At 45.7% G+C, this 288,358-nt stretch overlaps 1 protein-coding gene across 1 annotated transcript; it reads right to left on the reverse strand.

The window, feature by feature from the left end:
* Window positions 1-64,996: 64,996 nt before the first annotated feature.
* LHFPL5 (LHFPL tetraspan subfamily member 5) lies at window positions 64,997-174,108 on the reverse strand. Its single transcript, XM_085646373.1, has 3 exons — window positions 173,472-174,108; window positions 77,239-77,475; window positions 64,997-65,218 (listed from the first exon to the last, which is right to left on the reverse strand). The coding sequence occupies exons 1-3, from the start codon at window positions 173,881-173,883 to the stop codon at window positions 65,202-65,204; spliced, it is 666 nt and encodes a 221-aa protein (XP_085502499.1). The 5' UTR covers window positions 173,884-174,108; the 3' UTR covers window positions 64,997-65,201.
* Window positions 174,109-288,358: the final 114,250 nt, after the last annotated feature.

Consider the following 288,358-nt stretch of genomic DNA (forward strand, 5'->3'; position numbering starts at 1 on the left):
TCTCTGCATCCCGTCCCTTCGGCACCCCTTGTTATACTCCCCCTCCTCTTTGAAGTCCGGAGTCCTCGCTGAGAGGGGTCTTGGTGCCTGGGGGCGGTGTGTCGGGATTTCCTGTCGCTCGGCCCTTTGATCTGTTCAGGTGGGTCTGGGAGGTTCTCCAGACGCCCAGCAGGCGAGGCGCCCGCTCACCGGGGGCCTGGTGGCCGATCGAAACCCTCCTTGGGGAGGAGACCAGTGGTGTGACAGGGAGGGCGCCTCCTGGTCTGGCTTGGGGGTTTCTCTCTCCCTCGGCCGGGCATGCGTGGTGGGGTCTTGGTTGTTGCTGGGGCCCGGCTGGCCATCGGGATGTTGGGCCATGGTGGCCGGAAGTCTGTGACATCGGGGATCAGGTGCGGTTGCGGGGTGGCTTGCTGGTCGGGAGGGCCCACGCCACGAGGCCGGTCTCACACGTGCCTCCCCCAGCTGAAAGGCGGGGAGAACTACCCATCCACTTGGGGGTTCTCCTCGCTGAAGCGGAAGAATCGGGACAGGCCGTCAGCGTTGGCGTGGTCAGTCCTGGGGCGATGTTCCACAGTGAAGTCCATCCCCTGGTGGGAGATTGACCGTCATAGCAGCTTGGGGTTTTCTCCTCTCATTTGCATCAGCCAACGCAAGGGTCGATGATCCGTTTGCACTCGGAAGTTGGTTCCGAACAAGTAGGGCCGTAGCTTTTTGAGGGCCCAGACTACTGCGAAGGCCTCTCTTTCGATGGTGCTCCACCGCTGTTCTCGAGGTAGCAACCTTCAGCTGATGAAGACTATGGGCTGATCTATGCCTTTGTTGTTGAACTGTGAGAGGACGGCCCGATGCCGTGCTCCAAGGCGTCCGTCTGGACCACAAACTCCTGAGAGTAGTCGGGGGCTTTGAGTACCGGAGCAGTACATATAGCGGCTTTCAAGGCGTCGAACGCTTTTTGGCACGGGGGAGTCCATTGTATTTTCTTCGGTTGCTTTTTGGAGGTTAGCTCTGTGATGGGGCCTGCGATGCTGCCATAGTTCTTAATAAACCTCCGGTAGTAACCGGTGAGGCCCAGGAAGGCCCGGACTTCCGTTTGGGTCGTTGGGGGTTCCCAGGACAGGATGGCGTCGATCTTCGGCTGGAGGGGGGCGACCTGCCCGCTTCCCACCTGGTGCCCCAGATAGATCACCGAGCCTTGTCCAATTTGACATTTGCTGGCTTTGATGGTTAGGCCGGCCTGGCGCAGGGCCAGCAGTACTTGTCGGAGGTGCTGGAGGTGCTCGGTCCATTGGGAGCTGAATACTGCTATATCGTCGAGGTACGCTGCGCTGAACCCCTCTAGTCCAGACAGGACCCTGTTCACCAGTCGCTGGAAGGTGGCCGGGGCATTTTTCATTCCAAACGGCATCACCCTAAAGCGGTAGTGCCCATCCGGGGTGGAGAAGGCGGAGCGCTCCTTGGCTCCCTCAGTGAGCGCAATCTGCCAGTATCCGCAGGTTAGGTCGAAGGTGCTGAGGTAGCGAGCGGCCCCAAGGCAGTCAATTAGCTCGTCTGCGCGGGGGATAGGGTGAGCGTCCGCTCGGGTGACCGCATTGAGTCCCCGGTAGCCCACACAGAATCTCAGCTCGGGGGCGACACCAGGGGCAGCCGCTTTCGGGACCAGGACTACCGGGCTGGCCCAGGGGCTGTCAGAGGGTTCAATCACCCCGAGGGCCAACATCTTGGTTACTTCAGTCTGGATGCAGGTTCGGACCCGATCAGGGACTCGGTAGGCTCGGTGTCTCACTGGCGGGCTGTCGCAGGTGTCTACGTCGTGGACACACCAGTCGGTGACCCTAGGGTTTAGGGAGAAGAGGTCCGTGAATTGTCTTAGTAGCCGGCGGCAGTCGTCGGACTGTTGGGGGGTGAGGGTGGTTGACAGTTTCACCCCCTCTACGGAGCCATCTGTTTCTTTAGCACACAGGAGCTCTGGAAGGGGCTCTGTGTCTTCTTCAGTCCCATCGTCGGTGGCCAGGAGCACACTCAATTCCGTCCTCACAAAGTGGGGTTTGAGGCGGTTCACGTGGAGGACCCGGAGGGGGTTCCGTGGGGACTGCACATCAACTAGATAGGTAACTTGGCTCTTCCGCTCGACCACCTTGAAGGGACCAGTCCATTTGTCTTGGAGGGCGCAGGGTTTCACCGGGGCCATGACGCAGACCTGTTGGCCCGGCTGAAACTCGACCAGCGTGGCATTCTGGTCATACCAGCGCTTCATCTCTTCCTGGCTAGCCTCGAGGTTTGCCTCTGCGAGTTCTCGGAATTTCCGGGTCTGGTTGCGGAGCGCCAGGATATAGCGGAACACATCGGGGGGGTCCCCCGGAGAGTCATTTCCCAGCCCTCCTTGACAAGGCTCAGGGGTCCCCGGACGGGGTGTCCGTACAGTAGTTTGAATGGGCTGAACCCCAGAGATTTTTGGGGAACCTCTCGGTAGGCGAACAGGAGGCAAGGGAGGAGTACGTCCCATCTCCGGCGTAGGGGTTCTTCAAGGTCCATGATCATCCCTTTCAGGGTCCTGTTAAATCGCTCGACTAGGCCATTCCCTTGGGGGTGGTATGGGGTGGTGAACTTGTATGATACCCCGCACTGCTGCCATATATACCTCATGTATTTGGAGATAAAGTTTGTGCCACGATCACTCACGACTTCGCGAGGGAACCCCACGCGGGAGAAGATCCCCATCAAGGCACGGCCTACCATGGGGGCCGTCACGGTGCGGAGGGGAATGGCCTCGGGGTAGCGGGTGGCATGGTCCACCAGGACGAGGATGAATCGGTGGCCCTGGGCGGTCTTGGGATCCAGGTGTCCCACGATGTCGATCCCCACCCGCTCAAAAAGTGTACTAACAACGGGGAAGGGTTGTAGCGGAGCCTTGTGCTTCCCCCCACTCTTTCCGCTGGCCTGGCACGTGAGGCAGGACTTGCAGTGGGCCTCCACAGTCGCTCGCATCTTGGGCCAATAGAAGTGGGTAACTAGTCGCTGGTAGGTCTTGTCTTGGCCTAAGTGACCTGCCAGGGGTACATCATGGGCCAGGCCCAGGAGGAGACTTCGGAAGCGCAGGGGTACCACCAGTACTCGGGCCGATCCCAGCTCGGCCGACTTCTGTTCGCTGTACAGGAGGCCGTTTTCCCAGTATATCCAGTGGGTTCCGGAGTGGTCGCCTGCGGCTTGGGCTTCGGCCTGTTGCCGGGGTCCAATGAGGGAAGGGCAGGTGGCTTGTTCCTGGCAGAATTCTTCTCGGGAGGGACCTCCCTCGCAGTGCCACTGGGCCATCCCGGGCAGGTCCCCGAGCTCGGTCAGTGGTTCGGGATCTGGTTGCACTGACCCGTCATCGGGAATGGTTTCTTCTTCCGGAAGAGGGTTGTCGGGCTCGGGTAGGGCGTCCCGGACCTCGGGGATGGCGATGGTGTTCGGCGGTGTGGCCTCAACTCCCTCGGAGGAAGGCATTCGGATAGTCATAGAGCGCGTGGTGGCGCATACCCATTCGGGTAGGCCCATCATCTCGAGATGGGCCCTTCGTTCCACTTGTCCCCACGGGGAACTCTCAAGGTCGTTGCCCAGGAGGCAGTCTACGGGTTGGGAGGTTCGGACTGCCACCCTCAATTTACCGGTGACTCCCCCCCCATTCGAAGGGTACCAGGGCCATCCGGCATAGGCTCTCGGAATTGTCCGAAGATATGACCGGACAAAAGGCGTCGGGCAGGATCTGGTCTTCGGAGACCAGGTGGCAATGGACCGCTGTGACACTCGCCCCGGAGTCGCGGAGGCCCTCGACGCGGTGACCATTGACCGTCACCTGCTGTCGGTACTTCTTCGTGTTGGCGGGTAGGGGTGTTCCGGAGACCATCTCTCGGTCCCCTAGGGAGACCAGGGCCATGGCGGCTGGTTCCCACTCTTCGGAGTCTTCCATCTCTTCTCCTAGGGCTACGGAGGCCATTTGTCGAGCCGGAGGGGTTGTCGTTGCGGGTCGTTGGTACATGGGACACTGGGGGTCACTGGCATAGTGTCCGGTCTGTTGGCAGCGGAAATAGGTGATCTTGACTCAGGGTCCCGACCTCCCCGGTGGCCCAGTGCTGGCTGGAGGTGGGGCTGGAAAGTGCGGAGGTTGGCCTCTGGGGGAGCTGTGCTGGGAGCCCCCGGGAATTCTCTCGGTCGGCCTTGGTTCCCTCCACCCCTCTGGCGGGGGGGTCCCTGACTGTGGCGACCGTAGTCTCCCACGGGACCCTGGGAGGCCCGGGTGTTCACCCATCGGTCAGCTTCGACGGCCAGTCGGTCAGTGAGCTTGCGGACAAGTGTTCCCACGCGATTAGGTCGAACAGTTCTTCAAAGGTGGAGACCTTGCTGCCCTTGATCCACCCGTCCAAGGCACGGCTGTAAAAGTTCACGTACTCCACCCATGTGGTACCGGGTATCTTTTTGCAGTCTCGGAACCGTTGCCGGTACATTTCGGGGGTGAGCCCATATCTGGCTACTAGGGCCTCTTTCATGTGACTGTAGGAGTTCAGCATCGTGGAGGGCAGGTCCAGCAGGGTATCTCTCCCCTCGCTCAGGAACCGGCCCCACAAACCAGCCCCCCAGTCTTTCTGTGGGACTCGGTGGGAGGTCATGGCCACCTCGTAGGCCTTGAAGCATTGCTGGATGTCATCGTTCTTGTAATATTCTTTCACCACATCCTTGGGGATGTGGACCTTTGGTTCTACGGTGGGGGAGGGTGGCTGATTTCCCGAGTGTCTGGACTCCTCACTTTTAGCCTTGAGCTTGATCTCTTTCAGGCTGCGTTCGTGTTCTAGTTGGAGTTTTCTTTCTTCGTGTTCTCTCTGTCGTTTCTTTTCCTCGAGTTCTCCTTGTAGGCGTAATTGTTCTACTGCCAACTTTTTCTCGGCCAGTTTTAGCTCTCCCTCGATCTTCAGTTTCTCTAGCTCTAGTTCATGGTTGCGGCCCCTTTCTCGATCCGCTAGCTCCTCCGGGGATAGGCCCCCTTCTGGGGCGCTGCTCCTCCCCGGGATGCTTCGTGGTTCGTTTTGCGGCTCTCCTTCTGTTTGGGCCCGGGAAGCTCCTGCCTCGACCCAGGTCTTTAATGCTCCCTGGAAATCCTCTTTCGTGCTTAATCCGGTGGTAGCGATTCCAAGGTCTTTGCAGAATTGTTTTAATTCTCGATGTGTATAATATTCCAATTGGTCCTCTCGGAATGTCGGGCTTGTGTTGGTACCTGCGGCACATAGGGAGGTTTCTCCTTCCATCTCTTTTCGGTAGTGCGTCAGCCGTTTACTGCACGATCTCTAGGTGTCGGCTCGGATCCCGTCGTCTGCCACCAAATGTTGGAAAGGCGTTCTCTGGGGGGTTTCGGAATACGTTCCTGACCACCCGTTGACCCACATCTCCCAGAGTTAGGCCGAGCAAGGGCGGGGAGACCCTTCCTGGGAGGGTCTCGTACCTAGGATCGCACACGCTGAGCTTGCACTCTCGGACAGAGGGACACCACACAGTAGTTCTTCATAAGACAGTATACTTTATCGTTAGCTTTAAGGGATCTTTATGATCCGAAATGCAGTTATTGAATCAGGGTCACAAGCGGCGGCGGGTTCGTGATGGGGGTATGGGGGTAGCGGGACAGTCTTTGAGTTCCGTGTCTCTGCGGAGTATTCTTCGCACAGCTCTCAATCCTCGAGCTGGGGGATGTTATTTCTCTCGGCAATCGCTGCCGATTCTCCTGGAGGAGAGTGCCGCGAGTCACGCAGCAGGCACAGGTGGTTTCGGAGTCGGGGAGCAGCGACAGCGTCAGCAGGGCTCAGATGGTTCAGAGTTCGGGGAGCCGCGACAGCGTCAGCAGGGCTCAGGTGGTTCAGAGTTCGGGGAGCCGCGACGGCGTCAGCAGGGCTCAGATGGTTCCGAGTTCGGGGAGCCGCGACAGCGTCAGCAGGGCTCAGATGGTTCAGAGTTCGGGTAGCGTTTCTTCGGTTCAGGGATCGATCGAGCCGCGACCAGGTCAGCAGGGCTCTCGTAGGTCCAGGTCTTCTCTGCCTCCCGTCCCTTCGGCACCCCTTGTTATACTCCCCCTCCTCTTTGAAGTCCGGAGTCCTTGCTGAGAGGGGTCTTGGTGCCTGGGGGCGGTGTGTCGGGATTTCCTGTCGCTCGGCCCTTTGATCTGTTCAGGTGGGTCTGGGAGGTTCTCCAGACGCCCAGCAGGCGAGGCACCCGCTCACCGGGGGCCTGGTGGCCGATCGAAACCCTCCTTGGGGAGGAGACCAGTTGTGTGACAGGGACGGCGCCTCCTGGTCTGGCTTGGGGGTTTCTCTCTCCCTCGGCCGGGCATGCGTGGTGGGGTCTTGGGTGTTGCTGGGGCCCGGCTGGCCATCGGGATGTTGGGCCATGGTGGACGGAAGTCTGTGACATCGGGGATCAGGTGCGGTTGCGGGGTGGCTTGCTGGTCGGGAGGGCCCACGCCACGAGGCCGGTCTCACATCCACTATACTGCTTGAACACCTGTAAAAGGCGCTCATAATAAGCATGTACAGACTCATCCTTTTCCTGGGTTGTTCTATCTATCTTTATCCAATCAGTTTCTTTTGGGGGAATTTTCCCTTTTGGGAAAGTGATTACTTGATTATATTTCTTCTTAACCTCTTCTGACAGAGCTCCTGTTTTCTCATCTCTCGGGTACGCATCACTAGGCCATTCAACTGTAATTTTACATTCGGTCCACAAATCAGCAGGCACCACTATGTCAAATAAACCATTCAAATCTTTCAACAAAACCTTCGAAACCTTCACAAACCTCTCAATTTGCCTGTACCATTCCACTGGTTTTTCTCTCAACTTAGGGAAATCATTTGTAAATGATGAAATATCCTGTTGGGTCCATGGGACGTGTACAAATCCCCCTCCTGGAACCTCTCTCTTTGGGTACAATCTTTCAGCCTTCTCTGTTTCTTTCATAAAATATTCAGATGTCGATCAATTTGTCTGTGCTTCCTCTTTTTTCTTTGCCCATCTAACTTTCCATCTATCTAAATCTCCCCATTTTTGTAATATCATCATCAACTCCTTAATCTGTAATTTTCTTCCTGACATATCAATGTCTTTCAAATCTTTATCAGAAAATTCTGTTCTATGGGGTTTCTGCAACACCTTGATTCTCCCTATTTCAATCCCCATTTCTGAGGCCAAATTTGTCAATTTCTCATGAAATAGTTTCGTATTTCTAGTTATGCTCCTGCAAATAAACAGCAACTCTTCTTCACTATAGGTGTTTAACCTATCCATTCCTACATTTCCAGCTATCATTTCCTCTAATTCAACCCTTAATTTGAAAATGTCTAATACTTTTGGTGGTGGATTGGGTTTTTCTACTTCTTGTGCCCATTTTTCTATCTCTTCTGGGGTTACTATTGTGCCACTTTTCATCCCTGTGGATGTCTCTATTCGTACTTCTTTCGAGCAACCTGGTGTAACTCTTCTGGGTGTGTCATTTATTTGCCCTCTTATCGGCAAGTCCAATAATGAAATACCTGACTCACATTCACTAGCTTGGTCATCAATTATTATTTTCTCTTTTCTCGGTTCAATGATGGGTGTAGTCATGACGGGTGTTTTAGGAAAATTTGATTTATCCCCATACAATGGGACTGCTGGACCTATAGTCACTGGTAAAGTCAGAGCTTCAGGATGCATGTTTAACTGAGAAAAGTTCTGTATTAATTCACTTCTGTTCTTATCTACCGCTTCTTTTTCTCTTTCTTGTAATACCCTCTCCATTGTTCTTTCATGTTCTACCTGTGGAACTAAAGGTATATCTAGAATTGGGGTACTCGGGTAGTTTTATTAGATCTTTCTTGATAAGGCGGAGCATTTTTCATTAAAATATCCTCTAAATAATCATCTTCTAAGTCTCCACTATCTGCAATTGTTAAGTGCTTTGTTTTCCCTGTACATTTTCCTCCTGTCTGTTCCTCAGCCATCAATACATGACATAATCCTTCTGTCACCATGGCTTGCCTCCACTGATTCATCTGCCGATCTCGGGTTTCGCGTGGAAATTTGGGATTAAATCTGCTCAAGTTTCTGTCACTTCTTGATCTATCGTGCTCAAATGCTTCAGTTTCCCATTCTTCGAATGCCTCATACTGTGTTAATCAGGGTCTGGGTTCTAATTCATTCATTCTAGGACGTAAGTTATGTGGGATTCTTCCATTAAATGTTCCAAACTTTGGAAAATCTAGTATTCCATCATCTTTTGTATATTCTATCCAATTTTCTAACCATATACAGGTATGATAGCCTTTTTCCATCATCATGTAAGATGCGGGCGTTTTCGGGGGAGGAATAAGAATCCCTTCTCTAGTTTTAATAGGGTTATCCTTTTTAAAATAATTTTTAATTTTCTGCATAAATGACATTTTCCTTTTTTCTCCGTACATTTGTTGAGATTTTCCTTTTATGTACTATTCGTGAGCAAATCCTAAGTACCTTCTATCTTGACGATTCCCTATCAAAGTAGGATTGTGTCTCCACATGCAAGACCCACTATTAACTATTATTATGGCTTCTATTTTCAACTAATCAAATGCTCGCATTTACTTTTACAATTGACCAACACCAGCACGGCTTCTTATTTCTTCTCACCAATCGGATTCTGTTTTGCTATGCTTTTAGCCAAAACTAGCGCGGTTCTCTGTGACGTCAGTATCGCTCCTTACTACTGACCCCTCCTTTTCAATTCTTCACGTCAGTCACACGCCCGCTGTCTCAACCAATCCCAGCGCGGCCCTCTGTGACGTCAGTGCAGCACTCGCAACTGACCCCTCCTTTGCAAGGTAATGCGAAAACGTATTTACTTCAATTTACGTGCAATTTTCATTAATTAACAACACAGAAACATTCGCTACTTTGTCTGATCCTCTAAATTCACAGAATAGTCAATTTCTTTTGCTGCGAGTAAAACCTTTCTGCTTACTCTTCACACACTATGAGTAAAACCCTTCTGTTTACCCTTCACACAAGCATCAAAGAACCTGTTACTCCTTCAGTATTACCCTTTCTAGGTGATGTAAGACCAAAGTTTCACCAGCGAACTCCTTTGCTACCAATTACTCTCACTTTTATACGAAATAAAATAATCCCTAAATCAGTGCTTCTAGTCCTGCATAACTTCTCAGCACCTTCCTGATCCATACAAGGAACCTCACTGCAGTGTGGCTTCCATTTACCAACCGCCATTCAATATTCCTGGGAATTTCCAGACAACATGAAACAATAACGGGTGTTAATGCATAAATTAATAATTCAATCCACAATATGCTCTAACTAACTAACTAGAACCCTAACCTTAACTCTGCTACCAAGAAATACTAATCCAGCGGATTACCAGCTCGGGTTTACACACACAACATAATACTCACCTGGGCCCATAAACATTCATACAATAAGCTAGTAATACTGCCGGAGTCAATATTGTTTTTACCTTTTACCTGCAAGATTTTGTTATCTTTACCCAAATCTTAAAATTCCAATCTCCTTATAAATAAATATCCTCTGGTCAATGAATCTAGTTGCTAGTAGTATAGGCAAAAATTAACATTAAGGTTTTCTCCAATAATCACAGACTCAAAAAGTTTTTAAAACATTTTATCTAATCAATTATTTTATGAGTCAAAGATCAATTACAATGTTAACATCGAGTTTCATTCAGGAAAGAAATCAAAATTAGTTCAATAATAAATCTCAATAAAATATTGTGATGACAGTGCCTGTAAAGGGAGGAAAAGAGAGAACAAGTATAAGGACAGATTTCACAGAGTTATATTTACCTACGGTGATAGAACCCAGCTCCTTGGAAATGGCCCAGACGGAGTCCACCGGGACAGGTGGAAGACAGAGGATCAGGACAGGTTCAGGATTGGGAAGGTGACCTCTTCTAAGTGCAACGCCACCGTCACACCCCTCTCTGGCACTACTCTCCTCAATTTTTCTTCCACAACTCCCCGTCTAGATGATTGAATTATCGATCAGTATTTCGGTCTCTGGAGCAGGGTCTCTGGCATCTGCAGGGTCTGAGACAGCGTCTGAGACAGCATACGTGTCAGGTCGGATTCCTCCAGCAAGACAGATCTGACTAACTAACTTACCTCTATTATACTATTCTGTGTTCGTGTACCACCCCCAAATGCTTCAAACTCGTGTTTTTCCCTATTTCTGATTGGACAGGGCAAGGAGGTGAGTTCATCACACCATATCAAATGTAATATTTTACATTAGGCTCTTTGTTCTAAGTTTCCGCCCCTTCATTTATTTTCCCAAAGCTTTATTCCCACCCGCATTTCACATTATACTTAATACAATTTATACTTTTTGAAACATATGTTGCTCTTGTCCGGGTCGATGGGTTAAGTTCTCATGTGCTTCTTCCCAGCTTGTCCTTGGCTGGGTTTCAATGGTGTCATCATAGTTCCGGGCAGGGTTTAGGGCGCATGCGCACCGATTAGCTGGGGTAGGAATTACAGTCACCCACCAAGGCCCAAATACGAACTAATAATAAAGTCAGAAAAAGACATGTTAGAATACGAAAATAAATGAATTCACTGTATACCACTTACTCTAATCCCATTTACTTATAATAATCTTTCGCATTAGTAATAAGTAGAACTTGCAAGGTTTAGTTTAAGCAGTAGCATGTGCATTAACATGTGAGTTTCAAGCGGCCATTTTAAACGCTATTGCGCAGCTGAAAATGAGTCCCTCCAAGCATAGAAAACGTCATACTATGTAGATGCTGTAGACGCATGCGTAGTGAAATTCCCGCGTTTTGTCGGCCATTTTAAGACACGCTGGTTATTGGTTAGTAATACCCATATGAAAGCTTCCCCTAGATACGATATATTGTGTGTAATGTAATATTAGTATTTACAAACAAGTTGATGAAAGTGTTGAGAGGATTGCATCCGAGCAAGGTTCTTCTTTACGAAACCTTCCTGCATCAATAGGAGGAATATTTTCTTTATTGCCAACCCTAGGGCAACTGGGATCATTTTTCCAGTGGCCAGGCTTTTTACAAACATGGCAATATGGTTTCTTTTCAGGGGAGGAAGGAGTTTGGGGCCCACCCCCAGAAGGGAACTTTTGGGGCCCTGTAGTGGACTTATCTTTTGATTTATCCCCACCTTTCTCTTGGGTCTTGGAAGAATCTTTCTTCTGGTCACCACCCTGATTCTTTGGCTTTACTCTGGCTCTGACCCACTTGTCTGCCTTCTTTCCCAATTCTTGAGGAGAGGTCAGATCAGAGTCCACCAGGTACTGGTGTAAAAGCTGTTTTTTACAATTATTAAGGATCTGCACCCTCATAATCAAATTGTACAATCCTAAAAAGTCATGCACTTTGCTGCCATGTATCCAACCTTCCAGAGCCTTAGTAGCACAATCTACAAAGTCAACCCAGTCTTGAGTCTGTGCCTTTTGGGTATCCCCGAACTTCAACCTGTACTGTTCAGTGGTTAAGCCAAACCCATCAATCAGTGCACTCTTCAAGACTTTGTAATTGTCAGCATCCTCTTCTCTAACAGTGATAAGCTTGTCTCTACCTTTGTCTGCAAAGGAGAGCCACAAGATTGCTGCCCAGTGCTCCTGAGGGACCCTTTATACTTTACATGCCCTTTACAGTGCAGTTATCCATTTGTGGATGTCATCTTCCATACTCTGATAGGGAGGGACAATCTTGTTCAGGTTCCTATGGTCATGAGTATGTTCTCTACCTCTAGGGACACTGTTGCTGCCACCATAGGGTTCTAGCCCCAATCTTTTTGAAGCTCTCTGGAGCTCCAGGGATTCCCTATCTAAGACCAATTGCTCTCTTGATCCTAAGCTTAGCTTTCTCAAACTCAAGCAGTTGGCTTCTTCTCTCATAAGAGGACTCCCTTCTCTGAGAAGTGGAGGTCTTTTGAGAGACAGAGATCCCTACAGATGTACCAAAATGATTAGATTCCTGAGAAGGAGATCTAAACCTTCTTGGTAACGTGTTAACTCTTCCAGGTGGAGTGAAAATGGGCCCTCTGGGCTCTTCTTCCTCATCTTCAGGAAAGATTGGATTTTCCAGGTTAGAATCATCTTGATCCTCCTGGTCAGCTTCAGATTCTAGGTCATAGTTGTGGTCACTTCTTGGCCTTTCCTCTTCTGCTGCCCCACCCACTCTGCCTACTTCATCAGACCCAGGGGTCTTTCTGAGGTCATCTACAAGCAACAACTTTATGAGATGTTGTGGTTTGGGTTTTTCCCTGTCTTCAATTTCCTCGAGGCACACATAGTCCTCAATTCTTGGTATGTAACATTGTCATACTTAGTTGAGAAAGGCCTACATGCTTCTGCCCTTGAAGACATGACTAGTGTGGTGTGGAGTATGCACCTACCTACTCTAGTGGGGCCTACTAAACTCTCTTGAGTTCTAAAAAGGGTGCGTTAAGCCCTTGACACACAACTCTAAGTTCAGTAGAACTTAATGTTATTCTAAACTTGATTTATATGTACCTATGTACCTATAGTGGTTTTCAGTTAGTCACTCAATGAGATTATCTGGTAAAGCAATAGCAAGCTTGAATCCAACTGAGGCACACCAATGTGAGAAGTTGTCCTGGTATTTGCTGTCCACTAGTTATAGTGGGCACCTGTACCAGTCCAAACAACCCTTATTGATGTATAGGTTTAAAGACGACCTTTATTGAAAGCTATCCTAGTGGTAGCTATGGAGAGCAGCCTTCAGGCTAAGTCTTGAAGCAGTGTAAAGCAGCTTGGTTTACCAGATTATAACCTCTTGAATTACTAAATGAAAGGAGAACCACACAAGGTATATATAAAATAAATGTATTTATATCTAAACACTCACTAGTAATCTCTTTGTGAGATTAGAGTCCAAGATACACAATAATACAGTTCTAAAATGACAGTAAATAGCACAATATACAATGGGCCCCAGAGGAAGACCAAACCATATATTAAGAAAGTGGTATAAGAACCACAACTTGACTAAACACAGCGCCTAGAGCACGTAGAATCGCTGGGACCCCAAGGAACCACCCAAGGTAGTGACACAGGAAACCCACGGGGGACGTGTGCAGTGTGAGAACAAAGCCGCAAACTCTGTACTATTCTATGGGAAAGTCGCGGTTGGAATTTTAAAGGGTTAGGAAACTTAGGAGAGGACTTTGAGCAAACCCCTTTAGACTTAGGGGTTCTAGGGCCAACACCCACGGGAGCACTGGAATACTCGAGTTACCTCACCCATGGAAGCCGGGGGCATAGGTGTCAAATGGTGTCAGGAATCGTCATTGTTTTCAATGGCGACCTGCTGCAAAGTGCTGCTGCCGGGAAGGAGAAAAGTGTCCGGTGTGATCCAAGCCTGGATCGAAGATCAGAAGAACCTGAAAGCAGAGGGGACAAAGTCTGGGTCACTTGCCAGTGACCAGGGGCAAGATAGACGAATGCTCACCAATGTCGGGTGTTTCTGGTCAGAAGAGGTAAAGCTTGACTCTGCAGCCACGAGGATCAGGAGGTGTTGACGATGACCAGGAGCTGGATTCGAGCTGCCCTACAAAGGATGTTGAGTGCTGCGGTGTCGGTGCTCTGATTGAACCCAACAAACCTTGGCAACAGCAACTCACGCAGGAAGAGAAAAGATGCTTCAGTGCAAACCATCAAGGTCCTAGGGACTCCCCACGCAATGGAGAGTCAGGGCACATCTGGAGCAACCAGGTAAGCCCAATCAGAGTTAGAGGTGCCTTCACAAGGACCCACCAGTCGACAGACCAGGGTTCGCGAAGGGACCTCATGAGGAATCACACAATACCAGCCCACGGGACACTCGGTGAGTGTAGGCCAGTAATATTTGGTGTAAACACTGCTTGGGGTGTGGGCTACAAGTAGCCCAAAGCACAGCCTCAAGGATCGCGAGAAGCATATGCACTTGCAAATGTACACGGTGTCCAGGGGTTCCGGTTCCACAGTCCCCACGAGGGCTACGGGTCTCAGCTTTGCTGGAAGCTTGGGTTGGCCTCAGTGAAGTCTGGGAACCCACCTCCTATGTTGCAAATTCTTTGGAGTCCAGCGGGAGCTTCGGAGATGCAAACCTGTCAGATGCGTCTTAGGTGCCCGCCTTGCAGGGGAGTAACTCCTTTACTCCAAGGGAGATTCTTCAGTCATCGAGCACCTTGTAGATCGTTGAAGTTCCAGGATTATGTATCAGAGTTTCGTCCAGGTAAATCTAAAGTCCTGTAGCCAGGGGTTCCTATCTTATACCCAAGGAAGGGGTGGGACACACTCTAGGGACCCACCTATAGGAGGGGTGGCTACACCCATTTCCTTTGTCCAGTTTCATGCCAGAGCAGGGGCTGGTAGCCCCTGCAACCGGTTTGAGCTGGACTATGCACAGGGACACCAAATGTGCCCCCAGTGTCGACTTCAAAGCACTCTTGGAGCGCACCCACCCAGCCCCAATACAATAAAGCCTGTCTGGGAGGTGGTCCCACCTCCCTGTGACAGTGAACCTATTTTCCAGGCCTCCCCTGCTGGAGTTTCGTCCAGCAGCAGAAGGGCAGACTCATGTCTGTGGCTGGCAGCATCCCATTTTGTGATGTCAGGGCTCTGTTAGCTGGTACCGGGTATACCGGTGCTGTCATGGTTCTCCCTCTAGAAGGGTGGGATCATACTCCCACACCAGTTACTGGTGTGGGGGTATGATTCCAAGGTGTTTGACACCAAACACGACATGTTTCCATGCAGCCATTCCAAAGTTAGCATTTACCGTTTGGTTATAATGCACTTAAGAGTATATGGTTTGGCTACATCACAAACAACCCCGGAATAAAGGTTTCCGAAGGCGGCAGAGGGGCTCTGCTCATGCATGGGCACCCTCTCACATAAAAACCCAGCACCCTGCCTTCAGGATTGGTAAGGCCTGCCATAGAGGTGACCGATAGGTTTATATGTGCAGTGATATGGAGAGATATAGTAAACCTATATCTCAGTAAGGTGTGCATGCACCACCTTACACAGGCTGCTGTAGCAGTACTGTTGTGTCATTTTCGAAGACTTCCCAGGGGTGGCATAATACATGCTGCAACCCCTGGTAGGTCTCTGGGGTACCTATGCCCTGGGTACATAGTATACCATATACTAGGGACTTATAAGGGTACCCCAGAATCCAATCTGGAGTGTACCTAAAGTACTGGTATCAATTTAAGGGGAAAGCAGATAGGCTGGGGTCCTGAATAGCAGGATCCCAGCCAGACTAAGTCAAAAACCAGCAAAAACACCAGGAACAAAGTGGGGGCAACCATGCAGTCAGATTCCACCTTCCAACATTCGCCTTCTTGTGAAGTTTGTGGTGCAGATGCCGGACAGACCAGTGTTTGCTGAGGTGGGATAGGTGAAGGCACTTGTCGTGGACCTGTCGGAAAACATGTGAAATAGTCTGCTATCATGTGCTTTAGATCTTTAACAACATTCACTGGAACACTCCTTATAGGCCTTTGCTCATAGTTTTCATACATAGTCTCACAAGGGTCATAGTGGAATTCTCTTTCCTCCCAGCGTTGGGGAATAAATTGTAGGTAGAATGTCTAAGGTTGTTGTTCTGGGAAATATGTCTGTTTCTCTTCTGTGTCCTGATATTTGTTATTACCCTGCCCTGGACTGTAAGCCATTCCAAAGGGGAAAGCAGATAGGCTGGGTGTAATGGGGTCATATGCAGTGAAGTCGTCAGTGGTACAATCATCCATGACAAATGCCATTGGAACATCATCCACAGTGGTTGTGCTTTCGAAGATTCAGTCATCGATGGGCAAGTCACCAACAGTGATTCCAACTGCAGGCTTACCTCTACTATCCTGGCTGAAGAGGGGTGAAACCCCGAAACCGGTCCTAGGATGCTTGTTTCCAGTCCAAGGAGAACCTGGCCTGGCAGTTCGGGCTGGACTGTTCCCATTGGGTGCAGGGTCAAGACTGATTTGCATATGGCTAGGTCCAAACTGGGATGGCATGGTGAGCAAAAAACGATGGATTTAGGCCCAGGTCTCTGTACTGGGGAGAATGCATTACATTGTTCGGCATTCTGTCCATCAATTGTTCTTTTTGCATTTGTCATCCCGAGTGGGACTGGTATGCCCAGACGTGGGTCCTGTGCTCTCCATGCCACTGGAGTCAAGCTATCCTGGCTGAAGAGGGGTGAAACCCCAAAACCGGTCCTAGGATGCTTGTTTCCAGTCCAAGGAGGACCTGGCCTGGCAGTTCGGGCTGGACTGTTCCCATTGGGTGCAGGCTCAAGACTGATTTGCATATGGCTAGGTCCAAACTGGAATGGAATGGTGAGCAAAAAAGCGATGGAGTTGGGCCCAGATCTCTGTACTGGGGTTGTTGTATGACATTGTTCCGCATTCTGTCCATCAATTGTTCTTTTTGCAGGGATTGATTAAAACATGTGAATCTATGAAAGATCCAATGCTGGAGAAACCCCTTTCCCTGGGTTTGAATGTTGGTTCAGCTTGCCTTGTTAATTTGGGCAAATCACTGTACCTCCAATTATAATTATGGGTTTGCAAAGGGTAGCATTTTGTATTTTGCTATGTTTTGATGGTACCTACGATGGAGGATTGGTGCAAGAACCCAGATATCAGATGTGAATTGAGGAGCGTTCACTCAGAAAATTCCAGGGATCATTTTCGATGGGTTAGACAAAAGAGTTTTAAGGAAGGAGACAGAGGGCCCCTCTGAAGCTAAGGAGATGCCCCCTACCCTTTCCATGTCCATTGTTCCCTGAAAGAGGCTACCCCAAAGGTTATCAGCAGTTCAGTAAGGCAGTCTCCCACTGCTTTCGTGCTCTTGGTTTGAGTTGCTCCTGAGAGGAGACAGATACCCAGCTTCCACGTGCCTTTCGGCTCCCACTAGGGCCAAAGACTATGGCTGGAACAGTCTGCATGGTATTAGTTAAAGTGTAGAACTGCCTATAACCAGTCACAGACCAGAAATGATGGGATACATAAATACTGCCATCTGGGTTTAAAGATGGGACAGAGACTTCCAATAGATATGTTAAGATTTGTTTCTAAGCCAGAGTCACCACACTAGGTCAAAAAGCTCTCCGTGTTCTAGAGTAAGGATATCGTCAAACAACTTCCCTACACTGGTTTGAAAGAAGAAACCTGAGGACTTTGCTTTGACCTGTCACGATAGGCTGTCTGGACTCTACGTAGAGGGCGAGAGCTGATCAGTTGTTCAAAAGGGACAGTGAAGGAGTCCTGACACTAGGAAGTTGCTGCTAAGGAGATCCAAGAGCTACAAAAGAGCATAGGCAGACTGACTGAAGATGATCACTACAGTGGAAGAGGAGAACCTACACCAGTCTGCAAGGATGAGGCGAAAGGAGCCGAATACCAAGTCTGTCCGAGTTCTGGAGCTGCAGTAAAGCACCAAGAAGCCGCTAGGTGCTACAAGCACCTGACTGTGGTTCACAATCCCCACAAAGGAAAAAAGAGTACCGAAAGTCAAGCCTATTGATGGAGGGGGCTGAAAACCTGACTCACTGTGACCATCCGCAGTGGGCACCTGGCTTGTTTGGGTGGTTACTTAATGCATGGGTACAGGTAAGATCACAAGCCACAAGATCTGCATTGCCATGAGCCCTGCAGTTTGTCCTGAATTGGTGCTTCCTATGTGACATCGCATTGGCACCATGAACACCATATGCACATTTGTCAGCCGAGATGGGGCGTTGACCAGCCTGCTGCGGTCCATGGGTCATGTGTTGCACACCGCCAAGAACAGTGTTGTCCACTGACTCTCTGGAATGTGCAGGCGCTGCCTGCCATAAAGAACAACTTAAAGGTACCATGCAATAAGGGGAAAGCTCTTGAGTGGAGAGAATGATACTCATACTAGCAGAGAAGACATACCATCAATTGCTTCAATGTGCAATCCAACCCCAGCAACCCCTGACTGGCCAGGGACTCCTGAAACGGTTCCTACACACAGTCTTTTGCAAAAGTGTGGGACACAAACGGGGAGTAATCAATTGATCAACAGTTCCAGCAGAGGGGGCGTGGCTTAGGCGCCAGAGGGAATGGCTGCCTCTCTGGGAAGCTCAGAGAGAGCGTAGAGCGACAGGACTCCTACGGGTGCTCACTGTGGGTGTAAGGGCGCAGAATTGTACCTGTGTGCGGCGGAACTCCTCCTGCATGGACTGGCAACACAGTGGAGGCGCGGGTTGAGCTTGCACAATGTTTTTTCGCAAATAATTACCGGCCGCGGCTCGTTGTTAAGCTGCGGCCGCCATTTTGTGCATTTGCGGCTCCCCGTGCGTCCCGCGGTAAAATTTTATTTGTTTCTTCCGCCCTGAAATGAATGTTGCGATATGGAGAGGATTGTAGCCACTATGCTTCCCTCAGTTTGTAACACTCTTTAAGCCTTTTGACAAGTTGGCAATTCCTGTCTTTATGGAGAGCTTTTTCACGTCTCCTCAGCACATTGCAGCCCTGGACACCATTTTATTTTTGCTGCCTCTACCTCCTTGTTCGCTTTTTAACATGCTTGCTGCAAATTAAACTGTATTGTTGTTCATTTTTCCTCGTCACTGATCTTATATGAGCATATATGGATAAAGATTTAATTATTTACACGTTTTAGCTGACTTTTCATTTTTCTTCTTCAACTTTTTAAAGTATTCTCTAAGACGCCATTCTGGGATTTTGTTCTTGTCTGACATTTTTCTCTTCACTCATATTTTTGGTAATGATGGCTTGCTCTAACCGCAGTAATACACAGCATATTAATGCTAGTTGCGTGCCATTAGAAGACAATAATCCATTCAGTGTGTTACAGGATAATATGGATGAAACAGTTAATGATTCTACTGGAAAAAAAGGCTCATCTCCTAATACTTCTCGCTCAGGCACTAAACCTAACTCTAAAATACCTTCCATCTCAGGAAAACGGGTGAAGACGAATCCTCCGTCTCCTACTAACACATCTTTGTCCATTTCCATGGAACTTCTTCTTGAAGAAATACGCTCGCTCAAACCCTATATGGCCGAAATAAATGCTCATCTTCAGAGTCTTGAGGACAATTGGTCTCATATTGAACAGCAAGTTGCGAAACTTTAAAGGAAAATGACCTCAGTGCAGTTAATCTCCAACCAGGTTCCAGGAATGCATAGAGAAATACAATTTCTTAAACAACAGGTTGAAAATTTGGAAAATCGTAATAGACGAAATAACCTACGTATTTATGGTCTTGCGGAAGGTCTTGAAGGTACCAATCCTATACCCTTCTTTCAGTCCTTCCTCCCAACACTTTTTGGTCTCCCAGGCTCTCCTCCTTTGAATATTCAACGAGCACACCACCTAGGTCAACTATCTCGTTCTGCCAACTTCCCTTCCTCTTCGACAAAACCTAGAGGTGTCATCTTGTATTTCCTAGAGTATAAATATTTGATTAAAGTCATTCAGGCTGCCAAACAGAAGGGGAAAATTACATTGAATGGTTCCAATCTCTTTTTTGCTCAGGATTACGCTAAAGCTACTGCAGATCGTCGCAAACAATTTTTAGACATGCGACCTGGTCTCCGTACCCTGAATGCACGATATGGACTGTTTCATCCTTGTCTCTTTAAAGTGACCTCCAATAATAAAATGACAAACTATGAAGATCCTGCACTTCTTCAGCGTTTCCTCAACTTCTGCAGAGATGAATCTATGGACACTCCTCGATTGTAATTGAGTTGATCGTCTCATTAAGTCTTGTTTATCATTGTCTATATTTCTCCTCCTTTCTGCTGTATTTTGTTATGTCTTGAGATACCCTCCTAATCTTTTTCTTTTCTTGTTACCAGGTGCAGTTTTGTGATCCTTTTGATGTTTGACCTCTTCGTCCTATGCCCGGAGGCTGTTCTCCCTTTGCCGCGTCCTCTTGGAGTCTTCTGTTTGTGTGTTAATTCCCTTATGTGGTTCCTCCATCCCCACTCTCATTGTCTTTTTGTGGTATGTCTTTTTGACATTTGTATACTTCTTCAAACATTGCTTGACTTGTTTTGTATTCCTGTTCCGTGTTTTCTTCTTTCCTGTCCTTCTTTCCTTTCCTCCTTTTTCCTTTCTTATTCTCCTTTTCTTCTCCCTTTGTTCTTTTTATTTTTGATGACAGTTTCTTCATTCCAATTTCTTTTCTCTTTTTAATCTGTATTTCATACTCCATTTCCTGTTATTCTAGTATCTGTCATGTTTTCAGTAATGCATTTAGTTTTCTTATTGCTTGCATGAAAATTGTTCGGGTTAAATCTAATCAGTTGCATATTTCTTCTAATTTTCACCAGTTTTCTTGTGCCATGCTTGGTTTTCTTATTGTCTGCATAATACGTGTTTCAAGTTAATTTTAGCTGGTTTCATTTAGAGTTGTTACATGGAACGTTAAGGGAATAAATAATCCTATAAAAAGACAACGTATATTAACCCATTTAGCTAAATTAAATGCTGGCATAGGTCTAATTCAAGAGACAAGCATCTAAATTGAAACGAGGTTGGGTTGGTAATGTTTTTTTCTTCCCAAGCCCTCGGCAAGAAAAATGGAGTATCTATTTTATGTCATAAAAAATATCAGATATCAGTTACTCATCAAGAATGTGATTCGGAAGGTCGCTGGATAATAGTCAAGCTACTCATAAATCAAATACCTTTAGTCCTTTTTAACACCTATGCACCAGATACTGTTGATAATACCTTTTGGTCTCATATTTCTGAGAAACTCCTTTTTCTGGATGATGAGTATATTATTTTTGGGGGTAATTGCAATCAGGTTTTTGACCCCATATTGGATAGACACTCATCCGTTAGATTTTCTACCACTAATATGCATTCCCAATTTACTTCCACCATACGTCGCAAATCCTTGGTTGACATTTGGAGGCTTTGTAATCCTGATACCCAAGAATATTATTTTATTCCCCCTCACATCATTCGCAATCCCGAATAGACTACCTCTTTTTTAGTAAATCCCTTTTCCAACAAGCTTCTCATTCCGAAATTGGATCCATTTTAATTTCAGATCATGCCCCAGTTTTGTTGATTTTGATTTGTTACCCGCTACTCTGCTTACACATAGATGGTGATTCAACAATACTTTATTATGTGATCCCAACTTTACTAGCCAATTCAACTCTTTTGCTTCAGAATTATTTTCCTTCAATTCTGTTCCCACCTCTTCTCCAGTTATGGTCTGGGATTCTTTTAAAGCAACTGCCAGAGGCTTTATTATAAACTTTGTATCTCACAAAAGGAAATCTTCTGTGGCCAGAACTTCCCAAATGCTTGCAGAAATTAAACAACTTGAGTACATTTATTATCATTCAAACTCTGATTCTTCATTAAAAAAACGTATTGACGCAAAATTTAAGTTTAATAAATCCTCCACTGAAGCAGCTTCTTCCTATCTTTTAAAGAGTAGTGCTCGTTATTATGGAGGTCAAAATAAAATGGGGAAGTTATTGGCAAATTATTTGAAAATACTACGAGATCGGACTAAAATAGAGTCCATACGGAACAATGCTGGCATCTTTTTATTTAAGGATGACATTTAAACGAGTATGTTTCTTTTTATAAAAGTTTATACACTCCCGAACAACAACCGAATTTAACCAGTCTTTCTACTTATTTTCAGTCTATTGAACATCCTCCACAATACTGACTTTTCCTCTTTAGAACTGGATATCACTCTTTCTGAAATTATTCATGTAGTATCAGTACTAAAAAGGGGTAAAGCTCCAGGTCCAGACGGATATACTATTGAATTTTATGCGCATTTTGCTAATATACTTCTCCAAGTCTTCTATTACTTTTCAATTCTTTTATTACAAATGGCGCTTCTTCCGGTACATTTCAGGAAGCCATGATCTACTTAATTCCCAAAGATAACAAAGATCCTTCTCTTTGTAAAAATTACCGTCCAATCTCCTTAGTCAATCTTGATTATAAAATATTTGCAAAAATTCTTGCTCTTCGCATTGAACCCCTCTTACCTAATCTAATCGGACCCGAACAATCAGGTTTTGCAAAAGGCCATTCATCTTCCGATATTTCCAGAGTCTTATTTAATATCCTTAGTAAAGCTTCCTCTCTTGACTATCCCATAGCTGCCATTGCGATGGATGCAGAGAAAGCATTTGACAGGATTGGATGGGATTTTATGTTCCAAGCACTCAAATGGATAGGGTTCCCTCCTAAATTAATATCCCTTATTTCGTTACTGTATTCAGGTCCTAAAGCTTCTATTTTTGTTAACGGTAACATCTCTGAGTATTTTCCCCTTCTGAGAGGAGTACGTCAAGGATGCCCTCTCTCTCCTCTTTTATTTATAATTGCTTTAGAAACTTTCTTAACTAAAATTAGGCAGGATACTCAAATTACCGGGTTTCAACTTGATATCTCCCATGTTGAAATCTGTGTATGCGGATGATATTCTTTTATATTGTTCTAATCCTTCTACGTCCATTCCATGTTTTATGAAACAGGTTGATATATTTTCTCAATTTTCCGGCTACCGTCTCAATTCAGACAAATGTGAAGTTCTTCCCCTAAATGTGCTATGCCTTAAACAAGACTTCATTTCTACCGGTTTTTCTTTGCAAACCTCTAAGATAAAATAACCAGGCCTGTGGTTTTCTTCAAACATTCCGGAGACACTCAAATTAAATTTTGACCACATAACTAAGGCTCTATCTGATTCTATCGATCGCTGGCATCCACTTTTTCTCTCTTGGTGGGGACGACTAGATTCCATTAAGATGATGCTCTCTCCCATAATTGTTTATATTATTTCTATGATTCCTGTACATGTTCCTGGATTTTACTTTAAAAAAATTGATACTCTTTTAATGAAATTTCTTTGGAAAAACAAACCTCCTCGAATAGCTCTGTCCTCTCTAAAGAAGGACAAAACTTCTGGCGGTCTTAAATTTCCTGATTTCAAACAGTATCCTCATACGTTCTCATTAAAACAATCTTCCCGTTGGCTTTCTCTTGATCAGAATTTACCCCCGCCCATTTGGCTGACTATAGAAAACTACTTTTTATCACCTTTTAATTTTAACAAATCTCTCGCCTTTACCAACAATATCTCATCTTTTCGAACTCCAGTCATCTCTCATACTCATAAAATCCTTGCTCCATTACTACCATCCTCTTATCCTTCCTTTTCTTCGTTGAATCAACAGCCCATCTGGCATAATAATCTATTACGTATTAACAATCGTACCTTTTACTGGAAAGCTTGGAGAAATAAGGGTCTGCTTTGGATTTCACAATTAGTCCTAAATAATACCCCTCTACCCTTTTCAGATCTTCAAACACAATTCTCCTTACCATCTTCATGTAAAGTTCAATATGATCGTTTATATCCTCCACTCTGCCAGTACCTTCTTTCCTTACCGTCGACGCTTACTCCTTCCTCCAGATGCTCCATGCTTTATCTCTTACTATCCGGTTCTTCTTCAGCTTCATCTCTATATAAATGCCTGTCTCTTTCCTCTGATAGGAACAAAACAAAGATTGAATTGGTTTGGGAAAAAGATCTTCTGGAATGTTGGACAGTCCCTCTTTTGGATAAGTTGTGGCTCAAAATCCATAAAACGTCCAGAGCTGCTAACACTTCACAAACCCTTTATTTTGTTTATCAACGCCTTTTATTTACTCCCGCAAAGATAGCCTCCTTCACTGCAGATGCTACTCCTACCTGTTGGTCTTGCCCTTGCACAAATGCCAACTTATAGCACATGCATTTTAATTGCACTCCTGTAAACCGTTTTTGGCAATTAGTTTGGTCTCAAATTAATAACATTTTTAAAACAAAAATCCCCTTCTCCCCCTCTAATGTTTTTCTAGGCTCTCTATCACCACATTGGCCCCAACCACCTTCTATCTTTAAGCTGGTAGATTTGTTATTAGCCATAGCTCTTCACTTAATAACTTCTAATTGGAAACAAGCTGATAAAATCACCTTTAGAGCTTGGTGGAATGCAGTTTGCTTTCATCACAGACTTGACACCAATTTCGTTACCCCTGTCTCTGTATCAATCAAAAGAGACCTTTTATGGGTTCCTATATCCTCTTATTTAACTTATATTGCCTCACACAGTGCTCCAATGACCCAAACCTCTGATGAAGTTCGCAAACCTCCATGATACACTTGTTGTCTTTTGTCTATTTTAAACAATGTTCTCATTAATATTCCCTTTGATATGCTTTCTTATTACAACTTGATTAACAACATTGTCTTTTCTACATGCAGAAATTGATCATATGTACTATTTTTTCTTGAAGATTATAATAGTGTTAATATTATAATAGTTTCTCTGTCCCTTGCTCCTCTTCTCCCTTTACCCTCCCCCCCTTTTTCTTCTCCCTTTTCTCTTTTTCATTGAATGTTTCTTGATTTTTATTATTATCTCCATGTATTGTACTCCATTATATTTGTTGTTTTCTTGCTTTGTATTACATTGGATTTTTTGATGAATAGACTTAAAAAACAGTTCTAGCAGAAAGTGTTTCTGCAGGCTAGTCTGCACAGCTAGTTTTGATTGTATGTTTCTTTATGCAGGTACACTCCCTGTGTATGTTTAGTCTACGACCGGTTGGACATCCAAACACCCCTACCCAATTTCCCTGCTCTGCCTCCTCCACCTCGCGTCATACACCTTGTCAGTTGAGCACGTATTGATAGCATGTAGTCACCTGGAGGGAGGCCAGCTGCCTTGGCAGTCCTCGGTGAAGTGGGAGGTCGAGTCAGGGGTGCAGAATTGAACCCACAGCAGCATCTCACAATAGCCCCTGCCTCTTAGGAGCTGGCAGGTTGGTACAGCTCAGAAGAAGGCAGAGCCTCTGCGATGCTGATGCGTTTGTCAGCATGCAGCATGAAGTCATCCTTAATATTTGTGTGCAAGGCAGCCATCTGGAATCCCTGCCATGCCTCAGTGACTCCTCTCTGCTCTAGCCATATGAACTGGTATTGGATTGAAAAAGTACACATACATCAGGGCTGCAGGGCGCGGTGCATGTATTTTTTCTCCCAGGTACACATGATAGCATAGTTACAGACTGCATAATCCATAAAGTACGCTATAGGATGTCCAAATATCACCGGATTTGCTGTAACCCGTCTTTTTTTTTATATGCGCCAATGTCCAACACTTTAGGTTACTTCAAATACAATGATGGCTCAATTTGTGTGAAGTGGGTCGATAAAGATGGCATCCCAGGCCCAGCTTTAAAACGGTGCGCATGCTCAGTTCCACCTGGCCATATCTCCCTTGAAATCACTTTAGTATCCTGTCTCTTTAAAAACGTAATAGCTGCGCTCCTTCAGCCTGCTCGTTCAGCACAGCAGGGCCCTCAGCCTGGAGCCCTGCGCCTCCCCAACTTGTTTATAAATAAAAGTGACAGCCACACCTTGCTGACGCTCCAGCCTGTGATGTTTGGAATATGTACTTGTGAGTAGGGGCGACTGCCATGTTTTTTAAGCACCGGTGAACAGATGCAAAACTGCAGGATATTCAGCCTGTCTGCTGCTTTCTCATCTGGTTGCTCCGAATAAAAACAAGTATTGGAAATGCAATAGGTCTCGCATTTGTTTAAGTTAGAGCTTTTGGCTTTGCTAATGGTATTGTATTTAAGCCGTGTGTTTTTGAGTGTATGTATGTGATGTGTACACTAAAGTGCTGTTTGATTCTCTAAGTGGTGGCCATGTAAGATCAAAGTCCCTGTGAGAAAAATCTGTAGGAGAAGCCGTGCGTGTTTCTGCTAACTACCCACAGAGGAATCTTTGAGGGGCTTCCAGCTCCACCTTTTAGCCCCTAGGACAAACATGTTGATGGGATAAACAGGCAAAAATCCAGGTTTCAAAAACTAAGCCCAACATTTTGGATTAATAGCAGAAACGTCAATATAATTGATTTATTTTAAAGCACTCTGCAGATTGTATTCAGTGCATTTTGGAATGTGTTTAGTAAATTTTAAAAGTGGTCTTTGGCAGTCTTTGCCCTTTAGTGGTGCCGGCAGCCAGCTTCTAAGAAAAAAAACGATGGACCCCTCTTCTTCTTATTTTTACACATGTAGAGCGCAATGTTACCATAACAGGTGTCCTTGAGCTGATAACCAGAGTCCTACAAAAGCAGTCTTACATCAACAAGGCATCATTAGAGCTACAGTGCGTTAGTGTTACTGAAGGAGAGATAGCTCGAGTTTTCCTGTTGGTGACAGGGTGTGTCCCCGCCAGTCTCCTGACTGATGGGGCGGCTGGCAGCAGATTGGGCAGTGCGCCTAGAAGGGGCCCAATAGGGGAGTAGTGCTATTAATTAAACAATAGAAGAGTGCTGCCTGACAAAAGAAGAGTTTAGCAAGAGAAATCACTCTTATATTTAAAAAAGAACCCTCACTCACCAACCTAGTTGGTGACATGCTTCATAATTGGGTTCCCACCAGAGGGGCCAAGTGCCTCTCTGGTGTGCTACAACGCCTGTCTACAGCGGAACGTTTTATTTTGTGATTGATGGGAATGTGAGTGAAAAAGTGATTTTAAAAATGCCTCAGTTTTTTCCAAAGAAGTTTTATTTGTTGGAAAACCTGGCACAGATAAAAGCAAATGTGGCGGATGTTTCCAAACTGGTTAAATTGACCAGAGACATCCTAGTCTATAATAAAGAAGTGTATGGTCAACATGTTTCTGCCTCCTATTGCTGTTGGCGAGGCATTATTCAGGACCAGAACACCACGGCGGTATGCGCACGCTAAGGCGCACCCTAACCAGTGGTGTGACAACACCGAATTAACTCACGGTTATGACTGTATCTTTAGAAGTGAATTTTGAAACAGTTGTAAATTCGCAACATGGGTCCTGGTGGGGGCGGAGGCTTATAGTCACACTTTTGTCAAAGCTCAGCCCCCGTATGGCACCTACATAAATCCAACCGGAGGACCCCAACGATCGTCATACATACATACATCCATCTTCGGGGTCCTCCAGTTGGATGTATGTAGGTGCCATACTGGCGCTGAGCTTTGACAAAAGTGTGACTATAAGCCTCCGCGCCCCACCAAGACCCATGTTGTGAATTTACAACTGTTTCAAAATTCACTTGTCCATCAGAAACTCTGAAGATGCAGTCATAACCATGAATTAATTCGGTGTTGTCACACCACTGGTTAGGTGTTCTGGTCCTGAAGAATGCCTCGCCAACAGAAATAGGAGGCAGAACCATGTTGACCATACACTTCTCTATAGATGTCTCTGGTCAATTTAACCAGTTTGGAAACATCCGCCACAGTTGTTTTTATCTGTGCCAGGTTTTCCAACAAACAAAACTTCTTTGGATGAAACTGAGGCATTTTTAAAATCACTTTTTCACTCACATTCACATCAATCACAAAACAAAACGCACCGCTGTAGACAGGCGTCGTAGCACACCAGAGAGGTACACGGCCCTTCTGGTGGGAACCCAATGATGAAGCATGTCACCAACTAGGTTGGTGAGTGAGGGTTCTTTTTATGAAATATAAGAGTGATTTCTCTTGCTAAGCTCTTCTTTTGTCGGGCAGCACTCTTCTGTTGTTTAATTGATATTTTCAAGGGGGACCAAGAATGGCTCAAGTTGTTTCCCTCTCTCTCTTGTTGTTAAGATATAAGGAGTGACGCTATTCACACAAGAGAGAAGAACTGTCCCATGATTCTTCTGTCACTAACTCATGGGTAGTGTCTGGTGGTGAGGGTAGAGATTATACTTCGTGCCCATTTGATTGTTTACCTCCAGATAAATGAACGGGACCCTCTGGTCGAGGTGTGGAAATATGAATTTTTATGGTCAATTGTGTCCCCTATCTTAGACCCCAACGGCTCCATGTACATGCTATAAGTACATGTATGTTCCCTCCAGTTCCAGCTATAAAGACGCAAATACATGTGCGTCCAACGTCAACATGCCCTCTTTCAAATCCGCCATGAATGGGTCGAATATTCCATTCCTAAGTATGAAAGGCCACCGACTTTATATGGTCCACTTTTCTAGTTTTGTAGTTCAGGCGAGTAGGCCCTGAATTCTGCCATCAAGCCTTTTTCTGCTTCTGCCTCTGAAATGCTCCAGCTTGGACCTGCATCCGTGTCCATGAACTTTGTCTTACTCCCTGCGCGGCTAACGGTGCCTGACGCGGCCTGTTGCCTGCCAAAAAAAAACTGTATTCAGCCTTCAAGTTATCTGCTCCGCTCCTCATCCAATGCATTCCTGTCTAGTAGTTTAAGTAAACATCCTTCCAGCTACCGAGCAAAGGGCCCAGCCTCGCTGTCTTTTTGCAAGTAATTCATAGCCCTATGGAAGATTCCTGCCCCCCTCGCATCGCATGTAGACACATAGACGCTTGTACACGCACTAACAGTCAGTATAGAATAGGATCTGTCCGAGAAGACCTTTCCTTACAGAAAATATGGTTCCTTAAACACAAGATATTAGATATGATTTAGGACTAGGTTGTCCTGACACCCCAGACTTCTGTCTCCATATGTAGAGCTAAATGCCAATTCCCCTTCACCCTCTAGTTGCACGTCAATCACACGTCATGCGGCTGCGCGCGCATCTCTGCCAAATATTTCTGCTGACACTGCAGGATTCTCTTATGGATCCACCCACTTGTGACATCATTTTAAATGACGTTTCTAGTACACGCCTGTATTACGCCTATTTTTCATTACGTATGTGTATTCTTATCTGTATTATCAGCTGTTACGCCTCCTGCATCTGTCCTAATGCAATGCTTTTCATATAAATATTGTTACTTGTCAATAATGTATTGCTGATCCCTTCCTGAACCTTCATGGTGATGGAATATGATTGTCTAGTTCGAACTATAATTCCTTTGTAAGGAATAAAGCCCTTTTCAGAACCTCTAATACCACGGATTCTGCCTCTTATTTTGACTGAGTTATTCTTACTAGACTTTACCGCATAAAAAATAGTACAGGTAATTTAAATATTTACCACATAAATTGGCGCCCGAATAGGGACACTTTCTCATCTCACGCGCCGGAGGTGCGTTGCAGGCCCGGTCCCCTGCCACAGCTGAACGGACAAAAAACGCGTACCCGCAGGATTTCCTGTATCTCCCTCCGGCCAAGCGGGGGTGACTGAGGCTGCGATCAACACCCAGACGAGGCGGTGAGAAGTGCGAAGTATCCCGACCAGAGCCTAGCTGAGAGAGCAAGATCCGAGGTATACAGAGGCCCACCAGGTTCCGAAGTTCCGAATCGAGTCGAGTCCAGTCCGGTCCAGTTCAGTTCAGTTCCGAGGCCTTCCGTTCCGTGCTACCCGGTGAGTACCGTTGCTGGGGAGGCAGTTAGACGTGCACATTAATTTGTGCCGGTCCTGACGGGTTTGGGTACACAGATCCGGTCTGCACTGTTTTAGCAGTGTATCTGTACTGTTTAGCAGTATATCCAGTATGTTCATGTATATAATTCAATATTATCTAGTATTAGTATTATGTCAGTAACTAGTTTTCTTCTAATTATTAAATGTTCGTTAAAAGTTAAATGTTAAATGTTAAATGTTTTACTGTGTTCAAAAATTGTGGTATGAATGAGTGTTCATTATTGTGTTTATTGTATTAATTGTGTTCAAATCCAGTTCGAGTAAGAACCAAGTAGCAAGGTTTAAAGATGCCGTTCTTTTCAAAATTAAGACAGATCAAAACTAGAAAAGGAGTACTCGAAGAAGCTGTTCCCATTCCACCTAGGGACACTCCAGGGTATTTTATGTATCATAAACATGGTCTAGATGCCGTATTATATCTTGATTTATGGGTGGACTACACCAAGGATCTAGCAGAAAGTCAGAGGTGGCCCGCAGCTGGGACATGGGATGCAGATTGCATCATGAGAGTAGAAGAAGAATTATGGAAAAAGAAAGCCAGACAGTCACAGAAAGATGCCATTGAGTTATGGCGTAAAGAATCGCATAGGCGCACAGAGAAAGCGCTCAGACTGGAAGAGAAAAGTAGGGAGAACTCAAATAGAGCCCGAGAAAACGTATTAGTTGAGGAAGGTATTCGAGTAAAAACAGAACAAGTAGACAGACAACGAAACACTCTTATGAATGGTATGTATCCTCTTTTGGCCGAAGGTTTACCTAAGGCCACCCCGGAAATACCGAAAGATTTGCCACCCCCATTACTCCCGACTAAAGCACATCCCAAGACCGCAAAAGATATTTTCCTTTCCTCCTATTTAGACGATGTAGCTCCCGAATATGTTAATGATCCACCACACACGCCACCTGTCGATGGAGCTCAACACCGAGATCATCTGCCCCCACCTCCGCAACCACAAACTCCTCCGCACAATCCAACAGGTTCATCTGTTTCCACCGCTTTTCCTGCATCCACAGTCTCTACCTTACATCCCACGAATCCTTTCATGCCTAGCACCTCAGAAGGTGCGACAGCAATTTTTGCCACACCACCATCAAGAAGCAAATCGTCTCTTAGAGATTTAGCCAACCAACGTACACCCCAAATAGCAACGTCCGACATGTTTAAGGAACATCTTGTAGATTGTAGATATGATCCAGTGCCCGGTAAAAATGATAGAATGCTGCTATCATCACTACGTATACGACGGGCTTCACTATATTTAACGACGCTACCAGGAATGATTAAACATTTAGACAATATATATCGCTTTGTCCAAACAGGGCAAGGCCCTGAAAGTATTGACGAAGCCATGGAATACCAGAAAGCGGATATACAGAGACAACTGTTACGTTTCTTCATAAACTGCTTGATCAGAGACAGAGATAGGTCCGAGGTAGACCAGGATGAAATACAAATACTTACCCGATGGGGTCAGAATATATCAGAGGGAAAACATGATAAACAGACATGCATAGTAGTTATGTGCCGAAAGATCCGCAAAGAAGTAGAACGAATACATAAAGCCAGATTAGAGGCAGACAAAACTGAATCAGAGGGAGAGGAGGAGGAAGAATCAGAAATACCCACAGGACAATTAGAAACGATAGCTTATGTAGGTAGGGGAAGACCTTGTAACAATACTAGATACTTTAATGACCCGATACGTCCGATACGTCCAGAATATAACAGACATTTTCAAGCCCCTATGTTAAATCCGAAGTTCCCTGAACACTTATTCCAGGCCGCTGATAAATTACTCCGAGACCGAAGGGGGTATCATATGCTCGATTCTATGGATGAACAAGAATTAGCCAGGTCAGCAGTACAATGGGCTGACAGTTCTGAAAAATACAGTGATGATGCGTTGGCACACACGTTTTTGAATCTTACCCCAGACGAACAGCGTTTAGCTGGTATATACATGATACAACATCTCGTTATATTATATAGAAGCCAACACTCCGATCCTGGTCCCCTGCCTGATATACTGATAGAATTACTCACGAATAAATGGAGAGGTTCAGGTACTGATTTAATTAAAGAAATTCTGGAATATCGACACCAGTACATTGTCTTCATATGCCCAGAACATGTTTCAGTTCCCCCCAAGGAAAGAAAAACGTATCACATAGACAGACAGAATCCCTTACGCGAAGTGCACCCAGTCAGAGGTGAGGACAATATTTTTAAACGCGTGTTTGTGTACGCGCCCATAACTAAAATTGAATTATTAGAGATGAAGAAAGTAGTACCTAGCCATGACAAAGACCCAGCAGGTTTCCACCGTGAGATAAAAGACATGTTACTCATGGGAGAGTATACTTACCCGGACATTATGAAAATATTAAAAGTCCTATTACCCGCCGGTATTTACGAGAAACTCAAAGAAAAGGAATGGGAGGTGGGAGACCAAAAGATAGATTGGACAGTATTAGAAAACGAAGAAAAGGCCCGAGCTGCAGGTTCAGGGCTTGGGGAAAGGACTACAGCATTACCAGGATTATTAGTGCAGGTACTACCACGTTTATTAACTACGAAAAAGGAAGACTGGGGTGCAATTTCAGCCTGTAAACAAAAACAAGATGAAGACACTAGTGATTTCTATTCCCGATTTGAAAAATGTTTTGGTATTAATAGTGGCATAAAAGCAAGTAGTGAATCGTATCCACATCTGTTTGTGACAAAATTAGTTGAGAATTCCCTGCCACAAGTTAAGAGTAGAGTATTAAAATTCGAGAGTACTTGGCAAGGTAACACACCGTCACAGATGTTACAAATGTTACAATATCATCACAATAGAATCAGAGAAGAACAAGAACATGAACAAAGACGTATGAAAGACACGAAAATGAAAATGCTAGTGGCTCAGTCAGTTCCAGCTGACGGTCATAAAAAGGGTACGACACAATCCAATGATTCAACGGGTCCCGTTAGAGGGACATGCAACTATTGTAAACAGCCAGGTCATTATATACACGATTGCGCAGTTCTGAAACATAATATCTCTACGGGTATAACGAAAGAGAGACCACGTCCGCCTAGACAGGATCAGATCCAACAACAAGTACCTCAGAATATACAGCCTATGCCAGCTGTACAACAGACCGCACCACAACAACAACAGCCACAGCCTATTGCTGCAACACAAAACACGACACAACAGATGTACCAGTATGCACAAGATGACTACCCAGAGTATCAGCGCTACACATGAAATAGCCTAGAGAGGGAAGTTGGCCTACCCCTTATCGAGGTTCCCGTAGATCAAGAGGGTCCTTATGTACAGAGTCAAGTATTAGGGAAGGACCGAAAGTTTCTACTCGATACAGGGGCAAGCAGAACCACTATCAGTCACAGCGAAGTCCCAGGGGCACCCCTCTCAGGCTCACAAAATATTTCCCTTGGTTTTTCAGGAAAGCCCACTATTGACGAAGTATCACAACCACTTGCATTCACAGTCGGTCCATTGACACGGACTACAGATCTATTACTTACAAAATCATGTCCAGAAAACTTGTTAGGTATAAAAACATTGAAAGCTCTAGGAGCTGTGATATGTTGTTCTCCGGAAGGAGTACGACTATTTTTGCGTGACTTTAAAGGTCACTACGTGTCTAGAGACATGGATCACCGGTTACAGAATCTACCTGCACATTTATGGGCACAAGGCCCCACTGATGTAGGTTGTATGCACATTACACCATATCGAGTCACAATCAAAACAGGAGTGGTACTACCACGAATACGACAATACAAGTTACCCCCAGATGCTGTAGTGGCTTTACTGCAAATCATTGACGAGCTCATTGCGCAAGGAGTGGTTGTGGAAACCGACTCCAATGTATGTAATTCCCCGATAATTCCGATTCTTAAAAGAACTGATCCAAAAGCACCCCCAGTATATAGATTAGTTATTGATTTGCGAGAATTAAATAAATGCGTTATACCACAATACCCCGTGGTCCCAGATATCTCTTCATTGCTAACAGCCATAGATTCAGAAGCAACGTTCTTTACTGTAATTGATCTCAAGAACGCTTTCTTTAGCGTCCCAATCGATCCGGAAAGCCAATATTTGTTCGGATTCAGTTTAAATGGACGAAGTTTTAAATTCACACGCGCACCTCAAGGATTCACAGAAAGCCCCAGCATCTATAGCCAAGCACTAAAAAGAGAACTTGACAGTATCCACATGCCAGCTAACACTGCCCTGCTTCAATATGTCGATGATCTGCTGATCACCGCCCGAAGCGAACCTGAATGTGAAAAAGCATCACTGACGGTTTTACATTTCTTAGCCGACAAGGGGCACAAAGTGTCCCCTTCAAAGCTGCAATTCTGTGTCCAGCAAGTTGTGTACCTTGGGCACTTGCTGTCCAAGGGGGGAAGACAGCTTACACCCGACCGTATCCAGTTAATTGTTAACATGCCGCCACCTAAGACACAAAAGGAGGTACGGGCATTCATAGGCCTCACTTCGTACTGTAGGCAGTGGATCCCTCAATATGCATTTCTAGCAAAACCACTCATTCAATTGACAACACAGGAGGCAGCGACACCGACTGTCCTCCCTTGGACTCAGGAACACACACAAGCTTTTGAAAGCTTAAAGAAAGCTTTATGCCAAGCACCTGTTTTAGCAACGCCATGTTACAGTAAACGTTTTACACTTTTCGTTACAGAACGTGAAGGTACTGCTTTGTCAGTACTCACGCAGGAACAAGCAGGATCACACAAGCCATGTGCTTATTTTTCTAGTACATTAGATCCCGTAGCTCAGGCTCTTCCTGCGTGCCTGAAATCAGTCGCAGCAACAGCTTTAGCAATCAGACAAAGCGATGCCATAGTATTAGGACATCAATTGACAGTACAAGTACCACACGCAGTAGAGGTTCTCTTGAACCGGACCCAAACACAACACTTGACTATAGCAAGACTTACCGGTTATGAACTAACATTGTTCCAGCCACACATAGAAATCCGACGTTGTAGTACATTAAATCCTGCCACACTTTTGCCATTAAGTGGAACAGACCCATTGGCACATGATTGTATTGAAGTTATTACTATTACGACGAAACCCAGACAAGACTTGACAGATATTCCATTATCAGATCCAGACCTGACATTGTATGTAGATGGTTCATGCATGAGAACAAATACAGGAGAGTTAGTGGCCGCTTATGCAGTCACAACAGACACTGAAATTATTGAAACAAATTGTATCGATACCTTGTCAGCTCAAGCAGCAGAGCTCATCGCTCTGACACAAGCCTGTATTCAAGCCAAAAATAAGAAAGTCAACATATACACAGATTCACGTTATGCATTCGGAGTCGTCCATGACTTCGGCGTGCTGTGGTGAGAGAGAGGTTATTTAACTTCTCACGGTGCCCACATCCAGCATGGTCCCCTTATTCAAGCTCTGTTAGATGCAACACATCTGCCGCCTGCAATATCGATTATGAAGTGTAAAGCCCATACAAAAGTGACTGACATTATTTCTCAGGGTAACGACCTAGCTGACAGAATAGCTAAACAGACTGCTCAGAATCAGACTCATCCAACTGACACGACAAAGACAATAGTTCCGACACCAACACACTGCATGACAGTTAAGGATCCCGCCCTTGATGTAATTGACATACAGACACATGCTACACCAGAAGAAATAAAGAGATGGACTGAATTAGGAGGGATCCAAACGGATCAAGGATGGATGACGAAGGGAAAATCTATATGGTTTCTCCCCGACTCAATGGTTCAGGTCATCATTAACACAATACATAGTCCAGCGCACCTAGGAGAGAAAGCTATGCTAGACAGTATTCAACACATTTGGTTCAATAAACACTTGCGAGCAGCAGCTAAACAGAAAGTACGTACCTGCATGATTTGTTGTCAGTTCAATCCAGGAAAAGGCGTACCTGTAGAACAGGGTGGATTTCAACCCCCCGATCACCCTTTTGAAGTCCTCCAGATGGATTATATCCAGATGGAACGATGTCGAGGATTCAAATATGTTCTCGTAGTTGTCTGTGCTCTTTCCCGTTGGACAGAAGCCTACCCGGTTTCAGATTACACTGCCCCGACTACTGCCAAACAGTTAGTTCGAGAATTCTTCCCACGGTACGGTTTGCCCCGTGTCGTGTACTCAGATAACGGCCAGCCATTCTCATCCGAGCTAATGAAACACGTCTCACTTCTGTTAGGCTATCAATGGAAATTCCACTGTGTCCGACATCCCGAGGCAGCAGGTCTCGTGGAACGCCATAATCAAACTCTGAAAATTAGATTATCCAAAGTATGTAGAGAAAAAGGTGTCGACTGGATAGTAGCCTTACCAGTTGCGCTCTTTTACATGAGAATGGTAGCACATTCTCGAACAGGGCTATCCCCGTATGAGGTGATCTTCGGTAGACCACCAAATATGTGGGGGACGCCTATACCTCGTAAAATAACTGATGTTGACTGTAATATGCTGACAGATTACCTGGCTTCCTTGATGTCTGCACTACAATCTTGTCGTTCACAGGTAGCTGCAGCTTTTCCCGACAACACTGAGGTGAAGCCCCACGACGTGGTTCCGGGGGACCTCGTGTTTGTGAGGAATTTTGACAGGAGGAGCCAGTTGGAGCCTCGGTGGCAGTCGCCGAAGCTCGTCTTGTTGACCACAAGGACAGCCGTGAAGATTGAGGGACGTAAAGGGTGGTTGCACTCGAGCCACATCAAAAAATTTTATGGACTACCGTCCGACGTGAACCTTCAGCCCTGCATTCCCTCACAGACTGACTCAAAACTCCCCCTAGTTGAAAAAACCGAAAAGGAAAACTATAAACTGAAACTAAGGTCTAGCAAGTCAGACAATTTGATTGTTTAAGTCCTCTCCAAGGTGAATCGGTTGAATTTGTCTCTGACATGTATCCTCTAGACCGAAATAGTGAGAAAAATGGACAGAAACAGCTCAGGACACATGCGTACTGTAAATCACTTCGTAGTCACTGCATAGTGACATTGTTAATTATGTTTTTTCTAAGTCTTCTGATTTTTATCTCCAGTATATTATTACACATGTATTACCCTATCCCCAAGCGTGCTTCCAATGCTACTGCCGAACACTCTTTTAGCGAATTACCCCCACATGAGTTGTCCTATAGATTTGCGCTGCGCAACAACACATTCATTAGTATGCTACATCATTCTCATCAGACCAGCAATGCTACAAATTGTTGGATATGTGGCCGACTCCCTCCCTAACAGAAATACAAGGGAGTTCTGCCTCTCTTTCCGTATCCGTTCACACACAATGGCTCCTGTGGAGCATGGTTTAGTTTGATTAATTCCCTAGATTCAAATTCAGTAGTTTATCAAGATAACTGGGTTTGGGGAAACCTGAACCTAGTTTTACTTAAAGTCTGCTACCCTAACAAGGAGGGACTTCCCAAAAGAACAGGAACTGATCTAGAAAATGAAGTATATGGATTAGGTAACTTTACACTTAATCTTATGATCCTGAATATTGAATCCGAAGCTACACCGATCTTGCCTACTATGTCAGTATTTCCAGTTAGAGGCGAATTATGTGTAAGAAAGAATGGTTCAATACACATGGGCCATAGTAAATGTACCACTGTAATAGAATTCAGTGATAAAGGCAAATCTACATTTAGAGCTTCTCGTCACTCCTACTTCATCTGTGGTCACAAGGCTTACATACGCCTACCCCTAGATTGGGATGGTACCTGTTACATTGCATTTCTTCTGCCACCTGTTTTCCTAGCCCCTCCTGATTATCACAGAAATACCCATTTAGTACACAATAGACAGCAGAGAGATCTCCCGATTGTCGACTACACTGAAACAGCATGGGAGAAATACACAGATTTCAATAAAGGTTTCTTTCCCTACATAGGTACAGTCACTAATAGTAAGCTGATACGTAGATTAACTAGAACCCTTGAAGCAGTAGTGAATGAAACTACTTCGGCCTTGGGCAACTTAACAGAGGAGCAGTCTGCGATGCGGATTGTTGTTCTCCAAAATCGTCTTGTCCTTGACGTCATTCTGGCCGATAGGGGCGGAGCTTGTAGGGTCATCGGATCAAGTTGCTGTGTTTTCATACCAGAAAACGCGCCGTCAGTATATAAAGCCATAACTCGACTTCATAAGATCGTAAGCCAGATACACCAGAATCCAGGCACCTGGACTTGGTCCGGTTGGTTCTGGAGCGTGTTGTCAGCCTGGGGATGGAGGATCCTATCCTTCCTAGGTATTGGCTTTCTCATACTATTCAGTTGCTGCTTGTGTCTACAATGTGGGCCAGCGATTTGTGGTCTATGTGCCACATCGTGTATCCCACCTTCAAATTTTCATTTGAGATCCCGGAAGAAGAAAGAAGAACAAATGATGCTATATGAACAGATTGATGGATTGATGAAGATGGATATTTCATGAGGGTCCGTAGGGGACAAGGAGGGAATGTGGAAATATGAATTTTTATGGTCAATTGTGTCCCCTATCTTAGACCCCAACGGCTCCATGTACATGCTATAAGTACATGTATGTTCCCTCCAGTTCCAGCTATAAAGACGCAAATACATGTGCGTCCAACGTCAACATGCCCTCTTTCAGATCCGCCATGAATGGGTCGAATATTCCATTCCTAAGTATGAAAGGCCACCGACTTTATATGGTCCACTTTTCTAGTTTTGTAGTTCAGGCGAGTAGGCCCTGAATTCTGCCATCAAGCCTTTTTCTGCTTCTGCCTCTGAAATGCTCCAGCTTGGACCTGCATCCGTGTCCATGAACTTTGTCTTACTCCCTGCGCGGCTAACGGTGCCTGACGCGGCCTGTTGCCTGCCAAAAAAAAACTGTATTCAGCCTTCAAGTTATCTGCTCCGCTCCTCATCCAATGCATTCCTGTCTAGTAGTTTAAGTAAACATCCTTCCAGCTACCGAGCAAAGGGCCCAGCCTCGCTGTCTTTTTGCAAGTAATTCATAGCCCTATGGAAGATTCCTGCCCCCCTCGCATCGCATGTAGACACATAGACGCTTGTACACGCACTAACAGTCAGTATAGAATAGGATCTGTCCGAGAAGACCTTTCCTTACAGATAATATGGTTCCTTAAACACAAGATATTAGATATGATTTAGGACTAGGTTGTCCTGACACCCCAGACTTCTGTCTCCATATGTAGAGCTAAATGCCAATTCCCCTTCACCCTCTAGTTGCACGTCAATCACACGTCATGCGGCTGCGCGCGCATCTCTGCCAAATATTTCTGCTGACACTGCAGGATTCTCTTATGGATCCACCCACTTGTGACATCATTTTAAATGACGTTTCTAGTACACGCCTGTATTACGCCTATTTTTCATTACGTATGTGTATTCTTATCTGTATTATCAGCTGTTACGCCTCCTGCATCTGTCCTAATGCAATGCTTTTCATATAAATATTGTTACTTGTCAATAATGTATTGCTGATCCCTTCCTGAACCTTCGTGGTGATGGAATATGATTGCCTAGTTCGAACTATAATTCCTTTGTAAGGAATAAAGCCCTTTTCAGAACCTCTAATACCACGGATTCTGCCTCTTATTTTGACTGAGTTATTCTTACTAGACTTTACCGCATAAAAAATAGTACAGGTAATTTAAATATTTACCACAGAGGAGGGGGGATGCGTCACTGTGAACATTCAATACCTGACTCCTTCCTGCAGCTATCGTTTTTGGTGATGGGGAGAGAGCTGGTTTCCATGTCAAAGGAAGCCATAGCACAAGCCTCAGCGAGCACCTTTAAGAGTAAGATCCATCAGCACTCACTCACTGGCACCTCTCTATAAATAATCACTTCTAGAATACGGCAAATCAGGATCGACGCCCATTCAAATATTGGCCTCCAGTTCCCATTTGTAAGGGACAAGGGCAGCCCACGAAGCTCACCTAGTAGGGGGGCGGCTTCTATAATGAACAAAGAATGATATGCCTACTGCCAAGGAACGAGATAGATGTGACAGGGGTGGGGGTCCGGAGGGAGTGGAGGATTCTGGGACAAGTTTTACACTAGTCTATAATTGACACATGAGGTGAGCAGCGAGGGGTTTGCAGTCTGGGGAAAATTACACGATAAAATAGAGACCAAAGAAAACAGACAGCCCAGCAGTGAGAGAGGAGGGAGCGAAGGCAGGAGAGGGACACGGAGGAAGGCAAAAAACTGCATAAAGCCGAGTAAGGAGGCGGGAAAACAGCAGTAATAGGTGCGAGGGGGGATCAGAGTACGGAGGAGACAGAGGGCTGGAGGAAATGATTGATGGGCCTAGAAAATGTGCAGAGGGGAGGAAATGACAAGGCGAGGCCGGGAAAGGTGGAGGGAGAGAAAAAAAAAAGTGCGGCCGAGGCGAACCGCGTGTTTAAAATTAAGACAGCGCCCGACTTGCGGGCGTTTGTGCAGGGGGGGAGGTTTGGAACAAAGCCTGACGAGCAGCGAGAGACCGAAACTGGTGGTCGGGAGAGAACACGGGACTGACAGAAAAACACATGGTGCCTACTGACTAATAAAGCCCACTGTGTAACGCCGCAAGTGAAAGATTCAGTCCAGAAGGGCCGTCCAAGAAGGAGACAGGGCGGTAACGAAAAAGCCTCATTCTCAATCACGACCCAGCGTTTAGCATAAATGGTGACGCCAGCTAATCAAAAAGATGGCCATGGCTTCAAGTCCACTACAGAAATGTTATCCATTACAATAAACCTCGCAGAGAGAGAAGCGCATGCGCGCTCCAGCGCTAGATCTGCGAGACCTAAAAACAAGCATTTGCTATGCAATAGGTCTCGCATTTGCGCGAGCTTAAGCTATTGGCATTGTAAATGACAATGCCTTTTATTTATGTTTTAAAAAACAACACATAAATAAAAGGCATTGTCATTTACAATGCCAATAGCTTAAACTCTCACAAATGCGAGACCTATTGCATTACAAATGCTTGTAAAAGCGCCCCATGCCATGCTATCACTTTAATGGCAGTCACGCCCGTTTCTTTAGATGTGACTTGTCTAAAGAAGAGGTGCACAGCCGCATTAAAGTAAAAGCACAGGATGGGGCACTTTTACCAAAAAAAGCATTGTTTGTCAAGTTGGCCCTATTGGTAAAAAGCATGCGCCGTGCTGAAACTGTAGCGCTGCACCCAGAGGCAAAGCAAGCACCCTTGCAGGAAAGCACTTCGTGCCTGTAATAGGGCAAAATCATTAAAGAAAATAGTGCTCACAGACTGTAGATAAAACAGACCGCGTAACAACACAAGTAAAAAGTCCAGACCTTATGGGAGGTTACAAATGCAGACAAGGCGGTACGAAGGAGGGACTACTAAGCCTATTCATGAATCAAAAGCAACCATTTAGAAACTGCAGTAACCGGAGTCAATTGAAAAGATAGGCGGAAAATGCAAGGAGCTTTAAGTCCAAACTTGAATACAGCATGCCTCGCAGAGCAGCGAATGCGCTGCCCAGGATCGACCTAAAAAAGACTGAATACAAAAAAGAATGAATTGCAGCACAATAATTCCTTGTTCCATGGAGTGAAAAATGCAGGAACAAGGTCTCCTTGTGCAAGAAATCCTCGTTCCATGCAATGACGAAAGTACAGAACAAAATGTTTGTGTGCGGTCCAGCACAGTCACCAACCAGACAATAACTGTATTATTGGTGACTGCATTATATTAATTAAACTGACTGGTCCCTGACAGTGCTTCAAAGCAAGTTCCTCAGTAGGGGAGCTTGTACGTAATGCCTGCCTACTAAAGCGCCAGGAAGACCCTGGAGGCAGGCGCTGCATACAGGCTTCCCTCATGGGGATGTTGCTTTGAACAGCACTGTCAGGGATACCAATAATGTATTTATCTTAATGCAATTATATTTATTGTAGATAAATTACCCATTTCCTGACAGTGCTCCAAAAGCAACTCTATTGGCCTCTTTTAATACCTGAAGAGCAACCCTGATTCCATTATGGAGGCGGAAAGAACATGCACTGGCAAAGCCAATAGGTCTCGCGGGTCCACGGCCATCGTCCTACTCGACCTAAGTGCCGCCTTCGACACTGTTAATCATAATATCCTTCTCCATCGGTTAGAAGGAATAGGATTGTCAGGGACTGCACTCAGATGGATGAGATCTTTTCTGACAGATAGATCCTTCAGGGTTTTTGAGAGGGATTTTGCTTCTGCTAGTAGACCTCTTAATTGTGGAGTGCCTAAGGGCTCCTCCCTGAGCCCTACCCTTTGTAATGTCTATCTACGCCCCCTAGCTGATGTCGTCCGCCCATTTGGGGTGAAGATCGTTACTTACGCGGACGACACGCAGCTAGTGGTAGCGCTGGACCCCCCCCCTTAACTCTTATCACAGTTTACACAAATGCTTGGAAGCAGTTGCTACCTGGATGTCTGGCTCTTGTCTTAAACTTAACGGGGACAAAACAGAGATAATGCTCCTTGGAAATAACATCGCAAAAACCATTGACCCTATCTGGCCTCTCTGTTTAGGGAGTCCCCCGCAACCCAAGGAGCAAATCAAGAGCCTAGGCATCTGGCTTGACCACACTCTTTCCTTTAACCATCAGGCCACCAAGCTCGCTGCCACCTGTTTCGGGCTGATGAGACTGCTTCGTAAAATCCTTCCTCTCCTTCCATTCCACTCGAGACGAATTATGGTTCAAGGATTGATCCTTTCCCGCCTCGACTGTGGAAACGCCTTATATCTTGGAGCACCTCAATCCACACTCAACAAACTCCAGGTCATTCAGAACTGTTCGGCAAGAATTCTCCTGGATATTCCCCGCCGAACCTCAGTAAGAGCCAGACTGAGAGATCTTCACTGGCTCCCGGTGAGATCCAGAATTGAATTTAAGAGCATGTGCATCGCACACCGCTCTTACTGGGGAACAGGTCCCTCCATCAACTCCCCCCTTGTGAAAGCCTACCAGCCCACCCGTTCCCTCAGATCTGCGACTTCCCACCTCGCCTCAGTACCACGCATCAGGAAGGCCAAATGCGGAGGCCGCTCGCTCTCCTACAACCTAGCCAGGATCTGGAACTCCCTCCCCTTCCATATCAGGTCTGAACCCAACCTTCTCACCTTCCGGAAGATTCTTAAAACCTGGCTATTCAGCAAAACTTCGGTTTAAAACTTCACCAAGCCCCCCCTATTCCAGCCTCTCCAGCTCAGCTCAAGCTCTTTACAGCGCTGGGACGCCCCTGGGTAGCCAACGCGCTTTACAAATCCTCATTCCATTCCATTCATTCCATTATGCAAGAGCTATTGACTTTGCCAGTGTCTCCTACAGCAGCTTGGCTGCTGTTCAGCATGGCTAATAGTGGCGTAGAAGAGAGTTTCATGGAGTGAAATGGTGAAGAGTGGAGTGGAGTGGAGAAGAGTGGAGTAGACTGGCGAAGAGTGTTATGTTATGGGGTGTAATGGACTAGAGTGTTGTGGAGTGTCAAAGAAGGGCGTAGAATGGAGTGGCATAGAGTGGAGGGGCGTAGAGTGGAATCAAGTATTGTAGAGTGGAGTGTTTAAGGGTGGAGTGTCGTTGAGTGGCATAATGTAGAGTGTCATGAAGTAGAATGCCCTAGAGTGAAGTGAAGTGGCATATAGTGACATGGAGTGGAGTAGAGTGACATACAGTGGAGTAGAGTGTTGTAAAGTGGAGTGGAGTAGAGTGGAGTGGAGTAGAATGTCGTAGAGTGTCAGAGAGTGGAGGGGCATAGAGTGGAAGAGCATAGAGCTAAGGGCCATAGAGTGGAGTGGCAAAGAGTGGAGTAAAGTGGCATACAGTGGAGAAGAGTGGCATAGAGTGTTGTAGAGTGGAGTGGCATAGAGTAGAGTGGCCTAGAGTGAAGTGGCAGAGAGTGGCTTAGAGTGGAGTGATGTGGAGTGTGGTGGAGTGTAGTGTCGTTGTAGAGTGAAATGGCGTTAAGTGGAGTGGCGTAGTATGAAGCATTCATGGTGTGGTAGCGCACTGCCATTACAGTCTGCACATTTTCAACTAAAATTACCATTACCAAACCTGGAAATGGCATCCCCTAGTGTATTGATTTGTTAGATCATATTAAAATATTTATTTCCACCGCATTTCAACATTACAAAAAATGTGCTTCATTTCCGCTTTCCTAATTCTGATATTTTCTAAAATATTTGCTCAGTTCATTTAAACATTTAAATTATGTTGTGTGCGACAAAAACACCTTTTCTTCCAGGTAACCGTAAGATTGTCACATAAATCCTCTCACTTTGAACTCAGAGAAAGAAAACTAAATACCAAGCTCCCTCATGGAGTCTGACATGTGACCTCTGTCTCTGAATGCACAGCAAATGAGACAAGACAAAAACAAGATTTGAAATCCTGTTTAGAGAAAACAAGGACTTGCGGAAGAATACAGGGGACAATGGTGACCGAGCTTTGCTCCTCTGGAGGGACGAAGACGTGCTGGACAGCCTAAAACAAATAAAGCAAGCAAATAGAAAGCCAAAAAAAATGAATTACAAACTACAAAATCAATGATAAGCAATAAACGGAAGTAATTTCCAGGGAAACTTTCCGAATGCCCAGAAGATGTCTTCAGACAAACCAGTAGGTTTCGACCTAAAAACGGTGAATTTTACATGTTTGGATAATCACCTGATTATTTTGCCCATTCCTACTTTACAATCCTCCAACTTTCTATGAAGCAGACAGACTCTCTGTGTAATAAAAAATAAATTTGATCTACTCTGTTGCCCGTTGTGCCAGCAGTAGCGTTTTAGGCTACTTGTAAAATAGTTATGAAAAAAGAAATTCATAATTGTTTTCACTGTTTTAAACAACTGCCGTCACTGTACAAAATTGACATCTGTGCGCTGTTGCCCTAATAACGTATAAATATGTAAAGCAACAAATTGATAATTTTATTAAACCTGTTCTAAAGCTATCTGCACAACTTAATGTAGATTCCCTTAGCTTCATATACTGTCTGTTAATTTGCAGAAGCCCCATTCCTCTCAGTGCCAGTGGGCAAAGTTTGATGTTTACTGCTACAGCAATTCAGCTCATGCGAACTAATAACAGTCCATTATATGTTAACGTGCATCCGCCCTGGCAATACATAGTTCACCATGGATAATCGAGATGTTTAAATTTATGTTTATGAGCATCCCTTTGATTGCGATGTACAGTCCACAGTACCCATTTTGAACGATAAGGCTTCCCAATGCATGCCTTGGGTCATGAAGTGAGAGGAGAAGTTGAAAAAGTCAAAATGGGAGGCCTGCTGGGCTAAAGTGGATTCCATCATGTCAAGTAAGTGCCTCTGAACCCTGTCGGCTTGGGCCACAGTCTATAATATGCTGGCTCACCTCTAAATCTCTCAGACCAGGAGCAACTTTGAAATCCCAGAAGGGAAAGCGCCTTCTAAGAAACAGTAGAACATTGGAATGTTGGGAGCTACTTGAAAACAATGGAGTGCTCCCGTCTTCTAATGGCTGGTAGGAACTCAGAGCTCCAACATTCCAACAGCTGTTGCTGTGAACAAAAGGCGTCACAGAGCTCGAGGGGATTTCAGTCCCATCAGGCACCGTGAGGCCTTTGTTTTACAAATTAGAACATTCTACCCTCTAAGGCCGGAATGTTCTAATAGCCTTAGAGCTCTCCGTAGCGGGATCTAACAGCCATTAAAGGCCCGCTCCCTTGTTAAAGACCCTCACCTTCAGCCCGTGGCTTTAATGCTGGAGCGGGACTTTAATGGCCGGTAGAGCCCGCTACGGTGGACTCTAAGGCTATAACAGTACAAACGTTCAGTCAGTTGCATGCTGCAGGAAGCTTGAAGATATGGGCTGTGTCGAGTAACCTGTCATACTGATGTCTCTAATCCATATTCGCTACCAAGTCCAACTCCATGTTAGCCCTGTCCTAGCTTTTTGGTTTTGAAAATCTGGTCACTCGAAGGATATTCTCACTCCCAGTATGGAGTAGGTGATACAGTAGCCTTTCCAAGAGATGAGAGACCTGGGCATTTTTGGGAGGGGGCAGGGATCTCTTGGCCACTGTAGTCAGGGCCCTGGGTGTTTATAGTGTGTTAAAGCACACAAAGCTCCACAGCCAGAAGTCACACTGAAGTTTCTCGTGGGTGATATTGAAAATTCCATGTTCTGTATCTTCAAAATATAAAATATCCGATGGCAGCACACAACAAGTCAGTTAACATGAACACTATAGATTCAAACAGGAAGCCAGGCTCTTGTTGATTTGTGACCATGATAACATGTGTACACTTAACTTGTAAAGTTCCTCCAAAAGTGAACGTTCTCTTGTGAGTCTGCTTAACGATGACCACCTCCTCAAAGACAAAGACGGTGCTGGGGCACATGGGAGAGGTTTGGTCTGCATTTCAAAGAACTTGGAAGTGTGTTGGTGGCCAAGGAGAAGGAACGAGCACTAACACCAGAGCTACAAAATGACAAAGAAACCCCCTGGGAAAGAAGTGCGGTCTGCTTGCAAAGTTGAGAAGTTATTTATTGTCACTTGGAAATGGATAACACTGTCGTCAGAATTATTAAAAAACTAAACATGAGGACAACTGCAGCTTAAATAACATAAAACAAGAACTGGCTTTTCGTTCTTCCGATCTGTTTGTCTACAGTGATCAACAGAAATACGATATAAATGGCAACATGTTTATTTTTTTCACAGCAGGTCATTACTGGTTAAACAGATCCTGTGCATTTCTACACATTCTAAGCAACATCATTTTTAATATGGCTTACATTAAACTAATATATTTTTGCAAGAAATCACTAACTGCTTTTTGGTGCGTTTAATGTGCAGATTTCGTTTTTATTTTAAGTGTCTGGACCATGATATTTCTTTCATATGAAAGAGCAATAGATCAAAGATTTAACCAGTTTGCGATGAGAGTGCTGAGGTGACTATGTATTATAAGGAATAAAATATTATCAATTTATTTGTTAAAAGGATATTGCAATTTGCAAATCACCTCAGAGTTCCACGACATTATTATAGAGGAGCTTGGCCTTTCCCAAGTTACTGTATAAGGTTATGGAATTCTTCGGTGATTTGCAATATTCTTACAATGTATGGCAGGGGTATTTTATTCCATATATAACCTCTTATAAAGATTTAGACAGATAATCACATGAAATAAACATAACGACTCTCACTATCACCACAAATTACACATACTTTGCAATGTTCATAAACCTTGTATTTACCACCAAGGATCTATGAATGTATACCTTCATTAGTAAAAGGTTATTTGTTGATACACTAGCTGGTAAGGAGCCAGCACATTACAATGCCAATACAGCAGCAGAAGCAGTGGAGTTATAGAAAGATTTCACACTAGTTTAGTTTAAAAGAAGCACACCAATGTGCAGGAGCAGAAGGCTTACAGGCACCAGACGCCGTATGATGCATTTTCATTGTTGGTGCCGGGTGCACTTCTTAAAAGGTGCGCCGGGCGCAAACAATTAAAATGTGCCCTAGTACGATGAATGCGATGCCCCCAGGGCAGCCGGGAACTCGTGCTAACCTGAGGGCAGCACATTCATGTGAAAACACGGAGCGGCTGCTTGCAGTCGGTCCGTGTTTTCACAGTGCAGGTGACAACCCGCCTGCACTTTTGAAGGAGATTAGAGATCCCCTTCGGATGTCTGGGGGGGTGCATAGGACCACCTGCAGAGGGCTGCTCTCAGGGGCTCACTCACAGTAAGCCACCTAATAGCTGGTGCACTGTGAGTGCACCCCTGAGAGTTTCTTTGCCTCCCCGCCAGCGTCTGTAATATGGCGCAGGCACAGAGGCAAAGGAATACCCTCATTTGCATAGGACAAGCCCCTATGGAAATGAGGGAAGGCCCCCTGAAGGTAGGACTGGCGCTTTAAGTGCACCAGCGCTATGGGTATTACTGAAGGGGACACACAAGCGTCTGCACCCCCTTCTGTAATATCGAAGTGCCCTGGGGGTGTGCAAAGCAGGCGCAAACATTTTTTCCATGAGCTATCGCACACCTTAGTAAGGCATTGTTCATCAATCACATGTTGCATTGTAGGGGGGAGTGAAATGGCCACTAAATTTGCACAGACATACAATTTTAATGATAATACTACAATGCACACAAATGATCATGAGTGGAAATCGGGTTTAAGTGACTATTTATCATTTGTGCATCACCAAGTAAAGTGTTTTGATTTGTTTTGATTGTTCTGTGTTTCAATCACACTTCAGAATTATTACAAAAATGTGCTTCATTTGTGCTTTCCTATCTGCTGAATGTGTACAGTTCATTTACAGATATTTACATTTTTTGTTTTACAAAAAAATGACATCCTACTGACTTTTCTTTCATACTCTCTGTACCCCAGTAAGAATCTTACATAATTCACTTTACTTTTCTTTCTCTGACTGTAAAGTGAGAAGCGTGTGTAAACAGCAATTTGTCAGCAGACATAGCCTGACATTTCACTTCTGTCTTTGAAGCACATCAAATGTGACAAGATACATTCAAAATTTAAAGGCATCTTTAGTTATTGCTTGGACTTTAATGACCCACCAAAAATGGGCTCAGGACTCACCAGTGGATTGTGACCCCCAGTTTGGGAAACACTGGTTTAGCACAAGCACACAAGTATTTTTGTACCTTGAAGGTTTTTGGCATTAAGATTTTAAACGCCAACAATTTCCCAGCCAGGAGGAGATTTGAACTAAAGAAGCGCTGACAGCCCTTTAAGTGAGGCATTTGTGTTGGGCTGAGCTGGAAATAGAAGTCAGAGACCTGCCTCACCTCTTGCAATTTGCTGCTGTGAACACAAAGCTGTTGAATGTTTCTGGCAAATTGCACTAGGGCAAGTTCAGCACGGGCTATATGGGTGAGGGTAAATGAAGGAAGGAAAGCAGCAGCAATTCGTGAGGAGAGCAACAAACAAGGAATCTCGGAGAGTGTTTATATAGAGTAAAAAAAATAAAGAACAATGTAAAAGCGCAGTAATTTAAAAGCCTCCTCAGACACTGTTTACATAAAAAGTAAAGCACACACAGGGGTTAATAACGTAGCACATTAGAAGCGCACATCCATAACCCTAAAAATTGTTGTGAAAGTCAAAAGCCAATGTTTATGTTTCCACATAGAACGAGCAATAGGTATACTTGATTAATAAACAATAAAAGTATCTAAAACCAAGCAGTGAGAGGAAATAATAGAAGGAATAGAGGAGCGGAGAGATGGGTGTGGGGTTTGGGGGGATAGAGCAACATACAAGTTGTAGGGGATAAAAGAACAAGAGTGAGTAACGGCAACAGAGTATATTTAGCAGAATGGGGTTCCAGGGTGGGGTGGCGGGGTTTGTTTCCTTAAAGGGGTCCACCCCCGGGGAATTCGGGTGAGTTATGTAGACAAGACCCAGGCGGATAGGGATTGGATGCTTCCTAGGTAGGGGCGGGACTTGAATGTCAGTTAGTGCGCAATCAGTGGGAGAGGGCAGTGGGTCTGCTGTGGTCCTGTAGCCGGTGCAGGGCAGGTTCTCCTTTGTTGGAAGAGGGTACTGAGTTTTCAAATAGTAGTTTGGGGTGGGTAGACTGGTCTTGAAGTTGATCATTTATGGAATAAGACCATAGATAGAGCCTTAATCACAGCTTTAAGTGGGCCGGGTCCTGCTGGTGCCCAACACCGGCAGTTCTAACAAGCAGGTCCTGAGACCGGTCTCTATCTGACTCTCCCTTCTTTGCCTTCACCCTCAGGGGGAAAGAAAATTATTTACTCTGCAACCATACTACTCTTTAATGTAACTTCAAAGAGACTGTATTTCACAGTCTCACCATTTCAGAACTGAAGCTTTTTCAATTTTATATACAACGAAGCCATAGTTGTTGATTATTTATCTTAGGTAACAAGCAATCATTGACAAAGCCAATAGTCCTGGCTTGTTGTAGTTGTATGTGTTCCTTTTTGTATTACATATCTGAATGCAATGACAGAAGCAGAAAAATACCGATCGGACGGCATATTTTACGTGTTTTAAGCCATGCCGTTAATTACATCGGCCGCTCCCCTTTCAGAGAGCCCCTTCGTTTTTTCCCCCCGGTTTTTTCTACAGCACGAACTCGACCCGAAGGTAACAGAGCACTTTACACGAGGACCACTTGCGTTACAGACAGACGCGCTCAATTCACACTTAACTCCCTGGCCTCATTGATTTCACGTTGCTTCGGAGGGGTAACTGTGGCAGAGGCGAGGGCCGCGGAGAGGACTTTGTGTGCAGCTGGGAGAGATGATGAACCCGCCCCGGTGGGCAGGGCCAGGCGTTAGTTGGCCTTACCAGGCTGAGGCGCGAGGCAGCTAGTTAGGTAAATAAAGGCAGCCGTTCCGGCATGCTCACCCAGTGCTTAGTGAGGGCACCGAGCTGAGAACAGCACGGTTGTCCCTGGGAGAGGATACAAATGTGCACACAGCAACCGGGATGGGCGCAGGTTTACCGGTATGTATTTAGACATTTTTATATAGCACAAACTTTACCCAGAGGTGTCAGCGCACTTTACAATAGAGTGAAGAAAATTACATAAGGAATGCGAGTAGCATGGAAATAGGTCAAACTACTTAAGTGTACTCGTGTTGAAAATTACAGATTAACAAATCACAGATAAATTCAAGATTACTTAATACAAAACGGTGCCTTAATTAGGGTTATACAATTACAGAATACATATTTACAAAATTCAACTCTCGTGAGTGTCATGTTGCAGTTAGGGTCATGCCCTGGGATGAGACGAAGGGGCATATCAACAAGGGCTGGCGTTATATTTATCCCCGCTTTAGCGCCCGTTCTTGGGCGAAAAGCGTCGATAATTATATTGCATTATTTTCAAAGACACGCTAGCGCGTGTTTCCTTGATTCAGCTCCCGTTTTGTTCACGCCTCGCTTTGCATCTCTAATGAGAGGCAAAGTAGGCGTTCCCTGCAAAAACTAATGGGAAATGGTCGCTAACTGTCCTCTCTGTATTTACAATACTGCCCAGGACACCCATAGCGATATTAAAAACAGCGCTAACCGCTGTTATCGCTGGTTTTGTACGTCTGCTTTTTTTATGACTACCCTATCTTTGACATGGGAGGTGGATTCAGTGGTTGAATCCACATCTCCCTATCATCAAGAATCTCCCTAACGCCGCAGGAATATCGCTGGATTTCCAGCGATATTCCCGCATAACTCCGCTTTTGATGGATTATTTATCTCTCTGGAGAAACGCTTTGTTGATAACGTGTTATCCAGGCGATAAATTCCGGCGATAGGCGGCGATAAATATTAAAGCGCTAAATGCGCTTTGTGATAATTATCGCCGTCTGTTGCTGATATGCCCCCAAGTATGCCGGGATGAGGAATGAGAGATCCGGGCAATGGGTGGGGTAGGGCGTGACTGTCCTCTTTACCATGGAGGACACCAGCAAGTTTTTGAGGCATGGGCAAGAAGGCATCGCCTTCTATTGTGAAAGCCAAGGCGGCCCTGTCACATTCAGTGCTGACGAGGCCAAGCAGCCAGCAGGGGCTGTCTTGAATTTAGTGTGTGCATGCGGCTGCACAGGCTTGAAACAAACATGCAGATGCTGCTGCGTCACCGAGTGCTGTATAATTTAATGCTGGTCAGCCAAAAGATGCAAATTTCGAGAAGGCTTTTAAATCAGTAATTAAGAAAAATAATTCTAGGGCCTTATCACGAAAGCGCAAGAATATACCTGTGGTCTTTGAGACAAAGCAATTAATTGAAGCCCTTCCAGGCGGCGATTCCTCCCTTCCCGCTCCCCCTGCTTGTTACCACCAACTGCGGGCTTTTCCTCTTAAATCACCACTGACAACTTCTTGGGTGCCTGAAAAGGTCGCAGTTTATTTTTAACACAAAACATTTTTCATAACATTTTTTACATTTCAAAGTCTATGGTCATACCCTTCCATGTCCATCTTTAGCTTTCATCTATTGTTCTTTGCACTGTCTTTGTATCCGGGACCCAGCCTCCTCAATTTCCTGGGAGAGGATGCAGGGACCCCTTTCTCTGGGTTTCAATTTACGGATCTAACCTACTTGATTTCTCGGTGTCCTCCAATTCTTTTTCTTAGTTTTGGTTCCACATGTATGTAGTTTATTTTCTAGTTGCTTCTTCACGCTTTCACTTCTTCACATTGCCGCCTCCTAATCTGTTAAATATTCTTCCACTTTCTATTCTCTCTGCTCCTATCTTTGCTGGTTCTAGGGCAGTTTACAGTCCTTTCAGCTACCGCCTGGCCCTCCAACATTGTAGCTCTGAGCATCTCCAGGACCTGCAGGCTTGCCAGCTCTACCCACTCTCTACTGGGCCTCTGCCGGAGGGGATGCAATGGTAAGGGTGTGTTGACCCGTAGCCAAGTGCAGACCATGGTGAACATTTTATGCACACACAGCAGTGGCACACAAACCCTCTGATGATAGTCAATTGACGATGCGCAGGGGCGGCCAGTTAGTTTTCAGCATAGCCAACTGGGCCAAAGGAAGTCTTCAAAGTGCAGCATTATTGTAGATGGCTCACAAGTGCCCCCCAACAGGCCTTCAGTTCTGACAATCATCTAGCTCCCTGCTGCTGTATTTATAAAAGTAAGTAATCAATATTCTTCTGTATGTCTCTGGTGACCTACCTTCATTCTCTCATCGTCCACTTTTTATTTGTTTTAAGAAAAAGTTGCTTAAATTTGAGATGGGGAATGAAACTCTGTGGTTTGCAACCACTAAACTTCTCCAGGAGGGCCTTCTCGATTCCATCAGAGTATTAAAATTGTGTGTTCCTTTCAGATTTATTTTGTTGAGGCACTGACGTATTTTTGGAGCACAGATACACATTCACAGTATTTCAGTGTACTCTGGGTAAACAATATATATTATGTGATACACTCCTTAATTCCTTTTACCATCTTCTTAAAAAATAGTGTTTATAGCTTTTATTATGGAGCTAAGCCTCATCAGAATCCAGGTCTTGGCCTACTCGTCGTTCACAGGAATTCTAATTGTGATGTCTGTCAGTAGACAAGACCTTTACATTTTAGTAAAACTATATATAAAATAATACTTGCTATAAGACACTTTCAGCCAGTCCTCTTCAACCATTGATTTCTTGTTGCATCATTCACATTTTCTCCCTCCCACAGTAGCATACAACATGAGCCAATAGATCAGCCCCCTGCAGCCATTGGCTAACTTCAGTGTGAGTGATGGCATTCTACTCTTTCACAAGAGCATATTCGCACCCAAATTAGTAACCTTCAGTACCAGGTACTAGTATAGCAATGTGTGCTTTTTGGGACAAAAAAAGTTTCTGCTCTTGGCTAATGTTTTTTTTTTATATATTGTCCACTGCCCAGCAGCTCCACCAACAATTAAGTCATAGCTGCCAAGGTTTCAGATTGCTCTGTGTGACATTTTCATAAATTAAGTGTTATTATGAGTGACATTTCAACCACTATGAGTGACACTTGTGAGCAAGTATACCTAGACTGAATAAATGCTACAAATAGCCAAGTGTTAACTGCATACAACACCGGTGTGGAGCGCATTTACACCCAGTCTGTACTGTGCAAAACATGCAAATAGCCTGGCGTTTAGTGTTTCTGTCTCGTGCCTGCACTCAACTATGCTACATAGTAAAGTGTGCTGATGTCCTATTCAATAAAACAGTGGCCATCCTTGCTTACTGGGCCTTCGATATGCGAATGACCCATGACTCTACCTGAAAGTATCCAAGTCACAATATCAATTTAGGAAAAGATTGTCTTACCATCATCCAGGTATTCATGTCTAGTGCCTGCTGCCAGGCGCGGTGCGTCCATTGGGGCGTAGCCCCACTAAGCCACATGGACCCACCGTCAAGCGCAATGCTCACGTCTCGCCAGTAGCGGCTGGTGACTTTTGAAAGTGGGAGGGCAGGTGCTGCACGTAAAAGTGAAATAATTTTGGAAAGAAGGACATGCTGAAATTTGTAATGCAGAGGTGATCTGGGCACATTCTATTTATATGTACGTTTTACGTCTATAGAATGTGCACCGATCAACCCTGCAATACAAATTACATTTATCACCATATCAGGACTATTGGCACGCCACACACAATAACAGACACCAGAACTAGAACCAGCACAGCGCTGAGGGTTCTAACACTGGCAGACCCTGGATGAAGCACACAGGCCTGGCTGCAGTCACACAATTATTTTCACAATCAGAAGCACATAAAGTACATGGATACATAAACAGACAAGCAGAAGAAGTGGACTGCCTGTATTAAATAAAGTAGCATTCTTACCTGGATCCTGCTTGATGATCCGATGGAAGGCAGATGACGCGCGCCAGGCCTCTAAGGCAGCTTGACAAACGAGGCAAGGCACACTTGTACCCACTGTTTTCAGCTTGATCACGGGGTTTCTCTCTGACCAGGCTGAAGCTGGTTGAAGGAAGGAGGTGAATACGAACCCAGCGCAGGAAGCAGTACTTGAAATCCTGCCTCCTATTGTCATAGGGTGACAGTATCAAGGGTCAGCCAGTCAGAGGAGGAGGCGGGATCCTAGAAGAATGTTCTGAGCTACGTCAGAGATCCAGGCGAGCCGAGTATTCGACTGAAGTCCTAGAAAAACAGCTGCATTAGAAAGCGCCTGCTTGCCTTCACCACTGCCTCACAGACACACTCTGCACATGCGTGATTTGGGCGATATTGAAGTCGTCCACCTCACATGCACAGTGTGTGTTTGTACACAGGTGTGCTGCACTGCTACCAGACAGTATAAGTGCCGCAGCCTCAGACCAGTCTTCTTTCAATCTCTTTCTCTTTCTTCTGAGACTGGTGGGTCTCCGCCCCATAAACCCTCATCCAGGAACCGCGCCTGGCGTTAAAACATCTCCATCTCCAGAAACTACTACCATTTCTTATGAAACATGATCAGACTGAACCTATTCAAAAGTGCACTAATTTAGTGCCTCTAAGACTTCAACACATTAACGCTTGATCTAAAATGGGAGAGAGAATGAGATAACCATGTAGTAGCTTGCACAAAAATCTTGTCTCAATTCCGGCTTGCACTTGACCACATTGTGTGATCCTAGGCAATTACGTTTTTCACAGTGCCTTCTTTTCATTCAGCATTACATGAGAACACCTTGAAATATATTATTTTGGGGTGTCCACAGCTAAAAAGCAAAAGAGTATGTTTCTCCAACTATAGTAACACCTTAGGTCACATATAGGGGGAAAAGACAGCTTTCCTTTTGGTTCACTAATAGCAATGTTGTCAGGGTAGGGGTGGGGTATGAATGTTTTTAATTTCATGATTCGAATCTGTCACTTCTAACAGTTGTCACTCAAACTCAATGTAATGGCATTACATAATACACTACATTGAAATGCATTACAAAGATAACATTATAAAGAAATGCACAGTTTTTATTTTTAAAGAGTCTTCATCATATATGTACTGGAGTTTCTGCGGCCAGCATCAGCAAACCCTAACCCCAGATCCCGACCCCCAAAGCTCTGAAGACCAGCTCTGCTCACGACAACCCTGCAGGTGACCAAAACCACCCAACTGCAACAACAAATGGTTTTGAAGTACGCTTTAAAACCGTTTGTTTTGCATTGTGTTTTTTAGAAGTGCTGAAGACAAGAAACGTGGTCTGCTGGTTCCCAGCTCCAAAACCGGCCTCCAGCAGCTGTGTAAACCGGCCCTCACTCTGCTGGCCAACCGGGAAAAACCCTGGATTGTGAGAGTGCCAGTCCAGGCCTTAAAGTTTCCACATGCAAACTAATTGTTTTCTGTTATAGAGTTCTACGAGAGTGCTCGAGACTCTAAGGGGCTTATTTACAAGCCCCCTGCACCGCAGGTCCGTCATGTTGCGTGACGCACTGGCGGCACAACCTGTTGTGTGATATTTACAAGCACACGTAAAGCCACCCTGCGTGGCTTTACGTGTACTTGTAAATATTGCCCTTTTTTCACACAGCACTTTGCGTGCTAGAGGCGTGATATGGGTGTTGCTGTGGGTGTTCCCACGCAACACCCATGTCTACCGATACATTTCCAGATTTACAAGCAATCGTAAACCTGGAAATTCATCAGAATTCTATGCCACCCCAGGGGTGGCGTAGCGAGGCCCAACTAGGAGAAATGTTTTCATTTCTCCCCATTTTTTTATTCTCTCAATGTGTGCTGCATTCTACAGCACGCATTGGAAATGAAAAACACCTCAATTTATTGTTTTTGTGCAAGAAGGTACTCCTTCCTGCACAGAAAAAATCTCCCCACAATGCAGGCATCCTTGCACCATGGTGCAATGGTGCCTGTGCCAGCGCATCGCAGCCATTTGTGCGCCAGCACAGGGAAAAGCACAGAGATGCGACATATTGTTGTAAATATGTTACATCTCTGTGCTTCGAAATGAATGCAGCGTAGTGCAGCAAAATGACTTGCGGCACTGCGCTGCGTTAGTTTCTCGTAAATAGGGCCATAATTCTGAATTTTATTCTTTCATTGTTATCAGCGTAAGCCTTAACACGATAAATTCTACAAATAATAAAACCATTATAATGTATCTAAACTCTAAAATTCATAAACTATGACTTAACAATACAATCATATGCTCATCTAAGTAATGAACAATAAATATCAATAAATCCAATATGTAACAATACAATCAACTATCTCAGTTAACCAATGTTGAAAATAAAAAAATAACATTAACTTTCATGATCCTGAATGCCCAGCCATAGTGAACACAAATCCTAATATCTATCATGAAGTCTTATATAGTAAAGTGCAACAAACATGTATCGAAGCTCTAGGAACCCCTATCCAGCGGTATTGGGGCCGGCCGAGGTTACGCTTGTTTCTAATCTTAGCAGCCACAATCCATGCAGTCCAGATGTAGGTGGTGACTGCAAAATACATCGAAGTCTGGTCTGTCTAATAGCATAGGGTTAGAGCATCTCAGTGATTCAATATATTAGCAGCATCAAGTAAGGGAACAAGCCCTTTCATAAGGGTAGTAAATGTATTGGGGCAGAATAGCATAAAAGGCATGAGTTTCTCTGGCACCTGTGGCACATTCTCGTAGTTCCTCACAGGTCTTAGCATTTTTACACTTGGCAATATATGTTTTTAGTGGAAGTACACCGATCCGAAACTTGATGTACCATGCACGTCGTATTCCTGGGTAGATACCAGGTAGGTAGGTTTCAAATCCAACCTGGTTTTAATTGATAAGGTATCTGTGCATTAGAGAATCACATTTGACAGATTTATAGCTGTCCCCAGTTTTATTCTGCCAAATGCCTGCTAATTGTCATTAGTGAGCCACTATTTATAATGGTGGGATCTTTGCAAATAGCTTCACGGTCAAGTAACTTTACAATATTTCGATCATGGTCCCTCCAGGACAACTTTGTTGCTCCAACATGATAGACTACCTCTCGTAAAAGCTTTCGAATAACCATCCGCCTCTGTAAGCAGACCCAGTATGATATTGGGGCAAAAGCAATGCTATCCAAGACAGGCTTGATATCCAGGTAAATGTTAGCGAGAGGTGTACCTGGGCCCAAACACAATAATGTTCTTAGGAACCTATTCTCAATTTTCTGTATTGCAGTAACATCTTTCTGTCCCCATACGCAAGCTCCATAAGTTGCTACAGCAACTGCCTTTGAGCTATGTACATACAATAAAATACTGGTGGACTGATCCCCAGTCTTTTATTTACACCCAATGACTGCAGCCATCACTTGTTTTAATATAGCTGCTACCTTTTCCCTGTGTGCGATAACACAATAGGCCAGACATTTCACACATGCCCTCACTAAACATTTTTAAAAAGGATGCTGCATTGATAAAAACAAATAAAGAAAACATTGTTATCAGTACATAATGCATGTATGATGTATATATTTTAGTGTGTGATGTAAAATTGTCCCTCATGCATTGTGCTCAAAGCGCTCCATAGCAGCAGGAATAACACACCAAACTGGCAACAGCGACACCTAGGCTGTCCCTAATACTGTTGGTTAGGGATTCCTAGAGCTTTGATACATATTTGTTGCACTTTATGATATAAGACTTTGTGATAGATATTAGGAGTTGAGAGAGGACTGCTCCTCTTTGCGCAGTCCAAGCCCATTCAACATATCATTTCAATATTCGGTATCAATAGGTCTAGACAGCTATGTAGTGAAGCCAGGCCTCAAATGGAAGTAGTTAATAAAACCAGTGATGCATGTAATCATTATTCGGTAATAATCCGAATGAGAAACAGCCAGCCGCAAATCACAGCTTACTTAAAGTAAATGAACTACAACATGGATGTGAATAGTTGACAGTTTATTTCAATAAATAGACCTCCTGATATAATTTTAAAAACGGCCAGTAATTTCTCTGCTCGGGCCATATACTAACAACATTATACATCCTGGAATGTATTCGTTACCTGTTGCATACACTCTCAAACCCCACGATTCCAAAAGCAGACGCCCCTTCCCTCACCAAGCTCCATGAGAGGCGTGTCCCCTTTCTTTTAAAATGACAAATGCCACCCCAGATGCTTGTATGTATGTGCATGTAATCTGTCTGTGAAGTGTTGTTATCATCGTGTGTGTGTCTGGGCATCATGACATGTCTGTGTATAAAGAGCATAAATCTAAATAGTGAAGCAGGTGCAGTGGTGCTGGGGCCTATTTTATCCCAATTAGTGTGTGTTTTTTACAATCAAGGCAGGGATTGGCGGCTCAATTTCCTTGCTTACATTGGAGCCCATAGTGCTCCTGCTATGCCACTGGTGTGATTGTGCCAGTGGGCGGTGTGCCAGGGGGTATCTGTGTAGAGCGTATGTGTGTCTGAGCAGGCACCTGTGTGAGTGCCTTTGTCTTGGTGTAGCACTGTGAGAATTTGTATCTGTCGTGTTAACACATGGCCATCTGTTTGGATATCTCTTTGCTTGTCGGGGGGAAGCAGATTACAGCTGTCTGCAACATGAAGTGAGGTGGGAAGTAGGTCAGCTGGTATCGTTATTTGTAGAAAAGGGTGTTACGCAAACCCACATCTATGCCAGGAAAAACGATTCTCCACAAAGGATCTCCAAGTGATAGTAGCCAAACCTGCTGGACCTCCATTCCCCTTGGTCACCTGTCGCACAGACCCTACTGAGCCCTCAACCCTCTATCGCCATTATAAGTGGAATCATCACTTAGCGTATAATACATCTCTAAAGCACCCCCAATAACCCTAAAGCCCCATGCAGAATCCCAGCAATCATTGGCAATCCATCTGCTTGCTTGTGAACTTCAGATCAGCAGTTAAACATGCAACTGAAACAGGTGAAACTATACTAGCAGATTGAACTGACATTGTATTCGGAAACCTGGCTCAATGATCACTCGACCTGCTTACACCTCCTGGCTACTCCATCATAAGATGAGACAGATCAGGGCATATAGGATGCAGACTAGTGATCATTCATAAAGAAGGCATCTTTTTCAACACTTTCGAGACAACAAACTACTCGACCTTCGAATACCTCGGAGTTGAACTCATAACAAAAGGTGCCACTCCAATCAAACTTCACACCATTTAACACCCACCAACCTTCCACCCCCCCATCATCACTCAATCTTCACCGGAGAACTATCTGAGATGATATCACAGGTCCCTCTAACTTACACCAGTGGTGTATTCTTAGGCGACTTCAGTCTACACAGGAATACCACAGAAGACACCATGGTCCTTAACCTAATAAACCTACTTGACATCAATGACTTCAAGCAACTCTGCAAATCAGGAGCAGAAGAAGTCAGGTCCTGAGAAGCTCCGACTCCCTTCTTATCCCCCCCAAACCGGAAAAAAGCATCCTAGGCTTGTTCTTTTTCAGGAAACCCTCCAAGGATTTAGAAATCACTTCCTAAAGATCTCCATGGTAACCCCTCCTATATTTGTTTCAGACGGAACCTCAGATCTCTATTGCTTAACAAATACTTCAATGCGCTTCCAAGCAAATTTACTTTCTACCCATGATCTCACCACACCGTAAGGATCATTCAATGCGGTCGCTTGACCCACTCAGCATTCCAAACTGTCGCTAACACCACTGAGCTATATTGTTATATTATTCTATACCTTCTAGATATCCCTATATAACGTTGTATTGTTTTTATCTCCTCTGTATATACTATGTTAACCCTCACAAAGCCTGGTATTAGTTCTGCTGAATCTGTTCACATGAACTGTAAAGCGCTCCGATACCTTCAGGTCTAGCTAGTGCTCCATAAAACTCATACATAAATAGCCACACCGGCTCCCTTAGAGCACTGGTATCTTGGAAATGTGATGGTGCCTCCCATAGGACAAGGGACAGAACTTACCCCGCAACATTGGATTTGCTGCTAGTCCATGGCACTGATACCCACCGAGTACACAGCAAACAGACTTTGGCAGGCTGGCCTTGACAAGGGGTGAGCAGCAACTCCTCTCTGCTGCAACCACTGAACCTCAACCAGCTCCTGCCTACTGGTGGTTTACCATGTACCCGCTCTTGCTGTATGTAGTACAAGCAAAAATCATTCAGGACCCTCCTTAGTGTCACTAACTCCCAGTGCCATAAAACATGGCCAAGGAAATTGGTAATCAGTGGTGTGATGCCAGACTGATCTGGGGTGGTATGCAGGAGTCCACCAACAGCAATACCTTTACTTTGAATAAAGCAACTGGAGCCCTGGGGGTCTGAGAGCTCTTAACTATCGCCCATTCTGGCCTGCAGCAACTACAGGAGCTGTTGGTTGTGAACTCCAACATTGACTTGTTTAACTGGATTGTTGGAAGACAGTCTGTCTGTGGTAACTGAACATCAGCATTAAATATATAATTAGAGTGCTCTGCTTCAAAGTGACTGACCATGCGCCTGCGCTTAATTTGTAAAAGAATGAGTGGCAATATTCAAAGCTCTCATAAGCCCGCAGCTGGTGCAATTAATGTTGTTGCGCCGAATACCAAAGCTGTGTAGTCTTAAATCCACCTCATGCCTCTTTAATTCACTATCAGGTATTCTCTGCCCCTTAATCTTACTTTTGCTTTCTCCCATTGTAACAGTTTTACCGTCTTACTCTTCCTTTGTCTTTCTGCTGTATGCGTTTTTCTCTCTGTTGCTCTTGGTAAATGTCTGATGTAGAAAAATAAGTGCCGGTCCTCAAAAATGAGTACCCGTGGCCCCCAGTGACTCAAATTAAACATTGCCATGCACTAAGCAAAAGCGGGCAGACTTGCTAGAGGCTGCACATTCCTGAAGGGGAAATAATGGATAAATGCAGAGGGGGTTTAAAAATAATAGTGGGACTATCCTCTCACAGCATCCTATTGCTTTATAAAGCAAATAACATCCACCTTAGAATGGGTATTTCTTAACCTTCACTAGTAAACCCTATTCTAAGATGGCTGCTACTTATCTTTATAACTGAAAGTTCAGATTGTGGAATGAGGTGTTCATCGACGGCTGCAGTAAGTTAACTTTAACCGGTTGCCCATGGAACGGTCCCTACAAGTGCTAGACTATATTGGGAAGACTGGACGCTGCAGGCAGGAGTTTGTTATTTAAAATGTATACCTTGAGGTTGTGATATCTTTAGGGACATTTTTAGGTGCAGCATTGAAAGAAGAAAAGCTGTAAAAGGTTTTTATCTTGTATTTTTCATACATTCTTTTTTCTGTTTATCGCCTTTAATATAATTTGTTTTTATGGACGTTGTAGGCTTATATGCTTAATTTAAACCTACTATTAGACAACATACTAATTATTTGTCTAACATAAACCAAAAAATATAGTATATATATATATATGTATATATATATATCCGTACAACAAACCTCCGTTCAGGGAGTCCCCAACCCTTCAGGGAAGCCTCTCAAACAGCGGACACGGAGAGGTCCGCCAAATCACTGCATGTGAACAAACAAACAGAGGCCCATTACCGGGGTCAGGAATCTTTTAATCAAGGAAAAAACAGCACTCTTGCTTCCAATAGCCCCTACATGTTTCGGCGCTTCTGCCTTGGTCACGGGAAAGAAGCAATATGTAAAGTGCGTACGTGCATGTAGTTTTAAAGGTCTTGATCACATGACTGTTCAGCATATATCTCCCACAATGCATCGGAAATATCAGGTAAGTTTTGGTATTTTTCGAAAGTTCTCTTTTCCATAGCACAAATAACATAATGAATGCTTCTCTTTCCAATGCATATTTGTGAATCAAATCCAGATGGAACACAGTCACGGAAAATTAAAGTTACCAGCGAAATGCTGAAATGACATGACCTCCCTGTTCAAAAGTCCTGGTCCCGGAACGATCGGTGTAGGAGCTTATCCTCACCAAATCCCTTCCATCGCTGCTGCTTCATTTTCGCTCCATTAGCATAACCCCGGTGGGAGAAACAGCAGTGCGTGGGTCATACTCCTGATTTGAATCCGTACAACAAACCTCCGTTCAGGGAGTCCCCAACCCTTCAGGGAAGCCTCTCAAACAGCGGACACGGAGAGGTCCGCCAAATCACTGCATGTGAACAAACAAACAGAGGCCCATTACCGGGGTCAGGAATCTTTTAATCAAGGAAAAAACAGCACTCTTGCTTCCAATAGCCCCTACATGTTTCGGCGCTTCTGCCTTGGTCACGGGAAAGAAGCAATATGTAAAGTGCGTACGTGCATGTAGTTTTAAAGGTCTTGATCACATGACTGTTCAGCATATATCTCCCACAATGCATCGGAAATATCAGGTAAGTTTTGGTATTTTTCGAAAGTTCTCTTTTCCATAGCACAAATAACATAATGAATGCTTCTCTTTCCAATGCATATTTGTGAATCAAATCCAGATGGAACACAGTCACGGAAAATTAAAGTTACCAGCGAAATGCTGAAATGACATGACCTCCCTGTTCAAAAGTCCTGGTCCCGGAACGATCGGTGTAGGAGCTTATCCTCACCAAATCCCTTCCATCGCTGCTGCTTCATTTTCGCTCCATTAGCATATATATATATATATATATATATATATATATATATATATATATATATATAATATATATCACATCCACAAATCCCGGAAGTGCGGGGCTTCAAACACGGCGGTCCTGGATGGGCTCCGGTGGCCCCAAACATTCAAGACGCAGCTTTCTGAAAATAACGAAAAGGCTAACACTTTGCCTGGTGAAGGCTAACACGTTGCCTGGATTAAAACTTTGTCAATAGCATTCCTGGGTGTCCTGGATTTCTTTTCGTTATTTTCGGAAAGCTGCGTCTTGAATATATATATATATATATATATATATATATTATCTACTGGCGGTCGCCAGTAGATAGTTATAGTTACAGCCTAGTTTCCATAGGAAATCTCAAAATTCTATTTTGAATAACTTTGGCGCCGGTTGACGAATCCTCGCGAAATTTTCAAAACTAATGGGGCGCTCCGCTCAGCTCCTACCCTGAAAGTCTCGGGGTGATTCGTCAAGCGGGGGCCAAGAAAAGGGGCGGTCCCATAACGCATTTTCCCCATGCATTTTTCCATAGGACCTTTAGTCGCAGCTACAGCCCGAACGGCTGGACAGAATTACGTGAAATTTGGCAGAGAGGTAGCCATAAGGTCAAGGAAGTGCCTTTTGCAGGTCTGGTGTAAATCTGTTCAGTATTTCCTGAGAAAATAGCATTTAAAAGCATATCAATATCTATACGCGCGCACCGTGCGCGCACAGTGCGCGCACCCTGCCGTGCGCGAGCACAATTCTGATTGGTTGTTAGATGTCGGTAAACATTCGAATCGGTCGAAACCAGGAAGTGTCGGCCGCCATTTTGTCTCTCGCAGTCTGAGGGGGTGAAAAAAAAAGGTGGAGAACGTGAAAAGGGGGCAGAGTGCCGCGCGTGCATGGCATTCACTGCGAACCGCGGGTGCTCGGTGCGCGAAGCGCACCGAGCGCCCACAGCGTGCGCAAGGTGCGCGCACCTCGCGATTAAAAAAAATAATAATAATTCACGGTGCGCGCACGGTGAAAAACCTGAAAAATAAATAAATAAATAAATAAATAACTTAGCATTTAAAAAACCGTACAAATTCACTGAAAAAACCATAGGTTTCACACACGTTATACTTACGAATTAGCATTTAAAAAACCTTGCAAATTCACTTAAAAAACCATAGGTTTCACACATGTTATAGTTAGTTGGACATTTCACTCGTAAAAAACCAATGAAATTCCCCCGTTATAGTTAGTGCAGGCAACTATAACTCACGCGACCGCAATCCTCTGCTGATGACGTCAGATATTACATCGCTGATGACATATGTGTCTTTATGAAAAATAAATATTTGTAATATATGTATAGCTAAAGATTAATGGAAGAAGACATGGGTAAATAAGTGTCTAAATACAGTGATGTAATATCTGACGTTATCAGCAGAGGATTGCGGTCGCGTGAGTTATAGTTGCCTGCACTAACTATAACGGGGGAATTTCATTGTTTTTTTACGAGTGAAATGTCCAGCTAACTATAACATGTGTGAAACCTATGGTTTTTTAAGTGAATATATATACATTATATATATATATATATATATATATATACACCAGCTTCCTGCTGTCAATTTGCATGCTGTCATACTTCGAAACTAGCAGTGTGCTGCAAGAGTTGCTGAATATGAGAAAGACACTTTGGATATTTTGATTTGCTAAAGTTGAGTCAATTTGCACGCTATTGCTGTACACAGACAGCATGTTTTCAAGTTGCCTTTCTTCTATAGCCATTTACTTAACATGTTATAGGAGGTCTAGTGCCTTTTAGGCATGTGGCCTTATTTTAGCTCAAATGTATCCAAAAGCACTGAGCGGTGTTGATGTAGTGTTCTTTAAAAAGATGAGTTTTCAACTCTTTCGTTAATTGAAGAAGAATTGTCGGGGCCCTGATGGATATGGGGATGTTGGTCCAAATCCAAGGTGCATAGATGAAAAAGGCTGGCGGCTTTGTTCTTTCTTACTTACACTTATCGTCCCCCATCCAGAAGGAGTCCTGGCTGCAGCCATGCCGAGAGCCACCAGAGGTGGTGAGCTTGTCAGCCAGATAAGATGGAATGCAGGTCGTGACAGCTCTCTAAATGATGAAGGTAGTTTTGGAGATGGTGAGCACCGGTAAGTGGAACCAGTAGATTCCATCAGGATGGGGGTGATCTGATCATATTTCTTCAGGCCCTAGATGAGACCTGCTGCAACATAAAGAATGCCGTCTTGGAGGAACAGGCTCAGAGCTGGTACCAGGCCACCTTTGTTTTCTTCGCAGTGTGTTCCTTGAGGGTGTGAGATTGGTGCTCAGCGTGAATCCAAGTGACTTTGCATTGGGTAAAAGTTAGGGTTCAAGGCTTTCACGGTTCATGTCATCGAGCCAGATTTATAATTTTATTTTGCTTTTTTCTCTTGACAAATAACAGTAATTCTGTCTTGCTTTCATCTCTATGTGTAGTTGGTGCAAGTGTGGGTTTTTGTTTTCTTTTTTGCACTCCTATATTGAAGTATCTTTTTAAGCAGGTGATGCAGTTCTCCGTAGCCCTCTGAACATTGGTGAAATTCTCCGCTCCGTTTCTCCATCTTTACTTACTTTCCTCCTCTGAAATGAAAACACATCTCAGGTTAGAATAAAACAATAGTTAGTGAAACATATGTGACAGGAAGGCAATTCTTCAATGGGCATGCTATGCTGCATTGTGATTGGCTAGCCGATTTGATAGTGCAGATGTCGCAAGGATGAAGAGATGGGATGTTCCCCTTCCCAGGCATGCATCCTCAAACAAAGCAATACGTCATGGGGTAGGGGCTCAGGCATACCATTAGGGTAAAAGAGAGGTGAATGCATGGCGCTCACTTCCGGTTCGATGAGACCCGGAAGTGATGCATGGAAGGAACAATATGAGAGACACAGACTGCAAAGGGCAGGGGAGGCTCTAAAAAAGATTCCTGCGAGCCTTTGTCCCCGTCCTGGCGTTTCCCTTCTGTTACAGGAGACGACTGGAAACGTTGCTTAATATAAATGTTTTCTTGAAATTGACCGTGTAGTCCGTCAACCCCCAGTCTGGTTGTTCATCCCCTCACCCACACCTGACAAACAGCACTGAGCTAGCTGGGCATCATTACCAGGCCGGGCCCTCAGTTTGTCTGCTCACTTTGGGCCTCTCACGCCTGCTGTCGGCCTGTCCACTGGTGGAACAAGGTACTGGCTCAAGGACATAGCACACATGAGCATGGACGCCCCTTTTACTTGATGTTCTGATGGTCTTCGCTTGGAGCGGCCCTTGGGTGACCAGAGCTGCGGACAGGGCGGTGGGTTGGTGGTGGGGGTGGGTATGACTGGGCATTCAGGAAGATAGACAGCAGAAGGGACTGTATCTGTCCATTTTTAGTGAGTGCCAATTTAAGGCCCGACTCCCATTGATACTTAACACTCCTACTCCTTCCACTCCTCATCCCTGGACTTTTGGGGGAGGTAGGGTGGGAGGTGTTTGGGGGGGGGGGAGTGAAGGGAATTGGAGCAGATCAGCCTCATCCCAAGCCATTTAGACGTGCGGGAATGAGAACGGTTGTGGGCTCTGCAACGGAAGTGATGAAGTTACCATGGGGCGACAGGAGGGTTCGAGGGGAAGGCTTCCTCTTTCTGCTGTTCTCTGCTCAAGTGGGGACTGTGTTTTCAGAGTAGCAGTCGGGGTAGAGGTAGGTGGGCCTTCAGGCTTATCTCTCCAGTCAGCTCAGCAATCGAGGGAATATTCCAGAAGTGTTTTACAACAAATTCAGATCATTTTATATTGGGGTCTGTCAAAATGTCCATCAAGGCTCATCAGACCCTTCAGGTTCTCCATGAGGCGGTCGCACCTGTGGGTGACTGAGTTGCTGGTTGGGTGATGGGGCCCTCGGATCAGTGGAGTAGTAGTTTAAGTGCTGCTTTCCTACTTGCCACCTCATCTAGTGTTGCGGGCGTTAGGGGAGCACCAGCAGAGAGGGGGGAAGTTGAACAGAACAAGTTAGTAGGAGCTAGTGGGAAGCCGGAGACTACGATGCCCACTCAGCAGGTACATGTGATGTTCAGGAGCTATCCACATACGACAACAATGCGTCTTGGTCTCAAAGGAGTGAGGACTGTGAGAGCAGATGGATGATGGAGACGATTCGGTAGATGATAACTGTAGAGTAGCAGAAGTGGGCAGCAAGAAGGCAGGGGAGGACATTTTAGGCGCATGGAAGAGGATGCAGCATTCAAATGCTGGGGCAAAGCTTACACATGGAGGCAGAGGAGTCAAATATCCTGTGATCCTGCATTGGTGGTGGAGTTAGGTGTGCATTGGAAAAGCAAGTGGAGTGTAGAGAACAGGACAGATATTTGGGCATGAGATAAGCACAACATTGTTTTTTTGTGCTAGCCATTGTGTGGCAATGTATTGACTAATAAAAAAGTAAACATCACTGTTCTTATTGTTGAAGGGTAAGTATCTGGATGAATGCAAATGTGTACCTCCTTCCAATGATGTTGAGACTGTCGTGCATTTATTTTTTGCCCAGTTTGCTAAGTTAGGAAGATCTGGCACAAATCCCTTTTTTGAGCAGATATCTAATCAGTTAAGAAATAAGGATGCTATGCATTTCTCTATTTCAAACTTGATCCACGCATCCTTTTTAGGTCCAGCTGGACAGCGCAGCTCTGCCAGACATTATGTGATCAACCTAAAAAAGGGCTTTAAGATGCACTTCCAGGAAAGGGGCATTGGCTTGGCCCACATGTTTTGATTGGGCAGAAGTTGTGAGCTTCCACAAAAAAGCGCTTGCCCTTAAAGCAACTGAGATCATTTTGTTGATTATTCCAGCTGCCTGAGCTTGAACTTTCAGAGGCACACACATGAAATTGTAATGCTATTGAATAGATAACTCAACAATTTACTGAGTTTTTTTTCTCTTGCTGCAGCACAGATGAGATGGACAGTAATTCACTTCACAATTCTAAATACAGTTTTGTGTTTGAGAGACCAGGGCTGCACTTATCTACATGGATTTTTAGGTGAAGGTTGACAGTGCAACTGTAATCATTGCCTGAACTTATGTGATCAACAAAAAAAAAAGCTTTCAGAGTCCTACTGAGAGAGAGGCTTAGGCTCCACCCACATGTTGGTTCGCTCGAGTGCAGGATTTGATAGGGCTGAATTTGAGTGCTTCCACGTAAAAGACTACTTGTATCGCACTTTTTGGCTTGTGGGAAAGTTTATACTCAATACTGCAGAAATTAGTTAGTTATGGTGGGGATCCAATGACCCGGGCTACAGGCCTGATCCGTTTATTATGAAAGATTTATGATTATGACATATGTTTATTAAAAAGCCACTAGGACTAACATGTTTATTGTGAAAAGCATATGTTAAAGTCAATATGTATTTAAGTGTGGATTGTTATTACTCTATGTTTAAGCCTACAGATAGGTATTTTGTTACATGGTATTGCACGGATTCCAGCAGTAGGCAAGGGCTTTGGTGTGGGCCACCCATGCTGCCAACCACTAGAGGTTTTCACTGTTATGATTCTTGTTAGGCCCTTTCAAGAGGAGTTGTATATTGCTTTGCAAGTTGCATTTTTCTAGATATTTGTAATTTTATAACTGTATGCGTTTTGGTAACTATTTTATGTGCACTTGAATAGGCTGGTGTTGGGTAAAGTGTAAGGCCAGCGTTAAATACTTCATTGGTTTATTGGTAAAAGTCATGCCAAATTTCATAGATTCGATCTGTTTATTATGAAACATTATGACAAAGCCAGTAGGCATGATCTAGTTATAGTGTAGAGCATTAATTAAATAAAATAAGCTTTTATGGATGGATCACTATAACACTGGGCTAAAGCCTTTGGGCAGGTATTTTGTTACAAAGCATTTCACAGATTACTGTGGCAGGTAAGGGTTTTGATGATGGTGAGCGACCTGAACGAACTGTAGGGAAAGAAGATGTGTACTCCAATAATCCTTGTTAGGCTTTCCTAGGACAGATATTATCTTGCTTTGACAACTGTAATTTTGCATATATTTGTACTTTTATGACTGTATGCCAGATGCTTGCCTTCAGGAAAGGTTATGCTCAGTACAATGGGCTTGAGTTGGTTGTGGTGACAAGCCAATGATGGAGGTTGTATACCTGACTGTTTACTATAAAAAGTTATGATAAAAGGCAATAGGCCTGACATATTGTTTGTGGAAAGCATATGTTAAAGTCAATAGGCATTTAAGTATGGATTGTTACAGATAGTTTTTTTGTTACTTGGAATCTCACAGGTTATAGATTTGCACTGTAGGGATTGTTGTTCAGCCCAGCTAGGAGAGATAGTGTTTTGCTTTGCCAACTGTAATGTTCTTTACATTTGAAGTTTTATGACTGTATGCTTGTTGCTTGCCCTCTGGGAAAGCTTGCGCTCATGACTGTAGGCATCAGTTGGTTATGGTGGCAAATCAATGATAACAGTTAAAGGGTTGATTGGTGAGCACGGAAATGTCATGCCCCTATGCCACAAGCTTGGCCTGTTTATTATCAAAAGTGATTACAAAGTCAATAGAGCATTAACAATGTATGGCTAACACATTCTGTTACACGACGTAGGAAGATATTTGGTTACATGCAATCTCACAGTTTATCATCGTAGGCAAGGGTTTGTGGTGGTCACCCTCTCTGACAAACCAGGGGAGCAGACTTTTACTGTGATGATTCCTGTTAGGCCTTATCGAGATAGGTTGTATATTGTTTTGCCAAATGTAATTTTGTATATTTTGTAATTTTATAAAATGTGTGCCTTATGGGTGCGAGTTTATGTACACTACAGGAGGCCTGGGTTGTACATAATGACACACCATTGGTAAAGACTAGAGGCCTTTTAAGTTCATTGGGATAAGCCATGTTAGATTCCTTAGTTGTGATCTGTATATAATGAAAAGTTATGACAAAGATAGTAGGCCTAACTTACTTATTGTGAAAAACATGTGTTAGAGGCAATAGGATCTCGGGGGGGGGGGGGAGGGGGGGATTACTGTTCCACTGTGCGAAGGCCTGTAGGCAGATATATTGTTAAATGGACTGTAGTAGTCAATGGTTCCCTATTTGGCTCTATAAGTAGCAATTTTATATTGTTTTGACAACTGTATTTTGTACATGCTTGTAATTCTATTATGGTCTACCTGATGGTTCCTTTGTGGAACGTCTTATGACCTAACTCAGTAAGTATGAGTTGATTATGATGACAAGTCAATGATAAAGCTTATAGGTCTGATTGTTTATAATGAAAAGTTTTGATAAGAGCAGTGGGCCTGAAATATTGATTGTGAAAGAGCATATGTTAAAGTCAGTAGGCATTTAAGGGAATATTGTTTTTACTCTGTATTAAGGCATACAGATATGTATTTTGTTACATTGAATCTCAAAGCTTACCATAGCAGGAACGGGTTTTGGAGCTGGTTACCCTCTCTGCCAAACCCTGGTTAAAGATTATCTGTACTGTCAGAATCCTTGTTAGGGCCTCTTATGGGAGGTAGTATTCTGCTTTGCTAACTATCAGTTTTCACCATGTAATTCTATCACTGTGTGACTGATGGATGTTTTGTGGGAAAGCTTATACCTAGTGCAGGGAGCCTCAGTTGGTTGTGGTTATAAACCATTGATAACAGCTACAGGCCTGATTTGCTCACTAGGAAATAAAATCTTTGTCCATAGCGTTGATCTGTTTACTAGGAAAAATTTAGAAAATTCATTAAGCCTGATAAGTTGATTGTGAAAAGCATATGTTAAAATCAATAGGAATGTGAGGGTGGATTGTTATTTCTCTGTATTAAAGGCTACAGAGCCGTGTTTTGTTACATGAAATGTCACAGATTACATTTGTAAGGAATGATTATGGTGTTGGTTACTGCCTCTGACAAACCTTATTGGGAGAAGATTTGCAATGTAATAATTCTTGCTAGAATCTCATCTTAGCTGTCTGCCAGGATCTTGTAATAAAAAACATTAATTAATACATCCATCCATATATATAAATCTATATCAATATAGACATGTAGAGGGCCTTTGGGCTTGCTGTGCTCTGCTATTGGTCTGTTTGAGTGGAATTTTCACTCTGCTTCTATGACAGCAAACTGCATGGGGTAATGGTTCAGTCATTGGCTCTTTTGCCCTGTGAATGACTGCATTTTCTGATCACATGTGTACATCTACCTGAAAATGACTGTACTGGTCAGTCCTTTGGTTTTAAATTTTCTCATTTTATAGTTACCTTTTTATTTCTATCCCGTCGGCCGAAATCTGTATGGGATTTTGGCGGATGGGATATCCGACACCATTGTGAAGGAGTAACTCACCCGCCAAGATCTAAATCAGGCCCTTTGCCTTTTTTTGGCCATGGGGTAAGGGAGGGACTTTTTTTTTACTTTGAGATGAGAGCCTGCGGTCTGGACGACATTTTTGCATTGATATTTTGAGAAACTTTCTACCACATGCGAGATTCCAAGCATCTCGTAAAGCTTGTTAATCACTCCAATTTCAAAGAAGGGTTGTGATTCCAGTAGACACATTGTGCTTACAAGCTTAGCTCTCTTTTAGACGTGGCTCAAAAATGTTTGCACAAATTTTACTGCAAGCAGTTGAGGACAGGGTAAAAGCCACACAACGGATTTCAAGAGAACAGGCAAGTTTTAGACCATTGCACACAACTTTACATCCCATATGGGCTTTAAACTACATCATGTGTAAAATGTCAGAAGTATGTTCTCAGTGTATTTGTTTTGTTGATTTTCAACCAGCCTTTGACAGGGTAACTTGAAATGTATTGTGGTCTAATTTAGTCACTGTAGGGATCCCTAACACACTTTCACTATTATTAATCTCATTTCACGTGCAGACTTGGGTGCAAGTGAACACAGGGTTTCATAGGAAGGGAACAGCTAAAGTTCCAGTGTATAAAGGATTGAAATAGGAATGTGAGCTATCCCCATTATTGATATTGCTTTCAATTCACAATCTTCTGACTTTGCTTAATTCAACCAGAACCAGTCTCCGAAAAGTACCTGGTTTCCCTTTAAATACCTTAATGTACTCTGACGATTAGGTCATTTTAGATGACACACCACCTGGATACTAACATCAATTGTATGCTTTGGAAACTTATTGGACAATAAACAAATTAGAAATCAACATAACGAAGGACCAGGTGATGCAAGTGTTGGGCAGAAAATCTTTATTTATTTCATATTTACCTTTGTTTAGTAGGTCTATAAATATCTCAAGACGTGATGCTGTGAACGGTTATAGCTTGGCATTGTTTTTAACAACAAATTGACTTTTGATGAATATTATGAGCAAATATTTTTTAGAAGAAAGGGAACCATGATGGGCTTAATTAGTTTTAATCTTCAAAATTGTGGTCTAACATTAACGTCATTGTTAAAGTATATTTAACCAATATCGTCCCAAGTCTTGTTTATGGAAAGCTGGGTTGATTATGGACGAAGCTAATGGTTTTAAGAAATTTGAGGCATGAGCCTGACGTCAAGCACTAGGACTGCCGCCTAGTTTGGGAATAGAAGTAATTCGTTCAGAGCTAGGGCTGTGCTCACTCGTATATAAGACTCACGATGCAGGACTCTTTAACAAGTGCTGATAATAGTAGTCTGGAAGCATAGTGCTTGAAAGATCTGTTGCACAGTCATACCATTTATGTATAAAACATGATAAAAACTTGATTTGTTAATTATGATGTGAATTTTAATTATAAAGAAATACTGAAAGGCATTCAAGTGCATGTAAATAAGCACAAATTGGGACAAGTGGCCAATCTGAAAATGGTTAGAACAGACACACATTTCATATCCACCAAAAAGACATTGGCCTTTTACAATGTGTTAAAAGTTGTAACTGGATTGGCTTATCATTTTTCATGTGGCTTAATGCTAGGTGACTGCGACTACTGATGCTCTTTCAACTTGATTCATATGAGAATAACTATAATTTAAATACTTGCATAAACCATCTCTACTGCCAGTGAAAACAACTCCTCCTGCACAATTTAGCTTATTTATGTCCTTCCATGCTAGCTGTGCATCCCTTGCATCTTAAATCTTTATTCAAGACACAGGAATATGGTCGGAGCGATGGACATTCGAATATCTATTGGTTCAATTCTGTGATCTCACGATTTCCTATTGTTCTTAAATTTATTATTACTGATTGGTATAAATGTATTATTACTGATTGTTATGTTTTTATGGTGAAAAGTTAACAATGTTTTTAACTACTACTGCTTTGAGAAGCAGTATTTTTTGATACATGTGTATGGTTTGAATGTATAATGGGTTCTAATGGCATTAGTGTTATAGGGTGGGAAAAGGAAAGGGCTCCTTCCTTAAAGTAGATACATAAGAGGGGAGGTAGTTTGACGATAGAACTGGCTCAATCTAAGACTGATCGGATTGGAGTGAACATGTAAATAAAACAGAAGGTCCATACATACTGACATTTGCTCTTGAGATGCATTTTAAGATTTTTATCATTTTACTGGTTAGGCGAAAGGGATATTGTTTAGGCATTTGGAGTGACACCCTTTGTTGGAATTAGTTGTTGGTGGTGATGTGGTTTACAATTGGTGAGTATGCCCATTTTGTAATTTGGCACTCACTCTTTTAGGATATGGGCAGCAAGTGAAAACTGCAGGGTGGGTTTTTCAGAGGTGCTAGTAAGGGCCATTGGTAGATTGGGAGGGTGGAGTTATGATGCAGTAGAAGGTAAGTGTTCCCCATGGACATATTGCAATTAGGTGGCTTACTATATTTTCCCCAATGCAAATTATTTGGTCGGTCCAGATGATGAAAGTGTGCATGTGTGTAGCCGTGTGCGTTCATTTATCAGGGGTGTGGAATTTAATGAAATATCTACTTGTCCCTGGGACAGGTTGCTTCATAAAACTACTTGTACTGTAACAAAATCCACGTGTCCCTTGGTGCCATGTAGTTCGGCGACAAATTATGGCAGCAATCTCATTATATAAGAGCTCTGATTATAACCTCTATGATTATGCCAGAGTTCATACCATAGTAGGTTTTGAATACTAGCAATACCTTTGTTTTTCCACCTTTTCACTGATCTACATACTGGGGCTGGAGATAGTGGTAAGCAATAGTTTCCCATGGTTGGAATATCCTTTTGAGTCTGTGCAAACCTACTAACTTGCATGTTTTATGGGTTTTCATCAGCTTATCTCTAATATTTTTCCATATAGAGAAAGGTTGGAAATTTACTCCTGAAAAGGGAAGAGCTAAAACTTCTTCCAGGGTTGGGGAAAAAAGTGATCAGTGGGAAAGTGAACTCACAACCGTGCAACAGATTTTGGCATGAGGAAATCTACACATGATTATTTGCCAGTGCTAAAATGCAGTTCACAAATATTTTCTAGGAATACAATTTCCTGACTTCCTGACTAAATTCTTGTGAATTCATGAAAGCCGTAAATCTGCACTACTGCAAGGACATATACTATGGGTGCACTTTTGTGACTTTCTGTATGAATTGGGCCCCTATTAGGTCTGACGTTTTGTTTTTATTAAAATTCTATATCGCTCTCTCTATCTACCAGCGGATTTGACTGTGAGTGACAGCATTCTGCTTTCACAAGGAGCATGTTGGCCCACACAGTAGTTATGTTCAGTAACAGGAACCACTGTGGCAATGTTCGGTTTTTGAGACCAAAAATATGTTTGTTTTTGCCAATGTTTGTTATAATGATGAGGGCCCAGCAGCTCCTACAACAATAAAGCTTTACAAAACTCACATCAAAACAAGGCACGCATTGACGTCACCAACATCCACAAAAGTAATACCTATTGGCTTTTGCCAATGCTTCTTTATTTTCTTAATAATTCTATTGCAAATGGTTGCACTAATTTTTCCATTATGAATATTTTTGGGAAATACAAGATGCAGTAACACATTTTTCTAAACGATGCTTCAAAGAAATGGTACCTAAAATTGCACAGGAGTTTAGGAAAACATTTTTTTCCTAGTTGTATTTTTTATGATTTTTTTATTTTCAAAGCAAAGAATCATCAATCTTGCTTTCAAGCTTTTGCATATATTCGCATCTAATCAGAGAGCATCCTGGAAGCATTATATGTAACCTTATAGCATTAAACTTTGCAAATGTGTGTACACCTTTTTATACTGATCAGTGTGCAGGCTGAACTTACAACATTTCCTTAGAACTCTCACCCTAATAAAAAAGGCTTTGAATTAATTAATCTTAAATACAAGTTCGAACAGCATTAACAAATGGGCACAACTATTCCCTTAACTGCAGACAATTCCCTTCCCTTATTCATAATGTGGTAGTGTAATCTGGCAGCCAAAGGGTTTATGCAGCAGGGGGTTGGACCTACTTGTCCCAAGTTCAAAATAAGCATGAAAGCTTCTTGTCTTTGACCGTAAACAATATGTCCTGGGCATAAGGCTATAGGAATTTCACACACCCTGATTTATGATTTAGTCCGGAAAACAGGTGATTCCTGGCTTTCGTGATGAAAGAAGTTAGAATCATTGATGGGGTAAAGGAAGATTGTACTACTGAACGTTGAGCCCCAGATTATTGTGGTACAAAAATATCAAGTATGGAATATCGAAAAGTAAGTGCATATGGGGAAGTATAGATTTACTATAAGTCCATGTCTATGTACCTATCAAGGACGGAATATTGAAAAGTGCATATGCGGAAGTATAGATTTATTATAACTCCGCATTTTTTTAAATATATTTTGGCCTCGATACTGTGTGCCATTGACAGCCTGATGTCAACATTCAGGGTGCCCATTGTAGAGAGAGAATGAGTTGAGATCAGCTGTTGGCCACATTAACAGAATTACACTAAGTTCGGGGACCTCCAGATATCTTGATAGGTAACTTGGGAGAAGAAAACAATGTACTGAAGCTACTGGAAGTAGTGCTGCTGAAACAAAAGAAGAAAGACTTCACTCAAGAGTCACTGGTGTGGATCATGTTTGATATGGTCTTAGTTGCTTCTCAGGAGAGTTTGGAGGGGGCAATCAAGAAGGAATGTGAACATGAAACTGTTGTGTCAGAGAGAGTGTATTACGCGAATTAGACATAGGAAGTTTAGGAATGAAGATTATAAATTGTTTAGCAACTAAGGCATCCATTTGGGGTTTTGAGAAACAAGTTCTATTTTTTAGAGATATGAGAGGTGTGAGTAGTTGAGGGAGAAACTGGTGTAGATATGATTCGATTTCTGAGGGTTTCAATGTCAAATCGGGTGAGCAGGATAACTTTTAGAGGCTCCTGTGTTAAGAGTTTTTGGCAGTTTTTGGTGGGTTAGGAGGCATTGCTTTTGTTCCTGGATGGTAAGGTTAGCTTGAGTGGGGCAAGGGCATGAGCGGTGGGACGAGCTGAAGTGCTCTCAATGATAGTCATTTAGGAATATGGATGGGACCGGAGGCCAAGGACGAGCCACTTAAACACTTAGGGATGACATAAAGTTAAAGAATGCTTAGATGGACAGCACTCAATTATGAGGATAAAAAGTGGCTAAAGGGGTTTGGGACTGGTAGGCCCAGAGAGGTGCAATGTTTAAAGGGCCTCTGCGGTTTAGTCTGTTTTCTTTATTAGTAAGGCGCTTGTTTCTAGGCTGCAAGTGCGACATGCGAGGTTATAGATCTTGTGAGTGCCGGCCTATTACATTAAGGGTGGCTTTTGCACAATTTTGGGTGAGTCTTTTGTGACTGCGCTGTGTCACACTATGGAGGCTCTGAGGAGCTGCGGCAGAGTCAGTCTCTACCTGGACCTTCTGGGTAAGTGGGGTAATCAATAGCAGCTCTCCCATCGGATATGATGGGACTGCTGAGTGTGGGATTAAGGTACGTTTTTGAGAAGGAGCACACAGGAAGGCCTCCCGGTGCACCTTGAGTAGTGAAGGGATTTGAGAGCGTTATCATGTTTATACTACTGTTGAGGCTGCTTCGATGGATAATTTCGAACAATGTTGTGTTACGTTCTGTATGCTTTGCCACTGGTGTGGCAGAATTAGTTCATTAGATGGAGTTGTTGGGAATTGTTAGTGTTGCAGACTGCTGGCTTTTGTTCCCAGATTGACAATCCATCTCGTAGTTCGAGGAGTGGCCAGGGTGGCAATGGGGGCGGGGTGGAGGTAGCCTAAGCTGATCTGCTGCTGTGAGAGAAAAGCACTTGGGAATCCAACAAGAGCTAGCGGGGGAAGGACCGGGACAGAAAGAGATCTGGGCCTTTCTAGATGGACAACATCTAGGTAAGGAGATTGATAGGTGTTTCACCAAGACTGGGGCCAGTAGGCCCATAGGGGAGAGTGAGTGTTTGGGTCATTGGGGAACTGCATGTTTTCGGTTTGATTACAGTGGTTGTTTCTAGACTGTGTAGTAAGACGCCAGGTTACAGTTCTCACGAGCGTAGACCTGTCACATTAAGGCACACAAAGGAGTTCTACCCACTAAGGGGTGAGTCTGGCTTGACTGCAATGTCTCACCCAAAGCGAAATTCACCATGGTGGAGGAAAAGCCTCTACCTAACGCGTTCTTAAATTGTGAAATGTTACCTTTGTTTTCAATCTTGAAATCCTCTGGGAGTAGGCTGTCCTGCCGGTTTCCAAGGACAAAGGCGAGGAAGGACAAGATGAGGGCATCGAGGATGGCCATGATGGCGAGGATGTAGGCCCAGCGCACGGTGCAGGCGCCCAGGGTGTACTTGTCTGTCTTGTCCCCACACATCCTCTTCACCTCCGCAGAGTCCCAACCATCAGGATAGATCATGCACCCGATCATAAGGCCAGCGGCTGCGGATGAAGAAAGGAAGATAGAACATCATGGCTAGATTGAGCCTGGCACCAGTCCCAGAACAAACAGACCAAGTGTAAGGACTGGTAGGAACTTTTACCCTCCAGGCCGGGTTTCATTTGTACCTTTGGGATGTCCTTCCCCTTTAAGGTATTACTGGTTCATGTGCCTCATGTTTTGGGGAAAAACATCCTGCGCGCATCCACTGCTCCAACTCTACAAGGCTCCACCCAACAACTCACTCCTGAGTTCCAGTACTTCATTCCATTTTCAATGTTTCCAAATGTTGAAAGCCCTTAGCAGACGGCAGTGACTAAAGTACTATCCCAAAAGCAAAAGCCTTGCATGCGCCGTAAGTCCACCGTCTAAATTCAGATGTTCATATGTCAGATGCTACACAGAAAAGTAAAGATTTCAAGTTGCCTTGGACAGACATAGGAGGATTATCTAGTTTATTTTCTGTTGAGTTCTAGGACTTTGTAGTGTTCCTGTTTTTAAAATGGGAAAAGCAAATTTCCATGCACCAGAATGCTATTCAATAATAGTCTGCAGCAAGCTTTTACTGCACACTATACACCATGTAGCCTTTACCTCACTGCTGCAAAACCTGAACCCTCGCTATAACACTTTTGTAATCTTAAAACCAAACTGAGAACACTTCAACGCATATTATATAAGAACAAGACCATTAAAAACCTGGAGGAGTACAGACAAGATCTGCACAAACCATCTGATGCTCTGGACAATATCAAATCGCCATACTTCCAGAACCTTATCAACAAACTCCATCCTCAACGGGAAGACTTGCAGGCGCATTTAGCGTCTCTCATACATGGTTACCTAAAGCAGATCTTTCCCTATTAGCCAATTACTTTACCAGATGTTTTCTATCAAAAATTACCACTATCAGAGACACACTATGCTTTACTGCTCTCTGCTCCACTTCCACTCTGTTCCACCCCATTACATTTTATCCCCACTCATACATGCTCTCAAATGCCATCAGAGCATCTCCCATTTACATATGTCCAATCAGAACAAGCATTGAAAAAGCCAAGAGGTCAACCTTTTCCAAGCTGGAGAAATGGTTATATTTTGTATTGCAAGCATATATGTCACAAAAATAAAAAGTAGGAAAAACATCCTACTGCCCAAACATGGTGGCCATGTACTTGCAATAAAGTTTTTAAAGTTCATCATTTTAACAGAATTGTGTGTGTGCTTTCTAGTAGGCATGTCTACTTTCAAGTATATAAACCATCCGTTTTATAGTTTAAAGGTACATTGCAAGAAAATATGATGCTTACTGGTGCAAAGAAAAGTTCTATAGGCTTCGAATTACTGCAACCTGAAGACATAGTTTGAACATAAAAGCACAACTAAAGAAAGAAGCACTAGCAAAGCCAAAAGGTCTGGTATTGGCCGCAAGCCTTTTGGCAATTTTTGATATGATTTATCATGGTTTTTGTAAAGCTTTATTGCTCAAGAAGCTGCCAGGACCCCATCAATCTAAAAAGAAACATATAGGCGAAAGTTAAAAATGGTTTTGGTCTAAAAAAAAAGCAGACATTACCATAGAACTCCCTGGCACTGAAGAGAAAAACTTTGTGTGTGGAAGTGCTTCTTGTGAAAGGGCAGCATGCCATAAGTCATCATGAAATCATCCAATGGCTGAAGTGGGCTGATGCATTCCCCCTTGATGTATACCGTAGTCAATGTTAAAAATTGTGAATGGCACGACAACAGACCAATGGATAAAGACAGGTGACTGAAAGGCTCTTCAAGTAAGAATATTATATGTATAAGTTTAATAAAATCGAAATGTAATTTAAAAAAATTAAAGAATGGAAAGCCAAAAAACATAGGCAAAGTAAAGTGGTGGCCAACCAGCCTTTGCATTGAATTGCACTTCCTTTTAGGTTTATGTGCTATGTGATTAGGTAAAATTCCATTACTCATAGAGCAAAAGAGTCAATGGCTAAGTGGGATGACCCTTGCCCGATAGCGTGTAAGGTAGTGGATGGGATCAAAATGTTAAGGACAGGTAAGCATACCAATGTATGAGGAGGTTTGACCCAAAAGCACATCTATGCATGTTTATATATGTTTGATTGCACCAGGCCAGTATAAAGCTGTCTGTAGCCTAGACCTAAAAACTGCCAATCCAGATTGCCCACCATCTGGGAGCAGGTCCTCGTGTCTCCTACCCCTTGCGGACTCAGTTGCAGTGGCGGCTCCTCCGCAATGAAGAAGCGTTGGCCTACTGCCTGGATCAGAGCCAGCAAATGTAAATTAAAACGATGTTCTTGCATCGTTTTCATTTACATTTGCAGGCTCTTAGCCAGCGCTGTTGGGAGGGGCGGGCCGAGTCATGGGAGGGGGGAGCAGGAGTGCTAGTGCACTCCACTCCCTAAGTGCGCATATGTGTGACCGGGCGTCTCAGGCCGACCAAAACACACATGCATACTTAGGTTTTCTCCAACCCAGTGGCATTGAGCAGCAGGGCTGGAGAAACCACACAGACTCCCTGGTCTGAGCAGGGTGTCTCTTCTGCCTGCTCAGACCAACCCCCACACTGCTCTGAAGCATGGGGATTGGAGAGGAGTTTGTCCCAGGGGCTGCTGGGACCAGCAGACAGGAAGAGGAGACGCGACCCTGGAGCCGCCAGTGGCAAAAGATACATTTATTTTCTTTATATTCAAAACCCCCCCGTGCAACCCCCCGCCTCACCACCCTTCGTTCATGGTGGCCGCCGCTGCTCAGTTGACTCTGCAATCTGATCTTCTGCCCTCTGCTTTGCTTATACTTTATCATTCTCAAATTGCCTGATTGCTTTTTTCTTGTTGATGTTCTACCACTTGTCTTACCCATTGTTCTGTTCTGAGTTTTGACATGTCTGCAGTTGCCTGATTGTTTTCGTTTTCTTGCTGTTGTGCAACCCCTTGTCTTGCCCGCTGCACTGTTCAAGTTGCTTGTTTCTTCACCGCCCTGATTGTTGTTATTCTTGTTGCTGTCCTACCATTTGTCTTGCCTATTTTACTGTTGTGACTGCTTGCTTCTTCATTTTCCTCCTGCTCTCTTCCTGCCGTGTCCACCACCCACCGCTTCCCACAGACTCTCCCACCTTCTCGGACCCACTTAATGGAGGTTGCAACATGACCCCATTGGGCAGGTCCTCATGTCTGTCCACCCGTCTTGCAGACTCAGTTAGCTCTGCCATCTGCTCAACTCGCCTCTGCTTTGCTTATTAGTTGCTCATTCTCGAATTGCCTGATTGTTTTGCTTTTCTTGTTGCTGTTCTACCATATTTCTTACTCATTGTTCTGTTCTCAGTTTTGCTTCTGTCTGCATTAGCCTAATTGTTTTTGTTTTCTTTTGCCGTGCTACCACTTGTCTTGCCCACTGCACTGTTCAAGTTTCTTGTTTCTTTACCTGCCTGATTGTTGTTCTTCTTGTTGCCGTTCTACCATTTGTCTTGTCCATTGTACTGTTAAAGCTGCTTGCTTCTTCATTTGCCTGATTGTTTTGTTTGCAGTACTGTTGACCCCAGCTCACTCGCTCCTGCCCCCCTGCAGCCCGGTCGACGGCCTCCTAATGACCCTCCCATCTCCCAAGACCTACTTAATGGAGGTTGCAGAATGACTGCGCTGCAGGTGCACCAAAGGCAAGCCCATCTGCGCCTGGACAGCGCCCAGTGCCAGGAATCCTGGACCTCCACCCGCCCACAGATACTCTACTGCAGAGCTCTGAGTTCTAGACACCAGACACCACAACAACAGCTGTATCACATCTCCTTGATCAAAGGTAGGACCTTTAACCTGTGCTGCTGTTTCTTCACCTGCAACACAGGACCTTCAACCCTTGCAGAATCCCTTGCCACACCCACCTCACACGACCACCCCGGAACGACCACCACTGCCTCCTGTTCAATACCCGAGCACTCTGCAAGCATGCCTCTGAAATCTGGGACACCATCACCACACTTATCCCGACGTGTTCTTCATCTCATAGACCTGGCTCAATCTCTCCTACACACCTGACAGCGCCACTACAGCAGCCAATGGCTACAAGAGGAAACACTAGGACCCCACCAACAAACACGGTGGAGGTATCACCATCATCCACAAAGAAACCATCCGTTGCACAACCACCGAAGACAACACCAAATGGATCATGGAATACGTCAACTTCCATCTCTAAACCAATGGCAGAATGACAGTCAGAGGCACTCTCACCTACGGAACCCCAGGACTACACCATGGCTTCTGTGATGCCATCCCAAAATTCATTGCCCCACTAGCCGTTGACTCCAAGCACCACATCTTACTCTGCGACCTCAACTTCTACACTGACAACCCCATAGACGCTAACTCTGCCAAAATCCTCGAAAGCATGAGCAGCATCGGCCTCATGCAACGGGTCACTAACCCCACACACAACACAAGACACAAACTTGACCATATCTTCACCACCAGCGACAGAGTCAAGTTCAGTCATACCAACGAACTTACTTGGACCGACCACGCTATCATTAACTTCACCGTTTTGGGATCCCCATGAACCACCACCAGGTCCCCCAGCACCCTCCAAAGCATCTTCAGCAAAGGGGCAGAGACCTAATGGATGGATGCCTTCAACACCACACAGCCCGGCCCCACAACCAACCTGGAAAAGGCCATCCAGAATTTCACGCCTGGATCACCAACTGCACTGCCAGTCACCCCTATCAAGCCAGCCAAGACAAGTAGATCTTCCAAACAAGCCTGTTGGTATACACCAGAACACAGGACAATAAACTCAACTGCAAGCAACTAGAAAGAAGATGGCACACCAGCAGAGATTCCACAGACCGAGCCACCTTCAAGTCAGCCCTCAACAAATACCACCAACGCCTCAAGGCCACGAAAGAAAGGTGCCCTGCAAGACTGCATTGAAGCAAGCTCCATCCACAGCAAGGAACTCTTCAGCATTGTCAGAAAGTTCTCCTGCCCATCAGCCACTGAGAACACTATCTTCCCTTCCCAGGAACTCTGTGACACCCTGGTAGATTACTTTCACAACAAGATTTCCACCAACTACAGGAACTTTGAACCCCAACCCACTGATCTCTACAAACCTCCTTGCATCAACAGACAGCACCCGCAACCACCCGCTCACAGCATAGGAACAGCTCACCACTCAGAACACCACAACCATCATGAACTCCATCCATTCTAAGGCACCCACAGATCCCTGCCCCGCCACTTCTTCAACCTCAGGAGCAGGGGAATCAGCAGCCAACTCACAGCCATTCTCAAAACCAAAGCCGCCTTCTCCAATGGATGGAAACACGTAGAGGTCAGACCCCTCCTCAAGAAACCCTTTGCCGACCCCAGCAAACTCAAGAACTACTGCCATATCTTGCTGCTGCTCTTCCCAGCCAAGTCCTCAAGATGTCAATCAACTACAAGCTAACTGAACACCTGGAGAGAAACAACCTGTAGGATGCCTCTCAATCCAGTTTCCGTGCCAACCACAGCACAGAGACCACCCTGATCGCTGCCATCGGCAACATCAGAACCCTCCTCAACCACGGTGAAACTGCGTCCATGATCCTCCTTGACCTCTCAGCAGCGTTCAACACCGTATCAGACCGCACACTCATCAAAAGACTCCACCACATTGGGAACCAGGGAGACGCCCTCAAATGGATTGCATCCTTCCTCACAGGACCATACCAGAGAATCCACCAACCACCCATCACCTCGGAACCTAACAGCACCAACTACGGCACCCCTCAAAGTTCATCACTCAGCCCTACCCTGTTCCACACATACATTGCCCCTGACAGATATTATCAGAACACTTGGCCTCAACGTCTTATCCTACGCAGACAACACCCAGCTCACTAGGACCAACATCCACAACTGCATGACTGGTGTTACCTAAAGGATGAAGACCAACTGCTTGAAGTTCAACACAACAAGATGCTGATTTTTGGGAACACCACCTCCCCGTGGAACTGAAAATTGGTGTTCCTCCGAACTCGAACCCACACGGACAGACAAAGCCTGCAACCTTGGCATCATCCTGGACAGCAAACTCACCATGAAATGCCAAATCAATGCAGTCCGCTCCACCTGCTTCCACACCTTCTGCATGCCCCGAAAGATGTTCAGATGGATCCCTGTCAGCAGAAGGAAAACTGTTGCTCAAGCCCAGTCACCAGTCGGCTAGACTACGGCAATGAGCTCTAGGCAGGAATCACCGCCCAACTCCTATTGAGAATCCAAACAATACAGAACTCAGCTGCCAGACTCAGCCTTGACCTACCCAAACATACTCACATCACCCCCATCCTCAGGAACCTCCACTGACTCCCCATTCAGATAAGATGCCAATTCAAGATGCTGACCGACGCCTACAAGGCTCTCCATGATCTAGGACCAGCATTTATCAACCATTGCCTGAACTTCCACCTCCACTCCAGACACCCCAGACAGCACAGTGCCTGGATACCATCAAGGGTAATAAGCCACAGTACACAAGTACTGATTGATTGACTGATTGATTCGACACCTGTGCTTCTCTCCGCTCGCCCTCACACACACTTCCTGTATCCGCCAAAGCAACAGTGGAGGGCGATCCTTCTCCTATCTTACCGCCAAGTCCTGGAATGACCTACCACTTCACCTCCGTACATCACCATCTCTCCTGGAATTCAGAAAGGGGCTCATGACCTGGCTCTTTGACTGATCCCAGCAAGAACAAAGTCCCTGGATACCCTTGTGGGTTATTAGCTGCGATGTACAATTCCAAACTGATTTATGAATTGATTGATTGATCTGATGCTTTCTGCCCCAGGCCAACAAACCCCTTGCTCAAATATACAATGCTCTTTTTTGTCTGCCCTCTCTATTCAGCTATTCCCTCACACCCATTACCTACCCAACTTATTTCACATCTGAAGTCCTACCTCGCTTTAAACAAAATCTATTGAGCAGTGGCTTTGCTTCACTTTTTCTTTAAGGTTACTGTACATCTGGTCTTCAACCAGGTCACACTCTATCTGTCATCTAACCTTGTACTTACTCCCTAGTCTTGTTTCTGTATCCTACCATCAAAGACACTGCACAAAGACCATCAAATGTCATCAATGCTGTCCATCCTAATCACCTTTCCTCCGTCTTCAGATGCCTAGAACTATCGGCTGCCTTTGATACTGTGAGCAACAATTGACTACTGTCCTCTCTCAAATCACTAGGCATCTCAGGCACGGTTCAAACATGCCTCACTTCCTACTTACCTGGATGCTCAACATCCTGGCCACTTCCTGTGAGTGTTCCACAAGGGCCGGTGCACGTTTCTGTCTTTTTTTCACCATGCACCATTGTCAGTGCTAATTTTGTAAAAGATTGAGTGCTGCTGCACAAAGATCTGCTCAGAAGCCCACGGCCGCCGCTATTAAATGTCGGGCAAGCCCAATACCAAGTCTGTGTAGGCGTCAATCGATCTCATGCCACTTTAGTACACTCCCTGCCCCTCTATCCCACTCTGAGTTAAGCACACAGGGGTAACCCTATAACCCAAGGAACCTGGGCCTCATCAATATATATGAACAATGGTTCCGTAGGGAAAACAATTATTTACAATTAAGATAGATCAATTAAACATAAACACAGCATTCGATGATCTAGCAAGCAATTAATCTTAGAAGAATGAATAATAGTTCAAAAAACGTAACAATTTATTTGTTTGTATTTCATATGAATTTCAAATCATTCATCAACTCCTTTAAATATGTACAAGAAATGAAACAGGCTGTATATACAATAATATTTGCAAAACAACGACGCAGTGACAAAGTGAATAAGGTGACTCGGTGTGATAGTGAAAAAGTGAATATATACAATGTTATGTTCGTGATTGTCAATAAAATACACAGAAAGTTTTTTACACAAAAAGTCCTCAGCTGAATTATGGATAGGTAATAACCCTTGTATGGCACAAATCCTGATTTATCTGTATATACAAGGAATTCCAAATAGTACGGGACTGTGGAACCGTCAACGTTTCGACCCTATATCGACCAGTTGTTCTATACAGTCATATCGGGTCTTCTTCAGGACACGGGGGGTGTATAACAGCCTATATAAAATAAATATATATAGATCAATATCTCTGCTGTGTTAAGGGTATAAAAACAGGGAAAAGTAAAAGTTTCCCCATCAACTCACCTAATTGTAGGTGATAGGTCAATTGTCCAACAGTATGACGTGGTTGCCGCTCAATGCCGGTCAAAAGAGAATACCTATTGACATGTGCGCGCATTAGTAAGCACATATTGGATGCAAGTCTTAATTATACAGCATAAGGGACGTGTAAGAATAATAATTTTTTTACCAGTGTTATAGAAGGTCTAGATTCGTCTTCGTCTGTTTATTTACTCTTATTCTTCTTTTGCCATTCAGGTTAACGTGCCCGCTGTGAGTCACTACAGATATAAACGCAGATAAGAGTACTCAGAATGATAGCCGTATAGCCCAAATTGGGTACCCATAGAACTTAGTGGCCCATGTGATGGCTCACCTGACTTCAGGTTAGATACTTTGTACTGCCAGAGACACGGTCATCAGGATAAAACTTCGACTAGAAAAAACATAAATCAACCCTCATTAAATATTTCTAAACTAGTGTGGTCTGTAGATATTTCAAGACTCCTAAACTATTGGCTCATAGTATGCTCTGATTCCATTCAAAATGAGATCCTATTGAAAAGAGATTCCCATGCTAGCGATGAGTCATAAATCAACCCTCATGAAAGCTCGTGTGGTCTGTAGATATTTCAAAGAATGAATTGATTTCCTTCATTAGCACTATACAATGCGATCCTATTAACGAGAGATTATTATGGTGGCGGTGAATCAACACAATAGATGCATACGAGCACCAGGCAGTGTATAATTGACCATAAAAACATGTCTACAGGTTCTAACTACTATACGCCACATACACTAATCAGCTGTCATATAAACGATAGTTACTTCGCGCACCACGAGCGTCACGCAAGACATCATGGAGATTTCTCATACCTGATGTATTAAGTATATTTTCTTGGTCTCGGGGAGTCCGTCCGAAGCACGCCACCAGCCCGACTGCAGAGCGTGCAGCAGCTAAATACTAGCTGATCATGGATATAGAAACGGGACTAATGTGGGTGTTTTTTGCGAATCTTATATCTAAAAAGCCATTTTCGGTTTGTCAGATCCGGAAAAGCCGAATTAGTTACGGTGTTTGTATGTATAACGATATCGTATTTCAGCGGGTGATACAATTGCTCAACCTCACAATTCTAATCAGAACACGGTCGGGCAACGGCATGACGTGTTTAAGCAAAATAAAACAAATGCTCGAACTAGCTAATCTTCACAGACCATAACCTACGGGCATTTCATTGCAATGTAAGTGAGTTCATCAGTGTAAAAATCAAAATCACATCTTATTTTAGATGCTTAAAAACAATAAGTCGATCAAACAACCAATGCGATTGGAGTTTTTTGTAAAATTTAGGAAAAAGGTTGCATTACTCTGTGATCAAGAACAGTTGTTCTAAATAGTGCGAGAAGTAGGAGATATAGATTTCCCCTCAGCCATTTTTTGTAGACCAGTTTGAGCATAGTATATATACATATGATAGCATTTGGTGTCATTACAATGATTGCTATGTGCAGTCTGTTTCATGTAGCATACAAGTGATATACTAAGGCTGTCATTATATGCATTTTTCAACTTTTCGTCGCACCTTAGTGCCAGGACAACAGATGGTAGTCATGGCATGCAACTTATAGGTATTGTCAAAGATCTAACATGCTTATCGCAGAAAGCATGTCAATAAGATGGTTTAGACCTTGCTATGTAAAGTGTGTTTCATATAGAGTAACCATAATGTACAAATGATGTCATTACATGTGCATTTCAACAATTGTTCATCGAATCTTGGGAACAAGAAAAATATTACAGTGATCATGACACGAAAACATGGATTATTATCAAAGATCCAAAACGCTCATCGCAGACAGGCAAATTGGTAATTTGTAATTACCTAAAGCATAACATTCCCAGTTGTTTGTTAGTCTCCTCATTTTCGTTGAGCCCTGTCTTTACAGAATCCAGGGAGTGGATCCATCTACACTCCTTATAGTTGAGCATGGAATGAATGTTACCACCTCTCGGATGCAGCCGCACCCTCTCGATTACTGTCCATCTCATACTGTCAGGTGGATGGTTGAGGCTTAGGAAATGGTCCACTAGAGGTGCCCCTTGCGTTCTGCATTTAATCCTGCTCATGTGTTGCAAGATTCTACACTTGATTTTTTGTGTAGTTTGCCCTACATATACTTTATCGCATGGGCAGTAAATAGCATAAATAACGTTGTTACTGTTGCAATTAGTAAATGTAGGTCGCGTGTAGTTCTTCGTACCATACACAAATGCCAAACCCTCTATCGATGAAACACAAGCTTTACAGTTGCCACATTTTTTATGGCCCAAGATCGGTGGCAATGATAGTTGCGAGCGTAAGTCTGGTTTAGGGGGACCATGAAGGTAGGCACTAACCACTGTATCTTTTATACTCTTGCCACGTTTAAAAGCAAATAGTGGTAATTCCGTAGTCCCAATTTCTGTAGCTACCAGATTCCAATACTTAGCAATAGTTTTTTTGATGGATTGGCTGTCTGGGTTAAAGGTGGTGACACAAACCATTCTATCACTCGTCCTTTCACTTTTTTTAGTCTCTAATAGAGTCTCTCGCGGGCAGTACCAGGCTCTCTTTTTAGCCCGTTTCAAGAGGGTGTTAGGGTAACCTCTGTCTCTTAGCCTTTTAGTTAGAACTGTTGCTTCAGCAAAGTAATCTGTTCTCTGTGTACAATTACGACGCAGTCTAAGAAACTGCCCGTAGGGCAGATTGTCACGGAGACTGCGGGGATGGTTCGAGTTATAGCTAAGGAGAGCGTTTCTCTCAATCGGTTTTCTGTACAGTCCAGTATAGAGTACCCCCTCCGTCGTTTTCACATTGAGGTCTAAGAAGCTTATAGTTTCACTGTTTTCGCTCATTGTAAATTTTATGTCGTTGGATCTTCCATTTAACCATTCAAAAAACGACTTAAGGGTCGTAGTTGAACCGGTCCAGATCATAAAGACATCATCAATATATCTTTTCCATATATCGATGCTGTCTCTATATGGATTATTCTCGTCATACAGGAAGGTCCACTCAAAATGGTTCATGTAAAGGTTTGCTAGGGACGGCGCATAGCTCGCGCCCATAGCAACGCCCTTGCATTGGAAAAAGTATTGATTTTGAAACACAAAGTAGTTTTTCGTCATTGCGATGTCCAACATTGCTATTAAAAAATCCGTGGGGATTCTATGGGGAGTGGGTCTTGTGTTAAGTACTTCTTGTACTACAGCCAATGCCTCTTGTTGTGGTATGCTCGTGTACAAGGAGGAAACGTCTAAGGTTACTAAAAGTTGTTTCTCCTTATCAAATGGATGGTCCTCTATGAACTGAATCATTTGGGTTGAATCCCGAACATAGGATTTAGTAGCAATCACAAATGGCTGTAGAAAGTAATCAATGTATTGGTTTAAAGGTTCCAATATGGAGCCACAACCCGATACGATAGGGCGTCCCGGTGGCTTATCAAGGTTCTTATGGACCTTCGGCAGAGTATAAATTGTTGGAATTCTCGAGTTAGTTTGAGTGAGAAATTTAGACTCTGCGATACTCAGGAAACCTGATTCAAGTGCTTGTGTCAGTAAGGAGTCAATCAGAATTTTTATTTCGGGCGTAGGATCCTTTGTGATTGGTTGATAACTATCACGGTCATTAAGTTGTCTTTGGATCTCATCTATGTAATCACTCCGATTTTGTATTACGATTGAGCCCCCCTTATCAGCAGCTTTGATAATTATTTGATCATTGTTCTTTAGGGACTGTAGGGCCAATTTTTCTCTCAATGAGATGTTATAGGGGACAAATCTAGGTTTGTCCAATGTGGACAAAACTTCATGTGTAACAATTTGTTCAAAAGCTACAATTTTTTGGCTCATAGTCTGTATAACAGGTGTAAAAACAGAATCAGGTTTGAAAGGTGTTGCTGCAATAGATCGAAGACAAGGTTCTCTTTGTGCAAAAAAATACTTTAGTCTGACCTTTCTGAAAAACTGCATCAGTTCAAGTTTTACCATAAAGGGATCTGTTCTCTGAGTGGGCACAAAAGATAGCCCTTTTGAAAGAATATTATTTTCTTCTGGCGATAAAGTATAGTTAGAAAGATTAATGATAGGATTGCTCTCGTTTACAGCCACCGGTTCCCTTTGGATATTATTGGGAGTGAGGGCGTCTCTAGTATTATCCTCTCTAGAAGGAACATTTGTCAGTAGCAAGGTCACATTTGAATTCTCAGTGATTACGGTGTCAGACGTTGTATTAAGGGGAGTAGACGTTACCATCGATATGTCTGGCGTCTTGTTGAAATTTCCCCATGATTCCCCTGATCGTAGAATCTCACTTGTTGGTTGCCTCTTTGGGGTGGGGGATTCTGATTTCCCCTCTGGGTGTAACCCTGTTGGTTCCCACCCCTGCCACGATACCAACCTCTCTGTCTTTGAAAACCTCTCCCTCTGTTGGAACTCCATGGCACGTCCCCTAAAAAAGACTGTTGTTGCGGGCCTTGTGGTCTTGATGCTGTACTTGTCGAAGCTTGCTCACTTTCTCCTTCAGAATTACTCCCAAAGGAGGAATTGGACAAGGTGGTAAACCTTCGTGGACCCTGTCTGCTGCGGTTTGTATAAAAACCTTGATTATCCTGCTGGTAATAATCGTCTGAGATATAAGGATATGTTATCTTTTTGTCATAATTCTGTATATCCTTCTGTAATTTGTCTGACTTTCTCTGTAGTGTAAAGGTATGAAATTCGGCAAGTGTTTTCTCAGCCTTTTCCAATGCTTCTTTAGCGTTTGTTAGAGTATTGTCTCCCACTATTTCTCTTTTAAGGTCATTTATTTCTTGGAAAAGTTTTTTTGAATATTCCAAAGCCGTTTCAACTCCGAGTACCATCAAGTATCTGGAGCAGTTATTTGAAATGAAACTAAAACCTTCTCTAAATTTAGGAATATCAATGAAAATTGCGGGTTCGTTTCGGACTTGGAGACCTTTAGGGATAATATTGGCCTGTAAGTATTTAGTCAAAAAATGTCCATGTAGTCGAGTTCGTACTAGCTTCTTTTCCAAACGTTCTAATTTTGTCAATTTATCATTTAATGTTGTATTGATAGCTGATAACTCTACTCCAAAAGCATTTGATACTCCTTGTTCAGCTATTAGTTTCGCTATATATTCTTCAGTATATGAAAGAGTATCTGACATATTTTGTTCTAAATGAATTTGCAGAAAAACAACCCTCGCAAGCCAGCGCTTGCACAGGACAAGAGTTAAGCACACAGGGGTAACCCTATAACCCAAGGAACCTGGGCCTCATCAATATATATGAACAATGGATCCGTAGGGAAAACAATTATTTACAATTAAGATAGATCAATTAAACATAAACACAGCATTCGATGATCTAGCAAGCAATTAATCTTAGAAGAATGAATAATAGTTCAAAAAACGTAACAATTTATTTGTTTGCATTTCATATGAATTTCAAATCATTCATCAACTCCTTTAAATATGTACAAGAAAGGAAACAGGCTGTATATACAATAATATTTGCAAAACAACGACGCAGTGACAAAGTGAATAAGGTGACTCGGTGTGATAGTGAAAAAGTGAATATATACAATGTTATGTTCGTGATTGTCAATAAAATACACAGAAAGTTTTTTACACAAAAAGTCCTCAGCTGAATTATGGATAGGTAATAACCCTTGTATGGCACAAATCCTGATTTATCTGTATATACAAGGAATTCCAAATAGTACGGGACTGTGGAACCGTCAACGTTTCGACCCTATATCGACCAGTTGTTCTATACAGTCATATCGGGTCTTCTTCAGGACACGGGGGGTGTATAACAGCCTATATAAAATAAATATATATAGATCAATATCTCTGCTGTGTTAAGGGTATAAAAACAGGGAAAAGTAAAAGTTTCCCCATCAACTCACCTAATTGTAGGTGATAGGTCAATTGTCCAACAGTATGACGTGGTTGCCGCTCAATGCCGGTCAAAAGAGAATACCTATTGACATGTGCGCGCATTAGTAAGCACATATTGGATGCAAGTCTTAATTATACAGCATAAGGGACGTGTAAGAATAATAATTTTTTTACCAGTGTTATAGAAGGTCTAGATTCGTCTTCGTCTGTTTATTTACTCTTATTCTTCTTTTGCCATTCAGGTTAACGTGCCCGCTGTGAGTCACTACAGATATAAACGCAGATAAGAGTACTCAGAATGATAGCCGTATAGCCCAAATTGGGTACCCATAGAACTTAGTGGCCCATGTGATGGCTCACCTGACTTCAGGTTAGATACTTTGTACTGCCGGAGACACGGTCATCAGGATAAAACTTCGACTAGAAAAAACATAAATCAACCCTCATTAAATATTTCTAAACTAGTGTGGTCTGTAGATATTTCAAGACTCCTAAACTATTGGCTCATAGTATGCTCTGATTCCATTCAAAATGAGATCCTATTGAAAAGAGATTCCCATGCTAGCGATGAGTCATAAATCAACCCTCATGAAAGCTCGTGTGGTCTGTAGATATTTCAAAGAATGACTTGATTTCCTTCATTAGCACTATACAATGCGATCCTATTAACGAGAGATTATTATGGTGGCGGTGAATCAACACAATAGATGCATACGAGCACCAGGCAGTGTATAATTGACCATAAAAACATGTCTACAGGTTCTAACTACTATACGCCACATACACTAATCAGCTGTCATATAAACGATAGTTACTTCGCGCACCACGAGCGTCACGCAAGACATCATGGAGATTTCTCATACCTGATGTATTAAGTATATTTTCTTGGTCTCGGGGAGTCCGTCCGAAGCACGCCACCAGCCCGACTGCAGAGCGTGCAGCAGCTAAATACTAGCTGATCATGGATATAGAAACGGGACTAATGTGGGTGTTTTTTGCGAATCTTATATCTAAAAAGCCATTTTCGGTTTGTCAGATCCGGAAAAGCCGAATTAGTTACGGTGTTTGTATGTATAACGATATCGTATTTCAGCGGGTGATACAATTGCTCAACCTCACAATTCTAATCAGAACACGGTCGGGCAACGGCATGACGTGTTTAAGCAAAATAAAACAAATGCTCGAACTAGCTAATCTTCACAGACCATAACCTACGGGCATTTCATTGCAATGTAAGTGAGTTCATCAGTGTAAAAATCAAAATCACATCTTATTTTAGATGCTTAAAAACAATAAGTCGATCAAACAACCAATGCGATTGGAGTTTTTTGTAAAATTTAGGAAAAAGGTTGCATTACTCTGTGATCAAGAACAGTTGTTCTAAATAGTGCGAGAAGTAGGAGATATAGATTTCCCCTCAGCCATTTTTTGTAGACCAGTTTGAGCATAGTATATATACATATGATAGCATTTGGTGTCATTACAATGATTGCTATGTGCAGTCTGTTTCATGTAGCATACAAGTGCAGGTTCCAGCTTCCTCCGTTTATGGGGTTTTTTCTGTCTTTCTCTTCCTCTGTCTTTCCTCTTTGTATTTCCCTCTTGCTCTTGGTAAATGTCTGATGGAGAAAAATAAGTGGCGCTCGACAAAAATTAGGGTGGGTGGTCCCCACCGACAATCATTGGCTTAAATTCAGCACTGGCCATCATCCTCTGTAACATTATTTACCCATTTGAGTTCTCATACCGCCTTTATTGTGTTGTATTGCAATTGCATTTACATTTGCTTACTACCCCTGACGACGCGTTGAAGCGTTTTTTCGTCGAGTAGCATGCTACTCCGGAACCCATAAAGGATTAGTGTTGAATTAGAATAGTGAAATATTAAAAGTTATTTGAGTGGTGGGTAGGTTAGTCATTTATTTGGATTCAGAAGGATAGCATGGAGATAGAAGAGCTTTTTCGGCGAGTAGCAGGCTGCTCCGGAACCCATAAAGGATTAGTGTTGAATTAGTATAGTGAAATATGAAAAGTAATTTGAGTGGTGGGTAGGTTAGTCAGTTATTTGGATTCAAAAGGATAGCGGAGGGATATAAGAGGGAAAAAGGTTTGCATTTATATAGTGCTTGTTACCCCTGATGGGGTGTGTTGAAACGCTTTTTTGGCGAAGTGGACATGTTAGTATGTTACTTTGATTGAAAAGGATAGCGGAGGGATAGAAGAGTGAAGGATTTAGACTTTTTTTGGTTTTTTTGTTTTGGAGGTCACAGCAGTAGGATGAGTAAAAAGGGATGTGGAGGGGAAGAGTCAGAGGGAAGGGTTTAGAAAGGCTTGTTTTGGGGGATCGGAATAGTAAAAGAGGTGTCAGATGATGCAAGGAGTAGAGATGGTGCGAGTCTAGAAGGGTTATTTTGAGGATCATAGTAGTGGTATGGGGTTTGGGATTAATGAGAGAGTGGAGGTATTGGATGCATTGATAAAAGGTATAAGGTGAGAAATAGGGTAGTGCATTGGATATGCTGATTTAGAAGAAAGTAATAAATATATAGATCCATAAGTACATGGAAAGTATATCGATGCATAAAGGAAGTAAGTATATGTACATTAAAGATATTGGTAGCGGTATAGGTTATTTTGGGGATCATAGTAGTGATATGGGGTTTGGGATGAAAGAGAGAGTGGAGGTAATGGATACATTGATAAAGGTATAGGGTGAGAAATAGGGTAGTGCATTGAATATGCTTTTTTAGGAGAAAAGTAATAAATATATAGATCCAAGTACATGGAAGGTTTATAGATTCATAAAGGAAGTATATGTAGATTAAAGATGCATTAGATAAACAATGGTTTTCAAGTGTTGTACTTAAATTGTATTTATTTTTTAAAAACATAATTATTTTACATGTCTATACATAGCAATAAATAAACAACAAGAGAGGAAGGGAACAACACGACTACTCCCCTCAGGGAAAGACTATGAAACAACAAAGTCAGTGTGATAGGAAACAGCACTGTGTATCAAGAGAGCACTAGTTCACAGGTTCAGAACAAACAAATATGTTGTTTAGAAAGACGTAGACCTACACAAGTAATACCCGTGTCTACTAAACAACATTACATGCTCAGAGGACACCATACTGGTCACATTGGACATTGAAAGTTTATATACGAGCATCCCCCAGGACGAAACCATCAGGGTCCTGGAGGAATCCCTTAACTCCCACCCATGGGAACACAGAACCACTAAGGATTTCATCATTCAATGTGCCACATTGGCCTTAAAACAGAACTATTTTGAATACCAGGCACGTCTTTATTTACAATCTACTGGAACTTCGATGGAGAGTACCTTTGCTCCCAGCGTGGCAGGATTGTACGTGTACAATTTTGAGCAAAAGTTCATCCTCCCTGACACCAATCCACATCGATCCTCCATAGGCTTATGGAGATGATACATAGATGATGTGCTTCTCATTTTGCAAGGCAATATCAACGCCCTCCAGACTTTCTTTATTTGGTTGAATACCTTGGATCCTAATTTGAGATTCACCCATACCTACGACCGTTCTGAAGTCGTATTCCTTGATGTTGTAATCACTAAAAAACAAGGAGCACTTCATACCAGGACATACTATAAACCTACCTCGAGGAATAACCTTCTTGATTTTACGAGCTTTCATCCCCGTCCTCTGAGGGAGAATCTACCTTACGGGCAATTTCTCCGCCTCCGACGGAATTGCACCTCTCTGAGTGACTTTAAAAACCAATCCTATGATTTGACTACGAAACTGACAGCTAAAGGGTATCCTCTCCCTCTCCTATCTAGAAGCTACAAACGTGCTAGAAATCAACCCAGGGAAGTGCTGTTGTTGGACTATGCGAAAGAGGCTGCACCCATTCCGCTAACTTGTGTTACCACCTATAGTACCCTATCTGACAAAATGAAGAAAGCCATCACAAAACATTGGGGCATTATCAATAGCAATAATCGCAGATGGGAGAAACCTCTTTTCTCCTTTAAACGAGCTCAGAGTCTGCGCAACAGCCTTGTACACACACGTCCCACTGTACAATCTGACACGATTCAAAGGTCAATCACAGAAGCCTGGGGCCTTCCAAAAATTACTGGACATTTCCCCTGCTCTGATTGCAGCATTTGCCATTTAACCTCACAGGCTAACACTCTGAATCTTGAACCCGGCCGGATCTGGACCCAAAGACGGCATACCAACTGCAACACGCCCAACGTAATCTATCTGATTACCTGTCCTTGTGGTCTACGATACGTAGGGATGACCACAAGAAAAGTCAAACTCCGGATATGTGAACACCGGAGCAACATTAGGTGTAAGCGGGTCACTACAAAATTGAGTGAACATTTTTTATCTGCCAACCATACAACAAATGACTTCAAATGGACTGTCATTGAGGAGATCACGATAGGCAAAAACATTCCAAAAATTCTTTTCGAAGAAGAACAAAGATGGGTTTACCGTTTGGGAACCAACCTTTGTGGCCTGAATGACAATATACCCTGGACCACCATACTGTAACCCATTTGCTTCTAATATGGTACTACTACCACCGTCTTTCTTCTTCCACTTGAATTAGCATTATCTCCCTTTGAGAGACAGAGATAGGTATCACTGCACACATTTTGCATACCTTCATGTCCTGGCTGGACCACATGTGCCCGTTTCCATCCAGGGCAGTCTGCATTACCCTGTACAGCAGACACATTATAGATGAGACTCGTACTTTGTTCAATTTTTATTAATATTAATTGTTATTAATTCTGTATTGGTCTCCATCTTTAACGCTAAGAATAAGCGTTATGTTTCGTTCCTTTGGTATACTTTCCGTGCGCTGATTCTATGACTTAACACCTTTGCGAGTCATACCTACACTGAATAAAGTTTTCTCTCCCCCCTTTTTTTCTTTCTTTCTTTTTTTCTTACTTACGCGTCACTCTAATTTCGTGAACGATTTTTTCCTTCACGGCACGCCATTGGCCGAACGGCTACCATTTTAACCAATCACAGCATAGTTGGTCCCAATCTGACCAATCCCGTGAGCCCTTTCTTCATCCACTGCTCCACCGGTGCTCAGGACAGCACCTGTGATAATAAGCCCCACGCCACGGATCCTCTCATTCCGGACCCGGTGGCCAGAGGCACTTTAGGTTCCAAACGGGTGCAGAGCAGCGAGGGCGTGAGTAATCTCCACTGTCTCCCTCCCCCCTCCTCTCACGGTAAGCGGACTTACAGCCCCTCCACTCGAGACCGTGATTTTGTTCTTTCTTTCTTCTTGTCTTTAAGTTTGTAGGGTGTGCCATATTGCTCCCACCCACTCCCGGGATCCTCGAGGCTTCAAACGGATTGCCTCTGAGTAAGAGTTTCTTTTCCTACTCCTGCATGATAAGTCTTAGACGACTTATACAGGGGCACGCTTCTTGATTCCTCAGCCCATATGCATCCTGAAAGTCTCACACAGTATGTTGAGTTCCACGTGTGTCCCGTTATACATTCTAGACAAGCTATTTAGGACTACCTTATCCTACACCAGTATCCAGATAATTCTAGGTGCACTACTTTCACCATTTTTGCACCTGAGGTAGACGTTATCAGCACTCCTTCATTTGAGCACCAAAGTTCCCAACTTTACAGCATTCTATTACGAATTGACCATCAACATTTACAACTCTTTCATGTTTTGTCTTTTGTTTGTGTGTCTACCTAACTTAGAATAAACTCGTTTCTCTCCACCATAAAAAATTTTTGGCGGATTTTCACAGTAAATATTTTTCACACAGTAGTCCACAGAAGGGTGAACCTTAGCGCGCTCATACCTCCGGGACTCTGCACCTCCACTCTGGTCCTGACGAATGCCTGCTGAACATTCATTTAGGCAGAAACATGTTGACCGCCACGGAGTGAAACAGGTCTTCTATTTTTTGACCTTCACTCCCTTTCAATTTTCCCAATTAGCAAAACTAATAAATTTCATTTTTTGACTCAATTGGAAATTTTAAATTCACTGTCACTTCACATGAACCCCGCTCCGCAGTAACCTGGCGTTGCAGCACACTGGGATGACAATCGGTCATACCCAGTGGAGCCCGATGATGAAGCATGTCACCAACCAGGTTGGCGAGTGAGGGCTTTATACATAACGGGTGTTACCTGTTTGGGTCTACGTCTTTCTAAACAACATATTTGTTTGTTCTGAACCTGTGGACTAGTGCTCTCTTGATACACAGTGCTGTTTCCTATCACACTGACTTTGTTGTTTCATAGTCTTTCCCTGAGGGGAGTAGTCGTGTTGTTCCCTTCCTCTCTTGTTGTTTATTTGTAGTTTCGGCAGCGCACAGCTGTGAGAGCCTACCAACCCTCCCCTATACTAAGGAGGTTTGATTTATTTACCTTTTTCCCGGTTTCCCTCAATATGGCCTCCCTCGGTCTTACCTTTTCAGACTCTGAGGTCGATGCTATTTTAGCACGTCCCTCATTATTTGCAGATCCCTCCATATCCCAAATGGTCACGTATGCCAGTGAATGGGAACAACTTTCGGAGTTGAAGAAAAACCGCATACGTACTATACTCCACGGGACAATTTTAACTGAATACCTTAGGACCAATACAGCCCCGAGGGGCCTTCTAGTTACAAATGCTCCCCGTATCTTTCTGGAGGATGCCACCTTCAGAAAAGATTGGGCAATGATTGCATGGCATTGCACCCGAGACTGGTTAGTCTTGATCATCAAGACAGCCGTCCGACTGTCAGAAACAATCATGATTGAAATCACCCAGACAGAGACTCAATTTAAGACCACTCTAACGGGCTTCAAAAAGCGGCTTGACGAACTTAATAAAGATATTAATGAATACAAAGAAAATTTGACTCAAAGTAAGGTGACTCAATTTCAGAAAGACCTGAAAAAGTTTGAGTTTAACAAAATTTACCCGTACGCAGACCCTTCTTTTGTTGCTCTACGCAGAGCTGAGACCAACACCTATGGCACAGATGATGATTCCTCTAATAGTAGTGGCTCTAGCAATAATAGCTATAGGCAGACAAGGAGAGGAAAACAAAGGGGAAGAACACGTCCCCCTTCCAATCAATCACCGTGGTACAATTTCCCTCCACAACAGGGTGTTTTGGGTACACACCCGATGCAATTCCATTACCCATATAACTAGCACTTGGGTTGGAATCCTGGCTACACGACCCCACTGTACCCACCGAATCCCTTTATACAGAATCCTTTTTTAGAGAGAGGCCAAAGGGGCAAAGGTCGGCGGAGAGGGCCCAACCAAAGGGTCCAGTGGGTGCAAGACGACCCAGTAGGCAATCATACTCGGAGCAAACAACAACAGGATCAAATGACTGCGGGTCCAAGCACCTCGACAGCTTAATAGTCAATTTATCAAACAAGACATTGACTACTCATGAGAGGACCATACTAGAAAAGGGATTGGGATTTGTTCCTTCAGCACGTCCTGACAAATTCCGCCTGCATTGTGAACTATCTGCATTTTTCAGAAAGTTAAAACTAAAAGCTTTCTTTGAAGAACGCACTACTGAGGAAGCAGAACCTGACGAAGGGGATACCCCCCTACGGCCTAAATCTAATTTCATCCCTCCTCCACATACTATACCTGTGGAAATTACAACTTTTGAACGTGCAGTCTTTGCAGAAATTGAGAATCTGGATACCCCCACCAATTTCAAAAATCTCAGGGCCGATGAATTCAGAGCCATTAACTCTCTGCGACTGGATTCCAAGCTCACCATTAAACCTGCAGATAAGGGGGGCGCAGTTGTATTACTGAATACAGCCGATTACAATCAGGAGTGCCTTAGACTTCTCAGTGATCGTAGGAATTACACACCACTTCCTAGTGACCCCTCTAGTGTTCTGAGAAATCACATCAAGAGCATAGTCGAAGAAGCACAGACACAAGGCATCATCACGAGGGCAGAAGCACGATTCCTAACCGAATGTCAGGGTACCATCCCGTATTTCTATACTCTCCCAAAGATTCACAAGGATAGACTTCCTCCTCCCGGGCGCCCCATAGTTTCGGGGATTGGCTCCCTTTTGGAACCCTTATCACGATACTGTGATCATTTTCTGAAGCCACTGGTCCAACAATCATCTACATATCTCAAAGACACTAAGGACCTGTTGAAGCTACTAAACAACATTACATGCTCAGAGGACACCATACTGGTCACATTGGACATTGAAAGTTTATATATGAGCATCCCCCAGGACGAAACCATCAGGGTCCTGAAGGAATCCCTTAACTCCCACCCATGGGAACACAGAACCACTAAGGATTTCATCATTCAATGTGCCACATTGGCCTTAAAACAGAACTATTTTGAATAACAGGGACGTCTTTATTTACAATCTACTGGAACTTCGATGGGGAGTACCTTTGCTCCCAGCGTGGCAGGATTGTACGTGTACAATTTTGAGCAAAAGTTCATCCTCCCTGACACCAATCCACATCGATCCACCATAGGCTTATGGAGACGATACATAGATGATGTGCTTCTCATTTGGCAAGGCAATATCAACGCCCTCCAGACTTTCTTTATTTGGTTGAACACCTTGGATCCTAATTTGAGATTCACCCATACCTACGACCGTTCTGAAGTCGTATTCCTTGATGTTGTAATCACTAAAAAACAAGGAGCACTTCATACCAGGACATACTATAAACCTACCTCGAGGAATAACCTTCTTGATTTTACGAGCTTTCATCCCCGTCCTCTGAGGGAGAATCTACCTTACGGGCAATTTCTCCGCCTCCGACGGAATTGCACCTCTCTGAGTGACTTTAAAAACCAATCCTATGATTTGACTATGAAACTGACAGCTAAAGGGTATCCTCTCCCTCTCCTATCTAGAAGCTACAAACGTGCTAGAAATCAACCCAGGGAAGTGCTGTTGTTGGACTATGCGAAAGAGGCTGCACCCATTCCGCTAACTTGTGTTACCACCTATAGTACCCTATCTGACAAAATGAAGAAAGCCATCACAAAACATTGGGGCATTATCAATAGCAATAATCGCAGATGGGAGAAACCTATTTTCTCCTTTAAACGAGCTCAGAGTCTGCGCAACAGCCTTGTACACACACGTCCCACTGTACAATCTGACACGATTCAAAGGTCAATCACAGAAGCCTGGAGCCTTCCAAAAATTACTGGACATTTCCCCTGCTCTGATTGCAGCATTTGCCATTTAACCTCACAGACTAACACTCTGAATCTTGAACCCGGCCGGGTCTGGACCCAAAGAGGGCATACCAACTGCAACACACCCAACGTAATCTATCTGATTACCTGTCCTTGTGGTCTACGATACGTAGGGATGACCACAAGAAAAGTCAAACTCCGGATATGTGAAAACCGGAGCAACATTAGGTGTAAGCGGGTCACTACAAAATTGAGTGAACATTTTTTATCTGCCAACCATACAACAAATGACTTAAAATGGACTGTCATTGAGGAGATCACAGTAGGCAAAAACATTCCAAAAATTCTTTTCGAAAAAGAACAAAGATGGGTTTACCGTTTGGGAACCAACCTTTGTGGCCTGAATGACAATATACCCTGGACCACCATACTGTAACCCATTTGCTTCTAATATGGTACTACTACCACCGTCTTTCTTCTTCCACTTGAATTAGCATTATCTCCCTTTGAGAGACAGAGACAGGTATCACTGCACACATTTTGCATACCTTCATGTCCTGGCTGGACCACATGTGCCCGTTTCCATCCAGGGCAGTCTGCATTACCCTGTACAGCAGACACATTATAGATGAGACTCGTACTTTGTTCAATTTTTATTAATATTAATTTTTATTAATTCTGTATTGGTCTCCATCTTTAACGCTAAGAATAAGCGTTATGTTTCGTTCCTTTGGTATACTTTCCGTGCGCTGGTTCTATGACTTAACACCTTTGCGAGTCATACCTACGCTGAATAAAGTTTTCTCTCCCCCCTTTTTTTCTTTCTTTCTTTCTTTTTTTCTTACTTACGCATCACTCTAATTTCGTGAACGATTTTTTCCTTCACGGCACGCCATTGGCCGAACGGCTACCACTTTAACCAATCACAGCATAGTTGGTCCCAATCTGACCAATCCCGTGAGCCCTTTCTTCATCCACTGCTCCACCGGTGCTCAGGACAGCACCTGTGATAATAAGCCCCACGCCACGGATCCTCTCATTCCGGACCCGGTGGCCAGAGGCGCTTTAGGTTCCAAACGGGTGCCGAGCAGCGAGGGCGTGAGTAATCTCCACTGTCTCCCTCCCCCCTCCTCTCACGGTAAGCGGACTTACAGCCCCTCCACTCGAGACCGTGATTTTGTTCTTTCTTTCTTCTTGTCTTTATGTTTGTAGGGTGTGCCATATTGCTCCCACCCACTCCCGGGATCCTCGAGGCTTCAAACGGATTGCCTCTGAGTAAGAGTTTCTTTTCCTACTCCTGCATGATAAGTCTTAGACGACTTATACAGGGGCACGCTTCTTGAGTCCTCAGCCCATATGCATCCTGAAAGTCTCACACAGTATGTTGAGTTCCACGTGTGTCCCGTTATACATTCTAGACACGCTATTTAGGACTACCTTATCCTACACCAGTATCCAGATAATTCTAGGTGCACTACTTTCACCATTTTTGCACCTGAGGTAGACGTTATCAGCACTCCTTCATTTGAGCACCAAAGTTCCCAACTTTACAGCATTCTATTACGAATTGACCATCAACATTTACAACTCTTTCATGTTTTGTCTTTTGTTTGTGTGTCTACCTAACTTAGAATAAACTCGTTTCTCTCCACCATAAAAAAGATTTTGGCGGATTTTCACTGTAAATATTTTTCACACAGTAGTCCACGGAAGGGTGAACCTTAGCACGCTCATACCTCCGGGACTCTGCACCTCCGCTCTGGTCCTGACGAATGCCTGCTGAACATTCATTTAGGCAGAAACATGTTGACCGCCACGGAGTGAAACAGGTCTTCTATTTTTTGAACTTCACTCCCTTTTTAATTTTCCCAATTAGCAAAACGAATAAATTTCATTTTTTGACTCAATTGGAAATTGAAATTCACTGTCACTTCACATGAACCCCGCTCCGCAGTAACCTGGCGTTGCAGCACACTGGGATGACATTCGGTCATACCCAGTGGAGCCCGATGATGAAGCATGTCACCAACCAGGTTGGCGAGTGAGGGCTTTATACATAACGGGTATTACCTGTGTAGGTCTACGTCTTTCTAAACAACATATTTGTTTGTTCTGAACCTGTGGACTAGTGCTCTCTTGATACACAGTGCTGTTTCCTATCACACTGACTTTGTTGTTTCATAGTCTTTCCCTGAGGGGAGTAGTCGTGTTGTTCCCTTCCTCTCTTGTTGTTTATTTGTAGTTTCGGCAGCGCACAGCTGTGAGAGCCTACCGACCCTCCCCTATACTAAGGAGGTTTGATTCATTTACCTTTTTCCCGGTTTCCCTCAATATGGCCTCCCTCGGTCTTACCTTTTCAGACTCTGAGGTCGATGCTATTTTAGCACGTCCCTCATTATTTGCAGATCCCTCCATATCCCAAACGGTCACGTATGCCAGTGAATGGGAACAACTTTCGGAGTTGAAGAAAAACCGCATACGTACTATACTCCACGGGACAATTTTAACTGAATACCTTAGGACCAATACAGCCCCGAGGGGCATTCTAGTTACAAATGCTCCCGGTATCTTTCTGGAGGATGCCACCTTCAGAAAAGATTGGGCAATGATTGCATGGCATTGCACCCGAGACTGGTTAGTCTTGATCATCAAGACAGCCGTCCGACTGTCAGAAACAATCATGATTGAAATCACCCAGACAGAGACTCAATTTAAGACCACTCTAACGGGCTTCAAAAAGCGGCTTGACGAACTTAATAAAGATATTAATGAATACAAAGAAAATTTGACTCAAAGTAAGGTGACTCAATTTCAGAAAGACCTGAAAAAGTTTGAGTTTAACAAAATTTACCCGTACGCAGACCCTTCTTTGGTTGCTCTACGCAGAGCTGAGACCAACACCTATGGCACAGATGATGATTCCTCTAATAGTAGTGGCTCTAGCAATAATAGCTATAGGCAGACAAGGAGAGGAAAACAAAGGAGAAGAACACGTCCCCCTTCCAATCAATCACCGTGGTACAATTTCCCTCCACAACAGGGTGTTTTGGGTACACACCCGATGCAATTCCATTACCCATATAACCAACACTTGGGTTGGAATCCTGGCTACACGACCCCACTGTACCCACCGAATCCCTTTATACAGAATCCTTTTTTAGAGAGAGGCCAAAGGGGCAAAGGTCGACGGAGAGGGCCCAACCAAAGGCTCCAGTGGGTGCAAGACGACCCAGTAGGCAATCATACTCGGAGCAAACAACAACAGGATCAAATGACTGCGGGTCCAAGCACCTCGACAGCTTAATAGTCAATTTATCAAACAAGACATTGACTACTCATGAGAGGACCATACTAGAAAAGGGATTGGGATTTGTTCCTTCAGCACGTCCTGACAAATTCCGCCTGCATTGTGAACTATCTGCATTTTTCAGAAAGTTAAAACTAAAAGCTTTCTTTGAAGAACGCACTACTGAGGAAGCAGAACCTGACGAAGGGGATACCCCCCTACGGCCTAAATCTAATTTCATCCCTCCTCCACATACTATACCTGTGGAAATTACAACTTTTGAACATGCAGTCTTTGCAGAAATTGAGAATCTGGATACCCCCACCAATTTCAAAAATCTCAGGGCCGATGAATTCAGAGCCATTAACTCTCTGCGACTGGATTCCAAGCTCACCATTAAACCTGCAGATAAGGGGGGCGCAGTTGTATTACTGAATACAGCCGATTACAATCAGGAGTGCCTTAGACTTCTCAGTGATCGTAGGAATTACACACCACTTCCTAGTGACCCCTCTAGTGTTCTGAGAAATCACATCAAGAGCATAGTCGAAGAAGCACAGACACAAGGCATCATCACGAGGGCAGAAGCACGATTCCTAACCGAATGTCAGGGTACCATCCCATATTTCTATACTCTCCCAAAGATTCACAAGGATAGACTTCCTCCTCCCGGGCGCCCCATAGTTTCGGGGATTGGCTCCCTTTTGGAACCCTTATCACGATACTGTGATCATTTTCTGAAGCCACTGGTCCAACAATCATCTACATATCTCAAAGACACTAAGGACCTGTTGAAGCTACTAAACAACATTACATGCTTAGAGGACACCATACTGGTCACATTGGACATTGAAAGTTTATATACGAGCATCCCCCAGGACGAAACCATCAGGGTCCTGGAGGAATCCCTTAACTCCCACCCATGGGAACACAGAACCACTAAGGATTTCATCATTCAATGTGCCACATTGGCCTTAAAACAGAACTATTTTGAATACCAGGGACGTCTTTATTTACAATCTACTGGAACTTCGATGGGAAGTACCTTTGCTCCCAGCGTGGCAGGATTGTACGTGTACAATTTTGAGCAAAAGTTCATCCTCCCTGACACCAATCCACATCGATCCTCCATAGGCTTATGGAGACGATACATAGATGATGTGCTTCTCATTTGGCAAGGCAATATCAACGCCCTCCAGACTTTCTTTATTTGGTTGAACACCTTGGATCCTAATTTGAGATTCACCCATACCTACGACCTTTCTGAAGTCGTATTCCTTGATGTTGTAATCACTAAAAAACAAGGAGCACTTCATACCAGGACATACTATAAACCTACCTCGAGGAATAACCTTCTTGATTTTACGAGCTTTCATCCCCGTCCTCTGAGGGAGAATCTACCTTACGGGCAATTTCTCCGCCTCCGACGGAATTGCACCTCTCTGAGTGACTTTAAAAACCAATCCTATGATTTGACTATGAAACTGACAGCTAAAGGGTATCCTCTCCCTCTCCTATCTAGAAGCTACAAACGTGCTAGAAATCAACCCAGGGAAGTGCTGTTGTTGGACTATGCGAAAGAGGCTGCACCCATTCCACTAACTTGTGTTACCACCTATAGTACCCTATCTGACAAAATGAAGAAAGCCATCACAAAACATTGGGGCATTATCAATAGCAATAATCGCAGATGGGAGAAACTTATGTTCTCCTTTAAACAAGCTCAGAGTCTGCGCAACAGCCTTGTACACACACGTCCCACTGTACAATCTGACACGATTCAAAGGTCAATCACAGAAGCCTGGAGCCTTCCAAAAATTACTGGACATTTCCCCTGCTCTGATTGCAGCATTTGCCATTTAACCTCACAGACTAACACTCTGAATCTTGAACCCGGCCGGGTCTGGACCCAAAGAGGGCATACCAACTGCAACACGCCCAACGTAATCTATCTGATTACCTGTCCTTGTGGTCTACGATACGTAGGGATGACCACAAGAAAAGTCAAACTCCGGATATGTGAAAACCGGAGCAACATTAGGTGTAAGCGGGTCACTACAAAATTGAGTGAACATTTTTTATCTGCCAACCATACAACAAATGACTTAAAATGGACTGTCATTGAGGAGATCACAGTAGGCAAAAACATTCCAAAAATTCTTTTCGAAAAAGAACAAAGATGGGTTTACCGTTTGGGAACCAACCTTTGTGGCCTGAATGACAATATACCCTGGACCACCATACTGTAACCCATTTGCTTCTAATATGGTACTACTACCACCGTCTTTCTTCTTCCACTTGAATTAGCATTATCTCCCTTTGAGAGACAGAGACAGGTATCACTGCACACATTTTGCATACCTTCATGTCCTGGCTGGACCACATGTGCCCGTTTCCATCCAGGGCAGTCTGCATTACCCTGTACAGCAGACACATTATAGATGAGACTCGTACTTTGTTCAATTTTTATTAATATTAATTTTTATTAATTCTGTATTGGTCTCCATCTTTAACGCTAAGAATAAGCGTTATGTTTCGTTCCTTTGGTATACTTTCCGTGCGCTGGTTCTATGACTTAACACCTTTGCGAGTCATACCTACGCTGAATAAAGTTTTCTCTCCTCCCTTTTTTTCTTTCTTTCTTTCTTTTTTTCTTACTTACGCATCACTCTAATTTCGTGAACGATTTTTTCCTTCACGGCACGCCATTGGCCGAACGGCTACCACTTTAACCAATCACAGCATAGTTGGTCCCAATCTGACCAATCCCGTGAGCCTTTTCTTCATCCACTGCTCCACCGGTGCTCAGGACAGCACCTGTGATAATAAGCCCCACGCCACGGATCCTCTCATTCCGGACCCGGTGGCCAGAGGCGCTTTAGGTTCCAAACGGGTGCCGAGCAGCGAGGGCGTGAGTAATCTCCACTGTCTCCCTCCCCCCTCCTCTCACGGTAAGCGGACTTACAGCCCCTCCACTCGAGACCGTGATTTTGTTCTTTCTTTCTTCTTGTCTTTATGTTTGTAGGGTGTGCCATATTGCTCCCACCCACTCCCGGGATCCTCGAGGCTTCAAACGGATTGCCTCTGAGTAAGAGTTTCTTTTCCTACTCCTGCATGATAAGTCTTAGACGACTTATACAGGGGCACGCTTCTTGATTCCTCAGCCCATATGCATCCTGAAAATCTCACACAGTATGTTGAGTTCCACGTGTGTCCCGTTATACATTCTAGACACGCTATTTAGGACTACCTTATCCTACACCAGTATCCAGATAATTCTAGGTGCACTACTTTCACCATTTTTGCACCTGAGGTAGACGTTATCAGCACTCCTTCATTTGAGCACCAAAGTTCCCAACTTTACAGCATTCTATTACGAATTGACCATCAACATTTACAACTCTTTCATGTTTTGTCTTTTGTTTGTGTGTCTACCTAACTTAGAATAAACTCGTTTCTCTCCACCATAAAAATTTTTTGGCGGATTTTCACTGTAAATATTTTTCACACAGTAGTCCACGGAAGGGTGAACCTTAGCGCGCTCATACCTCCGGGACTCTGCACCTCCACTCTGGTCCTGACGAATGCCTGCTGAACATTCATTTAGGCAGAAACATGTTGACCGCCACGGAGTGAAACAGGTCTTCTATTTTTTGACCTTCACTCCCTTTCAATTTTCCCAATTAGCAAAACTAATAAATTTCATTTTTTGACTCAATTGGAAATTTTAAATTCACTGTCACTTCACATGAACCCCGCTCCGCAGTAACCTGGCGTTGCAGCACACTGGGATGACAATCGGTCATACCCAGTGGAGCCCGATGATGAAGCATGTCACCAACCAGGTTGGCGAGTGAGGGCTTTATACATAACGGGTGTTACCTGTTTGGGTCTACGTCTTTCTAAACAACATATTTGTTTGTTCTGAACCTGTGGACTAGTGCTCTCTTGATACACAGTGCTGTTTCCTATCACACTGACTTTGTTGTTTCTTAGTCTTTCCCTGAGGGGAGTAGTCGTGTTGTTCCCTTCCTCTCTTGTTGTTTATTTGTAGTTTCGGCAGCGCACAGCTGTGAGAGCCTACCAACCCTCCCCTATACTAAGGAGGTTTGATTTATTTACCTTTTTCCCGGTTTCCCTCAATATTGCCTCCCTCGGTCTTACCTTTTCAGACTCTGAGGTCGATGCTATTTTAGCACGTCCCTCATTATTTGCAGATCCCTCCATATCCCAAATGGTCACGTATGCCAGTGAATGGGAACAACTTTCGGAGTTGAAGAAAAACCGCATACGTACTATACTCCACGGGACAATTTTAACTGAATACCTTAGGACCAATACAGCCCCGAGGGGCCTTCTAGTTACAAATGCTCCCCGTATCTTTCTGGAGGATGCCACCTTCAGAAAAGATTGGGCAATGATTGCATGGCATTGCACCCGAGACTGGTTAGTCTTGATCATCAAGACAGCCGTCCGACTGTCAGAAACAATCATGATTGAAATCACCCAGACAGAGACTCAATTTAAGACCACTCTAACGGGCTTCAAAAAGCGGCTTGACGAACTTAATAAAGATATTAATGAATACAAAGAAAATTTGACTCAAAGTAAGGTGACTCAATTTCAGAAAGACCTGAAAAAGTTTGAGTTTAACAAAATTTACCCGTACGCAGACCCTTCTTTTGTTGCTCTACGCAGAGCTGAGACCAACACCTATGGCACAGATGATGATTCCTCTAATAGTAGTGGCTCTAGCAATAATAGCTATAGGCAGACAAGGAGAGGAAAACAAAGGGGAAGAACACGTCCCCCTTCCAATCAATCACCGTGGTACAATTTCCCTCCACAACAGGGTGTTTTGGGTACACACCCGATGCAATTCCATTACCCATATAACTAGCACTTGGGTTGGAATCCTGGCTACACGACCCCACTGTACCCACCGAATCCCTTTATACAGAATCCTTTTTTAGAGAGAGGCCAAAGGGGCAAAGGTCGGCGGAGAGGGCCCAACCAAAGGGTCCAGTGGGTGCAAGACGACCCAGTAGGCAATCATACTCGGAGCAAACAACAACAGGATCAAATGACTGCGGGTCCAAGCACCTCGACAGCTTAATAGTCAATTTATCAAACAAGACATTGACTACTCATGAGAGGACCATACTAGAAAAGGGATTGGGATTTGTTCCTTCAGCACGTCCTGACAAATTCCGCCTGCATTGTGAACTATCTGCATTTTTCAGAAAGTTAAAACTAAAAGCTTTCTTTGAAGAACGCACTACTGAGGAAGCAGAACCTGACGAAGGGGATACCCCCCTACGGCCTAAATCTAATTTCATCCCTCCTCCACATACTATACCTGTGGAAATTACAACTTTTGAACGTGCAGTCTTTGCAGAAATTGAGAATCTGGATACCCCCACCAATTTCAAAAATCTCAGGGCCGATGAATTCAGAGCCATTAACTCTCTGCGACTGGATTCCAAGCTCACCATTAAACCTGCAGATAAGGGGGGCGCAGTTGTATTACTGAATACAGCCGATTACAATCAGGAGTGCCTTAGACTTCTCAGTGATCGTAGGAATTACACACCACTTCCTAGTGACCCCTCTAGTGTTCTGAGAAATCACATCAAGAGCATAGTCGAAGAAGCACAGACACAAGGCATCATCACGAGGGCAGAAGCACGATTCCTAACCGAATGTCAGGGTACCATCCCGTATTTCTATACTCTCCCAAAGATTCACAAGGATAGACTTCCTCCTCCCGGGCGCCCCATAGTTTCGGGGATTGGCTCCCTTTTGGAACCCTTATCACGATACTGTGATCATTTTCTGAAGCCACTGGTCCAACAATCATCTACATATCTCAAAGACACTAAGGACCTGTTGAAGCTACTAAACAACATTACATGCTCAGAGGACACCATACTGGTCACATTGGACATTGAAAGTTTATATATGAGCATCCCCCAGGACGAAACCATCAGGGTCCTGAAGGAATCCCTTAACTCCCACCCATGGGAACACAGAACCACTAAGGATTTCATCATTCAATGTGCCACATTGGCCTTAAAACAGAACTATTTTGAATACCAGGGACGTCTTTATTTACAATCTACTGGAACTTCGATGGGGAGTACCTTTGCTCCCAGCGTGGCAGGATTGTACGTGTACAATTTTGAGCAAAAGTTCATCCTCCCTGACACCAATCCACATCGATCCACCATAGGCTTATGGAGACGATACATAGATGATGTGCTTCTCATTTGGCAAGGCAATATCAACGCCCTCCAGACTTTCTTTATTTGGTTGAACACCTTGGATCCTAATTTGAGATTCACCCATACCTACGACCGTTCTGAAGTCGTATTCCTTGATGTTGTAATCACTAAAAAACAAGGAGCACTTCATACCAGGACATACTATAAACCTACCTCGAGGAATAACCTTCTTGATTTTACGAGCTTTCATCCCCGTCCTCTGAGGGAGAATCTACCTTACGGGCAATTTCTCCGCCTCCGACGGAATTGCACCTCTCTGAGTGACTTTAAAAACCAATCCTATGATTTGACTATGAAACTGACAGCTAAAGGGTATCCTCTCCCTCTCCTATCTAGAAGCTACAAACGTGCTAGAAATCAACCCAGGGAAGTGCTGTTGTTGGACTATGCGAAAGAGGCTGCACCCATTCCGCTAACTTGTGTTACCACCTATAGTACCCTATCTGACAAAATGAAGAAAGCCATCACAAAACATTGGGGCATTATCAATAGCAATAATCGCAGATGGGAGAAACCTATTTTCTCCTTTAAACGAGCTCAGAGTCTGCGCAACAGCCTTGTACACACACGTCCCACTGTACAATCTGACACGATTCAAAGGTCAATCACAGAAGCCTGGAGCCTTCCAAAAATTACTGGACATTTCCCCTGCTCTGATTGCAGCATTTGCCATTTAACCTCACAGACTAACACTCTGAATCTTGAACCCGGCCGGGTCTGGACCCAAAGAGGGCATACCAACTGCAACACACCCAACGTAATCTATCTGATTACCTGTCCTTGTGGTCTACGATACGTAGGGATGACCACAAGAAAAGTCAAACTCCGGATATGTGAAAACCGGAGCAACATTAGGTGTAAGCGGGTCACTACAAAATTGAGTGAACATTTTTTATCTGCCAACCATACAACAAATGACTTAAAATGGACTGTCATTGAGGAGATCACAGTAGGCAAAAACATTCCAAAAATTCTTTTCGAAAAAGAACAAAGATGGGTTTACCGTTTGGGAACCAACCTTTGTGGCCTGAATGACAATATACCCTGGACCACCATACTGTAACCCATTTGCTTCTAATATGGTACTACTACCACCGTCTTTCTTCTTCCACTTGAATTAGCATTATCTCCCTTTGAGAGACAGAGACAGGTATCACTGCACACATTTTGCATACCTTCATGTCCTGGCTGGACCACATGTGCCCGTTTCCATCCAGGGCAGTCTGCATTACCCTGTACAGCAGACACATTATAGATGAGACTCGTACTTTGTTCAATTTTTATTAATATTAATTTTTATTAATTCTGTATTGGTCTCCATCTTTAACGCTAAGAATAAGCGTTATGTTTCGTTCCTTTGGTATACTTTCCGTGCGCTGGTTCTATGACTTAACACCTTTGCGAGTCATACCTACGCTGAATAAAGTTTTCTCTCCCCCCTTTTTTTCTTTCTTTCTTTCTTTTTTTCTTACTTACGCATCACTCTAATTTCGTGAACGATTTTTTCCTTCACGGCACGCCATTGGCCGAACGGCTACCACTTTAACCAATCACAGCATAGTTGGTCCCAATCTGACCAATCCCGTGAGCCCTTTCTTCATCCACTGCTCCACCGGTGCTCAGGACAGCACCTGTGATAATAAGCCCCACGCCACGGATCCTCTCATTCCGGACCCGGTGGCCAGAGGCGCTTTAGGTTCCAAACGGGTGCCGAGCAGCGAGGGCGTGAGTAATCTCCACTGTCTCCCTCCCCCCTCCTCTCACGGTAAGCGGACTTACAGCCCCTCCACTCGAGACCGTGATTTTGTTCTTTCTTTCTTCTTGTCTTTATGTTTGTAGGGTGTGCCATATTGCTCCCACCCACTCCCGGGATCCTCGAGGCTTCAAACGGATTGCCTCTGAGTAAGAGTTTCTTTTCCTACTCCTGCATGATAAGTCTTAGACGACTTATACAGGGGCACGCTTCTTGAGTCCTCAGCCCATATGCATCCTGAAAGTCTCACACAGTATGTTGAGTTCCACGTGTGTCCCGTTATACATTCTAGACACGCTATTTAGGACTACCTTATCCTACACCAGTATCCAGATAATTCTAGGTGCACTACTTTCACCATTTTTGCACCTGAGGTAGACGTTATCAGCACTCCTTCATTTGAGCACCAAAGTTCCCAACTTTACAGCATTCTATTACGAATTGACCATCAACATTTACAACTCTTTCATGTTTTGTCTTTTGTTTGTGTGTCTACCTAACTTAGAATAAACTCGTTTCTCTCCACCATAAAAAAGATTTTGGCGGATTTTCACTGTAAATATTTTTCACACAGTAGTCCACGGAAGGGTGAACCTTAGCACGCTCATACCTCCGGGACTCTGCACCTCCGCTCTGGTCCTGACGAATGCCTGCTGAACATTCATTTAGGCAGAAACATGTTGACCGCCACGGAGTGAAACAGGTCTTCTATTTTTTGAACTTCACTCCCTTTTTAATTTTCCCAATTAGCAAAACGAATAAATTTCATTTTTTGACTCAATTGGAAATTGAAATTCACTGTCACTTCACATGAACCCCGCTCCGCAGTAACCTGGCGTTGCAGCACACTGGGATGACATTCGGTCATACCCAGTGGAGCCCGATGATGAAGCATGTCACCAACCAGGTTGGCGAGTGAGGGCTTTATACATAACGGGTATTACCTGTGTAGGTCTACGTCTTTCTAAACAACATATTTGTTTGTTCTGAACCTGTGGACTAGTGCTCTCTTGATACACAGTGCTGTTTCCTATCACACTGACTTTGTTGTTTCATAGTCTTTCCCTGAGGGGAGTAGTCGTGTTGTTCCCTTCCTCTCTTGTTGTTTATTTGTAGTTTCGGCAGCGCACAGCTGTGAGAGCCTACCGACCCTCCCCTATACTAAGGAGGTTTGATTCATTTACCTTTTTCCCGGTTTCCCTCAATATGGCCTCCCTCGGTCTTACCTTTTCAGACTCTGAGGTCGATGCTATTTTAGCACGTCCCTCATTATTTGCAGATCCCTCCATATCCCAAACGGTCACGTATGCCAGTGAATGGGAACAACTTTCGGAGTTGAAGAAAAACCGCATACGTACTATACTCCACGGGACAATTTTAACTGAATACCTTAGGACCAATACAGCCCCGAGGGGCATTCTAGTTACAAATGCTCCCGGTATCTTTCTGGAGGATGCCACCTTCAGAAAAGATTGGGCAATGATTGCATGGCATTGCACCCGAGACTGGTTAGTCTTGATCATCAAGACAGCCGTCCGACTGTCAGAAACAATCATGATTGAAATCACCCAGACAGAGACTCAATTTAAGACCACTCTAACGGGCTTCAAAAAGCGGCTTGACGAACTTAATAAAGATATTAATGAATACAAAGAAAATTTGACTCAAAGTAAGGTGACTCAATTTCAGAAAGACCTGAAAAAGTTTGAGTTTAACAAAATTTACCCGTACGCAGACCCTTCTTTGGTTGCTCTACGCAGAGCTGAGACCAACACCTATGGCACAGATGATGATTCCTCTAATAGTAGTGGCTCTAGCAATAATAGCTATAGGCAGACAAGGAGAGGAAAACAAAGGAGAAGAACACGTCCCCCTTCCAATCAATCACCGTGGTACAATTTCCCTCCACAACAGGGTGTTTTGGGTACACACCCGATGCAATTCCATTACCCATATAACCAACACTTGGGTTGGAATCCTGGCTACACGACCCCACTGTACCCACCGAATCCCTTTATACAGAATCCTTTTTTAGAGAGAGGCCAAAGGGGCAAAGGTCGACGGAGAGGGCCCAACCAAAGGCTCCAGTGGGTGCAAGACGACCCAGTAGGCAATCATACTCGGAGCAAACAACAACAGGATCAAATGACTGCGGGTCCAAGCACCTCGACAGCTTAATAGTCAATTTATCAAACAAGACATTGACTACTCATGAGAGGACCATACTAGAAAAGGGATTGGGATTTGTTCCTTCAGCACGTCCTGACAAATTCCGCCTGCATTGTGAACTATCTGCATTTTTCAGAAAGTTAAAACTAAAAGCTTTCTTTGAAGAACGCACTACTGAGGAAGCAGAACCTGACGAAGGGGATACCCCCCTACGGCCTAAATCTAATTTCATCCCTCCTCCACATACTATACCTGTGGAAATTACAACTTTTGAACATGCAGTCTTTGCAGAAATTGAGAATCTGGATACCCCCACCAATTTCAAAAATCTCAGGGCCGATGAATTCAGAGCCATTAACTCTCTGCGACTGGATTCCAAGCTCACCATTAAACCTGCAGATAAGGGGGGCGCAGTTGTATTACTGAATACAGCCGATTACAATCAGGAGTGCCTTAGACTTCTCAGTGATCGTAGGAATTACACACCACTTCCTAGTGACCCCTCTGGTGTTCTGAGAAATCACATCAAGAGCATAGTCGAAGAAGCACAGACACAAGGCATCATCACGAGGGCAGAAGCACGATTCCTAACCGAATGTCAGGGTACCATCCCATATTTCTATACTCTCCCAAAGATTCACAAGGATAGACTTCCTCCTCCCGGGCGCCCCATAGTTTCGGGGATTGGCTCCCTTTTGGAACCCTTATCACGATACTGTGATCATTTTCTGAAGCCACTGGTCCAACAATCATCTACATATCTCAAAGACACTAAGGACCTGTTGAAGCTACTAAACAACATTACATGCTTAGAGGACACCATACTGGTCACATTGGACATTGAAAGTTTATATACGAGCATCCCCCAGGACGAAACCATCAGGGTCCTGGAGGAATCCCTTAACTCCCACCCATGGGAACACAGAACCACTAAGGATTTCATCATTCAATGTGCCACATTGGCCTTAAAACAGAACTATTTTGAATACCAGGGACGTCTTTATTTACAATCTACTGGAACTTCGATGGGAAGTACCTTTGCTCCCAGCGTGGCAGGATTGTACGTGTACAATTTTGAGCAAAAGTTCATCCTCCCTGACACCAATCCACATCGATCCTCCATAGGCTTATGGAGACGATACATAGATGATGTGCTTCTCATTTGGCAAGGCAATATCAACGCCCTCCAGACTTTCTTTATTTGGTTGAACACCTTGGATCCTAATTTGAGATTCACCCATACCTACGACCTTTCTGAAGTCGTATTCCTTGATGTTGTAATCACTAAAAAACAAGGAGCACTTCATACCAGGACATACTATAAACCTACCTCGAGGAATAACCTTCTTGATTTTACGAGCTTTCATCCCCGTCCTCTGAGGGAGAATCTACCTTACGGGCAATTTCTCCGCCTCCGACGGAATTGCACCTCTCTGAGTGACTTTAAAAACCAATCCTATGATTTGACTATGAAACTGACAGCTAAAGGGTATCCTCTCCCTCTCCTATCTAGAAGCTACAAACGTGCTAGAAATCAACCCAGGGAAGTGCTGTTGTTGGACTATGCGAAAGCGGCTGCACCCATTCCACTAACTTGTGTTACCACCTATAGTACCCTATCTGACAAAATGAAGAAAGCCATCACAAAACATTGGGGCATTATCAATAGCAATAATCGCAGATGGGAGAAACTTATGTTCTCCTTTAAACAAGCTCAGAGTCTGCGCAACAGCCTTGTACACACACGTCCCACTGTACAATCTGACACGATTCAAAGGTCAATCACAGAAGCCTGGAGCCTTCCAAAAATTACTGGACATTTCCCCTGCTCTGATTGCAGCATTTGCCATTTAACCTCACAGACTAACACTCTGAATCTTGAACCCGGCCGGGTCTGGACCCAAAGAGGGCATACCAACTGCAACACGCCCAACGTAATCTATCTGATTACCTGTCCTTGTGGTCTACGATACGTAGGGATGACCACAAGAAAAGTCAAACTCCGGATATGTGAAAACCGGAGCAACATTAGGTGTAAGCGGGTCACTACAAAATTGAGTGAACATTTTTTATCTGCCAACCATACAACAAATGACTTAAAATGGACTGTCATTGAGGAGATCACAGTAGGCAAAAACATTCCAAAAATTCTTTTCGAAAAAGAACAAAGATGGGTTTACCGTTTGGGAACCAACCTTTGTGGCCTGAATGACAATATACCCTGGACCACCATACTGTAACCCATTTGCTTCTAATATGGTACTACTACCACCGTCTTTCTTCTTCCACTTGAATTAGCATTATCTCCCTTTGAGAGACAGAGACAGGTATCACTGCACACATTTTGCATACCTTCATGTCCTGGCTGGACCACATGTGCCCGTTTCCATCCAGGGCAGTCTGCATTACCCTGTACAGCAGACACATTATAGATGAGACTCGTACTTTGTTCAATTTTTATTAATATTAATTTTTATTAATTCTGTATTGGTCTCCATCTTTAACGCTAAGAATAAGCGTTATGTTTCGTTCCTTTGGTATACTTTCCGTGCGCTGGTTCTATGACTTAACACCTTTGCGAGTCATACCTACGCTGAATAAAGTTTTCTCTCCCCCCTTTTTTTCTTTCTTTCTTTCTTTTTTTCTTACTTACGCATCACTCTAATTTCGTGAACGATTTTTTCCTTCACGGCACGCCATTGGCCGAACGGCTACCACTTTAACCAATCACAGCATAGTTGGTCCCAATCTGACCAATCCCGTGAGCCTTTTCTTCATCCACTGCTCCACCGGTGCTCAGGACAGCACCTGTGATAATAAGCCCCACGCCACGGATCCTCTCATTCCGGACCCGGTGGCCAGAGGCGCTTTAGGTTCCAAACGGGTGCCGAGCAGCGAGGGCGTGAGTAATCTCCACTGTCTCCCTCCCCCCTCCTCTCACGGTAAGCGGACTTACAGCCCCTCCACTCGAGACCGTGATTTTGTTCTTTCTTTCTTCTTGTCTTTATGTTTGTAGGGTGTGCCATATTGCTCCCACCCACTCCCGGGATCCTCGAGGCTTCAAACGGATTGCCTCTGAGTAAGAGTTTCTTTTCCTACTCCTGCATGATAAGTCTTAGACGACTTATACAGGGGCACGCTTCTTGATTCCTCAGCCCATATGCATCCTGAAAGTCTCACACAGTATGTTGAGTTCCACGTGTGTCCCGTTATACATTCTAGACACGCTATTTAGGACTACCTTATCCTACACCAGTATCCAGATAATTCTAGGTGCACTACTTTCACCATTTTTGCACCTGAGGTAGACGTTATCAGCACTCCTTCATTTGAGCACCAAAGTTCCCAACTTTACAGCATTCTATTACGAATTGACCATCAACATTTACAACTCTTTCATGTTTTGTCTTTTGTTTGTGTGTCTACCTAACTTAGAATAAACTCGTTTCTCTCCACCATAAAAAATTTTTGGCGGATTTTCACTGTAAATATTTTTCACACAGTAGTCCACGGAAGGGTGAACCTTAGCGCGCTCATACCTCCGGGACTCTGCACCTCCACTCTGGTCCTGACGAATGCCTGCTGAACATTCATTTAGGCAGAAACATGTTGACCGCCACGGAGTGAAACAGGTCTTCTATTTTTTGACCTTCACTCCCTTTTAATTTTCCCAATTAGCAAAACGAATAAATTTCATTTTTTGACTCAATTGGAAATTGAAATTCACTGTCACTTCACATGAACCCCGCTCCGCAGTAACCTGGCGTTGCAGCACACTGGGATGACATTCGGTCATACCCAGTGGAGCCCGATGATGAAGCATGTCACCAACCAGGTTGGCGAGTGAGGGCTTTATACATAACGGGTATTACCTGTGTAGGTCTACGTCTTTCTAAACAACATATTTGTTTGTTCTGAACCTGTGGACTAGTGCTCTCTTGATACACAGTGCTGTTTCCTATCACACTGACTTTGTTGTTTCATAGTCTTTCCCTGAGGGGAGTAGTCGTGTTGTTCCCTTCCTCTCTTGTTGTTTATTTGTAGTTTCGGCAGCGCACAGCTGTGAGAGCCTACCGACCCTCCCCTATACTAAGGAGGTTTGATTCATTTACCTTTTTCCCGGTTTCCCTCAATATGGCCTCCCTCGGTCTTACCTTTTCAGACTCTGAGGTCGATGCTATTTTAGCACGTCCCTCATTATTTGCAGATCCCTCCATATCCCAAACGGTCACGTATGCCAGTGAATGGGAACAACTTTCGGAGTTGAAGAAAAACCGCATACGTACTATACTCCACGGGACAATTTTAACTGAATACCTTAGGACCAATACAGCCCCGAGGGGCCTTCTAGTTACAAATGCTCCCGGTATCTTTCTGGAGGATGCCACCTTCAGAAAAGATTGGGCAATGATTGCATGGCATTGCACCCGAGACTGGTTAGTCTTGATCATCAAGACAGCCGTCCGACTGTCAGAAACAATCATGATTGAAATCACCCAGACAGAGACTCAATTTAAGACCACTCTAACGGGCTTCAAAAAGCGGCTTGACGAACTTAATAAAGATATTAATGAATACAAAGAAAATTTGACTCAAAGTAAGGTGACTCAATTTCAGAAAGACCTGAAAAAGTTTGAGTTTAACAAAATTTACCCGTACGCAGACCCTTCTTTGGTTGCTCTACGCAGAGCTGAGACCAACACCTATGGCACAGATGATGATTCCTCTAATAGTAGTGGCTCTAGCAATAATAGCTATAGGCAGACAAGGAGAGGAAAACAAAGGAGAAGAACACGTCCCCCTTCCAATCAATCACCGTGGTACAATTTCCCTCCACAACAGGGTGTTTTGGGTACACACCCGATGCAATTCCATTACCCATATAACCAACACTTGGGTTGGAATCCTGGCTACACGACCCCACTGTACCCACCGAATCCCTTTATACAGAATCCTTTTTTAGAGAGAGGCCAAAGGGGATAAGGTCGGCGGAGAGGGCCCAACCAAAGGCTCCAGTGGGTGCAAGACGACCCAGTAGGCAATCATACTCTGAGCAAACAACAACAGGATCAAATGACTGCGGGTCCAAGCACCTCGACAGCTTAATAGTCAATTTATCAAACAAGACATTGACTACTCATGAGAGGACCATACTAGAAAAGGGATTGGGATTTGTTCCTTCAGCACGTCCTGACAAATTCCGCCTGCATTGTGAACTATCTGCATTTTTCAGAAAGTTAAAACTAAAAGCTTTCTTTGAAGAACGCACTACTGAGGAAGCAGAACCTGACGAAGGGGATACCCCCCTACGGCCTAAATCTAATTTCATCCCTCCTCCACATACTATACCTGTGGAAATTACAACTTTTGAACATGCAGTCTTTGCAGAAATTGAGAATCTGGATACCCCCACCAATTTCAAAAATCTCAGGGCCGATGAATTCAGAGCCATTAACTCTCTGCGACTGGATTCCAAGCTCACCATTAAACCTGCAGATAAGGGGGGCGCAGTTGTATTACTGAATACAGCCGATTACAATCAGGAGTGCCTTAGACTTCTCAGTGATCGTAGGAATTACACACCACTTCCTAGTGACCCCTCTAGTGTTCTGAGAAATCACATCAAGAGCATAGTCGAAGAAGCACAGACACAAGGCATCATCACGAGGGCAGAAGCACGATTCCTAACTGAATGTCAGGGTACCATCCCATATTTCTATACTCTCCCAAAGATTCACAAGGATAGACTTCCTCCTCCCGGGCGCCCCATAGTTTCGGGGATTGGCTCCCTTTTGGAACCCTTATCACGATACTGTGATCATTTTCTGAAGCCACTGGTCCAACAATCATCTACATATCTCAAAGACACTAAGGACCTGTTGAAGCTACTAAACAACATTACATACTTAGAGGACACCATACTGGTCACATTGGACATTGAAAGTTTATATACGAGCATCCCCCAGGACGAAACCATCAGGGTCCTGGAGGAATCCCTTAACTCCCACCCATGGGAACACAGAACCACTAAGGATTTCATCATTCAATGTGCCACATTGGCCTTAAAACAGAACTATTTTGAATACCAGGGACGTCTTTATTTACAATCTACTGGAACTTCGATGGGGAGTACCTTTGCTCCCAGCGTGGCAGGATTGTACGTGTACAATTTTGAGCAAAAGTTCATCCTCCCTGACACCAATCCACATCGATCCTCCATAGGCTTATGGAGACGATACATAGATGATGTGCTTCTCATTTGGCAAGGCAATATCAACGCCCTCCAGACTTTCTTTATTTGGTTGAACACCTTGGATCCTAATTTGAGATTCACCCATACCTACGACCTTTCTGAAGTCGTATTCCTTGATGTTGTAATCACTAAAAAACAAGGAGCACTTCATACCAAGACATACTATAAACCTACCTCGAGGAATAACCTTCTTGATTTTACGAGCTTTCATCCCCGTCCTCTGAGGGAGAATCTACCTTACGGGCAATTTCTCCGCCTCCGACGGAATTGCACCTCTCTGAGTGACTTTAAAAACCAATCCTATGATTTGACTATGAAACTGACAGCTAAAGGGTATCCTCTCCCTCTCCTATCTAGAAGCTACAAACGTGCTAGAAATCAACCCAGGGAAGTGCTGTTGTTGGACTATGCGAAAGAGGCTGCACCCATTCCGCTAACTTGTGTTACCACCTATAGTACCCTATCTGACAAAATGAAGAAAGCCATCACAAAACATTGGGGCATTATCAATAGCAATAATCGCAGATGGGAGAAACCTATGTTCTCCTTTAAACGAGCTCAGAGTCTGCGCAACAGCCTTGTACACACACGTCCCACTGTACAATCTGACACGATTCAAAGGTCAATCACAGAAGCCTGGAGCCTTCCAAAAATTACTGGACATTTCCCCTGCTCTGATTGCAGCATTTGCCATTTAACCTCACAGACTAACACTCTGAATCTTGAACCCGGCCGGGTCTGGACCCAAAGAGGGCATACCAACTGCAACACGCCCAACGTAATCTATCTGATTACCTGTCCTTGTGGTCTACGATACGTAGGGATGACCACAAGAAAAGTCAAACTCCGGATATGTGAAAACCGGAGCAACATTAGGTGTAAGCGGGTCACTACAAAATTGAGTGAACATTTTTTATCTGCCAACCATACAACAAATGACTTAAAATGGACTGTCATTGAGGAGATCACAGTAGGCAAAAACATTCCAAAAATTCTTTTCGAAAAAGAACAAAGATGGGTTTACCGTTTGGGAACCAACCTTTGTGGCCTGAATGACAATATACCCTGGACCACCATACTGTAACCCATTTGCTTCTAATATGGTACTACTACCACCGTCTTTCTTCTTCCACTTGAATTAGCATTATCTCCCTTTGGGAGACAGAGACAGGTATCACTGCACACATTTTGCATACCTTCATGTCCTGGCTGGACCACATGTGCCCGTTTCCATCCAGGGCAGTCTGCATTACCCTGTACAGCAGACACATTATAGATGAGACTCGTACTTTGTTCAATTTTTATTAATATTAATTTTTATTAATTCTGTATTGGTCTCCATCTTTAACGCTAAGAATAAGCGTTATGTTTCGTTCCTTTGGTATACTTTCCGTGCGCTGGTTCTATGACTTAACACCTTTGCGAGTCATACCTACGCTGAATAAAGTTTTCTCTCCCCCCTTTTTTTCTTTCTTTCTTTCTTTTTTTCTTACTTACGCGTCACTCTAATTTCGTGAACGATTTTTTCCTTCACGGCACGCCATTGGCCGAACGGCTACCACTTTAACCAATCACAGCATAGTTGGTCCCAATCTGACCAATCCCGTGAGCCCTTTCTTCATCCACTGCTCCACCGGTGCTCAGGACAGCACCTGTGATAATAAGCCCCACGCCACGGATCCTCTCATTCCGGACCCGGTGGCCAGAGGCGCTTTAGGTTCCAAACGGGTGCCGAGCAGCGAGGGCGTGAGTAATCTCCACTGTCTCCCTCCCCCCTCCTCTCACGGTAAGCGGACTTACAGCCCCTCCACTCGAGACCGTGATTTTGTTCTTTCTTTCTTCTTGTCTTTATGTTTGTAGGGTGTGCCATATTGCTCCCACCCACTCCCGGGATCCTCGAGGCTTCAAACGGATTGCCTCTGAGTAAGAGTTTCTTTTCCTACTCCTGCATGATAAGTCTTAGACGACTTATACAGGGGCACGCTTCTTGATTCCTCAGCCCATATGCATCCTGAAAGTCTCACACAGTATGTTGAGTTCCACGTGTGTCCCGTTATACATTCTAGACACGCTATTTAGGACTACCTTATCCTACACCAGTATCCAGATAATTCTAGGTGCACTACTTTCACCATTTTTGCACCTGAGGTAGACGTTATCAGCACTCCTTCATTTGAGCACCAAAGTTCCCAACTTTACAGCATTCTATTACGAATTGACCATCAACATTTACAACTCTTTCATGTTTTGTCTTTTGTTTGTGTGTCTACCTAACTTAGAATAAACTCGTTTCTCTCCACCATAAAAATTTTTGGGCGGATTTTCACTGTAAATATTTTTCACACAGTAGTCCACGGAAGGGTGAACCTTAGCGCGCTCATACCTCTGGGACTCTGCACCTCCACTCTGGTCCTGACGAATGCCTGCTGAACATTCATTTAGGCAGAAACATGTTGACCGCCACGGAGTGAAACAGGTCTTCTATTTTTTGACCTTCACTCCCTTTTAATTTTCCCAATTAGCAAAACGAATAAATTTCATTTTTTGACTCAATTGGAAATTGAAATTCACTGTCACTTGACATGAACCCCGCTCCGCAGTAACCTGGCGTTGCAGCACACTGGGATGACATTCGGTCATACCCAGTGGAGCCCGATGATGAAGCATGTCACCAACCAGGTTGGCGAGTGAGGGCTTTATACATAACGGGTATTACCTGTGTAGGTCTACGTCTTTCTAAACAACATATTTGTTTGTTCTGAACCTGTGGACTAGTGCTCTCTTGATACACAGTGCTGTTTCCTATCACACTGACTTTGTTGTTTCATAGTCTTTCCCTGAGGGGAGTAGTCGTGTTGTTCCCTTCCTCTCTTGTTGTTTATTTGTAGTTTCGGCAGCGCACAGCTGTGAGAGCCTACCGACCCTCCCCTATACTAAGGAGGTTTGATTCATTTACCTTTTTCCCGGTTTCCCTCAATATGGCCTCCCTCGGTCTTACCTTTTCAGACTCTGAGGTCGATGCTATTTTAGCACGTCCCTCATTATTTGCAGATCCCTCCATATCCCAAACGGTCACGTATGGCAGTGAATGGGAACAACTTTCAGAGTTGAAGAAAAACCGCATACGTACTATACTCCACGGGACAATTTTAACTGAATACCTTAGGACCAATACAGCCCCGAGGGGCCTTCTAGTTACAAATGCTCCCCGTATCTTTCTGGAGGATGCCACCTTCAGAAAAGATTGGGCAATGATTGCATGGCATTGCACCCGAGACTGGTTAGTCTTGATCATCAAGACAGCCGTCCGACTGTCAGAAACAATCATGATTGAAATCACCCAGACAGAGACTCAATTTAAGACCACTCTAACGGGCTTCAAAAAGCGGCTTGACGAACTTAATAAAGATATTAATGAATACAAAGAAAATTTGACTCAAAGTAAGGTGACTCAATTTCAGAAAGACCTGAAAAAGTTTGAGTTTAACAAAATTTACCCGTACGCAGACCCTTCTTTTGTTGCTCTACGCAGAGCTGAGACCAACACCTATGGCACAGATGATGATTCCTCTAATAGTAGTGGCTCTAGCAATAATAGCTATAGGCAGACAAGGAGAGGAAAACAAAGGAGAAGAACACGTCCCCCTTCCAATCAATCACCGTGGTACAATTTCCCTCCACAACAGGGTGTTTTGGGTACACACCCGATGCAATTCCATTGCCCATATAACCAACACTTGGGTTGGAATCCTGGCTACACGACCCCACTGTACCCACCGAATCCCTTTATACAGAATCCTTTTTTAGAGAGAGACCAAAGGGGCAAAGGTCGGCGGAGAGGGCCCAACCAAAGGGTCCAGTGGGTGCAAGACGACCCAGTAGGCAATCATACTCGGAGCAAACAACAACAGGATCAAATGACTGCGGGTCCAAGCACCTCGACAGCTTAATAGTCAATTTATCAAACAAGACATTGACTACTCATGAGAGGACCATACTAGAAAAGGGATTGGGATTTGTTCCTTCAGCACGTCCTGACAAATTCCGCCTGCATTGTGAACTATCTGCATTTTTCAGAAAGTTAAAACTAAAAGCTTTCTTTGAAGAACGCACTACTGAGGAAGCAGAACCTGACGAAGGGGATACCCCCCTACGGCCTAAATCTAATTTCATCCCTCCTCCACATACTATACCTGTGGAAATTACAACTTTTGAACGTGCAGTCTTTGCAGAAATTGAGAATCTGGATACCCCCACCAATTTCAAAAATCTCAGGGCCGATGAATTCAGAGCCATTAACTCTCTGCGACTGGATTCCAAGCTCACCATTAAACCTGCAGATAAGGGGGGCGCAGTTGTATTACTGAATACAGCCGATTACAATCAGGAGTGCCTTAGACTTCTCAGTGATCGTAGGAATTACACACCACTTCCTAGTGACCCCTCTAGTGTTCTGAGAAATCACATCAAGAGCATAGTCGAAGAAGCACAGACACAAGGCATCATCACGAGGGCAGAAGCACGATTCCTAACCGAATGTCAGGGTACCATCCCGTATTTCTATACTATCCCAAAGATTCACAAGGATAGACTTCCTCCTCCCGGGCGCCCCATAGTCTCGGGGATTGGCTCCCTTTTGGAACCCTTATCACGATACTGTGATCATTTTCTGAAGCCACTGGTCCAACAATCATCTACATATCTCAAAGACACTAAGGACCTGTTGAAGCTACTAAACAACATTACATGCTCAGAGGACACCATACTGGTCACATTGGACATTGAAAGTTTATATACGAGCATCCCCCAGGACGAAACCATCAGGGTCCTGGAGGAATCCCTTAACTCCCACCCATGGGAACACAGAACCACTAAGGATTTCATCATTCAATGTGCCACATTGGCCTTAAAACAGAACTATTTTGAATACCAGGGACGTCTTTATTTACAATCTACTGGAACTTCGATGGGGAGTACCTTTGCTCCCAGCGTGGCAGGATTGTACGTGTACAATTTTGAGCAAAAGTTCATCCTCCCTGACACCAATCCACATCGATCCTCCATAGGCTTATGGAGACGATACATAGATGATGTGCTTCTCATTTGGCAAGGCAATATCAACGCCCTCCAGACTTTCTTTATTTGGTTGAACACCTTGGATCCTAATTTGAGATTCACCCATACCTACGACCGTTCTGAAGTCGTATTCCTTGATGTTGTAATCACTAAAAAACACTTCATACCAGGACATACTATAAACCTACCTCGAGGAATAACCTTCTTGATTTTACGAGCTTTCATCCCCGTCCTCTGAGGGAGAATCTACCTTACGGGCAATTTCTCCGCCTCCGACGGAATTGCACCTCTCTGAGTGACTTTAAAAACCAATCCTATGATTTGACTACGAAACTGACAGCTAAAGGGTATCCTCTTGCTCTCCTATCTAGAAGCTACAAACGTGCTAGAAATCAACCCAGGGAAGTGCTGTTGTTGGACTATGCGAAAGAGGCTGCACCCATTCCGCTAACTTGTGTTACCACCTATAGTACCCTATCTGACAAAATGAAGAAAGCCATCACAAAACATTGGGGCATTATCAATAGCAATAATCGCAGATGGGAGAAACCTATTTTCTCCTTTAAACGAGCTCAGAGTCTGCGCAACAGCCTTGTACACACGTCCCACTGTACAATCTGACACGATTCAAAGGTCAATCACAGAAGCCTGGAGCCTTCCAAAAATTACTGGACATTTCCCCTGCTCTGATTGGAGCATTTGCCATTTACCCCTCACAGACTAACACTCTGAATCTTGAACCCGGCCGGGTCTGGACCCAAAGAGGGCATACCAACTGCAACACGCCCAACGTAATCTATCCGATTACCTGTCCTTGTGGTCTACGATACGTAGGAATGACCACAAGAAAAGTCAAACTCCGGATATGTGAAAACCGGAGCAACATTAGGTGTAAGTGGGTCACTACAAAATTGAGTGAACATTTTTTATCTGCCAACCATACAACAAATGACTTAAAATGGACTGTCATTGAGGAGATCACAGTAGGCAAAAACATTCCAAAAATTCTTTTCGAAAAAGAACAAAGATGGGTTTACCGTTTGGGAACCAACCTTTGTGGCCTGAATGACAATATACCCTGGACCACCATACTGTAACCCATTTGCTTCTAATATGGTACTACTACCACCGTCTTTCTTCTTCCACTTGAATTAGCATTATCTCCCTTTGAGAGACAGAGACAGGAATCACTGCAAACATTTTGCATACCTTCATGTCCTGGCTGGACCACATGTGCCCGTTTCCATCCAGAGCAGTCTGCATTACCCTGTACAGCAGACACATTATAGATGAGACTCGTACTTTGTTCAATTTTTATTAATATTAATTTTTATTAATTCTGTATTGGTCTCCATCTTTAACGCTAAGAATAAGCGTTATGTTTCGTTCCTTTGGTATACTTTCCGTGCGCTGGTTCTATGACTTAACACCTTTGCGAGTCATACCTACGCTGAATAAAGTTTTCTCTCCCCCCTTTTTTTCTTTCTTTCTTTCTTTTTTTCTTACTTACGCGTCACTCTAATTTCGTGAACGATTTTTTCCTTCACGGCACGCCATTGGCCGAACGGCTACCACTTTAACCAATCACAGCATAGTTGGTCCCAATCTGACCAATCCCGTGAGCCCTTTCTTCATCCACTGCTCCACCGGTGCTCAGGACAGCACCTGTGATAATAAGCCCCACGCCACGGATCCTCTCATTCCGGACCCGTTGGCCAGAGGCGCTTTAGGTTCCAAACGGGTGCCGAGCAGTGACGGCGTGAGTAATCTCCACTGTCTCCCTCCCCCCTCCTCTCACGGTAAGCGGACTTACAGCCCCTCCACTCGAGACCGTGATTTTGTTCTTTCTTTCTTCTTGTCTTTATGTTTGTAGGGTGTGCCATATTGCTCCCACCCACTCCCAGGATCCTCGAGGCTTCAAACGGATTGCCTCTGAGTAAGAGTTTCTTTTCCTACTCCTGCATGATAAGTCTTAGACGACTTATACAGGGGCACGCTTCTTGATTCCTCAGCCCATATGCATCCTGAAAGTCTCACACAGTATGTTGAGTTCCACGTGTGTCCCGTTATACATTCTAGACACGCTATTTAGGACTACCTTATCCTACACCAGTATCCAGATAATTCTAGGTGCACTACTTTCACCATTTTTGCACCTGAGGTAGACGTTATCAGCACTCCTTCATTTGAGCACCAAAGTTCCCAACTTTACAGCATTCTATTACGAATTGACCATCAACATTTACAACTCTTTCATGTTTTGTCTTTTGTTTGTGTGTCTACCTAACTTAGAATAAACTTGTTTCTCTCCACCATAAAAAAATTTTGGCGGATTTTCACTGTAAATATTTTTTCACACAGTAGTCCACGGAAGGGTGAACCTTAGCGCGCTCATACCTCCGGGACTCTGCACCTCCACTCTGGTCCTGACGAATGCCTGCTGAACATTCATTTAGGCAGAAACATGTTGACCGCCACGGAGTGAAACAGGTCTTCTATTTTTTGGCCTTCACTCCCTTTTAATTTTCCCAATTAGCAAAACGAATAAATTTCATTTTTTGACTCAATTGGAAATTGAAATTCACTGTCACTTCACATGAACCCCGCTCCGCAGTAACCTGGCGTTGCAGCACACTGGGATGACATTCGGTCATACCCAGTGGAGCCCGATGATGAAGCATGTCACCAACCAGGTTGGCGAGTGAGGGCTTTATACATAACGGGTATTACCTGTGTAGGTCTACGTCTTTCTAAACAACATATTTGTTTGTTCTGAACCTGTGGACTAGTGCTCTCTTGATACACAATGCTGTTTCCTATCACACTGACTTTGTTGTTTCATAGTCTTTCCCTGAGGGGAGTAGTCGTGTTGTTCCCTTCCTCTCTTGTTGTTTATTTGTAGTTTCGGCAGCGCACAGCTGTGAGAGCCTACCGACCCTCCCCTATACTAAGGAGGTTTGATTCATTTACCTTTTTCCCGGTTTCCCTCAATATGGCCTCCCTCGGTCTTACCTTTTCAGACTCTGAGGTCGATGCTATTTTAGCACGTCCCTCATTATTTGCAGATCCCTCCATATCCCAAACGGTCACGTATGCCAGTGAATGGGAACAACTTTCGGAGTTGAAGAAAAACCGCATACGTACTATACTCCACGGGACAATTTTAACTGAATACCTTAGGACCAATAGAGCCCCGAGGGGCCTTCTAGTTACAAATGCTCCCCGTATCTTTCTGGAGGATGCCACCTTCAGAAAAGATTGGGCAATGATTGCATGGCATTGCACCCGAGACTGGTTAGTCTTGATCATCAAGACAGCCGTCCGACTGTCAGAAACAATCATGATTGAAATCACCCAGACAGAGACTCAATTAAAGACGACTCTAACGGGCTTCAAAAAGCGGCTTGACGAACTTAATAAAGATATTAATGAATACAAAGAAAATTTGACTCAAAGTAAGGTGACTCAATTTCAGAAAGACCTGAAAAAGTTTGAGTTTAACAAAATTTACCCGTACGCAGACCCTTCTTTTGTTGCTCTACGCAGAGCTGAGACCAACACCTATGGCACAGATGATGATTCCTCTAATAGTAGTGGCTCTAGCAATAATAGCTATAGGCAGACAAGGAGAGGAAAACAAAGGAGAAGAACACGTCCCCCTTCCAATCAATCACTGTGGTACAATTTCCCTCCACAACAGGGTGTTTTGGGTACACACCCGATGCAATTCCATTGCCCATATAACCAACACTTGGGTTGGAATCCTGTCTACACGACCCCACTGTACCCACCGCATCCCTTTATACAGAATCCTTTTTTAGAGAGAGGCCAAAGGGGCAAAGGTCGGCGGAGAGGTCCAGTGGGTGCAAGACGACCCAGTAGGCAATCATACTCGGAGCAAACAACAACAGGATCAAATGACTGCGGGTCCAAGCACCTCGACAGCTTAATAGTCAATTTATCAAACAAGACATTGACTACTCATGAGAGGACCATACTAGAAAAGGGATTGGGATTTGTTCCTTCAGCACGTCCTGACAAATTCCGCCTGCATTGTGAACTATCTGCATTTTTCAGAAAGTTAAAACTAAAAGCTTTCTTTGAAGAACGCACTACTGAGGAAGCAGAACCTGACGAAGGGGATACCCCCCTACGGCCTAAATCTAATTTCATCCCTCCTCCACATACTATACCTGTGGAAATTACAACTTTTGAACATGCAGTCTTTGCAGAAATTGAGAATCTGGATACCCCCACCAATTTCAAAAATCTCAGGGCCGAGGAATTCAGAGCCATTAACTCTCTGCGACTGGATTCCAAGCTCACCATTAAACCTGCAGATAAGGGGGGCGCAGTTGTATTACTGAATACAGCCGATTACAATCAGGAGTGCCTTAGACTTCTCAGTGATCGTAGGAATTACACACCACTTCCTAGTGACCCCTCTAGTGTTCTGAGAAATCACATCAAGAGCATAGTCGAAGAAGCACAGACACAAGGCATCATCACGAGGGCAGAAGCACGATTCCTAACCGAATGTCAGGGTACCATCCCGTATTTCTATACTCTCCCAAAGATTCACAAGGATAGACTTCCTCCTCCCGGGCGCCCCATAGTCTCGGGGATTGGCTCCCTTTTGGAACCCTTATCACGATACTGTGATCATTTTCTGAAGCCACTGGTCCAACAATCATCTACATATCTCAAAGACACTAAGGACCTGTTGAAGCTACTAAACAACATTACATGCTCAGAGGACACCATACTGGTCACATTGGACATTGAAAGTTTATATACGAGCATCCCCCAGGACGAAACCATCAGGGTCCTGGAGGAATCCCTTAATTCCCACCCATGGGAACACAGAACCACTAAGGATTTCATCATTCAATGTGCCACATTGGCCTTAAAACAGAACTATTTTGAATACCAGGGACGTCTTTATTTACAATCTACTGGAACTTCGATGGGGAGTACCTTTGCTCCCAGCGTGTCAGGATTGTACGTGTACAATTTTGAGCAAAAGTTCATCCTCCCTGACACCAATCCACATCGATCCTCCATAGGCTTATGGAGACGATACATAGATGATGTGCTTCTCATTTGGCAAGGCAATATCAACGCCCTCCAGACTTTCTTTATTTGGTTGAACACCTTGGATCCTAATTTGAGATTCACCCATACCTACGACCGTTCTGAAGTCGTATTCCTTGATGTTGTAATCACTAAAAAACAAGGAGCACTTCATACCAGGACATACTATAAACCTACCTCGAGGAATAACCTTCTTGATTTTACGAGCTTTCATCCCCGTCCTCTGAGGGAGAATCTACCTTACGGGCAATTTCTCCGCCTCCGACGGAATTGCACCTCTCTGAGTGACTTTAAAAACCAATCCTATGATTTGACTATGAAACTGACAGCTAAAGGGTATCCTCTCCCTCTCCTATCTAGAAGCTACAAACGTGCTAGAAATCAACCCAGGGAAGTGCTGTTGTTGGACTATGCAAAAGAGGCTGCACCCATTCCGCTAACTTGTGTTACCACCTATAGTACCCTATCTGACAAAATGAAGAAAGCCATCACAAAACATTGGGGCATTATCAATAGCAATAATCGCAGATGGGAGAAACCTATTTTCTCCTTTAAACGAGCTCAGAGTCTGCGCAACAGCCTTGTACACACACGTCCCACTGTACAATCTGACACGATTCAAAGGTCAATCACAGAAGCCTGGAGCCTTCCAAAAATTACTGGACATTTCCCCTGCTCTGATTGCAGCATTTGCCATTTAACCTCACAGACTAACACTCTGAATCTTGAACCCGGCCGGGTCTGGACCCAAAGAGGGCATACCAACTGCAACACGCCCAACGTAATCTATCTGATTACCTGTCCTTGTGGTCTACGATACGTAGGGATGACCACAAGAAAAGTCAAACTCCGGATATGTGAACACCGGAGCAACATTAGGTGTAAGCGGGTCACTACAAAATTGAGTGAACATTTTTTATCTGCCAACCATACAACAAATGACTTAAAATGGACTGTCATTGAGGAGATCACAGTAGGCAAAAACATTCCAAAAATTCTTTTCGAAAAAGAACAAAGATGGGTTTACCGTTTGGGAACCAACCTTTGTGGCCTGAATGACAATATACCCTGGACCACCATACTGTAACCCATTTGCTTCTAATATGGTACTACTACCACCGTCTTTCTTCTTCCACTTGAATTAGCATTATCTCCCTTTGAGAGACAGAGACAGGTATCACTGCACACATTTTGCATACCTTCATGTCCTGGCTGGACCACATGTGCCCGTTTCCATCCAGGGCAGTCTGCATTACCCTGTACAGCAGACACATTATAGATGAGACTCGTACTTTGTTCAATTTTTATTAATATTAATTTTTATTAATTCTGTATTGGTCTCCATCTTTAACGCTAAGAATAAGCGTTATGTTTCGTTCCTTTGGTATACTTTCCGTGCGCTGGTTCTATGACTTAACACCTTTGCGAGTCATACCTACGCTGAATAAAGTTTTCTCTCCCCCCTTTTTTTCTTTCTTTCTTTCTTTTTTTCTTACTTACTCGTCACTCTAATTTCGTGAACGATTTTTTCCTTCACGGCACGCCATTGGCCGAACGGCTACCACTTTAACCAATCACAGCATAGTTGGTCCCAATCTGACCAATCCCGTGAGCCCTTTCTTCATCCACTGCTCCACCGGTGCTCAGGACAGCACCTGTGATAATAAGCCCCACGCCACGGATCCTCTCATTCCGGACCCGGTGGCCAGAGGCGCTTTAGGTTCCAAACGGGTGCCGAGCAGCGAGGGCGTGAGTAATCTCCACTGTCTCCCTCCCCCCTCCTCTCACGGTAAGCGGACTTACAGCCCCTCCACTCGAGACCGTGATTTTGTTCTTTCTTTCTTCTTGTCTTTATGTTTGTAGGGTGTGCCATATTGCTCCCACCCACTCCCGGGATCCTCGAGGCTTCAAACGGATTGCCTCTGAGTAAGAGTTTCTTTTCCTACTCCTGCATGATAAGTCTTAGACGACTTATACAGGGGCACGCTTCTTGATTCCTCAGCCCATATGCATCCTGAAAGTCTCACACAGTATGTTGAGTTCCACGTGTGTCCCGTTATACATTCTAGACACGCTATTTAGGACTACCTTATCCTACACCAGTATCCAGATAATTCTAGGTGCACTACTTTCACCATTTTTGCACCTGAGGTAGACGTTATCAGCACTCCTTCATTTGAGCACCAAAGTTCCCAACTTTACAGCATTCTATTACGAATTGACCATCAACATTTACAACTCTTTCATGTTTTGTCTTTTGTTTGTGTGTCTACCTAACTTAGAATAAACTCGTTTCTCTCCACCATAGAAAATTTTTGGCGGATTTTCACTGTAAATATTTTTCACACAGTAGTCCACGGAAGGGTGAACCTTAGCGCGCTCATACCTCCGGGACTCTGCACCTCCACTCTGGTCCTGACGAATGCCTGCTGAACATTCATTTAGGCAGAAACATGTTGACCGCCACGGAGTGAAACAGGTCTTCTATTTTTCACCTTCACTCCCTTTTAATTTTCCCAATTAGCAAAACTAATAAATTTCATTTTTTGACTCAATTGGAAATTTTAAATTCACTGTCACTTCACATGAACCCCGCTCCGCAGTAACCTGCCGTTGCAGCACACTGGGATGACATTCGGTCATACCCAGTGGAGCCCGATGATGAAGCATGTCACCAACCAGGTTGGCGAGTGAGGGCTTTATACATAACGGGTATTACCTGTGTAGGTCTACGTCTTTCTAAACAACATATTTGTTTGTTCTGAACCTGTGGACTAGTGCTCTCTTGATACACAGTGCTGTTTCCTATCACACTGACTTTGTTGTTTCATAGTCTTTCCCTGAGGGGAGTAGTCGTGTTGTTCCCTTCCTCTCTTGTTGTTTATTTGTAGTTTCGGCAGCGCACAGCTGTGAGAGCCTACCGACCCTCCCCTATACTAAGGAGGTTTGATTTATTTACCTTTTTCCCGGTTTCCCTCAATATGGCCTCCCTCGGTCTTACCTTTTCAGACTCTGAGGTCTATGCTATTTTAGCACGTCCCTCATTATTTGAAGATCCCTCCATATCCCAAACGGTCACGTATGCCAGTGAATGGGAACAACTTTCGGAGTTGAAGAAAAACCGCATACGTACTATACTCCACGGGACAATTTTAACTGAATACCTTAGGACCAATACAGCCCCGAGGGGCCTTCTAGTTACAAATGCTCCCCGTATCTTTCTGGAGGATGCCACATTCAGAAAAGATTGGGCAATGATTGCATGGCATTGCACCCGAGACTGGTTAGTCTTGATCATCAAGACAGCCGTCTGACTGTCAGAAACAATCATGATTGAAATCACCCAGACAGAGACTCAATTTAAGACCACTCTTACGGGCTTCAAAAAGCGGCTTGACGAACTTAATAAAGATATTAATGAATACAAAGAAAATTTGACTCAAAGTAAGGTGACTCAATTTCAGAAAGACCTGAAAAAGTTTGAGTTTAACAAAATTTACCCGTACGCAGACCCTTCTTTTGTTGCTCTACGCAGAGCTGAGACCAACACCTATGGCACAGATGATGATTCCTCTAATAGTAGTGGCTCTAGCAATAATAGCTATAGGCAGACAAGGAGAGGAAAACAAAGGGGAAGAACACGTCCCCCTTCCAATCAATCACCGTGGTACAATTTCCCTCCACAACAGGGTGTTTTGGGTACACACCCGAAGCAATTCCATTACCCATATAACCAACACTTGGGTTCGAATCCTGGCTACACGACCCCACTGTACCCACCGAATCCCTTTATACAGAATCCTTTTTTAGAGAGAGGCCAAAGGGGCAAAGGTCGGCGGAGAGGGCCCAACCAAAGGGTCCAGTGGGTGCAAGACGACCCAGTAGGCAATCATACTCGGAGCAAACAACAACAGGATCAAATGACTGCGGGTCCAAGCACCTCGACAGCTTAATAGTCAATTTATCAAACAAGACATTGACTACTCATGAGAGGACCATACTAGAAAAGGGATTGGGATTTGTTCCTTCAGCACGTCCTGACAAATTCCGCCTGCATTGTGAACTATCTGCATTTTTCAGAAAGTTAAAACTAAAAGCTTTCTTTGAAGAACGCACTACTGAGGAAGCAGAACCTGACGAAGGGGATACCCTCCTACGGCCTAAATCTAATTTCATCCCTCCTCCACATACTATACCTGTGGAAATTACAACTTTTGAACATGCAGTCTTTGCAGAAATTGAGAATCTGGATACCCCCACCAATTTCAAAAATCTCAGGGCCGATGAATTCAGAGCCATTAACTCTCTGCGACTGGATTCCAAGCTCACCATTAAACCTGCAGATAAGGGGGGCGCAGTTGTATTACTGAATACAGCCGATTACAATCAGGAGTGCCTTAGACTTCTCAGTGATCGTAGGAATTACACACCACTTCCTAGTGACCCCTCTAGTGTTCTGAGAAATCGCATCAAGAGCATAGTCGAAGAAGCACAGACACAAGACATCATCACGAGGGCAGAAGCACGATTCCTAACCGAATGTCAGGGTACCATCCCGTATTTCTATACTCTCCCAAAGATTCACAAGGATAGACTTCCTCCTCCCGGGCGCCCCATAGTCTCGGGGATTGGCTCCCTTTTGGAACCCTTATCACGATACTGTGATCATTTTCTGAAGCCACTGGTCCAACAATCATCTACATATCTCAAAGACACTAAGGACCTGTTGAAGCTACTAAACAACATTACATGCTCAGAGGACACCATACTGGTCACGTTGAACATTGAAAGTTTATATACGAGCATCCCCCAGGACGAAACCATCAGGGTCCTGGAGGAATCCCTTAACTCCCACCCATGGGAACACAGAACCACTAAGGATTTCATCATTCAATGTGCCACATTGGCCTTAAAACAGAACTATTTTGAATACCAGGGACGTCTTTATTTACAATCTACTGGAACTTCGATGGGGAGTACCTTTGCTCCCAGCGTGGCAGGATTGTACGTGTACAATTTTGAGCAAAAGTTCATCCTCCCTGACACCAATCCACATCGATCCTCCATAGGCTTATGGAGACGATACATAGATGATGTGCTTCTCATTTGGCAAGGCAATATCAACGCCCTCCAGACTTTCTTTATTTGGTTGAACACCTTGGATCCTAATTTGAGATTCACCCATACCTACGACCGTTCTGAAGTCGTATTCCTTGATGTTGTAATCACTAAAAAACAAGGAGCACTTCATACCAGGACATACTATAAACCTACCTCGAGGAATAACCTTCTTGATTTTACGAGCTTTCATCCCCGTCCTCTGAGGGAGAATCTACCTTACGGGCAATTTCTCCGCCTCCGACGGAATTGCACCTCTCTGAGTGACTTTAAAAACCAATCCTATGATTTGACTACGAAACTGACAGCTAAAGGGTATCCTCTCCCTCTCCTATCTAGAAGCTACAAACGTGCTAGAAATCAACCCAGGGAAGTGCTGTTGTTGGACTATGCGAAAGAGGCTGCACCCATTCCGCTAACTTGTGTTACCACCTATAGTACCCTATCTGACAAAATGAAGAAAGCCATCACAAAACATTGAGGCATTATCAATAGCAATAATCGCAGATGGGAGAAACCTCTTTTCTCCTTTAAACGAGCTCAGAGTCTGCGCAACAGCCTTGTACACACACGTCCCACTGTACAATCTGACACGATTCAAAGGTCAATCACAGAAGCCTAGGGCCTTCCAAAAATTACTGGACATTTCCCCTGCTCTGATTGCAGCATTTGCCATTTAACCTCACAGACTAACACTCTGAATCTTGAACCCGGCCGGGTCTGGACCCAAAGAGGGCATACCAACTGCAACACGCCCAACGTAATCTATCTGATTACCTGTCCTTGTGGTCTACGATACGTAGGGATGACCACAAGAAAAGTCAAACTCCGGATATGTGAACACCGGAGCAACATTAGGTGTAAGCGGGTCACTACAAAATTGAGTGAACATTTTTTATCTGCCAACCATACAACAAATGACTTAAAATGGACTGTCATTGAGGAGATCACAGTAGGCAAAAACATTCCAAAAATTCTTTTCGAAAAAGAACAAAGATGGGTTTACCGTTTGGGAACCAACCTTTGTGGCCTGAATGACAATATACCCTGGACCACCATACTGTAACCCATTTGCTTCTAATATGGTACTACTACCACCGTCTTTCTTCTTCCACTTGAATTAGCATTATCTCCCTTTGAGAGACAGAGACAGGTATCACTGCACACATTTTGCATACCTTCATGTCCTGGCTGGACCACATGTGCCCGTTTCCATCCAGGGCAGTCTGCATTACCCTGTACAGCAGACACATTATAGATGAGACTCGTACTTTGTTCAATTTTTATTAATATTAATTTTTATTAATTCTGTATTGGTCTCCATCTTTAACGCTAAGAATAAGCGTTATGTTTCGTTCCTTTGGTATACTTTCCGTGCGCTGGTTCTATGACTTAACACCTTTGCGAGTCATACCTACGCTGAATAAAGTTTTCTCTCCCCCCTTTTTTTCTTTCTTTCTTTCTTTTTTTCTTACTTACTCGTCACTCTAATTTCGTGAACGATTTTTTCCTTCACGGCACGCCATTGGCCGAACGGCTACCACTTTAACCAATCACAGCATAGTTGGTCCCAATCTGACCAATCCCGTGAGCCCTTTCTTCATCCACTGCTCCACCGGTGCTCAGGACAGCACCTGTGATAATAAGCCCCACGCCACGGATCCTCTCATTCCGGACCCGGTGGCCAGAGGCGCTTTAGGTTCCAAACGGGTGCCAAGCAGCGAGGGCGTGAGTAATCTCCACTGTCTCCCTCCCCCCTCCTCTCACGGTAAGCGGACTTACAGCCCCTCCACTCGAATCCGTGATTTTGTTCTTTCTTTCTTCTTGTCTTTATGTTTGTAGGGTGTGCCATATTGCTCCCACCCACTCCCGGGATCCTCGAGGCTTCAAACGGATTGCCTCTGAGTAAGAGTTTCTTTTCCTACTCCTGCATGATAAGTCTTAGACGACTTATACAGGGGCACGCTTCTTGATTCCTCAGCCCATATGCATCCTGAAAGTCTCACACAGTATGTTGAGTTCCACGTGTGTCCCGTTATACATTCTAGACACGCTATTTAGGACTACCTTATCCTACACCAGTATCCAGATAATTCTAGGTGCACTACTTTCACCATTTTTGCAGCTGAGGTAGACGTTATCAGCACTCCTTCATTTGAGCACCAAAGTTCCCAACTTTACAGCATTCTATTACGAATTGACCATCAACATTTACAACTCTTTCATGTTTTGTCTTTTGTTTGTGTGTCTACCTAACTTAGAATAAACTCGTTTCTCTCCACCATAGAAAATTTTGGGCGGATTTTCACTGTAAATATTTTTCACACAGTAGTCCACGGAAGGGTGAACCTTAGCGCGCTCATACCTCCGGGACTCTGCACCTCCACTCTGGTCCTGACGAATGCCTGCTGAACATTCATTTAGGCAGAAACATGTTGACCGCCACGGAGTGAAACAGGTCTTCTATTTTTCACCTTCACTCCCTTTTAATTTTCCCAATTAGCAAAACTAATAAATTTCATTTTTTGACTCAATTGGAAATTTTAAATTCACTGTCACTTCACATGAACCCCGCTCCGCAGTAACCTGCCGTTGCAGCACACTGGGATGACATTCGGTCATACCCAGTGGAGCCCGATGATGAAGCATGTCACCAACCAGGTTGGCGAGTGAGGGCTTTATACATAACGGGTATTACCTGTGTAGGTCTACGTCTTTCTAAACAACATATTTGTTTGTTCTGAACCTGTGGACTAGTGCTCTCTTGATACACAGTGCTGTTTCCTATCACACTGACTTTGTTGTTTCATAGTCTTTTCCTGAGGGGAGAGGTCGTGTTGTTCCCTTCCTCTCTTGTTGTTTATTTGTAGTTTCGGCAGCGCACAGCTGTGAGAGCCTACCGACCCTCCCCTATACTAAGGAGGTTTGATTTATTTACCTTTTTCCCGGTTTCCCTCAATATGGCCTCCCTCGGTCTTACCTTTTCAGACTCTGAAGTCTATGCTATTTTAGCACGTCCTTCATTATTTGAAGATCCCTCCATATCCCAAACGGTCACGTATGCCAGTGAATGGGAACAACTTTCGGAGTTGAAGAAAAACCGCATACGTACTATACTCCACGGGACAATTTTAACTGAATACCTTAGGACCAATACAGCCCCGAGGGGCCTTCTAGTTACAAATGCTCCCCGTATCTTTCTGGAGGATGCCACCTTCAGAAAAGATTGGGCAATGATTGCATGGCATTGCACCCGAGACTGGTTAGTCTTGATCATCAAGACAGCCGTCTGACTGTCAGAAACAATCATGATTGAAATCACCCAGACAGAGACTCAATTTAAGACCACTCTAACGGGCTTCAAAAAGCGGCTTGACGAACTTAATAAAGATATTAATGAATACAAAGAAAATTTGACTCAAAGTAAGGTGACTCAATTTCAGAAAGACCTGAAAAAGTTTGAGTTTAACAAAATTTACCCGTACGCAGACCCTTCTTTTGTTGCTCTACGCAGAGCTGAGACCAACACCTATGGCACAGATGATGATTCCTCTAATAGTAGTGGCTCTAGCAATAATAGCTATAGGCAGACAAGGAGAGGAAAACAAAGGGGAAGAACACGTCCCCCTTCCAATCAATCACCGTGGTACAATTTCCCTCCACAACAGGGTGTTTTGGGTACACACCCGATGCAATTCCATTACCCATATAACCAACACTTGGGTTTGAATCCTGGCTACACGACCCCACTGTACCCACCGAATCCCTTTATACAGAATCCTTTTTTAGAGAGAGGCCAAAGGGGCAAAGGTCGGCGGAGAGGGCCCAACCAAAGGGTCCAGTGGGTGCAAGACGACCCAGTAGGCAATCATACTCGGAGCAAACAACAACAGGATCAAATGACTGCGGGTCCAAGCACCTCGACAGCTTAATAGTCAATTTATCAAACAAGACATTGACTACTCATGAGAGGACCATACTAGAAAAGGGATTGGGATTTGTTCCTTCAGCACGTCCTGACAAATTCCGCCTGCATTGTGAACTATCTGCATTTTTCAGAAAGTTAAAACTAAAAGCTTTCTTTGAAGAACGCACTACTGAGGAAGCAGAACCTGACGAAGGGGATACCCTCCTACGGCCTAAATCTAATTTCATCCCTCCTCCACATACTATACCTGTGGAAATTACAACTTTTGAACGTGCAGTCTTTGCAGAAATTGAGAATCTGGATACCCCCACCAATTTCAAAAATCTCAGGGCCGATGAATTCAGAGCCATTAACTCTCTGCGACTGGATTCCAAGCTCACCATTAAACCTGCAGATAAGGGGGGCGCAGTTGTATTACTGAATACAGCCGATTACAATCAGGAGTGCCTTAGACTTCTCAGTGATCGTAGGAATTACACACCACTTCCTAGTGACCCCTCTAGTGTTCTGAGAAATCGCATCAAGAGCATAGTCGAAGAAGCACAGACACAAGACATCATCACGAGGGCAGAAGCACGATTCCTAACCGAATGTCAGGGTACCATCCCGTATTTCTATACTCTCCCAAAGATTCACAAGGATAGACTTCCTCCTCCCGGGCGCCCCATAGTCTCGGGGATTGGCTCCCTTTTGGAACCCTTATCACGATACTGTGATCATTTTCTGAAGCCACTGGTCCAACAATCATCTACATATCTCAAAGACACTAAGGACCTGTTGAAGCTACTAAACAACATTACATGCTCAGAGGACACCATACTGGTCACATTGAACATTGAAAGTTTATATACGAGCATCCCCCAGGACGAAACCATCAGGGTCCTGGAGGAATCCCTTAACTCCCACCCATGGGAACACAGAACCACTAAGGATTTCATCATTCAATGTGCCACATTGGCCTTAAAACAGAACTATTTTGAATACCAGGGACGTCTTTATTTACAATCTACTGGAACTTCGATGGGGAGTACCTTTGCTCCCAGCGTGGCAGGATTGTACGTGTACAATTTTGAGCAAAAGTTCATCCTCCCTGACACCAATCCACATCGATCCTCCATAGGCTTATGGAGACGATACATAGATGATGTGCTTCTCATTTGGCAAGGCAATATCAACGCCCTCCAGACTTTCTTTATTTGGTTGAACACCTTGGATCCTAATTTGAGATTCACCCATACCTACGACCGTTCTGAAGTCGTATTCCTTGATGTAGTAATCACTAAAAAACAAGGAGCACTTCATACCAGGACATACTATAAACCTACCTCGAGGAATAACCTTCTTGATTTTACGAGCTTTCATCCCCGTCCTCTGAGGGAGAATCTACCTTACGGGCAATTTCTCCGCCTCCGACGGAATTGCACCTCTCTGAGTGACTTTAAAAACCAATCCTATGATTTGACTACGAAACTGACAGCTAAAGGGTATCCTCTCCCTCTCCTATCTAGAAGCTACAAACGTGCTAGAAATCAACCCAGGGAAGTGCTGTTGTTGGACTATGCGAAAGAGGCTGCACCCATTCCGCTAACTTGTGTTACCACCTATAGTACCCTATCTGACAAAATGAAGAAAGCCATCACAAAACATTGAGGCATTATCAATAGCAATAATCGCAGATGGGAGAAACCTCTTTTCTCCTTTAAACGAGCTCAGAGTCTGCGCAACAGCCTTGTACACACACGTCCCACTGTACAATCTGACACGATTCAAAGGTCAATCACAGAAGCCTAGGGCCTTCCAAAAATTACTGGACATTTCCCCTGCTCTGATTGCAGCATTTGCCATTTAACCTCACAGACTAACACTCTGAATCTTGAACCCGGCCGGGTCTGGACCCAAAGAGGGCATACCAACTGCAACACGCCCAACGTAATCTATCTGATTACCTGTCCTTGTGGTCTACGATACGTAGGGATGACCACAAGAAAAGTCAAACTCCGGATATGTGAACACCGGAGCAACATTAGGTGTAAGCGGGTCACTACAAAATTGAGTGAACATTTTTTATCTGCCAACCATACAACAAATGACTTAAAATGGACTGTCATTGAGGAGATCACAGTAGGCAAAAACATTCCAAAAATTCTTTTCGAAAAAGAACAAAGATGGGTGTACCGTTTGGGAACCAACCTTTGTGGCCTGAATGACAATATACCCTGGACCACCATACTGTAACCCATTTGCTTCTAATATGGTACTACTACCACCGTCTTTCTTCTTCCACTTGAATTAGCATTATCTCCCTTTGAGAGACAGAGACAGGTATCACTGCACACATTTTGCATACCTTCATGTCCTGGCTGGACCACATGTGCCCGTTTCCATCCAGGGCAGTCTGCATTACCCTGTACAGCAGACACATTATAGATGAGACTCGTACTTTGTTCAATTTTTATTAATATTAATTTTTATTAATTCTGTATTGGTCTCCATCTTTAACGCTAAGAATAAGCGTTATGTTTCGTTCCTTTGGTATACTTTCTGTGCACTGGTTCTATGACTTAACACCTTTGCGAGTCATACCTACGCTGAATAAAGTTTTCTCTCCCCCCTTTTTTTCTTTCTTTCTTTCTTTTTTTCTTACTTACGCGTCACTCTAATTTCGTGAACGATTTTTTCCTTCACGGCACGCCATTGGCCGAACGGCTACCACTTTAACCAATCACAGCATAGTTGGTCCCAATCTGACCAATCCCGTGAGCCCTTTCTTCATCCACTGCTCCACCGGTGCTCAGGACAGCACCTGTGATAATAAGCCCCACGCCACGGATCCTCTCATTCCGGACCCGGTGGCCAGAGGCGCTTTAGGTTCCAAACGGGTGCCGAGCAGCGAGGGCGTGAGTAATCTCCACTGTCTCCCTCCCCCCTCCTCTCACGGTAAGCGGACTTACAGCCCCTCCACTCGAGACCGTGATTTTGTTCTTTCTTTCTTCTTGTCTTTATGTTTGTAGGGTGTGCCATATTGCTCCCACCCACTCCCGGGATCCTCGAGGCTTCAAACGGATTGCCTCTGAGTAAGAGTTTCTTTTCCTACTCCTGCATGATAAGTCTTAGACGACTTATACAGGGGCACGCTTCTTGATTCCTCAGCCCATATGCATCCTGAAAGTCTCACACAGTATGTTGAGTTCCACGTGTGTCCCGTTATACATTCTAGACACGCTATTTAGGACTACCTTATCCTACACCAGTATCCAGATAATTCTAGGTGCACTACTTTCACCATTTTTGCACCTGAGGTAGACGTTATCAGCACTCCTTCATTTGAGCACCAAAGTTCCCAACTTTACAGCATTCTATTACGAATTGACCATCAACATTTACAACTCTTTCATGTTTTGTCTTTTGTTTGTGTGTCTACCTAACTTAGAATAAACTCGTTTCTCTCCCCCATAAAAAATTTTTGGCGGATTTTCACTGTAAATATTTTTCACACAGTAGTCCACGGAAGGGTGAACCTTAGCGCGCTCATACCTCCGGGACTCTGCACCTCCACTCTGGTCCTGACGAATGCCTGCTGAACATTCATTTAGGCAGAAACATGTTGACCGCCACGGAGTGAAACAGGTCTTCTATTTTTTGGCCTTCACTCCCTTTTAATTTTCCCAATTAGCAAAACGAATAAATTTCATTTTTTGACTCAATTGGAAATTGAAATTCACTGTCACTTCACATGAACCCCGCTCCGCAGTAACCTGGCGTTGCAGCACACTGGGATGACATTCGGTCATACCCAGTGGAGCCCGATGATGAAGCATGTCACCAACCAGGTTGGCGAGTGAGGGCTTTATACATAACGGGTATTACCTGTGTAGGTCTACGTCTTTCTAAACAACATATTTGTTTGTTCTGAACCTGTGGACTAGTGCTCTCTTGATACACAATGCTGTTTCCTATCACACTGACTTTGTTGTTTCATAGTCTTTCCCTGAGGGGAGTAGTCGTGTTGTTCCCTTCCTCTCTTGTTGTTTATTTGTAGTTTCGGCAGCGCACAGCTGTGAGAGCCTACCGACCCTCCCCTATACTAAGGAGGTTTGATTCATTTACCTTTTTCCCGGTTTCCCTCAATATGGCCTCCCTCGGTCTTACCTTTTCAGACTCTGAGGTCGATGCTATTTTAGCACGTCCCTCATTATTTGCAGATCCCTCCATATCCCAAACGGTCACGTATGCCAGTGAATGGGAACAACTTTCGGAGTTGAAGAAAAACCGCATACGTACTATACTCCACGGGACAATTTTAACTGAATACCTTAGGACCAATAGAGCCCCGAGGGGCCTTCTAGTTACAAATGCTCCCCGTATCTTTCTGGAGGATGCCACCTTCAGAAAAGATTGGGCAATGATTGCATGGCATTGCACCCGAGACTGGTTAGTCTTGATCATCAAGACAGCCGTCCGACTGTCAGAAACAATCATGATTGAAATCACCCAGACAGAGACTCAATTAAAGACGACTCTAACGGGCTTCAAAAAGCGGCTTGACGAACTTAATAAAGATATTAATGAATACAAAGAAAATTTGACTCAAAGTAAGGTGACTCAATTTCAGAAAGACCTGAAAAAGTTTGAGTTTAACAAAATTTACCCGTACGCAGACCCTTCTTTTGTTGCTCTACGCAGAGCTGAGACCAACACCTATGGCACAGATGATGATTCCTCTAATAGTAGTGGCTCTAGCAATAATAGCTATAGGCAGACAAGGAGAGGAAAACAAAGGAGAAGAACACGTCCCCCTTCCAATCAATCACTGTGGTACAATTTCCCTCCACAACAGGGTGTTTTGGGTACACACCCGATGCAATTCCATTGCCCATATAACCAACACTTGGGTTGGAATCCTGTCTACACGACCCCACTGTACCCACCGCATCCCTTTATACAGAATCCTTTTTTAGAGAGAGGCCAAAGGGGCAAAGGTCGGCGGAGAGGTCCAGTGGGTGCAAGACGACCCAGTAGGCAATCATACTCGGAGCAAACAACAACAGGATCAAATGACTGCGGGTCCAAGCACCTCGACAGCTTAATAGTCAATTTATCAAACAAGACATTGACTACTCATGAGAGGACCATACTAGAAAAGGGATTGGGATTTGTTCCTTCAGCACGTCCTGACAAATTCCGCCTGCATTGTGAACTATCTGCATTTTTCAGAAAGTTAAAACTAAAAGCTTTCTTTGAAGAACGCACTACTGAGGAAGCAGAACCTGACGAAGGGGATACCCCCCTACGGCCTAAATCTAATTTCATCCCTCCTCCACATACTATACCTGTGGAAATTACAACTTTTGAACATGCAGTCTTTGCAGAAATTGAGAATCTGGATACCCCCACCAATTTCAAAAATCTCAGGGCCGAGGAATTCAGAGCCATTAACTCTCTGCGACTGGATTCCAAGCTCACCATTAAACCTGCAGATAAGGGGGGCGCAGTTGTATTACTGAATACAGCCGATTACAATCAGGAGTGCCTTAGACTTCTCAGTGATCGTAGGAATTACACACCACTTCCTAGTGACCCCTCTAGTGTTCTGAGAAATCACATCAAGAGCATAGTCGAAGAAGCACAGACACAAGGCATCATCACGAGGGCAGAAGCACGATTCCTAACCGAATGTCAGGGTACCATCCCGTATTTCTATACTCTCCCAAAGATTCACAAGGATAGACTTCCTCCTCCCGGGCGCCCCATAGTCTCGGGGATTGGCTCCCTTTTGGAACCCTTATCACGATACTGTGATCATTTTCTGAAGCCACTGGTCCAACAATCATCTACATATCTCAAAGACACTAAGGACCTGTTGAAGCTACTAAACAACATTACATGCTCAGAGGACACCATACTGGTCACATTGGACATTGAAAGTTTATATACGAGCATCCCCCAGGACGAAACCATCAGGGTCCTGGAGGAATCCCTTAACTCCCACCCATGGGAACACAGAACCACTAAGGATTTCATCATTCAATGTGCCACATTGGCCTTAAAACAGAACTATTTTGAATACCAGGGACGTCTTTATTTACAATCTACTGGAACTTCGATGGGGAGTACCTTTGCTCCCAGCGTGTCAGGATTGTACGTGTACAATTTTGAGCAAAAGTTCATCCTCCCTGACACCAATCCACATCGATCCTCCATAGGCTTATGGAGACGATACATAGATGATGTGCTTCTCATTTGGCAAGGCAATATCAACGCCCTCCAGACTTTCTTTATTTGGTTGAACACCTTGGATCCTAATTTGAGATTCACCCATACCTACGACCGTTCTGAAGTCGTATTCCTTGATGTTGTAATCACTAAAAAACAAGGAGCACTTCATACCAGGACATACTATAAACCTACCTCGAGGAATAACCTTCTTGATTTTACGAGCTTTCATCCCCGTCCTCTGAGGGAGAATCTACCTTACGGGCAATTTCTCCGCCTCCGACGGAATTGCACCTCTCTGAGTGACTTTAAAAACCAATCCTATGATTTGACTATGAAACTGACAGCTAAAGGGTATCCTCTCCCTCTCCTATCTAGAAGCTACAAACGTGCTAGAAATCAACCCAGGGAAGTGCTGTTGTTGGACTATGCAAAAGAGGCTGCACCCATTCCGCTAACTTGTGTTACCACCTATAGTACCCTATCTGACAAAATGAAGAAAGCCATCACAAAACATTGGGGCATTATCAATAGCAATAATCGCAGATGGGAGAAACCTATTTTCTCCTTTAAACGAGCTCAGAGTCTGCGCAACAGCCTTGTACACACACGTCCCACTGTACAATCTGACACGATTCAAAGGTCAATCACAGAAGCCTGGAGCCTTCCAAAAATTACTGGACATTTCCCCTGCTCTGATTGCAGCATTTGCCATTTAACCTCACAGACTAACACTCTGAATCTTGAACCCGGCCGGGTCTGGACCCAAAGAGGGCATACCAACTGCAACACGCCCAACGTAATCTATCTGATTACCTGTCCTTGTGGTCTACGATACGTAGGGATGACCACAAGAAAAGTCAAACTCCGGATATGTGAACACCGGAGCAACATTAGGTGTAAGCGGGTCACTACAAAATTGAGTGAACATTTTTTATCTGCCAACCATACAACAAATGACTTAAAATGGACTGTCATTGAGGAGATCACAGTAGGCAAAAACATTCCAAAAATTCTTTTCGAAAAAGAACAAAGATGGGTTTACCGTTTGGGAACCAACCTTTGTGGCCTGAATGACAATATACCCTGGACCACCATACTGTAACCCATTTGCTTCTAATATGGTACTACTACCACCGTCTTTCTTCTTCCACTTGAATTAGCATTATCTCCCTTTGAGAGACAGAGACAGGTATCACTGCACACATTTTGCATACCTTCATGTCCTGGCTGGACCACATGTGCCCGTTTCCATCCAGGGCAGTCTGCATTACCCTGTACAGCAGACACATTATAGATGAGACTCGTACTTTGTTCAATTTTTATTAATATTAATTTTTATTAATTCTGTATTGGTCTCCATCTTTAACGCTAAGAATAAGCGTTATGTTTCGTTCCTTTGGTATACTTTCCGTGCGCTGGTTCTATGACTTAACACCTTTGCGAGTCATACCTACGCTGAATAAAGTTTTCTCTCCCCCCTTTTTTTCTTTCTTTCTTTCTTTTTTTCTTACTTACTCGTCACTCTAATTTCGTGAACGATTTTTTCCTTCACGGCACGCCATTGGCCGAACGGCTACCACTTTAACCAATCACAGCATAGTTGGTCCCAATCTGACCAATCCCGTGAGCCCTTTCTTCATCCACTGCTCCACCGGTGCTCAGGACAGCACCTGTGATAATAAGCCCCACGCCACGGATCCTCTCATTCCGGACCCGGTGGCCAGAGGCGCTTTAGGTTCCAAACGGGTGCCGAGCAGCGAGGGCGTGAGTAATCTCCACTGTCTCCCTCCCCCCTCCTCTCACGGTAAGCGGACTTACAGCCCCTCCACTCGAGACCGTGATTTTGTTCTTTCTTTCTTCTTGTCTTTATGTTTGTAGGGTGTGCCATATTGCTCCCACCCACTCCCGGGATCCTCGAGGCTTCAAACGGATTGCCTCTGAGTAAGAGTTTCTTTTCCTACTCCTGCATGATAAGTCTTAGACGACTTATACAGGGGCACGCTTCTTGATTCCTCAGCCCATATGCATCCTGAAAGTCTCACACAGTATGTTGAGTTCCACGTGTGTCCCGTTATACATTCTAGACACGCTATTTAGGACTACCTTATCCTACACCAGTATCCAGATAATTCTAGGTGCACTACTTTCACCATTTTTGCACCTGAGGTAGACGTTATCAGCACTCCTTCATTTGAGCACCAAAGTTCCCAACTTTACAGCATTCTATTACGAATTGACCATCAACATTTACAACTCTTTCATGTTTTGTCTTTTGTTTGTGTGTCTACCTAACTTAGAATAAACTCGTTTCTCTCCACCATAGAAAATTTTTGGCGGATTTTCACTGTAAATATTTTTCACACAGTAGTCCACGGAAGGGTGAACCTTAGCGCGCTCATACCTCCGGGACTCTGCACCTCCACTCTGGTCCTGACGAATGCCTGCTGAACATTCATTTAGGCAGAAACATGTTGACCGCCACGGAGTGAAACAGGTCTTCTATTTTTCACCTTCACTCCCTTTTAATTTTCCCAATTAGCAAAACTAATAAATTTCATTTTTTGACTCAATTGGAAATTTTAAATTCACTGTCACTTCACATGAACCCCGCTCCGCAGTAACCTGCCGTTGCAGCACACTGGGATGACATTCGGTCATACCCAGTGGAGCCCGATGATGAAGCATGTCACCAACCAGGTTGGCGAGTGAGGGCTTTATACATAACGGGTATTACCTGTGTAGGTCTACGTCTTTCTAAACAACATATTTGTTTGTTCTGAACCTGTGGACTAGTGCTCTCTTGATACACAGTGCTGTTTCCTATCACACTGACTTTGTTGTTTCATAGTCTTTCCCTGAGGGGAGTAGTCGTGTTGTTCCCTTCCTCTCTTGTTGTTTATTTGTAGTTTCGGCAGCGCACAGCTGTGAGAGCCTACCGACCCTCCCCTATACTAAGGAGGTTTGATTTATTTACCTTTTTCCCGGTTTCCCTCAATATGGCCTCCCTCGGTCTTACCTTTTCAGACTCTGAGGTCTATGCTATTTTAGCACGTCCCTCATTATTTGAAGATCCCTCCATATCCCAAACGGTCACGTATGCCAGTGAATGGGAACAACTTTCGGAGTTGAAGAAAAACCGCATACGTACTATACTCCACGGGACAATTTTAACTGAATACCTTAGGACCAATACAGCCCCGAGGGGCCTTCTAGTTACAAATGCTCCCCGTATCTTTCTGGAGGATGCCACATTCAGAAAAGATTGGGCAATGATTGCATGGCATTGCACCCGAGACTGGTTAGTCTTGATCATCAAGACAGCCGTCTGACTGTCAGAAACAATCATGATTGAAATCACCCAGACAGAGACTCAATTTAAGACCACTCTTACGGGCTTCAAAAAGCGGCTTGACGAACTTAATAAAGATATTAATGAATACAAAGAAAATTTGACTCAAAGTAAGGTGACTCAATTTCAGAAAGACCTGAAAAAGTTTGAGTTTAACAAAATTTACCCGTACGCAGACCCTTCTTTTGTTGCTCTACGCAGAGCTGAGACCAACACCTATGGCACAGATGATGATTCCTCTAATAGTAGTGGCTCTAGCAATAATAGCTATAGGCAGACAAGGAGAGGAAAACAAAGGGGAAGAACACGTCCCCCTTCCAATCAATCACCGTGGTACAATTTCCCTCCACAACAGGGTGTTTTGGGTACACACCCGAAGCAATTCCATTACCCATATAACCAACACTTGGGTTCGAATCCTGGCTACACGACCCCACTGTACCCACCGAATCCCTTTATACAGAATCCTTTTTTAGAGAGAGGCCAAAGGGGCAAAGGTCGGCGGAGAGGGCCCAACCAAAGGGTCCAGTGGGTGCAAGACGACCCAGTAGGCAATCATACTCGGAGCAAACAACAACAGGATCAAATGACTGCGGGTCCAAGCACCTCGACAGCTTAATAGTCAATTTATCAAACAAGACATTGACTACTCATGAGAGGACCATACTAGAAAAGGGATTGGGATTTGTTCCTTCAGCACGTCCTGACAAATTCCGCCTGCATTGTGAACTATCTGCATTTTTCAGAAAGTTAAAACTAAAAGCTTTCTTTGAAGAACGCACTACTGAGGAAGCAGAACCTGACGAAGGGGATACCCTCCTACGGCCTAAATCTAATTTCATCCCTCCTCCACATACTATACCTGTGGAAATTACAACTTTTGAACATGCAGTCTTTGCAGAAATTGAGAATCTGGATACCCCCACCAATTTCAAAAATCTCAGGGCCGATGAATTCAGAGCCATTAACTCTCTGCGACTGGATTCCAAGCTCACCATTAAACCTGCAGATAAGGGGGGCGCAGTTGTATTACTGAATACAGCCGATTACAATCAGGAGTGCCTTAGACTTCTCAGTGATCGTAGGAATTACACACCACTTCCTAGTGACCCCTCTAGTGTTCTGAGAAATCGCATCAAGAGCATAGTCGAAGAAGCACAGACACAAGACATCATCACGAGGGCAGAAGCACGATTCCTAACCGAATGTCAGGGTACCATCCCGTATTTCTATACTCTCCCAAAGATTCACAAGGATAGACTTCCTCCTCCCGGGCGCCCCATAGTCTCGGGGATTGGCTCCCTTTTGGAACCCTTATCACGATACTGTGATCATTTTCTGAAGCCACTGGTCCAACAATCATCTACATATCTCAAAGACACTAAGGACCTGTTGAAGCTACTAAACAACATTACATGCTCAGAGGACACCATACTGGTCACGTTGAACATTGAAAGTTTATATACGAGCATCCCCCAGGACGAAACCATCAGGGTCCTGGAGGAATCCCTTAACTCCCACCCATGGGAACACAGAACCACTAAGGATTTCATCATTCAATGTGCCACATTGGCCTTAAAACAGAACTATTTTGAATACCAGGGACGTCTTTATTTACAATCTACTGGAACTTCGATGGGGAGTACCTTTGCTCCCAGCGTGGCAGGATTGTACGTGTACAATTTTGAGCAAAAGTTCATCCTCCCTGACACCAATCCACATCGATCCTCCATAGGCTTATGGAGACGATACATAGATGATGTGCTTCTCATTTGGCAAGGCAATATCAACGCCCTCCAGACTTTCTTTATTTGGTTGAACACCTTGGATCCTAATTTGAGATTCACCCATACCTACGACCGTTCTGAAGTCGTATTCCTTGATGTTGTAATCACTAAAAAACAAGGAGCACTTCATACCAGGACATACTATAAACCTACCTCGAGGAATAACCTTCTTGATTTTACGAGCTTTCATCCCCGTCCTCTGAGGGAGAATCTACCTTACGGGCAATTTCTCCGCCTCCGACGGAATTGCACCTCTCTGAGTGACTTTAAAAACCAATCCTATGATTTGACTACGAAACTGACAGCTAAAGGGTATCCTCTCCCTCTCCTATCTAGAAGCTACAAACGTGCTAGAAATCAACCCAGGGAAGTGCTGTTGTTGGACTATGCGAAAGAGGCTGCACCCATTCCGCTAACTTGTGTTACCACCTATAGTACCCTATCTGACAAAATGAAGAAAGCCATCACAAAACATTGAGGCATTATCAATAGCAATAATCGCAGATGGGAGAAACCTCTTTTCTCCTTTAAACGAGCTCAGAGTCTGCGCAACAGCCTTGTACACACACGTCCCACTGTACAATCTGACACGATTCAAAGGTCAATCACAGAAGCCTAGGGCCTTCCAAAAATTACTGGACATTTCCCCTGCTCTGATTGCAGCATTTGCCATTTAACCTCACAGACTAACACTCTGAATCTTGAACCCGGCCGGGTCTGGACCCAAAGAGGGCATACCAACTGCAACACGCCCAACGTAATCTATCTGATTACCTGTCCTTGTGGTCTACGATACGTAGGGATGACCACAAGAAAAGTCAAACTCCGGATATGTGAACACCGGAGCAACATTAGGTGTAAGCGGGTCACTACAAAATTGAGTGAACATTTTTTATCTGCCAACCATACAACAAATGACTTAAAATGGACTGTCATTGAGGAGATCACAGTAGGCAAAAACATTCCAAAAATTCTTTTCGAAAAAGAACAAAGATGGGTTTACCGTTTGGGAACCAACCTTTGTGGCCTGAATGACAATATACCCTGGACCACCATACTGTAACCCATTTGCTTCTAATATGGTACTACTACCACCGTCTTTCTTCTTCCACTTGAATTAGCATTATCTCCCTTTGAGAGACAGAGACAGGTATCACTGCACACATTTTGCATACCTTCATGTCCTGGCTGGACCACATGTGCCCGTTTCCATCCAGGGCAGTCTGCATTACCCTGTACAGCAGACACATTATAGATGAGACTCGTACTTTGTTCAATTTTTATTAATATTAATTTTTATTAATTCTGTATTGGTCTCCATCTTTAACGCTAAGAATAAGCGTTATGTTTCGTTCCTTTGGTATACTTTCCGTGCGCTGGTTCTATGACTTAACACCTTTGCGAGTCATACCTACGCTGAATAAAGTTTTCTCTCCCCCCTTTTTTTCTTTCTTTCTTTCTTTTTTTCTTACTTACTCGTCACTCTAATTTCGTGAACGATTTTTTCCTTCACGGCACGCCATTGGCCGAACGGCTACCACTTTAACCAATCACAGCATAGTTGGTCCCAATCTGACCAATCCCGTGAGCCCTTTCTTCATCCACTGCTCCACCGGTGCTCAGGACAGCACCTGTGATAATAAGCCCCACGCCACGGATCCTCTCATTCCGGACCCGGTGGCCAGAGGCGCTTTAGGTTCCAAACGGGTGCCAAGCAGCGAGGGCGTGAGTAATCTCCACTGTCTCCCTCCCCCCTCCTCTCACGGTAAGCGGACTTACAGCCCCTCCACTCGAATCCGTGATTTTGTTCTTTCTTTCTTCTTGTCTTTATGTTTGTAGGGTGTGCCATATTGCTCCCACCCACTCCCGGGATCCTCGAGGCTTCAAACGGATTGCCTCTGAGTAAGAGTTTCTTTTCCTACTCCTGCATGATAAGTCTTAGACGACTTATACAGGGGCACGCTTCTTGATTCCTCAGCCCATATGCATCCTGAAAGTCTCACACAGTATGTTGAGTTCCACGTGTGTCCCGTTATACATTCTAGACACGCTATTTAGGACTACCTTATCCTACACCAGTATCCAGATAATTCTAGGTGCACTACTTTCACCATTTTTGCAGCTGAGGTAGACGTTATCAGCACTCCTTCATTTGAGCACCAAAGTTCCCAACTTTACAGCATTCTATTACGAATTGACCATCAACATTTACAACTCTTTCATGTTTTGTCTTTTGTTTGTGTGTCTACCTAACTTAGAATAAACTCGTTTCTCTCCACCATAGAAAATTTTGGGCGGATTTTCACTGTAAATATTTTTCACACAGTAGTCCACGGAAGGGTGAACCTTAGCGCGCTCATACCTCCGGGACTCTGCACCTCCACTCTGGTCCTGACGAATGCCTGCTGAACATTCATTTAGGCAGAAACATGTTGACCGCCACGGAGTGAAACAGGTCTTCTATTTTTCACCTTCACTCCCTTTTAATTTTCCCAATTAGCAAAACTAATAAATTTCATTTTTTGACTCAATTGGAAATTTTAAATTCACTGTCACTTCACATGAACCCCGCTCCGCAGTAACCTGCCGTTGCAGCACACTGGGATGACATTCGGTCATACCCAGTGGAGCCCGATGATGAAGCATGTCACCAACCAGGTTGGCGAGTGAGGGCTTTATACATAACGGGTATTACCTGTGTAGGTCTACGTCTTTCTAAACAACATATTTGTTTGTTCTGAACCTGTGGACTAGTGCTCTCTTGATACACAGTGCTGTTTCCTATCACACTGACTTTGTTGTTTCATAGTCTTTTCCTGAGGGGAGAGGTCGTGTTGTTCCCTTCCTCTCTTGTTGTTTATTTGTAGTTTCGGCAGCGCACAGCTGTGAGAGCCTACCGACCCTCCCCTATACTAAGGAGGTTTGATTTATTTACCTTTTTCCCGGTTTCCCTCAATATGGCCTCCCTCGGTCTTACCTTTTCAGACTCTGAAGTCTATGCTATTTTAGCACGTCCTTCATTATTTGAAGATCCCTCCATATCCCAAACGGTCACGTATGCCAGTGAATGGGAACAACTTTCGGAGTTGAAGAAAAACCGCATACGTACTATACTCCACGGGACAATTTTAACTGAATACCTTAGGACCAATACAGCCCCGAGGGGCCTTCTAGTTACAAATGCTCCCCGTATCTTTCTGGAGGATGCCACCTTCAGAAAAGATTGGGCAATGATTGCATGGCATTGCACCCGAGACTGGTTAGTCTTGATCATCAAGACAGCCGTCTGACTGTCAGAAACAATCATGATTGAAATCACCCAGACAGAGACTCAATTTAAGACCACTCTAACGGGCTTCAAAAAGCGGCTTGACGAACTTAATAAAGATATTAATGAATACAAAGAAAATTTGACTCAAAGTAAGGTGACTCAATTTCAGAAAGACCTGAAAAAGTTTGAGTTTAACAAAATTTACCCGTACGCAGACCCTTCTTTTGTTGCTCTACGCAGAGCTGAGACCAACACCTATGGCACAGATGATGATTCCTCTAATAGTAGTGGCTCTAGCAATAATAGCTATAGGCAGACAAGGAGAGGAAAACAAAGGGGAAGAACACGTCCCCCTTCCAATCAATCACCGTGGTACAATTTCCCTCCACAACAGGGTGTTTTGGGTACACACCCGATGCAATTCCATTACCCATATAACCAACACTTGGGTTTGAATCCTGGCTACACGACCCCACTGTACCCACCGAATCCCTTTATACAGAATCCTTTTTTAGAGAGAGGCCAAAGGGGCAAAGGTCGGCGGAGAGGGCCCAACCAAAGGGTCCAGTGGGTGCAAGACGACCCAGTAGGCAATCATACTCGGAGCAAACAACAACAGGATCAAATGACTGCGGGTCCAAGCACCTCGACAGCTTAATAGTCAATTTATCAAACAAGACATTGACTACTCATGAGAGGACCATACTAGAAAAGGGATTGGGATTTGTTCCTTCAGCACGTCCTGACAAATTCCGCCTGCATTGTGAACTATCTGCATTTTTCAGAAAGTTAAAACTAAAAGCTTTCTTTGAAGAACGCACTACTGAGGAAGCAGAACCTGACGAAGGGGATACCCTCCTACGGCCTAAATCTAATTTCATCCCTCCTCCACATACTATACCTGTGGAAATTACAACTTTTGAACGTGCAGTCTTTGCAGAAATTGAGAATCTGGATACCCCCACCAATTTCAAAAATCTCAGGGCCGATGAATTCAGAGCCATTAACTCTCTGCGACTGGATTCCAAGCTCACCATTAAACCTGCAGATAAGGGGGGCGCAGTTGTATTACTGAATACAGCCGATTACAATCAGGAGTGCCTTAGACTTCTCAGTGATCGTAGGAATTACACACCACTTCCTAGTGACCCCTCTAGTGTTCTGAGAAATCGCATCAAGAGCATAGTCGAAGAAGCACAGACACAAGACATCATCACGAGGGCAGAAGCACGATTCCTAACCGAATGTCAGGGTACCATCCCGTATTTCTATACTCTCCCAAAGATTCACAAGGATAGACTTCCTCCTCCCGGGCGCCCCATAGTCTCGGGGATTGGCTCCCTTTTGGAACCCTTATCACGATACTGTGATCATTTTCTGAAGCCACTGGTCCAACAATCATCTACATATCTCAAAGACACTAAGGACCTGTTGAAGCTACTAAACAACATTACATGCTCAGAGGACACCATACTGGTCACATTGAACATTGAAAGTTTATATACGAGCATCCCCCAGGACGAAACCATCAGGGTCCTGGAGGAATCCCTTAACTCCCACCCATGGGAACACAGAACCACTAAGGATTTCATCATTCAATGTGCCACATTGGCCTTAAAACAGAACTATTTTGAATACCAGGGACGTCTTTATTTACAATCTACTGGAACTTCGATGGGGAGTACCTTTGCTCCCAGCGTGGCAGGATTGTACGTGTACAATTTTGAGCAAAAGTTCATCCTCCCTGACACCAATCCACATCGATCCTCCATAGGCTTATGGAGACGATACATAGATGATGTGCTTCTCATTTGGCAAGGCAATATCAACGCCCTCCAGACTTTCTTTATTTGGTTGAACACCTTGGATCCTAATTTGAGATTCACCCATACCTACGACCGTTCTGAAGTCGTATTCCTTGATGTAGTAATCACTAAAAAACAAGGAGCACTTCATACCAGGACATACTATAAACCTACCTCGAGGAATAACCTTCTTGATTTTACGAGCTTTCATCCCCGTCCTCTGAGGGAGAATCTACCTTACGGGCAATTTCTCCGCCTCCGACGGAATTGCACCTCTCTGAGTGACTTTAAAAACCAATCCTATGATTTGACTACGAAACTGACAGCTAAAGGGTATCCTCTCCCTCTCCTATCTAGAAGCTACAAACGTGCTAGAAATCAACCCAGGGAAGTGCTGTTGTTGGACTATGCGAAAGAGGCTGCACCCATTCCGCTAACTTGTGTTACCACCTATAGTACCCTATCTGACAAAATGAAGAAAGCCATCACAAAACATTGAGGCATTATCAATAGCAATAATCGCAGATGGGAGAAACCTCTTTTCTCCTTTAAACGAGCTCAGAGTCTGCGCAACAGCCTTGTACACACACGTCCCACTGTACAATCTGACACGATTCAAAGGTCAATCACAGAAGCCTAGGGCCTTCCAAAAATTACTGGACATTTCCCCTGCTCTGATTGCAGCATTTGCCATTTAACCTCACAGACTAACACTCTGAATCTTGAACCCGGCCGGGTCTGGACCCAAAGAGGGCATACCAACTGCAACACGCCCAACGTAATCTATCTGATTACCTGTCCTTGTGGTCTACGATACGTAGGGATGACCACAAGAAAAGTCAAACTCCGGATATGTGAACACCGGAGCAACATTAGGTGTAAGCGGGTCACTACAAAATTGAGTGAACATTTTTTATCTGCCAACCATACAACAAATGACTTAAAATGGACTGTCATTGAGGAGATCACAGTAGGCAAAAACATTCCAAAAATTCTTTTCGAAAAAGAACAAAGATGGGTGTACCGTTTGGGAACCAACCTTTGTGGCCTGAATGACAATATACCCTGGACCACCATACTGTAACCCATTTGCTTCTAATATGGTACTACTACCACCGTCTTTCTTCTTCCACTTGAATTAGCATTATCTCCCTTTGAGAGACAGAGACAGGTATCACTGCACACATTTTGCATACCTTCATGTCCTGGCTGGACCACATGTGCCCGTTTCCATCCAGGGCAGTCTGCATTACCCTGTACAGCAGACACATTATAGATGAGACTCGTACTTTGTTCAATTTTTATTAATATTAATTTTTATTAATTCTGTATTGGTCTCCATCTTTAACGCTAAGAATAAGCGTTATGTTTCGTTCCTTTGGTATACTTTCTGTGCACTGGTTCTATGACTTAACACCTTTGCGAGTCATACCTACGCTGAATAAAGTTTTCTCTCCCCCCTTTTTTTCTTTCTTTCTTTCTTTTTTTCTTACTTACGCGTCACTCTAATTTCGTGAACGATTTTTTCCTTCACGGCACGCCATTGGCCGAACGGCTACCACTTTAACCAATCACAGCATAGTTGGTCCCAATCTGACCAATCCCGTGAGCCCTTTCTTCATCCACTGCTCCACCGGTGCTCAGGACAGCACCTGTGATAATAAGCCCCACGCCACGGATCCTCTCATTCCGGACCCGGTGGCCAGAGGCGCTTTAGGTTCCAAACGGGTGCCGAGCAGCGAGGGCGTGAGTAATCTCCACTGTCTCCCTCCCCCCTCCTCTCACGGTAAGCGGACTTACAGCCCCTCCACTCGAGACCGTGATTTTGTTCTTTCTTTCTTCTTGTCTTTATGTTTGTAGGGTGTGCCATATTGCTCCCACCCACTCCCGGGATCCTCGAGGCTTCAAACGGATTGCCTCTGAGTAAGAGTTTCTTTTCCTACTCCTGCATGATAAGTCTTAGACGACTTATACAGGGGCACGCTTCTTGATTCCTCAGCCCATATGCATCCTGAAAGTCTCACACAGTATGTTGAGTTCCACGTGTGTCCCGTTATACATTCTAGACACGCTATTTAGGACTACCTTATCCTACACCAGTATCCAGATAATTCTAGGTGCACTACTTTCACCATTTTTGCACCTGAGGTAGACGTTATCAGCACTCCTTCATTTGAGCACCAAAGTTCCCAACTTTACAGCATTCTATTACGAATTGACCATCAACATTTACAACTCTTTCATGTTTTGTCTTTTGTTTGTGTGTCTACCTAACTTAGAATAAACTCGTTTCTCTCCCCCATAAAAAATTTTTGGCGGATTTTCACTGTAAATATTTTTCACACAGTAGTCCACGGAAGGGTGAACCTTAGCGCGCTCATACCTCCGGGACTCTGCACCTCCACTCTGGTCCTGACGAATGCCTGCTGAACATTCATTTAGGCAGAAACATGTTGACCGCCACGGAGTGAAACAGGTCTTCTATTTTTTGACCTTCACTCCCTTTCAATTTTCCCAATTAGCAAAACTAATAAATTTCATTTTTTGACTCAATTGGAAATTTTAAATTCACTGTCACTTCACATGAACCCCGCTCCGCAGTAACCTGGCGTTGCAGCACACTGGGATGACATTCGGTCATACCCAGTGGAGCCCGATGATGAAGCATGTCACCAACCAGGTTGGCGAGTGAGGGCTTTATACATAACGGGTATTACCTGTGTAGGTCTACGTCTTTTTAAACAACATATTTGTTTGTTCTGAACCTGTGGACTAGTGCTCTCTTGATACACAGTGCTGTTTCCTATCACACTGACTTTGTTGTTTCATAGTATACATAGCAATACGCATATATAGGTTAATATCTATAGTACAAATAAATGCTTACATACAGAGGGATATGCTGTATTTTTCTGTTTGCGTATGGTGCTTATGTGGGGAAGAGCCAATTCTTGAGTAGTCTTCTGAAGATAAGGTGGTTGTCCGTGGATCTTATGTTGGGAGGTAGAGAGTTCCATAGTTTGGCTGCTTGAACAAAGAAGGATGTGCCACCCATGTTTTTTTTTGTATCTTGGGATTTTGAGGCGAGGTGCCATTTTAGAGCGGAGGTTCCTATTATGAATGTGTATGGTGATTTTATTCCTGATAAAGAGCGGTCCCATTCCATGTATCGCTTTGTAGGTAATACAAAGCAGCTTGAACGTGGATCTTCTGGCAACTGGTAACCAATGCAGGGCTTTCAAGGCAGGGGAGATGTGGTCTCGCAGTTTGATATGCAGTAGTCTGGCAGCCGAGTTCTGAATCCTTTTTAGTCTTTTCATGGTTAACGGTGATCCGTGGTAAAGGCTATTGACATAATTGAGTTTGGACAGAACAAGGGAGATGGTAGCTTGGACCTTGTGTAGAAATCCCAAATGGGGGAAAATGTTGATAACAGACAACTTTTTTTCCTTTACTACATTTACTACTCTGCTCCAGTCACGTATCTTGGACTATTTCATTACCACCTGTCAATGGAAGATGCTACGGTCACTGGTGTAGGGAAATAATAGGAATACATTATAAAAAAGTATATAAAATCCAAGCCCCATTACAAAAATTTCAGGTAAGGGATAGTTTTAAATCTATGTAACTAGTGACCTGGCCTAGGCTAATACATGGAAGTGCTGAAAAAGTGAACTGGGGGTTCTGCAGAAATGGTTACAGTGTACATTAGTTTTATGAAACGCACATAAAGGTTGCATGGTCAATTTAGACACGCTGAAACACATAAATAGATTATATTTCTTTGCAGGCTCAAACTTAACAGGACATCATCAACTAGTATAGACATCAGAGAAAAGGCCACTACACTTTGATCTGTTAAACAATGCGAGGCAGACAGTAGAAACTGTTTTGCACTGCCATTGAGCACAGGGTGTTAACAAGGGTGGATTCTGCCTTAGCACAAGCCTATTGATAATATGTTAAAGTCAGACAGGCTGGGTTAGGCCCTGGACTTGACTGTCTCTGATCTTGTCTTTCAGGGTTTCTTGCTGATAGTGTTGACAGGCTCCATTTTGCCGGGTGTTTGCAGGACTGTCTCCTCCATGGCTAGGAGTCATGTGAGCTACTGTCGCTAGGGCTGCAGTGATGCACCAGATCTGGTGCAAAGGTGGCACAAGGTGCACAGTGGGGAACTCATCTGAAGCGCTCGTGAGTGACCCTAGCATCTGAGTCTCTCAGGGCTAGTGGCAAGACCTTTAAGGTACCTGAGGAAGGCAGCCTTCTAGCAGCAGAGGTTGTTGCTTGCGGTTGCCAAGGCTTGGATGAATCCTCTATGTGCTGGCGCATCAGGCGAAGTCTGCAGGCTGAAGAACTGCTGCATGGAAGAACTCCCAGAGATTCAAAGGCCGGGGGGCACTCCTGGATTAGCTCCAGGGCAGGCGGCCACAGGACTGAGTGCCAGAATGCTGTGCTAATGAGGCGGGGGCCTATGGGACCACACAGTCAGGGACCACTCCCGCGTGGCAACATGAGTGGACCGGGAGGGCGAAGGGTGGGCCCGATAGGTCTCGGGCAGCCTGTAGGGCTGGAGAGTTGCACACTTATGGAGCTTTAGCACAGGGGCTGGGCAGCTGTGAAAAGCATTTTGCGGAAGCGAATGGAGATGTGAGGCAGCAGTGTGCAGAGGCTGCTGTGACATGCAGAGGGTCCAGTGCGGAACCTAAGTCACCAGTGTCGTGCTGCATGCGGACAGTCATGCAAATAATCACACAGAAACAGAGGTACTACTTAACTGGCCTGCCCCACCTAAACGGGCCACCTTTTTCTTTTTTTTTAACTCTTGACATCAGGACGCCAGGCAAAACCACTGTCCGGGTACCCATAGGGAAACAAAAAAAATCCCATTCAACCAGGGCCTGTTCTCCACAGCTTTGACGTTTTGGACAGCACTACTCCTAATCTAGTGGGGCTGGCATCAACTGCTAGTTACGATTCTCTCAACAAATCACAGTACACTAAGGATGTCCATGCCAACAATGCTTCTTTGGTGTTGCTGAAAGCTTGTTCTTGCTCCACACACTCAGGGACAGGAGGTTTTTGTGAGCTCGTGGAAGGGTGCAATTTGGCCATACAGGCTCTGCAATGAACCAGGCGCAAGAGGTCCAAAAACTTCTGTCTTCTGAAAACAAGTTGGGAGCTGGAGCGTCTTGAATGGCTTTTACCTTTGCAGGGTTGGGCCCGATGTCGTCCAGTGTACCGGCCCCTTGCAACCCACGACACTACAAGAGTGCCTAGGTCTGACAAGAGCAAACAAAAGACAGGGGCCTGTGAAAGAATGCATGGGGAAGACAGGAGCTGAGGGCACAGAAAATACAGGGTTTTGTGGAAGAGTGCATGGGACTAACAGGAGCATGTGGCAGAAATGGATAGAACAGAGAGGGGCAAGTGGCAGACTGCCTGGGTCTGACCGGAACTTGTGGCACAGGGCACAGCCAGACAGGGATATCAAATTAAAGGAGGCTTAAGAGAGTGGAGCAGAAAAGGTCCTGGGACAGAGTGCCTGGACTAGAAAGGTGTCAGAAGAAAAGTGCATGGTCCTGTGCAGCAGAGAATGCCCCAGGATAAAGTGTTTTGCGCAAATCGGGACCTGGAAAGAGTGCATGTAACACAGGTGGCTCTGGGGAAGAATGCACAGAACAGAGAGGGAGTCTGGATAAGAATGCATGGAACATGCAATGATATAGAGAATAATGCTTTTACAGAAGGTGGTCAGAAGAAGAATGCATGTAACAGAGACAGGGTCAGGAGAAGAATGTGTGTAACAGAGAGGGGTCTTGAGAAGAATGCATGTGTTGGGCCTGGCCCTGTGTGGAGGATCGCCCCAAACTTTTTGCCTCCACTCTCTTCTTTGCCGAATCCATTTATGCTGGCTGTTAGGACCCTGTGCACTTTACCACTTCTAACCAGTGGTAAAGTACTCTCACTTTCAAAGATGGTAAAATTGTTCTACATATAATTGTCACGTTTAATTTACTTGTAAGTTTCTAATAAAAGGTACTACATGTAGCCAGGGCCTGTAAAGTATATGCTAATAGTGGGCAGCAGCACTCATTATGTCAACCACTAAAGTAAAACTTTAAAAATGCCTCAGGCCTGCCATTGCAACCTGTAGTGCAGTTTTAAACTGCCACTGCGACCTGGCAATATGAACCTTTTGAAAGGCCTAAACCTTCCTTTTTAATGCATATACTCCACCCGTAAGGTAGATCGTAAAGGCTCACAGGGCAGGGTGGATTACACATAAAACGTAGGAAATGTAGGTTTATGTTTTACATGTTCTGGTAGTGAAAAACTCCAAAAGTTATTTTTCACTGTTGCAAGGCCTCTCTCTCCCACTGACTAACACTGGGTTACCTTATTACATTTCATAAGTGATAACTTTGGATTGATAGCAGGTAGGGATATCATATTTACACTCAAAAGAACTGTAATTCCAAATCCTCTTTAACAGTAAAGATGGATGTTAAGTCACAGTTCTGAAAAAATTCACTTTTAGAAAGTTGGCATATGTCCTAGCCATTTGTGCCTTCTGCCAGTATCCTGGGTGACATGACTATGAATGGCTCTGTTGATGGGATTTGTGTATTCCTACCAGACAGTGAGACAAGGGGGACTGGGTGTAGGCAGGATGGCTGGGAGCAGACCTGTACCAGGTCCCACTTATACTTCAAAGGGCTTGCCTCCAGTACACACAAAAGAACCTGACACTAGCTGTTTGTCCCCCCCCCAGACTTCCTGGAGCTTTAGCAGGGGAAGGGCTGCAATTTCCAGAAGCAGATGTAGGGTAGTACAGGGAATTCCCCCACTTCAAAGGCTGGCACCAGGTATAAATATTGGACTTCCTGAGTCACTCTTCAGTACACTCCTGAACCTGTGAACATTATAAGAGAAGGACTGCATTGCTCCCCAGAGCGCTGGCCTGCTTCTACCAGAGGACTGCCCTGTTGCATCTCATTTTATTTAATAAGTAAGTAAGTAAGTAAATATTTTATTTGTACATGATTAATTAAAATCTTTACAAGTCGAATAAAAAACATTTAAAAGGACAATTAAAAATTGCAAAGAGAATTAACCAAAGGGTATTTAAAAGTTCTCTCTGTCCTGTGCGTTTGCCAAGTTGATTCAGATTAAAGTGTTGCATTGTTAAAATCAACAGTCCTCAAGCTCTCATGTATCTGACTCCGGCCAGTTCAAAGAATTTTACGACCTGACAGTTTAGTTTTGTTTTGCTGGGATTGAAGCAAAGTTTGACTGCCTGTCTGCATGTCCGTATACCATAGGTTTTGAATGAGTCTCGCAGGAATTTGCATCTCAGATCTTTCAGTTTGGGGCAGATGCACACTGCGTGGACAAGGTCTTCCTTTCCTGCTTTACACAGACGGCATTGTGGATCAAGATTTTTCCTTATCCAGGGCGGTAGGTGAGGATATACCGGGATTACGCCCAGACGCATTTTTAAAAATTTCTCTTTCATTCTTAGGTTCATGCCCACATTGAGGTAAGCCTGTGGTTGCATTGGACCATAATCATTAAGGATTACCCAACCATGTGCTTTTTTTGTCAGGGCCTCCTTGTCTTCAGTTTTAGAGATGAGTCTAACTACTTTTTTGGCTGTTTTTTTAAACGTCACATGGTCTGTTGGAATGTCCCATAAGTTGGATAGGCCCAGCACTTCAAGAGAGTCAATTAAATACTTCCTCGCTGATGATTTTTGATGCTGAAGAGTCTCATCCCAGATGTTAGAATTTAGGGAATCATTGTTGGCGTTACGTATCTTGTGCCAGGCAGTGACGTATGCACACCGTCTTTCTAAGGTTTGTTTCGCGATGCCAAATTCCAGTCGTATTTGTGCTGAGGAGACTTGTTTTGGCAAGTTAAAGATGAGCCTGTAAGAGTTTGAGATGATTGTGTCCAGAAGAGTGGCGTCTTTTCCTTGAAGGGGTTCGCTCCCGTAGGTGAGTGTTGGTTGCAGTTTTGCGCGAAGTACTTGGAGAAGTGGATAGAAGGTCAGATCTGGGAGTTTAGTTTTTAAGGATTTTAGGGCAAGGGAGGTTGCCATTCCCTTGCCTCGCAGGGAGTCCAGCTGGGGTTTAAAAGTGATCTTCGAGTCCAGTATTATGCCCAAGTATTTGTAAGTTGTTACGTTTTCCAATCGTTCTCCATTTATATGCCAATTATGTTCCCTTTTCTTTTTGTAGTTTACTGCCATAACCTTAGATTTATTGAAATTTATCTGCAGTGCATTTTTATTTGAAAAATCGTAGATGGTGTTTAGAAGGTGCTGAAGACCAATGGGTGTCTGGCTGATGAGCACCAGGTCGTCTGCATACAGCAGGTTGGATAGTGTGGTCTTCCCTAGCTTTGGTGCATGGCAGTATTTTTTGTCTAGTTCGCCGGGCAGGTCGGCTAGGAAGAGGTTGAATAGCATTGGGGCTAGGACACAGCCTTGTTTGAGGCCCTTTGTTGTTTTTATTGGTTTTGAAAGATGTGTGCCTGCACCAAGTTTCACTTTAATCCAGGTGTCAGAGTGTAGTGCTATCAGTACGTTTAAGAGATGAACAGGTATGCCCCATTTGGTCAGTTTTTGCCATAACATGTTGCGGTCTACATGATCGAACGCTGCAGTATAGTCGATGAAGGAGAGATATAAAGATTTATTGTTATCTCTTGCTGATTCCATCAGTAGAGTCAGGGCCGTGATGTTTGTAATTGTTCCTTGGCCCTGACGGAATCCGGTTTGGGTGTTCGGGATTACCGAGTTTGCGGCGGCCCATGAGGTTAATTCCTCTAGTATGTTCCCTGCAAAGTATTTAGCTTCTACGTCAATTAGTGCTATCAGACGGTAATTTTTTGGGTCTTTTTTGCTCGAATGTTTATGGATTGGACTGATTATTGAACCATGCCATGACTCTGGTAGAAACTGATTAGTTTTTGCGTAGTTGAATAAAGATGTTAACGCGACGCTCCAGAACTCTACGTCGTTTTTGTAAAGCATTGATGGTAAGCCATTGGGTCCAGGGGCTCCTGTTGGTCTTCCTTTCGCTATTTGTCTTCTGATGTCTTCAGTCCCAATCGTCGATGGCTGTGGATCTGAGACTGTTGAGGTGTCGGCGGCATTCTTTAAATCGTTCGCTTTCAAGATGAAAGTGCTGCGTTTGTTGTTTGCTTCTCTTTGGTGGTATCCTGGTACTACCTCCACGTCATCCGTGCTCAACCTCCTTAGCACTTCCTCTTTAGTTGTAGCCTCGCTATTAAAGTGACTGGCTAGATGGTTTATCCATGCTTCTTCTGTGATGTTAGAATCTATGCCACCATGGTCAGGATTTTTTATTTCCTTGATCATTCTCCAGAATTTAGAGCTGTTTTTTTGTTTCGCTTCGTGGAATAGTTTTGCCCACAGTTGATCGTTTTTATTTTTCTGTTTCTCCCATTTCTTCTGTTTTAGTGTTTTTTTAGCTTCCCTCAAGGTTGCCTGCATATCTTTATTGTCCGGGTCTTGCCGTATCTTTCTCAGCGTGTGGTTTATTATTCGTTTTTGGATCTTCATGCCTGGAGAGAGTGATGTTTTATTTAGGTGTCCCTTGCCATACGGAGGCTTCTTTACTGGACCCTTAGATAATTTGTCTGCAACTTTTTGGGTGAAGTTTTGCCATTCTTTTGATGGTGTGTTCAGGCGCTTTACTGTTTGAATGTATAAAGATTTTACGTCGAGACTTATTGTAGTGATGTTGTTGGAGTTACATCGAAGTCGCCTTAGGTTTGATGTTGTGTCTATCTTTGGGCCGGTGTATGGTTCTGTGTTTAATAGTGCTCTTGCTTTTATACAGATTTCTTGGGGGAGGTGGTCACTAAGGTCGTTGACCCCTATCCTAAATGTTGTTATCATTGGGAACATGTTTAAGGATGTAAAGGTGTAGTCGAGATGGGAGGTGTGATTATTGGAATGAAATGTTGGGGCCGGTGGATTGTCGCCAGCAAGTCGCCCGTTAAGTGCCCTTAGGTTGAGGTCTTCTAGCTGTCTCAATAGTTTTTTTGAGTTGGTTGTTGATTTATCTGTTTTAGCCATGCTTTGTCTTGGCACGCCCCACGCGGAGCTGAGTTCTTGCTGAATGTTATTATCGTGGTCTGTGTTGATGAGGAACATATTGAAGTCACCACCGACTATGATCTGGTCGGACTGGTCTTCTTCGGAGATTTTTTGCAGTACTTTTATCAGTTCATTTGCTGCTTTTCGTTTTTGTGTAGGATGAATATAAGTATTTATTATTATAACCTCTTGAGTATGTTGTTGTAGTGTTAGCTGGGTTTTAACCGTCAGGATTCCGCTGGGGGGGGATATGTAAAACTCTGTGGGTCTTATTGTTCCTATTGTGGCTATGGATGCCAAGATGGCAAGACCTCCTGATCTGCGTCCAAAGATAGAATTTTTGCTGGCAGGGAGAAAGCATGATGTAAACCCTTGAATTTCGAATGGTTCTTCCTCCCAAGTTTCTTGGAGGAGCAGGAGGTCGAATTGGTTTAGGTACTGCAGGAATTCAGGGTCGTGTCTTTTGCTTGCCAGGCCGTTGATATTCCAAATACAAATTTTTATTTGTTTGACTTTTTCTGTAGTGCTCTCAGTGTTCAGAACCCTTTGTCAATTTGGAATAGCTGTATTAATGGTTCGCTGGATCAATGGCAGCTTTTGGGTGAAGATTGGTGGGTTTTGGTCATTTTGTAGGAGTTCCTGACCATTGACCGTTGTTGCCCCAAGTTTGGAATGTGCTGTCGGCGAGAAACTCCTTGCTCCTTTTAGCACTGAATTGGTCTTTTTTCGCGCCGGTGATCTGGGCGGAAGTAAAAAAGGTGCCGGGTATCGAGGTTGTTCTACAAGTCGTAAGTCGATCCCCCAATTTTTAAAGATTATTTTTTCTTCCATTATCTTTTTCGCTGTCTCGGGAGTATTCCACGTTGTTTTTGTCATTTCTTGGTGGATGATGTCGTTACTGGGGATGAATTCAATTTGGAGCAGGTCTGAAGAGTAAGTGTTCTCTAGGGTTGTTATTGAGTGAAGGAGTTTAAGAATGTTACCCCTGTTTAATATGTCGTCCCTGCCAAGGGACGTGTATTCTGGCGCAAAGAGAATGACAGTGGAATTTGCTTGGTTGGTGATGTTTTTGCAGTTTGGTTGGAAACTCACGTAGGTGTTGTGACTAGAGTGGGGTTGCCTGCTTATGCTGCTCACAGTTGGGCTGTTTATTTGGGTTCTTAATGTGTGCTCGACTCTTGTTTCGGTTATATTGCTATTAGTTGTGCTATTTGATGGTTGAATGAGTTCTGTATTATTAATGAGCTTAGTTGTAGAAGTGGTTTTTTGTGTTGAATTAAACTTGACTGTGGGGTCATCGATCTTTCTTGGTTCACAATTGTTTTGGTCAAGTAATTGGTTGTTTGTTTCCAGGTGAAATTTCTTGGCTGGGCTTCTGGTTGTCTTTTGGGCTGTGGCGTGAGGAGGGTTAATTAGCTGCTCTTGTATTTTATCTTGATCCTCTTGTTGTGGTGTATGTGGGCATGGCTCTGTGTCCGTTGCTTCAGAGGAGCTTTTGCTGTCTTCTTGCTGTGGGTTGGACTGTTTTTTGGTGAAAAAGTTGACGTTTGATATGAGCTTTTTCCTCCCTTTCCTTTTTTTCCTTCGAATTTTGTTCTGTGCTTTGTTGTTCTTTGGTGTCAGATTAGTGGGGGTGGCTATTTGGATTACTGGTTCGACGCCTGGGACCTTTAGCTGGGTAGAGGTCAATTCCCTGCTCTCTGCAGTTGGATTGGTGGCTGCTCCCGGGACCAGTGTTGGCTTGGGGTCCTGCGGTTTTTGTTTTGGAATTGATGCTGCACAACAATCTTGCATTAGAGGAATTGATGGTTTTTGTTTTGGAAATGATGCTGCATTACAATCTTGCGTTAGTGGAATTGATGATTTTATTTCTCGCATCAGGTCCCCTAGCATTGATGGCATTGTGGCTAGTTTGTCTAATATCAATTCACAGGAGCATGGTTGGGAGGGTGACTTGATCGTGTAGGTCGCTTCTTGGCCCCTTTTTATGAGACCGTTTAGTTCAGATATCTTCCCCTCAATGCCTAGTATAGAAGTAGCTATTGATTGTAAGACAGTTAGCTGGGTGTCCATTTTTAGCGATTGGAACTCTAGTGCTTTGGCAGTTGTTTGCAAAGTATTTATGATTATAGGCCATGGGCTTTCAGCTAGTGGATTTAACGTGCTATTGCTGTTCCCCTGGCTTAATGAGGTGTTTGGTTCGTCGAATAAAGTGTTGTACTCTGGCCTCAGGTTGTAAGAGGCGATGAGATCTTCCCATTCCTGCGTGGCCATGAATGTCATATCATTTTCCGCGGAGCAGGTCGTGGAGTTGAGGTCGCTGTAATGAGATAGGGAGCGACGCGTTTTTGAATTGGACTCGATTGTCCCGCTCTGGGCGCTTGTATGCCCCCCATGGTCTGGTTTTGTTCTTATTGGGGGCTCTGTTTGCGTAGTGGTTATGTTAGTCTGTTGGAGTTGTTGGTATTGTTCTTTTAGTAATGTTTCTTGCTTGGTGCTCAAGCTGTCCCGGTTTGTCCGGTTGTTTTGTTGCTCCGTTGAGAAATTTCTGTTTGTTTGTCGAGGTAACGCATCTTGGATGTTCCAACTGTTACCGTCCTTGCTGTCTACTGTCATGGATGGGCTTTGCAGTTTCTTGTCCTGGTTCTCCTGGCTGACCCAACTTTCCTGATGCGGTTTGTTGGTTTCAGTTGAGTGAAGTGCCTCCCTTGAGATGGTATTTGGGGAGTTGGCTGTCACGGCGGGTCCGCCCGTTTCTGATGTGGTCTCTCTTGTGCGATCGACCGTGTCCTTGTCACGTGTGTTAGCCAAGCTTTGGTGGTTTCTTCTGATTGCTCCTTGGTCTACCTTTGGCGGTGACGTTGCCGGACTCCTCAGAACTGGCGAGGTTTTTGAGACTGGTGGATCGTCTAGTATGGTGCTACTGCTCCCCTCTGTAGTCAGTAGGGCGTCATTTGTGTGACTATCAGAACAGGTATAAGTGACTGCCTCGGGTAGGAGAGGAGTTTGCAGACCCTCTATGCATCCAGTCTTAGAGTAGATTGCTAAACCTGGATCTTTCAGGAAGGAAAATTTTGTGTATATCTTGGGTTGTTTAGTACATTTCCTTTTTGTTTCTGATGTTTCTAGTAGTCTCTCTATAGAAATGAGCTCCTTTGATTCGCTAAGAGATTTTAAAAATGACTTCGTCCTGATGATTGGGGGTTGCGATGTTGAGAGTGATGGGCCTAGTGCGGCGGCTGTTGGTAGTTCCGGGTCCGATTGTTGTTGATGGGCCGTGACAGAACTCAGGTTGGGGAAGTTGGCCTTTGATGGTGTCTTGTCCTGTTCTGTCCTTTTGCCGTCTCCATTCGTAGGTGAGGCTGGGTTTGGTGAGGCCGTTAGAACGCTCCTATCTGTCTTGACTGAGGTGTTTTGGGTGACCTCTACAAACCCTTGAAGACCCTCTTGAAGCGGTTTGATGTGCAGATCGAGTGCTCTCTTTATCTTCTTGGGCTTTGAGGGAGGATTCAGGTGGGGGTTGGGTAGCAATTCCCTGACTCTGCCAGATCTCATCTTTGTTGTCTTGAAGGCCTGTTATCTCGGAGGCCTAGTTTAGAGTAGTTAAGTTAGATTGGAATGAGATGGATAAAGCTGGGGGGGTGTGTAGATAGTTAGATAATGTGCAGAAGGGGTGCACACGATCAGACCCTCAAACCCTCAAACCCCTGACCCCCAGGACCGTGTCCGTATCCGTGTCCGGGTTGTTTGCTGTTTCCGGGAAGCAAGTAAGTAGACGCCTGGCGTCGTCTGTGGCGAGGGAGAGGTAACTTGAGGACAGGCGCTGGCAGTCCCCTCAGGGGGGGTCAAGGCGGGACGCTGAACACTAGGCACAACAATGGACAACACTGGACACGACAAGCAACAAACAACAAGACAGCGTCAGGAGATTACTCCTTGCCACATCCCGTTGTGTCCCACTGTCTCCCGCTGCGTCAGCTGTGCCGGTTTTGCCAGTTTGCCAGTCCTCTGACCCGTGTTCTCCCGTGCGTGCGCGCCTCACCTCGCCTCGCCTTAGCTCACTCGCTCACTCGGCACCACTGTTGGCCGGGTTCAGTCCGGCGATGAATCAGTGGTCCTGTCGTTTCTTTTCTTTTCTTTTTGCGGCGTCGGCTTGCTGATTCAAGTTTCAGGTTTTTTGGCTCGGACCACGAGGAGGGAGCTTGAGGGGGAGGGGTGGTGGTCGATGTGACTTAGAGAAGCGCGCTAACAGCTTGCACCTCTCACTGCGCCCCTCTCATCTCCTCTGATCGCATTGACGTTATATCTGCTGATTTCTGCTGATTTCTGCTGTCCTGCTGTCCTGCGAGGACTCTGCGCTGCTCCTCTCAGATCACGGCAGTGTTTGGGGGTGGTGAGACAAGGTAGCACCTCCTGTGCCTGCAACCTCCGTCCTCCGTCCGCATCTGTCACTGTAATGCAGGCGGAGACGTTGAAGCTGTAACGCCAGCTCTGTGTGCGCAATTTTAAGCACCCTTTTAGTCTCTTAAGGGTGATGCCGAGGTGGGGCGGAGAACAAACGAGCCGGAGCTACAGGGGCCGGAGCTGCCGGAGCTACGGGAGCCGCGGGGAGCGGGGAGGGGGGAGGGGGGGGGGGGGCAGATTGGACTGCTGCACCAGCCTGCTCAACCCGACCCGGCCCAACCCAACCCACCTGTGTCTCTCTTGCTCTCTGCCGAATCGTCACGGCTCCGCAGCACCCGGCTCCACAGCTCCACAGCTTCGCTCAACTACTGCACTAGCAGTCCGCGGGAAAGCAGGCTCCTCCTCCTTCGTGGGCCCGTGTGATCAGCTCTCCAGAAGCGTGATTGAAATTCTTAGTTAAAGTAGAGCAGCAGGGCCGCATCCGTCTGCCTGCCACGATTCAATCACATTATTTAATACAATCTACACTAGTTTCATAACTCAGTGAGGGAATTTTCTGTATTGTGTTTTCACTCTATTACTGTTTGAGTACTGCATAAATACTTTACACATTGCCTCTATGTGAAGCCTGACTGCTTTTGTGCCAAGATACCAGAGGGTTAATCAAAAGTTAATTTTGTGACTTTTGTGGTTCACCCTGACAAGCATTGTGGCTCTTGACTGAGTGGAGCTTCCAACCTCTCAACTGATAACCCAATTTCTTACAGCATGGATCAGAGAGGCGTCTGGAGAAGAATGCATGGACCAGAGAGGCATCTGAGGAAGAATGCATGGAACAGAGAGGCATTTGGAAAAGAATGCTTGGAACTAAGAGGCATCGGAAGAAGAACACATGGGACAGAGAGGGGTTTGGGAAAGTATACATGGAACAGAGATGGGCCTGGGTAAAATTATATAAAGTTATGGAGAGCCTAAGGTGGATTGTTTGGAACACTGGGTGGACTAGAAAAGACTGAATGAAATGGATGAGCCCGGGAAAGTGGATTTACACTAAAAGGCATGGAGAGGAGTGCCTTGAACACACATAGCCTGGGGCAGTGGGGTGCATGGTACAGACAGAGACCTAGTGAGAGGTTTGAGGGACACACAGGGCCCTAGTAAACACTGCATGGAGCAGACAGGAGGTGGGGGTATAAAAGCATAAAAAAGACAAGGACCATGGATTGACAGAATAGAGCAGATAGGGGCTCAGCAGTTGGATGTATAGAACTGAGCCTAGCAAACTTGGAACAGTCCAGGGTTTGGGAGAGAGGACACAGAACAACACAGGGGCTTGGTAGGAGTTCATAAAACATGGCAGAGTTTGGTTAAGATAGCGTGGAACAAACAATGGATTGAGCAAAAATGGGTGGAACCGACGAGGACAGGGTTACAAACAGTAGAAAACACAGTGGCTGACTGAGGCCCGGAGTGAATGGAACAGGTGAGGCCTGGGACATGGAATGGAGTCTGGAACACAATAATAGATCCTGTGATTGAGTGAATAGAAACTAGAGTGACCTGTAGAGAAAAGCATACAACAAGACTGGAAACTGGGCAGTAGTGCATGGAGTAGACAGACGGCTGGCGAAGAGTTCAAGAGAGCGCACAATACGAAACAGTTTACAGTACGAAATTGTTATTCAAGGCTGGAGACTAGCTAAGAGTGCTTGGAGCGGACAGACAGGTGTCGAAGAGTGAAAGAGAGCACATGGTAAGAAACAGTTTGCAGCACAAGAGTGTTATACAAGGCTGGAGACTGGCTAAGAGTGCATGAAGCAGTCAAGCAGACAGGCTGTTGGCGAAGAATGCAAGACAGCGCACAGTAAGGAACAGTTTCCAGTACAAGAGTGTTCAAGGCTGGAGACTGGCTAAGAGTGCATCAAGTGGACAGGCGGCTGGTGAAGAGTGCAAGAGAGTGCACAATAGGAAACCGTTTTCAGCATGAGAGTGTTTTACAAGGCTGGAGACTGGCTAAAAGTGCATGGAGCGGAGAAAGGGCTGGCTAACAGTACAAGAGAGATTACAGTAGGAAACAGTTTGTAACACGAGTGTTGATTTGATTTGTAATTTATAAAGCGAAGCAATTACCCTAAGGCATCAAGGTGCTACAGACTGGCTGTCCAAAAACAGGAAGAAAGGGGAAAGGAACGTCCAGATAGGTGCTAGATCGAGAAAAGCCAGGTCTTAAGAGCCTTTCTGAAAGGGAGCAGAAGGGGAATAGACCTAAGGGCAAGGGGTAGGGAGTTCCTAAGCTTGCTTGCTGCCACAGAGACTGCTCTGTCCCCCCACTTCCCTCTTATGCAAAGCTAGGTCTGGGGCTAGAGCGGTTGGCCGTTTTAACCTTTCTTTTTCACTGTATGCATCGCACCGCATTACTATAAACATACCTTGGCATCTCTGGCTTTGTAGCTCACTGTATTATTGCATGGAATGAGTGGCACCCAGGGCACTCCAGCCACTGTCCCTGGGGGGACAACCACACACCCAATCATTTAATTGTCACTGCACGGAGTAATTAAAAGAAATCCTCTGGTATGTACCTTATTTGACTGTATCTCTGCATAGAGTAAAGGCACTCAAATGTATGACATTCCGAGACATTGTACCTACTACGAGGGCCCCCTCTGCCCCCCTCACCCGTGCGTGCACGCCCCCCACTGCCCAGCTCACCGGCCGCCAGCTGCATCCAGGCGCACACCTTGTAGACAGTGGCAGAGTTACAGAAGAAGAAGAGGCCGAAGCAGAGCATGGAGCCGATGATCAGGAACATGGAGATGCCCACGAAGAACATGGCGGTCTTGAAGGCCCCGGAGGGGATGCTGGCGAAGTCCAGTGCGCTGCCCTTGCAGATGAGCTCGGAGGTGAGCGCGTTGCCGATGCAGTAGCTGAAGAGGCCGAAGTAGCCAGCCTGCGGGGTGTTGATGCTGTCCCCGATCCAGTAGGGCTGGATGAAGATCACCATCATGATGATGGTGAAGCAGATCGTGAAGACGGCCCAGAGCACGCCGATGGCGCGCGCGTTCCGCACGTAGTTGGTGTGGTAGATCTTGGCGGCCTCCTGGGCCGGCAGCATCTTCGCCATGGTGCCCGCGTTCAGTGGCTCGCTTCAGGGGGCGCTGGGACTGATTCACTATAAATTCAGGTACCTCATTCACTGTCATCCAGAAAGAGACGCTTTTTTAAGGGACATCAGGAGCTCTAGCTCGCCCTATCCATCCTAAAATCCCACTGTTTGGACCTAACTTTCAAGTCACAGAGGCGTGCGTTCCGCCGGGGCCGTCGTCGCCATGGAGCTCGGCCTTCAGGCTCCAGGCCAAAGCCGGGCGGGATCGTATTCCGTAACCCAAGGCTCGATGAAATATTCATGCATCAGAGGTGTCCGAACCAGCCTTATCCCCCTCCCCCGGTGCCGCCCGCCAGCCCCAGGACCTTGAAGAGCAGTTGCCCAGAAGGGCATTGTAGGTCAGCGCTAATCCTAATTGGTTTAAAGAGAATTAATTTACCTGCGGACGGGCCGGGCGGAAGTAGCTGTGTGTGTGGCCAGGCGTCGGGGTGTAACAAAATAGCACAGACAGTGCCAAGAGTTCCTGGTTTTTGTATGCTGGAAAGATGCATGTAAGCTTTAATATTACACAGACCAGGGGCACAGGCGTAGCAAGTGTTTATGTGACAAACAAACTATTTTGCTGTACTACTACACATGGACCGCGCCTGTAAGCTGCTGGCTGCCACCTGTCCTGCGATTGTTGTTTGTGTTGGTTAAGTTTTCTGGGCTGGCACCAGTGGGTAATTGTGTTGTAAATTAGTGAATCTTGGTGAGCACAACAGTCTGTTTACACACAAGCCTAGACGATTAGTAGTGTCGGACGGGGGAGTTAGCGTTAAGGGTAGAGAGTGGCGCCGCATGCGCGGGTGATGCAGTGAGCAGAGCTGTACAGGCTCGTCTTGAATCAAGTACGAGCAGTGGTCGTAGTGGGCGGGATCGGCCCTACTTCTTTTATTCAATAGATTCCGTTCCCCTACTTTAATTTTTTTTTTATTTCAACATGTTTTATTACAATTTTTTTTAAAAACAGGAACACATTAGTAGTTCTGTAAAAGGGTTTGCATCCCAACATCAACTTGCTATTTGTCTATGTAATACTGTGCATTCCCTACCAGTCTTCATGATCCAGAAGGAAAGGAAAGGAAGAGCGGAAAGGAGCTTGAGAGCTAAGGGAGGAAAGAAGATATAGAAAGACAGGCACACAAGATTTACAGTGCTTATACAAATCGTCTGACATTGGATGTGACCATTAAGGCCCGGTTACATTCTTGCTGGGGTGGAGTTTCACTTGGCGTGCCAGGGTGTGTCTCTCTCGGCCCATCCCATTTTCACGGGGGCTCAAAAGAGTCTAGGAACGTGTCCAGGGACCCCCACATCCTTCTTGAGGCCGGTTTCCAGGGTGAACTCTGTAGGGAAATGTTGTCTGCTCCTCTAAGATGCGTGATCCAGTTGAACAATCCTTTGTACGATGTCTTGGAAGGGTCTTTCCAGTTTTCCGCCCCAAATCCACCAAGCTTAACGACAAGACAATTACCTACTGCAACAATCAAACTAAAACCATTTTCAATGACCAAGAGTGGGCCACACTATGGTCGTCAGCTTCACTTAATAAGATTTCCCCAGTGCTCTCACAAACTAAGATTTGGTTACTCCACAAGGCTTTCTGGACCCCTGCACGACTACACTCATTAGGAATCAGGGAGGAGGCAATATGCTGGAACTGTAACAAAGAAAATGGGGACCTTGCACACCTTATCCTGTACTGCCCAGCTCTAAAAACATTCTGGGGCGAAATCTTTAGGTTTTTAAATAAAATGTTTGGCTGCACTCTAACAAAAGAATTCTCCGCTAACACCACGGGATTTATGTGCACAGAACTGAAGACAACTGAGGACTTACTACTTCTGGACTTACTACTGACAGCAGCAGTGAAAATGGTACTTACAAACTGGAAAGACACTTCCTACTTTTTTATTTTAAACATTCGTCCCAGGACAGCAGAAATAGCCAAAGGCTACAGAGAAGGCTTGGCGTTTTGGGATGGGCGTGGCGGGCAGAGAAGGAAAAGGACTATTTTCCATTTTCCTTCTTGCTCAGAGAAGACACTGTCCACTTCTGCTCTGCCGCTGGCAGCTGCCCCCTCTATTTCTTCCTCTTATTCCCTCTCTTTATGACTAGCTCCTCCTCACTTAATGAAAACAGTGACTTCAAGAAACTGTTTCCTCCTTTCGTTTATTTGTTCCCATGTGAAATGGACCCCCCAAAAAAAATCACTTTTGTCATCGTTTTATGAAATTTTTCTTTTCCACTGTGCAACTTTGGGAATAAAAGGTTCAACATATGAAAAAATGAATAAAAAACGAAATAAAGCAAGACAGAGTGGTCGCACGGTTGCCCGATTGATTTTATTCACACCCAAACTAATTAGCCTCACTTTACAGAGTTTGCCAGTGAACCGCTACTTTTTTTTCCTTGTCTTTCTTTGAACAGCATTGTTTTTTCCAGGTGGGAAAATGCACCAATCCCAGAGGTACTACAAAGCCTGATTGATGGGTGGATTGGTATCAAAATGTGTACCTAGCCTCTGTGTTCACGGATATGGTCTTTTTAAACCGTACTGCTTATGTTTTGTATGGATATAAGCAATGGGCATTGAAATGGGTCCCTTCTGGGCCCTGTAGTCATGTCCTTAACTTTTCAGGCAAAATCACTCACTCATTTCAGAATAGTGAGTGTAAAAGCGTTAGGGTAACCATGTTGTCCCTGCTTACATTTCACAAGCTTTACTTAATCTTGAATTCCCTATGAGTGTTTGCTATTTCCAGGATGTTGGTAATTTGTTTTAGGCAGCATATTGCTCTTGTCTAGTGTGCAATTTAAATTGAGTCGCATCCATGTGTTTATAGAGGGGCACAATTTGGTTTGTAGCTGAAGGCAGTGCAAGTTTCTCTCAGCGGGGCAGTATGGTGTTCAGTGGGGAGAGGATGTGGCACTATGGTCAGAGCTGCTGAATTTGGAACTGGAGAACCAGGTTCAGCCTTCATGACCAGTCCCCCAGACCACTCTTCTGAGGGAGCAAATTCCCATGCTAGACCTTAGAAGGTCCCGCAAGGCAGCAGCTGTGCATGCTCCCACTCCTAACTAATAGAGGCTCCTACCCAGCACAGACAGACCTAGTACCACATGGGCACGAGCAGTGCAAGCTTCCCTCACTTACAAAATATGAATAGCACAGACAACAACAAATGAGACTTTCCATCTCTCCACACATACACACAACATATACACATGATTCACATAAATGTACCTTGCACACTCTAATCATGTACCACATGGGCATCAGGTGTGCATGTTTGTTTTACCAGACAGGTATAATGCAGGCCGCAGCAGTGTAAGCTTCTCAAACACAAATAGAGCCCAAGGACTGCAGGGACATCAAGAGTGCAGCCTTCCTTCACACCCAGAGAACAGGTCCGACGGGGACATCATGAGTGCAAGCACCCTCATACTCAGAGAACAGGCCCCACATCAGGAATGCAAGCGTCCCTCATACACTGATCAAACACGTATCACATGGGCACACACTCAAAGAACAGGCCTCCTGGGGACATCAGGAGTGCAAGCGTCCTCGTACACCAATCAAACACATATTGGATGGGCAATTCAAAAGTCCCTTGAACACTTAGGACAAGTACTACAGGGGCATTAGCATTGCAAGCTCTCTTGTTCACGTAAAGTAAGTATGGTTGAGTCAGCAACAGTCACTGTCACACAGACAAGGACACACGCGCACACACTCTCACAGGTACAACGTGGACATCAAAAGTGCACACTTCACTCACACTCAAACAGCATCTGCTCGATGGGCATCAGCAATGTAGGCTTCCCTCACAGATGGAAAAGGTACCACAATTGCAAGCTTCCATCCCGCACACAGAACAGGTATAGCAGTGACATGAGCAACACAGTGGCGGGCGGTGAGATTTAGAAGTGGAGGGGTGCCGAAACTAAGCCAATGTTTTAATACAGTCAGGAGGAGTGTGGGAGCACGTTGCTTCACACTCCAGCACTCTAGTTGCCACAATGCATCATGGTAAATGCAGTGCATGATGACACATACTGCAGTGGTAGTCTAAGTTTTTACCCTTTTTGCTGCAGTCTGTGCTGTGTAACTCTAGACATGCATTTTTGGATTCCTTCCTTCATCAGTAGAGAGCAACAAGTCATTTTTGTGGTGCTGGAAAGGCTGCCCAAAGTCTTCTCAGGTCTCTGTACCACTCACTGGGCGCAAGTGCATCAACACCAGCTCGTCAGCTCAGTAGCTTAAGGGAGCCTGCTCAAACAGAAAACATGTCTAGAGTTACACAGCACAGGCTTGATCCCACTCTGTGCACTATCCTAATACCCTTAATCTTGAGATAATCCATGCACGCCCAACCTTTGTACAATCCCTGCACCCCCAGCCTGTGAACTACCCTTGTACTCCCAGTCTGTGAACTCCTGGCATATTGTAGTCATGTCCTTACCTTTTCAGGCAAAATCACTCCCTGATTGCAGAATAGTGAGTGTAAAAGCATTAAGGTAACCATGTTGTTCCTGCTTACATTTCATGTGCTTTACTTAATCTTGCATTCCCTATGAGTGTTTGCTATTTCCAGGATGTTGGTAATTTGTTTTAGGCAGCATATTGCTCTTGTCTAGTGAGCAATTTAAAGTGAGTCGCATCCAGGTGTTTATAGCGGGGCACAATTGGGTTGTAGTTGAAGGCAGTGCAAGTTTCTCTCAGTGGGGCAGTATGCTGTTCAGTGGGGGAGATGATGTGGCACTATGGTCAGAGCTGCTGAATTTGGAACTGGAGGACCAGGTTCAGCCTTCATGACCAGTCCCCCAGCCCACTCTCTTGAGGGAGCAAATTGCTGTGCTAGACCTTAGAATGTCCCGGAAGGCAGCAGCTGTGCATGCTTCCACTTCAAACAGACAGAGGCTCCTACCCAGCACAGAGAGACCTAGTACCAAATGGGCTCGAGCAGTGCAAGCTTCCATCACTTACAAAAAATGAATAGCACAGACAACAACAAATTAGACTTTCCCTCTCTCCACACATACACACAACATATGCACATGATTCACATCAATATACATTGCGCACTCTAATCATGCACCACATGGGCATCAGGTGTGCACATTTATTTTTAGCAGACAGGTATAATGCAGGCAGCAGCAGTGCAAGCTTCTCAAACACAGACAGAGCCAAAGGACTGCAGGGGCATCAAGAGTGCAGCCTTCCCTCACTCTCGGAGAACAGGTCCGATAGGGACATCAAGTGTGCAAGCGTCCTCATACTCAGAGAACAGGCCCCACCGGGAAATCAGGAATGCAAGCGTCCCTCATACACTAATCAAACACGTATCGCATGGGCACACACTCAAAGAACAGGCCTCATGGGGACATCAGGAGTGCAAGCGTCCTCGTACACCAATCAAACACATATTGCATGGGCATAGGCAATTCAAAAGTCCCTTGAACACTTAGGACAAGTACTACAGGGGCATTAGCAGTGCAAGCTCTCTTGTTCACGTAAAGTAAGTATGGTTGAGTCAGCAACAGTCACTCTCACCCAGACACGGACACACATACACACACACTCTCACAGGTACAACGTGGACATCAGAAGTGCACACTTCACTCACACTCAAACAGCATCTACTAGATGGGCATCAGCAATGAAGGCTTCCCTCACAGATGGAAAAGGTACCACAATTGCAAGCTTCCATCCCGCACACAGAACAGGTATAGCAGTGACATGAGAAACGCAGTGGCGGGCGGTGAGATTTAGAAGTGGAGGGGTGCCGAAACTAAGCCAATGTTTTAATACAGTCAGGAGGAGGGTGGGAGCACGTTGCTTCACATCCCAGCACTCTAGTTGCCTCACTGCATCATGGTAAATGCAGTGCATGATGACACTTACTTCAGTGGTAGTCTTTAAGTTTTTACCCTTTTTGCTGCAGTCTGTGCTGTGTAACTCTGGACATGCATTTCTGGATTCCTTCCGTTATCAGTAGAGAGCAACAAGTCATTTTTGTGGTGCTGGAAATGCTGCCCAAAGTCTTCTCAGGTCTCTGTACCACTCACTAGACGCAGGTGCATCAACACAAGCTCGTCAGCTCAGTAGGTCAATGGAGGTTTTTCAAACAGAAGGAGGGTGTGAGCACACTGTCTCACATCCCAGCACTCAATTTGCCCAGTGTATCATGGTAAATGCAGTGCATGATAACTCTTAGTTGAGTAGTAGTCTTTAATTTTTCACCCTTGTTTGTGCAGCCTGTACTGTGTAACTGTAGATGCATGTTTCTGTATTAATTTCTTCATCAGTAGAGAGCAACAAGTCATTTTTGTGGTGCTGGAAATGCTGCCCAAAGTCTTCTCAGGTCTCTGTACCACTCACTGGGCGTAGATGCATCAACACCAGCTCGTCAGCTCAGTAGCTCAAGGGAGCCTTCTCAAACAGAAACATGTGTCTAGAGTTACACAGCACAGGCTACATCCCACCCTGTGCACTATCATAATACCCTTAATCTTGAGATAATCCATGCACGCCTAACCTTTGTACAATCCCCACACCCTCAACCTGTGAACTACCCTTTTACTACCAGTCTGTGAACTCCTAGCATATTCTTAGTCTGTGAACTATCCACTCCCTCCCCAACTAGTAAACTGCACTTGTACTTGGAGCCTGTGAAGTGTCCTGGCACTTCCAGCCTGTGAACTGTTTGCGCACTACAGGCCTGCGAGCTTCCTTTGTACACTCAGTGCTTAATTTGAGCTGGTGGTTTCTGGTACTCAGCACTGGCACTTAATCATGAACACTGCACTTATGACAGTCTGTCACATGGTGGCGCTGCTCATCTAATTTAGAGATGAGCAGAACACAGGTTCTTTATAAATACAATATACATTAAAAAAAAATACTAATACCTGCCTCCTCAGCCATTCCTTTAGCTTTGGGGACCTGAAATAATCTTAACTGTCGCACTTGCAGGCGAGAGATGGTTAGCAGTTGTTTTGGTACCGTCATTGGCAGCAATGACAGGGACAATGGGTGGTGAAAGCTGCATTGGTCTCCTGGTCAGGGCCCTGGCACTTATTATTTTACAAATTAAGCCTTGTTTACTCCCAGCGTGTGAACTGTGTGCACTCCTCGGTTAGCGCACTGTCCTTGCACCCCCAGCTTGTGTACTATCTTGATACCATTAGTATTGCCAGACTCCATGCACGTTCAGCCTTTGTACTTTCCCCGCATCCCCAGCCTGTGAACTACCCTTATACTTTCAGCCTGTGAAATCCCCACAAACTCCCAGCCTGGGAACTGTCCAAGCACTCCCCAACTACTGAACTGCCTTTGTACTTTTAGCCTGTGAAGTGTCCTGGCACTTCCAGCGTCTGAACTACCCTTGTACTCCCAACCTGTAAACTGGAAACACTTCTCAGGTAATGCACTGTCTGTGTACTCCTAAAATGTGATTTGCCCTTGTTCCCCCAGCCTATGAATTATCCACGCCACTTTCAGCCTGTGAACTGCCCTTGTACTCCCAACATATGAACTGTTTGCACACTCCCAGTTTATCAACTGCCATTGCACTTTCAAACTGTGAATTTTCCTTGTACTTCTAGCCTGTGAACTGTCTCTTCAGTACCAGCCTGTGAACTGTTCGAGCTCTTCAAACCTGTGACCTTTTCGCACACCTCAAGCCTGTGAACTGCTCTTGTACTCCAAGACTGGGAGTTGGCCTGGAAATCAGCAGCCCGTGAACTGTCTGCACACTCCCAGCCTGTGAACAGCCCTTGTACTTCCAGCCTGTGAACTGTCCACACACTCCCAAATCTGTGAACTGTCTGCACACTCCCAAGCTAATAATCTGCCATTGTACTTCAAGCATGTGAACTATCCATAGCCTTCCAGCCATTGAACTGTCTGTGCACTCCCCAGCTAGTGAACTGCCATTGCAATGCAAGCCTGTGTTGTGCAGTGGTACTTACAACCTGTGAACTGTCTGTGAACTCCTTAGCTAGTGTACCATCAATCAATCAGTACTTGTTAAATGCAGCTATTTACCTGTGAGGGTCTCAAGGTGCTGTGGTAGTGGGAGGGGGGTGGGGGGTTGCAGGTCTGACTGGGTACTGTGATTCATTCGAAGAGCCAGGTCTTGCGATCCTTCCTGAATTTGGTCAGCGACGGGGACTGCCTGAGGGTGGAGAGTCATGGCGTTCCAGGATATGGCAGTGAGGTAGGAGAAGGATCTTCCTCCGGTCCTGGTCTTGCGTATCCGAGGAATGGTGGCGAGGCCTGTTGGGCGGATCGGAGGTGTCTGTTTGGTACGTGGAATGAGAGGCGGTGGTTCAGGTATGCTGGTCCAGTGTCTCTGACGGCTTTGTAGGCGTGTGTGAGGAGCTTGAAGGTGACTCTTTTGTTGACTGGGAGCCAGTGGAGTTCTCGTAGGTGTTCGGGATGTGGCTGCGGGGGGGATGTTGAGGACCAGTCTGGCTGCAGCGCTCTGCACGTTCTGAAGTTTCTTGAGTAGTGTCTGGGTGGCGGCTGCATAGAGTGCGTTGACATAGTCGAGTCTGCTGCTGATGAGTGCGTGGGTGACCGTCTTCCTGGTCTCAGTTGGGATCCATCTGAAGCTCTTCTGAAGCAGGCAGAGGGCATGGAAGCATGATGAGACGGCATTGATCTGGTGGTTCATGGTGAACGAAGAGTCCGGAGGTTTCGTGCATGGTCAGTGGATATGGGGCGGTTCCTAGCTCAGCGGGCCACCAGGAGTCTTCCCAAGCAGATGTGTTGGGCCTCAGGATGAGGATTTCGGTCTTGTCCGAGTTGAGCTTGAGGCAGCTGTCTCTCATCGGGGTGGCAATGGCCTTCATCTCATTGTGAAAGTTGTTTCTGGTGATAGTAGGCTCATTGGTGAGGGAGAGAATTAGCCGGGTGTCACAATGTTGAGTTTGTGGCTCCTGACGATGGCTGAGAGCGAGGCCATGTAGATGTTGAAAAGCATGCGGCTCAAGGAGGAGGCCTGAGGCATTCTGCAGCTGATCTCTGTGGGTTCCGAGAGGAATGGGGGAAGTCTGATTCGCTGTGTTCTACCGGTGAGGAAGGAACGGATCTAGTGCAGGGCTTTGTTGTGGATGCTGGCGTCTTGGAGTCTCATGATTAGGGTGCCGTGAGAGACGGTGTCGAAGGTGGTCAAGAGGTTGAGGAGGATGAGGGCTGCTGTTTCTCCCTGGTCGAGGGGGGAGTGGATGTCGTCGGTGGAATAGAGGAGGGCGGTCTCGGTGCTGTGGTTGCCTCGGAATCCGGATTGAGAGGAATCCAGGACATAGTTGGCTTTGATGAACTCGGAGAGTTGGGGGTTGATGGCCTTCTTGATAACCTTAAGTGGGAAGTGGAGCAGAGAGATGGGTCTGAAGTTCTTGAGGTCTGTTGGGTCAGTGTACAGTTTCTTCAGCAGCGGGTTGATCTTGCAGTGTTTCCAGTCATCAGGAATGGTGGCGGTTTCGATGGAGCAGTTGATGGTGTGGTGTAGTTCAGGATCAATGGTGGTGGCAGCTCTGTGGAAGATGTTGTGCGGTCATGGGTCCGAGGGGGCTCCAGAGTGAATGCTCTTCATGGTCTTGAGGGTGTCGTCTGTGGTGAGCGGGGTCCAGTTAAGCAGAATCTGTTGAGGGGCAGCGTCTTCTCATGAGGTGGTGGCGGGAGTAATGGGCAGGTCTTAGGTGTCAAAGCTGTTGTAGATCTGCTTGATCTTGTGGTGGAAGTAGGTGCCGAGTTTGTTGCAGAAGTCTTGGGAGGGTGGGACTTCTGTTGCCTCGCAATGGGTTTTGGTGAACTTCTTGATGATGGTTAAGAGCTCTTTGATGTGCATTGCTGTTGATTCTGATTTGAAAGGCCATTTTCTTTGCAGTTTTGAGGAGCGTGTGGGTGTGCAGAGGCAGCGGCTTTGAAGGTTGTGTGGGTTTCGTCATTCCTCCATCTCGTCTCGAGTCGTCTACATGTGCGTCTGGACTCGTGGAGGGCTGAGTGTGCGATCCCTGCTAGCACAGTTTGTAATTTCTCCCTGCACTCCCTGCCTGTAAACTGTCCACATACTTGCATCGTGTGAACTGCCTGTGCCCTCCTAGCCTGTAAACTCTTCGCACTCCTCAGCTAGTGAACTGCCCGTACACTTCCAGCCTGTGAACTGGCTGCACATTCCACAGCTAGTGAACTGCCCTTGTGCTCCCAGTGTGTGTACTGTCTGTGCACTTCCATCGTGTGAACTGCCTTTGTGCTCCCAGCCTATGAACTGTCTGCCCACTTCCAGCCTGTGAACTGTCTGCCCACTCCCAGCCTGTGAACTGTCTGCCCACTCCCAGCCTGTGAACTGTCTGCACACTCCCAGCCTGTGAAGTGACGGCGCACTCCCAGCATGTGAATTGTCTGCACACTCCCAGCCTGTAAACGGTCTGCCCACACCCAGCCTGTGAACTGTCTGCACACTCCCAGCCTGTGAAGTGACTGCGCACTCCCAGCCTGTGAAGTGACGGCGCACTCCCAGCATGTGAATTGTCTGCACACTCCCAGCCTGTAAACGGTCTGCCCACACCCAGCCTGTGAACTGTCTGCACACTCCCAGCCTGTGAAGTGTCTGCACACTCCCAGCCTGTGAAGTGTCTGCACACTCCCAGCCTGTGAAGTGACTGCACACTCCCAGCCTGTGAAGTGACTGCACACTCCCAGCCTGTGAAGTGACTGCGCATTCCCAGCCTGTGAACTATCTCTGCACTCTCAGCCTGTGAACTATCTGCGCACTCCCAGCCTGTGAACTCTCTGCGCACTCCCAGCATGTGAACTGTCTGCCCACTCCCAGCCTGTGAACTGTCTGCACACTCCCAGGCTGTGAACTGTCTGCACACTCCCAGCCTGTGAAGTGACTGCGCACTACCAGCCTGTGAAGTGACTACCCACTCCCAGCCTGTGAAGTGTCTGTGCACACCCAGCCTGTAAACTGTCTGCCCACTCCCAGCCTGTGAAGTGTCTGCACAATCCCATGCAAGGGAACTGCTGTTGCACTGCCAGTCTGTGATATACCCTGGCACTCCCAGCCTGTGAACTGTCCTCACAACGACAGCTTATGAATGACCTAGGAACTCTCAACCTGTGAACTGAACACACACTTCCAGCCTGTGAACTGTTCCCAGCCTTTAAACCGTCTACGCGCTCCCAAACTAGTGAACTGCCCTTGTATTCCCAGCCTGTGTAAAATTAGTGCAATTTGCAGCCTGTGAATTGTTATCGTACCCCGCAGCCTGTGAACTGTCTACATACTCCCCAGGTATTGAACGGCCTGTGAACTGTCCAAGCACTCCCATCATTGTCCTTTAAATTGTCCGTGCACTTTCAGCCTGTAAACTATCCTAGAACTTCCCAGCTAGTGAACTGCCTTTGTTCTTCTAACCTGTGACCTGTCAGAGCACTCCCATCCTAGCCTGTATGCTGTCCGTTCACTCCTAGCCTGTAAACTATCTTTGCACTCCCCTAGTGAGCAGCCTTTGTACTTCCAACTCCGCAGCCTGCAAAGTGCAAACTGTGCACTCTCAGGCTTTGAACTCTCCGTGCGCTCTCTGCCTGTGAACTCTCCGTGCACTCTCAGCCTGTGAGGTGAACTCATCGTGCGGTTTCAGCCTGTGAAGTGAACTCTCCGTGTGCTCTCAGCCGGTGAAGTGAACTCACCGTGCGCTCTCAGGCTTTGAACTCTCAGTGCGCTCTCTGCCTGTGAACTCTCCGTGCACTCTCAGCCTGTGAAGCAGGCCTGGCTCCAGGAATTTTTATTTGGGTGGGCCAAGGGTGCATTTGGGTGGGCCACTGCGGGCTCGATTTGTCATATATATGTCTGGGCAGGCCTGCTTCAGGGCCCTCCTTTATCTCTTCTTAGTCTTACAAGGCCCAGTAAAACGCACTCTTTTCCAAATGTCTTTCAAAATAGTATCACTCTCAAAAAGTGTTTTTTCCATGTAATGTTCCTTTGATGGGAAGAGGAGGTTTCTGAGGTGGGAGTATCAGGCAAGTAACAAAATACGAAGGAAGCTCTTAGATCCCTGTTTAGCTGCACTGATAAAGGAGAGATGTGCGGGGGCACACTATGAAAACTTTAAGCAACTGATCGGCAGTTAATCAGCTGTAGAACAATGTGGGAATCGGGTGAAATTCGTTTTTTCACGAACTAAGAATACCACATGTCATGATACCCCTGATGAAGGGAAGTATCCCGAAATGCATTGGGTAACTTTTTAAATAAAGAAGTGACATGTGGAAATGGACTTTGTTCCTGTGTTTTTTTGGAGAATGGCGCAGAGGAATGGGAATGAGTAAAATAATATTGACAAAATGAAGAGAAAAGTAATGAGAATAGAGTGAAAAACATGATGTTTAAACATAAAAAACTGTTCAATTTATTGAATTTATTCGGAGATAAACTTGGCTGTGCAGCTTGAACAGGGATCTAAGAGGTTCCTTCGTATTTTGTTTCTAACGTTTAGCGCTGCTGGGCGAAGCGCAGAGCAAGCAAGCATGCCGCAACTGTTCTGATAAAGCTAAGCATGTTTACATATGAGTATATCGGAGTGCATCTCACCAACTCTGTAATACTTTGATGGTATCAGGCAAGTGACACTTCTCGGGCTCCCTCTGTGCGAGCCTTGAGGGAGAATCCCTCTTCATTACTACCTCTACCTGACCCCGGACTCTGCAACGCACTCCCTTATAGGCTTGATTATCCACTACTCCACTCCAGTGCACCTTATCTCACAGCTGACCTTGGGCCCCAGCCCCATATCAGGCACCATCGGGCTCCACTTTCATTTTTCCAGGTAAAAACATTAGTAAAATCACCTTCGAACTTAAAACATTGAACATAGCAGTAAACATAATTAGCACGCACTTTAACGTATGTTCCACAGTAGCCCTTATGACCCGACTCCTAATTAAATAAACAAAAACAGAAAGGCCATGACAGGGCTGGCTTTAGCGCTGATGCGAAAGTCTTTTTTGGCGCCACACCAATAACCTCTTTCTCCGTAAATACCTTTACTACCACCTTCCAACAGTGCCCCTCATCCCTCCATGGCCCCCCCTATTGACCTCCTCCTCGGATTCCCTCACTGCCTCACGCCACAAGTGCCCCTCATCTCTCCATAGCCCCTCCCCCTCATGACCTCCTCCTCGGATTCCCTCACTGCCACGATCCATCCGTGCCACTCATTTCTCTGTAGCCGCTCCCCCTCATGATCTCCTCCTCAGACTCGCTCACTACAACCCTCGACCAGTGCCCCTCATCTCTCCCTAGCTCCCCCTCCACCCCATGACCTCTTCCTCGGATTCCCTCACTGTCACCCTCCAACAGAGCCCCTCATCGCTCCATAGCCCCTCCCACTACCTCCTCCTCGGATTCCCTACTACCACCCTCCAAAAGAGCCCCTCATCGCTCCATAGCCCCTCCCACTACCTCCTCCTCGGATTCCCTCACTGCCACCCTCCAACAGTGCCCCACATCTTTACGTAGCCCCTCTCTCATATGCATTTAATATGTTGTATAGCGCTACTCATATCAGTTTGTGTCAGTACTTTACACCACACACACATTATACAGAGACAATGAATCATACAAGTATGTAAATCAGTCTACAGGGAATGTCACATAAGCCAATGAGGATTACAAGGTGTATGAATTACATGTCATCCATACTGGTGGGTGGTATATTTTAAAAGGGTTTGGTCTGGGGAAACACAACCTTAGGATTTAAAGAGTATTCCATGGGAGTCAGCTTTACTGATAAAAATATATATCTGCCCAAACATACTCATTTTAGCAACATTAGAATAATGAAAGACTGGGGAAGTTCTAACTATATCACAAAACAAAAAAAGCGAAGTTATAACTATACCATTCATGTTTGTATGCAGCTTCTTGGTGACAGTTCAATGGTCACTGTCCTATGTTAGGATTGTAACTTCTGAACTGCAAGTGACATAAGGATCTCTGTGACAAAGGTAGTAACCCACTGAGCTTCCAAATAAAATACAGTTCATCTGCGCGCCTGCCTTCAAGCCCTCGCTGCGAGGGCCAAGGCTCCTGTTTGGGTGAGCCAGGCTCATGTTTGGGTGGGCCTGGCCCACCCGCTAGAACCGGGCCTGGTACAGTCACTTGAAGTGCCCAGAGAGTTCACTTCACAGGCTGAGAGCGCACAGTTCACTTCATAGGCTGAGAGCGCACGGTGAGTTCACTTCACAGGCTGAGAGCGCACAGAGAGTTCACTTCACAAAATGAGAGCGCACGGAGGGTTCACTTCACAGGCTGAGAGCGCACGGAACGTTCACATCACAAGCTGAACGCACACGGAGAGTTCACTTCACAAAATGAGTGTGCACGGAGAGTTCACTTCACAGGCTGTGACCGCAAGATGAGTTCACTTCACAGCAGGCCCGGTTCTAGCGGGTGGGCCAGGCCCACCCAAACATGAGCCTGGCTCACCCAAACAGGAGCCTTGGCCCTCGCAGCGAGGGCTTGAAGGCAAGCGCGCAACGGCATTGGGCTCAAAGGGCTGTCTGTGTGTGTGTGCTCCGGGGCTGAGACAGCTTCCTGGGCGCACACACACAGACAGTTTTTGAGATTATCGCAGCCGCACCCGAGTTCTTCACAGGTCTTTAAAAGACCATTTACTTGTTAACGAGGCTTTGTTGTTTTTTCACCCATTCATCTCCACATGGCGAAAGGCGACAAATCCTTTCTTTGACAAGGGTAACTGTTGCCTACTGTTCTGCTGCGTGGATATTTCTTTTTCTATGCAGCACAGGAGAAAATAAGTTTGTTTATTCCTATTCACCTTTCCTGACCCCTGCAGCTGCTTATCACATCAGGCTGTGACACAAAGTTTGACTAATGGAGTAGTAGGTAAGAGAATGTGTTACTATTTGTTTTTCTTTTAAAAATCTGCACAGGCCCAGCAGGACACATACTTCGTGTGCGCTTCATTTAAACAGTTTTTAGCATTATCATGGCTGATGTAGGACAACAATAAGACAATACAAAATGCTCAGATAACGCTGGTGATTAGTGATCCTGCTGGAGAGCAATCATTTTTCTGTTAGTAGTTTTTAAATGCAGATGCACTGTATTTTATTTGGAAGCTCAGTGGGTTACTACCTTTGTCACAGAGATCCTTATGTTACTTGCAGTTCTGAAGTTACAATCCTAACATAGGACAGTGACCATTGAACTGTCACCAAAGAGCTGCATACAAACATGAATGGTATAGTTAGAACTTCGCTTTTTTGTTTTGTGATATAGTTAGAACTTCCTCAGTCTTTCATTATTCTAATGTTGCTAAAATAAGTATGTTTGGGCAGATATACATTTTTATCAGTAAAGCTGACCCCCATGGAATACTCTTTAAATCCTAAGGTTGTGTTTCCCCAGACCAAACCCTTTTAAAATATACTGCCCAGCTGTATGGATGACATGTGATTCATACACCTTGTAATCCTCATTGGCTGTAGACTGATTTACATACTTGTATGATTCATTGTCTCTGTATAATGTGTGTGTGGTGTAAAGTTCTGACACACACTACACTGATATGAGTAGCGCTATACAACAAATTAAATGTATATGAGAGAGGGGCTACGTAAAGATGAGGGGCACTGTTGGAGGGTGGCAGTGAGGGAATCCGAGGAGGAGGTAGTGGGAGGGGCTATGGAGCGATGAGGGGCTCTTTTGGAGGTTGGCAGTGAGGGAATCCGAGGAGGTAGTGGGAGGGGCTATGGAGTGATGAGGAGCTCTGTTGGAGGGTGACAGTGAGGGAATCCGAGGAAGAGGTCATGGGGTGGAGGGGGAGCTAGGGAGAGATGAAGGGCACTGGTCGAGGGTTGTAGTAAGGAAGTCTGAGGAGGAGGTCATGAGGGTGAGGGGTTACAGAGAGATGAGTGGCACAGGTGGATCGTGGCAGTGAGGTAATCCGAGGAGGAGGTCATGAGGGGGAGGAGCTATGGAGAGATGAGGGGCACTTGTGGCGTGAGGCAGTGAGGGAATCCGAGGAGGAGGTCAATAGGGGGGGCCATGGAGGGATGAGGGGCACTGTTGGAAGGTGGTAGTAAAGGTATTTACGGAGAAAGAGGTTATTGGTGTAGCGCCAAAAAATACTTTTGCATCAGCGCTAAAGCCAGCCCTGTCATGGCCTTTCTGTTTTTGTTAATTTAATTAGCAGTCGGGTCATAAGGGCTACTGTGGAACATACTTTAAAGTGTGTGCTAATTATATTTACTGCTATGTTCAATGTTTTAAGTTTGAATGGGATTTTACTAATGTTTTTACCTGGAAAAATGAAAGAGGAGCCCGATGGTGCCTGATATGGGGTTGGGGCCCAAGGTCAGCTGTGAGATAAGGTGCACTGGAGTGGAGTAGTGGATAATCAAGCCTATAAGGGAGTGCGTTGCAGAGTCCGGGGTCAGGTGGAGGTAGTAATGAAGAGGGATTCTCCCTCAAGGCTCGCACTGAGGGAGCCCGAGAAGTGTCACTTGCCTGATACCATAAAAGTATTACAGAGTTGGTGAGATGCACTCCGATATACTCATATGTAAACATGCTTTGCTTAATCAGAACAGTTGCGGCATGCTTGCTTGCTCTGCGCTTCGCCCAGCAGCGCTAAACTTTAGAAACAAAATACGAAGGAACCTCTTAGATCCCTCTTCAAGCTGCACAGCCAAGTTTATCTCCGAATAAATTCAATAAATTGAACTGTTTTTTATGTTTAATCTTCATGTTTTTACTCTATTCTCATTACTTTTCTCTTCATTTTGTCAATATTATTTTACTCATTCCCATTCTTCTGCGCCATTCTCCAAAAAAACACAGGAACAAAGTCCATTTCCACATGTCACTTCTTTATTTAAAAAGTTACCCAATGCATTTCGGGATACTTCCCTTCATCAGGGGTATTGTGACATGTGGTATTCTTAGTTCATGGAAAAACGAATTTCACCCGATTTCCACATTGTTCTACAGCTGATTAATGCCGATCAATTGCTTAAAGTTTTCATAGTGTACCCCTGCACATCTCTCCTTTATCAGTGCAGCTAAACAGGGATCTAAGAGGTTCCTTCGTATTTTGTTACTTGCCTGATACTCCCACCTCAGAAACCTCCTCTTCCCATCAAAGGAACATTACATGGAAAAAACACTTTTTGAGAGTGATAATATTTTGAAAGACATTTGAAAAAGAGTGCGTTTTACTGGGCCTTGTAAGACTAAGAAGAGATAAAGGAGGGCCCTGAAGCAGGCCTGCCCAGACATATATACGACAAATCGAGCCCGCAGTGGCCCACCCAAATGCACCCTTGGCCCACATAAATAAAAATTCTTGGAGCCGGGCCTGCTTCACAGGCTGAGAGCGCACGGAGAGTTCACAGGCAGAGAGCGCACTGAGAGTTCAAAGCCTGAGAGCGCACGGAGAGTTCACAGGCAGAGAGCGCACTGAGAGTTAAAAGCCTGAGAGCGCACAGTGAGTTCACTTCACCGGCTGAGAGCGCACGGAGAGTTCACTTCACAGGCTGAAACCGCACGATGAGTTCACTTCACAGGCTGAGAGCGCACGGAGAGTTCACAGGCAGAGAGTGCATTGAGAGTTCAAAGCCTGAGAGTGCACGGTGAGTTCACTTTACCGGCTGAGAGCGCACGGAGAGTTCACAGGCAGAGAGCGCACGGAAAGTTCAAAGCCTGAGAGCGAACAGTTTGCACTTTGCACTTTGCAGGCTGCGGAGTTGGAAGTACAAAGGCTGCTCACTAGGGGAGCGCAAAGATAGTTTACAGGCCAGGAGTGAACGGACAGCATACAGGCTAGGATGGGAGTGCTCGTACAGGTCACAGGTCAGAAGAACAAAGGCAGTTCACTAGCTGGGTAGTTCTAGGATAGTTTACAGGCTGAAAGGGCACGGACAGTTTATAGGACAATAATGGGAGTGCTCGGACAGTTCACAGGCCGTTCACTACCTGGGGAGTGTGTAGACAGTTCACAGGCTGCGGGGTATGATAACAATTCACAGGCTGCAAATTGCACTAACTTTACACCCAAATGCACCCCTGGCCCACCCAAATAAAAATTCCTGGAGCCGGGCCTGGACTGTACTGTCCTTGTCATCGCAGTCTGTAATTGTGCCTTGCACTCCCAGCCTAGATCTGTGCGTGCCCCCCACACCTGCGTGTGAACTGTTCTTGCACCAACCCCGGCTGCAGATAGCGCTTAGAACCTCTGCAACCACACCCTAGCCCACATGTCATTCATGCCTGCACCTTACAAGAATATGATCGAAACTTTTTTATCTGCCTTCCTACCCAATGAACGGTCCTTTAACCCCGCTCTCGCTGTCGCTGAATAAATATATTATACGCGTGTCCCGGTACTAGTAGTACCAGGACACGCCCGACTGAATCCGGACAGAGTGCGCTGAAGCCAGGGGGTGGGGCTGGGCTGCAGCAGCTGAGTGACAGTCCAGACTCAGCTGCAGCAGTACTAGTAGTGCGCATGTGCATTTTTGGGCTATGACCAGCCCGAACATGCGCGCACACTATCTTCCCATTATGAGGAACCCAAGGGTGCTGCTTCATACAGCAGCCAGGGCCGCAGCCCCACGGTCTGATATGGGCGAAAAGTAACTGTGCCCCCCTAGCCAATCCTGGCGCTGCATACAGCGCCAGGATTGGCTGGTCCACCGCACAGAAGGGCAGGCAATCCATTATTGGGTGCCGCGCCGCGGTGTTGTGGCACTGCCACAGCCGCACTTATGTATGGCCAATCACTGTGTGACTTCATGTGAAGCCATGCAGTCATTGGCCATTTCGGGACGCTGCCGCTGGCTGTCATGGTGACGTCCAGGCTGAGGCTCGCAGCGCAGCAGGCCGACTCCCTCACGTCACCGCACTAGCGCCACATTACAGTGTTTGCCAGTGAAGCCCTACTTTTGTTGCCTCCTCGCTCTTTGAACAACGATGTTTTCCCTGGGTAGGTCGTAGGAATAAGCACACTATTCCTGGAGGTACTGAAAGGTTTACGATTCATTTTCAAGGGTAAATAGACAGCTGGTAATCACAAAACGTGAATTTACACTCGTGAATAGATTGCTCCCACGTAATAATGCACGCAGGCAGTGTGATGTCTGTGACAACAACGCTGCTCTCTGGGGGGTATGGGGGCGGGGTGTTCTACGCAGGGATGCGGCTCACACAGAGGAACACTACAGTGGGAGATATATTTGCAAGCACATTCCATGCTGCATGGGCTTAGACTGAGAGACCTCCTCTGCTCCCAGGGACTGCTGAGCTGAAGAGATGGCGTCAGGACAGCGTCGGTGCCATTGAGTGATCGGCACGGCTGGACTGTAGCACCCCCTGAGTCAGGGGGTGCTATAGTCCAGCCGTGCCGATCACTCAACGGCACCGACGCCCCCTCTTATGACACCCCCAAATACCTGCTTGTTGGGTGCATTGAAAAACAAAATGCATACTGTGGCTGAGCGGCTTTGTATTCACAAACGTGGTCTTTTTAAACCATTCTGCTTTCGTTTTGTAATGATATGTTCCCCCTCTTCCCTCTCTGTCTCGCTCCTCCTCATTTAGTAAAAACCGAGACTTCAAGAAACAGGTATTACCTTCTCTTTCCTCCTTTAGTTTATTTGCTCCCTTGTGCAATGGATCCAAAAAAGAAAAACACTTGCTAGAAATGTAGTCTTTTTCTGACATTTTTCAATTTCTAAGTGCAGCCTCAGGGTAGAGAGAAATAAAACATTCAAAATATGAAAAATATCTAACTAACTAAAGTAAGGTGGCCAGATTGATTTATTCACACCTAAACACATTAGCGCCACATTACAGTGTTTGCCAGCGAAGCCCTACTTTTGTTTCCTCCTCACTCTTTGAACAACCATGTTTTCCCTGGGTAGGAAAGCACACTATTCCTGGAGGTTCTGAAATACCTGCTTGTTGGGTGCATTGGAAAACAAAATGCATACTGCGGCTCTGTATTCACAAACATGGTCTTTTTAAACCATTTTGCTTTTGTTTTGTAATGATATAATCAATGGGCATTAGGTCAGCCAGCTGAGCACAAATCTCCCTGTGTGTCAGTCCACGCCCGGCCATCTCTGCCTGACTGCCTCCCTTTGTTTTACTCCAATCTACGCCCTCCGCTCCCCTGTTACTCTCACACGTTCCTTTCCGTACCCTTGTTCCCTTATGTCACTGTTTCCTTCTCTTTCTATTCCCCCGGTGAAAAAGCCTCCACCCAATGACACCTGAGAGGTGACACTGGGAAAGTGGGAGACACCATAGATGGAAGCAGCGAGGGTTCAACTAACGAGAGACAGCGGTGGACACTGGGAAAGAGACAGAGAGAAGAGTGGCATTGAGAGAACACACCGACAGTGCCAGGGTACATGAAGAAGAGAACGCAGGATGGGCTGGTTACAGTGACCGACCATGACACATCGTCCAGAGGCTGCAGAGCCCAACATCTATTCTGGACACAACAGCCTGGCACTGTCCACCCCACCTCCTCTGTGCCCCCTAACGAGCCGCGAATACCAGCCTGACACTGCCCAAGATGCCAAACTAACAGTGGCCATGTAACTGGCCCAGTAGTATAACATGATTGGCAAATATGAATAACACTGCCTGCCATGCTAGCCCAATTCTGCAGGCAAACCGGCCATGCACTACAGCTTGAAACTTAGATACAGCAGACTCACACTACTACAGCCTGCCGCACCCGCCTGACAGAGCCCCACCACACCATCCTGACCCTCACTAACCAGCCCAAAATCATCGACTAATAACGAGAGATGTGCTGATTTCATTTACAAAAAGTAAAGAATGTTGAATGCTGCTACTTTGCAACCAGTTTAGTTGTTTGTTAAATAAAAAACATCTGTGTGTGAGGTACTCAGAAATGCATTGTATCTCGGAGTCTGTTATGAAGCTCTGTGGTTATACTGAATAAGCAGCTACCTATGTTATATGACATCTCTTAATTAATGTAATAATTGCACTTTCACAATTACTATATTAACCTTCCTGCCTTCTCAAATTTGCTTGAAAATGCACCATTTTTCTTCTCTTTTTTTCAAAATTTTCTTTTCCTTTATGGTGGTTCGGGCTCGCTCACTACACTCGCTCGCAACAGTGCAGTATGCCAATCATTTTACGCTTCACCACTTTCTAATGTCACCAGTCGCCCCTGCTTGCTGCTGAGATCCTGGACACCTTCATATGCAGTAGCTTGGGCTCCTACAACCCTCTTAACTAATTCTGGCATCGCGCTTTTTGCGCTCCATTGTAGGTAGCCACTCTTGTGCTATTCTAAACCTGAAGTGTACTTGCCTGTGTAACCAATTCATGCCATGATGTGTGTATCCAAATTGCAAATCTGCCTTAAGCTCCTTAACATGGGTTGTATGTGTGGAAATGCACCGTCTTTTCAGTTTTTTTAAGCAAAAGTTTGGAGTGATATTTGGCGCTGCGCACAAGCGCCGTCAGGTTCCTAGTGCACATAGCCATGGCTGCAGCGCACAGAGACCCTACACTGCCGCACACAGATGAAAAAAATTAGAGGGAACATTGGTCCCTGTACAATTTTGGTTTTCCTGTGTATTGAGCTGGATACAGTTGCAATGGAAGCCAGGTTGCCACAGCCTAAGACACAAGAAATGATTCTGTTGTTGGAGGAGGTAGCAGATGCTCTGAAGTTGGCATTGCGGCAGATAAAGTGGCTGCTGGGTGTGAGAAGTTGGCCTGGTATATGCTGTCCACTAGTTATAGTGGGCACCTTGCACCAGTCCAAACAACACTTATTGATGATTAGGTGAAAGACAACCTTTATTGAAAGCTATCCTAGTGGTAGCTATGGGGAGCAGCCTTCAGGCTAAGTCTCGAAGGAATGTAAAGCAGCTTGGTTTACAGATTATAACCTCCTGAATGACTAAATGAAAGGAGTACCACACAAGGTATATATACAAAATATATGTATTTATTACTAAACACTCTCTACTAACCTCTTTATGAGATTAGAGAACAAGGTACACAATATTAATACACTAGAAAGACAGTAAATAGCCCAATACACAGTGGGCCCCAGGAGGAGACCAAACCATATATTAAGAAAGTGGTATAACAACCACGACTTGACTAGACACAGTGCCTAGAGCACGTAGAATCACTGGGACCCCAAGGAACCACCCAAGGTAGTGACACAGGGGACCCACGGGGACGCGTGCAGTGTGAGAAAACAGCCGCGAGCTCCATACAATCTCATGGGAAAGTCATGGTTGGAATTATAAATATTAAGGACACTTAGGAGAGGACGTTTAGCAAACCCTTTCAAACTTAGAAGGTTCTAAGGCCAGCACCCATGTGAGCACCGGAGTACTCGTGTTACCTAACCCAGGGAAGCCAGGTGCATAGGTGTCAAATGGTGTCAGGAATCTTTGTCGTTTTCAATGGCGTGATGCAGCAAAGTGCTGCTGCCATGAAGAGGAAAAGTGTCCAGTGTGATCTAAGCCTGGATCGGAGCTGAGAAGAACCTGAAAGCAGAGGGGACAGAGTCTGGGTTACTTCAGGGTGACCAGGGGCTCGGTAGACGAATGCCCACCGATGTCGGGTATTTCAGGTGCGAAGAGGTGAAGCTTGACTCTGCAGCCACGGGGACCAGGAGACATCAACGACAACCAAAGTCTGCAGGCGAGCTGTCCCACAAAGGATGTCGAGTGCTTGGGGGTCAGTGTCCGGATTGGAGACCAACAAGCCTTGGCAACAACCCAAGCTGTCAGAGAAAAGATGCTTCGGTGTGGACCAGCAAGATCCTGTGGACTCCCCAAGCAATGGAGAGTCAGGGCACATCTGGAGCAACCAGGAAAGCCCACTGAAAGTTAAAGTACCCTGCTCAGGGACCCACAGGTCGACGGACCAGGGATCACTATGGGACCTCGAGAGAAATCACAAAATACCAGCCCACGGAACACTCATGGAGTGTAGGCTGGTAATCGTCAGCTGAATCACTGCTTGGGGTTTGGACTATAAGTAGCCTAAAGCACAGCCTCAGGGATTGCCAAAAAGCATATGCTGCTGCAAATGTGCACGGTGTCCAGGGGTACGGGTTGCATGGTCTCCACGAGGGTTGCGGGTCTCAGGTTTGCTGAGAGCACTGGTCGGCCTCGGGGAAGCTTGGGAACCCACCTCCTGTGTTGCAAAATCTTCAGAGTCCTTCAGGAGCTGCGTAGATGCAAACCGGTCAGATAAGTCTTTGGTGCCTGCCTTGCAGGGGAGTAACTCCTTTACTCCAAGGGAGATTCTTTGGTCATCCAACCTAGTGTAGATAGTTGAAGTACTTGGTTTCTGTAGCAGCATTTTGTCCAGGTAAATCTAAAGACCTGTAGCCAGGGGTTCCTATTTTATACCCACGGAAGGGTGGGACAAGTTCTGGGGACCCACCTATGGGAGGGTCAGGACAGAGGGGTGGCTACACCCATGTCCTTTGTCCAGTTTCATGCCAGAGCAGGGGCTGCTTGCCCCTGCAACCGGTTTGAGCTGGACTATGCACAGGGACACCAAATGTGCCCCCAGTGCAGACATCGAATCACTCTCAGAGTGCAACCACCCAGCCCCAATACACTAATGCCTGTATGGGAGGTGGTCACACCTCACTGTGACAGGAAACCTATTGTCCAGCCTTCCCCTGCCAGAGTTTTGTCCAGCAGCAGGAGGGCAGACTCGTGTCTGTGGCTGGCAGCATCCATTTTGTGATGCCAGGGTCTGTAAAGCTGGTACCGGGTGTACCGGTGCTGTCATATTTCTCCCTCTAGTAGGGTGGAATCATACCTCCCACACCAGTTACTGGTGTGGAGGTATGATTCCAAGGTGTTTGACACCAAACACGACATGTTTCCATGCAGCCGTTTTAAAGTTAGCATTTACCGCGAGGTTATAATGCACTTAAGTATATATGATTGGCTGCATCACAAATAACCCCAGAATCTAGGTTCCGAAAGCTGCAGAGGGGCTCTGCTCATGCATGGGCATCCTCTAACATAAAACCCTGCACCCTGCCTTCAGGATTGATAAGGCCTGCCATAGGGGTGACTGATAGGTTTATATGTGCAGTGATATGGAGTAGATATAGTGAACCTATATCTAAGCAAGGGTTGCATGCACCACCTTACACAGGCAGCTGTAGCAGACCTGTTGTGTCATTTTGAATGGTCTCCCAGTGATGGCATAATACATGCTGCAGCCCCTGAGAGGCCTCTGAGGTACCTGTGCCCTACGTATATTGTATACCATATACTAGGGACTTATAAGGGTACCCCAGAATCCAATCTGGAATACAGCTAAAATACATGAACAACCATTTAAGGGAGAAAGCAGATAGACTGGTGTCCTGATTAGCAGGATCCCAGTCAAACCAAGTCGAAAACCAGCAACACACCAGGCAAAAAGTGGGGGTAACCATGCAGTCAGATTCCACCTTCCTACACTGGGGCATTTTAATATTGCATGCAGAGTGGTAACAGCAGGCAGATCTTTTTACCGGCGGTTAGACTTTATAACATCAGGTGTGAAATTGCCTCAACAAAGGTTCAGCATTTCAGTGGCCGTGAAAGCGAATCTCGAGGTTTGGTTGTTGTTTCAATGGCATTATGATGTGGTCACTGGAGTTTGATTTTACATGGGTAGTTCAAATGTTCTCAAATGTAGTGGGTGCAGATGGTTTTGGCCCACTCTGGGAAGGACAATGGTGCTCTGAGAGGTGGCCATGGATGTGGATGGAGGAAGACAGGAGCATTGCATTTTTGGAATTTTTCCAGTTACTTGTGGCAGCTAGTGAACGAGACAGTCACTTTCAATGTAGATAATGAGACAGGGGTAGAATTGGTGAACGGTCAGAAGGCGAGAGACAAATGTTTGAAGCTGTTGCAATGTTTTATGCTTGGTTGCCTCATATACAATATTGTCTTTGAGCTAAACATGTGCCAGGTGTGAATAACGCATGATGCTGATGCACAATTGCGTATCAGTCCCAGGTTGCGACACCGCGTAGTAGATGAAAAAAATCATCGTTCAACTGAAGTTCATTCGATTTATCCACATTTTATTGAAATCTTTTGCATATGAAATTGGTCATTTCGATTTTCAAATGCATGTAATATGCTGAATAGCCTTAGTTACAGCATGTCGAAAGAATCCATTAATCATGAAGCAATTTAACCCAATGCATTTCGGGCTTCTCGCCCTTCGTCAGGGGTAACTGTAAAACATGGAAGAGACCACAAGTCAGAATGACCTCGAAAAAGCACAATTTCAAGTGATTTTTAAATTAATAAAGTCTAACAAAGTCTAAACCGTTAACCAATTCAATAGCAAAAACACTGTGATGGATATACTATCGAAACACAATCGTCCCGTTTGATTGTATACTGAATACTACCCCCCATAATACAAATAACATAACAATGCAGAGAAATGATAATGAAATCATGTTGCGACACGATTAAGGGTCAAAATGTAAATCATACAACACCTCCACAATGCCGCGCCCGGCGTTGCCTACCTTAAAAAATCTTAATTAATCGTATAGAGCGGCTGACATGGATACTGCCTGTTTGAAAAGTCAGTTTCACCAACCCCGTTTAAATATCAACTAACTCCACCCCTATTGCGGCCACGTGTTTACCTCCGAATGTGAAAATGAAAAAAAGATTTAAACAAATCAATAAAGATAAAACCATACAAAGCAACTTAAACAGATGACACAGAACTCTATAAATGTGTGAAATGCGACGCGTTCATATGAACTCCCTTGAAAAGTCTTTCAGAGTAATCCATTGTCTTTGTCAAATCCAGTTTTCAGCGAGGATTGTTGTTTAAGGTGAGTTTCATGGTGGGTGCTGGGTGCTAGTTGGGCAGCTAGAAAAATGTGACATAGTTGATTAGCAACCCGCACACCTTTTTGTTCAATGTTCTATTAATTTAATCCTTTTGGGGTGCAAACCTGGAGAGTGCCCTGTCCCATGGCACGAAAGAATATAGCATGATGCTGATGCACAATTGCGTATCAGTCCCAGGTTGCGACACCGCGTAGTAGATGAAAAAAATCATCGTTCAACTGAAGTTCATTCGATTTATCCACATTTTATTGAAATCTTTTGCATATGAAATTGGTCATTTCGATTTTCAAATGCATGTAATATGCTGAATAGCTTTAGTTACAGCATGTCGAAAGAATCCATTAATCATGAAGCAATTTAACCCAATGCATTTCGGGCTTCTCGCCCTTCGTCAGGGGTGACTGTAAAACATGGAAGAGACCACAAGTCAGAATGACCTCGAAAAAGCACAATTTCAAGTGATTTTTAAATTAATAAAGTCTAACAAAGTCTAAACCGTTAACCAATTCAATAGCAAAAACACTGTGATGGATATAATATCGAAACACAATCGTCCCGTTTGATTGTATACTGAATACTACCCCCCATAATACAAATAAAATAACAATGCAGAGAAATAATAATGAAATCATGTTGCGACACGATTAAGGGTCAAAATGTAAATCATACAACACCTCCACAATGCCGCGCCCGGCGTTGCCTACCTTAAAAAATCTTAATTAATCGTATAGAGCAGCTGACATGGATACTGCCTGTTTGAAAAGTCAGTTTCACCAACCCCGTTTAAATATCAACTAACTCCACCCCTATTGCGGCCACGTGTTTACCTCCGAATGTGAAAATGAAAAAAAGATTTAAACAAATCAATAAAGATAAAACCATACAAAGCAACTTAAACAGATGACACAGAACTCTATAAATGTGTGAAATGCGACGCGTTCATATGAACTCCCTTGAAAAGTCTTTCAGAGTAATCCATTGTCTTTGTCAAATCCGGTTTTCAGCGAGGATTGTTGTTTAAGGTGAGTTTCATGGTGGGTGCTGGGTGCTAGTTGGGCAGCTAGGAAAATGTGACATAGTTGATTAGCAACCCGCACACCTTTTTGTTCAATGTTCTATTAATTTAATCCTTTTGGGGTGCAAACCTGGAGAGTGCCCTGTCCCATGGCACGAAAGAATATAGCATGATGCTGATGCACAATTGCGTATCAGTCCCAGGTTGCGACACCGCGTAGTAGATGAAAAAAATCATCGTTCAACTGAAGTTCATTCGATTTATCCACATTTTATTGAAATCTTTTGCATATGAAATTGGTCATTTCGATTTTCAAATGCATGTAATATGCTGAATAGCCTTAGTTACAGCATGTCGAAAGAATCCATTAATCATGAAGTAATTTAACCCAATGCATTTCGGGCTTCTCGCCCTTCGTCAGGGGTAACTGTAAAACATGGAAGAGACCACAAGTCAGAATGACCCCGAAAAAGCACAATTTCAAGTGATTTTTAAATTAATAAAGTCTAACAAAGTCTAAACCGTTAACCAATTCAATAGCAAAAACACTGTGATAGATATAATATCGAAACACAATCGTCCTGTTTGATTGTATACTGAATACTACTAATAGAACATTGAACAAAAAGGTGTGCGGGTTGCTAATCAACTATGTCACATTTTCCTAGCTGCCCAACTAGCACCCAGCACCCACCATGAAACTCACCTTAAACAACAATCCTCGCTGAAAACTGGATGTGACAAAGACAATGGATTACTCTGAAAGACTTTTCAAGGGAGTTCATATGAACGCGTCGCATTTCACACATTTATAGAGTTCTGTGTCATCTGTTTAAGTTGCTTTGTATGGTTTTATCTTTATTGATTTGTTTAAATCTTTTTTTCATTTTCACATTCGGAGGTAAACACGTGGCCGCAATAGGGGTGGAGTTAGTTGATATTTAAACGGGGTTGGTGAAACTGACTTTTCAAACAGGCAGTATCCATGTCAGCCGCTCTATACGATTAATTAAGATTTTTTAAGGTAGGCAACGCCGGGCGCGGCATTGTGGAGGTGTTGTATGATTTACATTTTGACCCTTAATCGTGTCGCAACATGATTTCATTATTATTTCTCTGCATTGTTATTTTATTTGTATTATGGGGGGTAGTATTCAGTATACAATCAAACGGGACGATTGTGTTTCGATATTATATCCATCACAGTGTTTTTGCTATTGAATTGGTTAACGGTTTAGACTTTGTTAGACTTTATTAATTTAAAAATCACTTGAAATTGTGCTTTTTCGAGGTCATTCTGACTTGTGGTCTCTTCCATGTTTTACAGTTACCCCTGACGAAGGGCGAGAAGCCCGAAATGCATTGGGTTAAATTACTTCATGATTAATGGATTCTTTCGACATGCTGTAACTAAGGCTATTCAGCATATTACATGCATTTGAAAATCGAAATGACCAATTTCATATGCAAAAGATTTCAATAAAATGTGGATAAATCGAATGAACTTCAGTTGAACGATGATTTTTTTCATCTACTACGCGGTGTCGCAACCTGGGACTGATACGCAATTGTGCATCAGCATCATGCTATATTCTTTCGTACCATGGGACAGGGCACTCTCCAGGTTTGCACCCCAAAAGGATTAAATTAATAGAACATTGAACAAAAAGGTGTGCGGGTTGCTAATCAACTATGCCAGGTGTGAATAACAACATCGCAGATGTATTGTGTCATTCACAGTGTCAAAGATTCCGTGATTTGGCAAACCGAGCAGATGTAATGAAGACTGAGGTATTGGCAGAGATTTTGAAGTTGGAAAATGGAGAATCCCAGGTTTGGTAGAAAATTCACTTGAATAGAAGACTGAATAAGCCTACAGACAAGCTTGGGTAGAGTGTCTATGCAGTGGTGCAGTTAAGAGAAGGATGAACTACATGACTCTTGAAGAAAGGTGGGAGGATTTTATCCTTTTCATTATGTCTTATATTGAGGGGGATGTCAACAACTACAATAGCGGGCAAACTATCAGGGTTTGCCCTTTACGACATATTCTTTTGGGGGTAATGAACCCACTGCAGGAGAAATGAGTAGGAGGATTCTGAAAGGATGGGCAAAGGAAAAGAAGAGAGGGAGCAGGCAAAGGGAACCTAACACATTATGTAAGTTAATGTTATGAATTTAAGGATTGCAAGTGATACGTTTTAATAGTTTTGAGGTTTGCTGATAAAGTTGTGTATGTTATAATTGTTTTTTGGGGCATTCAGTGGGGAGTTGGCAAGGATAAGGGTATTGAAACAAGTATTGTGAAATGGCAAGGAAAACCTGTTGATTTAACTTCGCACAAATCTAACACAGATCAGATGGGGAGAGGTGCCCGTATTGTTGCATGCCATGGGGGGAATATTCTCTACTCAGTGGGAGCCTGGTAGGATTTCCGATCAGCAGGTGGGGCAAAGGAAGAAAGAATCTTTTGTCATAAGGATAAAGCAGCCTTGAAGGCATCGCCAGTGCTGAGTGTGATGAGGAAAATCTTGGCAAATGAAGATGAACAGGCAGAAAATGCTAGTACACACACCTTTAGAACAGGCGCAGCATCCGAAGTTAACAATCTTGGTTCCTCACTGAAAGAAATTATGCGGATGGGTAGAGGGCCTTCAGATTGTTGCCTGGGGTATAAAGGGCTCAAAGAAAGCATGCAGCGAAGCATTAATTAACATGTTACCTTTTTGTTTCAGGAGGTTTTTCTGGACCAAGTGTGGTTTTCTTCTTCATATATTGTTGACCTCCTTGGTCAGTTTCACTGCTCTCCCCCTCGCAGCTCCACCTTTAAGGCTCTGCTCTTGAGCTCCCTCCAGGTAGGTGTTTGAAGCCCTCCTCCACCCATAGGCTCCTGCCTGCGCCTCATCCCTGGTGGTATAGTGGAAGAGCACCCTGCCCTTAAGCTATTCTGCTCTGTCCTGTTATGCCTACCTTTTCCTGTTTGCCCTTTTCACTGTCTGCCTCTTTCTCTTGGTCACCTTTTTCTCTTTTCCTCTTTTGTGCCTTTTTGCTGTTTGTCCTCTTTCACTGTCTGCCTCTTTCTCTTGGTTGCCTTTTTCTCTTTGGTCCCTTTTTGCTGTTTGCCCTCTTTCACTGTCTGCCTCTTTCTCTTGGTTGCCTTTTTCTCTTCTACTCTTTTGTGCCTTTCTTCTTTGCCTCTTCACTTTCTGCCTCCTTTTCTGTGCTCCCCGCCGCTGCTGCACCCACAGCCCCTCCCCTCTGCGTGTCACTCCCACTTGATCGACACCACCCCACCCCTACTTAATGGCAGCTGCTGTGCGGCCGCGCTCAGCGGGCACGCTGCTGGCACACTAAGGGCAAGCCGGTCTGCACCCATCCACGGCCCCACCGTGACCTGTGCCAGGGACCCTGGTCCTCCGGCCCCCCGGCCCCCCTCCACTATGACCCTAGCAGTCTCCACGCTCTCAACCCCAGACGCAACAACAACTGCCAGCTCTCAACGCCGAGCAACTCCCAAGGCAGGGTCTCCTGCCGATAATGCCACCGCACCTCCGGACACCACAGCAATCCCCAGCCCACCGGACTCCATTGCACACAAACCACTGAGCTGCATCCTCCTCAATATATGCTTCCATCTGGGATCTCCTCAACACTCACACGACTGATGTCGCCTTCCTCACAAAGACCCGGACCAATGCCACCTCCGCACCCGACATCGCAACCCCCATTCCCGACGGATACAAGATCCTGAGAAAAGACCATCCCAACCACCCAGGAGGAGGCCTTGCCATCATCCACAAAAGCTTCCTTTGATTGACAACCACCAACTCGGATGATGCTTTGCCCCTATTGGAACACATCCACTTTCAGATCCAGCCCAACCCCAGAACAACGCTCTGCAGAACACTTGCCTACAGACCACTTGGACCCTGCACCCCTTTCACCAACGTCATCGCCCACTTCATTGCACCCCACGCCCTCGCCTTCACAGACTACATACTACTCGGAGACCTGAACTTCATAAGAGGAAAAATCTTGTTTGATAACAGTAATAACTCGGGCCTATCTGAATATGTTTCTTTTAATACTAACCTATTTTAACTGTGCTTTTAATTATATCCGTGGTATAGTTTAAAATTTAAAATGTATGTGTTCTATTACGGGAAATGTACTTTTATGGCCAGAATGTAGCCGAATAAAGTTTTTATTGATTGACCTGAACTTCCGCCTGGACAACCACAGCGACCCCAACACCACTGCCCTCCTAGAGAACCTCACCAACATAGGACTGAAGCAACTCATCTCCATCCCCACTCACACAGCAGGACACACACTCGACCCCATCTTCGCTGGAGGAAACAACATTTGCTTCAGCCACTCCACTGAACAGCTCTGGACTGACCGCCGCTGCATCCATTTCTCCTTTACGAAACCCACCACACACAATCACACGCACTGCCTCCCACGCAGAATCTGGAACAAAGTCTCCAAAGAACACCTCACCTCCACCTTCACCTGTACTCCACCCTCAACCCCAGAACAATGATCCGCAGAACACTTGCCTACAAACCACCTGGACCCCGCACCACTTTCACCAACGTCATCGCCGACTTCATTGCACCCCACGCCCTTGCCTTTTCAGACTACATACTACTCCACCTGGAGAACCACAGCGACCCCAACACCACAGCCCTCCAAGAGAACCTCACCAACATAGGACTGAAGCAACTCGTCTCCACTCCCACTCACACAGCAGGACACACACTCTACCCCATCTTTGCTGGAGGAAACAACATTTGCTTCAGCCACTCTACTGAACAGCTCTGGACTGACCACCGCTGCATCCATTTCTCCTTTATGAAACCCACCGCACACATGCACACTTGCCGCCTCCCACGCAGAATCTGGAACAAAGTCTCCAAAGAACACCTCACCTCCGCCTTCACCTGCACTTCACCCCCCAATCTCGACAGATGCCAACACAGCGGCAAGTAACCTCCACCAATGGATCGCCAAGTGTGCCAACACTCTCACCCCCCTCCACAACACCACAAGACGACACAACAAGAAAGCCAACTGGTTCACCACAACTCTCCAAGAATCCAAGCACTCCTGCCAACAACTGGAAAACATGTGGAGAAACAGCAAAACCCCGGAAGCACGCTCCGCTTACAAAACAGCCATCACAACACAGCACCAACTCATCAAATCAACAAAGAAAAAGTTCATCCAAGACAGAATCCTATCCAACTCCCACAACTCCAAAGAACTCTTTGCCATCATACAGGAATTTGCAAAACCCAACAGAGAAACAACTGACTTACCTCCCTCCCAAGATCTCTGCAACAGACTCAGCTCCTTCTTTCACCTCAAAATCAAAACGCTCTACGACAGCTTCAACGACCAAGACCACTGCACTGCCCCACCCAGAATGACACCACCCAAAAGAACCTTCTTACCTGGACCCCCCTCATGACAGAAGACACCCTAAAGACCATGAAGTACATCCACTCCAGAGCACCTTCTGACCTCTGCCCGCCGCACATCCTCCACAGAGTCGCCACTGCCATTGCACCCGAGCCACGTCATACTATCAACTGCTCCCTCGAGACAGCCACGTTACCCGACAACTGGAAGTGCGCCGAAGTCAACCCCCTCTTAAAGAAGCCCTCCACAGACCCGATGGACCTCAAGACCTTCAGGCCCATCTCACTGCTTCCATTTGCAGCCAAAATCATCGAAAAGGCCGTCAACACCCAGCTAGCACACTTCATAGAAACCAACAACATCCTAGACACCTCTCAAATAGGATTCTGCAGCAATCACAGCACCGAGACTGCCCTCCTTGCCGCCACCGACGACATCCGCACCCTCCTTGACCCAGGCCATACAGCATCCCTCATTCTCCTGGACTTATCCGCAGCCTTTGACACCGTCTCACACCGCACACTAGCCACCGGGCTCCACGTTGCCGGCATCCAAGGAAAGGCCTTACACTGGCTCTCATTCCTCTCAGGCAGAACACAGAGAATACGATTCACACCTTTCCTCTCAGAACCGACAGAGATCAGATGCAGAGTACCCCAAGGATCCTCCCTCAGCCCACACTCTTCAACGTCTACATGGCCACCCTCGCAACCATCGTCAGAGACCCGAGCTCAAAATCGTCTCCTATGCCCACAAAACCCAGCTCACCCTCTCCCTCACCAAGGAACCCGACATCACCAGGCAGAAATTCCAAGATAGGAGGAAAACCGTTGTGACTTAGATGAGGAACAGCTACCTGAAACTCAGCTCGTAGAAAACAGAAGTCCTTATCCTCGGCTCCATGTCCTCTGCATGGGACAACACCTGATGGTCCCCCGCCCTCGGCAACCTACCCACCCCAACAGACCATGCACACAACTTCAGCATCATACTGGACTCGTCACTCACCATGAACCGCCAGATCAATGTCGTCTCCTCCGCATACTTCACCGCCCTCCGCATACTACGCAAGACATTCAAGTGGATCCCCCCCCCACCCCGACTCCAGGAAAACCGTCACTCATTCACTCATCACCAGCAAACTAGACTACGGTAACACCCTCTATGCCGTAATCAACAAAACACTAGTCTGCAAACTCCAGACCGTCCAGAACACCGCAGCCAGTGTAATGCTCGATATCCCACGGCACAACCGCATCACCCAACACCTCCGCAGCCTCCACTGGCTCCCCGTCGAAAGAAGAATAACTTTCAAGCTACAAGGCCCTCCACAACACCGGACGTCAATACCTCAATGACCGAATCTCCTCCCATGCCCCCAAGAAAAACCTCAGCTCAGCCGACTTCTCCCTAGCCTCCATCCAACCCTTCTATAGGACCAGTGAAAGTGAAAGGTCCTTCACCGCCAACTGAGTCCGACACTGCACCAATTCAGGAAGGTCCTCAAGACTCGGTCAGTTTACAGTCCGACCACCCGATTAAGATGTTCACGGTCGGAACGTACACCGGCCAGGTTTTTCAACTCAAGGAGTATTTCTGTCTGTCGGAACTCCACTGTAACCCCCTATATACTGTGTTTCCGACGTCAGGATTACAATGTCAGTTTCCAACCGCCTTTCCGTGTCAGCCTGTCCGACACAGAAAGGCTGTCCGAAAGTGACTTTGGGAACCCATAACAGGGCCACCACGGCCTACAGTTGGTGGCCGAGGGGTTCCTAAGGAACGCCTCTGTAAACCCTGCACCATGGGGTGCCCACGACAGGGTGCAGGGTTTTTCACACACACTCCATTTCCCCATAGGAGCCTTAGTAACGGCCGGCTCTCTGGCGTAACACAAGCTCCCATAGGAAACAATGGGAATCCAACCGAACAGTGTTTGGTCGCATCGTAATCTGGCAGTCGGAACCCCTGACCGCAAGTTGTCGGTCACCAAACCAAGACAGTGTCGGGCGGAGGCTTTCGTAATGAGCCCCTCAGTTGTTTGGCTGAGAACAAATGACAAAACACACAAGATGATGGACGGAATGTTGCACATTGGCAAAACATTCACCCCCAGTCACAGATCTGGGTTTAAGCCATTGCTATTTTGCTCACCATGCCACCCCACTTCAGACATGGCCATATGCAAATCAGTCTTGACCCTGTGCCTCATGGGAACAGTCTAGCCCGAACTGCCATGCCATGTCTTCCCTGGACCGAAACCAAGCATCCTAGGACCTGTTTCGGGGTTTCACCCCTCTTCAGCCAGGATAGCTTGACTCCAGTGGCGTAGTGAGCACGGGACCCACGTCTGGGCATACCCTTCCCACATAGGACGAACAGCAAAACACACAAGATGATGGACAGAATGTTGCACATTGGCAAAACATTCACCCCCAGTCACAGTTCTGGGTTTAATCCATTGTTATTTTGCTCACCACGCCACCCCACTTCAGACATGGCCATATGCAAATCAGTCTTGACCCTGTGCCTCATGGGAACAGCCCAGCCCGAACTGCCAAGCCATGTCTTCCCTGGACCGGGATCAAGCATCCTAGGACCGCTTCAGCCAGGATAGCTTGACTCTAGTGGCGTAGTGAGCACGGGACCCACGTCTGGGCATACCCTTCCCACATAGGGCGAACAGCAAAACACACAAGATGATGGACGGAATGTTGCACATTGGCAAAACATTCACCCCCAGTCACAGATCTGGGTTTAATCCATCGTTATTTTGCTCACCACCCACCCCACTTCAGACATGGCCATATGCAAATCAGTCTTGGCCCTGGGAAACTCTGAAACCGGTCCTAGGATGCTTGGTTCCAGTCCAGGGAGGACCTGACTTGGCAGTTCGGGCTGGACTGTTCCCATGAGTCACAGGGTCAAGACTGATTTGCATATGGCTGGGTTCAAACTGGAATGGCATGGTGAGCAAAAAAACAATGGATTAAGGCCCAGATCTCTGTACTGGGGTGAATGTATGACATTGTTCTGCATTCTGTCCATCAATTGTTGTTTTTGCATTTGTCACCCCGAGTGGGACGGGTATGCTCAGACGTGAGTCCTGTGCTCTCCATGCCACTGGAATCAAGCTATCCTGGCTGAAGAGGGGTGAAACTCTGAAACCGGTCCTAGGATGCTTGGTTCCAGTCCAGGGAGGACCTGGCTTGGCAGTTCGGGCTGGACTGTTCCCATGAGGCACAGGGTCAAGACTGATTTGCACATGGCTGGGTTCAAACTGGAATGGCATGGTGAGCAAAAAAACAATGGATTTAGGCCCAGATCTCAGTACTGGGGTGAATGTATGACATTGTTTTGCATTCTGTCCATCAACTGTTGTTTTTGAATTTCTCACCCCGAGTGGGACGGTTATGCTCAGACGTGAGTCCCGTGCTCTCCATGCCACTGTAATCAAGCTATCCTGGCTGAAGAGGGGTGAAACTCCGAAACCGGTCCTAGGAGGCTTGGTTCCAGTCCAGGGAGGACCTGGCTTGGCAGTTCGGGCTGGACTGTTCCAATGAGGCACAGGGTCAAGACTGATTTGCATATGACTGGGTTCAAACTGGAATGGCATGGTGAGCAAAAAAACAATGGATTTAGGCCCAGATCTCTGTACTGGGGTGAATGTATGACATTGTTCTGCATTCTGTCCACCAACTGTTGTTTTTGCATTTGAGAGCAAATGAGGACAGGAACTGAGCAGAGAGTCATGGGAGAGCAACAATCATAAAAACCTGAGTACTTACATAAAAATATAAAATATCAAAAAAACATATCTGGAGACAAGAGCCCAAATGAGAAGTTATTTAAAACAAGCGTCTTCCTAGGTATACACAGGGAATCTTTGCACTTTGAGGGCTTGCAAAATATCATACCCAAATTTCTGTTCGGCTACTTCTGTTAAAAATACATATAAACCCACGCACGCACACATATACATAGACAAAGTCAAATAGAGGGGATTGTTGACAGAACTGTGAGTTCATTTTTTGCAGTTAAATTTTTTGCATTAGGCACAAGAGTCAGTTTTCAAACTAACAAGGACAAACCGTTTGAGACTGTTGAGAAGAAACCAGTTTTGACCACCAGTTTACAGGGAAGGTACACACTTGAAATTCAACCCAATGATGAATGTGTAGAATGCCTGGCACGTGGTATCCAATACTGACCTGGGTATTCATTGGTACTTCACAAATTACACTAATAGCTTTTTGAGACTCTGAGGGGAAAAAAGCAGAATTTCACTCCCAGCTCATGATGAAGGTGCATGCTTGTTATTTTGCCCTATTTCCGGAAGGGGTGTGAAATCATTTCCTTGTTGAATTTGCACATGTCTGGTTCCTGACACTAACAAACCCATTTAGATGGTGAAGAGAAAAGCACATTTCCTTCACCATTTCAGTTGAAATATTTATAATGGCACCATCACAAATACCCTTCTTCCATTCAGATACCCCATAACAAAAAGTCTGCAAAGCAGTTTGAGATCGCAACAAGAAGGCGGAAAGTGCTGCACAAATGCTCCCATACCATACAACACATACTTGTAATTTAGCAAAATTTGAAATGTCGAAGATGGGTGTAAAAATACAACGGCTACCGATTTTTTTGTTTCTAAGTACATTTTATTTGTCTAAATACCAAATAATACTTGTATATGCTTTGGGATACTGAAAAGAATATATAAAAGTATATTTTCAACTAAAAACAATCGTTCTGCCTTTTATACAATTTGAACCATTACCTCAACAACCAACATTGTCATGTGGCAAAACATGCATTTAATCTAATGAGTGAAAACATGCCTGGAATGTTCTAGCCATCAGACAACCTTTCCACAAAAGGCACCAAGACAGAAGCATATTGCGCAAATATTTCCCAAGAGTAGCAGTGATTGAAGTGTTTTGTGTGTTGAAAGCTCTAAAGCGCTATTTGCAATAGTCAAGATGCAAGCACTATCTGGAAAATTTGGTTAAACAAATTTCATAAACGCAGAGGAAAGGCATGCACATAGGAGCATTCTAGAAGGTAGCCCCATGAGATCATGAAACTGCAGCAACCATCTTGGATTCCAAAGCTATAAATACCATGCATAGCTATTGCCGTACCTCTGCTAGGCAATCCCAGAAAACAAAGAAGAGGAAGCTTGCCTACAGTAATCGAGTCTGTGATCGTGTACAGTGACCAAATTGGGATGTGTCTTCAAACTGTAATAAATATAAAACAACAGAAAAGTAATTGTGTTTCAGGGATAGAACTGAGATTTCTATTTTAAAAAGTCATTCTTTTAAAATAGAAATCTCAGTTCTATCCCTGAAACGCAATTACTTTTCTGTTGTTTTATATTTATTACAGTTTGAAGACACATCCCAATTTGGTCACTGTACAAGATCACGGACTCGATTACTGTAGGCAGGCTTTCTCGGATATAACTAAAGGCAATAGTTGAGTTGACAATTTCTTGAAAAAGAAAGTAAAAACCAGTATATTTTGATTTGAACAAGACAATCAAACAGGAAAATCTTCAGAAAAGAAAGTGTGTATTTATTTTTGGCAACAAATCAAGCACATCTGTGAGCTGAAACTAAGCTAACTTTATTTTGCCAAATCAAGCAATCAGAGAGTATGCAAAGGAAGCGCTAAACAAAACAGAGACATTGTGCAGATAACAATCATGTTTAAGAAGGCAGCAAATTATTGTGGGGAGGAAGAGCATGTGAGTAAACATCTATAAGATTTATGGTTTGCGCATTTCTCAATGTAGTAAATGATAGTGGAAGCAGCTGAAATGACATCAAAGTACTGAACAGTGCTTGACGCAGTGTCCAGTGGATATACGTGTGAATCAATCATAAGTGAATAGAGTCACTCTCTTCCATCCACATCCCTTTTTAGGTCGAAGACTACCAGACAGTGTAGTTTCCTAAAGACATTTTGGGGACATTCAAAAAGCTAACCTATGAATGCTTTCTGCCTGTTTCTTACCATTGGCTTTGTGGTTTGTAACTCGCATCTTCTTGCTTTCTATTTGCTGGCTTTATTTGCTTCAGGCTGTCCAGCTTGAGTTTGTCCCTCCTGTTGCCCAAACCTTGTTTACTGTATTCTTCCATGAACTCACTTTCTGTAAAGAGGCCTTTAAATATTGTTCTTATCTTATCACATTTGCTGTGCCTTCAAAGACCCAGAGGTCAGACTCTCTCTTCCTGGGAGCCTGGTGTTTATGTTTTTTTCTCTGATTTTAAAGTGATATAATTTATGTGACAATCGTGCTGAGTGCCCACGTGAGAGGAAAGGGTGTAGGATGCTTTTTCTAGCACACAACAAATAAAAAATAACTGTGCTGATGTGTAAGGGTATTTAAGAATTAGTACAAATGAAGCACATTTTTTTTGTAATTCTGAAGTGTCTTAGAAACAAATATTGAACATGATCAAAACACATCAATGCAATAGGTGAAGACATTTTTACACATTATCTATCGTTTGTGTGCAGTAAAACCATATATCGGTGCAAATATAATGTACATTTCAATTGATACTGTGTTGAGTATAATGGCAGAGCGCTACCACACAAAGCATATTCCACACTACACCACTCCATGCACCTCCACTCCATGCCATGCCATTCCATTCTACGACATGATACTCCACTGTATGAAATGCCACTTCACTCTACGCCTCTCAATTTCAAGACACTATGCGACACGCCACTCCAATCTGTGCAACTCACTCCACAACTTAATACTCCACTCCACTCTGCGCCTCTCCACTCCACACCACTTACTCCACTACAATCTACTCCACTACAATCTATCCCTCCCCACTCCACCCCACCCAAATCTAACACACACCACTTCAATCTATCACACTTCAATCTACCCCACTCCACTACAATCTACCCAATCCACTCCATTAGGCTCTAATCTACCCCACTCCACTCTTCCCCACTGCACTCTACCCAATCAACCCCACTCCTTTCCAATCTACCCCACTCCACTAAATCTTACCCAACCTACCCCACTCCAATCTAGTCCACTCCACCCCAATCTACTGCACGCCACTCAAATCTACCTCACTCTGCTCCAATCTACCCCAGTCTGCTTCACTCCAATCCACCTCACTCCAATGTATGCCAATCCACCCCAATCCAATATACCCCATCCAACCCACTCGACTACGATTTACCCACCTCCACTCCAATCTATCCGACTCTAATCTACCCATCCCCAATCTACCCCACCCCAATCTATCCTACTCCAATCTACTCAGATTTACCCGACCTACTGCACTCTACACACCCCACTCAACCCCACTCCAACCTGCCCCAATCCACTGCAATCCACTGTTCCCCGACACTACCCCACTACACTCCAATCTACCCCAATATATCCCACTCCACTCTACCCCGATCTACCCCACTCCAATCCACTCCACTCCAATCTACCTAATCTACTCCAGTCTACCCATCTCATCTAATCTACCCCACACCACTCCAATCTACCCCACGGCCCCAAACTACCCCACTACACTCTGCCACACTCCACTCTACCCCTTTCTATCCCACCCCTTTCCAATCTACCTCACGCCACAGAATCTTACTCAACCAACCCCCCTCCAGTCTAGTCCACTCCACCCCAATCTACGGCAATCCATTCAACTCTACCCCACTCTGCTCCAATCTACCCCAGTCTACTCCACTCCAATCCACCCCACTCCATTTTATGCCTATCCACCCCAATCCCATGTACCCTAATCCAACCCACTCCACTATGATCTACCTGACTCCACCTCAATCTACCCTACTCCAATCTGCCCATCCCCAATCTACCCCACCCCAATCTATCTCACTCCAATCTACTCCTATTCACCCCACCCCACTACAATCTACCAGACCTCACTCTACCCCACTCCAATCCAACCCACTCCAATCTGCCCCAATCCACTGCACTCTACTCTTCCCCAAACCTACACCACTCCACTCCAATCTACCTCAATGTATCCCACTCCACTCTGACACAATTTACCCCACTCCAAACTTCTCCAATCTACCCCAATCTACTCCACTTCAGTCTACCCCATCTCATCCAATCTACCTCACACCACTCCATCTACCCCACTCCCCCAATCTACCACACTCCACTCTGCCCAAATCCACCCCACACCACTTCACTCCAATCTACCACACTCCACTCAAATCTATCCCACTCCAATCCAGTCTACTCCACTGTACTCCAATCTAACCCAATCAACCCCACCCCACTCCAAACTAGCCCACCCCAGTCTACTACACTCTACTAAAATCTACCCCACTCCACTCCAACGTACCCCAATGCACCCCACTCTAATGTACTCTAATTCAACCCACTCCAATATACCTGAATCCACTCCAATCTACCCCACTCCACTCCAATCTACCCCAGTCTAATTTGCCTCACTCCACTCTACCCCACTCCAGCCCATTGTGCCCCATTCCACCCCAATCAACCCCACTCCAATCTATCCCACTCCACTCCGATCTACCACACTCCAATCTCCCCATCTACCCCACTGCACTCCATTCCAATTTCCTCTACACCACTTTACCACACTGCACTCCACTCTACGCAAATGTACCCTACTCAACTCAACTCCAATCTACCGTTTTTCAATTCCCTCCAATCTACTACAATCTATCCACTCTACCCAAATCTACCCCACTACACTTCACAACAATCTACCCCTCTTCACTCAAATCTACCCCACTCTATTCCAATCTAACCCTCTCCACCCAATCCACCCCACTCCAATCTACCCCGCTGCACACCACCCCAATCCACCCTACTCCAATCTACCCCTCCCCAATCTATTCCACCTCAATACATACCACTCCAATCTACTCCAAGCCACACCACTCTACCCCCATCTACCCCACTTCCACCACTCCAACTCACCCCACTGCAATCTACCCCAATTCACTGCACTACACTCCAATCTACCCCACTCCACTCCAGTCTATCACAATATATCCCACTCCACTATACCCCTTTCTACCCCACTCTAACCCAGTCTACCCCAATTAGATCCATCCCACTCTCCCACACCGCTCTAACCCAATCCAATCGCCCCCACTTCAATTTACTGCACTCCAACCTACCCCACTCTACCCCAATCTACTCCACTCCAACCAACTCCAATCTACCCCAACCCAATCTACCCCACATCACTTCAATCTACCCTACTCCCCCAATCTATCCCACTCCACTCTACCACGCTCCACTGTACCCAAATCTGCACCACTCCAATTTACTCCAATCTACCCCACTTTCCCCACTCCATCCCGCTGCAATCTACCCCACCCACTCTAACCCACTGCAAGCCACTCCACTCCAATATACCCCACTCCACTCCAATCTACCCCAATCCATTGCACTCCACTATTTCCCAATCTACCCCACTCCACTCCAATCCACCCCAATATATCCTACTCCACGCTACTCCGATCTACGCTAATTCAGTCTACCCTACTCCAATGTACCCCACATCTCGAATCTACCCCACTCCAATCTACCCCACTCCCCTCCAATCTACTCAACTGCACCCCAATCTACCCAATTCAATCTCCCACCACTCCAATGTACCCCAATCGACTCCACCCTAACCCACCCCACTCTTTACTCCACTCCAACCCCACCCCAGTCTACCCCATCCCACCCCAATCTACCCCACACACCACTCAATTTACCCCACTCCCCAATCTACCCCACCCCACCCCATGCAACTCTACCACACTCCACTCATATCTAACCCACTCCACTCAAATCTAACCCACTCCACCCAAATCCACCCCCCTCTGCACTCCAATCTAATCCACTTCACTCCAATCTACCCCACCCACTGCACCCACTGCACCCCAATCATCCATCTTCAATCTACTCCACTCCAATCTACTCTACCCCAATCTAACCCATTCCAATCGTCTCCTATCGACTCCCCTCCAATCTACTCCACTCCTCTCTACCCCACCCACTGCAATCTACCTAACCCCACACACTCTAATCGACCCCACCCCATTCCAGATTGCCCCACTCCACTACAATCTGGCCCACTCCAAACTACCCCACTCCAATCATCCCTCTTCAATCTACCCCACTCCAATCTACCCACTCCACTCTACCTCACTCTAGTGTACCCCACTTCACCCCCCACTCCAATCCAACCCACTTCACCCCAAACCTCTCCACTCAATCTACCCCACTCACTCCACCCCAATCATTCCTCTTCAATCTACCCCACTCCAATCTACCTCACCCCAATCTAAACTCCTCCAGTCTACTCCTATCGACTCCACTCCAATCTACTCCACTCCTCTCTACCCCACCCCACTGCAATGTAACCCAACCTACCCACTCTAATCGACCCAACCCCACTCTGAATTGCCCCACTCCAATCTACCCCACTCCAAACTACCAAACTACAATCTCCCAATCTACTCCACTGCACTCCATTCCAATTTCCTCTACTTCACTTTACCACACTGCACTCCACTCTACCCAAATGTACCCTACTCAATTTGACTCCAATCTACCCTCTTCCACTTCACTCCAATCTACTACACTCCAATCTACTTTACCCAAATCTACCCCATACACTTCACTCCAATCTACCCCTCTTCACTCAAATCTACCCCACTCTATTCCAATCTAGCCCTCTCCACCAACTCCACCCAATCCACCCCACTCCAATCTACCCCGCTGCACTCCACCCCAATCTACCCTACTTGAATCTACCCCTCCCCAATGTATTCCACCCCAATATATACCACTTGAATCTACTCCAGTCCACCCCACTCTACCCCAATCTATCCCACTTCCACCACTCCACCTCACCCCACTGCAATCTACCCCAATCCAGTGCACTACACTCCAATCTACCCCACTCCACTCCAGTCTATCACAATATATCCCACTCCACTATACCCCTTTCTACCCCACTGCACCCAATCTACACCAATTCAATCTATCCCACTCTCCCACACCACTCTAACCCCAATCCAATCGACCCCACTTCAATCTACTCCACTCCAACCTACCCGAATCTACCCCACTCTACCCCAATCTACTCCACTCCAACCAACTCCAATCTACCCCACGCCAATATACCCCATATCACTCCAATCTACCCTGCTCCCCCAATCTATCCCACTCCACTCTACTATGCTCCACTGTACCCAAATCTACACCACTCCAATTTACTCCAATCTACCCCACTTGCCCAACTCAATCCCACTGCAATCTACCCCACCCACTCTAACCCACTGCAATACACTCCACTCCAATATACCTCACTCCACTCCAATCTACCCCAATCCATTGCACTCCACTCTTCCCCAATCTACCCCACTCCACTCCAATCTACCCGAATATATCCTACTCCATGCTACCCCGTCCTACCCCGATTCAGTCTACCCTACTCCATTGTACCCCACTTCTCGAATCTACCCCACTCCAATCTACCCAACTCCCCTCCAATCTACACAACTGCACCCCATTCTACCCCAATTCAATCTCCCACCACTCCAATTTACCACAATCTACTCCACCCCAACCTACCGCACTCTACCTCAATCTACTCCACTCCAACCCCACCCCAGTCTACCCCATCCCATCCCACTCTACCCCACACACCACTGAGTTTACCCCACTCCCCAATCTACCCCACCCCACCCCATGCCACTCTACCACACTCCACTCAAATCTAACCCACTCCACCCACATCTGCCCCACTCTGTAATCCAATCTAATCCACTTCATCCCAATCCACTCCAATCTACCCCACCCACTTCGTCCCAATTATCCATCTTCAATCTACTCCACTACAAACTACTCTACCCCAATCTAACCCATTCCAATCTTCTCCTGTCGACTCCCCTCCAATCTACTCCACTCCACTCAACCCCACCCACCTCAATCTACCTAACCACACCCACTCTAATCGACCCCACCACACTCCAGATTGCCCCACTTCACTCAAATCTGCCCCACTCCAAACTACCCCACCCCAATCATTCCTCTTCAATCTTCCCCACTCCAATCTACCTCACCCCAATCTAAACCCCTCCAGTCTACTCATATCGACTCCACTCCAATCTGCTCCACTCCTCTCTACCCCACCCCACTGCAATCTACCCCAACCTACCCACTTTACTTAACCAGACCCCACTCTGAATTGCCCCACTCCACTCCAATCTACCCCACTCCAAACTACCACACTCCCATCATCCCTCTTCAATCTACCCCAGTCCAATCTGCCCACTCCACTCTACCTCACTCCAATCTACCCCAGTTCACCCCAATTCACCCCACTCCAATCTAACCCACCCCAAACTAATCCACTCCAGTCTACTTCTATTGACTCCATCCACTCTACTTCACTCCTCTCTACCCCACCCCACTGTAATCTACCCCACCCAGTCTAATCGACCACACCCCACTTCAAATTGCCCCACTTCACTCTAATCGACCCCACTCCAATCATCCCTCTTCAATCTATCCCACTCCAATCTACCCACTTCACTCTACCTCACTCCAGTCTACCCCACTTTATTCCAATATAGCCAACTATAATCCCCCCAATCTACCCCACTCCACCCTCACCTACCCCACTCCACTCTTCCCCAATCTATAGCACGCCTCTCCAATCTACCCCAGTCTAATTTATCTCACTCCACTCTACCCCACTCCACCCCAATGTACCCCATTCCACCACAATCTACCCCACTACAAACTATCCCACTCCACTCTGATCTACCACACTCCAATCTCCCAATCTACCCCTCTCCACTCCGTGCTTGTGCCCCTGTATTTGCATTCTGTATCCCAATTGCCGCTCTGCTTTGTTCCCCTGTTTTTGCTTTCTGTATCCTGATCGCCGCCTGCTCTGTGCCCCCTGCCCCCCACTCGCCGCTCTGCTTTGTGCCCCTGTGTTGCATTCTGTACCCTGATCGCCGCTCTGCTTTGTGCCCCTGTGTTTTGATTTATGTATCCTGATCGCCGCTCTGCTTTGTGCCCCTGTGTTTTGATTTCTGTATCCTGATCGCAGCTCAGCTTTTTGCCCCTGTGTTTTGATTTCTGTATCCTGATCGCCTCCTGCTCTGTGCCCCTCTGCTTTGTACACTTTTCGCTCCTCCGTACCCTGTGCCGTCTCATGTCCTCCATACCCGTCGCTGCCTCCCCTGCGGCCCGCCCCCTCTGCGCCCATTCGCCACACCTGTCCCTCACCTCCCGCCTCCCAGCTGCTCCTCCCTCCCCACCTCCCCATATATAGCGGAAGCTGTGCGGCCGCGCCACTGGCGTGCCGAAGGTGCGCCTAAGGCAAGCCTGTCTGCGCCCGTCCGTGCCCAGACCGCGCCCAGAGCCAGAACCCCTGGCCCCCGCACCTTCCAGGACGACCACCTCCGCTACGACGCCAAGACCCTCGTCTCTCTCAACCCAGGAAGAAATCACACCTGCTGCAAGGCCGCCCCGAGGCGCACCCATGGCCCCTTCACCTGTCGAAACTGCAGCTTCTCCTGCCACGAAAGCGCCAAGACACCCACCACAACGGAAGCCAACCAGCTTAGATGCATCCTGATTAACACCCGCTCCGCACACAAACACGCCGTCGAACTCTGGGACCTACTCGACACCACATCACCGGACGTCGCCTTCCTCACCGAGACCTGGATGAACGAACCCTCCACGCCAGACATCGCCATAGCCATCCCAGACGGGTACAAAATCACCCGCAGAGGCCGCATCAACAGGGCCGGAGGAGGAATCGCCATCGTCCACAAAAACACCCTCAAGATCTCAACTAACACCAACGACACCCTCAGCACCGCCGAACACATGCATTTCCAGATCCACACAAACCCAAAGACCACCTTAAGAGGCATCCTCGTCTACAGACCCCCAGGACCCCGACCTCAATTCTGCGACTCCATTGCCGACCTCATCAGCACGCACGCGCTGACCTCCACCGACTACATCCTCCTCAGAGACCTGAACTTTCACCTAGAAAACAACAACGACAGCAACTCCTCCACCCTGACCGTCAACCTCGCCAACCTCGGACTGAAACAGCTTGTCACGACACCGACCCACAACGCCGGCCACACGCTAGATGTCATCTTCTCCTCAAGCCCCCACGTCACCTTCAGCCACGCCTCCGAACTCACCTGGACAGACCACCACTGCATCCACTTCTCCTTCTGTAAACCGCCCACACACCACCGCACCCTACAGACCCCCTGCCGCCGCTGGGGCAAAATCACCGAAGAACAACTACATACAAACCTCGCACTCAACCCCCCGACGACCCCAACCAACCCAGATAAAGGGGCTCTCGTCCTCGAACGCTGACTGCGCCAACACCGTCGCTCCACTGAAAAACCCCACTGACACAGACACCAGCAGAAGTGTCAGCTGGTTCACCCCGGAACTCCTCAACTCCAAACGAACATGCCGGAAACTAGAAAACATATGGCACAACGACAAGACGCCAGACAGCCACACTGCCCACAGAGACGCCATCCACAACCACCACCACCTCATCAAGACCGCCAAAAGAATCTCCTTCACAGACCGCCTTGACAACAACGCACACAACAGCAAGGAGCTCTTCACCATCGTGAAGGAACTCTCCAACCCCAGCTCCAACGCCAATGACATCCCACCATCGCAAGCCCTGTGCGACTCCCTCGCTACCTTCTTTCACCGGAAAATCACCGACATCCATGACAGCTTCAAACCCCGGACGACCCCTGCCGACCACACCGCACCCATCCCACCGCATCCCACCCCACCCCACCGCCCACGACACCCTGACTTCCTGTGCCAACGTAAGCATCGAGGACACAATCAAGACCATGGGAACAATTCACTCCGGATCCCCATCTGACCCTCTCCCGCACCACATCTTCAACAAAGCCAGCAAGTCCACTGCTCCCCACCTGCACAGAATCATCAACCTGTCCTTCGAGACCGCCACCTTCCCTGAGATCTGGAAGCATGCAGAGATCAACGCCCTACTGAAGAAACCCAAGGCGGTCCCAAGCGACCTCAAGAACTTCAGGCCCATCTCCTTGCTTCCATTCCCAGCTAAAGTAATTGAGAAGATAGTAAACACCCAGCTCACCCGACACCTCGAAGACAACAACATCCTAGACCCGTCCCAATCAGGATTCCGCAGCAACCACAGCACTGAGACAGCCCTCATCGCCACCACAGACGACATCAGGACCCTGCTGGACAAAGGCAAGACGGCTGCCCTCATCCTCCTGGACCTCTCCGCCGCCTTCAACACAGTCTGCCACCTCACACTACGCACACGCCTTCACGACGCAGGGATCCGTAACAAGAACGCAGAGAGTCCGCCTCCCCCCGTTCCGATCAGAGGCCTCCAAGATCATCTGTGGCATCCCTCAAGGATCCTCCCTCAGCCCAACACTGTTTAACGTCTACATGGCACCACTAGCACGCATTGCCCGACAGCACTACCTCAACATAATCTCATACGCCGAAGACACTCAGGTGATCCTCTCCCTCACAAAGGACCCCCTCACCGCCAAAACCAACCTTCACCAGGGAATGAAGGCCGTCGCCGACTGGATGGATGACAGCCGCCTCAAAGTGAACACAGACAAGACGGAAATCCTCGTCCTCTGACCCAACCCCTCTGCATGGGACGACTCCTGGTGGCCCCCTTCACTGGGTTCCCCCTCGGCCCCTACCGACCACGCACGTAACCTGGGAGTTATCCTCGACTCGAAACTCTCCATGACCAAACAAGTCAACGCAGTCTCCTCCACCTGTTTCAACACCCTCTGCAGGCTCCGCAAGATCTACAGATGGATTCCAACAAACACGAGGAAAACAGTCACCCAGGCCCTAGTCAGCAGCAGACTCGACTACGGAAACGCCCTCTACGCCGGAGCCCCGTCCAAGCTCATCAGCAGACTACAGAGAATCCAGAATGCCAACGCACACCTGATCCTGGACATCCCACGCCGCGACCACATCACCCCCTACCTGAGGAACCTGCACTGGCTCCCCGTCGACAAAAGAATCTCCTTCAAACTCCTGATCCATGCATACAAGGCACTCCACAAAACCGGCCCAGCCTATCTCAACAGCCGACTCTCCTTCTACGTACCCAACAGGAACCTCCGCTCTGCCGACCACGCCCTGGTCACGGTCCCTCGCATCCGGAGAACCACCTCCGGAGGCAGGTCCTTCTCCCATCACGCCGCCAAGACCTGGAACACCCTCCCCCTCGACCTACGACAAATCGAAGACCTGCTGTCTTTCAAGCGACAATTCAAGACCTGGCTCTTCGACCAGTGACAGCTCCTCCCCCCCTCCTCCCCCTCCCAGCGCCTTGAAACCCTCATGGGTATGTAGTGCGCTTTACAAATTTTGTGATTGATTGATTGATTGATTCCAATTTCCTTTACTCCACTTTACCACACTGCACTCCACTCTACCCAAATGTACCCTACTCAGCTTCACCCCAATCTACCACACTCCAATCTACCCCACCCCAATATACCCCACACCACTCCAATCTACCCTGCTCCCCCAATCTATCCCACTCCACTCTTCCATGCTCCACTGTACCCAAATCTACACCACTCCAATTTACTCCAATCTACCCCACTTCCCCCACTCAATCCCACTGCAATCTACCCCACCCACTCTAACCCACTGCAATCCACTCCACTCCAATATACCCCACTCCAACTCCAATCTACCCCAATCCATTGCACTCCACTCTTCCCCAATCTACCCCGCTCCACTCCAATCTACCCGAATAAAGCCTACTCCACGCTACCCCGATCTATCCCAATTCAGTCTACCCTACTCCATTGTACCCCACTTCTTGAATTGACCCCACTCCAATCTACACCACTTCCCTCCAATCTACCTAACTGCACCCCAATCTACCCCAATTCAATCTCCCACCACTCCAATTTACCCCGATCTACTCTACCCCAACCTACTCCACTCTACCTCAATCTACTCCTCTCCAATCCCACCCCAGACTACCCCATCCCATCCCAATCTACCCCACACACCACTCAGTTTACCCCATTCCCCAATATACCCAACCCCACCCCATGCCACTCTACCACACTCCACTCAATTCTAACCCACTCCCCTCAAATCTAACCCACTTCAACCAAATCCGCCCCACTCTTTACTCCAGTCTAATTCACTTCATCCCAATCCACTCCAAACTACTGCACTCACTTCATCCCAATCATCCATCTTCAATCTACTCCATTCCAATCTACTCTATCCCAATCTAACCCATTCCCATCTATTCCTGTCGACTCCCCTCAAATCTACGCCACTCCTCTCAACCCCACCCACCTCAATCTACCTAACCCCACCCACTATAATCGACCCCACCACACTCCAGATTGCCCCACTCCACTCAAATCTGCCCCACTCCTAACTACCCCACCCCAATCATTCCTCTTCAATCTACCCCACTCCAATCTACCTCACCCCAATCTAAACCCCTCCAGTCTACTCCTATCGACTCCACTCCAATCTACTCCACTCCTCTCTACCCCACCCCACTGCAATCTGCCCCAACCTACCCACTCTACTTGACCCGACCCCACTCTGAATTGCCCCACTCCACTCCAATCTACCCCACTCCAAACTACCACACTCCCATCATCCCTCTTCAATCTACCCCAGTCCAATCTGCCCACTCCACTCTACCTCACTCCAATCTACCTCAGTTCACCCCAATTCATCCCACTCCAATCTAACCCACTTCACCCCAATCCACCCTACCCTTCCACTCCAATTTACCCCACCCAGTCCACCCCAATCATCCCTCTTCAATGTACCCCACTCCAATCTAACCACCCCAAACGCATCCACTCCAGTCTACTTCTATTGACTCCATCCACTCTACTTCACTCCTCTCTACCCCACCCCACTGTAATCTACCCCACCCCACCCAGTCTAATCGACCACACCCCCCTTCAAAGTGCCCCACTTCACTCTAATCTACCCCACTCCAATCATCCCTCTTCAATCTATCTCACTCCAATCTACCCACTTCACTCTACCTCACTCCAGTCTACCCCAATTTATTCCAATATAGCCAACTATAATCCCCCCAATCTACCCCACTCCACCCTCACCTACCCCACTCCACTCTTCCCCAATCTATAGCACTCCTCTCCAATCTACCCCAGTCTAATTTACCTCACACCACTCTACCCAACTCCACCCCAATGTACCCCATTCCACCACAATCTACCCCACTCCAAACTATCCCACTCCACTCTGATCTACCACACTCCAATCTCCCAATCTACCCCACTACACTCCGTTCCAATTTCCTTTACTCCACTTTACCACACTGCACTCCACTCTACCCAAATGTACCCTACTCAGCTTCACCCCAATCTACCACACTCCAATCTACTCTACCAAAATCTACCCCACTCCACTTCACTCCAATCTACCCCACTTCACTCAAATCTACCCCACTCTATTCCAATATAACCCTCTCCACCAACTCCACCCAATCTACCCCACTCCAATCTACCACGCTGCACCCCAACCCAATATATCCTACTCCATCTACCCCTCCCCAATCTATTCCACCCCAATATATACTACTCCAATCTACTCCACTCCAATCCACCCCACTCTACCCCAATCTACCCCACTTCCCCCACTCCACCTCTCCCCACTGCAATCTACCCCAATCCACTGCACTACATTCCAATCTACCCCACTTCACTCCAGTATATCACATTATATCCCGCTCCACTATACCCCTTTCTATCCCACTCCACCCCAATTCAATCTATCCTACTCTCCCACACCACTCTACCCCAATCCAATCGACCCCACTTCAATTTACTCCACTCCAACCTACCCCAATCTACCCCACCCTACCCAAATCTACTCCACTCCAAGCAACTCCAATCTACCCCACCCCAATCTACCCCACACCACTCCAATCTACTCTGCTCCCCAATCTATCCAACTCCACTCTACCATGCTCCACTGTACCCAAATCTACACCACTCCAATTTACACTAATCTACCCCACTTCCCCACTCCACCCCATCCCACTGCAATCTACCCCACCCACACTAACCCATTGAAATCCACTCCACTCCAATATACCCCAATCCATTGCACTCCACTCTTCCCCAATCTACCCCACTCCACTCCAATCTACCCCAATATATCCTACTCCATGCTGCCCCACTCTAACCAAATTTAGTCTACCCTACTCCAATGTACCCCACTTCTCAAATCTACCCTACTCCAATCTACCCCACTCCCCTCCAATCTACTCATCTACCCCACTCCACTCTTCCCCAATCTATAGCACTCCACTCCAATCTCGACTCCACTCCAATCTATCCAACTACACTCCACCCACTCCAATCAACCCACTTCAATCCACCCAATCTACCCCACTCCTTTTTACCCAGTCTACCGCACTCCATTCTACTGTACCCAATCTACCCCACTCTACTTCACGCCATACCACCACATGCCACTCAAATCTACCCCACTCCAGTCCAATCCAACCCACTCCAATCCACCAAATCTAACGCACTACAGTCTACTCCAATCTACCACACTCCCTTCTACTCTTCCCAATCTAGCCCACTCTACTTCACTCCATACTACCACATGCCATTCAAATCTTCCCCAGTACATTCCAATCTAACCCACTCCACCCCAATCCACCACAATACAATCTACCCTACCCCAATCTACCCCATCCAGTCCACCCAATTCCAATCTACCCCACTCCAATCTACCCCAATCTACTCCACCCCACTCCAATCTGCCCCGTCATCGCAACCTACCCCACACCACTCTATCCAACTTCACTGCAACCTACTCCACTACAATCTGCCCAATCCCAAACTACCCCACTCCTATCTAGCTCGCTCCAATCAACCCCACTCCATTCAAGTCTACCCCACTTCCCTGTACCCCAATCCATCCTAATATACCCCATGCCACTCCAATCTTCTCCTCTTCCCTCCATTCTATCCCAACTCAATTTACCTGACACCAATCTACCCCAATATATCCCACTCAAATCTACCCCACTCCAGTCTACCCCACTCCACCCCAATCTACTCCACTTCTCCATAATCAACCCCACTCCACCCCAATCTACCCCACTTCCCCATCCCAATGTGCACCAATATACTCCTTTCCATTCTACCCTAATATCATCCACCCAACCTAACCCACTTAAGCTGATCTACCCCAATCCACTCTACACTTCCCCAATCTATCGCACTCCACTCCAGTCTACCCCAATATATCCCACTCCAGTTGACCCCAATATACCCTACTCTTACCTACCCCAATCTACTCCACTCCAATCAACCTCACTTCATCCCAACCTACAGCACTCTTCCCCAATCTACTTCAATTTAATCTACCCCACTCCAATCTACCACGCTAATCTACCCAACTACCCCTCTCCAATCTAGCCCACTCAACCCCCCTCTAACCCCACTCCACTGTACGCCAATTTAACCCACTCCAATCTACCCCATTCCACTCTACCCCACTCCAATCTACCCCACCTCACCCCACTCCTTGCTACTAACATTTAGCCATGCTGAACAACAGCCGCACTGGTGTACAACATGCCTAAAACACATTGCAAAGTCAATAGCTCTCGATTGGCTTTGGCAATGCTTGTTCCCTTATACGCATACTAGCAGCTGGCTGTATGAAAGATACTCACTCACAGGTGTGTGAAATGGAAAAGGCGGTCAGACATCGCTCTCACTGGGTCACCTAAAAACACGTAAAATCTTAGCATTGTTCAGATCTGATACATGTATACAACTTGAACCTACAAATGGACAACTACCACAACAAACAGAGAGGGGGGCAGAGCCTCCCAACCTTCGAGATGGCTGCTGGCTAACTCATCTCATCCGGCCATGATGTTAATGGATCAGGAATCTGGACCCCACACTCCACCCGTCCCAGTAGAGTGCCACCCGGCCTCTACACTACAATGTAGCCATTCACCACTTTAAGGGCCAGGCTTGATCCGAGGAGATAAATAAACAGGCATATGGTCGCTTGGGGCCATTGCAGATACTGCAAGCTCTGTGTCTGTGTGTGCGTTCATTGTAGGGTCATTTTCACTGAGGCCTAGCTGCATGCTGAAAGCCTACCAGGCCCACTACACTTTCAACAAGGCCGGTGCGACCTCGTGTACAGTGCTGACAGCCTTGCTGCCATTTCCAGTTATGTCTCTGGTGCCTGCCCAGGGGCATCACTCCTCCGCGCTGCCTGGAGGCCCCAGTGTGCCTGGAGTTCTGCCCAGTGGTTGGGTACTCAACTTGCCTGGTTCGACGGTATGGTACATCTGCCCATCTCGCCACATCTCCTTATACAGCCTGCAGTTGCTTACAGCCACCCCTCACCCACCTGGGTACTGCCTGCGTTCGGCCTGTGGCCTCCTATGGTCCTGCTGCGCTCCACGCATGTCCCCAAGGCCACGCCCGATGATTCTCTCTGGTCAGCCTGAATCGGCCTGGTTTGTCGATGCCGCCATAGCAGACCCTGCGCTCCAGTGGGTGGAGCTTGTTGCCACTGCTCCATTGCTGTCTCCTGCGGCCTCTACCGATGACCCCACATGCACCCTAGGACACGAGAGGTGCATGGCCTTTCCGATGTCGGTTGCCGGTCCCAGATGGGACCACACCCTGTAACGTCTGGTGCAATTTTAACATGCTGATGGTGAGGAAAGATATACCTCGTTTCTGCTGCTACTGGAGCTGTAACCAATATATTGTGGACGTTCACTCTTGCACAGGCAACATTAACAAGATAGAAACACAAAAACGTAAAAAACAAAGTAGGGATAGAACTGTATGACTGCAAGGCACTGCATTTAACTGCATTTAATCAGTGGGCAAGAAAGGAAGCGCTATCCAGTGCCAGTGTGTACAGTGTATCGCAGGCACCACCTTGTACCCTCAACTCTGGTCCAAGTGGTAACTCTGCCTCGGAGCTGCACACGTTAAGCATCAGCAGCAAGACTGAGCAACAGCAAAACCAGAACTCTCCAAATGAAGCATGCATGTACCCGGCCCCATATTCACACAACTCTATGTCTACCACCTTTTAGTGATCTGTTGGATCCAGCCACAACGCGCCCGAGATGGTGTTCATGGATTGGGTGGCTACAACACTATTTCCGTGCGAAGCAGGAAGCGGATAGGGCCATGAAACAATCGCTACTCTTGCACTTCAGGGGTGTAGAGTTTTATGAACTCTTTGAGACATTACCAATACTGGGGGCAATACCGATTTTGATGCTGCTGTGAGGGCCTCAACCAGCACTTCAACCCTCAACTCAACCCTGACTATGAATGCTTTAAGTTACACCAGGCCACCCAAATGAGCACTGAGTCAGTGGATATGTTTTACGCTCAATTGAGGAAGTATGCGAGTACCTGCACCAACATAAACCAACAGGACGAGGTCTGGGTGCAAATTATACAGGGATGTCGATCTGCTGCCCTTCGGTGCCTAATCCTCCGTCAACCAGGTATCACACTTGCTGATATCCTTATATTAGCCCAGTCACACGAACTGTCAAATACCCAGCCGATGATATGGAAGAAGCTCTGGACAAGGCAATATCCGGTACTGGTCTCCAGGAAGGTCTCCAACATCAAGGTGGAATGGGCTGATGCTATTAAACAATGCCCAGGCCCTGCATGCATAGTGCCAGCCCCTAAACGTGGAGGAAACTGTGAGAACTGTGGCCTAGAACACAAAGTGGCTGGTGTATGTCCCGCCAAGGGGAAGACATGCTTGAAGTGCGGAAAAACCAACTACTTCATAAAGGTGTGTTGCAGCGAAAGATCAGGACCAACGCCTGAGTCACACAGAAGAACATCTGCAGCCCTACGACAGCTTTCACTGGAAGACACCTGAGAGACGGGAGAGCTCTGTAGTCACGAGCTGAGCACTCACCAGGATGAGGAAGAGACAACATCTTTGTGGTGTAGTTTGCAGGAAGATTCAGGCGCACGAGGCGGTGTGGTCCGAATATGCGGCACTTCGGTGAAGGCGCTCATTAATACTGGAGTGTCGGTGGATGTAATGTACTCCAAACAATATGAACAGTTAACATCGCACCCACCACTCACCCCCATACGGAGCGACTGGGTCCCTGCCAATCCGAGGAATAATCGAAGTAGACATTGCATGAGATGGGCACCTCACAAGAGCAAAATTCCACGTTACCGAAGGCAAAAAAGGCATGCCACTTGGGTGCCATAGAGCCGAAGATATTGAGTTGGTGTTTTTTACAAAGCAGGTGCATGAGTCACACACCAATGCCCTCCTAGCTGAGTTCCTGCAGCTCTTCCATGGTCTTGGGAAGTTGAGAGGCAAATAAGTAAAATTGCACATCGACGAGTCTGTCAGGTCTACAGCCCTAGGACATAGGAGAGTTCCATTCCACTTGCGGCTGCAGGTGGAACATGAGTTGTAGGCATTGGAGGAACTTGGGGTCATTGAAAAAGTATCTGGCCCCACCCCATGGATGTCTCCACTTGTCATTGCACCAAAACCAAAGCAACCAGGTGCCATACGAGTATGTGTGGACATGAGGCTCCCAAATCAAGCAATCAGACAGGAAGGCCATATAACAGCAACAAATGGATGATATTGTGGGCGACCTCAATGGGGTGAAATGTTTTTCTAAGCTGGACTTGAACTCAGTTTATCACCAACTGGAAATGGCCCCTGAAAGTCACTCCATCACGACTTTTTCCACACACGTTGGCCTCCAGAGATACATGAGGCTGAGCTTTGTTTGTTTTTCGCAGAAGAGGTGTTCCAGAATGCCATCAAAGAAACCCTGTCCGTACTTCTGGATGTCATTAACCTGAGAAATGATATTCTCTGAAAGCCTAGAGGAGCCCCATGTCCATCTGAGTGCCACACTTCAACGCCTAGCAGACAACAGGTTGACATTGCAAAAGAACAAATGTTCCTTTTACCAAAACCCTGTACACTTTTTCGGATACATCTTCTTGTGAGAAGGGCTGAATTTCAATCCAAGGAAAGCTGTGACGATCCAGGAAGCACCTGTACCCCAGAACCCCACAGAGGTGCCCAGTTTCCGGAAGATGGCAACATATCGCGGGAGATTTATCCCCAACAATGCTAGGATGTCAGAGCCACTCGGAGCCCTCACTCCCACTACTGTCCCATGGGATTGGAGACTCGCAGCCAATAAAGCATTCAGAGCTATCAGAGGCCTTCCTCGACAAGGTCGCGTGGCCTACTTTTATCTTCAAAGGAAGACAGAGCTGATAGTGGATGCCAGCCCTGTGGGCCTTGGTGTTATCCTCATATAGGAATGAGTGGACAGAGAGTGAGTCCCAGTGGCGTATGCCAGTGGGGATTATCGGTGATGGAAATCCACTACACTCAGATCGAGCGTAAGGCCCTAGTCATTAAGTTGGCCTGTCAACACTTCCATTTATACCTCTGGGGCCACAAGTTCAAGGTTGTAACTGACCACACACCCCTCCTTCCACTGTTTGCCAGCATCACTTGACTAGCTCCTCCACGAATTGAGAGGTGGGCCGTACAATAACAGCCCTAGCCGTTTGAGGTGATATACCGTCCTGGGGACAACAAACCCACGGATTTCCTGTCACAGCGCCCGTCATCTCTAGAAGTGATCGACCTAATGGCTTAAGAGGAAGAAACTAAAGAATTCATCAAGATAATCGTAAGCAATGCCTGCCCCTGAATTGAGGAGATATGCAGGGGGACCAGGAATGATGGAAGCCTGGCTCGGACAAAAAAGCACTGGCAAACCGGCAATGGTGGATGGCGTTCGGACCCTGACACTGGAAAAGCGGGCGTCGACACAGTAGCTGTGGAGGGAAAGAGAGAACTCAGTGAAAGCCAAGATGGCTTGCTCCTACGTGGGCAGCTGATCGTGATGCTGATGGGAGAGATGTAGAGTGCCACCCGGCCTCAACACTATAATGTAGGCACTTACCACTCCGAGGGCCGGTCTCGGTCCAAAGAGAACCAATGGGCATATGGTTGCTCGGGGCCATTGCCAATACTGCAAACACTGTGTATGTGTGTGCATTCATTGTGGGTTCCTTTTCAGTGAGGCCTAGCCGCGTGCTAGAGGCCTTCCCAGCCCTCAACAGTCCTGAGGAGTAGATGCCCTATGGTGAGCGGCATGAGGAGAGTAGTGCTCCTTGTGGCTGTGCTGTGCCATTTGTCCGATTTCTGTTGGACCCGTCTCTCCCTGGTTGTGTTAGTGAGTCTGTGTCAGTGCTAGGGGTACAGCTGTGATTTAGGCTGGCATGGGACTATTCTAACTGTTCTACTGTGTGGCAGTGTAGGAGAGCTGTGACAGTTCTTCATGGGGCCATGGACTGGCTGTTTTGCGCCACCCAGGATATTGCAGTTATAAGAACATGACCTGTCTCACTGTAGAGCACAGTTAGGTGCCGTTATCCTGAAACCACTGGCACTTCCTTGGCACTGTTGTTTTAAGATGATATGATCACTCAGTCTTGCAGGCTGGGACACAAGGGCCCTGGATTTGATAGTTTCTATGTTAAGTGCTTGACTACAGAGAGGGGTTGGTGGGGACCCACTTGGGATCACAGAGGTGCGGTCACTTATTTCAACCCTCAGAAAAAGTTATGCTCTACCCTGCTACAGCCTTGCCCACATACAGACTGCATCCTTGTTGACTCCTCCACTGTTAGCTGCAGGGGATTTACTGAAGCATGTCTGTGAATCCTGTGTGAGGGAGGCCTGCTGAGTGTGCTGCATGTATGGGTAGCAGCTGGTGCCTGAGGCTGGAGGTGTTTGGAGTATATCCTGAGCGGCCATGGACTCTCCTACATAAGAGATGGGGAGGACAATACATGGCTCTTGTTGCAGGACATGAGAAGCAGCCTACACACTATCGATGGTAAAACTGATATGCTTACACTTCTCATAGATCGTGTTTCAGATAGTCTGGTCAAACACACCGCAAGGCTGGTTGGTGTGGAGCGACATTTATCGGAAGTCAAGGATGATGGTACTACTAACAAATGAACTAAAATTAAGTTAAGTAAGGATCTGGGAGCTATACATGCTAAAAATTAGGACCTTGAGGCTAGGTAAATAACTCAAGAATCCTTGGTGGGTTTCCATCCACCAACACAGGCATCATGGAACAAACAATATGCTGAAATGATGTTTGCTGATATGTTGGGCTGAGAAACCTACTCTACAATGTTCGATGTTCAATGGGTGTACAGATCCTTGGCCCTAAGTCCTGTCCCAGGTGCTCCCCAGTGGCCAATTATTCTGAGACTGCTTAACTACACAGACTGTGCTGTGGTGCTCAGAGCATCCAGAGAGAAATGTGATGTGCAATTTTATAGGTCCTTTGTCTCCTTATTCCTGGATTTCACTATTGACCTAATGTAGAATATACCATTCTATATCCTTCCCACCTCCGATTTACGCTGCATGGTAAATCGCTGACCTTAACAGACCCACAAATGACCATGAGGACCTTGAAAAACCAATTTCCCTGTTGACTTGGCCCTTTTTGCAGGGTCATCCCTGAACTTTTTGCCTTCCTCCTGTATTGTTTCTGACCTGTGTTGTTGGTTTTAGGACTCTGGGCACTTTACTACTGCTGATCAGTGCTAAAGTGCATATGCTCTCTGTGTAAAGTGTTATGGTAATTGGTTGTCCATAATTGGTATGTTTGTCTTACTAGTAAAGTCCCTAGTAAAGTGCACTTTGTGTTCCAGGGCTGGTAATGCAAATGCTACTAGTGAGGCTGCAGCACTAATTATGCCACCCACACAAGTAGCCCTAAAAAGGGATCTCAGGCCTGCCACTGCAGTGCCTGCTCGCAGTTTAACTGCCTTGTTGTCCTGACAAGTGCACCCACTTGCCAGGCCTTACCTTCCCTTTTTATGCACATCAGACACCCCTAAAGTAGGCCCAAGATACCCCCCTCGGCATGGTGCAGTGTCTGTGAAAGGTAGGACATGTACTGAGGTGTGTACCATGTCCTAACAGTGAAATACTATCCATTTCGTTTTTCACTTTTGCAAGGCCATCTTGCCCATAGGACAGAATGGGGAAGGCTGTGTAATATGTTTCCAGCCAATCTTCCCATAGGCGTAAGATGGAGAGTTGAAGATTAGTGTGCCTGAACTCACAATTTAATAACACATCTTTTTTTTTTTTTTTTATCTTTTTATGAAGGTGGTTTTGGAATTGTATGTTTAGAAACCACGCTTTCAGAAGTGGCTTTTTTTTGTTCTAACAATTCTGTGTGTCTCTGCCAGGCTCGTGGATTGACTGTCTGGATTTGAATGTGATAGGATCTGGGAAATGTCTTGACCCAGGGGAGGCATAGGTGAGACAGAAACAGGCTGACCTGCATTTGGAGTGTAGGGGGGAGGAGTAGCCCCCTGGATGTGAAGAGGCCTCGGCTGCTGCCATAAAAGAACGGCTCCACCCCCTGCTGAGTGATTGAGGAACCAGACCCCCACTATCAAAGGAAGAAGGTGTCACTGGCACGGAGACACCAAGAACTGGTTTGGACAGGGGTCAGTGCCCCCTGAACACAATGCCTTCAAAGACATTTAGGGGTATAACTATGAGAGCTGAAACCCCTGAACGTTGGACTGATCAAGACTGAAAAGGATTGAAACTACTTAGTGGTCAAGAGCAACCTCTGCCAAGGAAGAACAGCTGAAGAGACTAAAGAGAAGGACTGACCCTTGATGTGTGTTCTGGGGCTGGCCTGCAGTTTGCTGATTCAACTAAGGGGAGGCTAAGGGACTTTGCTGTGTGCTGTGTCCCCCTGCTTGAAAGGACTTTGCTGTATGCTGTGTCCCGAAGTAACTTGTCCCCAAGGGCCTAAGGAGAGCTGCCTCCCTGTTATGGAAACTCAGGAACATCAAAGTTTCCAAGTGTGTCTCAGCAATGCGGTGTGCGTGTGCTTTTTGCAGCCTGAGACCATCGTAAGCATTGAACCGGGACTGTGTGGCCCGAAACCCAACCGAGTCTCAGCGATGCTTTGTGCGTGTACGTGTGCAGCCTGAGACTGCCGTGGGGTCCGTGGAGCTGTTTGGAAAGTGCCCCATCACTGCAGTGCCCCCGCAGCGTGAATCATCGTCCACACTGCTGTGTAGCTGTTTGTGGCCCGAGCCCTCATCATAACAGAGGCTGTGGATCAAGTTCGTTGCCACCGGCCCGAGCCGCAATGTGCTGAAGGATTTCGGAAAGCTAAGGAAGTCGTGAGGTAATCATGATCGTTGTTCTCAAGAGGAATCTATCCAAGATCGTCAGCACCAGAGAAGGCAGCACCATAACCTGTCCGGCTACAGCGATGCCATGCATCGGAGCTGCGTCGTCATCGGGAGTGCCCAGCAGGACGTCTGACGAGCGGGGAGAGAGAGGGAGAGAGGCAGCGCATCTCCCAGGTATGGCTTGGACTCCGGTCAGGAGCCGCAAGCAAGTGTGGCCTGGGGAGGCGTGCAGGAGGAGTACAGGAGTGCTCCCGTCTCTCTCCCACTCCATCGTGTTAGACACACTGAGTCCTTGAGCGGCCCGGACCTGCCCAGCAGTACCGGCCTGATTACGTGCATTGAGTACTGAATTATTCTCGCATTATGAACTGCCTTATTACTTGCATTGATGATTGCATTATTCTTGCATTACGATTACGAACTGCCTAATTACTTGCATTGAGGATTGCATTATTCTTGCATTACGAACTGCATTAGTCTGATAAAACTAACTGCATTACGAACTGCATAGCATTGCATTAGGACTGCATTTGACCATCGTGAACTGCTCATTAATACCGCAAGAACCTCCAAGTGTTTGTTGGCCTAATAACTGGCAAAGTGAAACATTACGAATATGCATATGTTGTATTTTTATCATTTGGTCTTACCGTATTTTTCTTCTTGATAAAGATACCGCTATTTTCATAATCAGTGTGGTGTTCATTTGTGGTGCTATCAGTGGGTCACTGGGAGTGCAGTTGCAAATACTTTAATTGCCTTGAAGATAAGCCTGGCTGCTCGTGCCAAGCTTCCAGAGGGTGAGCAGGGGTTATCAAAGAGGTTGTCCCTCCTTTCCCTGACTAGAAGCAAGGGACCCTATTTGGCCTAAGGTAACTGCCTCAGCCAACTAGAGACCCCCCAGTTCTAACACTCCCCATGACAAAGCCACGGCTGCTTGGGATAAGGCAGCAAGTTCATCCCAGTTTGGTGGTGACTGACAACATCTGTGTGTCCGTATGTTACGTTTCTCAAGGATTATACTATGTGTTGACTGTTTATGTGAAAGGGATTTGGAAGATGTTGCTCATTGTTCCACAAAATTAGCAGCTTGCAGGTCTAATTAGAAGTTGGGGTTATGTTTTGAGGTCTGCTGAGTGGATACGAGTCTATGGTTCTCATTACGAGTTTGCTGGAATACCATTACCACAGAATTTACCAAGTGTGGTGAGTGCCTACCTGGTCTGGAGGCAAGGGGAGATTCTGCCGGATTGTCTTCCGGACTGCTGCTGTTTGTTTCCCTCCTGCTCCCGCCATTACCAACGCGGACGCTGCACGGAGGGGGACTACCATCCCCAGGATCCTTAGCGGCGCCACGGGAAGCGGAACCCGAACACGCCCACTGCTCTTTCGTGCCGGGAGGCGCTTGAAAAACACTGCGACCCATCGACAGAGCGGGCGGTGTTCCTACCTGGTCTGGAGGCAAGGGGAGATTCTGCCGGATTGTCTTCCGGACTGCTGCTGTTTGTTTCCCTCCTGCTCCCGCCATTACCAACGCGGACGCTGCACGGAGGGGGACTACCATCCCCAGGATCCTTAGCGGCGCCACGGGAAGCGGAACCCGAACACGCCCACTGCTCTTTCGCGCCGGGAGGCGCTTGAAAAACACTGCGACCCATCGACAGAGCGGGCGGTGTTCCTACCTGGTCTGGAGGCAAGGGGAGATTCTGCCGGATTGTCTTCCGGACTGCTGCTGTTTGTTTCCCTCCTGCTCCCGCCATTACCAACGCGGACGCTGCACGGAGGGGGACTACCATCCCCAGGATCCTTAGCGGCGCCACGGGAAGCGGAACCCGAACACGCCCACTGCTCTTTCGCGCCTGGGAGGCGCTTGAAAAACACTGCGACCCATCGACAGAGCGGGCGGTGTTCCTACCTGGTCTGGAGGCAAGGGGAGATTCTGCCGGATTGTCTTCCGGACTGCTGCTGTTTGTTTCCCTCCTGCTCCCGCCATTACCAACGCGGACGCTGCACGGAGGGGGACTACCATCCCCAGGATCCTTAGCGGCGCCACGGGAAGCGGAACCCGAACACGCCCACTGCTCTTTCGCGCCGGGAGGCGCTTGAAAAACACTGCGAACCACCGCGTCGCGGGACCGCGCGCGGGCGGCGCCGGGAGAAGCCCGGGACAAGGGCGGGACCGTCTGTGGCCGTCCGGGGCCGGAGGAGGCCGGGCTGGGCCGCCCCTCTAAGCTTTCCTCCTCGGATCAGTAGTGTTTGAACTCTTTTGGCTATTTCCATTTTACTTATTATAGTCAGTCATTCTTTTTGGATTAGAGTGTCTTCCTTTTTACTGTTGGATTTTACTGACTTGTGCCATAAGTTTTTCATTGCTTAGTGTAGTGGGCACACTAGAATTATGGGGAAGCACTCCAAACCTACAGCTAGTCGTCCGATGACTAGACAGCTAGCGAACTCTTCCTCTCAGATCCCTAGTCTTACAGCGATAGACAAGATGCTGCAAAAGACAATCGGGGTGGTGGCTACAGCCATTGAAAACACAGAAAAACGGCTGTCGATTACACCGGCATTCAATATGGCCCCCCCTCTAGATGGATTGTCTGATTTTTCCTCATACCAGGTGGATCCTGATGCTATGTCTTCTATGCTGCCCTCATTCACACAACTACCGTGCGCTCAGGCCCAAATAGATGAGCCAGCTCTAGTGGAAGAAGGGTTATCAACATCCTCCTTTGTTTCTATTGTGGCCCCTATAAAGCAGGTTAAGCCAAGGAAAAAACAAAAAAAACAGAAATTGAGAAAAAGGAGACTCTTATCAGCCCCTGCTCCAGATAGCTCTCCCCTTTCGGCCCTGATCCATCATCACCCCCCTACTTCTATCCCTCCGACCTGGGCGACTACCCTATTAATTGAGCTCCAGTCACATATAGACCATTCTCTAAACCTTCTGGCTAAATCCCTGTCATCCAGAATTGACAGGTTGGTTTCCTTAGTTAACTCCAAAGGATTTGGGAAGAAGCAGCCAATCCAGGACCCTAAGGCCAACTCGGGCAGTTCGGAGGGTGCTAGTTCCCAAGTAAATCTAACCAATTCTACCCCCCAATTTCAGTCACCTTTACCCCCGATCCAGGCGCCCACGGATCTGGGCCAGCCCTCTATGGTGCATCCAACTGCCCCCTCCCTCAACGCTGGTCCTCATTTGTCCCTGACTGTGCCCCGAGTCCCTACCGTCGTTCCTACACATGAGCAGCCAACCCTCTGCAGGGACTTAGTTTCTCGGAATACAGACTGGGTCGGATCTCGCCTACCTGAGGGGGGGACCGACCCCTCCGGAGCTTGGAGGATCCTCATCTTCTGGTCCAGCTTCCCCCGGAGGCAGCTCCTTATGTGATCGTTCTTACAGGAGTTCCTTCGGTTATGAATGGAAGGGGGGAATCCTATCTTGAACTAAAAAATAAAGTCATCCACTGGCTGTCTAAAAATAGACCTTTAAAGGGAGTAGGGAGAGGGGAGATCCTTCACGTTCGGAGGGTTAACTGGCTAGGGACCCGCTCAAAAGACATAGGGGGGGACTGTGTCCTGATTAATTTTAGGGACCCCAGAGTAGTAGATCACATTCTGATGCAGGGAGGGCACTACAGAAGGGGTGCTATTGAGGCATTGCATTTGGGGTACTTTTATTCCATCTCTAACACTCTGGTCTCAGCTGATTTACCTTACTTCCACCAGGCCCCACACAATTTGCACTTTAACATCCCGGTTGAAAACCGCTTTGGTGCACTAAATGCGGTGGATTGACCACTACATCCGAGTCCTTGTAAGGGAGAGTTTATGCCCGTGGGGGGGAGCCAGGATGAGGATGTTTATGATACATTGACGATGGTGCCCCCGGTTGCCCCGGGATCGGTGAGTGGCCCCGGGCCCCCTTATCCATCGTCTCTGCCCCCCAGCGCTCCAGTGGGTTTTCTAGGGTCGAACCCCCTTGTGCATTCAGCTTCCCTCAGCCCCCCCTCTCCCATCCCTCCGGTTGACAGCTCACCCTGTATACCTCACCGGAAACCATTAGTTGGGTCCTGGAATGTGGCCGGTTTAGAGTCCAAACTCTCTGATCCCGAGTGGGGAGAGTTAATGGACAAATACGATATCTGTATATTTCAAGAAACCTGGCTACGGTCTATACCACGGAGGGTGGGTTATGCATCTTTTGCAGCCCCAGCAGTTCAGGGGCTGCGAGGGAGACCTTCAGGGGGGCTAGTTGTTTGGGTTGCAACACACCTGGGTTGTTCAGTAAAGCCATTGGATTCAAAGTCCCCTGATATTCTATGCCTCCTACTAACCTTTCCTGCTAGCTACTCACTAGTAGTTATAAATGTGTACTTGCGCCCCCAGCCGGTCCAGTTAGGTTTGTCGATTCTGGGCGCCCTGGAAAATATTCTACACTCTCTTCCACAGGCGCCCCATAAACTAATTGGAGCAGATCTTAATTGCCACTTCGAACCCCTTCCAGGGATCCCTTCCCCCTCCTGTGAGGAGGACGAAATCTATCTAATCCCTGATCTCATTTCCCACCCGGCCAAACGTCTCTCCCCCCTTGCCCTCGAGATTAATAGGCTTACCATTGCACACTCTTTGCGGGCCTGCAATGGTAGACTCTGCCCGGACGTCCCGGGGTCTTTCACCTTTAACAGAGCTGGGAGCTGTTCGTCCATCGATTATGTTTTGGTGAACGTAGAATTCTGGGGCCATTTGGCCTCTTTTTCTATTATCCCACGGGCCGACAGCGATCACAACCTACTGTCTCTGGAATTGATTAACAATCTAGGTGGCAGTGAATCTTCTAGGCCCCAATCTCCATTACATAGTGAGAATTTGGTCCTAGTGGCAGGTGGCAGACGGGTCAGGTGGGAAAGGGTGGCGTCTGATGATCTAAAGCTGGCTGATGTATATAGTGCCGTGACCTGCTCCTTGGAAGCAGTCTTCCATCTTTTGAGTCCTGCTGGGGATATTCCGCAGTCCCTTTTTTTCGAACTCCAGACTATCCACATGGATTTCCTTGGTAGTTTGGCTAGTTTCTTCTATAACCCCACGGCCTCAAAACCAAGGCCTCCTAGGCCCGAGCGCTGGTTCAATGGTACCTGTAGGCGGGCTAAATCTGCCCTGCTAGTAGAAGTAAAAGAGGGTACCCTGTCCAGTATCCGGGCAGCCAGGGCCACCTATAAAGACCTGATCAAGGAAGCAAAAGCCGAGTGGGAGGATCTAAGGTGGCAAAATTTACTCCAAGCTCTAGCAGACCGTGACTCGAGGGCGTTCTGGAACATTGTTCGATCGGGCTCGGTAGCCAGTACCCCAGCATTACTTCCTAATCTTAGTGAGGAGGTCTGGCTCGCCCATTTCCAACCCCTCTTCTCGGCCAGTAACCCTTCGGTTAGTAACGATGCAGGCCTCATACAGATTGATACTGCAATGGACTTGCTGAGCCAGGCAGAAATTGAGTCTAGCCTCTTTTCCCTCCCAGAGATTGAATTGGCCCTCAATTCCCTCTCGGTAGGGAAAGCTCCGGGGCTCGACAAGATCCCCGGTGATCTCTACCGAAGTGATGTAAAAATTTGGGCACCTTATATATGTGTATATTTTAATGCTATTTTGCAGGGCCTTAGAATCCCGGACACCTGGTTGGGTGCAGAAATCATTCCCATCCACAAAAAATCTTCCCCACTGGACCCAGCCAACTACCGCCCCATAAGCCTGATTGATGTTCTTCAGAAGCTGTTTGCTCGAGTCCTATTATCCAGACTGCAGTTCTGGATGGAGGATCAACATGTTCTAACCTCCCTACAGGCGGGATTCCGAGCTAAGGTTTCTACTATTGATCAACTATTTAGATTACTTTTGATCTATTGGAAAACAGTCAGCATGGGTGCTGGTAATTTGTATTTGATCTTTGTGGACCTTCGGTCCGCTTTTGATATGGTGCAAAGGGAAAAACTCTGGGCCATTTTGCTGGAGATGGGTGCCCCCCCCTATCTTTGCCACCTATTCAAACGACTCCACCTAGGCACCTATGCAAGGGTGAGATATGGGAGAGACGGGGAACTTTCTAGGCCATTTCCGGTAGAGAAGGGTGTGAGGCAGGGCTGTGTCCTGGCCCCCACCCTTTTCTCCCTCTTCATCAATAGGCTGATAGAGTATCTTCTGCGCTCCGCTAACCTGGACTCCCCTGTTTTGGCGGGTCGTAAGGTCCCGGCCCTGATGTTCGCTGATGATACGCTCTTGTTATCTCAATCTTACATGGGCATACAGCGTACATTAGAGGCCTTTTGTTCTTTTTGTAAAATCAGGGATCTGGAACTGAACCTTTCTAAGACCAAATTTATGGTGTTTGGTTCTAATTCGCATAATTGCCCCCACCCTAAATTGGGAGAGGTTGAGTTGGATAGGGTCGCCACGTTTGACTATTTGGGGGTGACCCTTAATGATAAAATGAATTGGGGTTCCCATTTGGCAAAGGCAAATCTGAGACTAGCCCAATCAGTGGGGGGTATCCTGAAGGTGTTTAACAACTCTTCGTGCAAACCTCTGGGCCCCCCGTTGGAAATCTACAAATCACAAGCCAGAGGAGGAGCACTTTATGGTGCTGAATTATGGGGATATTCCACCCCCGCCTCCCTCTCATCTATTGAGAATTCCTTCATCAGGAGATTGCTGAAACTACCTGTCAGCACCCCACTAATCCCTCTGAGATGGGATCTAGGTTTGATTCCCATAGAAGAGATTGCCCTGAATCGTCCTCTTCAGTTCTGGAGGGGTCTTTGGTCAACGCCCGAGTTGGAAAGCTATAGGCTCGATCTCGGTGACATTATGGCAAGGGGTAATTCGGATAAGATCCCCTGGCTTGCCCACATAAAGAACCTTTGCAACCTAATTGGGATGGGGAATTTATGGTCCGCCCCGGAAGTGACCTGCCGCACATTTTCTAAGAACTCATTGAGGGAGGTGCTGAAATCTTTTAGGAAGGGTATCCTACTCCATTCCTCCCTGGGTAGGCTCACTGATACCTATCTGGATATTAAGTCTAGTCCCCAATTTGAAGTCTTCTTAGACGTGATCCAACCTCCTCTGGCTAAGAAACTCTACATACAGCTTAGACACGGTTCCCTCCCACTGAGAGATTTCACCCATAGATGGTCTAACGTTGCAAACCCCGCTAGCTCTTGCCCCCTATGCTCTGATATTCGCGAAACAGAGTTGCATGTTGTTCTCTTTTGCCCCTTATACACTATTGCACGGAAAAAATGGATCATCCAGCTATGCAAGTCTAGGGGCCTTAGGGACTACAAGGAGGTGTTCAGAATCCTGAAATATGACACCACCCCTTTGGTAGTGTTTGCAATGGCCAAATTCCTCCTCTCAATGTGGTTTGCTAGGTCCAAATTTTTGTCTTCTGCTACTCAGCCCCCTGATTCAGTACTACCTATATCATCATTATAGTACTTTGAGGTATATGTGTATATCACTGGCCCTGGATCAATTTTAACTTTTTTCCCGTCTCGTGGAATAGATCTTTGTTTTTACTGTGTTTGTTCTATAGAACTGTCTTAATGTTTTAATGGATTTCACTCTATACAATGTTATTTAATCATGTTTTTTAAAGTATTTATGTATTTATGTCTTTTTATGGTATTTTACCGAAATAAAAGCTTTGACTGACTGACTGGCCTCCTATTCTGAGTTTTTAAAAGGAAAATGGAGCATTTTAAATCACCAAATTCTGCATGTTTTTCCTGTATTTCAGGGCCTTTTACCAGATTTGACCTGCAAGAATTTATGAGGGGATAATTATTGTGAGAAGTTGGCCTGATATATGCTGTCCACTAGTTATAGTGGGCACCTTGTATCAGTCCAAACAACCCCTTATTGGTTATAGGTTAAATACAACCTTTATTGACAGCTATCCTAGTGGTAGCTATGGAGAGCAGCCTTCAGGCTAAGTCTTGAAGGAATGTAAAGCAGCTTGTTTTACCAGTCTATAATCTCTTGAGTCACTAAATGAAAGATATCCACACCAGGTATATATAAAATATATGTATTTATTACTAAACACACCCTCCTAGTCTCTTTATGAGACTGGAGGTCAAAACACATAAGTTACACTTCAATAATCACAGTAAAATAGCACAAATACACGTCAGGACCTAGGGGCGAGCCAAACCATATACTAAAATAGTGGTATAAGAACCACGACTTAACTAGACACAAGGCCTAGAGCCTGTAGAATCGCTGGGACCCCAAGGAACCACCCAAGGTAGTGACACAGGGGACCCATGGGGGCCGTGTGCAGTGTGAGAACACAGCCGCGAGCTCCTGTTAGCTTCTATGGCGAAAGTCGCAGTTAGATTTTTAAAGATTAGGGACAGTTAGAAATGAGTCAGGACCAAACCCTTTTGGACTTAGGAAGTTCTAGGGCTAGCACCCATGGAAGCACCAGAGTACTCGTGTTACCTCACCCAGGGAAGCCGGGTGCATAGGTTCTTTTGGTGTCGGGTCGCATCGCCGATTTCAATGGGAGCTGGCGAAGAAGTGCTGCTGCCGTGAAGATGCAAAGTGTCCGAAGAGATCCAAGCCTGGATCGAAGATGAGAAGAACCTGAAAGCAGAGGGGACAGAGTCTGGGTAACTAGCCAGTGACCAGGAAGGCGATGAGCAGATGCCCACCAATGTTGGGTGATTTCAGGTGAAAGAGGTGAAGCTTGACTCTTCAGCCACGAGGACCAGGAGGCGTCGAGGACAACCAGGAACTGGATTTGAGCTGTCCTACGAAGGATGTCGAGTGCTGCAGTGTCAGTGCCCTGATTGGACACAACAAGCCTTGGCAACAGCAGCCCACACAGAAACAAGAAAGATGCTTCGGTGCAGACCAGCAACGTCTGTGGGACTCACCACTTGGTTGGGAGTCAGGGCACATCTGGAGCAACCAGGAAAGCCCAAGGAAATTCAAAGTTACCCCCTCAGGGACCCACCAGCCAACGGACCAGGGATCGCGAAGGGACCTCAAGACGAAACACAAAATGGCGGCCCACGGGTCACTCGGAATGACCAGGCCGACAATCTTCGGTGGATTTAGTGCTCGAGGTGGGGGCTATAAGTCAGCCCAAGCACGACTTCAAGAGACATCGAGAAGTGAATGCACTTCCAGGAATTCTGGTTCCATGCTACTCACAAGGGCTGCAGGTCTCAACTTTGCTGGGGACTCAGGTCGGCCTCTGAGATGTTTGGAAATCCTCTTCCTGGGCTGCAAATACTTTGGAGTCCGATGGGAGCTTCGGAAATGCAGACCAGCAAATTGCTTCATTGGTGCCTGCCAAGAAGGGTAGTCACTCCTTGACCACAAGGGAGATTTCTTGAGTCCTCTGGTCTTGAGCAGAGCGTCGAAGGTCCAGGATTCGGCTTCAGAGTTTTGTCCAGGGTAATCTAAAGTCCTAAGGACAGGGGTCCCATACTTGTACTAAGGTAGGGGGTTGGACATACTCTGGGGACCCACCTATGAGAGGGTTTGGACAGAGGGGTGGCTACACCCATTTCCTTTGTCCAGTTTCACGCCAGAGCAGGGGCTGGAAGCCCCTGAACCAGTTTGAGCTGAACTATGCACAGGGACACCAAATATGCCCCAAGTGCAGGACTTCAAAGCTCTCAGAGAGTGCTCCCACCCAGCCCCAATAAACATAAGCCTGTCTGGGAGGTGGTTACAACTCCCTGTGACAGGAAACCTATTGTCCAGGCCTCCCCTGCCGGAGTTTCGGTCAGCAGCAGGAGGCCAGACCCGTGTCTGTGGCTGCAGCATCCATTTTGTGATGCCAGGGCTCCATTAGGTTTCTACCGGGTATACCAGTGCTGTCATGTCTCTGCCTCTAGAAGGGTAGGATCATACTCCCCCACCAGTTACTGGGGTAGGGGTATGATTCCAAGGTGTTTGACACCAAACACTATATGTTTCCGGGCAGCCAGTCCAAAGTTAGCATTTACCGTTTGGTTATAATGCACTTAAGAGTATATGGTCAGGCTGCACTACAGACAGCATCAGAGAAGGGTCTCCGAATGCTGCAGAGGGGCTCTGCTCATGCAGGGGCACCCTCTCACATAAGAACCAAGCACTCTGCCCTCAGGATTGATAAGGCCTTCCATAGGAGTGACTTATAGGTTTATATGTGTGTATATATATATATATAGTGAAATAGGTAACCTATCTCACAGTAAGGGGTTCAGGCACCACCTAACCCAGGCTGCAGTAGCAGACCTGTGGTGTCATTTTGGGTGACTTTCCAGGGGTGGCATAATACATGCTTCAGCCCCTGATAGGCCTCTGGGGTACCTATGTCCTGGGTACATAGTATACCATATACTAGGGACTTATAAGTGCACCTCAGTTCCAATCTGAACTGTACCTAAAGTACATGGAATCATTTTAGAGAGGAAGCAGCTAGGCTGGTGCCCTGAATAGCAGGGTCCCAGCCAGACTAAAGTCGAAAAACAGTGAAACACCAGCAAAAAGTGGGGGTAAACATGTGAAGCAGATCCTACTCTCCTACACAACCCCCCCCCCCCCCCAAACGCAGGGACATTAAACTAACCTTGACCAGTGAGTCTTCATGTTCTAAGTGGAAATATCTGGAGAGTCCATCTGCATTGGCATGGTTACTCCCAGGTCTATGTTCCATTGTATAGTCCATCCCCTGTAGGGAAATGGACCACCTGAGCAATTTGGGATTTTAACTCTTCATCTGTTTTAGCCATAAGAGGGGCTTATGGTCTGTCTGAACAATGATGTGAGTACCAAATAAGTATGGCCTCAACTTCTTCAGAGCCCAAACCACAGCAAAGGCCTCCCTCTCAATGGCTGACCAACGTTTCTCTCTGGGGGTCAACCTTCTGCTTATGAAAGCTACTGGTTGATCCTGACCTTCATCATTCAACTGTGACAGTACAGCCCCTACCCCCAACTCAGATGCATCTGTTTGGACAATGAACCTCTTGGAGTAGTCAAGACTTTGCAGAATGGGAGCAGTGCACATGGTCTGCTTCAGGACCTCAAATGCCTTTTGACAGCTAGCTGTCCACTGAACCTTTTTGGGCATTTTCTTAGAGGTTAAGTCATTCAGGGGTGTCACTATTGATCCATACCCCTTGACAAACCTTCTATAGTAGCCAGTCAGACCTAAGAAGGCTCTCACCTGAGTCTGGGTAGTTGGAGCAACCCAGTTCATTATGGTCTGGATTTTGCTCTGCAATGGTTGAACCTGGCCTCCACCTACAAGGTGGCCCAGGCATACAACCTGACTCTGCCCTATATGGCACTTAGTAGCCTTGATAGTTAGGCCTGCTTTTTGCGGGGCCTCAAAAACATTCCTCAGGTGGACCAGGTGATCCTCCCAGGTGGAGCTAAAGACAGCAATATCATCTAGATATGCTGCACTATAGTCTTCCAGGCCTGTAAGGACTCGATTCACCAACCTTTGGAAAGTGGCAGGTGCATTCTTCAAACCAAAGGGCATTACCACAAATTGATAGTGCCCACTAGGGGTAGAAAATGCTGTCTTTGGCTTTGCATCATCAGCTAGTCTGATATGCCAGTAGCCAGCTGACAGGTAAAATGTGCTTAGAAACTTGGCTGAGGCCAAGGTATCTATTAGCTCATCTGCCCTGGGGATGGGATGGGCATCAGTCCTAGTGACTGCATTGAGACCCCTGTAGTCTACACAAAACCTCATCTCTCACTTGCCATCTGTGGTGTGAGGTGTAGGTACCAGGACTACCTGACAAGCCCAAGGGCTAACTGAGGGTTCAATAACTCCCAAATCCAACATCTTTTGGACTTCTGTCCTTATACAGTCCCTGACATGGGCAGGTTGCCTGTAGATCTTATTCTTCACAGGCAGACTATCCCCAGTGTCCACTTCATGAGTGCACCAGGTGGTCTGACTTGGAGTCAGAGAAAACATATGTCTGAACTGGCTGAGAGGTTTTCTGCAGTCAGTTTGCTGCTGGGCAGTGAGGCTGCCTGCCAAGGCTACACCATCAACTGACCCATCATCAGGGTTCTGAGAAAGCAGGTCAGGGAGTGGGTCACTCTCTTCCTCCTGTCCTTCATCGGTAGCCATGAGCAAGCCCATGTCTGCCCTGTCAACATATGGTTTTAGTCTGTTGACATGAAGTACCCTGTGGGGACTCCTAGGTGTTCCAAGGTCTACCAAGTAGGTGACCTCCCCTTTCTGCTCAACAATTGTATGGGGGCCACTCCATTTGTCCTGGAGGGCTGCTGGGGCCACAGGCTCCAACACCCACACTTACTGTCCTGGCTGGTAGACAGTCAGTACAGCCTTTTGGTCATGCCAGGCTTTTTGTAATTCCTGGCTAGCCTCAAGGTTTTTGGTTGCCTTTTTCATATACTCAGCCATCCTGGAGCGGAGACCAAGTACATGGTCCAGTATGTCCAGTTTGGGGGGCTTGAGAGGTAACTCCCATCTTTCCTTAACTAAACTCCCATCCTTCCTTAACTAGACACAATGGACCCCTGACAGGGTGATCAAACAAAAGTTCAAAAGGGCTGTATGCAAATAAAAGGCAGGGCAAGAGTATGTCCCATCTTCACCTAAGCTTTTCTGGGAGTCCTTTAATCATGCCCTTTAAGGTTTTGTTGCACCTTTCAACTAAACCATTGCATTGTGGGTGATAGGGTGTGGTGAATTTGTAGTTCACTCCACACTCCTTCCACATAGCAGTCAAATAACTAGACATGAAGTTTGTATCCCTGTCAGATACTACCTCCTTAGGAAAGCCTAATCTTGAGAATACACCCAAGAGAGCTCTTGCCACCACAGGTGCTGTAGTGGTCCTTAGGGGAATTGCCTGTGGGTACCTGGTGGCATGGTCCACCACCACCAGTGTAAACCTGTGCCAAGATGCTGTTTGAGGATCCATGGGACCAACAATGTCAATCCCCACCCTCTCAAAGGGAACCCCCACCACAGGTAGTGGTATCAGGGGGGCCTTTGTGGTTCCACCTGCCTTGCCACTGGCTTGGCAGGTCACACAGGAGCGACAAAACTCCTTAGTGTCTTCAGACATGTGGGGCCAGTGAAAGTGAGGGACAATTCTGTCCCAAGTCTTGTTCTGGGCCAGGTGTACTGCTAGGGGAATATCATGGGCTAGTGTCAATAGGAAGCCCCTAAACTTCAGAGGTATAACCAGCCTCCTGGATGCACTAGGCTTGAGGTCTCTACACTGCATAAAGGAGTCCATCATCCTAATAAACTTTATGGGTGCCACTAGCATTCCCAGCAGCCTCATCAGCAGCTTGGTTTCTGAGGGGTTCAAGAGAGGGGCAGGATTTCTGCTCCTGGCTCAGATCAGACCTGGAAGGGCCCCCTGTCCCCAAGAACTCAACCTGGTCAGGTTCAAGCTCCTCTGGGACAGTTCCTTCTTCAGGATCAAGATCATCTCCCTGAGGAGACTGATCAGCATTCTGAGTCGGGTGGGAAGGCACTGCCTTAACCCTACTGCTCCTCCTCTTGGGAGGCACCTGGGCCATTATTCCAGAATCCAGAGCCTGTCCAGTTTAAGACATTTTGGCCTGTGACCTAGTCACAGCAAAGACATGAGCAGGGATCCCTAACATTCCTGCATGTGTCCTGAGCTCCACTTCAGCCCATGCAGAAGTTCCTAGATCATTGCCAAGCAAGCACTGTACTGGCAGGTCTTCACTTACCACAACCTTCTTATGGCCAGTTACCCCTCCCCAGAAGTTAACAACTGCCAGAGAATGGTCTGTTCTGACATTGCTAGCATTGGTCACTTGGTACATTTCACCAAGTATAATCTGCCCAGGATCCACAAGATCTTTTGTCACCATTGTGACACTTGCTCCTGTGTCCCTGAATGCCAAAGCCTCTATTCCATTTATTAAAGGCTGTTGTCTGTATTTGCCCAGATTACTGGGGCTCACAAAGGGGGACATATCCATGCCCCCCTCACAGACTAAGACAGCCTGAGTTGGAACTCTGAATAGGCCAGAGTCCATCTCGGAACCCAGGGTCAACCCTACTACACCCTTAGTCTGAACATTACCACCAATTGTAGCTGTACTAGGGGGAACAGTTGCCTTAGGGGCAATGGTGGCTGGAGTAGATACTTTGGACTTGGTGCAATCACTGGTCTAGTGAGTTTTCTGTTTAAAAATGTTGCACCATGGTTTATTTTGGCCTTTTCCCTTGTTAGACGGTGAATCCCCACCTGAAGATGATTTTTCGGGGCCTTGTGAAGACTTCTGGTCTTTACCCTTTTCCCCACCCTTATCAGAGTTTTTAGGATCTTGCTTCTTGGGTTCACCACCTTGGTTCTGTACCTTCTGCCTCACCCTGGTTCTGACCCACGTGTCTGCCTTTTTTCCCAATTCTTGGGGAGAGGTCAGATCTGAGTCTACCAGGTACTGGTGCAACAACTGATTCTGACAATTATTAAGGATCTGCTCCCTCATAATCAAATTGTACAATCCTTGATAGTCATGCACTTTACTGCTAAGTAACCAAACTTCCTGAGCCTTAGTAGCACAATCTACAGAGTCTACCCAGTCCTGAGTCTGTGCCTTTTGGGTATCCCTGAACTTTAACCTGTATTGCTCAGTGGTTAGGCCAAACCCATCAATTAAGGCACTCTTCAGACTGTCGTAATCATCTGACTCCTCCTCTCTAACAGTGAGGAGTTTATCTCTACCTTTGTCTGCAAAGGAGAGCCATAAGATTGCTGCCCACTGCTCATGGGGGGGGGGCCTTTGTACTTGACAGGTCTTTTCCAGTGCAGTTATCCATTTGTGGATGTCAGCCCCACTCTGGTAGGGAGGGACGATCTTATTCAGGTGTCTATGGTCATGAGACATTTCCCTATCTCTAGGGATGTTGCTGCCACCATGGGACTCTAGTCCCATCTTTTTTCTAGCTCTGTAGAGCTCTAGGACCTCCCTATCTAGGGCTACCTGCTTTCTTCTGATTTCAAGCTGAGCTTCCTCATACTTAAGCAGTCTCTCCCTTCTCTCCTGAGAGGTGTCCCTCCTATGAGAGGCGATTGAGGTCCCTACTGATGAGTTAGAATGGTTAGACTCCCTGGAGAAAGATCTTGACCTTCTTGGCCCACCACCAACTCTCCCAGGAGGGACAAAGAGGGGTCCATGATGGTCCTCTCCATCACTGTCTAGGGGAGCTGGATTTTCCAGGTCCAGATCATTGTCATCTGCCTGCCCAGCCTCAGAGGTCAGGTCATGGGGAATTACACCCCCTGGCTTTTCCTCAGGGGCTGTCCCACCCACTCTGCCTAGCCCTTCAGATCCTAAAGATCTGCTACGGTCCTCCAGCCTGAGTACCTCTATGAGATGCTGGGCGGTTCGACTTTTGCCTGTCTTCAGTTTCCTAGTTGTACATAATGCTCTCATGAATGGGAGTCTATCATACTGGGAATCTTGAAGACCATTGGCGTCTGACAAGGACCTACTGGTTACTGGCCTTGAAGACATTACTAGTGTTGTGTGGTGTATTGCACTACCTACTCTAGTGTGGCCTACTAAACTCTCTTGAGTTGTAGAAAGGGTGTGCTATCCCTTAACACACAACTCTAAGTTCAGTAGAACTTACTGTATTCTAAAGCTTGTATTATATGTACCTAGGGTACCTTTAGTGGTTTTCAGTTAGTTACTCAATTGAGATTATCTGGTAAAACAATAGCAAGCTGGAATCCCACTGCTGCCACCAATGTGAGAAGTTGGCCTGATATATGCTGTCCACTAGTTATAGTGGGCACCATGTATCAGTCCAAACAACCACTTATTGGTTATAGGTTAAAGACAACCTTTATTGAAAGCTATCCTAGTAGTAGCTATGGAGAGCAGCCTTCAGGCTAAGTCTTGAAGGAATGTAAAGCAGCTTGTTTTAGCAGTCTATAATCACTTGAGTCACTAAATGAAAGATATCCACACCAGGTATATATATTAAATATATGTATGTATTACTAAACACACCCTCCTAGTCTCTTTATGAGACTAGAGGTCAAAACACATAAGTTACACTTCAATAATCAGAGTAAAATAGCACAAATACACGTCAGGCCCTAGGGGCGAGCCAAACCATATACTAAAATAGTGGTATAAGAACCACGATGTAACTAGACACAAGGCCTAGAGCCTGTAGAATCGCTGGGACCCCAAGGAACCACCCAAGGTAGTGACACAGGGGACCCACGGGGGCCGTGTGCAGTGTGTGAACACAGCCGCAAGCTCCCGTTAGCTTCTATGGGGAAAGTCACGGTTAGACTTTTAAAGATTAGGGACACTTAGAAATGAGTCAGGACCAAACCCTTTTGGACTTAGGAAGTTCTAGGGCTAGCACCCACAGGAGCACCAGAGTACTCGTGTTACCTCACCCAGGGAAGCCGGGTGCATAGGTGTCTTTTGGTGTCGGGTCGCATCGTAGATTTCAATGGGAGCTGGCGAAGAAGTGCTGCTGCCGTGAAGATGCGAAGTGTCTGAAGAGATCCAAGCCTGGATCGAAGATGAGAAGAACCTGAAAGCAGAGGGAATAGAGACTGGGTCACTAGCCAGTGACCAGGAATGCGATGAGCAGATGCCCACCGATGTCGGGTGATTTCAGGTGAAAGAGGTGAAGCTTGACTCTTCAGCCACGAGAACCAGGAGGTGTCAAGGATGACCAGGAGCTGGATTCGAGCTTTCCCACAAAGGTTGTCGAGTGCTGCAGTGTCGGTGCCCAGATTGGACACAACAAGCCTTGGCAACAGCAACCCATGCAGAAACGAGAAAGATGCTTCGGTGCAGACCAGCAAGGTCTGTGGGACTCACCACTTGGTTGGGAGTCAGGGCACATCTGGAGCAATCAGGAAAGCCCAAGGAAATGCAAAGTTACCCCCCCCCAGAGATCCACCAGTCAACGGATCAGGGATCACGAAGGGACCTCAAGATGAAACACAAAATGGCAGCCCACGGGTCACTCGGAATGACCAGGCCAACAATCTTCAGTGGATTCAGTGCTCGAGGTGGGGGCTACAAGTTAGCCCAAGCACGACTTCAAGAGATCTCAAGAAGTCAATGCACTTGCAGAAATGCACGGTGACCAGGAGTTCCGGTTCCACACTACTCACGAGGGCTGTGGGTCTCAGCTTTGCTGGGGACTCGGGTTGGCCTCTGAGATGTTTGGAAATCCTATTCCTGGGCTGCAAATACTTTGGAGTCCGGTGGGAGCTTCGGAAATGCAGACTGGCAAATTGCTTTGTTGGTGCCTGCCAAGCAGGGGAGTCACTCCTTGACCCCAAGGGAGATTTCTTCAGTCCTCTGGTCTTGAGCAGAGCATTGAAGGTCCAGGATTCAGCTTCAGAGTTCCGCCCAGGTTAATCTAAAGTCCTAAGGACTGGGGTCCCATACTTATACTAAGGTAGGGGGTTGGACATAGTCTGGGGACCCACCCATGGGAGGGTTTGGAAAGAGGGGTGGCTACACCCATTTCCTTTGTCCAGTTTCGCACCAGGGCTGGGGCTGGAAGCCCCTGAACCGGTTTGAGCTGGACTATGCACAGGGACACCAAATGTGCCCCCAGTGCAGGACTTCAAAGCACTCAGAGAGTGCTCCCACCCATCCCCAATACACATAAGCCTGTCTTGGAGGTGGTTACACCTCCCTGTGACAGGAAACCTATTGTCCAGGCCTCCCCTACCGGAGTGTCGGTCAGCAGCAGGAGGCCAGACCCATGTCTGTGACTGCAGCATCCATTTTGTGATGCCAGGGCTCCATTAAGTTTCTACCGGGTATACCAGTGCTGTAATGTCTCTGCCTCTAGAAGGGTGGGATCATACTCCCACACCAGTTACTGGTGTGGGGGTATGATTCCAAGGTGTTTGACACCAAACACGACATGTTTCCATGCAGCCAGTCCAAAGTTAGCATTTACCGTATGGCTATAATGCACTTAAGAGTATATGGTCAGGCTGCACTACAAACAGCATCAGAGAAGGGTCTCCGAACTCTGCAGAGGGGCTCTGCTCATGCAGGGCCACCCTCTCACATAAGAACCAAGAACTCTGCCTTCAGGATTGATAAGGCCTGCCATAGGAGTGACTTATAGGTTTATATGTGTATATATATATATATATATATATATATATATATATATATATATATAGTGATATAGGAAACCTATCTCACAGTAAGTGGTGCAGGCACCACCTTACCCAGGCTGCAGTAGCAGACCTGTGGTGTCATTTTGAGTGGCTTTCCAGGGGTGGCATAATACATGCTTCAGCCCCTGGTAGGCCTCTGGGATACCTATACCCTTGGTACATAGTATACCATATACTAGGGACTTATAAGGGCACCTCAGTTCCAATCTGAACTGTACCTAAAGTAGATGGAATCATTTTAGAGAGGAAGCAGCTAGGCTGGGGCCCTGAATAGCAGGGTTCCAGCCAGACTAAAGTCAAAAAACAGTGAAACACCAGCAAAAAGTGGGGGTAAACATGTGAAGCAGATCCTACTCTCCTACAATTATCAAAACTCGTACTTCCAATCCATGTACAATCATGTTTGTAAAGGGATGGGAATTTAGCCCTTAACTCGTAATGAGGGCCTGTATGTCCTGTTTTTTCACTTTGGAGGGATGTAAAAAATGTGATGGGCAAGTTTACAATTGTATTGGACTTCATGCATTTGGGAAGTGGAATGTGGGCTTTGCATGCTTGGCATGCGCTGTTCTTTTCTATTGTTAGTTTTGTGGGTATGTGCTTGTTGGGTGGGTTTGGGTTGTTGCAACTTGGGGCCTGCAGTGTGGGTGGGAATGGGTTTGCAGGAATCAGATAAGTAATGCAAAGATTAGCTTGAAACATCTACAGTTAGGTATGGGTTCTGGTGCAACTTAATAAACTTTATTTCAGCCAGTAATAATCCTTTCGTACTGTGTTGTTTCCTCCCACAATACATCTATTAAACTTCTGACTGGGAACGATAGGGGTCTGATTGATCACCGCAAGGTCCATAACATTTTCACACATCTTAGGAGACATCATATTGATTTAGCATTGATTCAAGAAATGCATTCTGCTCCACAGTCGGGTAAAGCCTTGGCTGGAGGAATGCATGGTGAGTGTTGGGTGGCATCTTTCAGCACACATGCCTGGAGGGTTCTGCTCTGGTGTCTAGGAGCCTAGGAATAAGAGTAGTTAAAGTTATTTCTGACCTAGCGGGGAGGTATCTATTTGTTAACCAGGCACGGCCAGTCTAGGTAAGAGCAGTGAGGTGGGACGTGGGGAAGTCAACTAATGATGTATAGGGAAAATAACTAAATAAACCACATACCTTGCTCTCGCCACATCGCTGAGTCAGCAATGTGGCGAGCGCAAGGTAAGTGGCTTTATTTATTCATTCATTTTATTTTCCGTATCCTGTCGTATGTCGACTTCCCCTCTGCCTCACCCCGCCCCTGCGCCACCGCTCACCGCTCTTACCTGTACTGCCCGCACCTGTTGTTACCTGCTAACTGCAAGGCAAACAGATCGGACGAGTGAATGTTCTAGGCCCAAATTACAACGACCTAGAGTTCTTCAAGGGTGTACACAGCTCAGTAGCGGGGTTATATTGTGACACAGTCATTTGGGGAGAGGGGATGATTTTAATTGTGTTCTTAATACTGCTTTAGACCGATTTAGTGTGCTTATAGAAGACTCTCTGCCGTGGCCGGAGAGATCAATCATGGAATTTGAGCCCACATGGAGTATTGGTCACTAATCTCTAATTGATTATGTAAATGAATTTTAGGAATTTTTCAATGCCTAGTTTTTATTATTTATATATTTTATATTGTTACTTTTGCGGACAGGAAATGGAATTCATATTCTTGAACAATAGCCCTTAACACGATGAAATATCACTAAATATAGGCGAAGCTGCTATACTTATATATTCATACTTAACCAATTGTATAGAAATCTTTTTATGATGCATCTTTAATGGTTTTATGTGAACCGAAATAAAGATATTGAATGAATGAATAATATTATGTGGGACGAAAATATAGTGGCCATACAGAAAACTTAGATTTCACATTCTATTCAGCCAAACATGACTGATACTCCTGACTCGATCACACTCTACTTAACCACTTGGGTTAAATCCTGAAAACAACTTGCACACACATATTCTGACCACTCCCTGGTGTGTGTTGAGCTGGAGATTCCAAATCGCTATTCGTGGATTTATGCCTTGGAGGCTACACATTGATCTACAACACACACTGCAACTTTTTTATTGGGAATGAGGGCCCCCATTATGAAGAGCCCGACAAAGAAAAGGTTCCTTGATTTTACCCTATTGCTGGACAGGTGATAGTTGGCAATTCACTGGCTTAGTACCAAGGTCCGAACGGCAGAGGTGTGGCTAAAAGATGTGGCCGGATGGTGCATCGCCAAGGGTGTGTTTGGATGAAACCAGTCACTACTGACCCCAAATTCACAGATAACCTCGAGCTTTGGCAACAACTGATCAGCCCCCAGATGAGCACCCGCCGTGAGGGGAAGAGCTAATGGGCCACACATGATTTGGGCTTGTGTTGAGATGAAGGATAACATGCGGTGTGGGTGATGAGGGGCTTCTTTTACATCCGACTCTTATTTGTGTTACCCAGAATTTTAATTGTTCGTCTATTTGTATGACATGTGATGATGTGACTTTATGTTTATTGATGTCAGTCAATCAATCAAGGATGTATAAAGTGCAACCACTCACCCGTGAGGGTCTCAGGGTCCTGGGGGGTGGGGAGCTCGGTCTCCGGTTCAGTCGAAGAGACCCAGCCCTTTCCTCAAGAGTTGTGAGAACTTCTGTTTAAGTCCAGAGTCGCACTCGCACCATGCAGAAGAGCAAAATACTCTGCTGTAACAAGACCTCTGCGCAGAGGCGAAACTAGATTTGCTATTTGAAAAAAATACAATAAAATATTTTTTTCTAAAAACACTAACTTTTTAGAAAGAATACGCTGATGAGCTGTCTCTTCATATGATGTCCTTAATTGGAGAGGCGCTGGAGAGCGGCTGCCTTCCATCCACAATGTGTGAGGCTCTAGGAGTCACGCCTTTAGAGACAAACAAGCCTGCTGACCTCTGCTCATCATACAGGCTGCTCTCACTTCTCCATACGGATACCAAGATCATGCTAAGGCACTGGTGAACTGTATCACTCCTCTGGTTCTCCCGGATCAATCAGGTTTTACTCCTCAGTAGGTCTGCTGCTAATAACCCACGCACAATCTTTTTACACAATTTCGCAACGCAGTCCCAATGTAGATGCAGTCGCGGTCTTCCTGTTGTGCTGAGAGGGTGCTTGACTCTGTCCAATGGAACCACATGTTTACAGTGCTTTCCCGGATATGGGTAGGAGAGACCGTTCTCAGGTTGGTGAAGCGGTTCCAAAACTCATCCTGTGGCAACATTTCAGGTCAATGACCACACCACAGATCATATAGCAGTTAGCAGGTTTACACAAGACAGGACTGCCCGCTCTCGCCACTACTGTACACCTTGGTGTCGGTACTATTGGCCTGCACTTTCAAAGCAAGGCATGCGCAGGGGGAACTAAGGATCACTGGGGATGAGTTGATTACACCGGTGTATAGGGAGGACCTCTTGCTTTATAAAAGAGGCCCCGTTGATAGCCTTCTGCAATCATCAGGGAGATTCTTTGCTTTGGTGAACATTCGGTTTGAAAGTAAACTGGGATAAATCAGTCGTTTCCCCTCTTACCGAGACCTTGAAGCGATGATCACTGGACCTCCTCCTATTCAAGTGGACATCAGACTTATATTTAGGTATCTAAGAGCATAGAGACCCTGAGGAGTGTGCCTATATACAAATTATCGGACAATATAGAGAGGTGGATTAAACTCCTGCTTTCACTAGCAGTCAAGATTGCCATCATAAAAAAGTGATAATTTTACCAAGAATGTTTTCCCTGTTTCATTTCCATGGCATCTGCCTGGGCTTTTTTCAACAAATTTCAAATCCTGCCCATTGGATTCGCCTGGGCCGGTAAACAACACAGAATAAAATGCACCACATTCATCTTACCATATGAAGGGGGTGGCTTTGCCGATTTAGGCTCGGAGCTTTATTATAAACGAATGCAGGCTCAGTGCGTGTATTCTTTATACACACACCTTCGAGCGTGCCTCATTTTAGGCTTGAGCGAGAGTCCTGCGGTTATGGATTCTTACTGTCTGCCCTGTTTGTGCTATCGTGTAGAGCACAAATGTGTATTGACCCTCTGGACTTTAGTTGCTTCGAATCAGTGCTGAAAACAAGGGGGGATCCTGCTGGATCTCAGTTCCAGCAACTATTTCTGGGCCGTATCTAGGATCAGGTCCACCTAGGAAATTATGTTAGATTTGTCCTGTTTTATTTGCCAACACCGGAACACAATTCAGCAGCGCCCACAAGATCTCTGCATTCCATTCGGAGCAGCAACCTTCAAACACTAAGGGGGCTTTCCTTTTACCACTTCCTACCGGGCTCAAAACAAAGGCCTGCTTTAATGAGCCATTATCCCTTCTTTTGTTAGTATGGCTTAGGAGTCCCCGAGGGAGCAGAGGTACCCAGCACTGATTTCTTCTTGGAAGATGTCATAGTGTTATGTTATATTATGTTGAATCTACTTGAAATAGCGTGCAAATCACCCTAGAGCATCTCGGCGCGGCTTGCGGGTCAAAGACAGAATTGCAAGCGCGTGTTATTAGAATAAGTGAGCTTTCAGTTGTTTCCGAATTTACAGTAATTAGTACAGGAACGGACATGGGGAGGGAGCTTGTTCCAGTACATGGGCGCGAGATAGGAGAAAGTCTTACCCCCATTGCGTGTTAAACGGATGCGGGTATACACAGCAGAGCTTTCGAGCTAGATCTTATATTATGACTAGGGGCATATGCTTTTATTCTTTTCTGAAGATAACGTGGCCCTTTTCCCTTTAGGGCATTATATGTGAGGCAACAGATTTTGAAATATGCGCGTTTCCTCACAGGCAGCCAGTGTAGTTCTTTCAGCAGCGGCGCTGAAGCGGTGCCTGCCGGGCAGTTGAGCACCAGCCTTGCAGCAGTGTTTTGAACAACTTGGAGCTTGGCAATGAGTGTTTCACTAACATCAGCAGGCAGGGCATCATCATATCCAATCTGCTTATCGCTAAGGCCTGGACCAGCGTTCTTCGGGTGGTGGTAGGAAGGTAGTGGAAGATTTTACGCAAAAGGTAGTATCATTGGGTTTCCTGCATCCACTCCCAGACGTAGGGAGTCAGTCACTGCCAGGAGTGCGGTTTTGGTGCTATGATTCGGGCAGAAGCCAAATTGGGAAGGGTCAAGGATCTGATTAGTTTCTAGATAAGAGCTGAGTTGCTTATTGACAAGACTTTCAAGTAGTTTGGCCAAAAGCGGTAGTAAAGAAATAGGGCGATAGTTGCCAAGTAATGTATAATCCAGAGAAGGTTTTTTTAGAATGGGGCGTACACAAGCCGTCTTCCATTCTCACAGGATGGTACCTGTTTTAATTGAGCAATTAAAAATCTCTAAAATTCCTGGGGCACAGAATGTGGCCAACATTGACATCATGTTAGGTGGGCAGGTATCCAACGGCAAGCCTGACTTTGCGGATACCAAAGAGCTATGGATTTCTTCCAGTGAGAAAAGCTCAAAACTCTCTAAAATGTGAGGCGCGATAGTTGTCTGCTTAGGTTTGGAAGTAGAAATTCCTGGATCTTGATTAGGGGCACTAAGCAAATTTGAGTAGATATAGGAGATTTCATCTTGGAAAAAGTTAGCCAATGAGTCGCAGAAATGCTGGGACTCAGTCAAAGCTTGAGAGCACGCCGTGGGAGTAATGAAGTTATGGGCTATGTTGAAAAGGGCTTTGGGCGAGTTAACCGCCTGATCGATTTGATTGATAATATGGCTACGCATAGCCAATTTGATGTTGTGGTGGTAGCAGGTCAGCGTTTGTCTGTACAAGTCCTTGTCTTGGGGGCATTTGCTGTTTCGCCAGCGTCGCTCTAAGTTCTTACATTTTGCTTTTTCCGTTTTTAGCTCTGGAATATACCAGGAAGCCGAGGGTCGATGGCGGGTGGCATGGCAAGGTCTGAGAGGGGCAGCTGAATCCAATGCCGTAGTAAGGGCAGAATTGAAAGACTGCAACAACTGTGACACCGATTGATTATTCTGAGGCAGATTCAGATAAAAAACTTCCTGAAAGGCGTCTGGGGTAAGTTTATGCCATGGCCTGTAAGAATCCCCTACTTGTCTACCATTCCTAATGTTAGGATGGGGATATGCTGACTGTACCTCAAAGGGAATTAAATGATGATCCGTCCACGTGAGGGGGATTGGGGCCTCACTACAATCCACGCAGTCAGCAGTGGAAAATAGTAGGTCGAGAGGGGCCTCTAATTCTTTGAACGAGTCCTAGGGTCTCTAAGTCAGTTAGTAATTTAGTAACCTCCGCATTGGCAAGGTCTTCCCCATGGAAATTTAAATCACTGAAAAGGAATTTCTTTGAAGCTAGAACATAGGAGGCTAACTTCTCCACCACCTGTTGGCTGAAATTAGTCTTGGGGCAAGGTGGGCGATATATTAAGACTCCGTTCCAACTATCTATTGCGGAGACTTTTACTTTAAAAATACCTAGTTTCATTGTTTCGGATAGAAAGATAGTAAGCCAAGTGACATTTATAGTGTTTTTAAAAACTACAGCAATACCCCCACACATTTTAAAACCTCGGTCAAGTTTAATGAGTTTGTAGTCCTCTGTGATTGCAAGGGCGATAGCTGGGAGATCGGAGGAATGTAACCATGTTTCTGTTAGGAAGCACATGTCTGGGGACCAAAAGGTCACAGTATCCCACATTTCCGTTCCGTGTTTAGGTAGGGACCTTATGTTACAAAGGAAGCTTTTTAGCCCAAGCTCAGAGGTGGGGGTGGGGGGAAAATGCCCGAAATCGTAGTTACTCTGGAAGTGACATTTATAACAGGCCACGGGGCCTTCTAGTGAATGTGGATAGCTGTTCGTGCATAGAAGTTGTGCTGAGGAACTGGTCTTATGTAGTGCACGTAATTGAAGTAAGGTGGCTGCTGAATAGCAATGTAGCGGACTGGTCTTGTTAATTACCTTAGCTGAACCAGGGGTCCTGGCTCCTGGTGATGGCCCGGCGCGGACAGGCGCAGACGGGCTTGCCTTAGGAGCGCCTTCGGCACACAAGCGGCGCGCTCGCTGCGCGGCCGTCGCAGCATTGGTCTTATGACCGGCAATGAGTACAACAACTAGAGTGCTAACCCGCTCCTAACCTGAAATGGAGCCAAAGCTTTCTCCTCGCAAAAAGCACCAGATTCGGTGGACCGGAAAGCAGTCTCGATGGGAAGGCGAGTGTGAAACCAGGGGACACAGCAGGTAAGTAAAATACTGTTAACCCTTAAGTAAAATACATCGCTAATTACATCGCTGAAAAGGCTAAATATCAATTAAAAGCAAAGGAGGATAAATAAAACAGTGTGCACAGTAGCAATTAACACCGATTAATGTTGGGATATCAAGTACCCTTGTCTCGAGCTGCAGGCTGCAGAGTTAAGTCAATGAGTATGGCCGGGACGAGCAATGAGTTGATCCCCTTCGTCACAAGAGACTCTCCAACTTCTTCTCAATAGAAAGGGCACACAGGGCAACGGTGACACCACCAACCAGGCACCCCACGGTGGACAATAATTACCAGGGTGTTCAACTATAGAGATCAAAATGAGATCCTCCAAGCGGCACAAGCCTATGTAGACTTAAAGTATGAGAATGCCACCATCCACTTTTTCCCAGACTTTACACTGCAAGACCAAAGATAGCGACGTAGCTTTGAGGAGGTTAAGAAAGTGCTCAGAGCCAAAGAACTTAAATATATGATGCTCTGTCTGGCCCAACTACATGTGATAGCGGTCAGCAAGTCGTGGCACTTTACCACACCAGCAGTCGCCTGGCACTGGATTGTTGGGTGGTGTACCATTGGCCAAAGGGGCACCCGGGGGCAGAGAGGAGGACATACTGGTGGCGAGTTGGGACCTCACCACTCTGCATCCCAAGAGGCACAGTTGAAGGAAGATGCCCCCACGGACACATGAGCAGAAGAATCCTAAGGGGCGAACACTAGTGAACTGCTTTGTGTCACATGGGAGGTATGCTGTGGAATCCTTGAGGGACTGTGCAGAGGATTTGGTGATGCCCATGAGCAACAGCCATTGGATTAGTGATGCATTCGTCATTCGTCCTGGGTGGTGGGTTTGGGTGGGGGAGTTAGGGGTGGCAGCGGACAAACGGGGAGACTTGATCTGCTGAGGTACGCAGTTTCAATAAGTTCACAAGGGATCCAATGCTTCGCTGACACACTTTGACATAGCTTGGTCAGGCGGTGCAAGCCTACCCACTGTTGTAGATGATTTATTTAGGGCAACAGCCACTCTGCAGGTTGGGGTGGTGGGCATTCTGGGCTCGCATTACAGGGGAGTAGGGAGAAGGAGTTTACATGTTTGGGAAACTTGTTTTAGAATTTTTGCCCAATGTTTAGTTTCTGTTGCTCATATGCAGTGATACTGGGCGGAGGCGAACTAGAATATGGAATGCAGGGGGGCAGGGCACAGTTGCTGGACACCTCAAAGGTCTGTAAGCAAACATACACCACTAATACACCAATGAGGACACTGACGCAGCAAGCTTTGAGTATACTGACATGGAATGTAAATGAGCTGGGCAGCACTGATATAGTGCTATAACAAGAAACCCATCTCCAAGGCAATCATTACAAAGCCCTAGACAGATCTGGCTGCACCCTGCTGGCCCCTGCCATATACACTGCTGACTCCAGGGGGAGGGGCATTCTATTGTAAAAGTCTGTGCCTTTTATCCTTAACCATACATGGTCCGAACCCCTCGGTCGGTATGTGGTCTTACGAGGACACTAGGGGGGCAGTATACTAAATGTTTGCTCTTTATATATATCACCAAGATTACACATGACAACATTTTCTGGATGTTAATGCCTTACTTTTGGAAATGCTGTCTGGGATCCTTATCTTAGGGGGCGACATGAATGCTGTAGTCAACCCTAGTGTTGACAGAGGGAGCAGGGCTGTCCCCCAGGCCAAGAAGGGACCACTGTGACACTTCGCAGAAGCGATGCGACTGACAGATTTGTGGCAAGCTCATAATCCACAACAAAGACACTACCCATACTTTTCGGCAGCCCATAGTAGTTTCTCCCGACTTGATCACATATTTACCCAATAATTACAAGCAGGCAAATTCAGAGATGCAACACATAAGGCGCGGGGTATCTCAGATCACCTGTCAGTGGGGGTGGTGTTGTGTGGACTGACCCAAACCTTCATGATAGCTCCTAGACTCCACTCATGGCAACTGTGGGATTCAGTAATTAAAGAGAAGCTCAGATATAGGGCGGATCATTATTTTAAAGGAGACAAAGGGACAGTAGAATCCCATGCGTTTAAGGCGGTCACCCGCAGGTACAACCAGGCACACTCAGGCCCTGTTAAGGGGAAAGAAAAAAGAGAAGAAACTTCAATATGTGGCGACTGAGCGGGATATTATGTCCTTAGAGGCTAAGTTTACAGTGAACAGAACTGCTGATCCCCGACACCAAATCCATCTCAAGGAGAACGATTTGCGAGAGCTGGCAGAGGACAGGGCCTGCAGTTATGCGCTGGTGGCACAATGCCAGTTATATGATGTAGGGGACAAGGGCACCAAATTATTGGCACAGTTGGACAATTTTGTATTGTAAGTCGTTGACAGGGACAGCATGCCCCAGACAACAAATGCCGCCATAGTGGAAACCGTTGCTACATACTATCGAGACATATACTCATCCACAATTACCATTTCTGATGGGGACTGTGCTGACTTCCTAAGGGACATAGATCTCCTTACACTCTCAGATGATGACAGGTGGGCTCTGGAAAAGATTTGAAGGCAGCTGAAATAGTGGTGGCAATACACAACCTAGAATCAGGAAAGGCAGTGGGGTCAAATGGCCTACCGGTAGGGCTACATAAGGGTATGGCAGATAACAGTGCAGAACACATGCTGGCTATGTTCCATGCAGCACAGGGGGCAGAAGGTCTGCCGGAGGACCAAAGGACTGCCACCATTGTGGTCATTCCCAAGAAAGACAAACTGTCGGCTGAGTGTGGATCCTATAGACCTATATCTTTGTTAAATGTGGAAGCCAAAGTGTTGGCAAAGGCCCTGGCAACCAGGTTACGGAGAGTAATCATGTCAGTGATCTATCCGGACCAATCAGGCTTTATGCCGCATAGCAGCACCCGCCTCACCTTGATGCACCTCTGTGGAGTGTTGCACATGACCAATATGCCACAAGTCCAACAGGAGGTGCTCATGGCTTTAGATGCCAGAATGGCAGTCCATAGCATTGAATGGAACTGCATCTTTGCAACTCTGGCTAGTGTGGTCTTCGGATCCATATTGGCAAGGGTGCGGGTGTACAATGCGGTGTCCCAAATCTTCCCACTAAAGAAGAGTACAAGGCAAGTGTCCCCCTATGACACTTGAGCCGCTGGGGGCATGAGTCCACCAAGATCCACTCATACAGGGGCTGCGTAGTGATGGGGGGTGGGAAGAACGCATATCCCTTTATGCGGGTGATGTACTGCTCTATGTCACCCAACTGATCCTCTCCATAGATATAATATTGCAAATCTTCTGAATCTTAGGGGACCACTCAGGGTATCGCATTAATTGGAGTAAGCCCTTAATTCTTCCTCTGGCATGAGCCCTTGTTGCAGGGATTCTGCTTATGCACAGAACTATGCGCAGGAACCCAGGACCTCAGAGAATTGTGGTGTACCAAAAACTCCCCTCAGAACCCAGAACCTCTTATCCGACTAGCTTAGTGTCCCATTCGTTATCCGAGAACTAGCTCGGCGGTCCCAATGTATAGACAACCCAGAACAAGCGACTTAGAATATTCTCAGGAATGGTGGGAATCAGAAATACCTTTTCGTTATTATTCTCATATCAGTCCACAACAGAATAAATAGAGACACGGTTACAGTTTAAAGAGTTTAATTTATTAACCTCGTGTACTAAGATGCAGTATTTTGGCTAACATAAGCAGACAAATGGTTAAGATCAGAACCATCAGCATTGTTACAATACCATAGAAAATGAAAGGAGCAATCATAATAAAATGACAGTGGAAATCAGCCACCCTCCTTTCGCTAGTAAACTAATAGTATTATTATTAGACTAATAGAAGGTCTCTAGGCTTGAATGGGGCACCCCATACCGTATAGATCAGCTTAGTGGAATCACATCACAGGATCAGCTAGGCTCTCTCCTGGGAACACTCTTCTGCCGACTGACTCTAAAACATGCTGCACTGCAATATTAAAAAGCACTCGTCTTTCAGGTATCTGCAGCTGCGTGCATGTTATGGCTAAATAGTGGTACGATCAACCTGAACACAACAACATGCACCGTCTAGTGACCCAGACTGGTTCTTTACACAATGTACAGACGAAGGTTGCTGCTCACTGTTAAGGATGTTAAACAACAGACAGTTCTAATGTGAAGCAAAGTCGAGTAAGCATTTCTTAATTAATAACATGTGACAACAGTGTCGCGTGCAAAAGCAGCAGAAGCGGCAAGATGGCTTTCTAACATCTAACGCGGTTGTGCTAACTTAGCATTGTACATAGGGAGATAGGTATCATCACTACACCCCCCTTTGATCGGACCACTAACCACTAGGGGCGCACTTTCAAGAACGCAGAGTTCAAGTCTGATAGAACGGAACCAAGGGCATGAACTGTAAGTCCATATAAGGTAAGTGAAAAAGTTTGAAGAAAAAAAGAAAAAGAAAAACGATGTTGTTAGGAAAAAACCTCTTTAAAAAGGGAAAAAAGCATAACATCGATGGCTGCACCATGAAATGAAGAGGGCACAAAGTCAATCCATCAGGGTGTAGGCACAATAAGTTGCAACAGCTTCCAAGAGAAAATCATTGGAACGGTCCGCAAAATTATCTGCCATCCAGTTAAGCAAGGGGAAGGAACACACGTGTTCCTCGACTAATGGAGCCTCAAGTACCACACTCGGACAACAGGCCGGTTCTTCAAGATAACTCCTTTCCAAGAAGTCAGCAGCAGCCTTTCCGATGTCCCAATTCCCAAGGACTCCATGCGCAGCCGCACAGGCCATAATCCCGATGCCAGAACAGTCCAACTCATGAACCAATAAGGGGCTCATTAGCTGATCATAATCCGGGGCAGGAGACACCGAGACGACAAGCACAAATCCAGAGCCCACTGGAATAGACAATCTAGGCAATGAAAAACAAGTTGCACACAAGTAAAGAAGGGAAACCGGAATGACAATCCATAGGCGCTGCTTAAGGTCGCCAACGGTAAAGTGCCATAGCTATCAAGCATCCGGTTACGCAGATGGAGCAGCCGGGGCATGCTGCCTTGGTACGCAAGTTGTGCAGCCATTGCGCAGCACGCAAATCAGTAGAAGTATCCCAGCTACGAGGGCGAGAAGCAAAGGGAGACCTCCGAAGACGCTGGAAAAAATAGAATGAAAAAATGCGGGGATCACACCAAAAATAGTTTGAAAGGAGGTCACGAGGCCTGAGCCCACAATTTAAAAAAAATGAACCAAGCCACTTGTTGACGAGGCATTAAAGATAGTCTGAATCAGGGTTCCAAAATGTAGTGGGAGATCAGTATTCAAAAGAGCTTGTACTTCCATGCGTGTGTTAGCTACGTGAAGGACATATGTTTCACGGGATGAAGTCAACGCGACTTCTTTCTGAGACAATAGAGCCCTTATTCTGCTCATCTTGTTGAACTCCACTTTCAAGGTTGGAATAGAAGGCCAGATGGAGACATCGAGCCGGCCATGCGGGGGTGGGAAAAGGACGTTATTGCAGCAAACTACTCGCTGTGATAAAGTCACTATGTAAGGAATTCCCACTAACATCCCACAGCAAGTTTCATTATTTAATATCAAATAACTACCGTTAGCAAGCAGCGTAAAAGACGGTGTTATAACTGGCACCGGAATCCCTTTCAGGATGCACGCTAAATTAGGGGCCTGTATATTACAAGCACCATGTAACTGAATAGTGATCTGGAGTGGAAGTACACTCCTCCCCTTTCAAGTAAACCTCTGTACCGTCTCTCACACATCTATACGCGAATGGGAGTGACCAAACTTCATGCAGGAAGGCAGTACCAAGTTGTTCATATCTGCCAAGAGCATAATGTTTCATGCACGAACTAAACTTAAACAGGGGAAAAGGTAACGTGATCAACCCGTGGATAAGCCACACGGCAGAATTTAATTCAGCAACAGAGAAAGGTAAAGGTTCTAATTTCTCAATGTGCAGTAGTGAGTAAGTAGCATCTTTCATGGACATAAACTGTTGCTTTGCAGTTAAATTAAAAGGGAGGAACAAAGATGAAACATTCATGTAATCCCAAGGGACTTTCCCTGCCTTTAACGTTTGCAATGTCCATGCAAACTACATAATAGAACGCAATTGGTTTTGACCATGATACAGTACAGACAAATCATCCTGCACAATGTCTAACACAGATGACACAATATTATCCAAGGTATAAATTCTGGAAGACAGGGTGTTAATGCTATTATCTATTACAGCCAATACTTTCTCCATATTGGCTTGGTCAATAGCTCGTAACCTGGACGCAGCCTCAATCTGTGACAGCTTCCAAACTTCGTTGTAAATAGCATATACCCATCTTTTGGACCTGCCTGTAGCAGGACCCTTAACAAAATCATTCAAATCTATTTTGTCGTTTAATTTTGATAAATGAAGTTTAACAGATGCTAAAGTAGAATGTTGCAGCCATGATTGGCATAACTTCCCCACGGAGTAGGTAGTTACACTATGAGACGATTCAAAACGTGGGTCCACACGAACTTGTGTATACCCCTGTTTGAAACCAAGAAACCGATGTTGACAGACATCTGAACTTGTCTGCCACACCAACCACCCTTCCGGATTCAAATCAGTTATGTTGAAGGATGTGTTGGACACGTATGTCTGCAACTTAGAAAGGGGAAGATCTGTATGATTACCCCAACCAGGGTAAGCACCCAGATCCGGAATTGAGGGTGAATTTAATTTTTTTGTAGTACCCAATCCAAAACAGGTGGTCTGAAAAATTGAAGAATTTAAAAACAACATGTGATTCGGGATAAGACAGGCACGATGCAAAGCTTCCGTTCCCTGTACCTGCCATGGTTTAGTACCCCAAAGTGACTTAAGATCGACAGTAGCTTTCCACAGATCATATCCTCCAATTGCCAATTCGTCCATAAAGGACTTGGAATACAACAATTTGGTGTGTGTCAGTCTAACTTTAGAAGCAGACTCAGGCGCTACCTTAAAATAAAAGGAGGCCGGGTTTGACACACTGAAATCAGAAAAATAATTGTATTTGTTCATCAACGTGGCTGAGCTGCCCATCCTAGGGGCGGGACAGTGTTCCCATTGAGTGTAATTTACAAAATTCCTAAACGTATTTGCTTTGTGCAGGAAGTGTGTGCCATAATGTTGATAGCAGAATTGCTCATCATAATTTGCAGTATCTAAATACAAATCTTCAGCATCAAATGCTGCATAATATTTCAAATCAGAAAACAGTGCTTCAATGGCTTTGACATCCCAATCATCCGAGTGGATGTTCTGTTTAACCACATCACCCATAGAAACACGAAATACATTCGGCACATTAATCACTTCAGTGGGGCCATGAATTTGAAATTTAACAGCATCCCAAGCAATCCCATCATGGACAGGCCAGGCGGTAATGTTCACAAATGTCTGGTCTCTTTTCATGATATGTGATGAGGAGTGGGGGGCCAAAGTTCCATCAATTAGACGAATTGTAGATCTTTCTTTCAGGTAGTGTCCATTGATAAGTCTAAAAAACACTACCACAAAGCCAATGGACATAAACAAAAAAATACATATGAGCACCAGCCAAATGTAAGTCCAAGGGGGAATCAAAAAATGTCTTTTGAACCAGGCAACAAAAATGGAAACTTTCGACGGGGCAACAGAAGTCATGGAATTATTGTCAAAGGAAGAATGTGACTGGGTAATCGTGGTTGATTGCAAAAGAAGCACCGGGACTTCTGTAGGATAAGCATACTCAGGATCTTCAGGCAGACCACCAGCCGTCGGTGGCAGTAAAGGACCAGTAACTGTATGCATCTCGATGGCAACATCAGGCAAGGTGTTAGAAGCAGGGGCTACAACAGAATTTCTCAGCATCGAAGGGCAAGAAACCGCTGGTGTCATACTAAGAAGTATCGGCCACTCGCTGTAGCTTGACATTGTCAATAGAGATGTACCTGTTATCCTTGCGACCAGGCAGTGGAGGTAAAATGACTGTACGTGTACCCTGTACTCCAAGCACCGGAACTGGTGCACGATAAGAGGGGCCGAACTCCTTCTTGTTCTCCACCTTCTCACGGACCAGGTCACCAACTCGAGGTAGCCAGCCGACTACCGGAATCTGAAGTGCAGCATCAGATGTGGAGGGTACGTGTCCCTTCGCTAGAGTGTCTCTGGCGTCTTGAAGATTCTGCAATACAGCACAGTGATCATCTAGGTCAAAGGGTGCGGCAGACGCCGCCAAGTCTAGACCATCAAGGTCCGGGACAAACATTCGTATGCCAAAGAGCATCATGTATGGGGTCCGCCCACCCAGAGACCTTCTAGGGAGATTATTAAGTGCACGTTGGACGTTATACAAGTGGGCTAGCCAGTTCCGGCCAGTACCTAAAACCCTGGCTTTCAAAGATTGCTTTAAGTCACGGTTCATTCGCTCCACCACACTATTGCCCTCAGGCCGGTATGGAGACGAAAATTTGACTTGGACCCCCAAATTTCTCATGGCTTCTTTGTACGCCTTAGAGGCGAACGCAGGGCCGTGATCAGAATGAAAGGTACCACACGCAAAACTTCCAACAAAGACACGCAAATCCTTGATGACAGTACGAGCATCAGCACTCCTTTGTGGCCACACCCACAGAAAACGTGTGCACGAATCCACTGCAACCAAGATGTACTTGTACGCAGTGTCGGAGGTAAAAGGACCGCAATGATCTAAATAAACACAAACTAGTGGTTTATTAGATATATACAACTGCGTTTGTGGTGGACGCGCCGCAGATGAAGGTTTTATCTGCTGACAAATGTCACAATTAAGAACATAGGCGCGCGCTTGTTTGTACAAGCCGAACCACCAGTAACGTTGCTGTAATAAAGATACCGTAGCCGATACGCCGACATGCGCGGACGCCATGCCCTCGTGGGCTGCTGATATCAAAGATGGTCTGCAGTCTGCGTTGGGAATCAATCTGTCACCAACGTCGTTAATCCTCACTAACGGGACGTTATCAGGACTTAAGTGATAATGGTAACGAGAAGGGAAACCTTTCGGATAACCTTTTCCCGTCTTCGTAGCAGCAACTGCTGCCAAGATGTCATCATCGATCTTACTTTTGGATCTTGTAACTGCTGCTACTAAGTATGTCGCCACTGCGGTTTTTGCTGCCTCGTCAGCCAAACTGTTACCGACAGCATGGACGCCAACACGTTGGTGACCAAGAGTGTGAATTACATTCACGAGAGGCAGACGTTCTTTAAGATCTGCCACTCGAACCCAAAGGAGTTTATGCTTAATAGTGCTACCTTTGGAATCATGGTAGCCATTTTGAGACCAAAAATGGAGATCGTCGTTGTAGGCTTGGACACAATAAAACGAGTCACTCACTATAAGAGTAGTGACTCGAGGATCAGCAAACTCCAGTGCAAGCACTAGAGCACAGGTACTCATAGTACGGCCCGCGGGCCGGCGGCGGCCCGGCAAGCCTTCCGTGGCGGCCCGCGGACCTTACAGACATCATACCTGTGTGTTTTTTACATCGCCGGTTCCAGCAGCGTGGAGCTTCTGGGGCCCGGGCGATTTCTTTTAAAGACCATTAACTTGTAAATGAGGCTTTGTTGAATTTCACCTCTTCTTAGCGCCCCTGATGCAGGGGCGCTAAGAAGAGGTGAAATACAATAAAGCCTCATTAACAAGTGAATGGTTTTTAAAACACCTGTTAAGTACTTGGGTGCGGCGGCGGCTGTGTGTGTTCTCGGAAGCTGTCTAAGCGCGGGTGAGGTGTCAAAGGGTGAGGAGGACAGCAGGGTGAGGTGACGGAGGGCAGCAGGGAGTGAGAGCAGCAGGTGAGGTGACAGGGGGAGGAAGACAGAGTGCGCAGTGGGAGGAAGACAGAGGGAGAGGGGGAAGACAGAGGGAGACAGATAGGGAGACAGACAGGGAGACAGAGGGAGAGGGAGGGAGACAGAGGGGAGGGAGGGAGAGCGAAAGGGAGACAAACAGTGATTCAGAGAGAGGGAGAGACGGAGAGAGAGAGGGAGACAGAGGGAGGGAGACAGAGAGAGGGAGGGAGACAGAGAGAGGGAGGGAGACAGAGAGAGGGAGGGAGACAGAGGGAGGGAGACAGACAGAGGGAGGGAGACAGACGGTGAGAGAGATAGAGAAGGAGACAGGGACACATAGGGAGGGAGACATAGGGAGACGGAGACAGAGGGAGGGAGGGAGAGAGAGAGAGAGAGAGAGAGAGAGAGAGAGAGAGAGAGAGAGAGAGAGAGAGAGAGAGAGAGAGAGAGAGAGAGAGAGAGAGGGGGGGGAGGGAGAGAGAGAGAGGGAGGGAGGGAGACAGACAGACAGAGGGAGGGAGACAGAGAAAGGGAGGGAGACAGACAGACAGAGGGAGGGAGACAGAGAAAGGGAGGGAGAGAGAGAGAGGGAGGGAGACAGACAGAGAGAGGGAGGGAGGGAGACAGAGAAAGGGAGACAAACACAGAGAGGGAGGGAGGGAGACAGAGAAAGGGAGACAAACACAGAGAGGGAGACAGAGGGAGAGAGAGAGGGAGACAGAGGGAGAGAGAGAGAGAGATAGAGGGAGGGAGAGGTAGGGAGATAGAGGGAGGGAGAGGTAGGGAGATAGAGGGAGGGAGAGGTAGGGAGACAGAGGGAGGGAGATAGAGGGAGGGAGAGGTAGGGAGACAGAGGGAGGGAGAGGTAGGGAGATAGAGGGAGGGAGAGGGAGGGAGGGAGACAGAGAGAGGGAGAGGGAGGGAGACAGAGAGAGGGAGAGGGAGGGAGAGGGAGGGAGGGAGACAGAGAGAGGGAGGGAGATAGAGAGAGGGAGGGAGGGAGAGAGAGACAGAGAGACAGAGAGAGAGACAGAGAGACAGAGAGAGAGACAGAGACAGAGAGACAGAGAGACAGAGAGACAGAGAGAGAGACAGAGACAGAGAGACAGAGAGACAGAGAGAGACAGACAGAGAGAGAGAGAGAGAGAGAGAGAGGGAGGGAGACGGAGCGTGAGATAGATAGATAGATAGATAGATAGATAGATAGATAGATAGATAGATAGATAGATAGATAGATAGATAGATAGATAGATAGATAGATAGATAGATAGATAGATAGATAGATAGATAGATAGATAAAGATGTGTGAATGCCGGGTCTGGTGGCTCAGTGGACGAAGGCGTCCGCTGCAGGGGCCTGTGTTCAACCTCATGGTCATAGTTTTTTTTTTGCTCTAGCCCCGCCTCCTCCCCCACTGCCCCCGCCCCCACCGGTGCGGCCCTCAGCCACAAACCACACTGTAAATTTGGCCCCCGAGAGAAAGTTTGTGAGTACCCATGCACTAGAGCATGAAGCTCCGCCAACTGCGCGGTACAATCACCCAATGACTGTGTATGTACAACATCGGATTGGAACTCACCATTTACGAATGTGCCAACCACAATTGCGCAAGCCGCTGAATAGGCGTGCTTTGATCCAGTTGCGGGCTGCGCAGACCCGTCAGTGTAAGTGACACAATGGTAATCCTCGAGCGGGCGCAAAGACAGAGGAGGTGGATGAACGAATTCATTTTGCAAGAACTCCTGAGTCTGTAATGCCGCGCCAAAGATATATGTGACGTCCGGCGAAGTCAAGGAAGTGGCCCATTGTATCCACCTTGGATGCAAAGCCTTAGAATTAGGTACACTAGCTTTCGTCACTGCCTCGAGGGCAGAATATGGTGTCACCACCAGCATACGTTTCTCTTGTCATAGCGCACGTTCTTTCAGGATTGCCATCTGAACTGCTGTCAGTACTTTTTCAACAGCGGAAAATCGCAGCTCAGCTGAAGTGTACAGGTGTGATTTGTATGCAATGGGGATGGTGTCACCCTCATTGAACGTTAAGTATGTGAAACCCACTGCACCCGGTACAATTCTAATGACCAGGTTAGTGTGGTTATCACGCGTTTGTAAGTATTTCGAAGCAAGAAGGTCAGCCTGCAATAACTGTAATGCAGCTGAATGCTCCGGCAGCCAGCATGATTTGGAAAAAGTAGGTTGTACCAAGGCATAAAGCAGCTTGATACGCTGGGCATAATCAGGAATGTACGTGCGACCGAAATTCAGAAAGCCCAGCAGGGATTGTAATTTTTTCAGTGTAGTAGGAGCACGGAGGCGTGCGCATTTCTCAAGGAAGTGCGGAGCCAATCCTCGACCTTCATTGTTGAGTTCGTACCCCAAGAACAACACCGTATACTCGGCAATGTGGGACTTCGCAAAGTTGAACTTGTAACCGAAGTCAGCAAACATAGTAATTATGTTATCCACGCGAGCAAGGTGTGGAAGCAACTCGTCGTCCGTTAGATATATGTCGTCGACATACGAGTACGCCTCCGGGTCTACCATCTCTAAGAGAGAGACCACTCGAGCAGCAAAGACCCCAGGGCTGTTTTTATAGCCCATCGGGAGCCTTTTGAATTGTTTTTGTTTGCCACCCGAGGTGAACGCTGTCCACTCATAACTGAGAGGGGCCAGGTTATGACTATAAAAGCCATTGGAAATGTCAAGTGTGGTTTTAAACCGTTTTCTCACGAGACTATCGACGAGAGCCGAACTGTGGGTATTTTGCACCGCGCACGTCCGGCAGTGTGAGTTTAAGTGCCGGTAATCCAAAACTAGGCGGTACGATCCGTCAGGCTTTGTCACAGTGAATAAAGGATTATTCATAGGTGACACACATCTTTCAATTACTCCCTGATTAATTGTTCAAGGATGGAAGCGACGTGAGGTCGTGCCTCACGACGCATGGGATATTGGGGTTGTGGCTGGGGCGTGGACCGCAACGGAATCTCATGGTTGAGAGAAAATTTATCCCAGCCGACCTGATTACGATACAACGCAGGCGCAAGCACCTGCACCCACTCCCCGGCCAACCTCGTAGAATGTTCCGTCGGCACTGTGTGCCCAAAGGACGGGAGGATCACGTCCTCCCCTCGAGGAGCATCTAAAACGAAAGCCGGGGGCCAATCAGCCTCCGCCAAAAGAATATCATAGGTGTAGGTCAGATTGTCCCAAAAAACCACTCCAATTTTGCGTTGTATGTCACCTTCAATTAAAAGGACAATTTCAAACAGTCTTTCAGGGGGAGCCACGCGGGGGATGTATGACGTTACAACGCATACCTTTACAATGCATGCACTTACAACGCAATTTTTACAACGCAACATCCACTACAACGCATTCCATTACATCGCATGACACTACTACGCATTTTTAAAAACTACCTTTACAACACATTCCATTACATCGCATACTACCTTTACAACGCATACCATTACAACGCATAATGTTAAATTGCATTTAAGGTAAGTATTGGATAGTATAGGGGTAAAAATTACTATTCTTACTCCAGGGTGTGCAACAGTAGGGTAAGTGTTGGATAGTATAGGGGTAAAAATTACTATTCTAACTCCAGGGGGTGCAACAGTAGGGTAAGTGTTGGATAGTATAGGGGTAAAAATTACTATTCTAACTCCAGGGGGTGCAACAGTAGGGTAAGTGTTGGATGGTATGCATTGTAATGGTATGCGTTGTAATGGTATGCGTTGTAATGCCTGCGTTGTAGTGACATGCGATGTAGTGCCTGCGTTGTAATGGTATGCGTTGTAATGGTATGCGTTGTAGTGTCATGCGTTGTAAAGGATGTTGCGTTGTAATGCCTGCGTTGTAAGTGTAGTGCGATGTAATAGTTGCGTTGTAAAGGTTGTTTCCCCCACGCGGGTATCAGCAGTTTCAACACTTGCAAATGTATCAGTTGCTGTCACCTCCAGATATGGACGCAGTGCTTGCCGCACTACTGTAACTTCCGCCGCGCTATCTAGCAGCGTTAGCGCCCATGTCAGGTTCAGAAGCTGTGTCCGTACCATCTGAGGCATACCTCGCCATTAGTGCAGCAACTTTCTTTTTCTGAAACGGGGGCCGTTGACGTGCAGACTCGTCCTGTTTGCCTTTACCGTCGGTCTGGCGAGGTTGCTCACGACCTTGAGCACCCCTTCCTTTCCCACGGTCTCCGCCACCGGATTGTGAAGCTGATGTTTCCTGTGAAGAATGAGGAGAGCGTTGTTCAGAAACCTGAAATCTATAAGGTGACTTAATATGAGAACGATCGCGCAGATCATACGTGCGGTCACTGGACGACCGGTCGGGTGAGGCAGAACGAGAACCCTGTTTCTGTTTCTGTTTCCTCTGTTTCTTTGCTCTCCAACTCTGCTTTGGAAAGTTGGGTTTTTCGTCTTTAGTAGACGAACTCACCTTAGTTTGTTGTACTACATCCGGATTGATCACTGTGGGTTTCACACCCAAGGCGCTACGACCCACCATTCTGTAGGCTTTCGCAATAATTTTTGCGAATTCCCTGGGCCTGTCGTTCACATCCACAAGTTCCAGCATATTACCAACTTGGAACTGCATGGCATCTCCTTTGAGGTTGCCCATCACCATGGAACAAACCACATCGAAGTTGTCGACAAGCCTCATTCCCAATTCAATAGCCGCCTCCGCACCATGGTTCTCTTGAACCTTCTTGATGACGGAGGGTAGTACAGACATAGACGGAGTGCCATAGCACTTCGAATAGGTCGCCACAAAGACCTTCCCCCAGTTGTCACAATCGGCAATGTCCGCGACCAGGTCTTTAGGCAAAGTAATGGTGAGTATCCTGTGTTTTTCCACAGGAGTAGTATTTGGAAAAACTGCTTCTAGTTGATCAAATTTCTCAGCAAGCCAATAAGGAAATTCATCCTTACTGGTGGGGCGCTTGCCGACCACTGAATTAACCATAACAGGACTAATAACCACCGCGTGGTGGTCTGTAGGTGTTCCCGCAACAGCAGGTGCCCCCGCCTGCACGGTGTAACCGCATGGGGAAGGGCGCCATTAAACCAAATAGTATGCTGCCAGGCAGAGATAGGAATTTCTTGTGTCCTATATGGGTATAGACCGCAGGAAGCTGAGTGGCAGTATAGGTGTGAAACGTATCATCGTCATCCACCGCCGGAAAAGTCACCCATGAGTAAAACAACTCATTCGGGTATGACGCATCAGCACTGACCACAAAAATAACAGCCATCCCTTCATCTGGCACCCCATACGTCGTCAAATGACGGCGCAGAGGTGTACGACTATGCGCGGCTATATCAACCGCCATCAGGACACACTAAAGCGTAACAACGATATCAAGTGTAGCACCGGGGTTCAGGAAAAATAACCTTTTTAATGATCAAGCTTGAAGGAACCTATTAGTCGAAACCTAGGTAGGTTATACCGTCACTCCCGTCAACCGGAAACCAGAGTGAGGGTGTTGTGGACTAATATAAGCACTACTAAGGCGTCTCAAATCAATAGACCAAACGTTAGGGGCGCCATGTTGCAGGGATTCTGCTTATGCACAGAACTATGCGCAGGAACCCAGGACCTCAGAGAATTGTGGTGTACCAAAAACTCCCCTCAGAACCCAGAACCCCTTATCCGACTAGCTTAGTGTCCCATTCGTTATCCGAGATCTAGCTTGGCGGTCCCAATGTATAGACAACCCAGAACAAGCGACTTAGAATATTCTCAGGAATGGTGGGAATCAGAAATACCTTTTCGTTATTGTTCTCATATCAGTCCACAACAGAATAAATAGAGACACGGTTAAAGTTTAAAGAGTTTAATTTATAAACCTCGTGTCCTAAGATGCAGTATTTTGGCTAACATAAGCAGACAAATGGTTAAGATCAGAACCATCAGCATTGTTACAATACCATAGAAAATGAAAGGAGCAATCATAATAAAATGACAGTGGAAAACAGCCACCCTCCTTTCGCTAGTAAACTAATAGTATTATTATTAGACCAATAGAAGGTCTCTAGGCTTGAATGGGGAACCCCATACCGTATAGATCAGCTTAGTGGAATCACATCACAGGATCAGCTAGGCTCTCTCCTAGGAACACTCTTCTGCCGACTGACTCTAAAACATGCTGCACTGCAATATTAAAAAGCACTCGTCTTTCAGGTATCTGCAGCTGCGTGCATGTTATGGCTAAATAGTGGTATGATCAACCTGAACACAACAACATGCACCGTCTAGTGACCCAGACTGGTTCTTTACACAATGTACAGACCAAGGTCGCTGCTCACTGTTAAGGATGTTAAACAACAGACAGTTCTCATGTGAAGCAAAGTCGAGTAAGCATTTCTTAATTAATAACATGTGACAACAGTGTCGCGTGCAAAAGCAGCAGAAGCGGCAAGATGGCTTTCTAACATCTAACGCGGTTGTGCTAACTTAGCATTGTACATAGGGAGATAGGTATCATCACTACACCCTCTGAGTATTCCTCCTATGTCAGTCAGGACACTAATGAATTCCTGCACAGAAATCTGTACCCACAGCTGGATACACTCCATCGGTACGTAGAACATTAGAGAAATCTTCCGCTTTTGTTGATAGGCAGAGCAGCGCTATACAAAATGATGATCCTCCCACACCTCCTATATGTTTTCCAAAACACATCCTATAGGATTCCCCTAGATTTTAGTAGGAAAATTGACCACGAGGTAAGAGTATTGCTATGGAATGGGAGGAAGTCGCACATTGCGCTGTGTAAACTTTAAAGGGGGGTTTGCGACGGAAGGCTGGCAGTCCCGGACAAACTTAAGTACTTTTGGGCGGCGCAGCTGATGACAGTAAATGATTGAGTGTTTGTCGATCGTAGCAAACTGGCACACCATGTCGACGGAGAGGCCATAGGTCACAAGAGCAGGATTTGCCGACCCAAACAAAGACTGTGCTGAGTATGGAGAGAAGCTACTAATTATCTAGGATGGGGGGGATAGGATAACTAATCAGACCCCACTCTGGGACGGGGACCTCTTGAAGGAGGTGGGTAACTTACAGGACTTTTCAGGGTAGGCCCTGATTGGCATAGAGTGACTGGGCGATGTATGGTGGGGACAAGCACTGGTAGCGCTCGAAGTCCGGCAACAAGAGTATGAGATGAGCATTATACATACCTACAGTTCGGACATGCCCTTAGGGGGCACATAGTGAAGGGTGAACAACTGCCCGAGGCAACGCCTTTAGATGATCACCTCCTCCCAGATCCCCTGATGGACAAGGCTATTTCCATTACTTACATGAAACTCATAAATAACTCCCCTGACCCGATTGTGGCACTGAGAGAGACCTGGGAAAGAGTCCTTGGAGCCTTAGAAGGTGAGGACTGGGCAAAGCCCGCGAGAAGTAGCAACCCAAGCTCGTTACATGTTAGTGCAATTGATTATCCTGAATAGATTGTACTACTCTAGAGGGCTTCTTCATAAGATAGGGGGTCTCTGCCTGCAAGGTTGTGGACAGGAGGGCACCTTTTTCCATATCCTTTGGGGAAGGCCGACAATACAACTCTATTGGAAAGAGGTGGTACGGAGAATGGCTCAATCGCTTGATCTATTGGTTTACCGAACTGCAAAGTGGCTACTTTTGGCTATACCAGGGAGGCGTCCTAGCCAAAATATCAGAAGTTTTGGCTCGTGGTTGCAGCAGGGGTGGCTAAGCACAACATAGTATGGGCTTAAGGCACAGTGACTCCCCCTCTGAGCAAACGTCTTAGAGTCTGATTAGACTGACATCAGTGGGTGGAGCAAGTGGTCTAAAAAAGCAGAGGCTGCCCTAGGAAGTAGGAAAAGGTGTGGGGTGATTAGAATACCTATCGAGGTTACTGAGTATATGGGGTGGTTCTGGGTAGAGAGGTGGGATCCTGACCTTTTGGTGTGCTACCTGTTGTCGATTGTAAATTTTGAACAATGTAAAGGCTGTATTTCAAATATATAACAATGTCATATATCTGATGCTGTCTGCTCTGGTCAAAGTGAATACTAACCAATTGCTTCAAATACTGAATTCACTGTCTGACGAAGATGTTTAATAAAAAGAGTTTTAAAATAAAAATATCAGCCTGGCTGGGATATAACTGGAGCCTCTTACCTCGATGCCAATGCAATGGAAGGAAACAGGCATACAGCTTGTTATCACTTCACAAGTGCTTTAGAGAAACGATGATTTGGACTCAGGTTTTTAACTTAGTTCAACTCCCTACGTAAGAGATGTGCATGCACTGTGAGAATGCAAGATTTATCTGACTGTCAGAGTAATTACACACATATTGATTTAAATGGCACCTACTGATTTTTTTTTTTATTAATTCTTTTATAGAGCTACTCGTCCCAGTGTAGAATGTTAAAGCGCTTTCCATCACACAGAAAGGCAAAACAATCATACAAGTGTGTAAGTCAATGTGCAGGAAATGTTACATAGAAAAATGAGGGTTATAAAGTGTAGGAATTCCATGTCAAAATCAAATCAAAATCAAAAAATCACTTTATTCGGTTTTGCAAAGAAGACCATAAAAGTTCATAGAAATACATTTCATACATTAGTTCAATTTAAAAAGACTGTTAAAAAATCATGAGTTTAAAATGCATTTTGTAAAATCATTAAAAGAAGAGGTTAGACTCTTACTACCAACCCTTGTAGTCTCTTCATACATTTGATTTTCAGAGATTAGACCTATGGCGTATGCAAAATTTCAAAAAACGTACAGTTGCTTTTGCTATCAATTCATTTTCTAGATATTGTAACGCCAGATAGGCTGGGCGACATTGGCGTAGACCCCAATATTTAAATATGGGCAATAGCCATTGTCTGCGGGGTGCCTCAAAAAATGTACAAAATAAGACTGTATGTATTGTCGACTGCTTTGATTGGGTGTCACAAGGGCACAATGACATTTTTGATGACCAATCATTTTGTGTGGGAAAGCAGACCATTAAGTGGAACATATTGAACCTGAAGCGTGTCAGAAGTAGTTTTTCAAATTGGGTCATGTTATACAGCAAATAGGGTTCAATGGATGATACTGTTTGGACTAATAGACTTTGTTGTACAGAGGATTTATGGATTTCTTTTAGCAGACGTGTTTGATGCAGGTGTGATAGACATGCTTTCCTCAGATCTCTTTTGGAAATACTGTATAAAGATGATGGATCTGTAAAATAATGACTGTGTCCCATATCTGTAAGAAAGGCTTTTACATAGGCTGTCCATTTCATCCGCCCGTAGTGCTCCAGCGTCTGAATGTCTTGAATGATGAGTCTGGTTAAATTGCATTGTTCAGTGACCCAAATTCTTCTCCAGAGCATTATAGGTTGTGTTCTTATAATGTCCTCTAGGTGGTCTATGCCCAGCTCTTCGTGACAGGCGTATGTTGAAGAATTTTTCGGCAGCCCCAATAAGAATCTTAAGAAGGCATTTTCTATTTTTTGTAATTCAGTCACGTTTGCGTAGCCCCATATCCCTGCCCCATAGATAGCAGTACTGACACATTTTGCCTTGTAGATTTTTAAGGTTTCTAGAGGGGGCTTGTGACCCAGTTTTTGGACAAATGTTCTCAAGGCCGCTGTTGTTTTTAGAAATGATAGTTTTCTCGCCGAAATTGCCGCTTTCCACTTAAATTTATCGTCAATGACAATTCCCAAGTATTGGTAAGTGGGTGTTCTTTCCAGGACTTCCCCTTTCACAAATAGTCTTTTAGGTTTCATGTTTTTCCTCCCCGCATGCATAGTAAAAGTTTTTTTGACATTTAAAAACAAGTTCAAACTTAACATGAATTCACAGTATCTATCCAATTCTCGCTGCAGTTCCACAGATGTTCTCGCTAAAATGACCGCGTCGTCGGCATATAGCAACGCGGGTATATGCCGACGACCGACCGATGGGAGGTCTCTACTTCCCTCAAGCAGTGCTGTCTCAAGGCCATTTGTGTAGAGGGTGAATAGAAAGGGGGCCAGTACGCATCCCTGTCTGACCCCCTTTTCTACCCAAAAGCTATCTGACAGTTGACCCTTTGTCCCGAATCGCACTCTGCCTGTTGTTCCAGTATAGAGTTCTCGTAGGAAATCTACAATAGGGGGATCTACTCCCATATTCAACAGGATCGTCCACAGCCTTGAATGTATAACACAATCGAAGGCTGCGGATAGGTCCACATACACCATGTGAAAGGCACTCCCCTTGGCCTCTAAGTATTTTCCTGCCAATAGGGTCAAGTTTAGTGCTTGATCCACAGTGCCTAGGCCTTCGCGAAAACCATATTGTATGTCTGATATGACATTGTTAGTGACTGCCCACTCCTGGAGTCTCTCGAGAATTATCCGACCAGCGACCTTCCCGAGAGAGTCCAGGAGGGAGATAGGCCTATAACAAGTTGGTGAGTTTCGGTCTCCCCTTTTAAAGATCGGGACGAGTACAGAGGTCTTCCATGATTTAATCAGGCCTTCTTCTAGGGAAGCGTTTAAGACATTTGTCAGGAGCGGGGACCAGAGTTCTTCCTCGTATTTATAGATGTCAACGGGAACCCCGTCGGGCCCCGGGGCTTTGCCTAATTTAGTGGATCTTAATGCTTTCTGTACCTCGTCATGCGTAAACTGCAGGTTTAGCGGATAGATAACTTGCTTCAGCAAGTCCGTTGTTTCCATATTATCTGATGGACTTAAACCAAAAACATTTGAGTAATGTTTTACCCATTCAGTGTTGGAGATCGCGACGTCAATAGAGGGTATATCCTCCTTCCCTGTGAGGTATGGTGACCTTACTATTTTCCAGAACTCAACACTATCTTTGAGTTCTGTACTTTTTTTTAGACACTCCCAGAGGTCAGTTTTTATCTCATGTTTTCTGTTTTTAATTGCTAAGGCATAGTCTCTCCTTAGAGCGATAATTTTCACCCTGTCTCTATACTTACTGGCCAATGCTTTTTTTAGTTTTACGTGTGCTTTCGTACAAGCTGAATTGAACCAGCCTTTCTTATCGTGGTTAATCTGTTTGCGGGATCTAGTTAAAGCCTTTTTTATTTTATCTGTGATAATATTGAAGCTAGCTATTATCTTGGAGCTTTCTGCCTCATGGTCTAGACAAAGTGATATCTCATTTTTACATGCTGTAACAATTGTTGAAGTGGTCGCTTTTTTATCAACGTTTCCCCATTTTAGGGTGTAGCCATTAAGAGACCCCATCTCTAAATTTTGTTGATGCAGTAGAGAAAAAGTATCAAAGTCTTTTTGTTTTCTTTGTTCTCTTAGGGTGATTACAATCGGAAAGTGGTCACTTAAAGGATTTTTGGTTACTTCGAATAATTCTATAGTTGGACCTTTATGTGCTGAGATCATAACGTAGTCTATCAGACTCGTCAGTCCCCTGCCATTAAAGGTTGGGGAAAAAGGTACTTGAGGAGTTTTTAGTTCGTTTGCAAAACCCAGTTCTAGTTCAGTTACAGCCTCATTCATTTTTTCACCTTCATGTGAATGAGTAAAGTGAGTGATCATATTTCCATCATCTTCTACTATCCCACATTTATCAGTATTATTGTTGTCACATAGATGGATGTTAAAGTCTCCACCCCATAGTATGGTGCATGTTTTATTAATAAATTTCTCTTTTAGGTTTTGTAAAGTACCAGAGATTTCTTGAAGAAGGTTAATTAGGTCGTCTAGTTTTTTGTTATTGTAAAAGTTTACAATAATGTATACTGTCTGTTTAGTTGTCTTCAAAATTACTATTTGGTAATTCTCATGTAGTTTAACTGGAATGATCTCTTCATGTAGTAGGGTGTTGGCTATATAGATAATTAGACCGCCACTGTTTCTGCCAGAAGAAGATTTTTTTGCTGAAGAAAGGAAAGTCTTATATCCCATTATATGCAGTGGGTCGATAGCCCAAGTTTCCTGAAGACAGATGATACTGCTCGCAGTTACTTGGTTTAAAAAGTTAGGATTTGTTACTTTAGCCAGCAAGCCTGCTATATTCCAGAAAGTTAAAATTATTAAGGAAGTGCTTTTGTTATTGCAGTTTGAAATTTTCTTGATTAATGAGTTTCCATGATGTTGGTGGCTAATTTTTGATTGAGCTAAGTTAATTTCATCATTAGGTCCTATTTGATTTTGAGTATTTAAGGTATTCTCTGGTATTATGTTCTGCATGTCTAATCCATAAGTATTAGGGGGGCTTTCTGACGTCTGGCCTGCTGGGTTTAATGTATGGTTCACTGAGTCTACAGGGTAGATATTTTCTTGTCAATCGTTAAAGTCAAGAGTAGAAAGTGCAGCAAACCTGTTTTGAGTTGGAATACTATAAAGGTTACCAGGTGCTGCGGCAACATGTTGCCAACGAGGGTCCCTGTATTCTTTGTTTGGCATTGTAGACAAATAAGGGTGAGATGTGAAATGAGGATGAACCTGTGGATGATGTCTATGCATGTGAATGTTTGGATATGTAAATTTGGGATACTGCTGTAAAAAGGGGGAGTTGTTTGCAAATATTGAATGATGATCGAAGAAAGGTGTGGCTAGGTTAGATTCTGTTGTTGGTACATCAGTGATCAGATGCCTATAGAAATACCCCAGTGGGAGTAGGGTAGTATTAAATTCCCATACGGAAGGTGGAGGGGCTCTGGCCAGAGTTTTCTCGGCCCACTGTGGATTCTTGAAACTAATAGATACACAATCACCTTCAAATTTCTTTTTTAAAGGACCTATCCATCCTACTCTCTGTACGTTGTTTATTTCTGCTGTGCATTCTATCGGATAGTTACAGTTTGCTATCAACCAATGCAGGATCTTATTTTTCAAGGATGAGTGAGTTTCCTCTTGATCATTCCTAAGCCTAGGCACATTCACTAAAATCAATACATAAGCACCACATTCGGGGGGAAGATTGATTCTCGAAGGGATCTGCCTTGAATTATATGGTGGATCGTGTGTTAACCGGGGTTTTTGAGAGTTTGTGATAGTGGATGTTGAATTATTTTGACTCTTTTTTTGTTCTTGAGATGATGTGGTCGTCTTTCCTGGAGTAGTGTTTACCGCCTGAGTACTAGTGGTTGTGCTTGAAGTTGGGCCACTTCCTGTGGTAGAGTTGTTTGTAGGCTTATTTTTGCTCACTAGAATGGATAAGTTTGGTTGCGGTTTTGTTGTACTAGTTACAGTCGATGTAGGTTTTTCTGTCTGTTTTGTAGTAGTAGTTTTACCGGTGTTTGGTTTTCCTGCTGTATTAGTAAGTACAATGTCTCTAGTGAGAGTCTTTTTATTAACAGCGATGAGTTCCTCAAGTTTCTTTTCAATTCTAGTCAGTCTAGATTCGATTGGTGAGATGTAAATTGCCAGGAGATTGCCGACGCTTTCTATCAGTTGATCATCTTTTATTAGCTTTACTGATGCGTCAAGGTTATTTACATACTCCTGGACCTTTTCCTGCATGGCTTCAGTTGAAGGGCCAGGTTGTTTAAATGTTCCGTTGGCTATGGGATACTTGATTGTGGTTTTTCTAGATTGAACTTTGAATTTTTTGCGTAATTTACCCACGGAAGGGATACTTATTGTTGGTTGTTGAGTCTGTTTACGAATGGCGCCCTCTTCGGTGGGTCTTATTAGTATGGGACTGTTTGGTTCTATGTTTTCCGGAGTAAGGTTTATGTTTAGATCTGGTGTCTTTTCGAGATCATTGCTCGTGTCAGAGTCGCACTCTATCAGTGGGTCTGTGGCCGATAAATTAATTTCATTAGGAATGGTGTGAATATCAGGCCGTGTTTCTTGCAGGCAGCCTGGTTGTTGTTCATATTGTTTGACAGGAGTTTTTGCCAACAAAATGTCGCCAAGGGAGGAACGTTTAGTTGTTAATAGTTCATATGAGGCCCTACGCTTGGCAGCTTCTAAATCTTGTGAGACTCTTCTTTCAAGGAGAGAGATACTTAAATCAATCGCGTCATGGGTTCTCGTGATAAAGTTGTCAATGGGGCCGATGATGGATGTACTATTTGCAGCAGCAGTTTTGCTTCTACTTCCCCTGGTAGACATTGCGATATAATTGTGGGCCGGGTGTGATGGCAAGCAGTGATAGGTGAAACCAGAGATCTCTCAATCAATCTGATGCAGGGGAACTCAATGTCATACAAGCAGTTTTGACTTAATATACTAAGGAGCGAGGGAGGAATTTTAGACATGTGTAGGTAATAATAGAAAAGTACCTGGAATAACGTAGGGCACAGATGATGATAGAGGGGTGTACCCAACCCAACCTCCTCGACCTCAGAGGGCCTCAGAGGGCCCGCCCTTTGCCCGGGCTTCGCCCGGCGTCCCGCGAGACGGGGATGATGGTTAATTTATGCGCCTCCTGGCGCCGAAATATCGCGGTATGTACCGCTAGGCCTGCTGGGTGTTGTAGTCCTGTGCCTGCACCACGCCCACACTCCGCTCGTCAGCCGGACTCCCGAGATGGCAGAAGGGGTCCCACGGCGAGAGGCGGGAGGCAGGAGGCAGGAGGCGGGCGGGCGGGCAGGGTCTTGGAGAGTGTCCCAAGCGGTGTCCCAGGGCAGAAGACAGGCAGTGAAGGATTCAGTTGCAGCGTAGAGCCGGCGCGTTCCACTCTCGCTGAACACGTTAACCAGAAAACAAACAACGGCGTAATCCGAGCCTTTCAGTCGGCTCTCCGAAGAGCGGATGCTCTTACTGCTAGGTCTGTCAATAATTGCGCTCCGCGAGCACCATGAATACCCGCAATGGAGTCAAAACACTAACCGGACCGGGGGCTCACCACGGCGTGTTCTTTGGCCGCTGGTACGGGAGAAGATTGCGAGCACAGAGACGCCCGCAGCGTGCAGCGCACGTCGGGCAGAGGAGAGCTTGGAGACCAAGGAAGCAACAAGAGCTGAATCGAAGAATCAGGAACGGAACTCAGGAGATACGCGTTCAGAGCTCCATGTCATCCAAATGATAAATTGGGTTGTTGGTTGAGGGGTTGGAACCCTACTCAAGCAACAGCCACAATGCTTGTCAGGGTGAACGACAAAAAGTCACTAAATTAACATGTGCTTAACCCTCTGGCAGCTTAGTTCAAAAGCAGTCGGGCTTAACTTGGAGGCAATGCGTAAAGTATTTACGCAGCACACAAACAGTGATAAAATGGAAACGCAACACAAGACAAATCTCACACGAATTTAGAAAAATAGAGCAAAATTTAATAAATTGACACCGAAATGACAAAAATCGAATCAGTGAGCCAGCGATATGCAATTTCAAAGATTTCGGGTAAGTATAGTGCCTAAAAGCACAAAACGCCGCTCACGGTCATCTGGTCATGCGAGACCAGGTGAAAGTCACAAGTTCAGATTGACTGTGATGTAGGTTGGGCTGGATATAAGGACCAGGTTAGTCCAGCTGAAAAAGTTATCTTCTAAAGTTCAGCACAAAGAGTTCCATTCACGGGAGAGCAGGGCGCGAGAAGTAGGGAGACCGTGCAGTTGGTTGTCTCTGCACCGTGAAGAGCAGGCCGTGCATCGCAGACGGTCGTCGTTGTAGCATTAAGGTCTAGTGGGGCATCAAGAATGGTCATTGGTGGAGTTTCACATTGGCGATCACCGCAGGCTGTCAATGCTGTAGCACCAAGTGTAGATCTCCTGTTGCTGGAAGTCGCTGCAGCGTGAAGAGTCGGGTTCACCCGAGCTTTGCATAGGTGGACGGCTAGATCTTGGCGCAGACAGGCTCGTTCACTGTTATGAAGAGCCCCAAACCTCAGGATTTCTATTTTTCTTTAAGGAGGAGTTCAAATGATGCCACACCAAGGTTTCAGGACCTGAGGGGCACATCTTTGGGGTCAGTAACGTAATCCAGCAGAGTTCAGCATGGCTCAGGCAGGTCCAGTTGCAGGTCCAGACAGCAGGTCAGCTGGGCAGATGCAGGGTGGCCTCTGGAGCTTGTCATGTCTCTGGAGCTCTAACAGGAGGTCAGTCAGATGACCTTTGGAGTCACTTGAGCCTGGGATGAAGGGTGAAGGTCTAGTCCTCCTTCTCAGCAAGTAGGGCAGGCTTCAAGCAGCAGCGCAGCTGACCCTGCAGACAGTACCAGGTCCAACAATCAACACTTGTAGACATGTTATGAGTGAAATATATAGTTTTTGGTTTGGTAAAATATGGACCCCTGCATGTAGTAGTGAACTTGCTAGCTGTAGGGAAATTGACAATAAAGGGGAAAAAAGTTCTAGAAGCAAGTGTACAGTCTGACTGTAATGGATGTTTGAGTACCACCAGAAGCAGTACACATTGTGGGATCGATTTGATGTGCTGGGAGTTAAAGCAGACGACAGGAAATGACACTTAAGGAACTTCTGGACAATCTTAAGGCACCAATAAAAGAAAAAGATAAAGAAAAATAAAACAATAAGGACCATGAACACCAAACACTTCATAGTGTTTTGAGAAAAGCGCACAGAAGTTAGAAAATCACCTTGCCCCAGACAAAACTTGGACTCTTTTGCCACAGGCTTAACTAAATCAGAAACATCAAACGAACCACAGAGAAAAGAGACTGGTGGCTTATTTTTAATAAGCGTCTTGCTGTTTTAAAATAGAGAAAGTTGAGACCGACGCCTGATGAAGGCACCTCAGCCCAAACGCGCGTCGCTTCCATCTACCGCCAGCCTTCCCATTGTTTATACATTATCTGGATTTCCCTTCTTGTGTATAAATGTGGAACAAAACAAACTGTCCTATCACTTGTGTAAATTATTTGCACTGTTTTCTCATGAATACATGATTATGTTGTACTGTTCTTTACGTATTGACAATTTTAATTATTTATCATAAATTGAAAATAATGCTTTGATATTTAGATACAATAAATGAAATCAAATCAAAATAAAAAGTCTTTTGATACCAAATTATTCAACATGGTCATGGTCAACTTACAATAATGCACAATGTTTTTATCTATAAATATTCTTTTGTTGTCCCGAAATTATTAATTTTTGATCAGTGTACACTTGCTTTTAGCACTTTTTTCCCTTTAATGCGTGAAACATATAGTCAGGATATAAAACGTAATGCAGTGATTGTCTGTACTAAAAAAACTCTATTTCTATTACTTCCCAAAGGAACGCTTTTTGCAATCTTTGAATATGACTGACAGAAAAAAAACAATAAACATCTAAACTAATGACTTACAGTTTGCATGCAGCTCCTTGATGACAGTAAATAGATCACTGAGCAGTATTAGAAGGCTTGGAACTTGTGAACTAGAAGTAACAAAACTATCTCAGTGTCAAAAACAGTAGGTCACGTACCTATCCAAATGAAATACAAATATGTGATCTGCATGATGCACAATGTGCTTTGCAGCAGGCACATTAACCCTCTATGTTATTTTATAAGTCAAAACTGTGATTGGACCAAACACAGAACTCTCCCAGAACTGTGTTAGCCACTAGAGTTATCTGAACAGCATTATAACTCCCTCACAATTGCTGGGCACACAAAGATCTCTGCAGGAGGTGTCTTAACCCTGTAAGTTATTTAAAAAATCATCCTGTTTGTGACCAATTAAGTAATCTAATCTAGAACAGATTACTGTCACATTGGTGCCATTTTTTTGCAGTAGATTTACAAAAACAAAAATATGTAAGTTGACTGTCAGACTGCTTTTCAAGCTCCGCTCCTCGTTAATCCACCCCTCTTTCCTCTGCCACACCTGGACCCCAAATGTGCGGGTTACTGGAGTAAATGTTTTCCAATTCAAGCACTGCCCGAGAAGCAACTACTTGCGGGCATATTATCAAGGGCGATAATTTTATCGCATTATCAACAAGGACACGCTAGCGCGTGTTTCCTTGCCTTAGTGCCCGTTGTCAGCACGCCTGATAAAACTCCATGGGAAAATATCACTAACCCAGCTTCGTGATATCATCAACGAGGGGTAGCGATATTTGAAATCGCATTAACTATGCCTTAACGCAGGAATTTAACATCTTCCTGACTAAGGCATACCTAACATGGGAGGTGGATTGTGGGGATAAGACCACAGGGCCCTATCATCAACCATGTTGCCATTTTCCACGGAACATCACTGGAAAACCAGTGTTTTTCCAAGGAAAATGGCGATATCCCCGCTTTCGCTGGAATTTTTATCGCCTCGGTGATACACGTTGTTAATAACGGGCTAACCGGGCGAT

The sequence above is a fragment of the Triturus cristatus genome, chromosome 3_1 (genome assembly GCF_964204655.1).
Source record: "Triturus cristatus chromosome 3_1, aTriCri1.1, whole genome shotgun sequence".
Classification (NCBI taxonomy): Eukaryota; Metazoa; Chordata; class Amphibia; order Caudata; family Salamandridae; genus Triturus; species Triturus cristatus.

Excerpts from the sequence above, each read along its gene's own strand:
- LHFPL5 (XM_085646373.1), bottom strand. The coding sequence starts at position 173,883 with ATGGCGAAGATGCTGCCGGCCCAGGAGGCCGCCAAGATCTACCACACC. Across the intron at positions 77,476-173,471 it reads CTGGATGCAGCTGGCGGCCG|CCGCTGGCCTTATGATCGGG; the intron begins GTGAGCTGGGCA and ends CTTCATCCGCAG.